The sequence below is a fragment of the Equus caballus genome, chromosome 1, assembly GCF_041296265.1.
Source record: "Equus caballus isolate H_3958 breed thoroughbred chromosome 1, TB-T2T, whole genome shotgun sequence".
Lineage (NCBI taxonomy): Eukaryota > Metazoa > Chordata > Mammalia > Perissodactyla > Equidae > Equus > Equus caballus.
In genome coordinates this window covers 174,495,269-174,739,061 of record NC_091684.1, presented here as the reverse complement: position 1 = coordinate 174,739,061, position 243,793 = coordinate 174,495,269, and the positions used below count along the sequence as shown (strand labels likewise).

Sequence of the window (243,793 nt, the reverse complement as noted above, 5' to 3'; positions counted from 1 at the left end):
TGGCAGCATCCAAGAACCATATATCATATTCCAGTGGGTACGTCAGGGGAGGGCTGACATGACTCCATTTGCCTACGGAGTCTGAACCCAGGCCCTCTTGGGACCTGATAGTGTCCTGTGGCCTCTCCCTGGTGTGGGCCTTGGTTCTGTATGCTGTTGCACCCAGCCCTCCCTTCTCTGACGGTTGTAGTCTGGCGTAGGATGCCTCTCATTCTTCCCAGCATATTTCTAAGTGTGGTGGACTGAGCAGTTTCTTTCTCTTTTGGGGGAGGGGAATGTATTTCACTATTTATTTATGAGAAATATTCCACATCTGTGATCCTCTTCAGTCAGAAGTTCTATGAGACGATGCCATTAGCCTTTGTCAGTCAGAGAAAGGAGTCATCTGACTCCTCCATCCTGCAAATGGCCCTGCAGATAGCATAGGTTTTAATCTGGCCATTGAACACGCCTGTCACCTTGTGAGCCTTGGCCACGTTCATCTGGTTGGATGTGTGGTCCTTGGAGCTGATGATGCCATTGCTTGTGGAGCATTTCTGCTGCAGGTACAAGTCCACAAACATGCCGGTGTTGCTCTGCACGTCGAGGCCACGCCTGGTGCCACCACCACCTGGACAGTTTCTTGTGATTCATTTCTTCAGCTCTGTGATGTGAGACCAGGTTGCCCCGACAAAAACTTCAGACAAGAACAAGACAATAGGGCCAAATGCTTTCTTCCTCTGCAACAAACGTCCTCTGCTCTGTGCTGAAGCTCAGGCTAACTGAAGTGCTTCATAAATGTTAAACCATTCTACTAACTTGGGATCTGGTGTTTTCTGGTGTTTCACTAGAGTGAAAGTTACTGAATGCAGTCCCAGCGGCCATTCCCCTGACTCTGTCTTAGGGGGCTGCTTGCTTCATCAAGAAGAGGTGAGTTTATGGGTCATGTGGAGAACCTTCTCAGTTCTCCTGGACCTGTCTTTCTTCTGTAGTTCGCACAACCTCTGAGCAAGTCAGTCATGCTGAATTTGGCCTTCTGGGCTCACTCCATAAGAGATCTGGCCAAAGGCCCAGCGATCTCTTTGTTTCATGTCCATGGAAGTAGCATGTACCTCTCATCTCTGATTTAGGGCACTGTGTGCCCGCCCACACTCTGGCTCTGGTGCTCATTCTGCTCTACTTGAGTCCCCAAGTCATGAGTCTTTCTCATTTAAGTCTCATCGGTGTTGATGTTAGCAGGAGGGGTAACCAAAGTAGTCAGGGGAACTAACTCATATTATGGAAGGTGGCATGGAAAAATGTTTTTTAACTGTCATGGGAGAGTGTAAAATCTCAGATCAGCCATTTTCAGGTGAAGATTATGCAAAACGTGGAAATCATCTTAAAAATTAGTTTTAAAAAAATTTATAAAAGACATTTATTTATATGGTTTAAAAAAGGAAGTAGTCTAGGAAAATGTCAAATGAATGGTAAAATCTCTAGTCCCTTTCTATTTTCAGTTCTTCCAGAGGCTAGAGATTAGGAAAAACAAAAAAGCTGGATCACTACTTCATTTTTAATACCAAATAAATTACGCATAAATCAAGTTGTTTGACACAAAAATGAAACTGTATAAGTACCGGAGGAAAATACAAGAGAATATATATATTTTAGAAGATCCTTAATGTACGACACTTTCCTTGGCATGAGTTAATAACCAAAGCCGTAAAAGGATAGGCTGATACATTTGACTATATCATATTCAATATTTATCTATTTTTTGCTTTACTACTTTCTCTATTACAGTGTCAAATAGAAGTGATAATATCAGGCATTTTTGTCTTGTTCTTGACTTCAAGTGGAAAGCTTTCAAATGGCGTCATTAAGTTATCTGTGTGTTGCATTTTTTTTGTAGATGCTATGTATTAGGTTAATGAAGTTCTATTCTTAGTTTGCTATTAGTTTGTCATGAATAAATGTTGATCATCAAATGATTTTTCTTCATTCATTGTTATGATAATATGAATTTTCTCCTTGAATCTATGGTGAATTATATTGGTTGATTTTTTAAAAATACAATTTTTTAGAGCAGTTTTAGGTTGACAACAAAATTGAGAGAATGCTACGGAGATTTCCCATATACCCTCTGTACCCACACATGTGTAGCCTCCCCATTATTAACATCACTCATCAGAATGGTACTTTTTTTTTTAACCAAAGATGGATTTACCTTGACACATCATAATCACCCAAAGTCCATAGTTTACCTTGGGGTTCACTTGTGGTGGTGTACATTCTATGGATTTGGACAAAAGGGCAATGACATGTATCCATCATTATAACATACAGACTATTTTCACTGCCCTAAAGATCCTCTGTACTTTGTCTATTCCTCTCTCCCCCCACTCTCCAACTCTGGCAACTGCTGGTCTTGTTATTGTCTCCACAGTCTTGCCTTTTCCAGAATGTCATATTACCGGAATCACACAGTTTGTAGCCTTTTCAGATTGGCTTCTTTCACTTAGGAATATGCATTTAAGTTTCCTCCATGTCTTTAAGTGGCTTGAGAGCTCATTTCTTTTTAGTGCTGAATAATTTTCCATTGTCTGGATGTACCACAGTTTGTTTATCCACTCACCTGCTGAAGGACGTATTTGTTGTGCTCAAGTTTTGACAATTATGAATAAACCTGCTATAAACATCTGTCTACAGGTTTTTGTGTGGACAGAAGTTTTCAACTCCTTTGGATAAATACCAAGGAGCACAATTTGCTGGATTGTATGGTAAGAGTAGGTTTAGTTTTGTGAGAAACTACCAAGCTGTCTTCCAAAGTGGCTGTACTATTTTACATTCTACCAGCAACGTATGAGAGTTCCTGTTGCTCTACATCCTTGTCAGCTTTTTTTTTAAAGATTTTATTTGTTTTCCTTTTTCTCCCCAAAGCCCCCAGGTATATAGTTGTGTATTTTCAGTTGTGGGTCCTTCTAGTTGTGGCATGTGGGATGCCATCTCAGCATGGCCTGACGAGCGGTGCCACATCCACGCCCAGGAGCCGAAGCGGCGTTCGCGAACTCAACCACTCAGCCACAGGGCCGGCCCCTCGTCAGCTTTTGCTATTGTCAGTGTTCCAGATTTTGACCATTCTAAAATGTTTATAGTGGTATCTCGTTGTTTTAATTTGCATTTCCCTGATAACATACGATGTGGAGTATCTTTTCATATGCTATTTGCCTTTTGTATGCCTTCTTTGGTGAGGTGTCTGTTAAGATCTTTGGTCTGTTTTTAATTGGATTGTTTGTTTTCTTATTGTTGAATTTTAAGAGTTCTTTGTATATTTTCTATATGTCTTTGGCAAATATTTTCTCCAAGTCTGTGTCTTGTCTTCAAATTCTCTTGGTATTGAGAGCAGAAGTTTTTAATTTTAATGAAGTCCAGCTTATCAATTATTTCTTTCATAGATCATGTCTTTGATGTTATTTCTAAAAGGGCATCACCATACCCAAGGTCATCTGTTTTCTTCTAGGGGTTTTACAGTTTTATGTTTTACATCTAGGTCCATGATACGTTTTGAGTTAATTTTTGTAAGAGTTTAAGGTCTGTGTCTAGATTCACTTTTTTGCATGTGAAGGTCCAGTTGTTCCAGCACTATTTGTTGAAGAGACTATCTTTGCTCCATTTTATTACCTTTGCTCCTTTGTCAAAGATCAGTTGACTGTGTTTATGGAGGCCTATTTCTGGGTTCTCTGTTCTGTTCCACTGATCCATTTGTCTATTCTTTTGCCAATACCACACTGTTTGATTACCACAGCTTTGCAGTAAGTCTGAAGTTGGGTTGTGTCAGTCCTCCAACTTCGTTCTTCTCCTTTAATATTGTTGGCTATTCTGGGTCCTGATTGGTTTTCCAAATGTTAAATCAATCATGGTTTCTGTCGTGAGCTTAACTTTGTCATAATGTTGTTTTTAAAAGAGTTTTACTAAGATACAATTGACAAATAAAACTGTATATATTTAAGGTGTACAATGTGATGATTTGATATGCATATACACTGTGAAACGATTACCACAATATAATGAACACATCCATCACCTTACATAGTTAACATTGTTTTAGGTAGGTGAGAACACTTAGGATGTACTCTCTTAAAAAATTTCAAGTATACAATACAGTATTATTAACTATAGTCACCATGTTGTACATTAAATCCCTGGAATTTATTCATCTTAAACTGAAAGTTTGTACCCTTTGACCAACGTCTCCCCAATTCCCCCACTCCCAACCCCTGACAACCCCCATTCTACTCTCTGTTTCTACGAGTTAGACTTTTTCTTTTCTAGATTCCACATATGCGTGAAATCATACAGTGTTTGTCTTTCTCTGTCTGGCTTATTTCATTTAGCATAATGTCCTCCAGGTTCGTCCATGTTGTCACAAATGGCAAGATTTCTTTTTATGGCTAATTAATATTCCACTGTATATGTATACCACATTTTCTTTATCCATTTATCTATTGGCAAATACTTAGGTTGTTTCCATATCTTGGATGTTGTGAATAATGCTGAATGAACATGGGAGGGCAGATATCTGTTTGGGATACTGATTTCATTTCCTTCAGATATATACCCAGAATTGGGATTGCTGGATCATATGGTATTCTATTTTTAATTTTTTGAGGAATCTCCATGCCATTTTCCATAGTGGCTGCACCAATTTGCATTCCCACTAACAGTACACAAGTATTCCTTTCTCTTCACCTCCTTGCCAGCACTTGTTATCTCTTGTCTTTTTAGTAACAGCCATCTTAACAGGTGTGAGGTGATATTTCATTGTGGTTTTGATTTGCATGTTTCTGATGATTACTGATGTTGAACATCTTTTCATGTACTTGTTGGCAATTTGCATGTCTTCTGTGGGAACATATCTATTCAAGTCCTTTGCCATTTTTAAATCAGATTATTATTTTTTTTCCATTGAGTTGTATGAGTTTCTTATATATTTTAGATATTAATATTAACCCTTATCAGACATATGATTTGCAAATATTTTCTTCCATTCCCTAGGTTGCTTTTCATTTGGCTGATTGTTTCTTTGCCATGCAGCAACTTTTTAGTTTGATGTAGTCCCACTTCTTTATTTTTTCTTTTGTTATGTGTGCTTTTGGTGTCATATCCAAAAAATCATAGTCAAGACCAATGTCAAGGAGCTTTTTCTTTATGTTTTCTTCTAGAAGTTTTTTAGTTTCAGGGCTTACATTTAAGTCTTTAATCCATTTCTAGTTAATTTTTGTGAGTGGTATAAGATAGGGGTCCAGTTTCATTCTTTGGCATATGGTTGTCGGGTTTTCCCAAGACCATTTATTGAAGAGACTCTCCTCTCCTCATCATCTATTCTTGGTGCCCTCATCAAAGATTAGTTGACTGTATACGCATGGGTTTATTTCTGGGCACTCTATTCTGTTCCATTGGTCTATGTGTTTGTTTTTATGCCAGTCCCATACTGTTTTGATTACTATAGCTTTGTAATATAGTTTGAAATCAGGAAGTGTGATACCTCCAGCTTTGTTCTTCTTTCTCAAGATTGCTTTGGCTGTTCAGGGTCTTTTGTGGTTGCATATGAATTCTAGAATTGTTTTTTTCTATTTCTGTAAAAAATGCCATTGGAATTTTGATAGGGATTGCATTGAATCTGTAGATTGCTTTGAGTGTTAGGGATATTTTAACAATATTAATTCTTCCAATCCATGAACAAGGGACATCTTTCCTTTATTTGTGTCTTCTTCAACTTCTTTCACCAATGTCTTATAGTTTTCAGTGTACAGGTCTTTAACCTCCTTGGTTAATTATATTTCTAAGCATTTTATTGTTTCAATGCTATTATAAATGAGATTCTTTTCTTAATTCCTCTTTTTGGTAGTTTGTTGTTAATGTATAGAAATGCAACTGATTTTTGTATGTTCATTTTGTATCATGCAACTTTACGGAATTAATTTCTTTTTTTTTCAGATTTTTAAAAAAAATTTTCCTTTTTCTCCCCAAAGCCCCCCAATACATAGTTGTGTATTTTTAGTTGTGGGTCCTTCTAGTTGTGGCATGTGGGACACTGCCTCAATGTGGCTTGATGAGCGGTGCCATGTTCTCACCCAGGATCCGAAGCGGTGAAACCCTGGGCCGCCCCAGCAGAGTGTGAGAACTTAACCACTTGGCCGTGGGGCCAGCCCCCTGAATTAGTTTCTTAGTTCTTACAGTTTTTCAGTGGAGTTGTTAGAGTTTTCTGTGTATGAGATCATGGCATCTGAAGAAACAGTTCTACATCTTCCTTTCCAATTTGGATGCCTTTTCTTTCTTTTTCTTGCTTAATTGTTCTGACTAAACTTGCAGTGCTATGCTGAACAGAAGTGGAAAGAGTGAGCATCCTTGCCTTGTTCCCAATCTTAAGGAAAAGTTTTCAGCTTTTCACCATTGAGATGATGTTAGCTGTGGACTGCTCATATATGGGCTTTATTATGTTGAGGTACATTCCTTCTGTACCTAACTTGTGAGTGCTTTTATCATGAAAGGATGTTGAATTTTGTCAAATGCTTTTCATGCATCTATTGAGATGATCATATGATTTTAATCCTTCATTCTTTCATTGTGGTGTGTCATGCTTATCGATTTGCATATGTCGAACCACCCTTGCATCTCAGTGCTAAGTCCCACTTGATCATGGTGGATGATCCTTTTAATGTGCTGTTGAATTCAGTTTGCTGGTATTTTGTTGAGGATTTTTGTATCTACATTCATCAGAGATACTGTCTTGTAATTTTCTTTTTTTATAGTGTCCTTGTCTAGCTTTAGTATCAGAGTAATGCTGGCCTCATAAAATGAGTTTGAAAGTTTTCCTGCTTCTTCAATTTTTTGAGAAGTATTGGTATTAATTATTTAAATAGTTGGTAGAAGAAGCCACCTGGTCCAGGGCTTTTCTTCGGTGGGACATTTTTGATTGCTGATTCAATTTCCTTACTAGTTATTGGTCTGTTTAGATTTTCTATTTCTTCATGATTCAGTCTTGGTATGTTTCTAGGAATTTGTCCATTTCTACTGGGTTATCCAATTTGTTGGTATATAATTATTGATAATAGTCTCCTATGATTCTTTCTGTTTTGGTGGTATCAGTTGTAATGTCTCTTCTCTCATCCCTGATTTTATTTATTCGAGTCTTCTTTTTTTCTTAGTTTACCTACAGTTTTGTCAATTTTATCTTTTTGAAAAAACAGCTCTTAGTTTTGTTGATTTTTTTCTAGTGTTTTCTAGCATCTATTTCATTTATATCTACTCTGATATATGTTATTTCCTCTCTTCTGCTAACTTTGGGCTTAGTTTGCTTTCATTTTTCCAGTTCCTTGAGGTGTAGAGTTAGGTTGTATATTTGAGATCTTGGCACAGACCTGTGCCACCTTAGAGGAGGGGTGATTCAGATAAAGTGAAAATGTTCTTACTGTCTTCAATGCACTAATTCTTGGATTTTTTTCCTGCAGTGGTGGGTTGGAACTTCTCCACTGGACTCCTGGACTTCACTAAGGTGCTCTCACCAGTGGGTGATTGTCTACATTGATGTTCTATGGGGAGTAATGGTGGATCCAAAAAAATAGCCTCACATACTATAAACATAAGGAATATCTTAAATAATTTCACTATAGTGTTAAAATTTGACAACCTTGAATCCCTTGATGGAAAACCTGCATTTCTGGGCTGTCCTATTCAGAACTGACCATTTTGGGTTCAGTTGGCTATTATTAGAACTTCTTAAGATGGATGCTTACCTCATTAATTTTCTTTTATCAATGAAGCATTTAAGGCTGTAATTCTCCTTCTAAGTACTGCTTTAATAGTTTATATAGACAAGAAGAGTTTCATTTGGTTCATGGTGGGAGTGGGGTCAAAGCCTGATCGGAGCTTGTTCAAGAAAGAATTTGGGGCGAGGGGAAGGAGACAGGAACTGAACATGAAGTACTGACAACACTTTTGAGAAGTTTCACCTAAAAGAGAAAGAGAACACGGATTGCTGCTGCAAGGGCAGTGTGAGCAGCTGCTCAGAAGCTCTCCCAGTGAGATAACCATTGGTTAATAATCATAGCCAAGAAAATTGTTCTTAAAGAAACAATCTTTAAGTCCCTGAAAATTGTCCTAAGGGCATACGTATAGCAGATGCTGAAAGATTTGCTTAAGAAAAATCTATTAAATCTTGGTAAGAGCTCATGAACCCAATGAAACTGCTCTCGTCAAGGTCAGCAATGCCTTCCGTGTTGCTAAATTCAATAGCCAAATCCCATTTTCATCTTACTTGACCTGCCAGAAGTGTTTGATACAGTCAATCTCACCTTCCTCCGTGAAATGCTTTCTTTGCTTTCAGTACCCTCCACTCTTCTGGTTCCTAGTTTTCCTCCCATATTTGCTTCTCTTTCTCAGTATCCTTTGCTGGCATCTTGGAACCACTCCTTAGACCTCTTGTCCTTTTTATCTACACTCATTTCCTTGATGATCTCACCCAGTCTCACGGTTTTCAATATTCATCCATATGCTGATGGCTTTCAAATTTGTATCTCCAGGCCAGGCCTCTCTTTCAAACTGCACACATTCCTGAGGACACAAGACTTTGCATTTGGAGCCCTCCCAGTTCTAGATTCTGTCATATGTGTCTCTTCTTTTGGCTGGTTCTAATTTGTATCCTTTTGTTATAATAAAACTATAATCATATAAACAGCTTATACAGGGGCCGGCCTGGTGGCACAGTGGTTAAGTTTGCACGTTTCACTTCAGCAGCCCAGGGTTTGCCGGTTCACATCCCGGGTGAGGATTTACTCACTGCTTGTCAAGCCGTGCTGTGGCAGGCATCCTACATATAAAGTAGAGGAAGATGGGCGCAAATGGTAGCTCAGTGCAGTCTTCCTTGGCAAAAAAGAGGAGGATTGGTGGCAGAGCTTAGCTCAGGGCTAATCTTCCTCAAGAAAAAAAGCTTATATATACAATATTTTCATTATACTCAGTTATAGATATTTTCTAATTTTGCTTATAGCTGCCAAACATATGAAGTTTTTAAAGTAATTTTTTGTTGTTGATTTCCGCTTTAATTGCATTGCAGAGAAAGCAGTCCTTTTTATTTCAATCTCTTGAAGTTTGTTGAGACTTGCTTTATCATCAATTTCTATAAATAGTCTCTCTGTGCTTGAAAAGAATGCATATTCTACAGTTGATCTAATTAACTACTGAGAGAGAAGTAGACAATATCCTGGTATAATTGTGGATTTGTCTGCTTTTCTTTGTACTTATGTCAAATTTTGCTTTCAGTTTATATATAGCAATGAAAAATTTTACATTTATTTAGTGAATTGATCCTTTTAACATTATGAAACAACTGTTTCTATCTCTAGCAATGTTTTTGACCTAATGTTGCCTTCGTCTGATATTACTGTAGTGACACTAGCTTTCTTTCGGTTAGAATTTGCCTTCCATATCTTTTTTCATCCTTTTCTTTCAACCTTCAGTAACTTTAAAAAAAATCTCTTTTGAATATAGCATATAATTTGATTAAAAAATTCTAGCTTGATAATCTTTGTATTAACTGTAATGAATCTATTTATTATTAATTATTAATTTATTAATGGTTAATTTATTATTAATTAATAATGATATACTGGAATTAATACCTAGCATCCAATTTTGTGCTTTGTTTTTGATTTCCTCAGTTCTTTGTTTTCTTTTGGATTATTTTTTCTCTTTCCATTTTCTTCTTCCACTAGTTTGAAAATATATTGCATACTCTCTTGCCATTCTTGTAGCTGTAACCTAGAAAGTAAAATAGGCCTGTTTAACTTATCAGAGTTTAAAGTTAATGTCCTTACTCTCTTAAACAACATGAAAATCTTACAACACCTTAACTCAATTTCCATCCTCCTGATCTGAATATTATTTTCTTTGTTTATTTTTGTTTTTTAATCCCACAAAACATCATTATTTCTTTTTACAGTAAGTAGTTAAATCTGTTCATATGTTACTCAATTCTGTGTTTTTCATTCTGATTTTCATCTTAGGTTTTCTTTATGAGATATCATTTTTCCTTCTGCCTGAAGTAAGATGGAGAATTTCTTTTAGTGAAGGTCTTCTGATAGTAAACTCTGTTTTTGTTTGTCTGAAAATGTTATTACTTTGCCCTAATTTTTGAAAGGTATTTGGTAGGTATAGAATTCTAGATTGATAGTTATTTTCTTTGAGCTTACTGAAGATCTCATTTCATTCTCTCTGGCGTCTATTGTTACCGATGAGAAGGCAATCTAACTACTTCCATCCCTTTGAAGGTAATCTCTCTTTTCTTTCTGGCTACTTTTAAGATCTTTTCATTTTCCTTTGTGTTCTGGAATTTCTTATGTTAATTATCAGACTCATTATGATATGATTAAGTGCAGAATTTAAAAAATATTTATTCTGCTTGACACTTGTAGTTCTTGGATATGTGAGTTGGTATTTTTCATTAGATCTGGAACTTCTTGGATATCATCTCTTCAGTTATTGCCTCTACCATTCTTCTTCTCTATCTCTTATCATTGTGAATACTAATTAGACGTTGGTGTAACTTTCGTGCTTTCTCCTCCATGTGTCTTAGTATCTTTATCATATCTTCCATCTTTTTTTATTTTTGCTTTACATTCTAGAGTAATTTTCTCAGTTCCATCTTTCAGTTCACTAATTATTTCTTTGGCCATGTCATATTTGTTCTGAAGTCCATCCACTGGATTTAAATTTCAAACTTATAGCATTCTGTTTGTCTACATTTCAAGTGTGCTTGGTAATTCTTTATAGTTTCTTTGTTTTCTTAACACATTTCCTAGCTTGTTTTTTCTATTTCTTAAAAAAATGCATTTAATTATTTTATAATCTGTGTCAGATCATTCCAGTATTTAAAGAACTTATGTCTGTTTCTGTTGTTTCTGCTAATTTTTGCTTTTGATGTCCTGTTTTAATTATTTTTGACTATGAGCTGATCTTACTTTAATATTTTATTTACGAGAACTATTTGAGGCCTGCAGTTAAGGTGAGTTCATTTGTAGGTTTGTTTTGGCCTCTGTGAAGCACCTGGGGCTAAGACTCGTCTGGGACAATTTTAAATTAAATTCTTGGCTTAAGGTTTTTTGTTTGCTGGTTTGTGTGTGTGTGTGTGTTTGTTTTGAATCACCTAAGTGGCAGGAATTTAAATTACAAATCTGCATGAGGGTACCTTGGGGTCCAAATTCTCAGCCACGTTTCCCTTTTTCCCTCTACCAGCCTCTAATTTTGAAAGAGTTAATTTTCCTTGCAGTCTTCCAGGGTTCTATTTCTGGTTCACCCTTGCAATGAGGGGATAGTCATTTCTATCCCCAGCTTCACTACTGGAAGGTTCCTTCCTGGACTTTCTTCCTAGGGCTGTCCTTTTGTTTTGTCTCTTATTTCCTGGGAGGCCAGGTAAACAGAAGCCAAAGGGCTCAGCATTTGCCAAAGAGGATTTGAAAAACACCCACAGGGCAAAAGCTGACTGTAGTGCTCAGCTTAACTCTCCAGGCTCCTGCTTTCACTTAGTTGTTTGGTTTGAGACTTTTTGACTTTTTTGCTGACTCGTTGATGTGTTTAAGATGATAAATTAAAAAATATTTTATCTATTATTTTTAATTTATTTGCCTGTGGTACATTGTGTCCTTGCGGCTCTCTTCCTCCTTCTAGCTGTTTATACTGGCTCCCATGACCAATGTCCTTTTTGTTTTCATACTTTCTTAAAATTTAGAAGGCTGGATAAAATATACTCGAGATTATTAAAATATATGATCACATGATTGTCTTTCTTCAAAACTTCAGAGGATCCTCCCTGAACTACTGCTTAATGTCTAAGGATCAATACTTTCCATGTTTCGTGCTGTCTGACCACTTACTTTTATTCACCAAGGGTTCCTCATGTTCTTTGAAGCTTCCCTAAGCCTCCCATCATTTTTGCAGTTGTTTCCATTCATTCTTATCTACTTGCCAAAATCCTAACAATCCTTCACTGTCGAATTTAAATGGCGTTTCCTTCATGAACTCTTGCCTTGTCTACAAGGTTGGAGAAAGTAATCTCTTACTTGCTCAGATCCTATAATTAGGAATAATAGTGTGATAATATTAACCATGTTTATTATAAATATTAAAACAAATTTAATTATTATTAAATTATATTTATAGTACTTACTATATACTGTAGATAATATTCATTTGAAAATAATGCTTACTATAATAAATATACATAAATATACATAGTCTCTAGTATGTGCACTTTGCTTGGTAATTGACATATTTTATCAAGTCAATTCATCTTCACTATGGGTCTACCAAGTATCATTATTCCCACTAAATAGATAAGGGAATGAAGGCCCAGAGAGTTTAATTGCCAAAAATGTGTAGCTAGTGACAGAGCAGGGATCTAAAGTTAAGTCTCTCTGACTCCAAAGCCCATACTGTCTTCATTACTTTACTAATTTTCAACCAATTTTGTGAAGCCAGTTCTGCAGAAGTGCCCAGGACCACCAACAGGAGATTAAGCAGCAGACAAATGGGTGGGCACCAGCCAATCCACGTTTCCATCTGGGCATCTCTGCTTTTGTCTGTTTTATGTATTGGGCTCCTACGAAGGATACTCTTTGATAAAAGGATCCTGCTGTTAAAAACAATTTGAAAACCATTGTAATGAGCTGAACTATAGTAATGTTTGTCCATTTGTTACATACAAAAATGACATTGGTTTTTTTTACGGTTAAATCTAATACCACACCATGTCAGTGTTAGGGCTGGAAGCGGCCTTGGAAGTTATTATTAGTTAGAAGTCCTGGTTGAATTTCACAGATGGTCACACAGGTCCAGAGAAGAAGCCCAGCCTCTATGAGCTATTCACGACGTGCTTGCTGAATTCAGTGGCTGCTCCAGAATTTCAACAGGGGAGGAGCTGCAGGGAAGCAACCCAGGTGGAAGAGGGGTCTTAAGGCCACGTCTACAAAGCACTGTACTGGAGACTGAGAAAACCTCAACTGACCATTTTAAAGAGGGAGTGAGGGCAATGCTGATGGAGAAAACTGGGCAGCTCTGACCTTCAGAGGAGGCACAGCTTAGCAGGGGAGAGGCCTGAGGGACTGGGATATGCCCAGGGGGATCTATTTTGGAACAGAAGTGAGACTGGCCTCTGTTGGAGGACTGGAATGGGGTGTTTAGAGCACTTTGAGGAAAAGCTGTGTTCCTAGGGTGGCCAGACAATGGAAAGCTTCTAATGATTGGGTCTGCAAACCCAAGAGGCAAAAGAACTCTCTGGAGCACAGCCAGATTGTTCCTTCCCCAGGAAAAATGCTGGGCTCCTGAAGAACATCTGGAGACATCCCAGTCACTGAGACCAGTGGGAAATCAGAGCGACAGAGACAGCCTTTGGTCCAGCCCACAGGTGAGGAGGGAACGGGGCAGGCAGCATCCACCTTAGGCTGTGGGAGACACAGGGAAGCAGGCTTTCTAATTTGGGAATTGCCTGGAAGGGGATGGGGTGAGTTGGGGAGGATAGGACTACTGTAAATGTTAGGAAGAGGGAGGGAAGAGTTGAATCTGACTGAGAAGTATGAAGTATGGTTGCTCTTGTTTTGGGCATGCTGCTGGGTGCCTCAAGGTCATCAGCCTGGACTCTTGTGCCCTGAGCTGCTGCAGCCCAAGAGAGGCCACTTCTAGTTTCCCAGTTCCAGAACTCCGGGCACTTCTGTCTGTGGATCCCTTGTCCTGCTTCCAGATTCCCTGGGCACTGGAGATATGAGAGAATGACACTAATGGATAGAATTCTTTTGTTTGTTTCGCTGACCCAGAGTCTGAAAGTCAAACTCTCACTTTTCTTGTATCACGGCTCAGCCAAGCCTGCTTCCCAGTGGGAAGGTCTAAGTCAACATCTGGCCTCTCTCGCTCCAGCTCCCTTGATCCATATTTGACACCAAATGACTCCTTCCCTACCCGCTTCCCTGCCCTCACTCCCTGTTCTCCATGTGCGGCTGCAGCTGGCTCAGCAGCAGGGCTGGGGCCTGCACAGTGACATTCAGGATCTGAAATCAGAGCAAATGAAGGGCGGGGGAGAGGAGACAGTCAGTCCAATGCGTGTTCTCACTGTATTAGCAAATATACCGCATTAGAACGTGGGCGTGATGGCTTCTAACAAGGGGAAGTGGGGAGAGTGTTGGCTTTCTTTCACATGCATGGAAGGAGGCATCCTGAAGATGCAGGAATATGGGGATCAGGCTGAGGACTCTGCAGGCAGAAAACCCCAGAGTCTAGGGGACATCTTCTTGTGTCTCCAAGGGCACCAGTCGGAAAAGGATGTTCCATCTGGGGCTTAGGAAGCACCGGCCAGCTGAGTCTGGGGAAGGCTGGTGTTATGGACTGAACTGTGTACCATCCAGATTTGTATGTTGAACTCTTAACCCCTAGTACCTCAGAATGTGACCTCATTTGGAAATAGGGTCATTGCAGATAGTCATACTGCAGTAGGTTGGGCCCTAACCCAATATGAATAGTGTCCTTATGAAAAGGGGAAATTTGGAGACACAGACACACACTGAGAACACTATGTGAAGATGAGGGTAGAGATTGGAGTGATGCTTCTACGAGCCAAGAAACACTGAAGACGGCCAGCAGATCACCAGAAGCTAGGGGAGAGGCACGGGACAGATTCTCTCTCATGGCTTCAGAAGGAATCAACTCTGCTGATGCCCTGATCTTGGACTTCTGACCTCCAGAACTGTGAGGCAATAAGTTTCTCTTGTTTAAGCCACCCAGTTTTTGGTACTTTGTTACAGCAGCCCTGGGAAACTAATGCAGCTGGATTTCAGGGTTATCTCCTTGGGCGTTAAGCATCCCTGAGCAAGGAAGGGAGTCATTCCCTCTCTGTGCCCCCAATTTGTTGTGATTATTTGGTTCCACATTGGACACTCCCTGCAGACTGGGAGCTCCTGGACAGTGGGGACCAGAACTTCAGCTTAGACACTCTTACCTCCATCTCACAGATGGGGAATTGTGTGCATCTGTGAGAGGAGAGTGGACCTGTGGGAGCTGATGACCCCCCCCCCCCCCAGGTGTGTGAGCCGAGACAAAGAAAGGGTCACACAGAAGGTGAGGATGACGCCCGACCCACCCCACACTGGCTTCCCCAGACCTCATCTTGTCCCAGACCCACTCACTTCTCCCCAAGGTACTTCCCACCATGAGACTGACCACCGCCACATACCAGGAAGCCCGCACCCCTGCAGAGTTCCAGGGCCTGTGGGAAAGAAAGAGATGTAGAGGACTAGCATCAGGGAAGGAAAGAAGGTTTCTGCTGCAGTGGGAGGTTGTTCCTGTTTGCAGTCCCTGAGGCAATGCCTGGTCCAATCTAGGAGAGGACCACACCAAGTGAGCATGGAGAGCCACCTCTTCTCTTTTAAGAACAAGGCATTGAGCTTCTGGACAAAAACGTGCAGAGTTTCACTCCAGTTACCGTTTCATATCCTTCTCTGTTTCAGGCACGGTTGGCTACCAGTCCCCAAACACATCTCTCATCTCTACTGTTTCCTGAAGTTGCACTGTCACCTTTCCTTTTCCCTGAGGACACTCTAGCTCTGACCATACAATCAGCCCCTCTTCTCCACAGCGTCTCCAAACCCTTTCAATCCTTCCTCAGGAATCTTCCAGCAGGGCCTGGCTGACCACTCAACACTGTAGCTGGTGGTTGTAAACAGACTCTCCTTCCCCAGCAGCATGCTGCCCGCCTCATTATCTGCCTGAATCCTGTTCATATGGACGCCTCCCTCCCTGAACATCTCCTTTCTCTGCCCAGGTCTCTTCAGGGAGACTGGGGGCCTCCTGGGCAGGAGTCAAGTGACACATAGTTGACTTGATTCATGTTGTGGTGCCTTTAGTCCTCTCCGCTAGTGTGGGTCATTAGCAGCAGAATCCCAGTGTCCTCATCTGCACCTCCTTCTACGCTCCTCACCGTGGCCACCAGCCGCTCCTGGTCCTTGGCACATGGTGCCCGTCACACTCAGCCCCTCCCCCTGTAGTGCTGCCACTGCCCGGTCCACGTTCTGCTGCTTCCGGCTGCTGACCACCACGTGGGCCCCATCCTGGGCCAAACTGTGGGCAATGGAGAAGCCTATCCTGGGAGCAGAGATGGGGAGGATGTGACAATTCAGCCTTGGGTTGAGCCCCTCCTTTCTTGCTGCATTTTTAGCCCTGAGGGCCCAAATGAATTCTCTACTAACGCAGAGCAGCTAACCTCATGCTCTACTTATGGGCAGTCAGGGTAGAGAAGGAATACATCAGTCCGTGGATGTATTGGACTCCTGTGTACATCAGATCTTGGCTTCAACTCCTACTCAAACTACTACAATGGCAATGGGTTGTCAGTTCCTCAAGGCTTTGGTTTTCTTTGCAGCTGCAGCCTGAGAGTTCGTTGCCTCAGGCCTGTGAAACCACCGATCGCTCACAAGCATGCAACTTAGAAGTGCGGGGCAATAATCACATATAGGCAACTCTTGACCAATGGAGGAAGGGAGCCAATGGATGAATTCCCCCTTGTCTTTCTCTGATGGATGCTCTGAGATGCATTTCCTAAGTTTCCTAGAGGACCTGTGGAATCCACCTCCCAGTGGCCTGTAGTGGTGGCCAACTCCATAAGCAGTCTGCACTGGCTCTCTCTCCTTTCCCACTTCCTTCTCCTGTCCCTCATTCTTTCTCCTTAGAATCACACTCCCAAATAAACTATTAACACTTAAGTCTAGCAGGCTCTACTTTATGAGGATGAGGCTAAGACAATGAGGACAACAAAATCCAGGGACACTCACAATTCCTGAATCCCCAAATTGCTGCTCTCACCTGCTTGTGGATCTGGTGACCATGGAGACATTGTTGGCCAGTTTGACATTCCTACTGGCTCCACTGCTGGTGCTCCTCATGGAGAGTGGGGCCTTAGGGGGCAGGAGGCCACTCCAAGCCTGGGTCAGGGGACTAAGCAGAGAAGTTTCTGTTTGGTCTTCCTCTTGGTGAACTTGGTCCAGGGAGGCCTCTAGAAAGGTAATCACAGCTCCAATAAGCACCTCCCATAAGTAGGGAGATGAAGAAGCCTCTCCCTGGTTGGGCTAGAACTAGGTGGTTCAGGAGTCACTCCAGGAAGCTCAGCCTGGAACCTGCTCCTCTAACCCTTCCAGTGGTTTTCTGAAGACAGAATTTCCTATATGAAATCTTTTCTGTTTAAACTCACTGGAGTAGTTTCTGGTATCTAGAATCAAATCCCGACATACACACACATCAATTCAATAAATACTTATTCATTGAGACCCCTAGGATAATGAACATCTAATTCACAGCTTTGTTGTGAGAGGACCAGATAAGTTAAGATGGGAAAGGGCTTTGTAAACTGTAAAGTGCCTAAAATACAAGTCGTTCCAGAGCTTCTTAAGGGTAGATGTGTGTTTCATCATTTTACCTCCCATAGGTCTCTCCCCTCAAGCCTTTGGATGTACCTCGCCCCTGCTTGCAATGCCTTGCTCTGACTTCTTTTCACCCCTTAGCCTCTTCTTCCAGAAGTATATTTGTTTTCAGCACATTAGGAGAGTCCTTTCTGACCCTCCAAATCTGATTCACTGTCTCCCCGACGTGACCTCATGGCCCCTATGCTGATTCCTCTTCTAGTACTTACCTCTCTGAGTGACTGTGCTGCATTCCTCACTGTTAGCAGGGCGCCCAGCACTTAGTAATTGCTTAACAGGTATTTGTTGAGTGAATGAATAAATGAATGAATGGAGATTTGGCTGCAGTGAAATAACGATTTCTACTGGGCCTCACTAGATCCATGGCTCAATTCCTTAATCACGCTCTTCAGTGCTTCAAATGTTGTCAATTCAGCTCTGGTCTCGAAACATTTACTTTAAAGTAGCCATTCTTGATTTTTAAGTGCTCAGGGTTGGAATGGCGTTAGGCTTGTGTGCACTGTAAACTGGTGTTTTCCTGATATTTAGGATCCTGGCCCTCTGCTCAAATCTCCACAGATCTATAGCTATGAACTTATCTTATTTACATAAAACCCATTCCCTTATTTAAGCACTTAAACTTTAGTAAATCTTAGGCAAATATCAAAGCAGAAAACGCTTTGGAAGCAAACTGTAAAAACAGATTCATAATCTTTTTTTCTCAGAAATTTAGCTCATAGAATTCCCACCTATTCATTATGATTCTTACCCCTTTTGTAGCCAAGGATTCAAAATAGAATATAGGGTTTCCTTCACCTCTGACTTAATTTTTTGTCAGTGTCACTCTAGGCAGTTTATTCTTTTTCTTGTTGCTAAGGAAGATTGGCCCTGAGCTAACATCGGTTGCTGATTCTCCTCTTTTTGCTTGAGGAAGATTGTCCCAGAGCAATATCCATGCCAATCTTCCTCCATTTTGTACGTGGGACACTGCCATGGCATGGCTTGATGAGCAGTATGTAGGTCTGAGCCTGAGACCTGAGCCCGTGAACCCCGGGCTGCCAAAGCAGATCACGTGAACTCAACCACTCTGCCACTCGGCTGGCCTCTAGGCAGTTTATTCTTAAATCTCTGAGGTAAATTTAAATTCTTAAATTTGTCTAAGGACGGAATTATAACCACGGGCCCATTTAGAGCCAGTTTGAACAGACCCAGTCTCTCATCAACAAAGTGATTAAGGATTGTCTTTCAGAAAAACTGTAAAGTCACGTCGCCAGAGCATGCACAAAAGAAGACTCTTGACCTGAAATGACTGTGGAACTGAAGATCCTCCTTTGCATGGAACCCAAGGACCAGGACACGACCGGAACTTGAAAGTCAGACTCTTATCAGAAGTGAAGGGTCCCTCATTCAGGAAGATTTGATGTTAAAATTCCTTCCCCACTTCATCAAAAATGTTTAGAACTCTGTCATAAATGTTTAAAACCTTACCGTAAATGCTTGAAGCCCACCAGTCAAAACCTGTCCCACCAGCATTTCTGCATGTCAGTCTGTTCTCCCTAACCTCTTAAATTTCACCCCAAATCCTGAACAGGGGAGAGAGATCTGAGGGCAAACACCACCTGTCTCCCTGCAGATCAATCTCACGGAATAAAGCTGATTTCTCCCCCAAAAAGCTGATGCCCTAATTAATTGCTTTTGTTGTTTATGAGCATCAGGCAAGAGAACCCCAATTTTGTGTGGTAACAAATTGGCGACCACGAAGGGACAAGGTCCTGTGACCACCTGCCCGAGGCTCTGGAACCCCTGGTGGGGTGTGGGGTCTTTTTGTCAACCCTAAGTGGCCGCCTAGACAATTTTGTCTAGAGGCTCAGCTGATGGGATCCCTGTTTTCCTGCTGCAGTGCTTCAGGCCCCAAGGCGTTTTTTCTTTTGGAAGAAGAAAACAGCTCCAGGATCAGACGTCTTTTGGGTGAGTGGCCTTGTTAAAACATAACTGCCTAAAATTGTCTAACAGCTCATCGGAATTGTGGGTTAGAGGCCCCAGTGGACAGATTTTGCTGGGTTAAAGACCCAAGGCTAGAATTGTGGGTTCAAGGGAGACAGTATAAAAGGGTTGCAGCCACTGGGGCACTACACTCAAAGGATCGGGTTAAAGGCCTGAACTCTGGGATAGGGTCCCAAAGTACCCTGGGTTGGACTTCCAGAGTATTGGATTTCCATGTCTGCTCATGTTTGTCGATGTTTGACTGTGTTACTTGTTAAAATGGGCTGCTTGGGGACTGAATTTCTTTGATGACCATAACAAACTGCCTTTTAGGTTAATCTCGTGAGGGTTATCTGACTAGGAAGAAAAGAGGCACTGCTCCCTCCAGCCGTTCAGGACATCCCCAGGTGATGGGGGATTTCATGGAGGTGTTGGGGCGTCTGCCTGTGATGTGCAATGACTTCACAGGGCCTCCTCCTGAAGAACATGTCTCGTTGGGCCCCCGTTGTTCATGGTGAGGCAATCGGGCAGAGCAGCTCGTCTGGGGCTCAAATCACCGGAGCATTTTGGGTACCAGAACATGTAACGGAAAAAGCCCCCCACTTGGTTATTCTTGAGGCAGCTGTTCCCACAAGCACAGTATCAAACCTTAAAACCTTTCCCTAGAAAGACCTTGTTTGTTGTGGCCACCTTGATAAAAGCCACCTTAAAATGGGAAATAAAAATAGTATCCCAGAAAGTAGCCCACTAGGACACATTCTTCAAAATTGGGCAAGGTTCGATTACAACCCCATGAAGAAAAAGAAAATGATTTTCTTTTGTGATACAAGCTGGCTCCAATACTCACTGGGGTCAGATGAGGTATAGTCTCAGAACGGGTCACTCATTGCAATTAGACCTATTCTGTAAAAGAGAAAAGAAATGGGTTGAGATCCCTTATGTGCAATCTTTTTTTGTCTTTATATCAGAATAAGAATTTGGAAACAAATGTAAAATCATGATTCAGAGGGAGGATCCACAGAAAATGCCTGTTCTCCCAGAATCAAAGTCAGATGATGACCTTGTCTCCACTGTATGCCACAGGTGCGTTGGGAGATAAGCAGGAAGGACATAATGACCCTTCTGAAGCCACTGGCTCAGCTTTGTACCCCCTTTACCTAATAGTCAGACAGGAATGGTCTCCCCTCCTCTTACCTGTTGGACACTCAATTGGACCCAGAGAATGCTCTACCCCAGGAGGGGAAATTCCCACTAAGACAAGTCCCTGCAGGTGTCGATGACCCAGGCCAACCCAGAGGGTTTTTGTATGCGCATGCTCCCTTTTCAACTTTGGACTCAGATAATTGGAAAAACAATATGCCTACTTATGGAGATGACCCCCCAAAGATGGAAAGTTTATTTACACCCATCTTTGCTACTCATGACCCCAACTGGGCCAACACTCAGGCCCTTTTATTTATGTGCATTGAATAGGAGAACCCCAATTTTGTTCAGTAACAGAATCACTCTGTCTCCTTTCCCCAAAACATTTCTCAAGTCTTTTTAGCAGGAAAGAATCTGCTCGGGGGGGGGGGGGGGGGGGAAGCAAAATGCTAAGCATTTCTTTCTCTCCCTCTGCCTCTCCGCTCCCATCACATCTTCCTTTATTTTAGAAAAAAGATACAGAAACCAAGAGTGCGTTAGATTGTTCATCCTTCTGACAAACATTTACCGGGAACCTACAATGTGCTAGGCGCTCAGAATATGAAGATGACTCTATCAGAATTTTAGTTTGGGTATTCAAAGCTCTCATTGTCTCAGTGGGGCCTGCAGAAAAAAAAAAAATGATGATGATATAGTGTGGTAGGAGCAACATACCATTAACACAGTTTATCCTGGGGACGGTGATTCCTACGTCTACTCAGGAAAAGGAGCTTCTATTGCCATTACTATCATTTTTTAAAGATGCGCTTTTAAAAAATGATTCATGTTCATTGTAAAAAATTTAATATTTGGAAAAATTTATAAGAAAGTTCAGGGAAAAGTTGCAAAAGACTTCGAAATGGACCCAACTTTGAAAGGGACTGGGTGTCTTTAATGACAAACTAGGCTTTGTCTTGCGTGCTCTTTGTGCTCCTCCAGGTGATCTGATTCTGTGGGGTCACTGCACCTTTCATTGTCTTTGAGCTATTTATAGCTCTTCCAGGTGTAGATAACTGATAGCGATGTAAACGATGCCCATCCAGAGATGCAAATAAATTTCATCTGGGCGAGAATGAATTGATTTCCCTTCCCTACCGTGGAAATCAGCTTTGCATCTATTAAGCAAATTTATTTTGGTCTTTCTTATGGCCTCTATATGCGTGGTCTTTTGAATTCAGTTTTGATTCACTTATAATATCTTACTGGTTCCCATCATTAGTTAAGGAGTTAAATAAAATTTTTGGTACTTGTTCACTTTATATTTGTATGAGAGTTATAATTTTACCTTTTAAAAAGTTATCCTTCAACAGAGGAAAGTAAAAATTTGTCTCACCAAGTTAACTACTATTTTTTTAAACTGCTCTCCTAGTCACCTCTCCACATATTCATTCTTATATAATATCCACGTATTCAATTTTGCATAAATGGGACCACAGTGCACATGACTTTTCATTCTTTCTTTTTTTTAGTTCTCTAAGCTAATTCTTTTTTAAATGAAATTTAATTTACATTTAATTTTTAATTTAATATAATTTTAAATTTAATTTCTTCTACTTAACTTTTCCTTTTAATGTAATTTAATATAAATTTAAAATGTAAGACAATTTAATTTTTTTCAAAATATAATTTCATTTAATATAATTAAATTTATATTTAATATAGTTACTGATATATTTGGATTTGAATCATTTTAATAGAGTTTTTCTTTTTGTTCTGTCTGTTGTTGCTTTTCTTCTCTTCTTTTGGGTGGCTTTATTATTGTTATTATCATATAATGTTATTTATATTAATAATAGGTTAACATCAAATTAAACAATGTAATTAATTAATAGAGTTAATAATAAAATTATATTAATTATACATATAAATAATAAAATTAATTAATATTATTATATCTTATTATGTTGTTATTGCAGTACTTTCCTTCTGTTAGTTTGGAAGCTGTACCCTGGTTTAGTATTCTTTTTTTTTTTTAAATTTTTTTAAATTAAGATTATGATAGTTTACAACCTTGTGAAATTTCAGTTGTACATTATTGTCAGTCGTGTTGTAGGTGCACCACTTCACCCTTTGTGCCCTCCCCCCACCCCCCTGTCCCCTGGTAACCACCAATCAGTTCTCTTTGTCTATATGTTAACTACCACCTATGAGTGGAGTCATAAAGAGTTTGTCTTTCTCTGTCTGGCTTATTTCACTCAACATAATACCCTCAAGGTCCATCCATGTTGTTGTGAATGGGACGACTTTGTCCCTTTTCATGGCTGAGTAGTATTCCATTGCATATATATACCATATCTTCTTTATCCAATCATCAGTTGCTGGGCACTCAGGTTGGTTCCACGTCTTGGCTATTGTGAATAATGCTGCGATGTACATAGGGGTGCATAGGACTTTTAGAATTGCTGATTTCAGGTTCTTAGGATAGATACCCAGTAGTGGGATGGCTGGGTCATAGGGTATTTCTATTTTTAACTTTTTGAGAAATCTCCATACTGTTTTCCATAGTGGCTGCACCAGTTTGCACTCCCACCAACAGTGTATGAGGGTTCCCTTTTCTCCACAGCCTCTCCAACATTTGTCACTCTTGGTTTTGGATATTTTTGCCATTCTAACAGGTGTAAGGTGATATCTTAGTGTAGCTTTGATTTGCATTTCCCTGATGATTAGTGATGATGAGCATCTTTTCATGTGTCTATTGGCCATCCTTATATCTTCTTTGGAGAAATGTCTGTTCATGTCCCCTGCCCATTTTTTGATCGGGTTGTTTGATTTTTTGTTGTTGAGCTGTGTGAGTTCTTCATATATTATGGAGATTAACCCTTTGTCAGATAAATAACTTGTAAATATTTTTTCCCAATTAGTGGGCTGTTTTTTTGTTTCAATCCTGTTTCCCCTTGCCTTGAAGAAGCTCTTTAGTCTGATGAAGTCCTATTTGTTTATTCTTTCTATTGTTTCCCTCATCTGAGGTGTTATGGTGTCCGAAAAGATTCTTTAGAAACTGATGTCAAATGGAGTGTACTGCCTACATTCTCTCCTAGAAGACTTATTGTTTCAGGCCTAATCTTTAGGTCTTTGATCCATTTTGAGTTTATTTTTGTGAATGGTGAAAAAGAATGGTCAATTTTCATTCTTTTACACTTGGCTGTCCAGTTCTCCCAGGACCATTTGTTGAAGAGACTTTCTTTTCTCCACTGAAGGCCCTCAGCTCCTTTGTCGAAGATTAGCTGTCCATAGATGTGTGGTTTTATTTCTGGACTTTCAATTCTATTCCATTGATCTGTGCACCTGTTTTTGTACCAGTACCATGCTGTTTTGATTACTGTAGCTTTGTAGTATGTTTTGAAGTCAGGGATTGTGATGCCTCCGGCTTTGTTCTTCTTTCTCAGGATTGCTTTTGCAATTCGGGGTCTTTTCTTGCCCCATATGAATTTTAGGGTTCTTTGTTCAATTTCTGTAAAGAATGTCATTGGGATTCTGATTGGGATAGCATTGAATCTGTAGATTGCTTTAGGTAGTATGGACATTTTAACTATGTTTATTCTTCCAGTCCGTGTGCATGGAATGTCTTTCCATCTCTTTATGTCATCATCAATTTCTTTCAAGAAAGTCTTGTAGTTTTCGTTGTATAGATCTTTCACTTCCTTGGTTAAATTTATCCCAAGGTATTTTATTCTTTTTGTTGCGATTGTGAATGGGACTGAGTTCTTGAGTTCTTTTTCTGTTAGTTCATTGTTAGCGTATAGAAATGCTACTGATTTGTATATGTTGATTTTATACCCTGCTACTTTGCTGCAGTTGTTGATTGTTTCTAATAGTTTTCCTATGGATTCTTTGGGGTTTTCTATATATAAGATCATGTCGTCTGCAAACAGCAAGAGTTTTACTTCTTTGTTGCCTATTTGGATTCCTTTTACTTCTTTTTCCTGCCAAATTGCTCTGGCCAACACCTCCAGTACTATGTTGAATAAGAGTGGTGAAAGTGGGCACCCTTGTCTTGTTCCTGTTCTCAGAAGGATGGGTTTCAGTTTTTGTCCGTTGAGTATGATGTTGGCTGTGGGTTTGTCATATATGGCCTTTATTACGTTGAGGTACTTTCCTTCTATACTCATTTTATTGAGGGTTTTTATCATAAATGGATGTTGGATCTTGTTGAATGCTTTCTCTGCATCTATTGAGATGATCATGTGGTTTTTGTTTCTCATTTTGTTAATGTAGTGAATCACATTGATTGACTTGTGGATGTTGAACCATCCCTGTGTCCCTGGTATAAATCTCACTTGATCATGGTGTATAATCTTTTTGATGTATTGCTGTATTCGATTTGCCAAAATTTTGTTGAGGATTCTTGCATCTATGTTCATCAGTGATATTGGCCTGTAGTTTTCCTTCTTTGTGTTGTCCTTGTCAGGTTTTGGGATCAGGGTGATGTTGACTTCATAGAATGTGTTAGGAAGTGCTCCATCTTCCTCAATTTTCTGGAATAGTTTGAGAAGGATAGGTATTAAATCTTCTTTGAATGTTTGGTAGAATTCTCCAGAGAAGCCGTCTGGTCCTGGACTCTTCTAAGCTAATTCTTAAAGGATGAATGGAGTAAGGAGTTTGGGAATAAGACAGTGCATACTCAGCACGGAGGGAAGCGTGAGTAGAGGCAAGGAGGAGGCAGCACGGAGTTGGAGAAACCACAACCAAGTTTGGTATTCCTGGAACATCAAGTGCGAGGTGGGGAGTGGCTGGAGATGAGGCTGGAGAATTAGTTAAGGGCCAGAGGGTGGCAGTTATGGAGCGTCAAGACAGAGAGCCTGAGCTTTATCTAGAGGGCCAAGGAGAGCCATTGGAATTTAATAAGAAAAGCAGCAGGGTCAGATATCGACATGGTGAGATTTTTGCCCTTGTTGACGAAAATAATCCACAACCAATCTATAAATGAAAATTTGGATAAGTTTATTCTGAGCTAAAATGTGAGGACCATGGCCTGGGGCCTTTCTTCTCAAAGGAAGAAAGGGCATCAAAGAAGTGGGGTGCACAGAGTGGTTATATACCCCCAAAGAGGATGTTTCACATATGATTGAAATATCCCTTTTACAATAATCACAAGACTGATCTGTTGGCACAGTGATTGATGGACACTGCAAGTTGGTCTGCTGTCTTGGTGGACACAGCAGGGAGGCAAGTCTGTTGTCTCGAGCTGGGTGGTCACAGGTGAGCTGGGTGTTCAAAGGAGAGTGCAGCAATCAGTTCCTAGCCTAGGAAGAGATGCTCATCCTTAAGGAAATGCCAATGTCGGGGGGAGGTTGCACCTTTATCTTAAGGGCATTTGTTCTTGCCATAGGAAATGCTTAAAGTGGATATGCAGTGCAAGCTCAATGGCCATGTCAGGCCCTTTTGGAAAAACAGTCAGGCCGAATTAGGTTTACACCCAATGGCTTCCTCATATACTCCAATATATCCTATTGCTTGCCATTTCTATGTGTCACCCTATACACAAGTGGTGTGCATGCATGTGTGTGTGTGTATGCACATGTACATGAGCACATGTGATCTGGCAGCTAGGACATTATTGTAGCAAGAAATACTAAAGTGCTGTGTCAATCAGATAGTGTCAGGAAATAGACGGCACACTCAAATTGGATCACTTAAAGAGAGTTTTGTGAAGGGACTGTCTTAAGAGGCAGGTGTAGGGGAAGCACTGGGGATAGAGCAGTCCCCCGGAGCCAGCAACAGCGGGGTTCCATCACCATCCGGGCCTGAAGGGGCGAGGAGAAGAAGTGGGTTACCTCAGCAAAGAGAGAGCGAGCAGGCTGCCTGTCAGGAGCTGTGACGTCTGTTCAAGTGTCACAGCAAGGCTGAGACATCTCTGCAGGAAGGAGCCAAGGGGATAAATACTACAACCTCACTCCCCTCCCTCTTCTGACCTACTGTTATTGGTCCTCTCTATTGGCGAAACCCTTCGGGAAGCCAGATGTAATCTCCACAGGTCGGCCTCCAAAACCGTGGAGCAGAGTGGAGAACTCCAGAGCATGGATCTGGAGGGGCAAGCGGGAGACCTCTAGCCCAGGGCCCGAACTAGTCAGAAGTCCAGATGCAGAGAAGTCAGATTTGGGAAGTATTTATTCATTAAAATGATAAAGCCTTGGGGAAAGATTCGTCACCCTGGGAGCAGAAGGAGCCAGAAATGAGGCCCAGTTTTCTGGCTTGGGCACCTGAGTGGATGGTGGTACTTGAAATGTGAACTTTGAGTTGACCCATCATATAGATGACATGATGTTAATTGGAGCCGATGAGCAGGAAGTGGCAAGAACTCTGGATGTCCTGCTAAAAGCTATGTGCCTCAGGGCGTAGGAGGTAACCCTACAAAAATCCAGAGACCTGTCACACGGATGGGTTTTAGGATTCAAGTGATCTGAGGCATGTTGAAACATTCACTCAAAGGTGAAAGACAACTAAAATTTGGTATTTGGTAGTCCTCTTCAGGCTTTGGGGACAGCATATGCTGTACTTGGAAATTCTGCTCCAAACCATTTATTGGGTGATTATGAAGGCTGTCAGTTTTGAGGGGGAACCAGAGTAAGAAAAGGCTCTGCAGCAGGTTAGGACATGGTCTAATCAGCCCTGCCACTTGGGCCACATGACCTGGCAGAGCTCATGGAATCACAGGTAGCCATGCTGATAGAGATGCTCTGAGGAATCTTTGGGAAGCCCCAGTAGGAAGTCTCGGTGCGGAGCCCTACGGGTCTGGAGCAAGGCCATGATAAATGCAGCGGAGAACAAGATGACATTTGAAAAGCAGCACCTGGTCCCTGGTAGAGACTGAGCATCTAACCGAGGAATATCAAATGCCCATCATAACGTGGGTTCTGTCAGTTGTAAAGTCAGGAGGGCTCAGCAGGAAGTGGTACAACAGGGATCAGGCCAAATCAGGTCCAGAGTAAGTTGCACAAGTAAGTGATGCAGGCAGGTGGCCCAGGTTCCCGTGTCACCTACCTATTGCACTGATTCCTCTCTCTCAGCTTATAACCGTGGCCTCATGCAGGGTCCCCTATGACCGGATGGCTGAGGAGGAAGTAACTCGGTCCTGGTTTATGAATAAATGGATAAGTAGACATGATATTGCTGTGAGCACAAACGGACTGCTGCTGCGTTACAGCCTCACTTAGGAATGGCTCTGAAAGACAGTGGTAAAGGGAATTCCTTCCAATGGGCAGAGATTTGAGAAGTACACTTGGCTAACCTGCTTTGTAAAGAGAAAAATGTCCTGTGTGAAAGATACTGCGTGGAGTTTTTCTGCATCAGCAACCAATTCTTCAATTCTCTGACATCAACTAGACATCCTATAATTCAATTCTGACATGAACTACTCAGAGTTAGTGCAGACCTCACAAATCAATGGCTCAGTCCCACAGACTGCCCCTGCTTCAGACACCAGTCACAAGTCCTGAGGGCCACCCATGCTTCTGACCAACTGGCTATAAATCGGGGGTTCCCATGATCCTCTCAACAGGTTTAATAATTGGCTAGAATGACTCACAGAACTCAGGAACACACTTACTTATATTTACTGGTTTGTTATAAAGGATACAACTCAGGAACAGCCAAATGGAAGAGACGCAGAGGATAAGGTATAGAGGCGGTGGTGGTTCAGAATTTCCATGTTTTCCTTAGGTGTGTCACCCTTCCAGCACTTCAATGTGTTCACCAACCCAGAAGTTCCCCAAACCGCCTTGTTTAGGGGTTTCTATGGAGGTTTCATTGTGTAGGTGTGACTGATTAAGTCATTGGCCATTGGTAATTGAATTTAATCTATAGCCACTCTCCTCTCTGCAGAGGTTGGGAGGTTGGAATTAAAGTTCTAACCCTCTAATCATATGCTTGGTCTTTCTGGTGAACAGTCCGCATCCTGAAGCTGTGTAGCAGCCCCCAAACACCAGTTATCTCATTAGCATACCAAAGAATCAGGAACTGGGACAGAGACCAAATATATATTTTTTGTTATACCACAGATATCCATGGACTTCTGGGTAGTGACAAATGGCTTGGCAGGTTGGCCATAGGCCTGGAAGGAGTGTAAGACTGGGAGATAAGCAACAAGGATGTCTGAGGAAGAGACACATGGACGGACTTACGGGAGTGAGCAGAAAGTGTTTGAATCATTACACTGCATACTGTGAGATAACAGAAAATATAGATTGGTCTCTGCTCCTCACTCCTGGGACAGAACTCCTGAAACCTTTGTAATTTTCCAAGTGATAAGAGCACTAGGAGCATCTCTTGTTCTAATGAGGTGACTCTGGGTGTGCTCCTGGATGACTTCTGCATGAAGGCTGGTCACCAGAAATACCAAGTCATGTCTAGAGGCTTAAAATTTTTGGTGCCCATCCCCACTTCTCCAGAGAGGGGAGAGGGGCTGGAAACAGGGCTAATAATTGCATTTCCCATATGAGGAAGCCTCCATAAACTTCCAATAGTATGGGTTTCAGAGAGCTTCCAGGTGGGCAAACACGTTCACACCAGGAGGGCGACACAGCCTAACACCACGGGCTCAGAAGTTCCTGTGTTTGGGACCCTCTCAGACCTGGCCCCATGTATCTCTTCATGTGACTGCTCATCTGTATCTTTTATCATATTCTTTAATAAACTGGTAAATGTAAGTAAGTTTTCCCTGAGTTCTATGATCCCCTTTAGCAAATTAATTAAACCTGAGGAGGGAGTCGTTGGACCCTCCCATCTATAGCCGGTTGGTCAGAAGCACAGGTGGTAATCTGGGCTTGCAGCTGGCATGTAAAGTGTATGTGTGTGTGGAAGGAGCAGTCTTGTGGAACTGAGCCCTTAACCTGTGGAATCTGAGGCTGTCTCCGGGTAGATAGTGTCAGAATTGAGTTAAGTTGTGGGACACCCAGCTGGTGTTGCAGAGAGTTGCTTGGTGTGGGGAAAAACCTCCACACATTTGGTGACCAGACATGAAGTGTTCTCTGTGAAGGTAAAGGAGATACATAGGGAAGAAACCTACAGTAGGGAAGAACTGGATTTTTTTTCTCTATACATAGGAAGGAAAAACTAAGGTTTTTCCTTTTGCACACATTAATACCCATCAGAGAGCATCTGCTACAGAGAAGACACTAAACAACCAAGTGGACTAGATGACTTGACCAGTAAGTATCATCTAGCTTCTGTCCTAGGCCTCCTCAGGATTTGTATAATGGGCCCATAAATAGAGTAATCATGGTGATAAGCGTGGAGGTGATGCATGGACTCAACAGGATTGACTCCCTTTCACTAAGGCTTGTATATTTGCTGCTGCCGCTAAATGTCCTATGCTGGGCTGTGACCAATGCTGGGCTGCCAGTATGGTATCATTCCTGGAGGAGACCTCATGAAGAGGTAGGGTACCTGATACTTAACGGGCAGAGAGGAACATTTCCCTGGAATTCAGGGGATCTAATGGGGCTTCTTTTGGTGTTCCCATGCTTTGCATTAACCACAAACAGGCAATTGTAGTGATGATGGCCTGGCAGAAGGAAGTGCAGGCTCAGGCCTATTGAGGATGAAGTTCTGAGTCACCTCATCAGGCAAGCAAGCCTTGTTATCTAAATTTTGTAGTGCTTACTAGACGTCTAAATGGAGACGTAAGGTAGGCAACTTGATGCACAAGTCTGGAGTTGAGGAGAGGTCCAGGTTAGAGGGAAATATCTAGGACTCATCACCACACAGACTGAAGGAGTCTACCTAGTGAGTGAGTATCAGTCAAAAACAGAAGGACTTGACTCTGTGCCACATTAATGTTTAGAGGACATGACCTTTCCGTCTCTTTTGCAGAGATGAGAGAGGTAGGAGGAAAACCAGGCATTTGGCATTTTCAAAGCCAAGTAAAGACAGTTTCTAAGGAGAAGAGTGAACAGCCGTATCTAATGCTCCTGATGGAAGTAAAAGGAGGACTGAGTATTTACCACTGGATTTTGCAATGTGGAATTTACTGGTGACCTTGACAAGAGAGGTTTCAGTGGAGTGGTGGGAGTAAAACACGATCGGAGTGGGTTTTTATGTATTTTATGATGCAACTTGATAAAGTCAGCTTTAACTACCCTTCTAATGAACTTATATTGACTCTAAAGAAGTCACGTGAAATTTTTATTTATGGCAAAAACCATGAGTAAAAGATATATCCAATATATCTTGAAATTTTAGTAGGCTTGGAAAACAGAAAATAATGTCACTAAGCAGTTCAACTTCATTCATTCAAAGGTGATTTTTTTCCCTAGCTTGTAACACATGGATGAGTGGATGATTGCTGAGAAGTGCTGAAAAGAACGGCTTACATTTAAACACTTGGAAGAGCTAGTTTCAGTGTTGAATGTTCTGTATCAATGCTGTCTTTGCTTCACTCTTGTAGAACTCTCCCCGAAATGTGTTCCTTTTAAGAGTCGAGGAGTGGAAAGGTGAGGTCCTTAATGAAAATCGTTCATACGTCCTTTGCCCCATTCCACAATAAATCTGAATTCAGAACATTGGAACGCAGGCTAAAACACTTAGTTTTTAATACATAGCTATTCGCTTAAGCAAATTATATATAAGATAGAGAAAGATAAGAGGCCTTAAGGCATTAATCATTAAAGAAGGCATCCCAGAAGCCAATATTTGGAATTGTCTTTTTGTTGGTAACTGGGAGGTTTTTTCACTCTGAGCCAATACGCTGTCGTAGAAGAATATGACTTTCTTCCTCTTTGAGCTTGGCTAAGTATAAGGGGAGATAGGAAAGGAAACTTTGCATCACCTTGAACATAGGTGCTTTAGAAAAGCCACATACAGAAGTTGAAGATCTAGAAACCAATTTCTTTTTCTTTTCTTTTTTTTAATTGCTTTTTCTCCCCAAATTCCCCCAGTACATAGTTGTATATTTTAGTTGTGGGTCCTTCTAGCTGTGGCATGTGGGACGCTGCCTCAGCATGGCCTGATGAGTGGCAGCTTGTCTGCGCCCGGGGTCTGAACTGGCGAAACCCTGGGCCGCCGAAGTGGAGCGCGAGAACTTAACCACTCGGCCACAGGGCGGGCCCCCCAATTCGTTTTTTTTTAAAGTAACGTTATTGAGGTATATTTTACATATAAAATTTAAGTGTGCAATTGAATGATTTTTAGTAACGTTACCAAGTGGTGCAACAATCTCATTGTCAGTCGTAGAACTTTGTCATCCTTCAACAAGATCCCTCATGTCCTTTACAGTTAATCCCCATTCCTACCCCCAGCCTCAGGCAACCACTGATCTACTTTATGCCTCTACACATTTTATAAATTTACCTTTTCTGAACCTTTCATGTAAATGAGGACATTGATTTCTTAAAAATATCAATGCCTGCTTAGCTCTTGAGAAGTCTTCTCATATATACTGTCCTATAGCATTCTCTTGCCCAAGGGATGGGACACTTGTCCCAGGCACATGGGAGTTTTGGAAGAATATATATATCTCGATATAAAGTATTCTGTATATACCCAGTGACAGGAGTAGCTCTCAAGATTGTGCAGGTCCTCAGCTGTCTGGGCAGCTGCCGTTCCTCTCTGCTTTTTTTTTTTTAAAGACTTTTCCTTTTTCTCCCAAAGCCCCCTGGTACCTAGTTGTGTACTTTTCGTTGTGGATCCTTCTAGCTTTGGCATGCAGGATGCCACCTCAGCATGGCTTGATGAGTGGTGCCATGTCCACGCCCAGGATTCGAACTGGCAAAACCCAGGGCCTCCGAAGTAGAACACTCAAACTTAACCACTGGGCCATGGGGCCAGCCCTTCTCTCTGCTCTTTAAGTCGGGCCATCCCTTTCTCCTCCTCCCAGACACACCCTTGTCCTCTTTCTAGCTTTTACTTTGTTGAGTCAAAGCCTCAAACCAGGACTGAGGTTCCTATCGAAAGACCAAATCACATTCTGTCCATCACTTAGGGCCTCTTGAACATCTTTCCTTATCATCACAGTGCACAGTGGCCTCGCTGAATTTCTATAGCACTGTACTCATCAGATTCCAGGACCCCTGTTCCTTTCTTGCATTTTCTGTTAACATGTGAGACCACTGTTCATTCAGTTGTCCAAGCCAGAAACCTCACAGTCAGCTAAGATTCTTCCTCTCACTTCTTCTACATCCAATTGTCCCCAAGTCCTGTTAATATTCTATCTGCTGTCTTCTCCACATTCCACTGTTGCCGTATTTTTTGAGGTGGTCATGTATCTTGCCTGGAGTATAAGCTGTTGCTTCTTCTCTGCTCTTACTTCGAAACCAAGCTGGAGTGATATTCCAAGGTTAAAATCTGATCACATCCATCACATTGCTAAAATTCAACAGTGGCTTTCCATTGACTTTTATGGTGAAGTTTAAGTTCCTTGATTTCTCGCTCTGGGATTTTGTTGATTTGTCCCTGACCTATCTCCCTAGCTTTATGTCCCTTTGCTTTCACAAGCTCCTTTTACTATAAACATAACAATTTACTTGCATTTCCATGCTTGCATCTCCTCACCACCTGGATGGTTCCTACTCTTTCCTCAAGACTCTATGCAGGCATCACCTCCTCTGGAGATAATCACGTCTTCAGGGAAGCCCTATTGGATACGCCGATTTGGTTTTACAAGTCTGTCTAACCAAACTCTACATTTTGCCCCCATCCCTCCTCCAACTCCCAGCCAGGCTGCTGGTACCTTAAGGGCAGAGTCAATGTTTTACACTTCTCCAGAGTCAGGTTTGCGTATTTTGGACAGCCATTTATTATTTGGAGTGTCTTGGTTCTCTCTTGAAAAAATCACATCTCTGCCCTCTGCAGATGCCTTGAGTCTTTCTTGGCGTCATGAGGCTTGTGTGTTGAGACGGAGAGAGTCAAAGCCTGAGACTCTGCTGCAGAAAGCGATGTGTGGCACAGCCAATGTTGTTCTCTGTTACGATCAGCCTCTTCCTTCCTGAGGAGGCTTCTACAGCAGCTGTTCCTATTGTTTATGGGTCCTTTTATGTGTGTGTGCTTATCCTGTATCAAACTCAGGCTCATCAGGTGTTTTCGTCTTTATAAAAACCCATTGAGATGGGTGGTACTATGCACATTTTACACAGAGGGAAACTGAGCATAGAGAATTCAAATAACCTGCCCAACCACTTGTAGTCAGTGTTTATCAGCACAGGATTTTGTCTCCAAGCTCCATGCTCTTAACCTCTAAGCCATAGTTTTTCTGTGGGTTCAGTGATGAAATGGATAAAATGTTGCAGACTTAAACTCAAATAATTTTGCCTCCTGAGCCAGCACACCTGGAAGCAGGAGGGTGTCTAAATGCAAGCTGAAGATGGGAAACCAAGAGCCTCTTTCCTGGTCCGTCCTTCAGGTGGGGCCTCTAATCTCAGCCTGGGCTGCTGCAAGCGTTTGCTTGCCTACCGTTTTGCTGGTCTCCATTCCAAATTCCTTGGGATATTATATACTCATTCTTTTTCTAATATTGCACGTCTAAGATTTGTCAGCAAGATACAGGCTTCCTTGCTGGTTTTGGAGTCAGGCTTAAATACATGGAAACCATTAATCCTTTTACACCAGGCAGTTTCTTTCCAACGTATGCCTAGTATTGTCTGGCTTTCATGGTGTAAGTCCACCTATGATTTTGAGAGGAAAAATGATTTGCATCTGAGATGAGGCAACTGGCATTAGAACCTCATCTTACAAGTATTTGTTTGTGTGTTTTTGGTGAGGAAGATTGTCCCTGACCTCACTTCTGTTGCCCATTTTCCTCTATTTTGTATGTGGGATGCCACCACAGCATGTCTTGAAGAGTGTTGTGTAGGTCTGCACCTGGGATCCGAACCCTCGAACCCAGGGTCACTGAAGCGGAGCATGCAAATTTAACCCCTACACCACCCAGGCTGCCCCTGTTTGTCTTTTTGATTATTTTGTTCAGAACAAACAGCTATATGACTCAGGTGTTGAATGTATAATTCAATGTTCTTGCCCCATGAAAGAACTAGTTTGTCTCATCTTCAGGCAGAGGACTTCCAGGCACATCATATAAAATTGTGTTATATGTATATATAGACACACACACACATATTTATTATATATATATATGCATACATTGTTATTTTCTATTTAGCAGCCCACATCCCATTTGCTATATTTAACATTTTTATTTTTCCTAAAATTGCTTTCTTTCTCATGGCTCTTGAGTCATTTTCCTTCTATTCTCTCCTGCCCCTCAAATTACCCTAAGCTTCACCTCTGTGTCTCTGAAAATACAAACAGCCAGGAACTCATATAACTACATACCTTGGTATGTTTATATAAATGTGTTTCTGCTGTATATCATTTTGTGACTTGGTTTTTTTCGTGTTATAATATGTCTCGGAGATCTTTTTGTATCAGCACATAGTATATTTACCTCATCTAACAGCAACTCTGCACTTTTTGACGGCAGGAGCTTGTGTGAATTCAGGGAGACTAGCAGCCATGTTGCAGTCCTGCAGTAACGCTGATGCCCAGGTGGGCATTGGTGCTTAAGTTACAAAACAATATTGTAAGGGGCCCTGGGCTTGGCTGTCAGCAGAACTGTGTTCTTCAGAGCCCTCAGTGTTTAGAAAGTCAGCAAACAAGTGGCACAGGGACGCAGGTCACACAGACACAGTGGCCGTCGGTTCTGAGGGAGGCCATTCTCAAGTTTTCTACCTTGAAAGAATGCTTGAGACAGTTTTCAAGTCTCAAGAAATTCCAGCATAAACACTATTAAATCTAAAGCTATGACTCATTCCTATCACAGCGAGCTATAGTCATCCAATATTAATGGTCAGTGTTCTTTTGAGTAGAGAATGATACTTTTTTGTAGGTGTGTGTATGGTGGCCAATTTACTAGCCTACTCCTTTTGTGTGGCTTCCCCTCCCCACCCAGGATAGCCACTCTCCTGCAGGTCAGTGATGTAGGTGAGGAGACTTCAGTTTTTCCTTAAAAAAATCCTGCTTGATTTTTAAAAAATCCTGCTTGATTTTTAAAAAATCTTGTCCAAGTAAGCCTAAAAGTTTTATCACACATTCATACTGTAAGAAATTCTGCTGAGGTATGGTACATAGTATACAGTATATGCAAGAGTAATTACTTCTCCTATTTAAAGCTAAAAAGATATTTTTTGGCCAATTTATCTTGAATGGAATCAGGTAGCTAAAAATCAAGTAACGTTTCTTTTTTTTTTTTTTTAAAGATTGGCACCTGAGCTAACACCTGTTGCCAATCTTCTTCTTTTTATTTTTTCTTCTTCTTCTCCCCAAAGCCCCCCAGTACATAGTTGTATATTCTAGTTGTGGGTCCTTGTAGTTGTGGCATGTGGGACGCCGCCTCAGCATTGCTTGGTGAGTGGTGCCGTGTCCACACCCAGGATCCGAACCAGCGAGACTGTGGGCCACCAAAGTGGAATGCGTGAACTCAACCACTTGGCCACGGGGCCGGCCCCAAGTAACCTTTCTTGATATTAATCTCTTTTTTTTTCTTTTTCATAAATTTAAAAAACTCTAAGGCAAACATAATACATTTCTGTTAAATAACTGGCTTAAACCAAAATAGAGATTTAAATTTTTTTTGAGGAAGATTGGCCCTGAGCTAACGTCGGTGCCCATCTTCCTCTATTTTAGATGTGGGATGCCTGCTACAGCATGGCTTGTAAACGGTGCATAGGTCCACACCCGGGATCCAAACTGGGGAGCCCTGGACTCGGGAAGCGGAGGGTGGGAACCCAACTGCTATGCCACCAGGCCGGCCTCAGGATTTAATTTTTGAAAAGTCGTCTTGATAGAGTTAATTTAGATAAGGATTATAAATTTATTTTAATTAATGTTATATACAATGTGAAAATTTTTGACAGTTTTGAATAGTAAAGCAATTGATCACAAGCCAAAGCCATATGAATAAAAAATATAGTCTGACACTCTTTTATTAAGACTTTAAAAAAATTTTCTCACTGAGTGACATGATCAGTCTTAAAGATCTAACAATTAAAAATTATACACATGTATTAGTTTCTTTTTATTTTATCTTATTTTGTGGAGGTCAGATTGGTTTATAATATTATGTAAATTTCAGGTGTAAATGATTATATTTCAGTTTCTGTATAGACTGCATTGTGCTCACCACCAATAGTCTAGTTTTTATCCATCACCATACATATTTGCCCCTTTACCCCTTTTGCCCTCCCTCAGCCCCCTTCCCCTCCAGTAAGCATCAATCTGTTCTCTGTATCTTTTTTATCTTCCACATCTTTATCCATTCATCAGTCGATGGATACTTGGGTTGCCTCCATGTCTTGGCTATTGTTAATAATGCTACAGTGAACATAGGGGTGCATAAATCTCTTTGAATTGTTGATTTCAAGCTCTTTGGATAGAAACGCAGTAGTTGAATAGCTGGATCGTATGGTCTATTTTTAATTTTTTGAGAAATTTCCACACTGTTTTCCATAGTGGCTGCACTGGTTTGCATTCCCACCAGCAGTGTATGAGGATTCTATTTTCTCCACATCCTCTCCAACATTTGTTATTTTTGGTCTTGGTGATTATAGCCATTCTAACAGATGTAAGGTGATATCTCAGTGGAGTTTTGATTTGCATTTCCCTGATTATTAGTGATGTTGAACATCTTTTCATGTGCCTATTGGTCATCTGTGTATCTTCTTTGGAAAAATGTCTGTTGAGATCTTCTGCACATTGTTTGATTGGGTTGTTTGTTTTTTTGTTGGTGAGTTGTGTGAGTTTTTTAAAAATATATTTTGGAGATTAACCCCTTGTTGAATATATGATTTGCAAATATTTTCTCCCAGTTGGTGGGTTGTCTTTTCATTTTGTTCCTGGTTTCCTTTGCTTTGCAGAAGCTTTTTAGTCCGACGTAGTCCCATTTGTTTATTTTTTCTTTTGTTTCCCTTGCCCGAGTAGACATGTATTTGAAAAGATCCTTCTAAGACGAATGTCAAAGAGTGTACTGCCCATAGTTTCTTCTAGGAGTTTTATGATTTCATGTCTTACCTTCAAGTCTTTAATCCATTTTGAGTTAATTTTTGTGTATGGTGAAAGATAATGGTCTACCTTCATTCTTTCGCATGTTTTCACAACACCATTTCTTGAAGAGCTTTTCCTTTCTCCACTGTATGTTATTAGCTTCTCTGTCGAAGATTAGCTGTCCATAGATGTGTGGTTTTATTTCTGGACTTTCAGTTCTGTTCCATTCATCCATTTTTGTACTAGTACCATGCTGCTTTGATTGCTGTAGCTTTGTAGTATATTTTGAAGTCAGGGATTGTGATGCCTCCAGCTTTGTTCTTTTTTCTCAGGATGGCTTTAGCTGTTCAGGTTGTTGCCTCATATAAATTTTAGGATTCTATGTTCTATTTCCATGAAGAATGTCATTGGGATTCTGATTGGGATTGTATTGAATCTGTAGATTGCTCTAGGTAGTATGGACATTTTAACTGTGTTTATTCTTCCAATCCATGTGCATGGAATAGCTTTCTCTTTACGTCTCGTCATCGAATTCTTTCAACAATGTCTTATAGTTTTCATTGTATAGGCTTTTCACCTTCGTGGTTAAATTTAGTCCTAGATATTTTATTCTTTTTGTTGCTATTGTAAATGAGATTGCATTATTGAGGTCTCTTTCTGTTAGTTTGTTATTAGAGTATAGAAATACCACTGATTTTTGTAAGTTGATTTTGTACCCTGCTACTTTACTGTAGCTGTTGATTATTTCTAATAATTTTCTGATGGATTCTTTAGGGCTTTCTATATATAAAGTCATGTTGTCTGCAAACAGCAAGAGTTTCATGTCTTCAGTGCCAATTTGGGTACCCTTTATTTCTTTTCTTGCCTAATTGCTCTGGCCAAAATCTCCAAGACTATGGTGAATAAGAGTGGTGAGAGTGGGCACCCTTGTCTTGCTCCTGTTCTCAGAGGCATAGCTTTCAGTTTTTCCCCATTGACTCTGATGTTGGCTGTAGGTTTGTCATATGTGGCCTTTATTATGTTGAGGTACTTTCCTTCTATACTCATTTTATTGAGAGGGTTTTTTTTTTTTTTTTTTTATCATATATGGATGTTGGATCTCGTCAAATGCTTTCTCTGCATCTATTGAGATGATCATGTAATTTGTGTTCCTCATTTTATTAATGTGGTGTATCACATTGATTGATTTGCAAATGTTGAGCCATTCCTGCATCCCTGGTATAAATCCCACTTGATCATGCTGTATGATCCTTTTAATGTATTGCTGTATTCAGTTTGCCAATATTTTGTTGAGAATTTTTGCATCCATGTTCATCAGTGATATTCGCCTGTAATTTTCCTTCTTTGTGTTGTGTGTCTGGCTTTGGGATCAGGGTGATTTTGGCCTTGTAAAATGTGTAGGAAGTGTTCTATCTTCTTCAATTTTTTTGGAATAGTTTGAGAATGATAGGTATTAAAATATTCTTTGAATGTTTGGTAGAATTCTCCAGAGAAGCCATCTGGTCCTGGACTTTTATTTTTTGGGAGGTTTTAATTACTGTTTCAATCTCTTTACTTGTGATCAGTCTATTCAGATTCTCTATTTCTTCTTGATTCAGTTTTGGGAGATTGTATGGCTCTAAGAATTTATCTATTTCTTCTAGATTTTCCTTGTTGTCATATAGTTTTTCATCGTATTCTCTTATAATTTTTTGTATTTCTGTGGTATCCATTGTCATTTCTCCTCTTTCATTTCTAATTTTAGTTATTTGAGCCTTCTCTCTGTTTTTGTTAGTGAGTCTGGCTAAGGGTTTGTCAATTTTATTTATCTTCTCAAAGAACCAACTCTTAGTTTCATTGATCCTTTCTACTATTGTTTTTTGGTTTTGATTTCATTTATGTCTACTCTAATTTTTATTGTTTCCTTCCTTCTGCTGACTTTGGATTTGTTTGTTCTTTTTCTAGTTCTGTTCACTGCAGTTTAAGATTGCTTGTTTGAGATTTTTCTTGTTTGTTAAGATGGGGCTGTATTGCTATGAATACAGAAGTGGCCCTCTTAGGACCACTTCTGGTGCATTCCATGTGAGTTGGTATGGTGTATTTTCATTTTCATTTGTCTCCAGATATTTTTTTATTTCTCCTTTAATTTCTTCAATGATCCATTGGTTGTTCAGTAGCATGTTGTTTAGTCTCCACATTTTTGTCACTTTCCCAGCTTTTTTCTTGGGGTCGATTTCTAGCTTCATAGCATTATGGTCAGAAAGGACGCTTAATGTGATTTCAATCTTCGCAGATTTATCGAGGCTTACCTTGTTTCCCAACATATGATCTATCTTTGAGAATGTTCCATGCACACTTGAGAAGAATGTGTATTCTACTGTTTAGGGATGGAGTGTTCTATATGTATCTATTAAGTCCATCTGGTCTAGTTTTTCGTTTAATCCCACTATTTCCTTGTTGACTTTCCGTCTGGATGATCTATTCATTGATGTAAGTGGGGTGTTAAGGTCCCCTACTATTATTGTGTTGCTTTTTTATCTTGAAGATGACTTTGTCTGATATAAGTATAGCAACACCTGCTTTCTTTTGTTTGCCATTTGCTTGAAGTATTGTCTTCCATGCCTTAACTCTGAGCCTGTGTTTGTCTTTAGAGCTGAGATGTGTTTCCTGGAGGCAGCATATGTTGGGTCTTGTTTTTTAATCCATCCATCCACTCGGTGTCTTTTGATGGAGAATTCAATCCATTTACATTTGAAGTGATTATTCATATGTGAGGGCTTAATGCTGCCATTTTATCACTTCTTTTCTGGTTGTTCTGTATTTCTCTTGTTTCTCATCCTGTGTATTTTGCACTGCCAATTTAGTTTGGCAGTTCTTTATAATAGTTTTATCTTTATTTATCATTTGTGTCTCTGTTCTGATTGTTTAGTGGTTACCATGAGGTTTGTATAAAAAGTTTCATAGATGAAATAGTCCATTTTCTGATAATCTCTTATTTCCTTAGTCTAAGCTGATTCCATCCTTTTCCTCTTCCCTCTCTAAGTTATTGTTGTCACAACTTATTCCAATTTGTGTTGTGAGTTTGTGGTTAAAATGACAAGATTATTGTTGTTTTTGATGAGTTCCTTCTGTTTTTCTTTAATGTTGTATTTAAGTGTTTATTAACCTGTCTGATGGAGAGCTGCAATTTTCTGATAATTGTCTGTCTGTTTATCTCCTTGCTCAAGGTTTTGTAAACCCCTTCTTTTTCTTTTCTTCAGATGTGAGGGCCTTCTTGATCATTTCTTGTGGGGGAGTGTCTTGTGGCAATGAACTCTCTCAGCTTTCATTTATCTGGGAAAGTTTTTATTTCTCCATCATATCTGAAGGATATGTTTGCTGGATAGAGTATTCTTGGTTGAAAGGTTTTGTCTTTCAGAATTTTGAGTATATCATTCTACTCTCTCCTAGTCTGTAAGGTTTCTGCTGAGAAGTCTACTGAAAGCCTGATAGAGATTCCTTTGTACATTATTTTCTTCTGTCTTGCTGCCCTTAATAGTTTTCCTTTGTCATTGACTTTTGCCAGTTTTACTAATACATGCCTTGGAGAAAGTGTTTTTACATTGACATAATTAGGAGTTCTATTAACTTCTTTTACTGGCCATTCCAGCTCCTTTCCCAGGTTTTGGAAGTTCTCAGCTATTATTTCTTTGAACAAGCTCTCTGTTCCTTTCTCCTCTTCTCCCTCTGGAACACCTGTAATCCTTATGTTGCATTTCCTAATTGAGTCAGATATTTCTCAGAAAATTTCTTCACTTCTTTCTAGTCTTAGTTCTCTCTGCTCCTCCATCTGAAGTATTTCCATATTTCTGTCTTCCAAGCTGGTAATTCTGTCCTCCATAAAATCAGCTCTGTTATTCAAGGGCTCCAGATATTTCTCCATTTCATTCATTGTTTTTCATCTCCAAACTTTCTGATTGGTTTTTCTATATAGTTTCAATCTCTTTTGTGAAGAATTCCCTCTGTTCCTTAATTTTATCCCTGATTTCATTGAACTGCCTTTCTGAATTTTCTTGTAACTCATTGAGTTTTTTAAAAATGATATCTATTTTGAATTCTCTGTCATTTAGATTGTAAATTTCTGTGCCTTCAGGATTGATTTCTGGGTGCTTGTCATCTTCCTTCTGGTCTGGAGTATTAATATACCTTTTCATACTGTTCAATGTAGTGGATTTGTGCTTTCACATAGTGGAAGTGTCTGGTCACAGATTCCAGCTGCCACCACTCGGGGGGTGCAGGAGCTGTGTATTCTGAGCCTGCTTTGATCCCTGGCATCTGTACCTGTCCTTTGGATTTTATGCTGACAGGCTGCATCTGCAATTGCCTGCTAGCTGCTGTTGCTTCACAAAACATATGTGCATGTGCTCTGGTGGTGGTCCCTTGCTCTGGCTGACCAGCTGAGCTGGTGCACCTGTGGCTGAGCTGGTGCACCAGGTGGGGTTCAGGGCACTTCCTTTCATGTGTGTAATCCTGGGTGTGTTCTCACTCTGCCCTCACTATCTGCCCTCCTGAGGTGCTGGCTTGGTGAAGATACCCCTGAAATTGCTTGGCTTACCTCTGTGTAGGGCTTTCCCATGGCTGGGAGGCAACTCAGAGAGTGAAGACATTCCTAAAGAAAGCTGCCCTTCCCACCTCTCCTCACAGAGCCACACAGGGTCCTGTGCCCTAGATCACTGCCAGGGAGAGAGAGGAGGTCCCCTTACCTTCTTCCACTTCCTCCTGGGTGTTCCAGTGGCTCTACCTTCAGATGTATGGCTGTGTGGGTCTCTCAGACATCTATGGTGCTGTGTGAATGTCCTCTGTGGTTTTATAAATGTCTTTTTGATTGTATCTTAGTGGGGAGAGACTAGGGGAAGAGCTCACTCCACTATAATGCTAATGTCACCCCCCAAGTTTCTAAATGTTTTGGTAAATTGAAGAAAGAATTTTAACACTGGATCTTACTGAATGAGGGACCCCTCGCTTCTGATAAGAGTCCAACTTTTAAATTCTGGTCATGTTCTGGTGCTTTGGTTCTGTGGTGAGGAGAATCTTTGGTTCCATGGTCATTTTGGGTCAAGATTTCTTCTGTGCATGTTTTGGCTTTGCAGGTGCATGTGACTTTGCAAATTTTCTGAAAGGCAATTCTTAATCACTCTGTTGATAAAAGATTGGGTCAGTTGAACTGGTCCTGGAGGGCATACAGTTACAAGCACACATGGATTTCATTTTCACCTAAAATGAAATGATAGCTGTCCTTGTTCTTTCTTCTTCCTTTTTTTTGGTGAGGAAGACTGGCCCTTAGCTAACATCTGTTGCTAATCTTCCTCTTTTTGCTTGAGGAAGATTTTCCCTGAGCTAACATCTGTGCCAATCTTCCTCTATTTTGTATGTGAGATGCTGCCACAGCATGGCTTGATGAGTGGTGTGTAGGTCCACACCTAGGATCTGAACCTGTGAACCCCAAGCCACTGATGCAGAGTGCACATATTTAACCACTATGCCACTGGGCCAGTCCCTGTCCTTGTTCTTGATGCTTGTTAAATAAGAGAAAGCTGCTTACACATGTATGAAGTTGAAAACTTCAGAAGAATGTTCATTATTTTCCTATGAGTGGTAGAAAACTCTTCTTTCACAGAAACCCAAAACTTTTCTAGTGTAGATCAGTGAATCTCATGTGATTTACTTCAGTTCACAAAGTTATTCCTCTTTTCTCAAATTCTCAGGATAAGCAGGAAATCCAGATTCAGAGACAGGATCCTTTACCCAGCCATGTACTTGTGTGGAAAGAAAGGGCAATACTATAACTTTGTTCTGCAATTCTTCCTGGTGGATTTCAATAAGATTTAGACTTGTTGTATAGTAAAGAATTTAACTTTGTCTAAAAAGAGATCTGGTCTTTGCTCTCAGCTTTTGCTGAGGTCATCTCTAAGCCCTTGGATTGTCATGCCTAGTAGGAGTGTCTTTGTTTGCTTGAGGGCTTTGGGCCAGTGGGAGAGTAACAGTGTGGTTTATGATGGGGGCTTTGAGCACATCAACAATGCGATTTAGGGTGAGAGCTCTGAGTCAAGGTATCAGCTTGACCTCCTAAGGGGCTGAAAACTGTTATCAGCCATGTGGGCAGTCAACCATGCCTACCTGACAGGATACCAATAAAGACTCTAGACACTAAAGCTTAGTTGAGCTTGCTTGGTTGGTAATACTCTGTGTGTACTGTTATACAATAGTCCCCCTTATCTGCAGTTTCACTTTCTGAGGTTTCAGTTACCTGCAGTCAACTGTGGCCCAAAATATTAAATGGAAAATGCCAGAAATAAACAATTCATAAGTTTTAAATTGCATGCCATTCTGAGTAGCCTGATGAAATCTCGTGCTGTCCTCCTCTGTCTCACCTGGGACATGAATTATCCTTTTGTCCAGTGGATGCACACTGTATACACTACTCACATGTTAGTCATTTATTAGTCGTCTTGGTTATCAGATTGACTGTCACAGTATTGTAGTGCTTGTGTTCAAGTCACCCTTATTTTACTTAATAATGACCCCAAAGCAGTAGTGATGCTGGCAATTCAGATATGCTAATGAGAAGCCATAAAGTGCTTCCTTTAAGCAAGAAGGTGAAAGTTCTTGACTTAATAAGAAAAACAATCATATGCTGAGGCTGCTAAGACCTACAGTAACTTTTATTATCGTATACTATTATAATTGTTCTATTTTGTTATTAGTTATTATTGTTAATCTCTTACTCTGCCTCATTTATAAATTAAACTTTATCATAGGTGTGTACGTATAGGAGAAAACATGGTATATGTAGGGTCTGGTACTATCTGCAGTTTCAGGCAGTCACTGGGGGTTTTGGAAAGTATCTCCCACAGATAAAGGGAGACTACTGTACATCTATGCTGGGAAAGTAATGCTGTCCCCACTCCACGGAGAGAAGACAGCAGCAAGCTCAACTTTTGCTACTTTTACTGGACCTGCCCTATGTGTCTCTTCCCTTGGCTGATTTTAATCTGTGTCCTTTGCCTGCAATAAACTGTTAGGAACAGCTTCCAGTGAGTTCATCTAGTGAATTGTTGCAGTTTGATCGTGGACTTGATGATCTTTAACTTGCAATTGTGTCAGAAGTGAGGGTGGTCTTATGAACCATTCCCCTAACTTCATAGTTGGCTAACTTTTGCAGTTGGCATCTGGTGTGGGATTCACTACAACCCTGACTCACTGAAACACATGGTTTGGGAAGAGAAAGGAGGAGAGGGCAGGGATTGATGAACTTCTGATTCCTGGATGGCTACTCGGTCATCCATGGTGTGGAACTGTATCTGTGCTGTGATCAGTTACTAGAGGTAAAAGTTACCAATGGAATTTGGAAATGGTAGACCCAGATCCCAAGGAGTTGGCCCATTGGGTACCTAAGGAAATGCAAAATAACAAGAAACAGGCTAAATATACAGTTCTTTGGTTATTATTATCTGTAATAGCTAAAATGAGTGTAAAAGAGAGTGTTGGGGTAGAATCTGATGACGAGCCAACCTCAGATTTCAGCCAGTCTGAGCCACAACTGCTAACTTCAGGGCCACTACCAAAATTATACTGGGACACCAGACAGCATGAATACAACCTCTGGTCACCAGAAAGTTTGCCCAGGTTGGACGAGGGCAAAACCAAGAAACTACTAAAACCAGAGGGTATAGTGTGAAGGAGTTACCTTATTTTGTGAATCAGTATCATCAGCTTCCTAGAAAACCTTTACTAAAATGGTTGTGAGAGCGACTAACTTAGGGACAGTGTCTTTGGTTTTGAATACTGCAGAATAGAAAAACGTATTTGGGTTGGTGTAGGACCCACAGCTCACTATTGAACAATTACAGATATTGATGCTTGATCCAGACACATAGCAGGTTATTCCTAAGGGGCAGCTAGCCTGGGGGACTGAATAAAAGCTGCTATAATGTTTGTTTACCCTGAGAAGTGGGATTGTTCTCTTCCTATCAGTGTCAAGTGGAACTCCCCAGATGAAGGGGCTGATATACTTTGTATGCAAACCATGGTGGATTAATTTTATGATAATCAAGATATTTATCCACTGACTATGACCCTTGCTTAGGTCCCGGTAAAAAATGATTAAGGGGCCCCTTTCACATGAGCATGCAATCTTGTTGCTGCAAAATCGAACAATGATCTGAGAAACCCTATCAGATTTGTTATCTTAACTTCTCTTTGTGAATCTTACAGATGCTAAGGAAATTAGAATGATTCACAGGAAGTGAGGAAAGGAAAAGGAAGAGTCAAGGGACCTGTCCCAGCAGAGTGGAATCTTTAAATGACCGTTAAGAAATGGGATGAATAAAGCAGACCTTGATGGGATTGAAACAAAGGTCTTAATGCAACAGTTTTGGAAGTTGAGTGGACGGGTGGGAAACCCTGGTGGTCCCCAATATTAAAGGTCCTTAAAGAACTCTGCTCTATTTATCCTAGTTTGGAAGAACTAAAATACCCTGAGGGCAAAGATGACAATGAGGAACCTGAACTCAAATCGCCGGTGGCAAAGTTCTGACAGATTAATCAAGATGAAGGTTGACCAGGGATCAGGGTCTTTTGACTTATCCTTCAGCTGAGCACTCAAAGACTTATGTATGTGTGTGGGTTAAATGCCTAGAAGTGGAGAAGAAACTTTTCTGGAACTCTTTGACATGGGATCCCAATTCACTGTGATTCCAAAACCTATTGGTAAAGCCCTAACGGGAACAAAAGTTAGATTGGGGGAGTATGGAGATGTAATGGTTTATGAGATTAAGATGAAAGTTTGGATAAAAATTGGAATGCTTGACTGGGCTTTATCTATCTCCTTTACCTGAATATATTATTGGGATGAATTTTATGTTTGACAGGGGAACACTTCCTCTACCTACTATGGTAAGACAAAGCATCTAAGTCTGCCCTTAGGCCAGTCTTGATTGGATATACTAAATGGGCCCCACTAGAGCTGCGCAAGCTTGCACAAGTTGTTAATTTAGAACAGTATAGGATATCTGGTGGACAGAAAGAAATCAATGACGTGTTAGAAGCTGAAGTGCTGGTACTAATGAATTCTCTGTACAATAGACCTGTTTGACCTGTGAAAAAGCAGATGGCTCATGGAGACTAACAGTGGACTATCAGGGCTTGAATAAAGTAGTGCTACCCATAGCATCAGTAGTCCCTGATACAGTTTCAATAGTACGAAAAGAACAGCAGGCTAAAAGAGACTGATACTCAATGATTGATTTGTAAATGCTTTTTTTCTGTCTTGATCTTGAAAAAGAGCCAACCATAGTTTGCTTTCATGTGGGAAGGATTCCAGTTTACATTTACTGTATTGCTATTTATTTAGGGTTGTTTGAATTCACCAGCAACAGTCATAATTTGGTTAGAAGGGATTTGAATTGATGATGCAGATTCTGAGTGTAATAATACACCATATTGATGATATCATGATAATATCAGAAACTGAAGAACAAGTTGGTGTCACTGAGCAAGGGCTCTGTCCACCCTATGCGCACTGAGGCCAATACTGTGGAACACTGGTCTTTGAGAGAAGAAGCAGTTTATTACATAATCACTTGGTAAGGAGACAGAAGGAAGGCTCACAATTCTGTCTCCCTGAACCAGGGCATGGCGTAAGGTTTAAGGGATCAGAGAGGGCAGGCTGGTAAGCAGAAGCAATGGCATGATGAGTTTTGATTGGCAGATCAGAATTTTCTCTTCTGTGCATGCTCCTGGCTGGCTCAATGCCCCTGAAAACTAGCTTTAACATTCTGTTGTTAAGATGAAGTCAGCACAGTAAACAAGCATAAAGTTAAGTAGATTTAAGTCATTACCTTCTCTATTGATAAGAATTTCTAGAGATTTAGTTATCCTCTCCTTCCTGGCACAGAGAGAAAGGCACCCTTACAAATGGAGATTTCTCTTATAAACGTAAATTTTCCTTACAAATGAGTAACTTCTACTAGGTTTTCAGAGCTTTCCCTGTGTCTGATGTTTCTAAAAAGTAATCAGCCTAAAATAATTCTTATGCCAAAGAGGCATTTTTTGGGGTAGCAAATTCTGTTCCTGGTCCTGTGGTTACACTGGGATTGACCTAAATGCAATGCTGACACGCATGACGAACAAAGGCTGGTTGATAAATCTAGCAAAGGTCCAATGGCCTGCGCAAATGGTGAGATTCTTAGGAATAACCTGGTTAGAAGCCACCCAAGACATTCCATAGGCAACTAAAAATAAACTGCTATCATTACCTACCCCTAGAACTAAATGAGAAGCCCAACATTTGGACTTTGGAGAATGCATTCCACGTGTGGGAATATTGCTAGCTCTGGTCCACAAAACTACCCAAAAGAAGGCTGTATTTGAACAAAAACAGGCCATGTCTGAAGTGCCAAAAGTAGTTTATCTCTCGATGCTTTTGAGCCCCTATGATCTGTACCCTACATTATTTTGGAAGTGTCTGCAACACATACTTATGTAGACTGGCGGTTATTGCAAAAGCCTGTGAGTGCTACCGAGAGGTGACGTTTCCAGGGGCATGGTGTGATATATTCTGCTTGAGGACAACTACCAGCTCACTACCGAGCATTAATTGAGACTACCCCTGTTACCCCATAAGGGATATGATCTGCTCGGCGCAAGACAAAAGCCAATCTATCAAGACAAAAGATGGTGGCAGAGAAAGGGCACTTTATTAAGCAATGAGATAGCAAATGGAAGATGGTGGACTAGCATCCTAAAGAACTATCTCAAGGGGGGCACAGAATCTTGAAGCAGTTACATAGGCCAGTGGATTAAGGCGGGAGGGATTAGGAAAGCTGACCCTCTGGTGTTACAGACCAGGAGTCACCACACTGGATCTTTCACTTGTCATGGATGTCAGAATAGGATCTCTGTTCAAGGATCATCACATTCCTAGGGAAGTCGAAAGAACAAAGTTATCGTCTTATCACAACTGGGAAGTACATACACAAGCAGGGGCCGTAAAATCTACAGAGCATGTACATCTCCTGGAGGGTACATATCCAACTGGGTTAGTTAGTCAGAGGTCATTCAAGTTACAATATGGTTTCTTTTCTATAATATGGCTTCCCCTATGTCAACCTTGTGTTGAGCTGGTATTACCCCTATAGCTGAAGGACATAAAATAATCCATAAAAATACCTATGATGTCTCGGGTAATATCAGAGAAACACTCTAATAAGAAAGGCTGTGCCCAGAAGAGTTCCATACCACAATGGAAATGCCTTACACAGGAATGTGTTACTGGATGATTGCAAAGAGGTACCCATCTGGTCCACAAGCAGGGAGACTCTTCCTCTAGGACTGATTTTGGAACCACCTGAGGAGCTGCTGGATCCTGTTGCCGCCTGGACAGTGCCCTGGGAACAGATCTCTATTGATCAACAAAGAGCTGCTTGGTTATGGATGGCTGATCTAAGGTGGACCAGTCGCGTGCTGTTTGGAAAGCCACCACACTAAGATGGACAGCTCTAAAGACTGAAAAAGGTAACAAATCAGCTCAATGGGCTGAATTGCATGCTGTTTTCCTTGCAGTGATGGAGAATTGAACAATGATAAAAGCCCCTATATTTGGGTTTTTACTGACGCATAGTCACCAGCATAGCTCAGAGCTCTCTTGAAGTGGAAGGATCCAACAGGTTTGCTGGGATGTTGCTGCTCCTGAATTGGCCCCAGCTGGGCTGCCATTCCTGCTTCCACCTCTTTATTTAAATTCTTTGTTCTGCCTTTGAATTGCAACCGTCTCAATTACTTCCTCCTCCCTCTTGACTTCATCAATCCTCTCAGAAAAGCACTTAAACTTCGGAGCCACAAAATAAAATTTAAAATATCTGTTCCCCAGAAACCATAAAGGAACAGATTGATAAATTTGACTGTCTAAAAATTTAAAACTTCCGTTTGGCAAAAGCCAAGACAGACTGTGAAAATGTAATTGCAGAACATATGATAAAATGGCTAATTGCCTTAATTTGCAAAATAACCCTCATGCAAATGAATGAGAGACAGTAAAACAACTCAGAAGAAAATAGGCAAGTCATAAGAACAGACAATTCACAGGAAAAATATAAATGGTCTGTAAAATTATGGAAATATACTCATCTCACTCATATTTAAAAACATGGAGATCAAAACATCAACAAGATACCATCTTTCAACTTTTACGTTGGTGAAAAAATAAAACATTTCATAATACCAAGACCTGGCAAAACTATAGAAAAATAGGAACTTTCTGATGTTTTTGATGGGATTTTTTATATTGTTGCAACCTTTGGCAAGGCAATTTGGCAATATCTATCAAATATTTAAGTGTGTGTATATTTTGACTGAGAAATTTCACTACTTGGCATTTACGTTGTGAATATACTTGCTAAAATTTCCCATAAATTTATGCACAAGAATGTTTGCAAGACATTGTTTAATGACAATTCAAACAGAAAACTTGTTTAATAGCAAGCAACTTAAAAAGCAAGCTTAAATATCTTGGTAGGAAAATTAAATTGAAGCATATCAATACAATACAGCTATTGAAAAAGGAGATACATGTGTAAGTGCTGAAAGGGAAGGATGCCCAAAATATATTCTGAAGCAAAGAGAACAAAGCACAGAAAAATGTGGTATAAATCAAAACTACATGTTCATACATATGCTGGTAAATACATTCGGCATTTTTCTAGAAATTGTGCAACACACACACACATGCACACACTTTAACAGCAGTTGCCATGGAGAGAAAAACTATGGAAGAGGAAAGATTTTATATTTCATTTCAAACCTTCCTGTTGTCTTTGAGGTTTTTGAGTTTTTGAGGGAACTTTGGACACAGAGGATTGAGGTAAGTGTGGTCTTCGGTTGATGGCACTCATTGGTTTGGGCAGGCCCCTCACCCCATTCTTCACTTTCGTTTGCCTCTTTCTCCCTTAAAGAAAACCATCCTGTTTAATGTACGTGCTGTTAGTTGTATGTGTTCTTGTAAAATGTGGATTGTCTACTGGGTATGGTGTATTAATTTATATAAGTGATGTGTGCTATCGGTCTCATTCTTTTCTGCCTTTTCGCTCAGTGTGACATGTGTTGCTCTGGGTGTGTGTAATTGTTGCTTCTAACTGCTGCACAGCACTCCACATTTTCCCTATCTACTTCTTTTTTTTTTTGGAGGAAGATTAGCCCTCAGCTAACTACTGCCAGTCCTCCTCTTTTTGCTGAGGAAGCCTGGCTCTGAGCTAACATCCGTGCCCATCTTCCTCTAGTTTATACGTGGGACGCCTACCACAGCATGGCTGCCAAGCAGTGCCATGTCCGCACCCGGGATCCGAACCAGCGAACCCCGGGCCGCCGAGAAGCGGAACGTGCGAACTTAACCGCTGCGCCACCGGGCCCGCCCCTCTATCTACTTCTTCTTGGATAGATATCTGGATCACCTCCAGCTCCTCCCCGCCACAAATAGTCTGGATGAACATCCTCATAGATGTCCTCATGTGAATTTGAGTGGGAAGTTTTTCCAGAAACATATCCAGCGGTGGGGCTTGCTGGTGAAGGGGCTCCGAACAGGCCTCCTTGAGATGTGCTACTTTGGCAGGTGAAATATTTTGAGCTAAAGGCAATCGAGACCCTGCAGGCTTAAGAGAAACTTTTACCTCTCCTTCAAAGAATTTAAATTGGGAGTCTTGCCCATAATAAGCACTATCACCAGAAATAACTTTTTATGATCTATCTCTATGGCAGGGCAAACCTCTACTGAACATTTGCTCCTTTTGTCATCCTGTGAATGACTCTCTTCCTTCTGAAGCCTTGGGCTCCTGTCTCATTCCTTAGCTCAGGTGGCATATATACCTGATTTTACCTTTTTGTCCCTGGAGCGCTCATGTATGTAGGGTCTCTGGCCCTCTTATGTGTGCGGGGTTCCTGTATGTATGAAGTAAATTTGATTTTCTCCTATTAATCTGTCCCATATCAGTTTAATTCTTAGGCCAGCCAGAAGAACCTAGAAGGATGGAGGAAAATTTCTTCCTCCTCCACACTGGTCATGGAATACAGTGATTTGTAACTAAGAACTGTCTGCTCTCTAGAGTGGCTGCACCAGTCTACTCTCCCACCAAGAGCATAAGAGGGTCCCTCTACCTGCCAACACTTGGCATTATTCAGCTTTATAATTTTTACAAGCTTAGCAGAGTAATATCTCATTATTTTTCAACTTTATGTTACTCCGATAGCTAATAAGTTTGGGCCTTTCTCCACAGGCTTGCCAGACTTTTTGATTCCCCTTCTGCAAATTGCCTTTTCCCTTTCTTTGTCCATTTATTTTGGGGGAGGGGGGTGTGGTTCCTGCTCTTTTTTTTTTTTTTTTGGTGAGGAAGATTGTCCCTGAGCTAACATCGGTGCCAATCTCCCTCTATTTTACATATGGGATGCCACCACAGCATGACTTGATGAGCAATGTGTGATTCTGCGCCCAGGATCTGGATCCACAAACATTGGGCCACCAAAGCAGAGCATGTGAACTTAACCACTACTCCACTGGGCCAACCCCTTGGGATTCCTGCTTTTTAATCGTGCATTTAAGAGTTACCTTGTATATGTTAGACATTAGTTTAAAAAAAAAAAAAAAGTTTGGGGTATAACAAATAACACTCAATTTGTCATCTATTTGTTAACCTGATCATGATGGTCTTCACTGAACGAATTTTCTTAATTTGATGCAATTAATTTCATCAGCTTTGGCCTTATAACTTCTTTCACTGTTCTTTAGAAATCCTTCCCTGTCTCATATGTCAGGAAGATATTAACTCACAATATTTACTGATAACTTATACTCTTTTGCTTTGAGGTGGTTAGTCTTTCTGGATCTCTCTTCATATACTCTGGGAGGCGGGGATCCAGTTTTATTTTTCTCCCTCTAGTGAGCCAGTTTTTCCAGCACCATCTTCTAAAAAATGCGCCCTCTGTCATTAAATTGTGATGCAACACTTACTGTCCATTCCATTCTCATCTATGGGTATGAACTGTGTCTCAGTTCTTCTGTTCTATTTGTCCATTTTTTTGTTCTTGTGCCAGACATACAGTATTAATTTTTTTATCATAAGATATAAGAAGAAGAAAAGTACATAAAACGTAAATCTACCACTTAATGATCACTCAGGTTAAGAAATAGACCACTGCCAATAATCCCAAAGTAACTACCATACTGACATTTATTTTTTTAAGTATTGTGTGTGTGTGTGAGGAAGATTGGCCCTGAGCTAACATCTGTTGCCAATCTTCCTCTTTTCGCTTGAGGAAGATTGTCACTGAGCTAACATCTGTGCCAATCTTTCTCTGTTTTATGTGGGATGCTGCCACAGTGTGGCTTGACGCGTAGTACTAGGTCTGCGCCCAGGATCCGAACCTGTGATTCCTGGGCCTCTGAAGTGAAGCACACGAACTTAACCACTATGCAACTGGGCCGGCCCCTCTGACATTTATGATAATAATTCCCTACTCAAAAAAAACTACTTTATTAAGTAGTTTTCTATAGGTATCTATAAACCCTATGCTTTATTTTGCCTGTTTCTGAGCTTTAGATTAATAGAATCGTACAGTATCTGTGCAAGCTTATTTCACTCAACATTATTTGTGACATTCATCTACGTTATTGTGTATGGCAATGGGTTATTGTTTTTAATTTCTATAGATACTGTAATAGATTAAAGAAATGCCCACAATCCTTCACTCCTCCCTGTACCCATGCCTTTTGCAAAGTGACTTTAAAGCTCCTTTCATCAAGAGATGGAGTCTATTTTCCCTTCCTTGAACCTGGGCTGGCATAGTGACTTGTTTTGGCCAATAGAATGAGATGAAAGCAACCTTGTGCCAATTCTGATCTTAGGCCTGCAGAGCTCTTGCATGCTTCTACTCTATGTGTTGGGACCTCTGCCTCTGCCACATGAATAAGGCTGGGCTAGCCTCCTGGGGCATAATATACACGGATCAGAGCTGAGTTAGCCTGGTTGTCTGAGCTGAGGTCTCAAAGATGTGAAAGTCTAGCCAAGATCAGCAAAGCTGGCCCACAGCTGATCATAGATGTATGAGGGAGCTCAGCGGAGACCAGAAGACCTTCCCAGCTGAGCTGAGCCTAAACTGCTGACCCGCAGAATTCTGAGCTAAATAAAAGGTGGTTGTTTTAAGTTACTGAGTTTTGGGAGTGGCTTGTTATGTACAATAGATAACCAGCACGTATTTCATTGTATGTCTATACCGTAATTTGCGTTGTTTCCAGTTTTTGGTTTCTATGAATTGTGCTGCTATAACACATTCTTGTCTTGCCTCCTAGTGCATATGTGCATGCAGTTCTGCTGGGTTTATATCTAGAATTGGAATTTTTGGTTCACAGAGTATGTATATCTTTAGTCTTAATAGCTAGTGACTACTCATTTTCAAAATAGTTTTGTGAATTCATACTCTTATCATTGACATAAGAGAGTTCCCATTGCTTCACATGCTGTGTTAACACATGGAGTTGATGAAACATTGAAAGATTTGCCTTTGAGATCAGGAACAAGACAAAGATGCCCACAAATATTGTATCTTTTCAACATTGTACTGGAGGTCCTAGCCAGTATTGTATGGCAAGAGAATGGATAAAAAGTGTAAGTATTGAAAAGGTAGAAATAAAGGGTGATTTTTCACAGACATAGAATGATTGCATACTTAGAAAATATGAAGAAATCTATAGATAAATTATCAAAATTAATAACCTTAACACATTTGCCAGAACAAATTCAATATGTAAAAATCATTTGCATTCTTACATATCAGCAGCACAGAGGTAGAAAAAAGATTAAAAAGAAAGATGCCATTAACAATAGCATAAAAATATCAAATAACTAAGAATAAATGAAGCAGAACATGCAAGCCTTTTATGCAGAAATCTATTTAAAATTATTGAGACTTTAAAGAAGATCTTACTAAATGGAGGTATCGTGTTGACGGTTGGACGACTCAATATTATATAAATTCTCCTCGAAATTGGTCTATAGATTCAATAGAATTTCAACAGTTTTGTTGAATTGTTTCTGATAAGAAGTCTTCTGTAATTCTTTTTTTTTTCCTTTTTAACATCTATGCATAAGGTTTCTTTGGCTCTGCCTCCAAGATTTCCTTTTTACCTTTGGTTTATAGAAGTTTGAATGTCATACATCTAGATGTGTGTGTGTGTTTTGTTTTGTTTCTATTTATACTGCCTGAGGTTCTCTAAGCTTCTTTTATCTGTGGTTTGTTATCTTCATTACTTTTGAAAAATTCTTGGTCATTAGTCCTTCAAATATTTCTTCAGTTCTGTTCTCTTCCCCTTCTAGGACTATAATTACACATATGTAAGACTGATTGATGTTGTCCTATTACTGTTGGATGTCCTGTTTTTTCATTCTTTTTTCTTTTTGTGTTTCATTTTGGGTAATTTCTATTAATCTATCTTCAGTTTACTGATTCTTTTCTCAGGTGTGTTGAGTTTACTGATGAGCCTATTCAAATAGAATGAAATTGAATTTTTTTATTTCTAACTCTTCCATTTGACTCTTCCCTATAATTTCCATGTCTCTACTGAAATTACCCATCTGTTCATGCATGTTATCTATCTTTTCCAATAGATCTTTAAACAAATTAATCATAGTTATTTTAAAGCTCTTGTCACATAGTTCCAACATCTAGGTCATCTCTGAGTCTGGTTCTGTTGATTTCTTTATCTCCTTGCAATCAGTTGTTTTAATTGATATTTGTATGGCTCATAACTTTTGATTGAATGGTGAACACCATGTGTTGAACAGTAGAAACTGAGGTAAATAGAATTTGTTCCTGAACTGGGCATGCTTCTTCTGTTAGGCAGTGTGGGAGGTTGAGTCAATCTAGTGAGCAATTAAGCTGGGCTTGGGTTTTATCACTATCATCTTTACTTTCTGTGTAACACAGAGTTAAATTCCCATAGCGATGTGCAACTGTTGCCTTTTGTTTAAGGTCAGGTCTGGGGCCAGAGGATTTTTCTCAGTTTTCACATTCTATCTTCAGCATTTAACCATCCCTATATGCCTGAGCAAAAGTGGGTTTTCTTTTCATATTCTCGCCCTTCCCTAGTAGCAAACTACTCCAGTTTGTTATTTGGTTCTAGGCTTATGGTGGGGGTAGGGGAGGTTTTCTTTTGCCCTAGTCCAGCTGCAATCTTGGGCAGGCCTTGTGTGCCTGAGCCGTGGGATGGGGCCTTTTTAGCATTGCTGTCCTTCTTCCCTATGGCAGCCAAACTCAGTCTTGGATCTGAGGTTGGTCTTGGGCAAGCGTTTTCTGCCTCTCCCTCAGTGGTAGCAGATTTTTTTTTTGCTTGGTATCAGTATAGGAGTCTGATTTAGAATGGGTTTCCACCCCACACCAGGTGTATAGAGTGTTTCTTATACTGCTCCCCTTAATGGTGATGGGTCTTTGCTTGTATCCTGGAAATAATAGAGTTTGCTGCTTCTCTGCCAGCAGCTTAAGGCTTCTACTTCATAGGAGAGAATGGTCTCCAGAAGAGGGAGGGGTTTGAGGCCTCTTCTCCCAGCAACTGCTGAACATCTGCAGGCCTAAACCGCCAACAGAGATCACTTTGGCTTTCTGCCCTGCTGCCAATCTTTCTCATGAGTACCCTGTGAAAATTCATGGAAAAGAGGGCCTTGTGCCTAAGGCCTTTAGGCATTAGCGATTGACATGGTAGCCCACGCTGGAACTTTAATAATTCATTGCATTTTAATGATTTCTGCTTACTTGAGTGATAACCACTTCTTCCTCCTGAGTGACATCCAGGTGACCCAATTTGTGAATCGCATATTTTCTTGGAGAGTTTATCTCTCTTTGGCATTCAGGTTACCTGATTGCCTTGCAATTTCAGCTCTCTGAAAGGCTCAGGAAATGTTATACTTTTGTAGTTTATTCAGCTTTCTCTTGTTTTTATGGTAGAAGATACATTTTATTCCAACTTTGTATCTCCTAAGCAGAAGCATAAACCTGGGTTGCGTTACTTTTCTGATGAGAAGTCAGAAATATTCTTATCATTATTCTCCTGCATATAATGTGTCTTTATCTCTTGCTTCTTTAAGATTTTCTTTTTATATTTGGTTTTCAGCAATTTGACAATACAATGCCTAGATGTGGTTATCTTTGAGCTGACCTGACTTTGATCTTGTGAAGTTTATTGGATACGTGGATTAATATTATTCATTAAATTTGGAAAAGTTTTCAATCATTCTTTCTTCAAATATTTTTTCTCTTCCTCTTTCTTCTCTTCTTTGAGACTCCAAGTATACATGTTAGACCACTTGATATTGACCCACAGGTCACTGCAGCTATGTTTATTTTGTTTCAGGTATTTTCTTTCAGTGATTCAATTTGGGTAATTTCTATTGAAATGTCTGCAGATTTTTTTTTTTAGGTAGTATCAAATCCAGCTGATAAGTCCATCCAGTGAAATTTTCATTTTAGATATTGTATTTTTCAATTATAGATTTCTGATTATTTCTTTTTTATTGTTTGCATTTCTCTCTTCCATTTTACTCCTCTTCTGTTCACTGATTATATCCATCTTTACCTTTAAATCTACTTAAAAGGAAACCTATTCACTTTAAATCTATTTGCTGCTTCCAACATCTGTGTAATCTCTATATTTAAAAAAATTCTATTTTATATCCTTGTTATCTATCACATTTTCCCGTTTCTTCACCTGTCTAGTAATATTTGATCATATGGTGGATATTATTCTATGAGTGTCTGAATTTTGTTGTCTTCCTTTAAACAGTGTTGAGTTTTGTTCTAGAAAGCACTTAATTTACTGGAAGAATGGCTTGTTCTTTATTGAGGTTTTGTTTTAAACTTCTTTAGGTCTAGAGTAAGACTACTATTAAAGCATGGCTTTTCTAGGGGTCTTAAATATCTTCCTGAGGTAGTTTCTCTACCCTGGCTAGTCAAAATGCCAGTATTTCTTAGAATTATATGACCTCTGGAGCCTCTATTTAGATCACAGTCCCCCAGAAACTGTTCTCTCCCAGGCCTTAGCATTTTGATATAAATAGAAGGGGACCCATATGTAGTTTTCTAGAGCTCCTTCTCTCTACAGATCCCTCCTCATATTAATCAAGGTCAGTTACTTAAAGAAAAATAGTAATTCCTTTGTTTACATGCTGGTCCACTGGCATAAACAGCTCCAAGTAACCAGGTGGTAATCGCAGCTTCAAGTTCAGTGGAAGCTATATATGTCCACTAGAGGAAGTGTACCTCATCTCCAGGAAATAGGACCTCTAATCTGGTTGAGCTATAGAGATGGGAACTATAAATTCCTCAAGTGGGTTACTAGGTGCAACAGAGAGAGAGACTACTCTAACTTCCACCCTTGGTTCCCAAATTTACCTATTATAGCTGGTAGGAACACAGCATCACATGTTGGCTGATAGTTTTGTGTAAATACTGCATCCTGGAGGGCAGCACCCAACCAAGCATAGTGTTGTCCACCAACTCATGCCTTAATTGAAACTTCAACAGGCCATTCCATCATTCTATCATGCTGGCTGCTTCTGGGTGATGGTGCATATAATAATATCTACAAATTCTGTGGTCATGAGCCCACTGTTTTACTTCTTGCTGTTAAATGGGTTCCTTGGTCCAAGATAATGTTGTCTGGGATACTATGTTGGTAAATAAGACATACTGTAAGCCCTCAGATGATGGTACTTGCACAAGCAAAGTAGGAAGGGAAGGCGAGGCAAACTCATTTTTGGAATGTATATGTATTTAGAAGATGTATGGAACATGTAATAATTTAGGTAAGAATAAACCACTGTCCCATCCAAAGCCAAAATATTTTGATATAATTGGTCTCCCATCTCTTGGCTGGTCTAACCAAGGAGAGTTTCCACAGTGAAGGCTTGGTTCTGATCTCTGCTGCTGGCAGGTTAAGGATTCATCAGCCACTGTAGCCAGATCAGCCTTGGCAATAAAGATCCCATGTTGCTGGACCTCCTTGCCACCATGGCTACTCAGTTCATAGGTCCCTTGTAGATGTGCTGGAGTGACTGAAGAGAGAGGCAGACTCAGGGCCACAGGACAGATCATCTCATCCATAGGTTGTTGAATGTCTCTTTTATGTGGCTATTTTCTGATAAAATTAATATCAGATACAATGATAAATGTGCTTTGTATCTACTCCCATAGGTTTATTCACATGCATTCTCCCTAGAGCTCTTTGTAACTGATTATGCAGTCTTTTTTTCTAGGGTCCTGACCAATAAGACAAGCCATTTGTCACTGCCCAAGAGTGAGTGGATGTCCATACCTCAGACCACCTCTTCCTCAAATGAAGTGAATAACTAAGTGCACTGCTTAAAGCTTTGCCCGCTGAGATTTCCCCTCACTGCTGTTGTTCAGGGCCACCCTTGTGTGAAACTGTAATGTGACAACTGATTTCTTCCAGCTAGTGCCAACATATCACATTGACCCAACTGGGAATCAGGCCTGAGTCCTTTCCTCTTCTCTCATTTTGTCATAAGAGCCCCCACCATGAAGCCATAGGTCCAGGTTGAGGGACAGGCATCAGTACAACTGAGACGGGTGGCAGGGGAGTCTGGACCACCTTTTAATATTATCTTTGTGTGCCTCTACAGCTCTTTGAACCCAGTCACAAATGTAGCCTTTCCACCATGTAATGGATGCCCTTCCTCCTGCCTGACTTTATGACTTGCTGCTTCTGACAATACCCAGCTCAGGTGGTATTTTTTGATTACATGGTCACTTAACGTTCCATGGTCAGGTGCTCAGTTTCTTCTAGGGCCTCATAGCTCTTTTTCCAGTGGAGAAACCAGGAGCTGTTTTTCAAGTAGTAAATAGAGAACGTAGCCTTGCTCCACACCCCAGGGGCTTGTGCTGGGGTTCTGCTATTGCGATTTTCTACAGACTCCAAGCAGCACTTACCCTACACAGATACCTCTGTGTATAATCAAATGGCCCAAATGACAGGGAAGCTTGTACTACAGCCTGAAACTACTACAGAGTCCTGTCTCAAGGATACCTTTCAGGCCAAGACAATATACACCGGTAAGCTATATTCTGCCACTAAATTCCAAACAGGTCCACCATGTGTTATACTCCTTTCTTAATTGGAGGTGTGAAATGAAACAAGCTTTCCTTCAGGAGATGTCCTGGAGTGCCTCAGACCACTAACTCCTAGAAACTTCACTTTTGTGGGAGGCCCTTGAATCTTCCTGGGTTTATCTCCTGCCCTCTGGCTCATCAAGTTGCTACAATAACAGGATATTAAAGGGACGCAGACTCCTCTTCCCAGGAGGTTCCTCTACTCCTACATAACATGTGGGAGCAACTCCTGTGTAATTGTGGGAGCAAAGAGAGATGTGTTTAGAGATGCTCTGCTGAAACACTCCGGGAACATCCAAGAGTCATGTAGCATTCGGTACATCAGGGGAGGGGTGATGTGACTCCATCTGTCTCCAGAACCTGAGCATAGGCCTGGTTCCATTTAAATGTCCCTTTTCTCTCAGAGTGATGCACTGTGCGCACTGCTGAGTCCTGTCTTAAAAGTGGTATTAAAGGTGAGGTTCTCGGTCTGGTCCTGTGGCCGAGTGGTTAGGTTCGCGCACTCCACCGCGGCAGCCAGGGTTCCGGTTCAGATCCTGGGCGTGGACATGGCACTGCTCATCAAGCTACGCTGAGGCAGTGTCCTGCATGCCACAACCAGAAGGACCCACAACTAAGAACGTACAACTATGTACCAAGGGGCTTTGGGGAGAAAAAGGAAATAAATAAAATCTTTTTTTTTTTTTTAATGTGAGGTTCTCAACAAAATGACAAAATCCAGCCCTAGCCTCCAGGCCCTGTCCTTCTCTGTCTCCCTGTAACCTTCAGCGCTAGCCCCCCACACCCTCAGGCAGTAGGCTTTGGAAAGTTGATGATTCTGCACTTCCAGAATCCAGGAGCCTGTCCACCTTCTACAGTGATGGGGACCAGCAAGGATCTTTCATCTTGGTTATACCCAAGGGATCAACCGAGGATGGCACATACAGTGTCACACGTGGCAGCAAAATTAGAAGGAAAGTTTGGGCTGAAATCATTAGTTCCATTTTGCCATAGACACAAGGAAATTCAGAGCTCCATGACTCTTTAGCTGAGTAGAATAGGATTTGTGATAATACAGAGGGAATCTTGAGGGTACCAGCCCAGAAGCCATGAGGAATTGGTGTGGGCTCAGCTGGTCTCTTCCTGCCTTTGGCTCAGTTAGCCTCTGACTGGCTTCTGTCCAGAGAGAATTGGGAGGTACCTAAGGATGCATATTTAATTCAAACACCCTCTTCCTTCCCCATGAATTCAATTTAACAAATATTTGCCAAGTGACTACAAGTTAACACCTAGTGCTCTAGACTTAGAAAGTATAAATGTAATTGGTAAACAAGCACTATAGAAGATTAAAAAAGAGAGAGAGAGAGAAAGAAAGAATAATGCTTCCTTAGTAGTAGGGAATTATAGGGGAAATATAAATTATAACCACCATGGAATTAATTGATTATCACTGGTTGCCACTAATGTGTTGAAGAGTGAAAATGACAGGCTCAGGTCAGCCAATTAGCAGATCAGGGCATGGTGAAAAAATCCGAAGGCCTCTTTGGCAATGTTTGAGGAGAACCCCATCTCCTGCAGTTGGAGGGCAGATCATGACAAAGACCAGAGATAGGAATTAGTTGCAAAAGTAGTAGAACTTATGAGAAGGATGAATTTGCAGTCTCAGCAAATCTCTCACATCAAAATCATGGCCTGACAGGGAAGGAGTATGATCTTGAGATATAGGACAGGGAAATCTGGGTGGATGTGCTTGAGAACCTTGAACTCCCTCAAGATCCCTCTGCACTCTGGGCCTAAGGAAGTGGCCCGCATCTCCTATCCCACCCTGCTTTGCCGGGGAATAGCAGTTTTCTCTTAGCTGGAGATCATGCAGAGGCCTCACAAGGTGTACACTTTGAAAGATGATGCTTGCCTTCCTCAAGGTTTGCCTGAACCTCCCTCATGAATTCTAGGCCTATAACTAGGATCAGATCTCAACATGGTCCAGTTAGGGAAATACTGGCCATGCTTCAGCAATAAAAATGTTATTCACCAAAAAGTTGCAGTACTTGGATAAAATAATACTGGTAGGAAAGGAGAGAACATACTTGGAGTGGCTATTGAGGGTGCTGCACTGGAGGGAGGTTGGAATATAAGGCTGAATAAGGGAGAATTTATTGATACAGTGACTTAGGGTTTAATATCCAGGCATAAATGCTTGGAGCTGGTCTAATATGTTGTCTAGATGGCTCTTTGAAACTTGGAAACAATGATGACTGACAATAAATAAAGTGGAGAGACTGGAACTGCCTTGGCAGAGTATTGAAGAAGTGGTCAAAGAATTGGGGAAATGGGTATGCTACAAGGGACTTACTACATAAGACTGAAAGCCTGTTGACTGATTATGGTCGCCGGAAAAGCCTAGAGGATACTTGCTAACAAGAGCAATGAGAAACATGCTAGAGACAGGCGTACTGGCATCATTGGGAAGCTCAGTGGTGGCTGTCCTTTGTAGGCCAGGCTTGATGGTAGAGAAGACTGCTATGGAACCTGGCTCCCTAGTGTTCATATAGATGATAAGATTCCAGAATAGCAGAGTACAACTGATGACATTAATTATCGAAGGCAAAGGTAGACATAATTACTGTAAGGCAGCCAGGGACCTGACTCAGAAGTACCTGGATATTCTAGGTTTACAGAATTAAAGTCTCCTTTAAGTTAACTCGCCTGCTCTCTGTCACAATAATCTAAAACAGCCTTGATTGCTGGGACATTTCACAGAAAATCACACTGGTCTACTATATTTATGACTTTATGCTATTTGGACCTGATGGATGAGAAAGTGGCAAGTATGATGCATGCATGCATGTCAGAGGGTGGAGAATAAACTCCGCTAAGAATAAGGGGGCTTCTACACTGGGGAAATTTTTAGGTACCCAGTGGTTTGAGGCATGCTGAGATATTCCTTTCAAGGGAAAGAAAAGTTATTACTCCTCCCACTTCCTACCACTAAGAAAGAGACAGAGCACTTGGTAGGGCTCCTTGGAGTTTGAAGATAATACGTGCCATAACAGAGGAGACTTGGTGAGAGGGAGCCCTGATTACATGGTGGGTCTGGCAGTACTCAGCTCATGATGGGCAGCCGTGGTCATATCCCTTCATGATCCATAGTCCCGTGCTCAGCCTCTCTCTAAGCTTATTGAGCTACTGGTGCTACTGAATAACTGATTTTTCAGTAGCACATACTGATGCTGAGCCCTGAAAATGATGCCAACTCTTGAGAATACCAACTAGCAGTAGCAAGTTGGTTACACTGAAATACTTTCACTCTGGAAGGGTAGCAATTCACTCTTATTGGGATCAATATGAAATCAGCACATATTTTGGGTGTGGGTTTGCATTCCTGGCCTATAGCACTTAGCCAGCACCACCATTAAAGAGTGTCTGATTTATTGTCATGGGATCCACATAACATTTCCTTGGATTAAGTATTTCTTTTTACAGTGAAAGAGTATGACAAGAGCACATGATCATGAGTTTTACTGGTCTTAGCATAGATTTTATCAGTCAGAAGTTCCCAACCTAAGAGATCATTGGAATGAAGGGGACAATTTAGGGATGACACTCTTCACGGTTGGGATGCTATGCTTTAAGATAAGCAGTATACTTTGAGCCAATGGTCATTATATGGTTCTGTACCCCTCATAGGTAAAATACACAGAGCTGGGAACCAAGAGGTGTAACTTGGAGTGGCCTTTCTCACTATAACTCCCAGCATTTGACTTAGGGAATTTATAATTCCCATTCTTCCAAAGTTGCTGCACCTGATTCCTGAGCCTTTCGGGTGCTTCTACCAAGGTCACTGAAAGGATTCTGCTAAAGCTATGTCACCCTTCCCACTCCTTTACTACTGCTTCCTAAGAACACATATCAAATAAACTATCTGTACCCTAGTCTTTATCTCAGGGTCTGCTTTTAAGGGAACCAAACTAAGACAACTGGTACCAGGAATTGCCCTAGCAAGTAGAGCTTAAGGTTGATATTCCAGAACATTCACTGATACCCAGGACCCCACTGATGGTTGTAAGTGAGATGGTGAGTAAGGTGGATTCCCCAAAGTTAACCTTGAGACAAGGATTTGTGTGAAAGTGACTTATTAGGAAGTGTTCCCATGAAAAAAACAGTAGGGAAGATAGAAAGTGGGACCAGCACAGGAATGATGCCAATTAAAGTCTCAAGAGGGCAACTTTGTGTCAACCCTGTAAGGGGCTTACCATTAGCATTTGGAGGGCAGCTTCAGGTGAGGGGTAGAGGTGATCATGATGTGTGCCCACTGGAAAATTAAGACCGTCCTCTCTCCTCCTCCTTAGGACTCAAAGGATCCATTTCATGAAGCACTGCCTCATCATACATCCAACTGCTAATGGGTCTGAGGATGCCTCTTTACAGGATGCCAAGAGAATCTGAGACCCTTCTCAGAATCTTCTCACTCTTCTGCCTGTGAGTTCCAGCCTGGACCAGGTGGTGCTTGCTAGTGATGCTTGAGTGCTTTTCAGAACACTTGGAGATTCAGGTAGCTTCAAGAACAGTTTTAGTCTACAAATAAAGTGTGAACTAGGAGCTCAGAAGAAAAATGTGTGGACTGAATTAAGATTTTGATAATGCTCATGTGTTTCTAGCTATAGGAGAATCAATATCTTCCTGGTGGGAAGAGTGATGCTAGTAGATGTTATTTATCTAATGATCAAAGGTGCCTAAAGAAGGAACTGAGGATGTTGAGCAGGGAAAAGAGCAGACCAAAGTGGGATGGGTGGGTATGACAGAGCTGCGTTATCATTTGAAGGACTGGCACAGGGAAGAAAGAACTGATCAATAGTGCTTCTTAGATAGTTATAAGACCAATGGGAAAGAGCTATGGGGAGACATTTTTCAGCTCAATTTAAGAAAGTATTTTCAAATACCCAGAGCTATCCATAGATGAAATATACTGCCATAAAAAATAGTGAATTTCTTAACCCTAGAGTTATTCAGACAGAGGATGGAAGATCATTTTGCAGGAATAGTGTGGAAAAAATTCAAACATCAAATGGGGGTTAAAGTAGATGATACTTCCGACCCTGAAATATGATTGTTCCTGTCCTTGATGAAAATAAAGACGAACTTCAGGAAAACCAAGAGAACTCTCAACAGTCAGGGTCAGAGCAAAAGCCAGATGATTAAATGCTTAGGGATGGGATTAAACTAATCACTGCTTCTAAGCCAAGTCATATTAGAAGAATATGTGCTCCTATACTTGTAACCAGCCTTATTTATGACAAATTATTTTGCTGAAACAAAATGCTTTTTGTTTCAGTTGAATTTAAGTGCAATCACAATTTACTTAAAGAGCCTTCTGGGAACAAATTCCTCTTAGAGTCAAACTGGCCAAAGTGGAAAGAAAATATTTACAGTACTGAGATGTTTCCTTTAAAGCTTGACAAGATAGAGTATAGTATACCGAAACCCAGACACGGGTGTGCAGTGTGCAGACCAGAGATGTCTCTAGGTATTTTCCACGTCTCTGAGTATAAATGGGGATAAACGGAGATTTAGAAAATTTGAGAAGTCACAAAAAGATATACCACTGTAGTCTAAAGGGCCACACGTGGCACCTATATAGAGAGTCAAACCCTAGCTATGAACTCTGTTCCCACATGTGACCTCAGAAGTCTCTTGGATAAATATCTTCAGGAGAAATGGCTGGATCATAAGGAGGTATATACTTAACTTTCTAAGATTGGGGAACTATATCACAATGTCTTCATTTTAAAATTAATCTTGAAATCAGATAGCCTTTGTTCTCCAACTTTGTTCTTTTTTAAAGTTGTTTTGGTAATTCTCAGTCATTTGCACTTCCACATGAATTTCAGAATCAGTTCATCAATTCCTAGAAAAAAAGCCAGCTGGGATTGCATTGAATTTATAAATCAATTTGGGGAAAATTGACATCCTAACAATATTGAGGCTTCTAATCCATGAACAAGTTATATCTCTCAACTTATTTAAGTTTTTAAAAATTTCTTTCAACAAAGTTTTGCAGTTTTCAATGTATAGGGCTTTCATATCTTTTGTGAGGGTATTCAAATCTCTGACTGTAATTGTGGGTTTGTCTACTTCTCGCAGTTCTATCAGTGTTTTTTTTTTTGAGGAAGATCAGCCCTGAGCTAACATCTGCTGCCAATCCTCCTCTCTTTGCTGAGGAAGACTGGCCCTGAGCTGACATCCATGACCATCTTCCTCTACTTTTTATATGTGGGATGCCTACCACAGCATGGCTTGACAAGCGGTGCCATGTCCGCACCCAGGATCCGAACTGGTGAACCCCGGGCTGCCGAAGCAGAACGTGCTAGCTTAATGACTGCGCCACCGGGCCGGCCCCCGTTCTATCAGTTTCTGCTTCATCTATTTGGAAGTAGTGTTATTAGATGCATAAACATTTATGATTGTTATATACTTTTAATGAATTAACCCCTTTATCATCATGAAATGACCTTCTTTATTCCTGGTAATATTCTTTACTTTGAAATCTACTTTGTTTGATATTAATATAGCTCCAGCTCTCTTTTGATTAAATAGCCTGGTGTATCTTTCTCATCTTTTTTCTTTTAACTTACTTGTGTTTTCTATTTAAAATGCATTTCCTGTAGGCAGCACGTAGTTGGATATTGCTTTTAAAGCAATCCAATCTCACAGTCTTCAACTTTTAATTTGAGTGTTTAGACCACTTACATTTGAATTTGGACTGAAAGTTAGATGATAATGTTAAGATGAATGTGGATTTGACAAGAATATTGGATTGATGTTAACATTTTCTTCAAATTCAGTCAATTTGTCATCCATATTAGCTAAGGAATATTTAAGTGGATTGAATTTTTCTATTGTCTTCTTCCTGCAAATCACTCAAGTGAAAGTGACATATGTTTATGATTTAACATTCTTATTCTTAGACTTCATGGGCTGCACTTCTGTTTTCATTTTCATTGCAGCATCAACCATGCCCACATCAAAAGAACTTCCTTGAAGATTAAAGTTTCTTAAGTTTGCGGATGAGTTTCATATATTAATTTGGCTGCTTCCTGGTAATAAAGAGAATGCCCCTGTAACTCCCCTGTGAGGCATCTTCAAATTGGACTGCAGGCATGAGTAACCCTGAGAAGGATTCCTCTGGAGAGCTAATTCCACTTCTGGTGTATAAATTCATGTCTGCTTCAACCACCCAAGTGGCGCTTCTCTGAACTGAGTGTGTTTTCCTAGCCTTATCTTTGTTTTTCCACTTCTTGGTCCCTTTAGGCTGGGACCAAGAAGTGGATAAAATGGTGGGAGGAGAGTGGAGTCAAATTGGAAGTGAGGTGGTGCGGGGTGGAGAGAAGGCATAAAGAACAATGTACACGGATCCATGGAGTTGTGACATGGACGTATGCATGGGCAACTGAGAAGGTTAGAGGGGCAGGGTGTCAGGCATGGTGAGGGAAGTGATGTGATGTGAGATAATAGAAAGGAAAATTGGAGTCTGCAGGAAATTCCTCATTGTTGGTTTTATGCGTGTTGGCATGACTATGAGATATCTGGGGTCACAGTAGACACAAGAAAGATGGAGGAGGAAAGAAGATGTGGTCTGCTAATAATTCCAATAATTCATTCCTCAACCTTTCACTTAGTGATAGTATGCTGTCATTTGACAACTTATTTACATGCTAGGGAAATAATGGTTCATCTAGGAAGCTAATAATGATCAGTTAGCATCATGCTTCCTGGTATTTGGTAGAGCGAGGGTAGGCAAGAGAAACCAATTCTCAGTCCCCATTCAAGTTTTGCCAATAATCCCAATAATGTCCTTTATAACAAAAGGATGCAGTTCCAGAATTACTCATTGCATTTAGTTGTCATATCTCTTAAATCATGTAGAAAACAAAAAGTGCAGTTATAAACCTCTGATACAATAATACCAGCTCTTATAATTGTCCATGTGTGTACTTTTGTTGAGATTTTTATTTCTCCATACAGCTTTGAGTTACTGTCTAGTGACCTTTCATTTCACCTAGCAGGATTCCCTTGAGCGTTTTTTTGCAGAGTAGGTCTAGTGTTCACGAACTCCCTCAGCTTTTGTTTATCTGGGAATGTTTTAATTTCACCCTTACTTTTGAAGGACGGTTTTGTCAGATATAGGATTCTTGGTTGACAAGTGTTTTCTTTTAGCACTTTGAATATATTGGCCCACTGTCTTCTAGCCTCCGAAGTTTCTGATAAGAAATCTTCTGATGATCTTATTGATGATCCCTTGTATGTGTGTCCTTTCTCTCTTGCTACTTTCAAGATTCTCTCTTTGTCTTTTGAAAAGTTGGATGATAACATGTCTCTGGATGAGTGTCTTTGAGTTCACCTTACTTGGAGTTCATTGAACTCCTTGGATGTTTATAATCTTATCTTTCATCAAATATGGGATGTTTTCAGCCATTATTTCTTCAAATATTCTCTCTGTCTCTTTCTCTCTCTTCTTCTAAGACTTCCATGATCCATATGTTAGTCTGCTTGTTGATGCCCCACAGTTCCTTTAGGTTCTGTTCACTTTTCTTCAATCTTTTTTTTTTCCTGTTCCTCAGACTTGATAATTTCCATTATCTTATCTTGAAGTTCATGGATCCTTTCTTTTGCCTGCTCAAATCTGTTTTTGAATCCCTCTGGTCAATTTTCATTTCAGTTATTGTACTTTTCAGCTCCAGGATTTTTATTTTGGTTTCTTTTTAGGTTTTCTACCTCTTTATTGATATTTCCATTTCATTCACACATTGTTTCTTGACTTTCTTTTCATCTTCCTTTAGTTCTTTAAGCATCCTTATCACACTTGTTTTAAGGTCTTTGTCTAGAGATTCAGAGAAGATGTGAAGACAGCATAGTTGACTTCCCAGGGTTCTGACATCCCCTTCTCTGCCTTCTTTGCCACTGCTCTGTACCACCTCTCTAGAGTTACTTCCTTCTTAGCTTTTGAGTACTTAGTGCCATCTTTCTCACTGTCCCCTTCCCTAATAACCTTAGAAAGGGTCTGATGTTAGTCATTTAAATAAAATTTCATTTTTATTCACTTCTTTCCAAACCTGATGATCATTCTCCTCAACTTTAAGCAATAACTATTCTGATTTCTAATTCGTTGTGCCTATCAAAAAGAAAGTAATCTGATTCTAGCTATTTGTGCTTATTGTAAATAGTTGATGTTATTCTTTAGGGTAAATTATTTTTAGCCACTGTGTTACTTCAATGAGACATTTTCATTTTTAGCCTTTTATTTATAAATGATGAACTGTTTTGTCCTCAACTTAGTTTGGATTGCCCCAAAAGCAGACCCTGAGACCAAAATGTGGGTGTAAGTAGTTGCCTCGGGAGGTGAACCAGGGGAGAATGATGAGGGAGTGGGGAATGAGACAAGGAAGGGAGAAAAGCCAATAAAGGATGAGTTTAAGAGTCAACTATCACTGTGGGCTAGTCCCCACTGCTGGGCACCCTCTGAGACATTGTATAGAATACACCCCAGCACTGTTCCATCAAGGGACAAGCAGCTGGAGTACTGATACACCAACTCCCATCCCTCTTTGATGTGGGTTGCTCTACAGGCACTAACTGCCCCCATGTGCAGAACCCACTACTGTGGCCAGATAAAGCCCTTAGGAAGGGAGACATAGGTGCTCGAGTTAGGAAGCATTCAGTGTGTATGGAAATTGTCCACTGAAGATGCTTGTGACTTCTATGTGGGCCAAAGGGGTATCCACAGAGTCTGCCACTTATCCTAACTTTCAGGCACCAAGGGTCTAAAACTCGTTGTATGAGAAATAATAGTTACTATCCTGGCACATATCTGTGGAAGGTTGAGTTGTATGAATGCAGGTAGATCAGATCTAGGGACGAGGATCTGAGGGTAGAATGAGGACCCTAAAGGCTAGTCTTTCCCCTCAAACATCTCTGGCTCCAAGGTGGTCTTTCTCTGTTGTGCAAAAGACTGGGGTTCAATTTCTGCTCATGGACTACCTATGTGTTCTCCAAGCATTTTCATTCAATCTCTCTAACTCTTGGATTCCTCAACTACAGAATTAATTAAAGATGAAAACTCAGGCTTACAGAAATGTTTAGGAGATAGTGCACATGAAAGCATTTAGAAGTGTGCTCAAAATGCATTTTTCTTTCCTTTCTTACAGCCCTCTTCCTTCCTGTCTTTAGCTCCTTCCTTTTTCCCAAGAATCTCAAGCATACATTTTGTTTTCTAGCAAAGCTGACATTATTTTAGCTGGTTTTAACAATAGTTTCATATCACAAGCACACTTCTGATGTCTTTTTATTATTTCTTGCAGGGAAGGTTTTGAACCAGAGTATGTATTTGGAGCACAGGCTCATCATTAGTAGAGGTATTGTAACATGGTGACCCCAGAGCCACATGGTGCCTTCACATCAAGAGGCAAGCCTGACTCTGGGCTTATGCCCCTCAGAGGTGGTGGTAGTAGCCAGCCACATGATATTCTTGCTGGTGATGTAGCTGGCATCTGGAGAGCACAGGAAGGACGCCAGTCCTGCACAGTCCTCAGGCCACCCCACTGTATGGAAAGAAGAGATGGGGCTGAGAGTGATGATGCCTTGCTATGAGCCCTGGACTCCTGTGGGGTGCTGTGAAGTCAAGACCCCCATGAAGACGATTGAAAGGCTGCAAGTGGAGATATGTGGGCTTTGCAGGGACTTTTAATCATCTCAGGGCTAGGCAGATCATCAGATCTCAGAAAGAGGAGTGGGTTTCAGCCTGCAGAGGGATGGCATGTAATCTTTTATCCATCATGGATGTTCTGAGGTTACGTTAATCCAGATCTAGAAAGGATACTGCCTCATCCACAATCTACCTCTGTATTCCATGGAGTCCCTACATTTGGACTCAGTCCCAAAAGGCTGAGTCCTCAAATAGCTGAAGGAAAGGTCAAAAGGTTAGTGCTGCTCATACAGATGGCTCCACATCATACAGACCTGTGTCTTTGTGGAAAGGCTGCTGGAGCATGCTCTGAGCTGGTCCCTCACAGAGGGCTGAAGTTCTGATTTTTCTGCTGATACCAAAGGCCACGGACCAGAACATCGGAACGAGAGACCACGCAGGTCCAGGTCTGAGAGTCCAGGTCTCTGTGGGGCATGACCTGGCAGGGAAAGGCATCCTAGCACCCAGTGGGGCAGGAGCAGGAGCTGTCCTTGGTCCTTACCACTTGCCTGAAGTCTGTGTCAGTGACTCCTGGCACCAGACAATTCACCTGGCTGTTCTCTGGTGCCAGGTCCACGCCAGGATCTTGGTGAGTCCCAGAAGGGTTGTTTTACTGACATTGTAGGCCTCTAGTTTCTGTGAAAAGAAAGGGAAGTAGATGACATATATGGAGAGGAGAGTTTCAATTGAATTTCTAAGCCTGTGTCTAGAAATATATCCCTTCAGCAGCAGCTGCAGAGGTCACTGGTAATGTTATAAGGGAAGGTGAAAAGGCTGCCATGCATGTCCTTTCTGGAGAAGGAAGATCTGAGCCAGGCATTGGTCAAATATGTAGGTGTGTCCCACCTAGCAATGGCCTGTCCTGAACCTCTCCACTTTTCTTGGCAAATGGTACTATGTCCTTTCTCCTAATCTAAAGCCATAGTTCATACTTATAGCTTCTGGGCCATACATCCTGAATGAGGAAACCAAGATCACAGAGCTTCTCCTGGGAAGAGAAAGAAGGGGTAAATATAGGTGGAGCCACATAGGAATGGGACAAATACAGACAGCCAGCGCCTGGACAGAAGTGGAGACTGTGAATCACGACAGTGAGCAAGAGGAGTTTAGGTCAGGATTAGAGTCCTCTCCTAACCTCCTCCAGCCTGTCACCTCTGTCCTAGAGCATCCTGAGGTCCAGGACCACCTTTTTGTTTTTATGCTATACTTGGGCACTCAATATTCACTAAGGAGTACTAGTATGGACACTTTTATGAAATATAGCCAACATTTGCCTTTATTCTAGACTGTTGATCTCTTTTCTGGCTTGAGGGTGTTCTACACCAGATACGCTTATGAGTAATATTATAAGTACTTCCCAATGGATCCTTTGGAATCTCAGTTCCAGAAGTTCCATGTTTCCCCAGCTCTGCCCCCAAATCCTCTGGAAAAAATTCCCTCAAGGATCCTCAATGTGTCCTCATCTACCAAGTCTAATGACCTTTGTTCAGACTTCACCTCTCTACCCTCCAGTCTCCTGTGACATCAAATATTGTAGACTAAAATTTCCTTTCTGGAATACCTGTTTGGTCCTCTTTAGAAATTTGCATTCCTGCCTCTCTTTTCCCCTCAACTTACTCATTACCTTTCCCTCAGTGTCTGTCTTTTCTTGGCCCACAAATCAAGATGCTTTTTGTTTTGTCCCTCAGGTGTTTTCTCTTCATGCTCTCTTTTAATGTAGAAAGAAGATGAAATAATTATAGTGAACAATCATATGATTTTCTCCCTTACTTCCTGAATAAGGACAAAAGTCCTTATCACAATATTCAAAGCTGTCCACAATGTCCAGCCTTGTCTCTGACCTCTTCCCTTCACTCACCCATGGTTCTGTGCAATATGCATGAAACGGGGACTATGGGGAAGATTAGGGAGGATGTGGCTGGTCCAAGAGGTAGGAGGCTTGAGAGATAAGAGTTGAGTGGGACTGGGAAACACCACTACTCTTGTTTTGGGCAGGCCATGGGGTGCTTCTGAGTGGTCAACCTGGACTTCCGTGCCCTGAGCTGCTGCAGGCCAAGAGAGACCACTTCCAGTTCCCCAATTCCACGATACTTGTAGGGAATCTAGGCCTTCTGGTTGTGAGGATCCCTCTTCTCACTTCCACTAGAATCCCTGCCTGGGGCTGGCCCCATGACTGAATGGTTATCTTTGTGCACTCTGCTTTGGTGGCCCAGGGTGTCACTGGTTGGGATCCTGGACATGGACCTAGCACCACTCATCAAGCCATGCTGAAGTGGCATCCTACAGAGCAGAGCCAGAAGGACCTACAACTAGAATATACAACTATGTACTGAGGAGCTTTGGGGAGAAGAAGAAGGAAAAAAAAAAAGAATCCATGCCTGATTTTTGGGCACTCTAGAAATCAGGAAATAATGTAAGAAGAAATAATTTTGTTCTCTTTAGTGACCTAGAAATATGAAGTCAAGCTTTCACTGTTCTGGAGAGACCACTTGCATTTCACTAATTCCAGGACAGCTGTGGGGACTCCGGGCACTTCTGTCTGTGGATCCCTTGTCCTGCTTCCAGATTCCCTGGGCACTGGAGATATGAGAGAATGACACTAATGGATAGAATTCTTTTGTTTGTTTAGCTGACCCAGAGTCTGAAAGTCAAACTCTCACAAGCCTGCTTCCCAGTGGGAAGGTCTAAGTCAACATCTGGCCCCTCTCGCTCCAGCTCCCTTGATCCATATTTGACACCAAATGACTCCTTCCCTACCCGCTTCCCTGCCCTCACTCCCTGTTCTCCTTGTGGGGCTGCAGCTGGCTCAGCAGCAGGGCTGGGGCCTTCACACTGACATTCAGGATTTGAAATCAGAGCAAATGAAGGGCAGGGGAGAAGAGACAGTCAGTCCAATGTGTGTTCTCACTGTATTAGCAAATATACTGCATTAGACCATGGGCGTGATGGCTTCTAACAAGGGGAAGTGGGGAGAGTGCCGGCTTTCTTTCATATGCATGGAGGGAGGCATCCTGAAGATGCAGGAATATGGGGATCAGGCTGAGGACTCCGCAGGCAGAAGAGCCTAGAGTCTATGGGGTATCCCCTTGTGTCTCCAAGGGCAGCAGTTGGAAAAGAATGTCCCATCTGAGACTGAAGAGGCACTAGCCAGCTGAGTCTGGGAAAGGCTGGGAAGGGCTGAATTGTGTACCCCCTAAATTTATACGTTGAAGTCCTAACCTCCAGGACCTTGTAATGTGACCTTACTTGGAAATAGGGTCATTACAGACGTAGTAAAGATGAAGTCATGTGGGAGTAGGATGGGCCCAAACCCAATATGAATGGCGTCCTTATAAAAAGGAGAAATTTGGAGGCACACACACATACACACTCACACACTTGGAGAACACCATGTGAAGATGAGGGTAGAGATTGAAGTGATGCTTCTATAAGCCAAGGAACACCAAAGACTGCCGGCAAACCACCAGAAGCTAGGGGAGAGGCATGGAACAGATCCTCTCTCACAACTTCAGAAGAAACCAACCCTGCCAACACCCTGATCTTCGGCTTCTGACCTCCAGAACTGTGAGACAATAAATTTCTGTTGTTTAAGCCACCTGGTTTGTAGTACTTTGTCCAGAAGCCCCAAGAAACTAATGCAGCTGGATTTCAGGGTTATAGCCTTGGGCATTAAGCATCCCTGGGCAAGGAAGGGAGCCATTCTCTCTCTGTGCCCCCAGTTTGTCATGATTATTTGGTTCCACGTTGGACATTCCCTGCAGACTGGGAGCTCCTGGACAGTGGGGACCAGAACTGCAGCTTAGACACTCTTACCTCCAACTCACAGATAGAGAGTTGACTGTGTCTGTGAGAGGAAGGTAGACCTGTGAGAGGTGAGGACCAAACCTGAGTGTGTGAGCCAAGATGGAGAGAGGGTCACACAGATGGTGAGGATGATGTCCAACCTGCCCTGCGCTGGCTTCCCCAGATCTTACCTTGTCCCAGATCTGCTCACTTCTCCCAAAGGTACTTCCCACCACAGGATTGACCCCTGCCACACACACCAGGAAGCTGACACCCCTTCGGTGTTCCAGGGCCTGCGGGGGAGAAAGGGACAAAGAGGACCAGGGTCAGGGAGTGAAAGAAGTTCCCTGCTGCAGTGGGAGGTTGTTCCTGTTTGCAGTCCCTGGGGCAATGCCCAGTCAAATCCAGAAGAAGACCACACCAAGTGAGGATGGAGAGCCATCTCTCTTCATCAGACTCAAAACATCTCACTCTGCCCAGATCTGTGAATCTGTTCAAGCGTATGGAGGGCCTGCAGGGTGACCAATGCCAAGCACATGGTTGGCCTTAAGTCCTGTGCTGGCGCTCTCGATTAGATTATGGTTTTAAAATAGCCACTCTCCCTCACTGTGGCCACCAGCCACACACAGTCCTCAGCCTTCCCCACGTGGCACACAGTTCCCATCACACTCAGCCCTTCCCCATGCAACACTGCCACTGTCTGGTCCATATTCTGCTGCTTCCGGTGCTGACCACCAAGTGGCCCTTCTCCTGGGTCAAATGCTGGGTGATGACAAAGCCAATCTTGGGATCAGAGATGGAGAGGACGTAAAAATTCCACTTTGGGCTGAACCCCTCCCTTCAGGCTGTTCTCCTGTCTCTGAGACTGTATCCCCTGACACTGCCATTTAAATTCTCTCCAAGCCCTCCCTCTTCCTACAGATGGTCAGAGAACTAGGAGTGATTGGGTGAGTTAGGGAACAAGGCAGCAGCCCCAGGGTCACTTGTTACCCTGTGGATTCCCAATGAGGGTCACTTACCCACTCGTGGACCCTGTGGTCACAGCAACCTGATTGACCAATGTCCCCCTGCTGTTGTCTTCCCTGCTGGTGCTCCTCCAAGAGAGTGAGACTGCAAGGGACAGGAGGCCTGGGCCGCCATCTAAAACATGCTGGCCTCTGTCTGGTCTCCCTCTTGATGAACTTGGCCTAGAGAGGTCTCTGATGGAGGTCATGACAGATCCAATAAGGAACTTCCCACTTTCCCCCTTGATGGGCCCTCTCTAGGAGCTGAGTTCAGCATCCTCTTTCTGCAGCTGCCTGTGTTTCCTCACAGCCAGCCTCTGCCAGAACACTCCCCTCTGCCCTACAGGACTCCTCCCTGATCCCCAGCTCCTGGCTCTGAGATTGGGACACAATTTACATACAGCCGTGTTTTCTAAGTAACTAAAAATTGTTTGCTTTCTTTAAAATACCTATACATATTATTTGTGCTTTAAAAAAAAAATTCTTAAAACATTCTCTATCTCATAGTTTCCAAGCTGTTCTTGGTCTGAGAAGACTTTTCAAGAGCTAGGAAAGCAGAAGTGAGGTGGGGGCTGTGGCCACGCTTCTGCTTCTGCGCTTAAGCACGGCCGTGGGCTTGCTTGTTATTTGCTATGGGGATTGCTCCTCGCTTCTGCCTGCCACATCTTGCTGGGTGTCTGCTCGGCTGCAGTGTCATCTCCTGCAGAGCCCAAGCTATAAGGGCCAGGCAACTCCAGGGGCTGAAATGTTGAGTGAACTAGTCTGCATCCCTGTGCCAGCATGGTCCTAGGCTCAGGAGATGCCACAGCGAACAAGAGAGACATAGGTCCTACGCTCGAGGGTCTCACCTTCTAGTGGGGACGTAGTGAACGGAGAAGTACACACCACGCTGCCAACAGATAGGTGCCGGAAGAAGAATCATGCAGGCTGCTTTACAGGCGGGACAGAGGAGTCTTTTTGAGGTGGTGACTTCTGAGCGGAGACCCGAATGATGTGGGCGGGAGAGCAAGCCTTGTGAGCACTGGGACTCACTCCTGGTTGGTACAAAGTCCAGAGGTGTTTTGTCTATGCCACTGTCACACGTGTAAAAATAACCACAGTGCCACACACACACACACACACACACACACACAATGGAATGCTACTCAGCCATGAAAATGAATGAAATCTTGCCATTTGTGACAACATGGATGGATCTAGAAGGTATTATGCTAAGTGAAATAAATCAGACAAAGACAAATACTATATGATTTCACTTACATGTGGAATCTAAAAAACAAAATAAACAAGCAAAACAAAACAGAAACAGACTGATAGATACAGAGAACAAACTGGTGGTTTCCAGAGTGGCAGGAGGGGAGGGCTGGGTGAAATAGGTGAAAGAGATTAAGATGTACAAACTTCCAGTTATAAAATAAACAAGTTACAGGGGTGTAATATACAGCCTAGGGAATATAGTCAATAATGTTATAATAACTTTTTATGGTGACAGTTACTAAACTTATGGTGGTGATCATTTCACAATGTATATAAATGTTGAATCACTACGTTGTACACCTGAACTAACACAATATTGTATGTCAACTATACTTTATTAAAAAAATTAAAAAATAAAATGCCAGCAATTTTTCTGTTAGAAGTATAAGATAGGATTCATCTTTGGGGAGCAGAGGCTGTGCTTTATTGACATTGTGAAAATCTTTCAATGGGCCTTTTGATTATGTAAAGCCAAACCAAAATCCTGTACTAGAGTGGGGAGGTACAGGACAGCAAAGAAACAAACAGCTAAGCAAATAATGCGACAGTGTGTCTTCATTGTGAGTAGATTTGTCATCTCTATAAATGATTGTGTTTGGTGGAAAGCTGGTCTTAAACTCAGATTTTCTTTGTTTCCCTGGGCTCAGAAGAGTTGGAAGGTCTGAGTTCCCAGGTAGAGAAACAGCCAAAGGCCCATCTCTGACCCTGCAACTTTGCTGCAGATAGGGGGCGAAGGCGAGCACTGGTCAGTGGGGAATCTCCTGTGGATGGTTATAACCTAGGGAATGCAGATGCAACTAGTTACTGGTTTCCATTTTCTTTTCTGCAGTGTAACTTGATCTTGTTATTACATAAGCCTTAAGCAAACTTTTGTGAAATGTTACTCCTGAGGAACGTGGTAGCGTATCTGTGCCCAGACTTGGAAGAAAGTGGTTTGAGGGAAAAATTATCTGCATGGAGAAGCTAGTGATGAGGTGAAAAGACTGGCCTGTGGTAGAGATGAGCAGCAGTCCAGACCCAGGTGAGGGGGACAGGGGATTTGTGAGATCTTTAAGCATTCCTTGGGGATAATCAGAAATATCTGGGAGGGGAATCTTGGTTATAGATGGGATTTTCTATGAGTAAGCAGGATGGGGATTCAGGGAGACTCTTACTAAGGAAAGCATGATCCCTGGTCACTAGGGGAGGTAGGAATATCTAAGTTACATTTAAAAATAACTCTTTGACTACCCAATATTGGGCCATACACCGGTAGATTACAGATACCCAAATTTGGCAGGAGAGGTAGCTTTGGGTTGTGGCACAGCAGATGTCAAGTCCATATAACTGATGAAGAGAGAAATGGGAAAAGTTTCCTTGCCTCTCCATCTCCAAAATGTGCTGAGTACACTGAGGAAAATGCTATGGACTCAGAAAAGAAAGATCTAAACTCTCTCCTGCTACCAACCAATGTATAACTTTGACCGTGTTCTATGATCTCCTTCCCATCAATTTCCTCATCTGTAAAATGAAGTGACGAGTGATGATGAACGTCCTTGAGTCGTGTCCCATTCCAATAGTCTGTGATGCTGACTGTAAGTGGGAAAAAAAGCACAAGGCAGGCTTTGTCTCTTGGGTGGGGAAAGTGTGGCTTCAAGGGGGACTCTGGGGCAGAGATTTCAAACTCTAATATTTTAGAGGGTTCAGGCAGATATTTAAATAATAAAATGGGCAGGAAATTTAGATTTTTATGTGGATTTATGTGATTCCTTAATGTTGACAACTAATTTGAATTTTAAAACAATACTTTGGGTCTACAAAACAGTTTGGGCGTCTGTGTGTGAGGATGGAAAAGAGAAGGGGAGAAAGGAGGTGCTGGTGCACCGGGACGGTGCATTGGAGAGGACACAGAGACTTAGTCTTAGAGGAAAAAGAGTCCCTGTTCTTCTGTTACTGTTTGTAAACAGATGGGATTGCGGGGTCTTCCTCAGTCCTCCACTGCTCAGTCTCATGCGCAGAGGGTGGGAATATTTGTCTTGTACTGCAAGAACTTCAGAGTTGATGGCACAAATCATGTTCTCAACATTCTGCAGTTTCAAATACTTGGATTTATATTAGATAATAATTCTCTCTAGTTACCAAATGTCCTAGGGCTAGTCTCAGGGGAAGGACCTGGCATATACAGAGATACTCTCTTCTCACAGTCCATGGAAACGTTGGCACTGTTGTAATTAATCCTTCAGTTATCATGACACATGCAAGGCCACTGGTACCCGAAACCCTGTGAGTTTACCATCTCATCTCTCTCACAATCACTTGAAACCGTATTTCAGTTTATACAAATGTGGCCCATAAAACAAATCAAGATAAGCGGTTCAGAGTGGTTTTCTCCTTCCTGTCCGTTCTCACTACAATCAATGCTTACGACCATCACCATTCTTACCGCTGTAGAGCCTGTGAGATGACCATTGTCTGATAGGATACGAAGGGGTTGTACCTCTCCCTGAGGGGAAAAGCATGTGGGCAGGAAGAAGAGAGGGAGTGTGGTAGTTGTGGACCACGCACCTTCCCGTCTATTGCTTCTCCATCTTTCCCCACTCTCGCAACCCGCACTCTCCCTTCCACCCCTCTCCCTGTCAGACACTAACCACGCAGAAGTCGCCTTCTTGGAGTGGAGGGCACCTTGGCTGTGTGGATGGGTAGCAATGCTCACTGTGAGCTGGAGTTATGATGAGATGTGATTCCACTCACTCATCTGATGGCACTTCTAGGAGGCCTATCTTGTCCTAGCTTGTACTGAAGCAGAGACCTCTGTGTTTCCTGTTCGTCCCCATGGCCAAATCAGTGGTTCAGGCCCTTGGCTGAAAACCCATCTCCTTGTGAATTCTGCCTCCCCTCTTCAGCCCCAGCCTTGGGACAGAACTCACTCACCAAGGACCCAGCATGAGGCTTCAGCAGCCTCAGCATAGTTGGTGTGGATGGAGGAGACTTGGGATACAAGGGCAGGTGTGCCACGCTCTTTTCATCTTCATAAGAGCAACAGAATGAACTAAAGTATCTCCAAGGGAGAAGTCATGAAAACTGGGGCCTGGATTTCAGAGCTGGGATCTCTGGAGCATCTCACCTTAGAATGACGACCACTACTCCGAGTCTTCCTTTAGATCCTCAGGCCCAGGCCTTACTGACACCTTATTCATGAACGGTCAGACCATTGGAGAACGCCTCAGGCTTATGAACTTACTAAGATGGAGTTGTGGCCAGATAATTTACTCCCATAAATTTACCAACTAAAGGGTTGACTATGTCATGCCAGACAGTCGCAAACTTTTTCCCCTAGGAGAGTAATCTGACTGAGAACCTAATTCTTATTAGAAATTTGCTTGTGAAGTGTGGACTCAGTAAATGGAATTGGATTATGTTAGGAGACACTTTGTTCAAATTGATAGCCAATTTGTCACCCATTTCAGCGAAGAGATTTTCCAAAGGGGCCAAGTGTTTCCATTCTCTTTCTCCTTGCATGCTGCTTGAGAATCTTTTGCGTTTTTCACCATCAACCATGTATTTCAACCAAACTTTATAACTTGCTACAATTTTTCAAGTTTGTGTATAAAAATTTGTATTGCTCTAAATATCTAAAACTAATAGTAACAAATGTTGGAGAGGTTGAGGAGAAAAAGGAACCCTCATACACTGCTGGTGGGAATGCAAACTGGTGCAGCCACTATGGAAAACAGTATGGAGATTCCTCAAAAAATTAAAAATAGAAATACCATACGATCCAGCTATCCCACTACTGGGTATCTACCCAAAGAGCTTAAAGTCAGCAATTCCAAAAGCCCCGTGCACCCCAATGTTCATTGCAGCATTATTTACAATAGCTAAGACACGGAAGCAACCTAAGTGCCCATCAACAGATGATTGGATAAAGAAGATGTGGTATATATATACAATGGAATATTACTCAGCTGTAAAACAGAACAAAATCGTCCCATTTGCAACAACATGGATGGACCTTGAAGGAACTATGTTAAGTGAAATAAGCCAGTTAGAGAAGGACAATCTCTGTATGACTCCACTCATATGAGCAATTTAAAAATGTAGACAAGAGAACAGATTAGTGGCTACCAGGGGAAAGGAGGGGTGGGGGGTGGGCACAAAGGGAGAAGTGGTGCACCTACAACGCGACTGACAAACAATAATGTCCTACTGAAATTTCACAAGATTGTAACCTATCATTAACTCAAAAAAAAAAAAATTTGGATTGCTCTTAGATTTGCCACTTCTTGGTGACATGTAGAGTGGCTCTTAATCTCCACAGTAGGGTACCTCAGTTCAAATCGCATTCTACACTTTACTACCAGGCGGTTGACTCTTTTCATTTGCCTTACTTTTGTACATCAAAGAAATTAATCTTTTTGTCAGATGTGTTGTGAGTATTCTTTCTCAATTTGTTCTGCCATTTACTGAGCAGAAATTTTAAATTTTTTCACAGTAAAATTGTCCAGTCTTTCATGGCTTGGAAGATGAGATTTTTAGTCTCAAGAGTGTTGATTAAAATGTCTGAAGTGAAGGGAGAAGAGGGAAGTTGTTGAGGCATTTGTTCCTGAAGGGCTGAAGAACAATAAATGGGGTAGATTGTATATGCGTATTCTATCTCTATCTACCTATCTATCTATCTATCTATCTGTCTATCCTGGTGCTAAGCGAATACACCTTGCAGACCTCCAACTACAGGGAGTGTAACTGACTGAGGGCCCTGCTGCTGCACTCTGAAATCCATCATGGTTTCCTAGGAGGCCAAGCTTGCCCTGGCTGTTCCCGCCAATAACTGAGCACCGCAGGGACACTGAGGCAGGCTTGTTCTTGGGAGATGTGGGACTCCTCTGACAGGCAACTTTGGTTTGAGGACTCCCCACAGTCTTGCTGGACTTTCCTTAGACTGTACAACAGCTAGGACGTTTCCACTCCATTTTCCTTTCCTCTCTTTTATTTGGAGAGACTTACTGACTCTCCTGGTGGAGGCATCCCCCTGCTCCCTATTGCCCAGGAACCAGCACTTTGGTCGAGCAGAGCCTAATGTTTTGGGGACAGAAAAATACATTCCACAAGTGGGTCACTAGGACTGACGATAAGAGAGGCTGCTACTACTTCCACTCTTTGGTTTCCAGACCCATGTATTCTAGATATTGGTGACAAAGTATCATATGTGTTTACTGCATATACTGACTGAAGACAGTCCCAGCCCTTCAGTGTCTTATCCATAAACTAGTGCCTTAACTTAGGCTTTGATAGGCCATTCCATTTTTCTATTAGATAGAGGCTTCTAGGTGATGCCATATATGGCAGGACCGGTGGATACCTTGGTCATACACCTATTGCTATAGCTCATTTGCCATGAAATGTGTCCCTTGGTCTAAGGCAATGTTGTGTAGAATCTTATGATGATAATTCAGTCATTCTGTAACCCCTCAGATGGTAGCACTGGCAGAACCATGCAGGTAGGGACGGCAAAATTTATTCAGTAAGGTGGAACCACTGCCCTCTCTAGGGTAGAAGGAGTCTGGTGTAATCAGCCTGTCCCCAATTGTCTGGCTACTGTCTTTGAAGAATGTTTCATAGTGAGTGTGTTCAGGGCCAGACTCTGCTTCCGGCAGGTTGAGAATTCAGTAGTGCAGGCAGCTAGATCAGTATTAATGAAAGGGAGCCCATGCTGTTGGGCACCAACATAGTCTGTATCCCTAGCCACCATTGGCCCAGTGCACAAGCACTTGAGTAATCAAAAAGAGAGTCATTCTGTCCATTTGATTTCTGCATGCCTTCTCTATGGAAGGTGTTGTCTTGTGGGCATTGATGTAGTATGAAGATCGGCACAATCTGTGCCCACTCCCACAGGTCTACCTGCCTGCCTCTTCTCCAAATCTCCTAGTCTCTGATCTTCCAATCTTGCTCCTTCCAAGTCCCTGACCAACCAGGCAGGCCATTCATCATCCAGGACTCTTTTTTTTTTTTTTTTTTTTTTTTAAAGATTTTATTCTTTTCCTTTTTCTCCCCAAAGCTCCCCAGTACATAGTTGTATATTCTTCGTTGTGGGTCCCTCTAGTTGTGGCCTTTGGGACGCTGCCTCAGCGTGGTTTGATGAGCAGTGCTGACCGCACCCAGGATTCGAACCAACGAAACACTGGGCCGCCTGCAGCGGAATGCTCAAACTTAACCACTTGGCCATGGGGCCAGCCCCATCATCATCCAGGACTCTTACCTCATACTACTCCATTGTTTGAAGCACTTTCCACTGGGAGAACGTCCCTCATCACTGGTCTACAGGGCCACACAGTGGGGCTGTGGTCACCAGCAGTCCTATTTTGGCTACAGCCAACATATCACCTTGCCTCCATAAGCCCGCCTCTAACAGGAGGATCAAGATGGTATTTTGGATCCCCTGGTTCAGTGTCAGCTCAGCCCCTGTCTTCTGGTCTTCAAAAGTTATGGATATTCCCTTTTCCTCAATGCACATGTTTTTTTGGTAAATGGTTGCGATACTCCCTGGGAAAGGATTTAGGGGATATTTATTTATACTTGCAAAGCTACTGCATGTCCTTCCACAGAGGGACCCAGTCATCCCTTCAATCAATGTGGTTTGGGACTGGAAATTGATAAGAGATTGTGAGTTTTCACTGTGGTGACTGCTCAACATCTCTTTCCACTCCCTTTTCTTGCCTCTCCCCATCCCCCCATAACCTTCCAAGTTATACAAGTCAAATAACAGTCCACTTGGCTGTTTATCTCTCTTGCCCACAGGAACACTATGGCTATTAGCTATTGACACAGAACTCTGGGTTAAGCCCCTTTGGTTACCACTTTGGCTTGGGAAACACAGGTGGTAGGTTCTCTGGCCTCATATAATAATCGTTCTAAAATTGCCACCTACCAGAGCCTCTGACTCCTTTATCAGTAGTCAGCCAAGGCAGTTCCAGCATCTCCACCTCCTTTATTGTAGGCTATTGTCATGTCCAGGCTTCAAGGAGCCATCCCAGCAATGTATAGTATTGGCTGTAGGTGACCTTGCCTGAGTATTAACTCTGAGTTATGGAACAGTACTTCCCATCAATAAACTGCTCCTTATTCAGTTATTCCCTTGGTCTAACACCCTCAAGAGCAACTTGTATACAGTCTCCCAGTTCCTTTTGGTTCATATTTGCCAAATCCAGCGGTTCGTTTGATGTGCATGCCATTTTTCCTAGAGCAGGGCTGTATCTCCCCATTTGTGCTATGTTGTGACCTGATCCTAGTTATTGGTCAGGAGGCAATGAGTGAAGGCAGGTGTAGATCTTGAGGTCAATAAACATTATCTTAAGCATCTGCCTCAAACGAGGGCTTAGCTGGGTTTCTAAGACTAGGAAGCTGTTCCCTTCTAACAAGGGAGAGGGGATTTCTTCTGCCATTTAGAGGATCCAGGGTAGTATTCCAGTGCTCAGAGTTCTCCTTTTCTGTAAGGGCCCTAACTTTGAGTAAGGAGACCTTTTGAGGCCATGCATTCCATCATCTTTGCAGTTCTGTCACTCAAATAGTCAACTACTGTGGCTTATTTTCAGCACATTCTACCCTCTGGCTGAAGATGAGATCTCTTTAAACCAAGCCATGGAAGCCTTCTGGATTTCACAGTGACTTGTGTTAATATTTGGCTAAACTGGGCTTGTTATTTTCTTTCTTCAAGTCTTCTGAAGCAGTTAACAAAAGCCAGCAAACTTTCTGTCCTTATGATCATCATTGCCCTCAAGTGTCTTAGCCACCTCATAGCACAACACTTTACCTGTACCATGCACTTTACCCTCATCTTAGGAATCTTATGATCCTATTACATGCCAGGGGTTATGCCCAGGCCAGCTTGTCCAGCAATGGAGTCCAGTAAAGAGAATTATGATCAGATCTAGGATCCTACTCTGGGGTTTGCTTTCTATATTTCTGTCGCCACCTCTCCTGGCCTTTCTTCTCCCCTCTAACAAATAAAAACAGAGCTCAACACAGGGCTTGCATGTGGGCAGTTTCTTTGGGAATACTCTCAGGAGAAGGAGGGAGGAGACAGGGAAAGTGAAACAGAGAAGAAGGGAAAGACAATGCAAATCCATCACTGTGGGAGGCTGGGGCTTGAGCCACTGGGAGAGAACGCAACTTGAAATCCCTACTCAAAGGTTGGGAGGGGAAACAGTTACCGACCAACTCGCTCCCTCATTGGTCAAGGCTTGTCCCAGGGCTTGTTAACTCCCTTGCTGTTTCTGACTGCCCGTAAGTGCCATGCCACAGCATTAGAGACACACTGGGAAGAGAGCAAGAGAAACGTGGTGCAGCTGAGGAAGGTGGTATCGCTTTACACCTGCATGAAGCTTATTGTTGCAGCAATGGAAAGAGTAAAAGGGAGCCTGAAAGTTCGTTTCCAATTCACTGGCATTTGGGGTTATCTTTATTTTTTAAATAAACATTAACGTATTTATTATTATTATTATTATTATTATTTATTTTTTGGTGAGGAAGATTGGCCCTGAGCTCATATCTGTTCCAGTCTTCCTCTAGTTATATGTGGCAAGCTGCCACAGCACGGCTTGATGAGCTGTGTGTATGTTCGTGCCTGGGACCCCAATCGGTGAACTCTGGGCCGCTGAAGCGGAGCACACAAACTTAACCACTACGTCACTGGGCCAGCCCTGGTTATCTTCTTTATACCTTTTTTTTGCATTAAAAATATCTAATGCATATTATTTAAAAATATCTAAATATATTGAAAAGCCTCGCAGGACATTTAGCCCTGCCTAAAACATCCGTAAGACATTTGACCCACACCAAAAGCTCCTTGATATTGGGTCCTGTCAGGACCTTTTGACGTGGACAACATGTCTTATGGATGTTTTGGACAGAACAAATCATTGGAAAGGAATAGATTCTTTAATATTTTCCTCCTGTTTCTTAAAATTGGTTTTAAGCATTGGAGAAATACCCCAGGGATTTTAGACATAGGAGCTGTTGGCAGAGACCCATGTCTTCACAACTACAACCGCAAACGAGCACAGGCTATCTTCTTTGGATTATGCTCAGTTGAAAAACATATGATGAGGGCACAGGGAGGTACAAATATGTTGCTCTTTCTTCCACATTATATGACCGCAAGGATTCTAGAAAAGTGACCTGACTTTGTTAGAGCTGTGGAGGGTCTGGCTTCCCCAGCTGCTGCTAACAAACCAGGAAGTATAGGAGAGTTCACATCCCACGGGGTGAACTTGGGCCAGTGAGTGACAGGAGATGGGAAGGAGTTGACAGAGAAAGTCCTTGTCCTTTCTGTCCTACACAGGCTGTTCTGAGGCATTGTGATTCTGCTCAGCCTCTCCCAGACAGCATGCATGACTGAGCAGCCGGCCGTGTTTCTCGTGAGGCTGTGGACAGCTCCGTAACACACCTCTTCGAATTTGCTTGCCTTCCTTCCCCCACGCATAGTCCTTTGTCCTTCACTTCTGCTGCCTTGCCCTTCAGTAAAGTGTTAGCATGTAAATTCTGCCCTGAGTTCTGATTTCTAAAGAACCCACCAAGACCCAGCCCTCTAACTGGTGTTGCACTGGGGCTGGAGTCTCTACATAGTGACAAAGTACAGTTACAGCCCTCAAATTCCGTCCTAGTTCTGTGTGTTTCAGACCCCCAGAAGAGGCAGCTACTAGGTGGTCAATGCTTCTGCACCCCCAAAGGCTAGGCTCACATTGGGAGCTCAGCCTAGCCGGGCTCAGTCTAGCTCAGGCCTCAGGGTTTTGCCTTCCTTCAGTGGAGACAAAGGCCGGCAACGATCTTCCCTCCTGAGTATATTCAGGGGAGAAAACCCAGGCCAGCACCACAGATATAGCCTTCTAACCAAATTAAAGGGAAGTAGGAGGCCAAGATAACTAACCACATTTTGTCTCAGACATGCAGAAAGAACAACCAGGCCAGCGTGTAAGGCTGGGGAGGGGAAGGAGTGAGTTGCTTCCTCCTGAGCCAAAACCCCATGCCTCTAGAGTTGACCACAACATCTTCATGTCATCTGGATTCTTCTCTCTGCATCACACTAGTTAGCTGGTGATTTAGGGTTTGTTAACTGTGGATTAGGATGTGGCAGCACAAAGGGGAACTTTGAGGATACAGGGCCAGGATCCCAGGCATAAACAATCTCTTCTTGCTTTTGGCTCAGCCTGGCCCCTGACTGGCTTTTCAAATCTGATTTGGAAATAGCTTCAAGTGTAATAATTTAAACAACTTTAGCCTTTCCTATCAGCTCAATCCTGTTCAATACAAATATTTATCAAGTGATTGCTCTGTGATAACCAAGTTATCGCCCTCAGCGCCCTCCGCCTAGAACACGCACAGCCCATTCATAAACAGTTTCGGTTGATGTGGCAGCAGAAATGAGGGAAGAGAGATGGAGAGGGAGGCAGATATGCAGGGGCTCCGGGGAGACGGCTGAAGCAGCACCGCCCTCCAGGCATGAAACGCCTGGAGGAACCGGAGTGAATCTGGGAGCTTGCAGTGTGGTGATTTTGTCTGTATTCTCAACCAGAAGAATTCACAGAATCCCGGCCCCAGGGCCTAGCGGCTGCCTCTGCCTGGCTCTCCTGCAGACAGCTTAAACTCAGCGTGTCCAGCCGAATCCACTGTCCCCCTCTAAACCTCCTTTCTCTCCTGCACTACTTATACCACCATCTCCCCCTTTCGACATCGGAGAGTAACACAAGGAACCTCCAGCTATTGTATGTGTTTACGTTTTGTTTGGTGAATTGTCATTTTTTTGCACAATGACTTGGCTGTCCTGTGGGGCCGTAGGTTCAGGCCATATCCCTCTGGTGTCACTGTGAACAGATGGCCTTGGATATTCCTGTCAATTATCAGGGAGGCCCTGGGCCCTGCAAAGGGACGCCCCCAGGGAGGACTTAGGTAGGGGGTAAGGAAACTCCTTCCTCTTTCTGGACCCTGCTTTCTTGGGCCTGGGCCTTGAGGAGTCTAGTTCTTCTTGAGGGCACTACCAGGCTGAAGGGAAAGAAAGCCTGTGCCACATGGGAATTCTCTGTGTGTCAGATCCATATCTGAGACTTCTAGGCAGTTTGGCATTTGAGAGGGAAATAGAAGCTGGCTGAATTCTCAAGCCACCACACCCGCCTGGGCTTAATTTGCCCTAGGGATTAGACTCACGGTGTCCATGAGGTTGTTTACTAACACACGAGGAGTCATGGGCTTTGATGGCGTTCTCTGTGCCTCCCACCTCTGATATGGGTATTCAGCTCAATTTGGTTGGACCAGATTGTCTTTGTCAACGCAATATCATCCCCACCCCTTCCTGGATAATTCTCTGCATTGCCGGGAAGTCTGGAGCTCCATTATCACTCTCCTGCGTGACTCTGGGTTAGAGTCTGCCAATTAAAGGTACTCACAGGACATTTGGAAGGCAGAAGAGAAGTCAGCGTCTCTGCTGGCAGTTGTGAAACGATGCTTGGACATTGGATAGACATACGATTTGCTGCAGCCTCCAGCCACCTCCTGAGAATCACCTGCTTCCGTGTTGTAGACAGCTGGGATTATTGTCAGCAGCTTCCCTGGGATCCAGCCCTTCCTGATTTCATGAACCAGCAGCCATTTCCATATTACTTCCAGTCCCTTGTGGGATTGGTAGCCAAGTGGAGAAAGACTAGTAGGCAGGAGGAGCCCAGTTAAGAGATGGTTTTGGTTGGACTTCTAAAAGCTGTTTAGGGTCTTCACAAAGCAGGGGCAGCAGGGACCCGCGGGAGGTCCCTCTGGTTGAGTCTGTGGGGCTTGGTGACTGATTGTTGTGAGAGTAATTCTAACATTCCCAGCCTCATCTTTTGCTGTATCTCTTCCCTTCCACCGACACCCTACCCTCCAGCAGCCCTGCCCTTCTTTCTAGTTCTCATAATCAAAATGCTTCTACACCCAAGACTGTGCATATTCTGTTCCTCTACCTAGAAGTCTCCTCATGTCCCCCTTCCTTGTCTGTCTCATATTCATCTTTCAAGCCTCAAGTTTTTTCCCAATGTAACAAGATACGCATAACATAAAATTTACCACTGTAAACCTTTTTAAGTGCATAGTTCAGTGGCATTAAGGTACATTGACACTGTTGTGCAAGCATCACCACCATCCATCTCCAGAACTTTTTTCATTTTCTCCAACTGAAGCTTTGTCCGTCACTCTACTTTCTGTCTACTGGCAACCATCATTCTACTTTCTGTCTATGAATTTGTCCTTTTGTGACTGGCTTATTTCACTTAGCATAGTGTCCTCAAGGTTTATCCATGTTGTAGCATGTGTCAGAATTTCTTTCCTTTTAAGGCTGAATAATATTCCATTGTATGGATATGCTGTGTTTTGTTTATCCATTCATCCATTGAGGGGCACTTGGGTTGCTTCTACCCTTTGGCTCTTGTGAACAATGCTGCTATGAACATAAGTGTACGCATATCTCCTCAAGACTCTTTGAATTCTTCTGGGTCTATATCCAGAAGTAAAATTGCTGGATCATATGGTAATTCTGAGTTTGATTTTTGAGGAACCACCATACTGTTTTCCATAGTGGTTGCACCATTTTACATTCTAACTAGCAATGCAGAAGGGTTCTAACTTCTCCATGTCCTCACCACCACCTCAACTTATTCTTCAGTTCCTTTTTTTTTTTGTTTTTTTTTTTTAGGAAGATTAGCCCTGAGCTAACTACTGCCAGTCCTCCTCTTTTTGCTGAGGAAGCCTGGCCCTGAGCTAAGATCCATGCCCATCTTCCTCCACTTTATATGTGGGATGCCTACCACAGCCTGGTGTGCCAAGTGGTGCCATGTCTGCACCGGGGATCGGACCAGTGAACCCCGGGCCACCAAGAAGTGGAACGTGTGAACTTAACTGCTGTGCCACCGGGCCGGCCCCATATTTTTCAGTTCCTTCAAGAAGTCTCCTCTGACCCTTTTGACTAAGCTAGCCATGACTCCCATGACATCTTTGAACTAATAACTGAAATTTAAACATTTATTTGCGTAATGTATGGCTCCCTGCTAAACTGTAAGGTCTATGTGGACAGGGACCATGATGTCTTGATTATAGTAGTTTTGTCCCTAGTAACCAGCTCAGTGCCTGGCACATCATAGGTCCTCAATGTTTCTTCTGGATAAATGAGTGAATGATGGTTCTGCTTTGGGAGAATGAGTGGACGGGGCTGGGTTTATACCATAAAAGTGCACAGTGTGTTAAGTCGTAGGGAGTGGTCACAATCCCTTAACTGGTTATCTGGATCCCTCTCCCTGCTCTGACCTTTCTTGTTCCAAATCCCCACCAGGTGTCTCAGTGTCTAACACAGGATAGGACAGAGGAGTGCTTATGACAACTAAAAAGGGACTGTAGAGAAAGAATATTTAAAAGTGGCCTCAAAGGTGCCCTCCTGGAAACAAGTGTCTCTGGGGAGTCCGAGAAGGGTGGCATCTTGGCGGTCGTCACTCCTCTAGACACAAGGGTTTTCCAGCTGGGGGTCTCATTCATGCTTCCTGAAGAGCCTTCCAGTCTTCTAAGGACCAGGGAGGAACAGGTTAATAGTATATGGTCCAGTTGGTCCTTAATGTTTTTTATTGTTGTTCAGCTCTCATGACAACCCGCCTGGATTTAAATTGCTATGTGTTTCTCAGAGCATTTATACTTTTCCTCAAAGTCAATAAAGCACAACTGGCCATCAAAAAACCTTGATGCTGGAAGAAATCTTGAAGATCATCTTTTTCAACCTCTAAATTTGAAGATCTTCAAGGGTGAAGTGCTTTGCCCATGTTCACTGTAATTTAGGAGCAGAGAGGGGACATTGAACCAGCTTCTCAATTTCCAGTCCAGGTATTTTTTTCCCTAGCTAGATCAAGGCTGTGTCAAAGCAAAAATTTTCCCCAGACAAAATTAAACAGGCAAAGAAGACTTTGTTCAAGGCTATTGCAACAAGAGATGGAGGCCAGAGCTTGGTCTGAACTGAACTCTGCAGAAACAGAGGGCAAGAGAGTTTTTAAGAGCTGGGGTGAGGATATTGTAGGCCATCTGTGTTTACTAACTGGCCTTACCTAAAGGAAAAGTAAACTATCACCTCATGACAGGACATAGTTTTACAATTTGAAGCAAGACACGCACCAAAATTAGGTTCCTACTCTCCCATAGAAATTGGAGTCACCCTCACTGTAGGTTCAGTGTACTCTGAGATTCTCTATTCTATTTCATTTCTTAAACAATAAATGTGAATTGAGACCCATTATATCGGTTTTATGACCCACTATTGATTGGGACCTACAACTTGAAAAACCTTGCTCCAAAGCTATGTTAAAAATGGTAGTGGAGGGCCGGCCCAGTGGCATAGTGGTTAATTTCAGTGTGCTCCAGTTTGGTGGCCCAGATTGGCCGATTTGGATCCCAGGTGCAGACCTACACCACTCATCATGCCAAGTTGTGGTTGTGTCCCACATATAAAATAGAGGAAGATGGGCACAGATGTTAGTTCAGGACCACTCTTCCTGCAGCAAAAAGAGGAAGATTGGCAACAAGTATTAGCTCAGGGCCAATCTTCCTCATGGAAAAAAAAAAGCAATGGAAAAATTGCTTAAGATATTTAATATAAAAGCCATACCTGGGAATATTTAAAATATTGAAAATATTAAATTCTAGAAAAGTGGTATGATGTTGGGGTGGGTGAAGCAAAGGGAGATCAGATCCATAACCCTTAGGGTTGTAGGGCTCCAGACCTGAGGGTTTAAATTTCGGAAGGGGAAGAAAAATAGAAGTAGAAGATAAATGGCACAGATAGGAAATAGATTGAAATACTAATAACTTCATTTGACAAATTCTGCTGAAAACAGTTGGGTACCATCTTGAGTCAGGGGACCTAAAAATGTCTAATTCCCAGATGGTATCACCAGCACACTGTGAAAAAATCTGTTCTTTTAAAATTAATTCAATTTCATTTATTTTTAATGACAAAGTAATACATAAATACATCCTTGTCAAAAAATTAAAATTATACAGGAAAACTTTCCTCCTGACCCTGTTTTCCCTCTCTAATTCCAGTGACTTTTCAAGAACCATTTTCCATTTGAATATATTCCCAAACTTTTTCTAAGGCATTTGTGTTGTCCTGGAAATGCAAATGGACATGGACATATAGGAGCATATTTAAAAACTTAACTGGTGTTGTAATGAGTGTGTATTCTGTAACTTGTTTTTATGTAACATGTCATAGAGATTTTTCTACATTAGTGCAAATGGATGTATCTCATTCTTTGTAATATAGTTATTGATATGTTTGAATTTAGGTATACCACTTTACAAATTTGTTTTTGCTCACTCCCTCTGTTTCTCCTTTCTTCTTGTGATGTTGTGATGTAATAAGAAATATGTAGTTGGTCATCTTCCCCAGTTCCTGGCACAGAGTTCCTAAAACTCTTGGAATCTCCACAGTGATAAGTGTCCTTTTGTATGCTAACGAGGTGACTCAGTGGAAGATGGGGGGTGGGGGGGAGGTGCTGGTTACCAGACCAATAACCATGTCATAGAGAGCTGGAACTTTTATCCTTACCCTCAACCTCCAGGGAGGAGAGAGGGGCTGGAGGGTGACAATCATCAATAGCCAATGACTTAATCAATCATGCCTACATAACAGAACTTCCACAAAAACCCTAAATGAAGGGGTTCAGAGAGCTTCCATGTTGGTGACCAGATGGAGGTGCTAGGAGGGTGGCGCACCTGGAGGGGCATGAAAGCTCCACGTTCCCTCCCACATACCTTGCCCTATGCGTCTCTTCCATTTGGCTGTTCCTGAAGTCTCTTCTTTCATAATAAACTGGTAACGGTGAGTAAAGTGTTTCCCTGAGTTCTGTGAGTTGTTATAGCAAATTGTTGAAACTGGGGAGGGAGTTGTGGGAACCTCTGATTTATAGCCGGTTGGTAAGATGTATAGGAGGCCAGACTTAGAATTGTCATCTGAAGTGGGGGGCAGTTGTGGGACTAAGCCTTTAACCTGTGGGGTCTGCACTAACTCTGGGTGGTTAATGTCAGAACTAAATTAATTTGTAGGACACCCAGTTTGTGTCTACAGAGAACTGGAGAATTGCTTGGTGTTGAAAACCCACATATTGGTGTCTGTGTGTAGAGGAAACTAGTTTTCTTACATCTGCTTTCTTTTGAGTTATTTGAATATTTTTTCAATATTCCATTTTAATTTACCTATTGTGATTTTGATTCTATCTCTTTGTACAGTTTTTTTAGTTGTTGCTCTAGGTATTACAAATACCTAACTATTTTACCGTCTACTTAGAATCATTATTTTGTCACATTAATTGGTATGTAGAAAACTTACCACTTTATAGGACCCTCAGCCCCTACTTTTTGCTATAGTTGTCTTATCTATTACTTGTACATACATTGAAAATCCCATCAGACAATGTCATAATTTATGCTTTTAATCATCAAACATACTTTAAAGAACTTAAGAGAAGAATGGTCTATCATATTTGTTCAGTATTTATCCTTTCTGTCACCCTTATTTCATTCCTGATGTTCCAAGTTTCCTTCTTCTATCATTTCTCTTCTGTCTGAAGAACTTCCCCTAGCAATTCTCTTAGAGCAGATCTGCGGGCCGTGAATTCCCTTGGTTTCTCCTCATCTGAGAATGTCTTTATTGCACTTTTATCCCTGAAGGATATTTTCACTGAAAATAGAATTCTGGGTTGACAGTTATGTTCTTTCAGCACTTTAAAAATGCTGTGTCACTTCCTTCTGGCTCCACAGTTTCTGATGAGAAATCTACAGTGATCTGAGTTACCATATCTTCTATGTAAGACATTGTTTTCCTCTGGTTACTTTCAGGAGTTTTTTCTTTGTCTTTAGTTTACAGCAGTCAGATTATGATGTGCCTGAGTGTAGATTTCCTTGTTTGTTTGTTGGTTGCTTGTTTTCCTATCTGAGCATTCTCTCACCATCTTGAATCTGTAGGTTTGTGTCTTTGGTCAGATTTGGGAAATTTTTAGCCATTATTTCATTAAACATTTTTTTTCAGCACTTCACTCTGTCTCATCTCCTTCTGGGACTATCTTCTAGTTCTCTGATTTTTTTCTCTGTCATTACCATTTTGCTATTGAGTCCATCCAGTGAGTTTATTTCAGTTATTGATTTTTTAGTTCTAAAATTTCCATTTGGTTAATTTGTTTGTTTGAACACACTACATTGTATGAATACACTACAATTTATTTACACATTTGCCTATAGATGAACAAATGTTTCCAACTTTTCTTTGTTACAAACAGTATTGTAATGAACATGTTTCTTCATACATACATATGAAGATTTCTTTACAGTGTATACCTCTAAATGGAACTGATGAGTCATAATGAATACTACACCCCGTTATGCACCCCATTCCTCCATTCATTCAGTCCCACTGTCTCCAGGCCTAGGCCTTTGCTCAGCAAGGAACCCCCACTGCTGTCTTGTCACCTCATCCCACCCCAGATTGAGTGGATATCCATCAGCTGCGTGGAGGGTAACCACCAGTGCATGAAGGCTGCCGCTGGGCCATGGCTTCTCAAGCAACAGGTGAGTAGCCAGCTTAGGCAGCTGTTCCACACCTCCTCCACCCAGCCAGCTGATGAGCAGCTGCACCTTGTCCTGCACCAGGGTTAGAATTCAGAACACGGCTCTGCTTGTGTTCCAATCTAAGGCCAGAAGATTCAGGTTGGACTCCAGCTCCAAATCCTTATTTCTGCCTTCTGATGCTCTGCTTGTGCTAAGAGATCTCACAGGTTCTGGATAAACATGGTCCTCTTCTGGTCCCAGATAAAGGGATAAAGGGCCATACTACTGTGTCACTGCCCAGAGGAGCCAAGTGACACAATTACTATGTGTGGGTTTGGGGGGATCAATGCCTTGTGTGGCAATCTTTAACCAATGAGAGAAATGGAAATATAATGTGAGCCACATATGTAATTTTAAATTTTCTAGTAATTATATTCAAAAAGTCAGAAATAAACAGATGAAATTAACTTAAAGAATACATTTTATTTAGCCCACTTTATCCAAAATATTATTTCAACATGTAATCAATATAAAAATTATTAATGAGATATTTTACACTCATGTTTTTCATCTTAATTTTTTGAAATCTAGTATAAATTTTATACTTTCAGCACATCTCAGTTCAGATGCTAAATTTCATCAGAAGGACTTGGTATGTATTTAGAGTTAATAAAATTTACGATTGAAAAAGTAGATTCACATACCCGAGCTGCTCCAACATACCTAAAAGTTTCCCAATAACTGAACTGAGCATCAATTTTAAGTTAAAATTAAAATTAATTACAATTAAAAATTTAGCTTCTCAGTCACATGGCCACATTTCAAGTTCTCAGTAGTCACACGTGGTTAGTGGCTAAAGTATTGGACAGTGCAGTTTTAGACAGAGACTTACTTGCTACCTGTTTGGAAGGGAGTTTCAAACTCCTATATGAGAGTAAGTGTTCTTTGCTTTGGGAGGCAAGTCTTTACTAACAGAAGAACGTGATGCAATAACAATTTGGAATATTGTAGTAGTTTTCTAGGGTTATCATAACAAAATACCACACACTGGGTGGCTTAAACAATCAAAATTTATTTCCTAGCAGCTCTGGAGTCTAGAAGTTCAAGATCAAGGTGTCAGCAGGTTTGGTTTCATTCTGAGGCTTCTCTCCTTGGCTTAGAGATGGCCAGTTTCTCCCTTTGTCCTCAAGTGGTCTTTCCTCCACACGTATCTGCATCTTAAGCTCCTCTTCTTATAAGGATACAAGTCATACTGGATTTGACCTTATTGACCTCATTTAATCTTAATTACCTCTTTAAAGACCTTATCTCTGAATACAGTCACATTCCGAAGTACTGGGGGTTAGGACCTCAACATGTGAATTTCGGGGATGGGGACTCATTTTAGCCCATAAAAAATATTAATATGGATGTTCTTTTCTTCTCTCTTTGATTACACCTGTTCTGGTCGTGAGACAAGATGTTGCCAGTTCCCTCACTGTATTAGTTACGTGTTGCTGTGTAAAAATTATTCTAAAACATAGTAGCTTAAAACAACAAATATCTACTAATTCATGGCTTCTGTGGGGCGCTTTATCTGGTCAGGTCCAGTTTACAGTCTCTTGTGCTGCTGCAATCTGATGTCAGCCAGGTCTGGGAGGGGCTGGGGTGTCTGCTTCCACTGTGGCTCATTCAATGGCTGTTGGCAGGAGGCCTCCGTTCCTCACCTCCTGGGCTTTGCCACAGGCCACTTGAGTGACCTCACGACATGGCAGCTGGCTTGCCCCAGAGTGAAAGATCCAAAGGAGAGTGAGCAGGAAGTTGCAGTACCTTTTATGACCTGCTCTTCCAAGGTGCACACTGTCACTTCCACTTTATTCTACTCCTTAGGAGCAAGCTACTAAGTCCAGCCCACCCTCAAGGGGAGAGGAATTCAGCTCCAACGCTTGAAGGGAATTGTGTCAAGGAAATTGTGAACATATTTTAAAACCACCACAGCCAGTGAGGAAGTAGAAAGTTGGGAAAGTGCAATGAATAAATCACCACAGTGTTAGCCTCTAAGTTCAAGAGATATGATCCAGGTCTTACGCCAAAAAAAATCAGAAAAAGATGCCAGCCAACAGAATAGACTGGAAAATTACTTTGAGCTGGTGCAAGAGAAGAATTTGGAGTAGAGATGCAGAGTGAATGTGGTGTAAATTCCCTGTGCCTGCCTAGTCTAGAGGGGGAGTGACTACCGACCTCATAAATTTCCCCTTAATGTTTAGCCTCTGAGAACTGAGAGAACCCAGGCCATACTTCTGAACCACAGGCATCAGGAAGAGGTCTCCTGGGTTATCAGGCTGTGGAGTCACGCACACACAAGGTGCTTTGCGTGTGGAGCAGGAGAAGGCCAGAGACAGTCTTATGCTTTCCAAGGCCCTGGGCCAGGGTGGGAACAGGTGAGGAAGGATGTTGTCAAGTTCCATGGGCCTGGGGTGTGTCACAGAAATTATCTGAGAGAAGAGAGCAGTAGGCCTTGAAGGGGGTCCTGGTTTAGACAAGGAAGTAATTCAAAATTCGCGCAATGGGTGGCTCCTACTGAGGATTGAAGAGTAAGAATATTTAAAATTTTATTGATGCCAAATTGTTTTTCAAAACTACTGCATTAATTTGAAGCCCATAACTGCCATATTTTGCCAGTCTTTGTAGTAGCAATCTTTTAAATTTTGGTCACTATGATTACTGAAAAATAATACATAAATTAGTATTAATTTTATTTTCCAAAGTTACTAGGAGTTTGAGGAGCTTTTATATTTTTACAGTTTGAGTGTCCTCTTCTGTGACCTGCCTGCTCCTGATTTGGCCACATTTCCATATTGCTTTTTCCTGAAATTTGTAGGAGTTATTTGCATTTTTGGACACTAATCCTTCATTTGTTATGCATGTTGCCAATGCGCTCTCCTGGTCTGCCACTTGTCTTTTAAACTTGTTTGTAGTGTTGCTTGCCACACAGAAGTTTTACATTGTAATATAGTCAAATTGTTTAATCTTTTCCGTTATGGTTTGTGCTTTTTATGTCTGGTTTAGGAAGTCCACCAATCCCCAAAGCACAGAGATATACTTCTATCTAGTAGTTTAAAAGTTTTCTTTGCTTTAATTGAGCTAAAATGTATTTCTTCTGTTTATTAGGTTGTGATCTAATTTTCTTTTATTCCAAAAGATGAGCCAGTTTTCCTGGCCCTTTTTCAATAGTTTATCCTTTCCTTGCCGAGTTTTGATGCCGTCTCTACTGTCTGCCAGGCCCCGTGTGTGCGTGTCTCTGTGTGGCTCTTTCTTCTGACCTGGTCCTCTCTGATCTCCTTCTCCTCTCCCGTGATGATACAACACTGTTTTAAATGCCAGAGCCTTCGATAGGTCTTGTCTAATGGGACAAGCAGACCTCACACACATACTTTGTTCTTCCCTTTTAGAATTGTCTAAACTATTAGCGTGACTTTATTTTTCCACTGCCTTTTAGAACAGTCTAATCAAGTTCCCTAAAAATCTTGCTGAGGTTTCGATTGGGATTTCATCGAATTTATAGACTAATTTGACAGATGATTGACATCTTTACAATAAGTTTTCTCATCCAGAAACATAAATGTCTGTTTACATTCACCTTTTGTTCTATATCTTTCAATGAAAATTTTTGTTTTTCCCTATAAAGATTTTATGCATATTTTGTTAGGTTTATTTCTAAATATTTTACATATATTTGTTGATGTTATCTATTTGATGTCAGTTTCCAAAAAATGTGTTAAGATCTCCTCCTGTGTTTATGAATTTGCCTTTATTTCCTTGTAATTCTATTTTTGTCTTATATATATAACAGGACATTAAAATTGAAATTTTTATCAAGTCACCAAGATACTATAGATGAGAATTTCCAAAGTCAGATCACCATAAGCAAATATTCAAAGAAAATGTTTAAAAACCTGTTCTGTAACTTTTCAAACTTTTCTCATCCAGTATAAGGGCATAAAAAAGGAATCAGAGTGTGAGGAGGGACATACTCCATTTCTGAAGAGATTTGTGAAGAGGTTTCTTTGGAAAGAGATGATCCCTTGCTATGAATTCCCACCCCAGCCTCAAACCCTGGGAAGAAGAAGGAGGTGCTTCATCTCAATCTTCTTTAATTTAAACAATTCTACTTTCCCCTAAAACCCTAGCTTTCCAAACCTCCCATCCAATCCCCTCCTCAAAGGTCTTTGTTTGAAATTTCCAGGTAATCTATGCAGTTGACATCACAGGACCACAGCCCGACACCCAAAGCCTCACCGTGGGGTGAGGGATGGGGCGAAGGGAAACATTTCTGATGTTGTATGATGGTCCCTTGTAGTGTGAGTCACAATTTCCTCACTACTGCATCCAAACAGTTGACTGCAGAGAATGTCAGGTTCTCCTTGTAAGAGTGTGGTGATGAAGGTGCTAGAAAGTACGTCATTGACTTGATTTAGGACACGATCATCAGAACACTAATTTGCTGTACTCAAACAGGAAGGCTAGAAGCTAGAATGTTTATGATCCTGTTCCGGCAGAAATAAAAAATGTGGAGTGTTTGTCTTCCCTGCACCTTTGACAAACAAGGTCTCTCATGCAGTTAGATTTGGAATTCACGATGACTTAATCATCAGGGGAGGGAGAAGCGCTAATGCCTGAAATGGGAGCTCTAGGGAGACCAGTGAGAAACAGAATACAGAGAGCTGGAGTTCCTTCCTTGCCCTAAACAGCCTTTCCCCTAGGCTCCCCAGCAGGCTGAGAAGCCTGGGGCAGCTGTCCGAATGCTGGAGGCAGGAAGTCCCACCCCACTTATTCTGGGAATACATTAGAGCCTGTAGCCAAAGTATGAGAGTTAATGAAATGATTCCTGTGTTCATGAAGGTTCTGGATAAGTGAAGGAAGATGTAGGAAAGAAAAAAGGCAAAGAAGGAAGACAAGCTGCTAATGAATCAAAAGATTTCTGTAACGCTTTGCTTCTCAGTTCAAGTGCAGTCATTTGACTCTTGTTTATTTGTCTGGAAAATGATGACTCATCCAAGAATCCATTGGAAATGATCAGATTGGTCCTTATTCCCTTGGGCTTAGCTGAGTGTGGATAGGTTAGGGAAACGGAGACACCACTGAGTGGGAACAGGCATGGAGAGAATGAGGGAAAGCATGAACTCACAGAGGTGATGAGTACATCTTAGAAAAGCACCCCTGGTAAATGTCTGCCTTGAAAGAGTTGTTTCTCACTTTAATTCACAGGTTGCCACATTTTCAGAAATATTTTTGTGCCACATAACTAAAGGACCTTATAGAAAGACTCATGGAAGCTTAAGGAAAAGACAAGAAGGGGAGTCTTTCTGGTTTTACTACTACGTTTTGGCTGGAAGGACGTGAGGATTTTTGCTCATGTGCACTGTAAAGAAAGCTAGTTAGAAAGAAGCTAACTGTATCAGAAAATTTTCATTGAGAGTCGTGAACCCAAATGTCAGGAGGACTTTGCTCCTCAGGGTCCCCAGGGACAAGAGAATGACAGAAAAAAGGCAGACAAACCAGGACATTTGCTTATTGATAAAGTATCTTTTAAAAATTTATGCATATCTCTTCAAAGTTATCCATTGCACACCATGTTAAACCTGACCCATAACAATTATGAGAGTATTAACTCCAACATCTGGTCCAGTCTTTGGGTCTCACTCAACTGAGTCTGTGACCAATCATCCAGAAACTACAGCCTCTTTCAGGGTCATGATTCTGCACATCCAGAGGTCATGCTACCCTGGGAGCTAAGGACAATGGGTGGAAAACCAAGGAATGAACCTGTATGAGTCAGGATTCTCCAGAGAAATAGAACCAGTAAATGAGGGGGGCAGGGGAGAGAGAAAGATTTATTTTAAGGGATTAGCTCACATGATTGTGAGCTGTGGATGCTGGTAAATCCAAAATCTTCCAGGATTGGAGATGCAGGCAAGAGTTGATATTGCAGTTCAAGTCCAAAGACAGTCTGGAGGCACAATTCCCTCTTCCTTGGGGTCCCTCAGTTTGGTTTCTCTTAAGTCCTTCAACTGATTGGATGAGATCCACCCACATTATGGAGGATAATCTGCTTGACTCAAAGTCTACTGATTTAAATGTTAATATCATGTCAAAAATACCTTCACAGCAACATCCAGATGGGTGTGTGATCAAATATCTTGGGTACCACGGCCTAGCCAAATTGACACCTGAAATTAACCATTACAGCATACTAGTTGTGTTACTTAAGCTCTTTTGGTTGAAAGGACACTCTCATTGAATCTGGAACTTAATCCAGAGCCATGAGAGTTCTCAGGGATGGTGAGTCTTTTGCCCACTCTCATAGATGAAATGTCCTCCCCCCTCATAGTGAGGAATGTCCATTTGGTAGCAAGAGAGGAATGGAGCAGAAACGCAGGGAGAAGCAGTTACAGAGTTCTCTTGAGGAGTCATTGTAAACTGGAGGAGCGTGTCAGAAATACTCGTGGAGCTTTATGAAGATAGAGATGCTCAGGCCCCTCTCTAGACTTCCTGAATCACAGCCACATGCTATTTCTTGATTATGCAACCCCCATTAAAAGCAAGCTATATTTGGACAGAAAGGCATCTGATTCAGGGACTCAAAGAGGTCTAACATTCACTGCAATCATTGGACTCTAGGGATCAAGAAGAGAGGAAAGAAAGTAGGGGAGGGGTGCTGTCAAGCATTAATAATTCTAAAGGGAGAGAGAAACATATCGATAAGAAGAAAACCAACATAAAAATTGAAGGTAATGGCAGAAATTCAATAAATTATGCATAGAAGTCAGATCTAGATGGGCCTTGTCCTATGTATGCCCAGATTCTTTCTTTTTTGTGCAACACTCAACCATCAACAATACACGATAACTAAGCATGTGTGACAGGAATGTTGCAGACAGCCAATATTATGGGGTGTGGATGGTGTTACAGTTTTAGGGGTAACGATGTCTCAATGCATCAGTAAAAGAAGGTTTATATAATTTTTACAGATTTACATAACCTCTCAGAAGTTGGACAGCCAATGTTTCCAAAGCTATTCCAGCTAAATGGTGAATAAAAAGGAACTGATATCCATTTATAAATGTCTTTTTATGCTAGAGAGGCCAAGAATACAATCTCAAATTAGCAGTACAAATGTAGCACCTCAAACTTCCTTAACTGTAGTAAACAGGAGATGGGGGGAGAGAGAGAGAGGTCATTCTAAGGAATACAAAGATGCTAAAATTGCAATGTCTGAAGATTTATGTGTGTATTGGGAGACAAAAGAGTAGGGAAACTATTGAGGACTAGAGAGATAAAGAAAACAAGGTGCTAACATTATATATAATGTTGCACAGATGCTCCAGTCTGGAGCCTATTAGTGTAATTTTCAATTACAATCTGTCCTGGATTATGCAGATGTGTGGGTGAATTTTTTTTTTTAATCCAAACCAACGATAATTGTTTCTGCATTTTAAATGGGAAGGTAAATCTTTATATTTCTCCTTTCTACACATAAAGATTAGGAAGTGAGGGAAAGTCTATGAGAAGAAGAACAACTGGAGCGATTGCTTCTTTGCCGATAAAGGCAAGCTCAGAGTGTGGTGGCCTTCTTCAGCAGAGGACGTTTAGGAGTCTTCAGTAGGCTTTGAATCAATGGGGGAAGGAGGCAGAGACTAAACTGCTATGCAACATAGAGAGGAGAATTTTGTTTCAGGGGGTAGTAAGAAGGGAAGAGTGCCTGGAAATCAGAGAAGATGGAGAAGTGAGGGGAGTTTCGAGTTTCAAGGGAGTAAAGGGGTCAAGTGACATTGCTGGGGTGTGGCCCGTGGAGGAAGAACAAGGTTAAGAACAAGGTTATCTAACATTCAGTTGAGGATGTTTCCATTGCAGCAATGAAACATCTTTCAATAACCTCAAACATTTAGTAACTTGTTTGTGTTTGCGAAAGAAAATATATAAAAGGATATCTTAGGTTGGGTTCCCCGGAAGAAGATCCTGAGATGATGATTTGCTTGCAAGTGATTTCTGAAGGAAATGCTTTAAGAGGAGACCAGTTGACGGAGCAGGAGAAGCAGAGCAAGTAAGGGAAGGAGACAAGCAAGAGCAATTTCAAGCAAAAGTTCTGTATAGGATGGGCTTCAGGATAACCCACGGGGAAGCACTGGAGTGTAAGTTACACCTGAGAGTTGTTCACACCTCAGAATAATGTCAGGCTTTCATAATCCTGCTCCTGGCAGCCTTTGGTTAAGTACTTCCTTTGTGAGGGAGACAGGGCAGGACGTAAACTAAGATCCTCTGGCTCCCAATGAGATTGGAGGGCAGTCCTTAAAAGAAAGTCATAGGGGGCCAGCTCCGTGGCCGAGTGGTTAAGTTTGCGTACTCCACTGCGGAGGCCCAGGGTTCGGATCCTGGGCATGGACATGGCACCGTTCGTCAGGCCAGTTGTGGTGGTGTCCCTCATCCCACAACTAGAAGGACCTGCAACTAAGATATGCAACTTTGTACAGGGGGGGGTTGGGGAGATAAAGCAGAAAAAAAAAAAGATTGGCAACAGTTGTTAGCCCAGGTGACAATCTTAAAAAAAAAAAAGTCATAGATGCTGATCATGGGAAATGAAGGCACACTTAGCCCAAGAGTACACACAGAAACCATAAAAAGAAAAGGTGCTTTGTTAAGCAAAGCAGCAACATTGTCCTCTGCAGTCCACCCCTTGTGTCACTCATATCCACTCATGCTTCCCATTAAGTTTACTCTGTCCCAATGCAGATGTTTCAAGATGGCAGCTAGTCACCATTCATGTGGAAAACTTGAAAGAGGGCAGTTAGTCGGGCAATCTATGTAGCCACAACTGCAATTGGTCCAGATGCTACCATGGCTTTGTCAGGTTGTGGTTGGTAATAATTTTCCCATTCACAATTAAATGTGAGTATGGGAGCGTCTGCAGGCCTAGGTGGCTTACCATGCCTTTGTCAGGCCATGGTTGGTAATAATTGCCCACTCACAATTAAATCTGAGTATGGGAGCATCAAGAGATGCCTCAGTGGTTCCTCTGAGTTCCAGACATGTTTCTCCATGCCCTTATTATGTAGTAGCAACCTATATCCTCAAGACGATCAGGGGCAATTGTCCCTGTGATTGTTCTAACTCCTTTCTTTGCCTGCTACCACATCAGGAGGATTCAATGACTAGGTAGCAGCCAGTTTTAGATTTTATTGGAAACAGGACCTCTAGACTTGCAGAAATTAAAGTCATGGGGGTAGGAAGCACAAATTACTCCAGTGGGTCACTAGGAATGATGGTGAAAGACACTACTCCTACTTTGTTCCTGGATGCATGTGTTCTATCTGTGGAGATATAGCACTACTGGTTTAATGACCATTGGTTTATTAATTAAGGTTTAATAACGTTAGAATGCCTTCAAAAAAACTGTTCCAATGCTCTTTTAGATGAGTAGCTTCTGGGTGATGTGGCATATGGTAGAACCAGTAGATCCTGAGGTCATGTGCCCATTGCCACACCCTCTTTGACACAAAGTGGGCTTTTGGCCTGAGGTAATGTTATGTGGGATCCCATAGTGGTAAACCAGACACTCCGTGAGTCCTTGATTAATGGTGTTGTCTCATGCATGTGAGCAGAACAGGCAAACCTCATATCCAGAACACATGTCAGGCACCATCAGGATGAATCCCTGAATGAAATGGTCCAATGCAATCAATTTGCCAACCACCCAAATAGCTGGTTGGTTTTCTCAACAGAAACAATGGAAGCCAGAAGACAACGAAAAGATATCTTTAAAGAGCGGAAAGAAAATAACTGCCAATCCAGCAAAAACAATATCAAGAATGAAGGGCCATACAACAAGTCTCAAAAAGATTGAAATTATACAGAGCATGCTCTCTGTCCTCAGTTCATTTGTGCTAGAACTCAGTTAACAACCACCACCACAAAAACTAGAAAGTCCACATTCTTTGGTAAATTAAGACATACATTTCTAAATAACTCATGTCAAAGAATAAATCATAATGGAAATTTTTAAATGTTTGGAATTGGATGATAATAAAATAGTACATTTCAAAAGCTGTGTACTGAAGCTTCTTAAAGGGAAATTTACTAGTCTCAAATGAATTATTCAAAAAGAAGAACAGATGAAAAATCAATGAACTAAGCATGCATTTTAAGAAATTAGGAAAAAAAAGAGCTAAATAAAGAAAGTCGATGAAAGAAAAGAATAAATAAACGAGGTTCAACAAAATAAGAAACCAGCATAAAAAGAGGAATCAAAAAGCCAAAATTTGGTTCTCTGAAAAGGCTAACAAGACTGATAAATGACTGTCATGACTGATCAGGACAAAAGAGAGAAGATGCAAATGACCACCATTAGCAACATAAAGAAGCATCTATATTGATCCTGCAGACAATAAAAAGATAATAAATATTATAAGTAATTTTATGCTGATAAAATTAAAAATTTGCCTGAAATGGACAAATTCCTAGAAAAATATAACTCATCAAAATTTTAGTAAGAAGAAACAGAAAAATATGGTAGCTTCACAACAGTTCTTTAAAAATTGAATCCTACAAAGAAAACTCCAGGCCTGTGAATTTTGCAAAACATATATGAAAAAAAGAATGCCAATCTTACATAGACTGTTCCAGAAAATAAAGAGAGAACACATTTCAATCGACTTCATAAGGCCAACATAAGCTTTCATTTCAAAATCTGACAAGAATATTATAAAAGCAAATTTCAGGCTAATTGCTCATGAATATAGATGTAAAAATTCTAAGCAAAATATCAGGGAACAAAATCCAGCAATATATGTTAAAAAAATTATAAGCAAATTGGGTTTAACACTAAGAAATCAATAGTATAATTCACTCTAAAGCATAATAAAGGACAAACACCATAATCTCAATAGATGCAGAAAAAGAGCAAAAGTTGTATCCCGTTATACACAGATCAAAGACACCTTGTAATCAAACACATATTTCTGCAGCAAAATATATGAGTATTCTCATTGAGTAGGATAGAGACTATAAATAGCCTTGCATCTGTTCATGTCAAGTTTTGCTGCCAAATGAAAAAAAACAACTTTCTTTTTGGATTTCAGAGCAGTGGATGAGGGATTATAGGCTTTTATCAAAATAATAAAGAAAGATAGCAGATTGGGGATTCATAGAAATACCCGCTTAAAAAAAAAAAAACCATAATGCTAAGTTCTTGATTTACAATAAAAAATATTCATTGGTTAGTTGAATATCTTGCTAGAAACAAATCTGTAAGGGAAGTTAGTTATAATTAGAAGGTTGTTTGGTAATACTGGAATCAGACCTTAATGGCTAATGTTGTTGAAGGTGATAACCAGATATATCTTTTGTGACCATCAGGACACCATTGCCTGATAGGCTGGCTGAGGGTGCCTTCTCCCAGCGATACGTACACATTCCGATTCAGGAAACAGGCTAATCTCAATATTAGCTCAGTGGGAGACCTGGAGCCTAAAGGAAGCAATAGGAAGGATCTATGTCCACTTTTGACATTTTAAAACACAAATCTGGCCATTCTCTTGTCTGCTTAAAGTCAAGTCACCTGCAGTGGCTTCAAGGCCACCCCCCACTCATGCACTGAACTCTGAGCCAGGGCAGAGCTTTCTTTCCCCATTAGCCTTTTGAAGCATTTGAAGAAAAAACTCTTCAAAAACTTCTGTTTAATATCTTAAAATATTTTATAATCATTCTTAATTGTATAGCTGCTGAATTAATTGCAATTAGGGACACTTCTCTTTAAGAAGACAAGCAACACTGCCCGCTCAGTCTACACTGCCTGTCCCTTCTCTTAACTTTTCCTATTCTTATTTCAGAACCTGAGGATCTCCCCATGCCCCATCATTTTTCTCTTTTAGGTTGCTTTATTCGCATTTAGGCCTTACTGATCTCAACCTTTACAGCAAAATCAGTTACTTTTCTGATGGTATGTGGATGGTATGGTATTATACACTCTCTTCAATAAAAATAACTATACCATGGTGTGTTATCTAATTACAGTCTTCAGTATCTCATAGCGTTTCTTTGAGCACTCTCGGCTTGAAGTTGTTGGCTGACCGATGTTCTGAGTTTAGATGGTATAGTCTTTCTATTGTTTTCCCACAAAAATAAAAACTAGGTATGATTCATCACTTTTAAGCCACACCTTTCCACTCAGTCTTCAGTGGAAGATACCACCGCACCGTCTTCTGGCATCGCTAGGGAGAGGTGGGAAAGCCAGGGCCAAGCCTGAGGGCTTGCTCCTTGGAACATGACCCACATTGTCCTGTTTGGAAATGTGCCAACTTATCTTCTGTACTTTCAAATGTTGAAGAAGCTATGCCTCCGAGTTTCCTGTGATGCTAACTTTTCCAGAGACTTTGTTGGTATGATTTTCCATATGCGATGTTTTTCACAAATCTGGAGTTTTTCCTTATTTTTAAAAAAATTACTTCTACTTTGTTTGTTCTTGGGTAGTTCTTTTTGTAGATTTCTGCTAATTGAGAGTTGATCTTTTTGTTATATTCCTATGTTGACACCATCTCTTGAATTTTCATGATATATATGATATATATTCATGATATATTATGTAGTATATTATACATCTTTATATATTATATAGTATTATACCTATATAGAGAGAAAGAGAGAGAAAGATTTTAAGGAATTGACTAACACAATTGTGGAGCTCGGAAAGTCCAAAATCTGACGGGGTAGGCCAGCCGGCTAGAGACCCAGGGAGGAGTTGCAGTTTAAGTCGAAAGACAGTCTTCTGGCAGAATTTCTTCTTGCTTAAAGGAGATCAGTCATTGCTCTATCAAGAGCTTCAACTGATTGGACAAGGCCCACGCATATTACAGAGGGTAATCTGCTTTACTCAAAGTCTACTGATTTAACTGTTAATCTCACCCAAAAAACACCTTCACAGAAAACTCCAAAGCAATATTTGACCAAGTATCTGGGGCCCATGGCCCAGCCAAATTGACACATAAAATTAACCATCCTAAGCCCACCCTTTGTCAACTTGGCATCCATATGCATCTTAAATCATACTTCATCTCCAAATAAAGACAATGACAAGGTCGTACTTCCACCTAACATGGAACTACAACTATCCTGTGTATAGCTAAGAACGCACTAGCCCTTTCCCCAGATGAGGATGCAAAGTCCTCGAGCAAAGTATTTACTCTTCTCCTTGTAACCATCCTGTAACTTACATATTGTGCTGTAAAGTTAACACTTAACTACCATGATATAAAGTCGTTTCTTCTCTAGTGTTTACTCCTCTTGGCGTATAGGAAGAAAATGAAATAAAATGATTTGTCTCTCTTCCTACCAACACTCATCAAGTGCATCCATCCTATAAGAGCGTAAGTTTTCCTTCTTCCATTCCTGGCACAGCTTTGGGTTTGGAGAACAACAAAGAAGAAAGAAAGTAGGGAAAAAGCAGGAAAGAGAGGGAAGAAAGTGGTGGAGTGGTTCAGGAACCGTGTGACCCTTCAGAAAGAGAGTAAAATGGATGCCATCAAAGAACAGGCACTTTTCTCCCTCCTTCGTTTTCACCCCTCCTTCAAAACCCCAACGTCATTTCTTTCCTTTCTTCAGTCCAATCATATGCAGGTACCAGTTCTCTTTCCACCATCGAAAGTAGTCAGCTTGTGGATGTAATCAGGTGCCTGGTGAGTTCCTCTGGCATCACCCTCCTGTGAGGGAATAAAGGGATGGGAGTGGGGGGAGTAGCGTCTTTTCTTGTCCTCTCTCCTAAGACACTCCCCCATCCGCCCTCTTCAGCCAACTGTGACGAGGGAAAGGCTTGTCCCAGCTGTGGAGTGAGGCAGTATCGGACAGTGAGGATGTTTTTATTTGCCCTATTCTTTCAAGAAACATCCATTTCACTTTTTTTTCTCCACATCCTGTTTGCTGATTCATCAAAGCATCAAAATTGATCTGTTTTCTATAGAAACCACATGGTGTTCCTCCTTCTCAGGATCAGGATATGTTAGGAGCAGGGACTATGATCATGAAGGTGGATGTATCATCTTTTCTCAGGAAGAGACACGGGTCACGTGACAAGAGAGAGTTTGTGCTATAGAGTGAATTCTTGTGTCCCCCTCAAATTCCTATATTGAAATACTGCCCTTCAATGTGATGATATTAGAGGTGGGGGCTTTGGGAGGTAATTAAGATTAGATGAGATCATGAGGATGGGGTCCTCATGAGTGAATTAGTACCCTCATAATAGTCACAAGAGAGCTTGCTTCCTCTCTCTGACCTTCCGCCATGTGAGGGCACAGTGAGAAGATGGCTATCTATGAACCAGGAAGTGGGTCCTCGCCAGATACCGAATATGCCAGAGCCTTGATCTTGGACTTCCCAGCCTCCAGAACTGTGAAAAATAAATATCTGTTGTTTATAAGCCACCCGTTCTATGGTGTTCCATAGCCTGAACAGACTAAGACAGCTTGTAAGTTCCATTAGGGTACAGGCTGATTCTTGATCACCATTTATACCCAGGGCCTAGCACTGGCACATAAGGGCTCAATTAATGTCTGTTAAAGAACAAGCTCTAAGACCCATGAGAAGAAGTTTTCTGGGAAGGAGCATAGAAGGGTGGGATCTGACAGTTGTAGTCACTGAGGAGAATTTCCTTGAAGAAGGATTAGAATGAGCTACATATTCTGTGTGCTGGGATGTCAGGCATATAGAAATTTAGAGGAGCGTCTACATTAGGGGGTCTCTAGATGTCTATAATGCTATCAATAAAAGTTATTTTGAGCATTTATAAATTTTATATTTATAGTACTGTGCTAATATATTTTGTGTGTAATAAAATTTAAACAAAACATAAATTTTTAAAAGACGCAATAAAAATAAATATAGAAAAGTTATAGTTTTCCCTGCATTCTAATGGGTGATTTTAAGTCTCCCCTGAGATTAGTTAGTTCTTCCAATTCTAAGAGAAATTTGGCAGGGCTTCAGGCGAGGTGAGGGAGAGCCCAGCATAAAATACACAGGAGGGTTCTGGATGGTTCTATAAAGTCTAACACACACTCCATGTCATGAAGAGAATCTCTAGCTTACATCTACCCCAAAAATGCACTTTTGTAATGACTGTAGTAAAACACTTCAACTAATGACATATTTGTTCCTCTTTCTGATAGAAGGTTATAAGGCTCTTTAAGGAAAGGACATGCGTATTTTCTCTCATGTATCATCTTGTTCATCATGTAACTTGTGCATTGTCAGAAAGCTTTTTCTAACAGGACATATTAGTTAACTTTTGCTGCATAACAAACCATCTCCAAACTTAGTGGCTTTAGACAGTAAACATTTATTATTTATTTTGCAATTCTGCATATTGGCTGGGTTGGCAATTCTGGGCTGACTTGGCTGGGGCTGGATGATCTAGAATGATTTACAACTGACCTGCCAAATGACTACAGACACATGAGTGAGCCGAGCTAAGGTCAGCCAAGCCCAGCCCAGACTAGCTGAACCATCCATCCATACCATAGATTCCTGAGACATTATACGTGATTGTTGGTTGTTTTTTTTTTAAGATTTTATTTTTTTCCTTTTTCTCCCCAAAGCCCCCCAGTACATAGTTGTATATTCTTCGTTGTGGGTCCTTCTAGTTGTAGCATGTGGGATGCTGCCTCAGCGTGGTTTGATGAGCAGTGCCATGTCCGCGCCCAGGATTCGAACCAACGAAACATTGGGCCGCCTGCAGTGGAGTGCATGAACTTAACCACTTAATCACTTACGTGATTGTTGTTTTAAGCAACTAACTAAGTTTGGAATGGTTTGTTACTATGGAGGAGGAAAAATAATTTCCCCTCTACCCTTCTAGATTCTTGACTGAGACATCTCCCGTAATAAATAGATTAACAGGTAAAAAACAAACACAAGTTTAATAACATGTATGCCTCCTGTGTACCTGGGAGACACCCAGGAAAACTGAGTAACTCCCCCAAATGGCCCAAGCCACCACCTTAACTACCATCTCCTGCTAAAGACAAAACATGTTGAGGGGTGGGGAATGTGCAGCTATGGGAGGTTATTGGGCAAAGCATAGCAATCAGAGTAGGGTTGTTATGTACATTTAAATCTGTACCTTCTCCATTGATAAGAAGTTCCTAGAGATTTAGACTCACCCTTCTCTTTCTGGTTCAAAGAGGGAGACACCCTTACAAATGGAGATTTCTCTTATAAATGTAAATGTCTCTTATAAAAGGGCAACTTCTACTCAGTTTTCAGAACTTCTCCTATGTCTGCTGTTTTCTGAAAATAATCAACCTAAAATAATCCTTATGCCAAAGAAGCTTAAATTCTGCTCCCTTTCATTACACAGCCATAGCTAACTGTTCTGTTCTGTGATGGTTCCTAGGAGGTCAAGGAAGCACTATCATCATCAGGGAAGTAATCACATTGTCTCCTAGGGGTGGAGTCAAGTGCAGGCCTTCAGTTTGAAACTATTCTTGCCCTGTTCATGCACAGTCCTAGAGACAGCCAAGGGTTTGAGGGAAGTGTTTATGCTGGGACTCTCAATATAATTTTATTTTCCTCTGAAATGGCAGAGTTATTTCATCTTACATCTGGATTATGCAAACACCGCAAATTATTATTATTTTTTTTGAGGAAGATTAACCCTGAGCTAACTGCTGCCAATCCTCCTCTTTTTGCTGAGGAAGCCTGGCCCTGAGCTAACATCCATGCTCATCTTCTTCTGCTTTATATGTGGGACGCCTACTACAGCATGGCTTTGCCAAGTGGTGCCATGACCACACCCGGGATCCGAACTGGTGAACCCCGGGCTGCCGAAGCAGAACATGCACACTTAACCACTGCACCACCGGGCCAGCCCCTGCAAATTATTTTTATAAGACTTTTAGTACGACAGGGAATTTAAGATAGCTGTTACTTCTATACCTCAGATAACAATTCTAATCAACTATACTTACCCTGATATCATCGTCTAGGGCCCTCCAGATTCATAATCCAGCCTATCTTCCCTCCAGAACCCAGGATCCTACAGCACTACATCCTTAAGCCTTAGAGTTTTGAAGGACAATGCAACCACAATGATGCTCTCTCAACACCTGGGGAACATGATATGGTCAGTCTGCCATTGACCAATCCTGGATGATGGGTGAACAGAACTGATAACTGATGAGCTCTGGCCTCTGGCTCTGCTACTCTGAATGTAGGCTCCAGCACACATTCCACTCCTGGAGTTCTGCAGCTCCAGGCACCTCATGGCAAGAGCTGGGGTTCACGGATGAACATGGTACTCAGCAGTACCACTTTTGTCCTCCAGTTCCAGCCCCAGACGATGCTATCCTGAACTTCAGCAAAAGGAATGACCACTCAACTGGAAAGGCTTTCATGGTGTCCCTTCTTGAGATTGTGGTTTTTCCCAACAGAGACAACTGAAGCTACGAACCCTACTTACTGTTGACTCTTTGGTCTCAAGAGGACAGGACTCTAGGAACGGTGCTGAATAAAGGGCCTGTTGTGAGGTCAGCACTCCTGATTATTAACACTGCTCAGGTCAAAACAGGGAGGGCCTGTCAAACCTTGTGGATTAGCTATGGCAGACCTGATAGTAGTTGTGACCCATTTGGGAATTTCCAGACTGGTCTGAGGAGAACTAGGTAGCCGGGGAGTTCAGTCTTGGAGCTGGAAGATTTCCCTTTGGTATATGGATTGGAGGAAGAGCAACTGAGTACAGATTACACACATTTTCTCTCAGGGCTTTGATGGCGTAAATCATTGTAGAGTCAGAGGGAGGGGATGGAAATGGAGCTCCAGATTCTCCTCTTCTCCCCATTTGCTTGTTCCCAGACCTGAAAACTGTTCTTTCACTCTGGGCTGAGAGGCTGTTTCCATATCCTGAAGTGGTCCAGATAGTGCCTGAGATTCAGAGTGTGGAAGGAAAATATAAGATCCTATTTAGCAAAACAAAACCAACCAACCAACCAACCAACAAAAACACATAAAATCAGAAATATGAATTTTTCCTTTAAGAAAGGAAGCCAGTTTTTCTCAGTGAAATGCTTGCTGGCCAGATTTGTTAGGCTAGAAACAACTCAACATTTACACATTTTTTCTTGCACTCTATTTTCTCTAAGCTCCTATATTTACAGAGAAAATACAAACTCCTAGTACCCACAACACTGGCTGGATTTTTTTTTTTTTTTGCTTTTGATATTTACAATAAAGATCTTATGCTTGAGTTAGTTCTAAGGTTTGTGAAGAATGCGCATATGATAACATATCTTCGTTAAAAAGGGCTATTGTGAAAATTAATGAATATTCAAAATTGTATGAGTTGACATAGATGATTCAGCAGTAAAGCTTAGCAAGCTTCTTTCTATAGATGCATTGTCTAAAAAGCTATAAAAAGCTCAGTGCGAAGTCTTGCTGTTTCAGATGAATGCTTTCCCTCTTCCTATTGTAGCAGGGCTGTGTTGTTCTTTTTATTTTCAAATAAAGCGATGTCTGACAGTGTTTCCTTTCAAAATCTAGATATAAGGCAAGGTTGCTTGTGATTTGTGTGAAAACGAAGCAGCCTGGATGGTGTCACCAACTCCACCACCATTACACTTCTGTCAGTTCCCTGCAGCTAGCTCACCCAAGGCAAGGGAAGCCTATCCCCAAAGAGTGAAGCATAATTGGTCCAAGTAAATCACGGTAATTCCAACAACTAGTGATTTGCTTAGAAGTAACCCTATGACCCAGTTCTGGCCAATGAGACATCTAGGAAATATGCTGGGAGGCTCCTAGGAAAGATTTTCCCCCTCATTAAGCTTGGAGTTGGAGACATCATGTAATCAACATTTATTGGACTTTGGAGACATTAAAACAATTAAGACATGGGGCTGGCCCCGTGGCCAAGTGGTTAAGTTCGCGCGCTCCGCTGCAGGCGGCCCAGTGTTTTGTTGGTTCGAATCCTGGGCGCGCTCGTCGGACCACGCTGAGGCGGCGTCCCACATGCCACAACTAGAAGAACCCACAACGAAGAATACACAACTATGTACCGGGGGGCTTTGGGGAGAAAAAGGAAAAAATAAAATCTTTAAAAAAAAAAAAACAATTAAGACATGATCTTTACTCCAGGGGTACTCAATGGAGGAGAGAAATATAAACAGATACTTTCAATGTAATTTGATGAATGTCATATATAAAGTGCTAAGGAAGACCAGAAAAGAAAAAAAAAAAAGCCTGTCCAGGGACAAGGGTCAGGGCTTTGCAGAAGAGATGATTATTGTAGGCCCTGAGGGAATGTATCTAAAAAATCTTTGCCTAGCCCAAGATCACAGAGATTTTCTCATATTTTCTTCCAGAATGATATAGTTTTAAGTTTTGCACTTAGGCCTACGATCCATTTTTTTGAGTTACTGTTTTTATATGGTGTGAAGTATGGCTCAAAGTTTGTTTTTTTTGTATATGGATATCCAATTGTTCCAACACCATTTGTTGAAAAGGCTATCCTTTCTCCTCTTCATTGCCTTTACATCTTTGTCAAAATTTAGTTGTCTACATATATGTGAGTCTCTTTTGAACTTTGTTCTGTTCCATTGATCTATTTTTCTATCTTTACACAAACACCACACTGTATTAATTACTGTAGTGTTATATAAGTCTTGAAATCAGGTAATGTTAATCCTCCAGCTTTATCCTTTTACAAAATTGTTTTGGCTTTCGAGGTCATTTGCATTTCCATACGGATTTTAGAATCAGCTTGTCAATTTCTATCAAAAAACTGTTGGGATTTTTTTTGGGTTCCACTGAATCTATAGATCAATTTGGGGAGAAATGACATTTTGAGTCTTCCAACCCATGGATATGATATATTTTCATTTATTTAGGTATTCTTTAATTTATCTCAGCAATGTTTTACAGTTTTCAGTGTACAGGTCTCATATATATTTGTCAGATTTATTCCTAAATATTTCATATTTTTGACACTATTTTAAGTAGTTTAAAAAGGTTTCTATTTCTGATTGTTCGTTGTTAGTGTGTAGAAATAAATTGATTTTTGTATATCGGTCTTGTATCTTTCAACCTTAATAAACTCACTTAATACTTCTTGTAGCTTTGTAGTATTGGATTTTCTACAGACACAATCATGTTGTCTATAGGTAAAGGGAGTTTTACCTCTTATTTTCCAATCTAGATGATTTCTTCGTTCCAAATATGGATGCATTTTGTTTCTTTTTCTTACCTTACTGCACTGCCTAGAACTCCCCTGTACAATGTTGAATAGAAGTGGTGAGAAGGGACATCCTTGCCCCATCTGAAATAGCATCTCACTTTTGTTCTTGAAAGATATTTTCACTGGGTATGGAATTCTAGGTTGACAGTTCCCCTCTCCCCAACACAGTCATTTTTAAGAAGTTGCTCCACTGTCTTCTTGCTTGCATTGTTTCTTATGAGAAATATGCTATCACTCTTATATTTGTTCCTCCATATATAACATGTCCTGCTTCTTTAGCTTCTTTTAAGATGTTCTCTTTATCACTGGTTTGGAAAAATTTGATTATAGTGTGCCCTGGTGTAGTTATCTTCATGTTGTTTGTGTTTGGAGTTCATTGAACTTCTTACATATGTGGGTTTATAATCTTCCTCAAACTTGGAATCTTTCAGCCATTATTTTTTGAATATCTTTTTCCTCTTTCTCCCCCTCCCTCTTCTTCTTTGAGGACTCCAATAATAGGTAGATATGTCACTTGAAGTTGTCCCACAGATGGTTTGTTAATTTTTTAAAAAATTCTTTTTTTCTGTGTTTCATTTGGATAATCTCTATTGCTATGTCTTTAAATTCACGAATCTTTTCCTCTGCAATGTTTAGTCTGCTGTTAATCCCATCCTGTGTATTTTTGATCTCATGCATTATAGTGCTCATTTCTAGAAGTTCAATTTGGTTCTTTAAAAACAAAAATCTTCCAGGGGCCAGCCCCATGGCTGAGTGGTTGGGTTTGCATGCTCCGCTTCGGTGGCCCAAGGTTTTGCCGGTTCGAATCCTGGGCACGGACATGGCACCGCTCATCAGGCCACGTTGAGGTGGTGTCCACATGCCACAACTAGAAGGACCCACAACTAAAATATACAACTATGTACTGGGGGGATTCGGGGAGAAAAATTGCACACACACACATACACACACAAAATAAAATAAAATGAAACAAAATAAAAAATTCTATTAAAAATCTTCCATGTCTCTACATAACTTTATGAACATATAGAATACAGCTATACTACTTGTTTTATGTCCTTGTCTGCTAATTCTAACATCTGTGTCAATTCTGTGTCAGCTGTGTTTGATTGATTTTTTTTCTCATTATGATTGAATTTTCCTGCTTTTTTGCATGCTTTGTAATTTTTGATTGGAAGCTATACGTTATGAATTTTATCTTCTTAGGGGCTGGATATTTTTGTATTCCTATTAATATTCTTTAATTTTGTTCTAGGATGCGTTAAGTTACTTCAAAACAGTTTGATCCTTTTGGATTTTGTTTTTAAGTTTTGTTAAATGGGATCAGATCAGTGCCCAGTCTAGGAATAATTATTCTCCACTCCTGAGGGCCCAATGCCCCCCAAATGATAAGATTTTCAGTCTGGCTGATGGGAAAGGCACAATTCCTGGCCTTGTGAGAATACCTGGCATCTTTCTGGTGGTTCTTTCCCTGGCCTGGGTTAGTTTCCTCACATGCATGTGCGCATCTCTACTCTTCTGAATACTCAAGAGGCATCTTCTGCAGATCTGTGAAGTTCTCTCTCTGAAGCTCTTTCCTCTCCGATCTTCTGTTCTGCAAACTCCGGCTGCTTTGGTCTTCCCAAACCCTTGGTTCTAGCTCCTCAACTCAGAGAGACCACATCATCACAGTATGTAATTAATACTTGTGTGTGATTATTTGATCAATGTCTGATCCTTACTTTACAAGAAGACTGTAAGCTCCTTGAGAGCAGGGACTTGATCTGTTTTGCTCACCATTGTACCTCCAGTGCCTTGCATAGTATCTGGCTAAGAGTAGATCCTCAATAAATACTAGGTGAGTAAAAGAATGAACATTAAGCCTAATCATAACACATGGAAATAGTAAGTTCCCAAAGACTTCATGGGCGTTAATTATGGTCTGAATGTTTGTGTCCCCAACCTTGTATTTTGAAATGGTGATAGTGTTAGGAGATGGGGCCTTTGGTTGGTGCTTAAGGCATGAGGATGGAGTCCTCATGAATGGGATTAGTACCTTTATAAAAGAGACTCCAGAGAGGTCCCTCACCCCTTCCACCATGTGAGGACATAGCAAGAAGGTGCCGGCTATGAACCAGGAAGAGGACCCTCACCAGAAGGCGATCATGCTGTTGCCTTGATCTTGTACTTCCAGTCTCCAGAAATATGAGAAATAAATTTTTGTTGTTTTCAAGCCTCTCAGTCTCTGATATTTTATATAGAGCTCAAATAAACAAAGATAATACATTTTTTCAATGATATCTCCTTTCTTCTCTTTTAGGTTTATTGGCGTTAAAATGAAAGGCTCAGAACTACATATATCAACATGAGCGAACCTCACATAATGTTGGATGCAGATAGAAAGTTGCCAAAGAATACATTCAATGTGATGCCATATATAAACTTAAAAATATGGAAAACATTCTGTGTATAGTTAAGGGATACATATATCTAATAAGTGTGTGAAAACATGCATAGGAGTAATCTACACCAAGTTTAGGATAATGGTTTCCTCTTTAGAGGAAGAGAGGAGAGTGATACCTGGGAAGGGGGATAGAAGGAGTAACAGTTGACCCTTGAAGCCCAAGTGTGGTCTGCCGGATACCAGTGTCAGCATCATCACGTGGGAGCTTGTTAGAAGTGTAGAACCTTGGCCCCTACCTCAGACCTGCTGAATCAGAATCTACATTTTGACAAGATCCCCAGGTGGGTCACATGCACGGTAAGGTTTGATAAGCACTGTTTTTGACGGTATTATAGAATTATTGGTAATTGTCTCAAGTGTGAAACTGATACTAAGGCTGTGTCAAAATGTCTTAATTGTTAGGATATGGATGTTGAAGTATTTAGGGGCAAAGTGCCATTGGTGTCTGCAACTTACATTCAAATGGTTCAGAAAATAAAAGTAAATGAGATGAAGTAAAGGTGGCAGAATGTTAATGATTGGTAAATTGAGGTGAGGGGTATACAAATGTTTATTGCATGATTTATTTTCATCTTTTATGTAGATTATGAATTTTTACAGTATCAAACGTAGGATAGTTTTAATGGAATTGCCTTGAATTTAAAAGTCTATTCAGGGGAAAACTGACATCTTGACAATATCGAATTTTCTTGTCTATGAACATTGTATGTCACTCCACATGTTCAGGCTTCCTCTCTGTCCTTCAGCAGTGTTTCATTCATGATTTTCTTCACATAGACTTCATACATTTATTTTCAATATACACTTGCTCCTAGATATTTTACTGTGTTATTGTTGCAATTGTGCATGGATTCTTCACAGTTATATTTCTGTCTGTTGCCAGTATATAGAAAGCTATTTATTTCAGAATATTTATTTTGTAATTTGTTATGATACTACAATCTTATCTTTTGTTTCATTTTCTTGAATTTTTTTAGGAAGACAATAATAACATCTGAAAGTAATGGAAAATTTATCTCTTCTTTTTCTTTGTAGAATTTTTTCTTTTTACTTGATTCCTGCACAGTTGAAATGGCAGTAGTCTTCCTGGAATGGCCACTAGTGTTTCACTGTTAATTCAATGTTGCTTTTGGCTTCTCTTATATTCTTTTCGTTGTAATACACTAATAGCTTTTATTTAGTTAGAAATGCCAGTTAAATTATATTAAGTCCCTTTTTGGCATCTTTGGAAATGATTTCATTGTTTTTTCTCATAATTTATGAGTATAATAAAATTTCTTTATAATAAACTATATTTTCTTTTCAGAAATAAAACTCCTTTGTCATTATTCTTTTAACATACTGTTGAATCTACTCTCACTAACATTTTATTTTTTCCATCTATATTCACAAGTAAAATTGGTCTATGATATTCGCTTCATTCGCTTTGTCAGGTTTTGGTATCAAAAGTATATGGGGTGACTTTGATATACAAAATCTTAATGTAAATTATGGTATTCCGCATTGAGGGTTGCTCAATACACATTGATGAATTGAATTGAATCTGGCTGCTGTGCTGTTTCACACGCAGTTCTCTGTTCATCCCTTGCATACAGAACCTCAAGAACACACATCATTAATATTCCTTTGCCCCTAGTAAGACAAGCCAGGAGAAATGTCATCAGATCATGACCATCAGCTTGGACTACAGGCTTTAAAATACTCCTAATAGAAATACCTGCTGGACAGAAAATTTCCAATCAAGTTTTCAAAATCAACTTAGTAATATTCCATTGCTAAAAATAAAGAAAATTGAATGTAAACCGCACCCCCCCCCCCCCCCCAGTAAAATGGATAAAAGACTGTCACGCAAAAGAAATTTTAAGGACTGTAGAAAAACTTAGTGCATGGTTAGGAAAGACAGTGACTATTCATATTTTTTCTCAGAGCACTCAATACACATTCACAAAGTACAAGTGGTATTTCGACTCGTTCATTTTTTTACATCAAGTCCAACCCAGTGCCTCCCACTGGAGAGGCCCTCAATAAGCACTCTTTGAATGAACGAAGGGGAGATGATGGTTCTGTTGGTCTGTCAGCTATCACATAGGTGTCCTGAATGTCCATAAGCCACACCACAGTGCGTTGGAGAATGCCTCGGTCGCACCCTGATGGGCTGAGCTCAGAGTATGACGCCAAATCAGCCTCTTCTCCATCACTGCACAAATGTCTGTACCTCCAGGGAAGGCTGTGCTGGTGAGAAGGGGCACCTCCTCTAACCAGGGCAGGCCATCACCACTGCCACGCCTTGTCCTGGAGTGGCTGCCGGTTCAGGGGCATCAGGAAGGCTGGCCCACTAGGGCTGAGAAGTAGGACCAAGCGACAACTGACTGTGTGGTGCACATGCCAGAGGCCAGGAATTATGGTACTTACCAGCAGCTGTTTTTCTGAGTGAAACCTATAAGTTAGGAACTTAAATATGTGAGTATAAACCATGGTGTTTAGCAGGAATGGACCTACAAGAGGAATTCTAGAGGTATCTTGAAGTCATCTAGCCTTTGGGTACCTCAGAAGGCCCTTCTCTGTTTCATGTTCCTTCTGCAGCTGTTTGCAGTTGCTTTTGGGTAATCTGGCACTAAAACAGAATTCAAAGGTCTTTGGGGCGACTTTGGAAAAACCACACTCTGAGAGAGTCATACCAACATTTCAAAGTCTCCAAGTGAGGCATTATAGGCATCTGTGAAGCGTTTGTGACCCAGCGGACTCCCAGCTCTTGGAATAGCATTTCATGAAAAGTCAAATGACAGGGAGCAGGTGTGTCTCTCGTCCTTTTGATACAGCGAGACATTCAATCAGTTATTAAGTCCTTTCTCCTACCTCCTAAATATAGCTTGAATATGTCAACTTTTCTCTAATCCCACTACCACTATCCTAGCCCAAGTCATCGTTACCTACAGCTGGGACTTCTGCAGTAGCTTCCTCATGAGTGACAGGGCCATTGCATTGCAGAGCCCCAGGAGGCAGTGTTTACATTGTGGCCTATAAAACATACTCCTGGAGCACACCTCCACCTGCACAGGGGTGACAATACGAAGCTGTCCTGGGAGACATGCAACGCCATCGCCCGGCTGCTCTCCCTCCACCTTTCTCCCTCCTTGGACCTATTTTCCCTTTGTTATTTATTATTACTTTTGGAATATTTCAAGCACATAGAAAACTATAAGGGGTAATATAACATATACTCATGCATCCACCACGCAACTTTTTCATATTTTTAACATTTTACAAAAGTTTTCAACACTAGGTAACCTAAATGTTTATTATGGAATATATCACACATAGAGAAGAGTGTATAAAATATAAATAGACATTTTAAAGAACAAATACTCAGGTACTCAGCTTAAGAAGTAGAATGTTTCCAAATGCCTTTGAAGCCTCCCGTGTGCCTCTTCCAAACCAGAAAACTCCGCCACGCCCCCAGAAGTGACCACTATCCTGAATTTCGAGATACTGATTTTCGTGTGCTTCTTTATACTTTTAACATATATGTACAGATCCTTAATGTTTTGCTCAGTTTTGCCTGTTTCTTGACCTTTATATATACAGAATCAATTTGAAAGCATTCCCCTGTGATTGCTACTTTGGCTAAGCAATGTCTTTTGAGAGTCATCTCTGTCGTTGCAGGGAGCTGTAATTCATCTGATTTCACTGTTTTCCAGTTCATACTTCACTCTACACCCAGGGCACTCTTTTAAAGATATAAATTTGTTACTCCACCTCATAAAACCCTTCATTGTGTTTCCAGTACTCTTGCAACAGAATTGCAAGTAACTCGCGTGGCCTACAAGCCCCTACATGACCTGACCTCACCGCCTTCTTGGGTTTCATCTCACTTCCTGGGCTGAGGTCCATTTCCTTGATCTCAACAAGCCCTTCCCTTCCTTCTTGCCTTTGCACACATCTGGATTCTTCCTTTCACTCTTCACCTGGCTATTCCTGCTTTCACTTCAGGTTCCTGATGAAATATCACTTCCTTAAAATGATCTTCACTAACCTCCCCCTGTAAATTAGGTGCTTCTGGTTTTGCTTCCTTCCCACTCTGCAGCACCAGCACAGTTTTGTTATTCTGTATTTATTTGTGCATTTATTTTTATATTTATTTAATCTTTGTCTCCCTAAGTTTTATTGAGGACAGGATCACACATGCTTTGCTCCTAATGGCATGTCTAGTCCTCGCAGAGCCCTGGCATGTAGCAGAATCCAAATAATTATCATTCAGTGAGACTTGAAGCCAGGAAAAGTTGATGCAATCAGGACAAAAAAGTGTTCGGCTCATGGATTCTGGGACAATTCTCTGCTGGATAAAAATTGTTAAAAATGAAGGTGTCAAAGCATTCTTCAAGAAAGGGTGTCAAGTTCAGTGTGATCAGAGGCAGATGTTAAACTTTTGGTTTTGTCCTACATGCTGACCCAGAGAAAGTGACCTCTTAAGAGGCTTACTTAATGTAGTGGATACTATGCTATATTTTAAATATAAAATATATAATGATAACTAATACTTACTGAGCACTTTTTTGTGCAGGCACTATTCTAAGTACTTTGCATGAATGATTAATTTAATTCTCATAATAACCCTAAAAGGGAGGTGTTTCATTATCCCCATTTTTACATATCAGGAAACTGAGGCACAAACAGATGAAGTAACTTGCCGGAGCTTATACAACTAGTAAGTGGCAAATCCAGGCTGTGGCCCCCAGCAATTCAGTCCAGCGTTCTTCACTACTATGCTATATTGCCTTTTAATAATTTTGTTCAATGAACATTTGTGGCAAGAATAAACAACGAGGGTTATATCAAAGTTCAAGCAAAGTACGGTAGGCCTACGGAATGAGTTTGATCCTATGTGTGGCTGTCTGCTGTGGCATTTCAGACGGTCAGAGGAGATAAGACTCAGAGGAACAGATATGGGAGGACGACTCTGTCCATAACCAAAGACACACCAACAGTGTGTGGGACACGTTAACGAGGGGGATGTAGTTTGCCTGATGAACAACAGGTGGGTGTGAAGTGGATGGAAGTTGGTAAAAACAGACCCCTGACAGAAGGTGGAGGGTCTTGAATGAGACTTTTGGAAGTTCCTAAGTTTTGTTTTGTTTTGTTTTTTGAGGAAGATTAGCCCTGAGCTAACATCTGCTGCCAATCCTCCTCTTTTCGCTGAGGAAGACTGGCCCTGAGCTAACATCGTGCCCATCTTCCTCTACTTTATATGTGGGACACCTACCACAGCATGGTGTGCCAAGTGGTGCCATGTCTGCACTGGGATCCAAACCAGCGAACCCCGGGCCGCCAAGAAGTGGAACATGAGAACTTAACTGCTGCGCCACCTGGCCAGCCCCAAAAGTTCCTAAGTTTTTAAGCAGAGCTTTGGCTTAGACAAAGGCATTGTTGCTGAATATATATGCCTGTCAAGGCAACAACTGGAGCTCAAATGTCGCAAGTGAGGGAGATTGGACAACACTTCTCCTATTTATTTGTAGGCTTTATTTCCACAAGGGCTGAAGGCCCCTGAGATTCAGATATATAGAAAAATGCCTGGTGGCTGCCTCAAAGGAGGCAGGTTGCAGGGACAGACATCAAGGAACTCAGAAGAGAATTCACTGTACAGGATGGAGTTAGGCAAAAAGAACAAGGATCAGTATTGGTGCCTAAGATCAAGAGGAGGGGCCGAGTCTGGGAGGAGAGTAACAGGTGACACTGGAACACGTCGTTACCTGATCACCTTCCCAGAGGGTGTGCGCTGTAGGAGAGAGGGGCTGTGGACTCTGAAACAGACATGCTTAAATACCCCATCACACCCTGAGTGTGACTGGTGGTGCAGTGTGGCTCTTGGTGCTTCCAGTTTCTCCAGCATCGTGTGTCATGAATTCCCAGCTTGGCCAAATATACACGTGGCAGGGGTGATGGGAACCCTGAAAAGTGAGGATGGATTCAATTCCTGGACACTTACATGCTTCCTTTGAGAATTCCTGGAAATTCTTCGAGAGAGAGCTGGTATAGGAGACTAGAATTTGTATAATCATATAGACGGTAGATCTGAACACATGAAACTTGGGAAATAATAAGATGAGTAAATCTATTCCCCCTGGATGCTGAAACATGAGACACTTGGGATACATAATTCTCCAGCCCCAATTTCTTTACCAATCTGTGCCCTGGACATCTCCACTTGGATAGTCCACCTTACCAAAAACTCAATATGCCATCAGCTGAACTCGCTACCTTTCTCTCCACTCTTCTCCTCCACCTGGCTTCCTTGTCTTAGTAACTTGTGCATTATACTTTATTCCTGTATCTACTTCAACCCCCATATGCAATCCACAAGGTCTTGTCTACTTTACCATCTAAATAGCTCACGCACCATTTTTCTCTCACCATCCCCACATCCCATACTTAGCCCATACAAGCCACCATCATCTCCACCTGGGTTACTGTCACAGCCTCCCGGCTGGTTTTCCTATCTTCAAATCTACTTACCCAACCACCCTCCAATCGATTTTCCACACCACAGCCAGCACAACTGTTCTAAAATTCAAATCTGAGCAGGAACCTCCCTGAACGCTTTCAAACACTTTATTGGCAACCTACTACCCTCACCATAAAGTTCAATGTCTTAACAAGGTGCATATCACCAGTGCCTTGGACCACGGCTGGCACACAGCACACACCCTGTAAATATGTGTGCGTGAAAGCTGGAATGAGTTTGAACATCACCTTATATCTTGTCATGAGCACTAATGGAGTAGGCTGTGACTTCCCCATATAGCAATAGTAGCTAACACATGTGTTACAAGTTGGTCATATGTCTTTTTACTTTGTCCACATTCTACCATCAGAAATTTTAGATTTTGTTATAATCAAATCTATAGATCTTTTCTTTTGTGGTTTTGGGGGTTCAAGTTATACTAAGAAATTTATTGCCCATTTTAAGATTATAAAAATATTTTCCTCTGTTTTGACCTACCACTTCTATGATTTTACTTTTTGCATTTAATATTTAATCCATTTGGACTTATTTGTACACAGGATGTGAGGTAAGGATCTAACTTTATTGATTTCCCATGCAGTGTTTGGTTTTCCCAAACAAATAATCCATTCTTTCCTTGCTGATTTAAAACGCCACCTTAATCATTTATTAGAGTCTCACATACACTTGGGTCTGTTTCTAGACTCTCTGTTCTGATGGTTCTACTTTTCTATTCTTACACCAATATCAGACTATTTTATTATTTATGGTTTTTTGATATACAGAAATTTTGAATATTTTAAAAGTTAAACTTTACTATCTGATTTCTTCCATTGAAAAGTTTAGCCTCTCTGTCTTACTTATTGAAATTTATGTATGAAATAACTTGATTTCACATATGCATTTACTGAACAAGGAAAGGAAAGGAAAGGTTAATTTAAGCAGCTGAATATTTTTGCAGTATGACATTCACATGCTTACCAGCTCACATGATTTCTTCAGAATCTCCTTTCAAGGGTACTGTTAGAAAAGCCATCTTTTTGTAAATATGAATAGAGGTATTTTCCAAATTTCCTACATGATAATATACCTTAATTACTGAAAGTAATTTCATCACTGTTGGTGAGGACAGTCAACAATGTTCGTATAGTGTTGGCTTTTGTTTAAAAACTAAATGCCGATAATTCTGGACCTGTATCTCCCCAGAATTTACCTACTTATGTTTAAATCACCTGGGTACGGCTTTGGCAAAAGACAGAGAAAAATGTTTGAGGTGCTCAATCCAGAGGTATTATTAGATTTTGTTATAACTCCTCAATGGAGAATTATTTAATGAACGTATCTATAACTAAAGCTATTTCCCTCGTTCACATTCAAACACAAAACATAACAGACTAAAAACTTAATACAAAATGACCATATCTGTCATCTTTTTTTTTTTGAGGAAGATTAGCCCTCAGCTAACATTCGTCACCAATCCTCTTTTTTTTGCTGAGGAAGAGTGGCCCTGAACTAACATCTGTGCCCATCTTCCTCTACTTTATGTGTGGGATGCCTGCCACAGCATAGCTTGATAAGTGGTGCTAGGTCTGCACCCAGGATCTCAACTGGTGAACCTCTGGCCCCCAAAGCAGAGCTCGTGAACTTAACCACAGCACCACCAGGTCAGCCCCTCTGTCATTATTTTAATAATATTGTTTTAAATACTTCTGAAAGAAAAGGGAAATCAAACTTACATTTTATATATTTCTGAGCATACCATAGAAAGTTTGTATGATTCTTTATTAATCAAAACCAGGGTACGGGAGTGAAGTAAAACCATTTGTATTTATAGCAGCATAGTTCTTATAGAGACAAGGAATATTTTAAATGCAAAATCTTCAGTTAAAGGATTTAAAGAAAATATTACTCCATTATTTTGTGACAAATTGCTAACATATGACTCAGCAATCTCTCTTAGAATTTATCCTACAATAGTGTGGGAAGATATATATGCAAGGATGTTCATTGTAGCATTGTCACAATAGCTGAATATAGAAACAGCCTGAAAATTTAGCAGTGAGAGAAAGATTTAGTAACTTATGGTATCTATAGAACCAAACACTACATAAATGAGTTGAGAAACAACATGTTTAGTTTTATCCCTTTTTTTGTAAAACTAAACAAACATACCAAAAAACATTCTCTGTGTATATGGAATGTAACAAGATGGAGCCCATGTTAGTCCTTTAGAGAAAGAGACTTTTCTGGTAGTAAAATATCGGCTGCTCAAGCTGGCGTGCCCTGTGTGGCATGGATGTCAGCTGGCACTAAAGCACTTGAACTAATTGCGTGAGACTTTAAGGGAAACTTGTAGTTTAAGAGAAATAAAAGTTCTCCTACAGCCTTTACTCCTTGGAGTGCAATTTCGGCATTTGTCCAGAGCACAATATTTGCCATTTCTTTCCAAGCATTGTTGCTTCTTCTGTTCTGAACCATTCGTGAAATGATCTGCTTCTGAAATTTCTTCTCACAACAGTTTAACAATATCCATTTGTTGTGATACTTTGCTTTCCATCAAAATCATCTGTTGGTGCACCAGATTCTCCTTTTAGCAAGTGTTGCTGCTTTGTCTACTGACACTATAGTAATAAAATTAAGGTCACACACATTGGCTGTTTAAAGTTTCGAAAGAAATGCTTAATTTCTACAGTTTCTCCTTAAATTCTACAGTTCTAAGAGATGATCCAATTTTTTTTTCCCTTTTTCTCCCCAAAGCCCGCCAGTACATAGCTGTATATTCTTCGTTGTGGGTCCTTCTAGTTGTGGCATGTGGGACACCGCCTCAGCGTGGCCTGATGAACAGTGCCATGTCCGCGCCCAGGATTCGAACCAATGAAACACTGGGCCGCCTGCAGCGGAGCGCGCAAACTTAAGCACTCGGCCACAGGGCCAGCCCGTTTTCTTTTTTTTAAAGATTTTATTTTTCAGTCGTTCACACATGATTCAGGACAAAGTGAAGCCATAGTGTCATCATTTTTTGTTCTTTAAAATTCTACAATTTTATCTGTTTTCTTAGCTAGTCAGGATCCTTTTCCTCCTAACCTATGACTTCCATTTGTTGAGGACGGAGATAAATGGGTATTCGTGTAGAGATGCAAATGATTATGTGCATTGTTGTCTTCCCATAGCTATTCTACTCCCTTATCTTCAGATTCTGGAAATTCGGGTGTTCGGGGCTGCACACGCTGGCTCATTCTGGCCAAAGGCACTCTCTGAACCTTTTCTGCACCAGAACTAAGATAACACTCACTGATGGAAACATCCATTCCAGCAGCTTCTGAATGATGGACCTGATTTTAGACAGATTTGCTAAGCCTGGCATTCAAGTTGGCTGAGTAACTTACAAAGTTTGCAGCAGTCCAGCGTACACAGTGTCTGGGGCAACCCGCTGGCTGTTGTATCGTGTTATTGTTGTGAAGTAATCACACCGTCTGTCAGGATTATTTAAAATATCCCTTTTGTTCACATTTATAGACAGAAAAATCCTTTCAGTGTTATGGCTTACTCAGTTCCTCAGAATCTAGCTTCCTTCCTTTTGTGAGGGAGATTCTTTGAGTCTCTGGTAACAGGAGCCTCGTTCCTTGGAGCGCTGGCTACTGTCTGGTGTCCCCTGTCCAGCTAAGGGCCTTGCACGATGGGTCCCTGAAAACTTTCACATGGGAGGCATAGTTTCCAATAGTTTTTAGATGGTTTATGCTGCAGCCTTGTAGAAATGGTAAACTGCCCAATAAACATAGAAAAGTCTTCTTCCTAAGGACCTACATTTTTTTTCATCAAATATTGTCATTTCTCAGTTCTTCATGACTTTATCCTCTTCTGGCTTGAATTTCTTACTGATGTGATTATTTTTGCAGATACTGGTGCCTTTCGAATATATCATTCACCAAAATCTCTCTTCTACCTTTTAAATCCCAACAGCTAATTTTCAACTGAAAAGTTTACCTCAAACTCAACCTGACCAAAGCCTAACTTGATATTTTACTGTAAATTTACTTTTTCGTATCTTAATCGATGGCAACAACATCCATCCAATGCCCAAACCAGGGACCACAAGGTCAATATAGAAAGCTCCACCTCCCTCACCTGCAGCATCAAGTTAGTTCCAAGAATTGTCAAGTCTCCCAGTCTCTTGTCTCCACCCTCTGCTCCTCTCCCTCATTTTCACTGGCCCGGTCAGCTCCCAGGCATTTGGAGCCCGAAGCATGGCCTTTTAAGTCTTCTTGTCTCTCATCTCACTCCTGTCATTTTACCCTCCATGTTGCTGCCAACATGATCCTTCTAAAACACGTACATTACTGAGCTTTTGTGCTGCTTAAAACCCTGCCACCTCCTTTGAGGCTGTGCTGTAGGTTGGGCTCTGTGCTAATTTGCTGGAGATGGAATGATAAACATGACCCTGTTTCTGCCCTCAATTATCTCATAATCTGATGCAGACACAGACAAACAGCATTCACGGTGATGTAAGGGATGATGCTTTACAGAATGCAGAGGTGCCACGTGTCATAGAGGAAGGAGCACCTAATTCTGCCTGGGGAACCAGAGAAACCCACAGAGAAGGTCAAGGGAGGAGGAACTTGAAGCACTTCACATAGGATGGCCTCAAGTATCTCGCCGCAGCTGGGGCACACACAGGAAGGGTGGGGCCTTGCGGTGGGGCGCGTGGAGGACTTGGGGAGGGTGTGGAGTTCTGCTACAGACCTTGTGGGAAATGGAAGAGAAAGTTTCCAAGACGCACTTAACAAACAAGCCGAGTTGGGGTTCCAGGCTGACCGAGTTAGAAGCGCACAGGGAAGTGTCAGAAGCGCAAAGTCTGGGCTGAGCCATTAAGGTTTCTGGGCTGAGCAGGAAAGTCCTAGGTCTAATATTTAGGAAGATCCCTGGTGACCGAGAAGGGAGACAGGCCCAAGCTCCAGGGAGTCACAGCATTAAAGTTTTGGCATTATCTGAGCTGGGAAGGACCACGGAAAGCCTATTTCATCCCTGCCTCATACAAGGAATGAGAGTACAAGAGAGCGTGAGTAAATAGTTCCAGATGTTTGGCAGGCAAGCATTAGGGTCCTAGCTCTGCTGTGTGACCTTCAGCAAGGTCATCAACTTATCTATAAAACAGAGTTGATAATGGTACCTGTTTCATGGGGTCTCTATGAGGATTATATGAATAATGGATGTAAGACACCTGGTGTATTGCCTGGCCCAGAGTGGGTTTCCATGACAATGGGCTATTAAGACACCACTAACGGGGTCTCACTGCTAACTCAAGGCAAGCCAGGACTAAAACCAAGGGTTGGCTTCATATTCTGTTCCTCTGTCCTCCAACTTCCTTCCTGAGGAGAAGAGGAGAGGATTATTCTGGAACAAGAGCCTACAGTAAAGTCACCAATGGACAATGACCCAGGTCTGGAGAGAGGAGGGCTGGACACCCTTAGAGTAAGGGATTGTAAGGACCTTCTCCACTTTCTTTCCTTCTCTAGTGATAAGGTATGGGAGGCGGGGGCAATTTAGGGATACACAGCTCTATAGAACTATGGAAGGCAGCAGGGGGACCTTATATTTAATCAGCTGGGGTGATTATAGTTGTTCTAGAACCTAGGGTTTTAGGGAGAAGGGGGAAGTAGACTTTGGGGCTTCTTTCTCCATTATCCAGCCCAGGTCAAGAGGGTGGGAAAATAGGCAAGGATCATGAGCATAAAGCTCTCCCCTTAAATAGAGTGCAGAACCTTAAAAGGGACACCTTCACAAGGCACGGGCGGGGAAACTATTGACTTATACATTGGAAGGCAGTAGACGTGTGTGATAAAAAATTCAAAACAGCAAACTATGAAAAATAAATCAGCATTCCACCCACTCCCTAGTTTCTCCTCTCAGTAACAAACTGTCATCAAATTCTTTTTTATTTTTCCAACGATATTCTGTGTATTTACTAACATAAACTCATACAAACAGGATGTTTATTGCACAAATTTTTGCATGTTGGTGTCTTGCTTTTTTCCACTTACAGATATATCTTGGAGATCATACTGTATCAGTAAATTGAAGCTGCCTCTTTCTTTTCAATGCCTACATAGTATTCTATTGAATGGATGCACCATGATACATCCTCTATCAACGGACATTCATATTATTTCCAAACTCTTGCTTTTACAAATAGAGTGACAGTGAATATTTTTGTACATACGTCTTTCTATACATTTACATTTATATTTATGGGGTAAATGCACAGAAGTAGAATTGCTGTGCCCAAGGAAAGGCCGAAGGAGTAATAGGAGTTTAGATGTGATTTTTCCTTAGGTTTTCAACAAAGGCCCCAAAGACCAAACTAAGTAACAGACCAGCCTATTCAGGACATGGGAAGAGATGGCATTACTTATTTTCTTTCCACCCTTAGCCTTGTCTCTGCCTCCAGGTTATATAAGAGAAGGCTAGGAGATCATTGAGAGGTGCTATGTTAAAGAGTGAGAGACTGGAGAGTGGTTGAAGCGTGTGTTCTTTCTCCTTTCCCGAGCCTGTTTCCCCTCAGAGTTTAAGCCAAGTGAGCTGGTTCACAAGAGCTACTCAGACAGCTTGTCCTGTTTCCTATGGACTTTGGGGGATGTGGGGACTAGTACCTGAGTCACTGCTGGGGAAAGTGTCTAAAGGCCACAATCTGTGGCAAAGCTGCCTCTGTGGGCAGAGCGAGTAGAAGAGGCTGCCATGGGAGCAGCTGTACCTGCCCCGACGATGCAGCAAAGGGGTGTGGTTCCTGTGATCGGATGTGGATCCTGTGGAAGGGAGCTGGAATTGAAAAGGATCCCACCAAGATCAGGCTGGAGGCGCTGGGGTGGGGAGGGAGGCAGGGTGCCAAGGTCTGAGTGTGGGAGTCATGAATGGTCAGCAGGAGAGTGTGTTGGTGGGGTCAAGAACGTTCAGGTGAAGGTCTCCAACAAACCCCAAAATCATCTCATAAAGAGACGAGTATCCGGACACTGGCCATACCCAGTGGGCACCAAAGCCAGATACGACTGTCCTAGTCCCTGAAGACTTTTTCCACCCTTGCCTGTCCTCCCCTTGCACCAACTCCTCAGGGAGCCGGAGGTCACAGAGTGAGCAAGGGAGAAATAGAGGAAAACAACAAGATGAAATGGTGAAAAGACAACCAGGACCCCCTTTCTGGGCTTCAGGTTTCTGAGCCTGAGTCAGGACAGAGCCAGGGTTTGGGGAAAAGGTTTAAATTGGACGAGATTAAAGCGTTGATATGAAACTGGAGCAAACCTGTTAATACCTGGGAAATGAGACTATTTACTCATAACTGAAAGTGACCGGAAAAGCTTCGGATCTACGCAAGATTTCATTAGAGTGTAGAACATGGAGATTCAACATAGCATGGAAGAAAGGTAGTGTCATAAATAAACATTGTGTGTTCCCTGCAGCATGCACGCCGCTAAGACCAGTATATTCAACAAACCAGTTAGAATAAATATTGCCAAATGGCTCCCCGTGAATGCTGTACCAACTTCTCCCCTGACCACGAGGTGAGCAGCACCTGTTTTCAGGAAGAGAGGCTTTTGCTGATCACGTACTAGGAGACTTCTCTCTTCTTTGATGCTCTAATGAAGTACAATAGATAACATTAATTTAAATATCTCTAATCACTAACTACAGTCTTCCTGACGTCATGGACTATTTTAAATACTTCTATGTCTTCCCAGAGCCCAGCCTCCACGTGTCAAGAATCTCAGGTTACAGAGACTGTTTCACAATCTGGATAGAAATATAAATGTAAGATGTAAGGGGTGACCTACTCTCAAGCACTAACTTGGGGTGACCAAGAATGCCCATTACAGAAATAAATATTTATTCTTAACCCAAAGCCATTTGTACATCTTTTAAAATCTGGTAATTGATGCTATCACGTAAAGAACTTCATAAGAACACAGGTAGATTAAAATTATGTTGCCCAAAGATTAGTTAACTTAAATTTATGTTGGCCTAAGGATTGAAAATTAACTAAGAATCTAGAAACTACAATTTAAGTTGAGATATTAAGTTATTTGTAGAACCACAAAAATTATTACATGCTCTATTTTCTTGTGCAATTATATAGCAGATACTAAAACTTTAAAGTTATTTACAAGATATTTTTTTTCTTATAACATAGTAACGAAGACTATTAAGAAAACTCACAGTTAAAATCCTTTTTTTGGTTACAGCTTTACCAAGAAAAATTTTCTTAAAGAACTACAAATTTAAAGCGCAAGAAGTAGAAAAATATTTTCAGAAATCTTTGAATTTCTTGTTCTTCCCATTTATAAATGCTTAATATATTCATATGGTTTTTAAAAGCCAGTCAGAAGAGAAGTTTATTCCTTTAGATTTCTTTTAATTTTTTTGTTGTGAAACTATTTCAAATTTTCAGAAAAATTGAAAAGAAAGTACAGAGTTTACAGATGCCTTACACCTAGCATTCACTGATGTTAACATCTTACATAACCATAGTCCAATTGTTAAGACCAAGAAATTGACATTGATAGTGATATTATTAACTAAACTACACAGTTTATTCAAATTTCACCAGATTTTTCTGGCCCAGGAGTCAATCCAGGATCCCATAGCATTTGGTGGGTCTGTCTCCTAGTGTCCTCCAATCTGTAATAATTCCTGTTATTCTTGGTCTTCCATGACCTTGATACTTTTGAAGAGTGCTATTCAGTGATTTTGAAGAATGCCTATCAATCTGGGTTTATCTCATGCTTTCTCTTCATTAGATTGAGGTTGTGCTTTTTAGCAAGAATACCATGGAAGTAATGTGCCCTTAGAGCATCTTAGCAGATGGTACATGATGTCACTGTATCTTGTTACTGGTGATGTTAACCTGATCACTTGGTGAAGATGGTGTCTGCCAGATTTCTCCACAGTAATGGGAAATATTTTTCCCTTTGTAATTTATAAATATCTTGTGCAGAGATACTTTGAGACTGTGCAAATAATCCTGTTTCTCCTCAAACTTTTGCTAATTTTAGCATCTGTAAGTGGATCTTGCCTGCAACAATTATTATTGCCGTGTTTGCCTAATGGCAATTTTCTGCTTCCTTCCCTCCTCTTACATTTATTAATTTCATTTTTCTCTTTCTCCTCCCCCATTTGTTTACTCAACCGTTTATTTATATCAGTATGGAGTCATGGACATTTATTTTATTCTGTGGATCATAATCCAATGCTATCATCATTTAGTTCTTGCCCAAATTATTCCAGCTTTGGTCACTGAAAGCTCTTTCAAGTGGGATTTTGTGTCCTTTCAATGTACTCACATCGTTTTTTTTTTTTTTTTTAGCACTTTCTTACATTCTGTCCCCACAAGATATTCCAGGCTCATTTTATATTATCCCTGCCCAGTCCTGGAATCAACCATTTCTCCTAGGAGCCCTGGCTTGTTCCTTTCATTGATTTCTTTTATTACCTCTGTATTTTGAATCTTAGTTAGAAAGCTACCTCTAGGGTCTAACTCGCTTTCTCCTCATGTCAGTGACACAGTAATAACCCCACAGCCCACTCTCCAAAGGCTGGGTTATTCTGTCTAAATAATCACAAGGACTTCAGCAGGAAGTCTAGTAGAAGTGTTGGGGTGAGCTCTCCCCTCCAAGTCCTGTCCTCTTGGAGGCTCCTGCCGTCGTGAAGCCTACAGGTCCTCTCATGAATCCTAATCATCTGATGGGTAACTACCGACGGAACGTGCACACACACACACACACACACACGCACTCACACACACACACCTCCCAGGGACAGACATTAATTCTTAGAGACTTTAGAGCCTAAATTAATACTCATAAGCAGAAACATTTTCCTAATAGTAGTAGCAACTCCTCAGCCCTTCCCAGGCCAGACCTGGCCCTTTGTTATGCAGAGCCCCGGGCAGCCCTCCTTGTTCACATTCCTTTCAGAACATGCCTCCTAGCTTGATAAATTGTGGGTTTCAGGGCCACTTACCTTTCCAAATTAAAGCTTTCCTTTATTTGAGACGCAGAGTCAAGTTCTTTTGCAGAATCTCTATTCTCCAGTAATCTCTGTAAATGGAATGGGATTGTTCCTATGAGGGTATACAATTCTCCTGTCCAAAAAAAATAAATGCTATGAATGAGTGATATTGTTTTTCCAGTTACCTTCATATTAACCCAAATGAGAAAATTAATATCTATATAATGATGCATAAGAAAGATCTATTTCCAGCCTTAATATTCACTTTTGCCATTTCACGAAACTAAACCGGAGTTCGTCGAAACACTTATCAGGTTCACCAAAGGTCTAGCAAACATTATCCAATGATATTTTAATAGCTTATATAAAGATTAACCATCTCTGGTCAGTCTTCCTCAATTGCGGTCTTTATGTATGTCTGTCTCCTGACCCTCACAATAGTATTGTTAGCACACGAGTTTACAGAAATGTTAATAGCCAAGAATATACATCTTGTTATAAAATTAGTTTCTATCCACAAAATCACAAAAACGTCTATGACAGATCAATGAGAGTAAAAAATAATCTTTTGTTGTGCTTGGTTCAGTTCTTTGTTAGATGGAAGAAAATACAGTAATGGAAAATTTCTTGTCTCTCTTCTGTCTTTTGTTTTATAGTCCCACTTAATTGAATATTAGTAGTTTTTGTTATTGAAACTTTATATCATGCTTAATCAATTTTGTGTCCAACTTTATTATTTGATATTAATTTTTATCAACTTTAATTTCTTTTTTCTGTTTTTATTTATTTATTTATTTATTTTACTGTTTTTTAAATAACCTTGCTTGGATCACCCTTTCTAACTTTAGCCTTTTGGAATATTAATTTGCTAATTGATTTAGGTAGAAACAGCCTTTTAGATTATTTATGTTAAATCTGGCATTTGGTACATTTGGTCTAATCCTTTCGATGTACAGCAGGCATCGTCATTGTCTCTTTGGTTATGTGAAGTATATTTTCCCCTTTACCTTTTAAAATGTTTGGGAGACCAAAAAAAAAAAGCTATTTTAAAGCCACATGTGAATATCTTGAAACATTCTATAAGTATTCCAGTTCTCTCTTTCCCTAAGCAAAAGCATGCTCCACTCGGCATTATGGAAGACGGAGGAGACTGCTCTTTCTGGCTGCACTTCTCGTTTCTTCTTCTAATTTCCCATTCATAATTAAATTAGATATTTCTCACTTTTTGCTCTTTCATGTTTCTTTCATGTTTTCTGTGTCTTACTTTTCTTCAAATGATTGCAGAAATTATCAGAAATAACCCTTCCACAGTTACCCTTACTTCTTTAACAATAGTTGGTATTAATAATTATCACGCGTTCATTTATTACCTATTATCCATTCAAATTTCTTTCTCTAATTTTAGCCTTGCATACTATATATTGCGGCTTTGAACAATCTTTTCAATAGAGGTCCCTGGCTGCCACATCTTTTGAGATTGGGTGTGTCTGAGAACGTCTCTCTGCTGCCTCCCTATACAAATGGCTTGATGTGGTCCATTATTCTTGAGTTGCAGCTCATTCCTTCCATAAAAGATGGAATCGCGTTGTCACCTGGCATTGCTCATTGCAGCAGAAAGAGCTAAAGCTGGGCTGATATTTTACTCTTTGAAAATGACCTACTTTTTTCTGCTTGGAAACTTGCAGGATTTTTTTTCCCCCGTGTAGTTTTAAATTTTTATGAAACTATGTCATAGTGTTGCTTTTGTTATTGATTTTGCCTGGGACTCTGGAAGTACTCTCTGTAATTTTTTTCAAATGTAAAGTGTTTTCTTTGAGTATTGATTTTGATCCTTTTGTCTTTTTTTTCACCTTTGGAAACTCCTTCTATTTGGAATGTGGACTCCAAATTTAACAACTTCTCTTGAATTATTTTCTTACTTTTTTCTTTCCTTTTCAGTCTTAAATATTGTAATTACGGATCAGAGGTGAGGGGTGAACAGATTTTTTAATATAAGGAAACCACACAGAATGACAATTGTCAAGGAGGGAGATCTTGTTTTACGTTGATACCTGTTTGGATGAATCAGGAATGACATGGGCAGCTAGATTATTTTGTCCATTTTTCAAAGAAAGCAGAGGGTTTACAGATTCCCCTTTTGGTGAAGGTGGTGAGTAACCGTGGCTGAACACAGAGCTGGTGGAATCTGTCACAGATCTCACTTCTCTACAGTCTTTGAGGAATTCTTTACATAACCTGTAGATATGTCAGATGTGATTAGAAGACGATGGCGGGTAAGTTCTTGACAGGAAGCGACCACCCAAAGAGGACTCTGGAAGTTCAGCTCAGTGTGTGAAGAACATGGCAAATGAAGGTGTGAGCCAGGCCATGGCTTATTTCTGGGGAGAAGGAGATTCATCAGGTGGGGATTATCCTGGTTGTTTTCAGGACCAAGATTTCCTGGGGCAGATGACTGTGATAGAGGATATCCATCCACGGGCCACAGAATCTTATGGACCTATTTAAGGCTCAGGGCAAGCTCTGACCTAGATCCTGGCCCAGTGATCTGTTCAGAGCCTAGGCCTGGGAACCAACAGAGGCCCTGGCTGATGGGCTGAGCCCACCTGGAGGGGATGAAAGATGGTGGGAGGGTTGGCCACATGCTCCTGTGGACTGGCAGGGGTGGAGATGTGAGAAGTAAAGCGAGAGTGGTCAAAGCTGGGCCTAGGAAGATGAATTAGGACTGAGATCATTCATGCAGTACTTGCCTCCATGGGAATGCCACAGAAACAAGGGTGGAATTAAGACAGCAGACAGGCTGTCAGCAGCCCCAGCCACCAGGAGCTGGGTAATAGAAGTCTTTGGAAATGGCTATTTTTGTGAGTGTGGAAAGACCTACCCTACTTTTTACCTATTCTTTCTCTCTGTCAGAGTTGATTGACAAATATCTTTAGTAATTGTATGTCTTTTCTATGTCTAGGCTTCAGATCTGGCCTTTCTTCTATGATCAAGCAGCAGACTAGAGGTTATGAAACCAGATACTATATTCGTTCTAGGGACCTTCTTGAGGACATTGTCAATGATATACCTCTTTCCATTTGTTAGGGTTGTATGATAAATTCTTTCAAAGAAAATATAACTTCAGAGGACGTACCAGCCCCTTATGGTCCTATTTACCTTGCGCTTACTGGTGCTCTCAATACATAAATTTGTTCATTCTTTGCAAACCCCAAATTCACTAAGATTCTCTCATTCGAAGCCCAGAAAAAGTAGAAATAATTTGAGCCCAATTAATTATGTAGCTTTAGATTTCCAGTTCCCACGACTTTCCCGTGGACATGATCTCGGACAATATTGCTACATTTCTACTCCTGCAAAATGCTTTGAACACAGGTAACTACAGTTATTTTCATCAAGGAAAATGGTTTGCTCAGTTCATCTCCATGAACTTATAATTCTAAGGTCCTCATTTGCCACTAAGTTATTCACATTTGCTTATTTTTAAATGGACTTCCATCTTCCTAAGAGGCTTTTACATATCCTGTCATTACTTTTCTGCTGCTTTCCACAACTGCCAGGTAACTAATTTGATGGGGAAAATTATTTTGACATCTTATCCTTAATCAGAACATTAAATTTCTTCCTAACCATAAAAAGTGGGTCTTAGTCATTTGTGTCTTGTCATTACACACTCATTGCACTTTCTTCTCTAGACCTGTAGTTAAAGTTTGAAATTGAAGGGACAAGAGGGAAGATGACAACCGCGTATTAGAAACGCACTTACTGTATCAGTCTGGGAAACATGGGCTTGCTCCCACCTGTCCATTGACTCAGAGACCACTGAGTGTCACCAATGTGGATCTAAGGGAACTATTCCAGAACCAGGAAAGTACAGAATGATTTTCTTTTTTAAAGATTGTCACCTCAGCTAACATCTGTCAATCTTTTCTTTTTCTTCTTCTTCTTCTCCCCAAAGTCCCCCAGTACATAGTTGTATCTTCCAGTTGTGAGTGCCTCTGGTTGTGCTATGTGGGACTGTGCCTCAGCATGGCTTGATGAGCGTTGCCGCATCCACAGCCAGGATCTGAACCGGTGAAACCCTGGGCAGTCGAAGCCAAGCGCTCGAACTTAACCACTCGGCCACAGGGCCCCAGAATGATTTTCTTTTAAAAACAAAAGCAAAACTTAATCCTTTTTGGGATACCACTGGTATTTGTGGGAGCACTTGCCCCCCACTTCTGAGGAATTCTGCTGCAACACTTTAAGATAGTCTTTGAAGGTGACTATGTCGTATAAGTCTGAGTTTCTAGCAATCAATAGTTAAAATTACCTGAGAGAACAAAGGACTTCTGGGGAGTCGGAGAGGGTGAGGGAACCTGGGAGATGGGACAGGGATGAATCAGGAGCAGATCAAGCTCAGCAAGCCTCAGTGTGCTTGTGTTTTCAGAATATCAGCCACCACAGTCTTCGCCAGCAGTAAATGGAAGACAGCGCAGCAAAGCTGTGCCCAAGAGCCAGCCCGAAGTGCAAACTGGGATTCAGTGAGTCCTTATATAATCCAGTGTCCTACGACAGAGTCTGAGATTAGACTGTTCTTTACTGAAGTTGTCCCCATTTCCACATCTGCCCCCATGCCACCTTCCCGTGTTCAAAACTTGTGGAAGGGCACAAGCTTGTCCTCAAGTTCTGATTGGCTTGAAAGTATTTAACAAGTACAAATACTCCTGTGTTTCCTTCTGAAAATGGGACCGTAGAAATTAGTCCAGTCTCTCATTTGATAGATTGAAAGAATGAGATACAAAGAAGTTCAATAACTTGCCCAAGGTCACCAGTTGTTGCGTTTAGAACCACCAATCTTTGTTCTATAAAACTGCCTCCCATATGTCCCAGATATACACTTAATTTTACACTTGTGTTGAAACCTGAACCACTGATTGTCTTCTGGCTGCCTGGCACCTTTTGAAGACTCTTCTAATATTTGGAGAATTTCTCACTTATGAGTGCCCACCCTCAGTTTCTCTAGCCAGAAAATGACTTCCCCTGCCTCCTCTGCAGTAGGACGCAGGCATTGGCTCCACCCATCAGAGGAGCTCACTTGAGACTTCCATTCAGAAGTAAATGAAATGGGCCCTGCACAGATTCCTCCTTTTGCAGCGTCAGTCAGCCTTCAGAAGCTGTGATGGTCTCAAGGTTGGGTTCCTGACAGAGGCACAGCAATTATGCTGGCAGCAGCGGCAGTTGCAGTGATGGAAAGTCCCTGGCATTCAGTTCAGAGCAAACTGGAGTATTTGGGATCCATGGTGATAACGGCTTCCCTATCAAGCCAGTGTTGTGGTTTGGTGTGGGCAACGTACCTGGAGGTTTAGCCTCTAGCCTGGTTCTCCAGCCTCCCGAGGTTCTACGAGCTCCCTAATAACCTTTTAATAAATTCATTTACTGCTTCAGCTAACCCTGTGGATCCCGGTGTTTGCAAATGGTACTGGCAAGATAACCAGCAAAACAGCAAAACAGCTGTGTTGTTCCCTGTTCCAACCCCCTATCCTTCCCCTGGGTGAAATTCCTCATAGACAATAAAAGCCCTCTGGTTCCCTTCAGTCAGAAGAACAGTGACTTTCATAATTAATTGGACACAAGAATCAGACACAAGAATCACTTTCGTAATTAATTGGTCCAGTCCAATATGGTAATAAAAATTATAATAAAAATTCCAGAATCTAGTCTAAGTGACAGCTTCTTCCCTCTCATCTTGAGTCAGCTTCACCCTGGAAGCATTTATCAGGAAAAGGGGAGTGGGCGTGTTCTGTTTCTCCAGCTAGAGCTCCTCCTTTCCCTCTTACCAGGCTGCCTCTGCTCCCCCAGAATCACAGCGGGCAGGAGGGAGGAGAGGCAGAGGTGGGAAGACACATGGCCAGCACAGATGAATCTGGTGTTGGCTTCCTCTGGCCAGGGCACATATTCAAAGAGATCTTCTATTCAAAAGGTCTAGTACAGCATATGGCAGATACCTAGTAAATATTTTTACTTAGTTTCATTAAGTGTAGATTTGATGTTTCCCCTCTATTAGACAGTAATGAGAATAGAAACTATGTCTCATCTTTGTACTATTGTCACATATTTTATTATAATGTACTCTGTTAAGCTCAGTAATTACTGGGCTAGTTGATGAAGTCATCAAGGTTTAAGCCTCTTAAAAGACTGCACTTTGATTATTCGTGCACCTGTGGTCGTCCTATTGGAAGCTCAAGTTTCCTAAGCAGGTAGTGTGTTGTGAGTGGCTTTTCACCAAAGACTCGGATTCCCCTTCCGTGGTGTAGAGTCATCACTGGAGGGCTGCGGCTCAGCCTAGACTCCCTGTGTCTGGGGCCACACGGCTGAGCTCGGGCCAATGGAGTGTAAGTAGAAGTGTTGTTCGACGCTTCCAGGTTTGGCCCATAAAACCTTCTCACATCATCCTCCATGCCCTCTCGCCCCTCTTGGGTTCCCAGATGCTGGTGTCGGGGTTAGCTCGGAAGTCATATTTTAAAGATGGCTCCATCAGCCTGAGTCTCTGAATGATTCTGTGAAGCAGAACTCTCTGCTTCCAATTAGACTTTATATAAAAGAGAAATAAACTTCTATCACATTAAGTTAAGGGTCAGCAAAATTTTCTGTAAAGGGCCAGATAGTAAATGTTTAGGTTTTGCAGGTTACATGGTCTTTATCACAACTGCTCTTCTGCCATTGCAGAGGGAAAGTAGCCACAGACAATAAAGAAATGAATAAGCATGGTTATGTTCCAGAAAAACTTTGTTTACCAAAACAGGCAGTCAGCTGAACTTGGCCTGTGAGTGGTAGTTTTCTGACCCGTGTGCTAAGCCACTACAATTTTGGATTTTATCTGTTATAGCAGAATACTATGTTACTCAAGTCACCTTTCTTATTCCATCTTGTATCAATACTACCCAGCATGATGCCAGGCACAGAGTAGATGCTCAATGACGAATGAATGGAGAGCCTTGACATAGAGGCTGGAGCTGTGAAAACTGTATGGGACAGAAGATCATGCCTCAGGCCTGAACATGGCCAGAACTCAATTCGAGCTTCTTGCATAAAGCTGGGAGCCACCCAGGGTGGTCTCATTCATAAAACAAGGATTAGAAAAACCTCCTCCATTGACTCTCCCTTGTCCTCAAGATAGGGTCCAATATTGGCGACTTGACATTGAGGGATTTCTTGCTCTGGCTTCTGCTCATATCTCTATCCTCATTTTTCACTGCTCTTTCTTCTATGTGTCTGAGCCAGGTATACCAAACCAAGTTCTCTAAATGCCTCATGATTTTACACATGCTGTTTCCTCTGTCAGGAATGCCATTCTCCTTCTTGTTCTCCTGCCTTAACCCTGTGCATCTTAGTTTCCAACTCTTGTAGTCCCGCCTAGACTAGGAGGTGGTACTTCTTCTGTAGGCGTATCCTCCATATGGCCACAAACCCAGCTCATTCTCAGTTACAGCACTCACCATGCTCTGATGTGTCAATATATCCATTTACCTACAAGATTGGGTGCACCCTGAGGTCAGAGACCAGTTGTTTTTCCATCCCCAAGCCCTATGGTAGTACTTGGCATATATTTCGCTCTCAACAGAAACTGGTGAACAAATTAGTGAATTAACATGAATCCAAGCCCTATTGAATACAGCAGCAACTATGTATGTTGAAGAGTTGTTTTACTCTTGGCATTTACAGATATTTGATTCAAAACCACTACCAACTAAAATGATATATCATGTATAACATAATAGCTTATATTGGATTTACGTTTCAGTAGCTGGTCCATTCCCTTTGCCTCTGCAACCAAACCATCCTCAGTTCCACCTGAGCCCAGAGCAGTAGAGGTGCTGGGGGCTGCCCAGCATAGAGCATAGTAAGAAGTTTCAATACTTAAATAATTTGGGTTCTGCTGATGGCACATGGATCCTCTTAGAAATACACAACTACATGACTCAGATTTTCCAGAAAAGTTCCACCTTTGAGTGTTTGTTCCATTTCCCCCACAAATAAACGTACATTTTTGGAACCACATGTCTCTATTTTGTTTAAGAAAATGCGATTGTTGGTAAATGTCCAATTCTAGTCCTGAATGGTGTGTTAAGTTCATGATAAGCAGCCTTCTGTTTAACCAAGCATCTGATTTAAAAGTCTTTTAAAAATTTACCCTTATTGAAAAAATTTAGAAATGTCATGGAACCTAAAAGTTTTTAAAATCTACATCTCCATTCGACTACATGGAATATTTGGCTATAATTGTTAAAAGTTTCACTAGTAAAGATGAGTAAAATGCACTCCTTAAATTTGGGGCTTTGACCCAACTATGCATTTTGGCCAATTTGACACCAGTTGGGCCAAATTGTCTCTTTTGCCTCTGATCCAAAATCGTAATGGAAACTTTGGCCTTATTTCTAGCAAGAAAGCTGGGAGGAAGCCTTAAAACTGAGGTATCCCTGCCCCCAAACACAACTGCACATTTCCAGCACTAATCTGGTAAGAGCCCCGGGTCAGCCTGACTTGTCTCCAGAAGGTAGGAAGACCAAGGCTTTTCTGGGAAGAAGAGATGCCGGCTCCTGTTTGTTTAGCTGGCTGCTGTTGGGGATGTGAAGGCTTGCTCCCAGGAATAGCCAATAGCAGAAGAGAAGGAAGCAAAGGGAGCCTCTGATAAGGGCCTGGGGCCCAGAGGGTAAGCCATTCAGGAACAGAATTAAAGATTGGAGACACTTCCACTCACCCTTTTTCCTTTCACACACACCCTCTCGTCCTTTTCCCAGAGCCATCCAGGCTGTGGACCCCTCCCTGCCTGTTCTGGGCACTCCTGGTAGAACACTTGTCACTCTCAGTGCCAGACACACGTTTGACAGGTATAAGATGGGCAGGTGGAGCAGCCCTGGAGCTCCAGCTCAGACGGGCCAACACCACCCGCCCTCTCCACCCCTTTTAGGAGGGGATGAGATGACTGTTTGGAACAGCTGGGTTCTAAGGAGAACAGGTCCTTATTTGAACAGATAGCAAGATGGATGAAGGGATAGATACTTAGTTGAACCACAGGAAATTGCCAGTTATCTAGACAGATAGGTAGAAAGAGAGATACGATTGGTGGATAAAAATATATACAGCCGTGTAGATATAAAAACAGATGGGGGTGGCAAGTTTGGTATGTACATATCAATTACAGTTTTTATTTTGACAATATATCAGTTATTTGAGACACGTGTGTGCCTCTTTCTAGTAGGAAAGAATGGTCTGAGGGAGATCAAGGACAGAGGAACCAGATAGGCAGAAATCTAGGGGAGTAATAACAGCACTGGCAACAGTCAACCCATGCCACAAACCCTATTCCTAACCTGCTTTCACTTCAACATTTATAGTGAAATCCCTAACAGACAGAACTGTCAGAAATTGAACCGTACGTGCGGTATATTGTATGTACTGCTTAGGTACAAATGGGATATTTTGTTTTAAAATAATCCGTAAGTACATCTTAGGGTTTTGTAAAATCGCTCATAAACTATGGTTTATAAACTTGCTTGAGCCAATCTGCCCCCACAGACTCACAGGTATTATTTATCACTTTCTCCCAAACTGAAATGTAAGTATTCTGGACCATTTGTTAAAATGTTTAAACTATCGATCACAGTCCTCCCTTAAAGAATTTTCCCTAAACAGTATATAAACGTGATATGACCGGAATAAAAACACAAAGGAATTTCTTTGTGGTCAGTGGTCTCTGATGGTGTATGGTGAGTATTAGACCCAATCAATTCGCTCTCTTTCCATATCTACTTTCTACAGTTTACCACGCAGGACAAACATGAAAGATAGCCCACAATTCTAAGAATCCTAGACCATGCAACCTTTAAAAATGGCTTACCATCTTTATCTTTAGCAGTTTTGATTCCCAAGTCGATTGTCTCAGAGCACTGGATCTGAGATCCAGTCTGTACCAACTGAATCAACATTTGCTGCCATGCTGTATCGCGACCAACTTCCATGTCCACACACTGCTGTTCCTGGTCCCCGGGAGGAAGCTTTGATTTCTTTACAGACTCTTTGGAGCAGCATTTGTGGGGTATAATGCCCCATCTAGAGAATTTGAATCCTTGATGCATACTCTGAACTTGATCAGACTTGATTCTCCTCAGAGAGATAATCAGGTCGTTGAATTCCCTTTCAGAGCCAGAGTTCTCAGCATCAGCTGCCAAACGGGTGCTGAAAAGTCCCAGCAGAAAGATGAAGGACGGAAAAATGGCTCCAACTGTAATACCAGAGAATAAAGCACCACCGCTTTCTCCCATCAATCCACAAGGAAAAAAAATCCTACAACTACGGTCATGCCCCCATGACGTTTTGGTCAATGATGGACTGCATATGCAATGGTGGTCCCTTAAGATTGGTACCATACAGCCTAGCTGTGTAGTAGGCTATATCATCTAGGTTTGTGTAAGTATACTCTGTGATGTTCACACAATGACTAAATCACCTAACGATGCATTTCTTAGAATGTGTCCCCATCATTAAGCAATGCACCACTGTATGAGCGGACTTGCAACCAGGTCCACATCAAACATCTATATTTCCTTTGCTCTGAAGGTGGAGTCATTTTTTTACTTTTAAATTGTGAAGTAGAGCACACATACAAAGGTGCACCCAAAACAAAAATGTCTAGCAAGTACAATGATCATCTCAAGATAATACCCTTGTAACCACCACCCAGGCCAATAAGCAGATGTTGCCAGCACCCCAGAGCCCTTTCATTCTCCCCCCATCACCATGTGCCCCTTCTCTCCACTGCCCTGCCTTCAATATCCCAACTGTTATAGCCATCGCTGCCTTGCTGCTTTTTATATTTCCACCACCTAAGCACTCAGTGTATCCTTATGTGTATGGTTTAGTTTGGTGTCTTTTCTTTTCAATTTCACATAAACAGAATCACACAACATGTGCTATTTTGTGACTGGCTAGTTTCACCCAATATTACATCTGAGTATATATACAGTACATGATATTGCATGTATTTTTCTTTCATTCCTTTTCATTTCTGTAGAGTATGCCATTATGTGACTAGACTACAATTTGGTTATGTGTTCAGGTGCTGATGAACATTGGGTTGTTTCAGTTTAGGTCCATTTTACAAATGAAGCAACTCAAGTGCACACATTTCTGTCTGTGTATCTAGAAGCGGAACTGCTGTTCCATAAGGAATGTTCGTCTTTAGTGGTGATGGGGTTCAGGACAGGCCACCCCAAGATGCGCCACTCTGGTACGTGGACTATTTCGAGCTGCAGACAATAAAGGCTCAGACTCAGCAAGAACATTCGACCTTTCCCCCCAACTTCCTACAAGAAATTTAAAACAAAGGCCTGTCCCCAGGACAGGTCATCACCATAGGTAACTTTGGGTTTCAGTAGACTGGGAGGATCCTTTCTAAGCCTACTCTTATCGAAGTTCTATTTACCAAACATTTGCTTTTCCATTTCCATGTGGGTTGCCTTCCTCCCCTTTGAAGCCCCAAACCACTACCCCAAACGTCCTCCTTGTCTGTAGCTGAAGATACTTAAACAGTAGTAGCCTCGGCCAGTTGGCTGAGTTGCTCAGTTTGCCTGAGCCTCTCCCATGTATACATGTTATAAAGCTTTGTTTAATTTTCTCCTGTTATTCTGTCTCATGTGAATTTAATTCATTGTCTGGCCAGAAGGACCCAGAGTGGGTAGAGGAAATGTCTCCTTCCCCTGCAGTGGACAATGCTGTACTATTTTCCATAATAGTGATAGCAATTTAAACTGCCCCAGAAGTTTATTTGGGCCCCTGTTGCTCCCCATCATCACCAACACTGTGTTTGTTGAAAAAAACACAAGTTTTTTCTAACTTTCTGGTGGTATCTCATTGTGTTTCTTTATTTGCATTTCCCTGATTACTAACGTGGTCGAGCACCTTTTCATATGTGTATGGGTCTTCTGGAAATCCCGTTTGGTCAAGTCTTCTAGCCTCTTGCCCATTTCATTTTGAGTTGTTTGTTGTTTGAGTTGTTTTTCTCCCACTCTGTGGCTTACTTTTTTTTATCCTCTTAATAGTGTCTTTTGATAAGAAGAAGTTCTTAATTTTAATGTAGGCGAATGTATTAATCTTTCCTGTATGGCTGGTATTCTTGCATCCTGTTAAAGAAATCTTTCCCTACTGGGAGATAGTGAACATGTTCACCTATATTATATGCTGGAAGCTCTACTGGACCTCGGTCAGGTTGCCCCGGGTAACTCTGATTTTAAATCCATCAAGAAGGATGTGAGTCTTATTGCCCTCCTCCCAGAATGCTCCTGGCTCCTTATGCAAATTTTCTCCCTCTCTGGGCACCAGCAACCATCAAGTTCCACAATCAGTACTTTCTCACACACACACAACCTATGGTGACTTTTCCTGACTCCCAGGTATTTGCTTTTATTCCTCCAGCAGCTCCCTGACTTACTCACATGGAGCATCTGTCTCCTCTTGCTTCATTAGTTCTTTTTTATCTCCACCCTTTATTCCTATATTCCTCCTCTCAAAGGGATCCACTCTAACACACTTGACTTGTAGCTCTTGATTGGTATACATTCTTATTAAAATACGCATTGCCATTTTGCGCGCATACTTTTTCATTTACATAAGTGGTACTGTGATGTAAATTTCACTCTGCTTCTTGCTTTACTCAGTAGCACATGTTATATGTGGCTGCGCAGACATCTCTGTGGCTCATTGCATTTCACTGTATTTTACCACAGGAACCACAGCATCTCTAAGGGCTGCCTTACAAGGGCAGAAGAATCAAGATGGAGCTGGGGCATCTTGCTGTTGTTAAAAGCAATGATACATTCAGAAATTTCTGTATAATTCTGGAAAAGCAAGGAAGCCAGCCTCAAAGGAGCAGATGAACCCATCATTGTCTAAAAAGCAATGGATAAGCCCAATTGAACAAGCAGTCTTAGAAGAATCTTGACTTCTCAGTGATCCTGCATGACACTGTCATTAGCTTTTTTCCAGTGCAACCCCAAGAACTCCTGAGAACTTAAGGGGAGATTACAAAAGTTATAAAAATGTTTAAGTTATGTAATAAATAAAGAAACAAATAAACACGTGGAAGCACTGTGTCTTTGAGAACACAAGCTCTCTCAAGAACTGGTACCTGCTCTTCCTATGGCAATGGAAGTCAAGTCCTTTGGCTTTTGCAGAAATAAGAGGTGACATGACAGGTTGTGGCAGCAAATGAGATGTAGCACACTTAGCACGGACGTGTGTACCCCACATCTGTGCCAACATCCATGGTCATAAGCAACGGTGGCACCAGCAGGAGTTTCATCCTTTGGACAGCCTTGGCAGAGCCAGAAGTTCTCACCACGTCACAAAGGAGCAGAGAGGAAGGAAATGTTTCCTACTATGGCACAGTCATGGATGCTAATCACTCACCTCCTTCCTTAGTGGGTTCTAAGCAGTTGAGAATTATATGGAAGAAGACAGATGGACTCAAAGCCAAGGTCACCTTCATACTGTTAGTGCTGAATTGGAGAATGAGGTTTCCACCACCTCCTCTCTAAATTGAAGGTAATTGGCAGAGAAAGGCTGACCTGATGTCCCCAGCAAGTTTCAGGTAAAATGAACCCAGAGCAGAGACCTGGCTAGGTACAGCAGAAGCAAGCTCTGCTTGCAAGAGAGTAGAAATGTGACTTAAGCCTGTCATGGCTAAGTGCTGGTGGTCCAAGGGGGAAGAGACACGGGACACTGTCTTGCTTTTGTAAGCCACCATTGGTAATGTGGACCAATCAGTTTGTCTACTCCTCAGAATACTGGGAGAAGTAAATAAGGCAGCGGAGTGAAATGTGGGAGTTTCCTCACCAGCACTTCTGAAAGGGTTTAACAAAGTACCCTCTTTTATGAGCAGAAGCAAGAATGTGTAGAGAGGATGAGAAAGGTCCTTCCTGCAATAGTCTGTGAAGCCCATGGAGCTCCTTGGGAACAGATGGGGTGAAGCCACAGAAATAATGATTTATGACTTGTTATGACCCTTCTTCCACATGTAGACCTACAGATAGCTTGGGAATCCCAATCCATATTTTGGAGACCCTACAAAAGGGATTCCAATATTGTAAATTCCCACACTCTCTAGGAGGGTGGGTGACTTTCCCACTTCTCAGATCCAGACGTGACTCCTTACCATGGTGGCCAAATGCTTCACGGCTGGGGCCGTGGGATACAGGTTCCCCCCTCAAGAGCCTTGAGACACCAACCAGAGGAGAGTTGGGGAAGCCATGTTGCCTGGCTGGAGCCCTAGGAGGGACCACTGAGGCCCCTAAATGTCAGGCAGAGAAAGCCTACCCAGTCCTGCTGTGAGCTGTCCAAGGGGTAGCACACTTCCAACTCTCTTGAGAAGGGTCATGAGTGTGTCCTGGAAGCTCGTCTAGAAGGTGACACTTATGGACACTAACTTGTTTCCAGAACCGGAAAGGAAATTCATGACAGACATCCCCTCCCCGGGTCTCCAGAGACCTAAGAAAAATTTCCCCGGAGCAGACTGAAGTGATGGAATAAGCAATCGGGCAGGGAGTTAAGCCCACGGTAGCAGACACATCGTAGGAGTAGTGCAGAAATGGTCAATTTCTGAGAAAAAAAGAAAAAAAACAATAAGATAGCAGCAGGCTCAGAAGCTTTCCTCTGGGCCTGGGGAAAAATCCTTGAAGACTCCACTGAGTCTTTGAGTCTGCAGAGAGCAGCAAGGATCTGCATGCTAAATTCCTAAACAGCCGAAAAAACAGGAAAATAAAACCTCAGCAAGTGCATTGAAAATGAAAAAACCTGCAGAGGGCACAGGAGAGAGGGACTAACGGGAGGAGTGAGATAACAGGATGGCTGTAGGATAACTAGAGAGAGGAGAGCTTGAGTTTTGTTTGTCGCACGGTTTTGTTTTGTCTTTAAAGAGCTCTGAGAGTTTGAAGCTGCAGATAAGAGAGAAGATGGTTCCCAGATAGAGGTGCCCAGAGGGGTGGGAGAGGATAAGATCCCAAGTGGACACGGAAGGATTCCCCTGGAGAGGGAAGGTACGCCTCCTTCTCTAAGGCGTGAGCTTTCAGACAGGAATAGAAGAAGATGCAAGCGTCAGACCAGCGAGGGGAAAGCTGACAAGTACCATCTCCTCGCCACTGCTCCCTCCATGAAGTACACAGCAAGGTCACTGCTTAGAGTGAACAGAAGTGAAGCTGTCAGGGAAGAGTGGTGGCAGTTTTAAAACGCCATTGAGGAAAAGCAATGAGGGACCTGGGGGACTGGGCCGGCCAAGGGAGGGGTGTGAGGGAAGGGTCACAGCAGCATTGATGAAGGTGGCAGAGCTAGTGGCACGAGCTCAGAGGAGGAGGCAGGAAGGACTGGAGTGTAACAGTGGCTGGACTAGAGGGCATCCCCTATGTGGAATGGTGCTGGGGGTCTGAGCCACCACTCCTTGAGGGCTCCAGATTTCCCCAGCTCTCTTTACTCCCTGAGAAGAACCTGGTTATGAGAGAGGCCATCACCTTGTGATGGTGACAGGACTCAGGGTGGCACATGCTGAGGGGAGCTGGAACCACAGAGACAATTGTGACCTGGAGGCTGGGGGTCAGGCAACACTGGGTGAGTCTCAGGCAAAGCCAGAGTGGGAGGGCATGGGGATTGTTAATCCAACCCCTTATTCAACAGCTGAGAAACTGAGGCCCAGAAAGGTGAAGACAGTGGCAGAGGAAGGACTCTTAGCAGATCGTCCATTCCTAGTCCAGGATTATTTCCACAGCTCCCAGGTGGAGGGTGGGGAGAGAGACCACTAGATGAATCTCCTCTTAGAGCCACTGGCCTTCTGAGGGACGGGCTCTTGGCCATGCTCCTGGGCAATTTGGCGTGATATTTACTTACCACCTCCCTATGTCCCCAGGCAAAGACTTTCTCTTTTCTAGCATCTCAGGATGCTCAAGTGTTGCTGACAAATGTGGAGGAAGGACCCCTTGAGGATGGGGACAGTGATGAGGAAATGGACAACTGATGCAGGGATGATGTCTGTAGGCAACGCAGCTGCTCGCATTGGCCAGCCTCACAAGGAAACCAAGGTTAGGAGTTTCAAAACAAGTTTATTGCCAATAAAAAAAACATCAAACACAGATTTTGGCTCAGTAGCTGCTCAGCAGCAACTCCCCTCCCATCACCTGTTAGCCCTACACTAGACTTGTCTTAGAATTCCCCATGACACCTCCTGAGGGCCTGGCCTTCATTCTTCTATCCAATCTCCATTTGGGTCCCAGGGTAAAACGCAGGAGCTACACTCAGAGCGACAGCCTCCAGTCCTGGTGGTGGACATCAGAGCCCCAGGGAGAAGCCGGCCACCACAGTGCTCTCCTGGTGATGTAGCTGGCGCCTGGAGAGCACAGGAAGGACCTGAGTCCCTCAAGTCCTCTGGCTGCCCTGCCCTGCTGGCAGGAGGACAGAACTGAGGTCTCGCTCATGCAGTAATGGACTCTGACTTCTGGCCCTACTTGCCTGGCCAGAGGGCCCAGCACACTTCCACCCCTGGATGCTGCCTCCCAGGCCCCTTAAGGGATATGGTGTGGCCCCTCCTGCCCACCAGATCCCAGCTCCCAGGCTTTGCAACCCTGACTCAGTGAAAGGAAGGGCTGATTTGTGAAGATGCAGTTATAGTCCTGTGTCAACCTACTGCTGCTACCCGCAGAGGCTGTTAAAGGAATTTTGCAGAGCCGGATTATCTTCAACCTGGAAAAATTCAGAGGGTCAGCGCTAGATAAGATTGTGAGGGGGCAAAAGAGAGGCTGCCCTTGGCTGACACACGCCTTTGTGGGAAGATGGCCCTGCTTGGAGATGGGGAGGGGGGTTCTGCCAGACTATTGCCACAGAGGAGGGAGAGGCTGCTGGTCTCAGAGGCTGCAGGCCAGGCCCTCAGAGTGAGGGGCCTGAGTGTGCAGGTCTCAGAGGGGCTTAGCTGGCTGGGGAAAGCACAGGGTGGTCAGTGTGGGAGCAGCCGGGAGCTGCTGAAGTCAGTCATGACGAGTCCCAACGACAGGCAACCTGGATGCCCTGTGGCGCCAGCTCCAAAGCCCAGGATGTGGGAAGTCCCAGCAGGGCATTTTGCTGGTAGTGTAGGTCCCCAGTGTCTAAGAAGGGAAAAGAAACAGGAAAAGTACCCTTCAGGTGAGAGGAGGCGCTCTGGCTAGACCTCCAGGGACAAATGTGCTTGCTCTTAGACCCGACTCAGACGTTTCTGCTACTCCAACCCTGGGAATTACAGAGGAGCAAAATCTGAGCGGGAGCAGGAAGAAGCCTGGGCTCACAGAGAAAGCAGGAAGGCTGAGGCTGTGTGTGCCTAGGCCCAACCCAGAGGGAAGCGGGCTGAAGAGACCCCAGGCCAGATCCCCCCTGCGCCACAGACTGGTCGACCTGGGGGCAGGTCATTGCAGACCTCTCCATCTCAATTTCTGCCTGGTGATAGTCACAGGGATGTCATGTAGGGACATTGATAGCCTGTACTGCCCCCTGGTGTGAAGTTTAAAAGGAACTCTCCTCTGAGCCTGTGTAGCCCCATTGGTGCTGATTTGGTGAAAGCAACCGTTAAAGCTATCCCCTCCCTTCAGAAGAATGCAGCGCCATGCCAGGGTGCATGGCTTGGCAAGCAGAGCACGGAGTGGATTTCAGCTCCCACTTGTCCCTGGACTGGATAATGCCCTTGTGCAGTGAACAACCTGTACAGCCATACATGGCACCCCTGGGGTTGCAGGGACTGAATGAGATAATAGTAGTGAGTGTGATTTTAAGTGGGGACAGGATAAGTGTACGGTGTCGTGCACTTGGATTTTATTATCACATGGGATCTATATTCACTTCCCCCTGACCCTAATGTCCACTTCATTGCCCTATTCCAGAGCTCCCTACTCACTGTTTGAGGTGCATAGACAGCCGGAGTGGCAATCAGCACCACAGAGCCTCTGGTGTGAGGAGACAGACAGGGGTGATGAGGTGGAAGGTGAGCACAACCGAGAAGCCAGATGCTTCCAGAAAACAAGCTTCCAAGTGACAGAGACAGAACTGAGGTACAAGGAGAAGGGAAGTAGGGACGGTGCCAGGGGCTCTGGGGAAAAGTGAAGGCTTTGGGGAGGTTGGACCAGAGAGGGTGTTGACACCGCCTCCCCCACTGGGAAACTCTGGGACTCCCTGGACCTGGTGACACGGGCAGGGATCAAACAGCAGCTGGGTCTCTGGAGAACAGACCTGGGAGCGTGCAGCCATCAGCGTGAGGTTGTAGCAGTGCTCGCCAGCCCCACTTCCCTAGGAAGGAAATGCATTGAGAGTCACCTGAGTTCCAATTCCAGCTCTGGAGCAGGAGCAGGAAGGGTGCTGACAGACAAAAAGAGATGAGGAGCCGAGAGGCGGAAGCTCGGGCGGAAGGCGCACAGCCGGAGGCGGCAGGGGCTTCCTCTGGCCTCTTTGGAGGGGTTGGGTGCTCTGGGTTACACCACAAGGCTCCTGTCCTTTTTGGGTGCCCTGCCATTCTCGATGACAGAGCTCATCAGAGGTGATCCAGGCTCCTCTGTGGGTGTGGAATCTGTTGGGCACATTCCCTCCAAATGTTCCCCATCACAGTTTGCCCACATCCCCTGCGGACCAAGTGGCCTGAAGAGGTTGTTCAGGAGGCAACAGGAGACAGATCCCGGCATCCAGAGCACAGTCCTTCTACCTCCTCTCTTTGGGATGCCCCACTTTAGGCCACCTTCCCCAAGTGTCCCCTAGCATAGAGGAAAGCAAGGCAGAGTCGCCCCAACTCCACAATCCCCACCCTCACCCCCTCTTCTCCATGAGGGGCAGCAGCTGGCTCAGCAGCAGGGCCGGGGCCTTCATATTCCGTCCAGGATCTGAAATCAGAGGAGGGGCTGAAGGGAAGCTGTGAGGTTGGGCTCCTCTGCCCGCCTGGGGTCCCGTGGGGAGGAGCTGGGGTCGGAGCTTCTCTTCTCGGTGAGTTCCCGGAGTTGGGGAGTCTGAGGGATCTGAGGCGTCCGCCCGCCCACCGGGAATACTTGTTTTCAGAACCTCCTCGCTGTCGTTCGCTGCATAGACTCTGCAGCACATCAGCCTCCAGAAAAGGAGGTCAGTGCAAACAGTACCAGGAAAGGACGTCGGGCAATCTGTGTATCGGTGTCTGCTTTAATGAGCAGAGGTGAGATTTCACAAGCCAGCCGCCTGTAAACACCAGCTCTGTGTGGGGCCCTGCCCAGGGGCAGGAGCTGAAATTTGAGTTTCCCATAAAAGCTGGAGGCTGGGCTGGGGAGGGAGGGGGCATAGCTGGACCAGGAAGGCCAGGAATGTGAGAACCCAAGAGACAAAGTGGGGCAGGATCTGGAAGGAGAGAAGGGAGGGGTGGTCAGTGGAAGGAGTCTCCGTGAGGAGGGAATGGCTCACCCTGACCACAGGACCCATCTCTGCAGACGCAGTGTGGGGGGAGGGTCAGGACTGTGCCAGCCCTTCTCAAGGGGGCCCTCAGGACAGCAGGGGCAGCAGGAGCCCCTGGAATGCTTGGTGGATGCTGGCTGGGATGGTGGGCCTAAATGGGGGTCTCTTTTCTCAGCTGTGTCTGTGGACAGGCGAGGTGTCCCCATGATAGCCCAGGGTGGGCTCTGTGGGAAAGCCGGACTGACGGGATCAGAGTGGGTGCCAGTGAGTCCAGATTGTGACAGCCTCAGGTTTCTGAGCCCGGAGACGTGATCTGGCCCAGAGCTGGGTATGTCCCCTCACATCTTGGTTTGGAGCATGGCAGAGAAGGTCTGTGGTATCATTGGCCACCTGGGCAGACTGACCCAGGTGTGCTCTACCCAAAGGAAGCGGGCGCTGTGGCTTGAAGGTAAATGGGTGGCAGCTGGGAACACACGCAGGTGTGCGAGTAGACATGAGAGACAGAGAACCTCACAGCTCTGTGCTCCCTGGGCCTCACCTTGTCCCACACCTGCTCACCGGTCCCCAGGGTGCTCCCCACCAGGGGGTTGATGCCCCTACTGCGCTCCAGGGCCTGGGGGAAGACAGAGGCAGCACAGAGGGTGAGGAAGAGATGAAACTGTGGACCAGAAACTTCCTCCCTCCCCCCACAGTCATCTGGGAGGGCTTGGCTGATCAGAGGTCCCTGCCAGGTGGGTCCTGGAATCATGAACCACGATTCCTGCTGGCTTCACTGGGCCTCCTCCTTGATTTCTCACCCTGAGACTCACTGTGGGGGAATGCTGGACAGTTGCCAAGTCACTTGCATTTCCCCCGAACCTTGCTGGGCTCTCTCCTTTCCCTCTTTATACTTCCAGGCAGACCCCTCTCCTTAGCGCTCCCTCATTTCTGGGAATCGTCACTCTTTAAATCCTGTATACCTGGAGTCTGTTCTCTGGAAAACATATCCGGCCAATTCCCACTCCCCTTCAAGACTCTCTTCAAAAATGACCTTTATGGGTTGGCCCCATGGCGTAGTGGTTAAGTTTGGCACGTTCCCCTTCAGCAGCCCAGGTTCCCGGGTTTGGATCCCAGGCGGGGACCTATACCACTAGTCAGCCATGCTGTGGTGACCCACATATAAAGTGGAGGAAGAGATTGGCAACAGATGTTTGCTTAGGGCAAATCTTCCTCAGCAAAAAAAAACAAAAACCTTTTCTTGGCGAGCCCCCTGAACAGCATCCACTCCCACAGTGACCATGATGAGTCTCCCAGTCTGGCATCTCCCTCACTCCAGTCCACAGAGTTGCCCCATGCCGTAGCCATTGTCCCAGCTTCACAGGGCTTCAGGCATCTGTTCCCTGTGTTCCCTGCAGGGTCCTGTCAGGTGCAGAATTAAGGTTAAGAATGTGGGTTTTGGAGTCAGGCAGACTTCAGTTCAAAATCCTCCCTGCCACTTAACCTCACTAGGTGTGTTTCCCACCATAAAGCTGTTGGAACAACATTGAGCGCCTCACATGCTAATGTGCTGGGGTGTTAGTGTGTGTCTGACACACAGTAAATATCCAAGAATATGTTAAGGAAAAGAGCGTTTTGACTTAGAGCCCCTCCTCCCCTGGGCTGGCTGTGTGTGTTCTCACCTCTTCCCCCTCACCGTGGCCACCAGCCGCTCCTGGTCCTCGGCCTTCCCGGCATGGCACACGGTGCGGGTCACACTCAGCCCCTCCCCCTGTAGCACTGCCACTGCCTGGTCAAGGTTCTGCTGCTTCCGGCTGCTGACCACCACGTGGGCCCCGTCCTGGGCCAGATGCTGGGTGATGGCGAAGCTGATCCTGCGGGCAGAGACGGCCGTGGTGGCCTCAGCCCTCCCCACCCTCCTCCTGGGAGTCTGATCTTAGGACATAAAATACATTCCCCAGTGTCCCAGTCTCCAAACAAGCAGAAATGAGGAACTGACTTTTACTGAGCACCTCCTATGTAGCAGGCCTCGCGTTATGCTAGCATCCACTCTGTCATCAAGGCATTATTATCCAGTTGTTAGCATATTGTACAGGAGGGTTAAGTAAAGTCACAAACTGCCCAGGTAATAACCTTGCAGCCTGGATTCAAATCCAGGTCTGAGTCCAAAGCATCTGCTCTTTCCACCTTCTCCGCCTCATGGGAAACAGGAGAATTTAATGACAGAGCTTTCCCTTTGCAAGATGCTAATATCCAGAGCTGGGTAAGGGGCAGGGATGTGGGAGAAGGGAATTGACAGCAGATCTCACTCTGCAGTGGGGACACTACGTCCCTTGCAAGGGCCCACGCCAGCCACAACTCACACTTACTTACCCCTCTGTGGACCCAGTGATCACAGCCACTGTGTCGGCCAGTGCACAGCTCCTGTCTGCCCCACTGCTGTGCATTCTCACTGAGAGAGGGGCCAAGGAGCGAAGAAGAACCCCAAAAGTCCACAACACAGCCCTCAAGCATGGTGGCCAATTTTCAGGCCTCCCTCCTGCTGGACCCAACCCTGGGAAGAAGTCAAAGATGAGTCTCCATGGTGGCGTCTCTGTGACATCTCTGGTGGGTGTCCTAATATCATTTCAACCTCACAGGGGATATACAGAGCTTTTCTCAACCCATTCCCCGGACCAGCTTCCCCAGCACAATGGCCACTCCATCATCAGCGTAAACATGGTCAGGCACACGGCACACACCTAAGTGGTTCTTGCTTGGTGGACCACCAAAATCCCACGCAAGGAGCAGACCTCACTGTCTTCTTAGACTAATTCATTCCTTCCCTCCCTCATCCATTACCTGGTCATGTCCCTTGCATCTCCCTAATATCTCTAGTTTCTGTCCTTCCCTTTATCTTTTGCAGTCACCACCCTAGCCCCAGTCTTCATTTTCTGCTCAGTTTATAGCACCCTCCTTGTTCCCTAGCTCCTCACCTCACCCCAGACCCCAGATTTGTCTTCTCCATGGGTCTCACTGACCACGTTATCCCCTCCTCTCAGAGGGTTCTCATCCAACTGTAGACAAAGCCCAGCCACCCCCCTCTGGCTCTGAAGACTTTCACCCAGGTGCTCTGGGCAGCCCTCAGTCCTCTCGTCCTCCTGACCCCAGGCCACAGTTCATCTTAGGCCCCTCTGCTCAAAGATCCACACTGGGAGTTTCTTATATTTCCCATCAGCCTCATCTCAAAACAACTCTCCCTCCTGGTGCAGGCCTGGCTCTACCTCCTTCCGTTCCAGCATCCCCTGCCTCCTTCAGAAGATTGAAGAATGGTAATAATGATAATAATAGCTCCCTTCTATTGAACATTTCTGGGGTAGGAGCCATGCTAAGCATCCCCCGTGATTTTCTTCTGTTATCTTCTCCTTGGCCCCATGAGGTTGAGACCAGCACTATCACCCTCATTTTAAAGAGGAGGATACTGAGTCTCTGAGAAGTCAGCTAACTTGTGCAAGTTCCCACAGTTCGTAAGGGGAGGAGCACCGGCCTGAACTGAGACCAGTCAGGGCCTAGGATCTGTCCTCTTCATCTCAGCACTTCCCCTCGCTCCTGATGTGGAATCCTTGAGCCAACCTTTCCTGAAGCCCTGCAAATGATCTTTCTATCCTTGATACCCTGAGAAATCACTTCCTTTTGAGCTGTAGAGCACATGTGGGTAAAAATCTGTGAAAGAAAACAGTTCTAAAAATTCATTAACGGGGTTGATTGATATTTCTAAAATCTACTTACACCATATGTTTGTTTGAAGGAGCATCTACTCTTTTTCTGCCTTTCCCTCCTGCCTAAGCCAGGCTCATGCGCAGCCTTCTGTCTGGGCAATTCAACAGGGAGTGCCTGGGGACAGAGGACATAGAAGGCTGCTCTCTGCCCTTGTGACATGCACGGTCTCATTTTGAAAAACGACCCCACTGGAAGTGATTAAAGACCATGTGACCATACGTAATCAGGAGTCCAAATGTCTAATGTAAAGACTGAGGATGACCCCCCGGGGTGGAGGGGCAGGAACGGCTCTGTGCGGGAGGTGGCATGGTCTTGAACCAAGAGGAGGATGTGTTTTGGTGGAGAGGCCTGTGGACGCTGCAGGCACTGCTCACCTGTGAAATGGTGAAGCGAGGGATGTTCACCAGCTAGAACAGAGGGGCAGGTTCTGTGGACTGAATGTTGGTGTCCCCCCAAAATTCCTATGTTGAAACCCTATCCCCAATGTGATGGTATTAGCAGGTAGGGCCTTTGCAAAGCACCAAAGCCCCCAGGAGCAGGGAGCCGGCTTCCCCAGGCAGTGTCTATAAAGGGCTGACACCTAAGCCCTGTCTGCCTGGGCCCCAGGAGTCTGACTGGCTGACAGGCCACTTCCTTAAGCTGCACCATGAGAAGCAGAGCAACAGGGGGCCAAGGCCCTCCACGGGAAATCAAGCCAACTTATCTACAGCAGACCACTCAGGCTCACTTCTCCGTGAGATGCTGAGAGGATGGTCTCCCACTTTTCTTCTTACTGACTCGACTTTGAAAGTTTCCCCGAGAAAGCCTGTTTCTGAACCTCTGCAGTGTGATATGGTGACCACAAAGGAACTTACCTTCTGTGACAATAAAGGATTCATAAGCTTTCCAGGGAATGGAATCCATGAGTTCTCTGGATTCTCTTCTCTCCTTCCGTACATTCCCCCGGTGATCCCAACGTGTATGCCACCCGTATGCCCAGGACGCCCACGTTTGTGTCTCCAGTACAGACCTCCCTCGAACCCCAGGTTAGCAAATTTAAATGCCTACTTGACATCTCCACTAAGATATCTAATGGATATCTCAAACTTAATACACCTGTGATCATTTTAAAACATGTCCACAAATTCCGATATTCTTTCCTTCGAGAAGTGGAGCCTAAAACCTCTGCCCCTCAGTGTGGACTGGTCTCAGTGACTCCTGTCTAATGAGTAGAATAAAGTGAAAGTGATGGTGTGCAGTTCTGTGGACAAGGTCATAAAAAGACACTGTGGCTTCCATCTCGGTTGCTCTCTCTCCCTTTCTTGGATCCCTTGCCCTGGGGGAAGCCAGCTACCCAGTTATGAGGATGCTCAGGCAGCCTGCGGAGAGGCCCATGTAGTGAGGAACTGAGGCCGCCTGCCAACAGCCACGTGGGTGAGCTGTCTTGGAAGTGGATGTTCCAGCCTCAGTTAAGCCTTCAGATGTATGAAGCCCCTGTTGACATTCTAACTGGAACCTGATAGAAACCCTGAGCCAGGACCACCCAGCTAAGCCTCCTGAATTCCTGACCCCCAGAAACCATGAGACAATAAATGGTGGTTTTCGTAAGCCACTGAATATTGGGGTATTTTGTTATGTAACAATAGATAACTAATACAGTATTCCAACTAAACTCATATTTCCCCCAAACCTGCTCTCTCTGTGGGCTTCCTTGCCTCAGAAGACGGTAACTCCATCCTTCCAATGCCCCAGGCTTAAGACTTTGGAGCCATCCTTGGTTCTTCTCTTCGTTTCACACCTCACATCCAATCTGTCAGAAAATCCTGTTGCTTCAGTCTCTCTCTCTATCAAAATGTAACATTGTCACCACCTGCACTGCTACCTCCTAGTGGGAGCCACCTGCATCTCTCGCCCTGCTGCCACCCTTGCCTGCCTGAAGTCGCACCTCAACACAGGAGTCTGAGCGATCCTTGAATCGCGTGGGCCAGAGCCAGTGACTCCTTTACTTAAAACTTGCAGCGGCTCCCCATCCTTCAGAGTAAAAGCCTGTCTTAGTCTGTTGGGGCTGCTATAACAAAAATACTATAGGCTAGGTGGCTTATCAACAACAGAAATGTCTCTCTCCCAGTTCTGGAGGCTGGGAAGTCCAAGATCAAGGTGCCAGCAAGTTTGGTGTCTGGTGAGGGTCCACTTTCTGGTCAAGAGACAGCTTCTTCTCGCTATATCCTCACATGGTAGAAGGGATCTCTCTGGGGTCTGTTTTATAAGGGCGCTAATCCCATTCATGAAGGCTCCACCCTCCCGACCTAAGAATCTCCCAAAGGCCCCACATCCTAATACGAGCAACTTGGGGATTTCAGTGTATCACTTTGGCAGGGACACAAACATTCAGACCATAGCAAAGCCCAAATTCTTACCATCTCTGATAAGGCTCTAAATGATCTGTGTGCCCCCTTGTATCTCTGACCTCACTACTACTCTCCTCCCAGCCACACTGGCCTCCTTATGTTCCTCAAACATGCCAAACACACTCCTGCCTTAAGGCTTCTTCGTTGGCCGTTCCCTCTGCTGAAATGCTTTTCCCTCAGAGATCAATACATGTATCGCCTTCCCTTTCTTCAAGTCTTTGCTTAAATGTCACTTCTCAACAAAGCCCAGGCTGGCCACTCTATTCCCCCTCTCCCTCCAGCACTCTAGATCCCCCTTAAACTGCTTTATGTTTTCTTTCCCACCATACTTATCACCTTCCAACAAACTCTGTAATTTACTTATTTATAGTCTCTTGTTTAATTGTCCATACCCCTTACTAGAACGGAAGCTTCAGGAGAGCACTGGTCTCTGTTTTGTTCACTGATGTATCTCAAGTGCCAACAACAGTGACTGACACATGGTAAGCACTCGATAAATGTTTTTTGAGTGAGTGAATGAACGGACAAATCTACATGTTCCCTCATAAGAACTTTACGCAGTTATCCACTTTTAATCTAAAGCTGTCCATTTCACAGTTATTTCAAACTTGTTTACCTCAAGGAGAAAGACTTAAGAATGCTCTTTGGCTCCTAACATTAGTTACCTGCTAACCTGTACTGATTTTCAGCAAGCAGGAGTGCCAGGAAGCCGTGAGCAGGAGGGAAATCATGACCCTTGGATTCTCAAATTCTCAAGCACTCAGATTAAAGGACAGCAAAGGAGCTGCTGCTGCTGCGGGTGGAATAGACTGTGCCTCCTCAGCGTGCACTGGGAGTCTCAGGAAATTAATCAAGTGTTATAGCAAGAAGAGGTGAGAAACAGCTATATCTGTGGTTTCATCCACCCCTGATCTTCCAAGATGGCATGAAATAGAATAGTGCTGTCCAACAGAAATATAATGCGAGCCACATACTATCATTTCAACATGTAATCAATATAAAAAGTTATTAATGATATATTTTACTTTTTTTCATACCAAGTCTTTGAAATCCAATGTGTATATTACACTTGCAGTAGCTCTCAATTCAGACCAGCCACATTTCAAGTGTTCAGTAGCCACTTGTGGTTAATGACTATCGTATTGAACAGTACAGACATAGAATATTTGTCAGACCAGGACAATATATGAGAGGTGTTCTTGTCGTTGTTCAGAAAATGTGGTCAACTTTGCTGTAACTCATCCTTCTGAGAGTGCTGACAGTAAAGAACATTCTACCAGCTTCCATGGGCATCCACCTAGCTAGAATACTGTATCCTAAATCCAGATCTACACCTGTTGAAGTTGTCCTGTCTCCTGGTTTTCAGGGACATATGATCTAAAAAACACTGCACTAGCACAGAGAAACATGCATTATTTTACTAAAATTACTAAAATTAGAAATAACCTAGGCTCTTTGCTAACAATCTATGAGAACCTCAGCACCCCACTCAAGACTACAATTCAAAATATAAAGCATAGCTATATGTGCAAGTAACTTTATCGTCTTTTTATAATAGCAGAAAAATGGAAATAACCTAAATTCCTAATAACTTGGAAATGTTGGCCATTTTTCCTTGATGTGATATCATACAGACATTAAAAATGAAGTTTTAAAGTAGTTTATAATAGTGTGGGGGAAATACTTAAGTGAAAATGCTAAGTGGAAAGTCAAGACACAAAATTGAGTAGGCAACTATTGAACCAAAATTGGACCAAAATTATATTAAAATAAAAAATACATAGAGAAAAAAGGCAGAAAGTAAATATACAATAATGAGATGAAGCTAATTTAAGCTGTACATCTGCCTTTCTCCCCACACTATATCACCAGATATTGTGAAAAAAGGTTAAGAGAAAAAGGAAAAGAAAAAATCAATAGCAGTACATGAAACTATGAAGTGGTGTTCTTTTTTTTTTTTTTTTTTTTTGGTGAGGAAGACTGGGCTAACACCTGTGCCAACCTTCCTCTATTTTTTGTATGTGGGATGCCACCACAGCATGGCTTGATGAGCAGTGTGTAGGTCTGCACCCAAGATCCAAACCTGCAAACCCCAGGCCACCAAAGCAGAGTGCATGAACTGAACCACTACACCACCAGGCCGGCCCCTGAAGTGGTGTTCTTAATGGACTAGAATGTATGAGGAATACAGCCATCTTGAGAAATGAAATCACAGCCCAAAATCCTGGAAGAGAGGACTGTGTCAAAAGATGGGAATGGATATGGTGCTCTGCGCCAGGAGGTAGCAGACACAGGGAGGCAGCAGGAGGGCACAGCGGGCAGGGTGCCTCTTTGCAGATGCTGCACTGAAAGGAGGTCTCTTCCTCAGTCTCTACCCTTCTGCCAGGCGGCCATGAGCAAAGGTGTTAACCCCCACTGTGAGTATGGGCGAGAACAGAAGGCTGTGGAACCACTATGTCAGAAGCCAGGAAAGAGATGACAATGCCTCCGTAATGAGAAACACAAAGGAATTTTAGGAACTAGTCATAATATATTAATAATCGCAATAAAAGTGAATGAATTGAATTAACATATTAAGAAGGAGAGTCTTTCAAATTGTGTCTTAAAAAATAGTTGTATACAGTTTACAAAAGAGACACCTAAAACAAAATGATGCAGGACATTTGGAAATAAATCAATAGAGAAAGATACCACGTAAGATGCAAACCAAAAGAAAGCAAATGTAGAAGTGTTGGAATCAGAAAATAAGAGAATTCAAAGTGAAAAGCATTAAAAAGGGCAAACAAGGGTACAGTTTTTTATATTGATAAAAGGTACACTCCATCAAGATAATGTTATGAATCTTTTGAGACCTGGTGATGTGACTTTGAAATTGTCAAATCTCAATCTTAGTAGACGAATTTAACTCACCTGTCTCTGAAACCAACAGTTCAAATAAAAAAGAAATAGGGCTACAGATTAATGCCATTGAGTAGACATATAACGTAGGCCACATATGTAATTTAAATTTTCCTGGTAGCTCCATTAAAAAAAGAAAAAAACAGGTGAAATTACCTTTAATAACATTTTATTTAATCAGATTTATCCAAAAATGTTACTATTAGAATATGAAATAAATATAAAGAGAATTAATTTTTCTTCCAAGTATTTGAAATTAGCATATATTTTACACTTGAAGTCTATCTCGAGCCAGCCCTGATGGCCTAGTGGTTAAAGTTTGGTGCTCTCACCACTTTGGTGGCCTGGGTTCGTTTCCTGGTTGCAGAACCACACCACCTGTCAGGAGCCATGCTGTGCTGCTGGCTCACATAGGAGAACTAAAAGGACTTACAACTAGAAAATACGACCATGCCCTGGGGCTTCAGGGAGGAAAAAAACGGTGGTGGGGGGAGATAGGCAACAGATGTTAGCTTGGGGCGAATCTTTCCCAGCAAAAAAAAGAAAAAAGTCTATCTCAATTTGGCTAACTGTATTTCAAGTACTCATTAGATACATGTGGCAAGTGGCTACTGTATTAGACAGCAAAACTATACATAATTAAATAACACAATTTTTGTCAAAATGCCCTTATTAAAAATTCTTCAGTTTGACAAGAGGTTTTTACATATTGAGGTATGTGGGGTAATTATTTGGGTCCAAAACTGATTCGGCTTAAACTAAAAAGCCTGACCAATGGCCTATCAAACATACATTGTACACCTGCTTTAACCACTAAAGTAAAGGATGTACTCTCTTAAGATAAGAATGCCTACTTCCCTTCCTATACTCTATTGGTAATGCCCTATTGGTCACACTCAGATTGGTCCCTTTCCTGAATCAGGGTCATGTTGACCTGCTAATTTGAAGCTAAATACCTCCTTGAAACTTTGATGAAAATGTATCCTGGGTGTGTTCAATGTATGTTCTTCATTCTAAAAAGATATAAGACTGTACCGAAAACCGGGCTTCTCCAGAATGCTTTCCAAGGCCTTCCCAGGTTATAATCCTCACTCTGGCTCAAGTAAAACTCATCTTATTTCTCTTGTCTTTAGAAAAGTTATTGGTTATTTTGCGTTGACATTTTTAAAGAGTAAATTACAATATAAATTATAAGTATTTAGAGATGAACAATGAGAACATGGCAGATTTTTTTAAGTGCATTGGATATGGTCAAAGCAATACTCAGAAAAAAACACATAGATATATAATTTTAGATTCAGTAATTAGAAATCATTTAAGAAAGACAGAAAATTATAAAAGCCTGTTTTCAACCCAAGAAGCTACTAAAAGAATAGCAAATAAATTCAGAGGAGAAGGAAGGACATAAAAAAGATAAAGGCAGAAATTATTGAAATTAGAAAGCAAATCAACAGTAGAGTTGAAATGAAATGTACCAAAACATTAAAAGTAATTTTTTTGAGGTGATGGAGTTCCAGATGTTTGTTTGCCCTTGACTTTCTATTTTGCTTCCCTAAGTTTTCTGAGAATAGTATTACTTATTTAATTTAAAAAATCCTCTTTTTTAAAAAAAGATCCTGTAACACTTAACCACAGAGGACTTTGAAAGACTATCTACAAATGGCAACACACTGAAGTTCCAGTTGTAAAATCTGCTTTTAAAATTTGGTGACTTTGGATAAGTGGCACACTTAAAGCCATTGGGCAAATTATATGAAAACTGGCCTGTTCTTAGATTTGCTGAAAGATTGCTATGGTCCTAACTAGCTGTGGAGCCTTCAGCCGCACTTCTGAGACAGAATCAGGACAGGACTCTGCTCCTCACCCTTAGCCATCAGGTTGGGCACCTCCCAGCCCTGCTGTTTTCAAAGTCAAGATGTAAACCCGAAATGGCTTGTTCTGCTTACTGCAACCCTGAAGCAATTAATTGCAAAGGAGTCAGTTGTCAAGAAAGGGATTTATTCAATTAACCAGCAAAATTGGAAGACGGCGGACTCATGTCCCAAAGACCATCTTAAACAAGCACATAATCTTGAGGCAGTTATCCAGGGACTGGTGGGCTATGAAGGAAGGGCTCAGGAACACTGACCATCTGGCATTGGTGACTAGAGATGCCACCAGGTCTTTCAGTTGTTATCAGTGAGGGATGCCAGCATAGATGTTCTTCTCTGAGGAGGTCACCATGTTCCTAAGAAACTCAAAAGAACAAAGTTATCATCTATCACTGTTGGGAGTTACATGAGTCAGCCAAGATTACTTCCCAGAGGGTAGCTATTTATCTCCTAGGCTACCTGCAAGGTAAAACATACACAGCTTGGGTGAGTTAGTCAGGTTATTCTAAGTTACAGCATGACTTTCCTTATGTCAACCTTGTTTCAGGCCAGCATCAAACATAAGCAACCTTCCAAGTGCAAACTTCCCACCAAAGCTGTCAACCCCAACTGCCACATGCACACAGAGCCCGGAGATGACCGCTAGATGACCTTCTGGGGCAGCGGTAGTGAGAAACAGCACCATGTTGGACCTACTGGGCAGGCACAGGGACTGCAACCCCGAGGGGGCTCCTACAGCCACAGCACTGGGAAGAGGGAAGCAGAATGCCTCTGGAGGCCGAGAATCCTGACAGCAGTGCCCTCCCCTCACTCCATAAAAGACTCAGGACGGCTCCCTTCGGAGAGTCAGCCAGAGAGCCTCTTCTCCTGTGCTGTCTCCCTGTCCTGGAGCATAAGTCCCAATAAAACCTTGTCTGAGATTTTGGTCGGGCCTTTTGTCGATTTCTATTACACAGAGAGACTAAGAACCTGGGGTCAGTATCTCTTCCTAGACATAGGGATGACAAATAAAAATGGCAAGCAATAGGATATATTGGAGAATATGAGGAAGCCATTTGGTGTAAACCTAATTCGGCCTGACCTTGTCTTTCCAAAAGGGCCTGACCATGGCTGTTGAGCGTGCATTGTATATCTGCTTTAGATATCCCCTATGGCAAGAACAAAGGCCCTTGAGATAAAGGTGCAACTTCCCTCCCCCTCCCAACGTTGGCATCTCCTTAAGGATTAAGCATCTTTCCTTAGGCTAGAAACTGATTGCTCCTCACCTGTGACCACCCAGCTTGAGACAATAGACTTGCTCCCTGCTACGCCCACCAAGATAGCAGACCCACTACCTGCTGTGTCCATCAAGTGCTGTGCTGACAGGGCAATCTTGTGACTATTGTGGGAGGGACATTTCAATCATATGTGAAATGGTCCTGTTTGGGGGTATATAACCACTCTGTATACCTCACTTCTTTGGTGCCCTTTCTTCCTTCGGGAAGAAAGGCCCTGGGCCATGGTCCTCAGATTTCAGCTCAGAATAAACTCACCCAAATTTTCATTTATAGATTGGTTATGGATTATTTTCGTCGACAGGGATCAGTAGGAGAACTGTAGAAGGAGGCATTTAAGGGCTACGCTCAGGCTTTCTCCCCCTCACAAAAGATTCCTATGGAGCCCTGGCCCAGCCTGACCTTGTGTTCTGAGGAGAGGAAGGCCAGGGGCTCTGAGAATGTAGAGTAGCTGGCCCCGGGAATGTCTCTGGTGGCTATTGGCTTCCTCAATCTGGACTGGAGATTTGGCCTTTTATCCTCAGGGATTGAAAAAACAAAACAAAAATAGAGGAGGAGGAAGTTAGCATTCCCTTTGATAAGGACCTAGTACCCAAAGGATATCCAGGCAAGGCCAGAACTGAGTCCTTAGAAAGTGCAATCATGTGCCCCTGCGTGCACGCGCAGACACACACCTAACGCGTTCTAGGTGGGGCTATGAGGAGCCCCTCCCAGGCCGCACTCTGGTGCTCAGGTGGTGATCAGTGCAAGTCACTAAGCCATAGGTTCTACCTTCACAATCCTGGCATTTTGCAGAGCAGGGAGAAAGCTAGGCAGAGTCCCAGCCCTGCAGGGATTGTCCCACCCAGATTTCCTTGGAAATAAGATGCCTTTCTGGAGAGCACAGAACCTTCTCTGAGACGTGGGTCCTAAGGACCTTTCTCCAATTCATAGAAGGGGAGCTTTGTAACTGCAGCAGCTCCTCGCTGTAGATTCTCAGACACTGTCTCCCATGGGCACAGGCATTTAAAAGTTAATTTCAACCCCCATCTGTTCTCTCCTCCTTCTTCCTCCTCCTCCAGAATAGTCCCCTTGAGCTCAGCCTCCCCTCTCTACTCCACCTCCTAGTCTTCTTGTTGGGTCATTAGAGCTTCAGAACAGACCTTTGGTTTGCACCAGTGCACACACACGAACACATCTCAGACCCCAATAAAGGCCAACCCTCCGAACTGTCTACAACTGGCTCCATCAGGCACAGAGCCCTTGTCTTGGAGTAGAAGCAGGAAGGGAAGCCGAAGTAGGGGGTCATGGCATAATGGGACCCTATGATTGTTGGAAAGCCCCAAGAGGGAATGGGTAGAAAGATAGGGGAGGATAATGCGTCATCCATGGGAAGATTTTAGGAGTTATGTGTGCCCCACATCAAGAGTGTTGTTTGACGCTGAAGCCACCAGCACAATCACGGTTCTCCATTTAACTCAATGCACTTTTGTAATGACTGTAATTGTCTATTTCAGTTGGTAACATACTTACCTGTGTTTCTGACACTGCACATTAAATTCCTTCAGGGTGGTGACTGAGTATTCTGAGTGGTATACCACCACACCCAGAACATTGTTATGCAATTCTAGCTGATTGACAGACTAACAGAACAAACTGTACATTCAGTGAAAGAACTCTTGTTCTCTGCAGAAGCACCAATGTCCCTTCCTGTGCAATGAGTTTTTCCAACACCTTTTCCTTGAATATCTAGTTTTTACAGCTTTGCAGTTGATCCCAGTGTTCTGTGGTGGCTTGCTTAGTTTTATAACTGAAAGTCTAAGTAGATATTTCAGTAACAAGCTTCCAGGCGACAAAGTATTTTACCATCCAGCACTCAAAGTGTTTTGAAACTAATGTTTTTTCGTCTGTTTTGTTTTTACCCTTACCATTGTATCCTGAGTAGTCTTCATGGTACTATATAGTCTTTAAAAATATAATTTTTAAAAGATATGTATGCCAACTCATAGATGGTCTACAATTAATTAAAAAAGTTCCCTGTTGTTGAATTATTTATGTTGTTTTCAGTTTTTCCTTATTATATATGTTGACGAAAATAATCCATAACCAATCTATAAATGAAAATTTGGGTGAGTTTATTCTGAGCTGAAATCTTAGGATTATAACCCGGGAGAGTCTTTCCACAAAGGAAAAGAGCACTCAAAAGAAGTGGGGGTACACAGGGTGGTTATATACCCTCAAAGAGGGTGTTTCACATATAATTGAAATGTCCCTCCCACAATAGTTACAAGATTGCCCTGTCGGCACAGCACTTGATGGACACAGCAGGTAGTGGGTCTGCTATCTTGGTGGGCGTAGCAGGGAGCAAGTCTATTGTCTCAAGCTGGGTGGTCACAGGTGAGGAGCAATCAGTTCCTAGCCTAAGGAAAGAGGCTTAATCCTTAAGGAGATGCCAACGTTGGGAGGGGGAGGGAAGGTGCACCTTTATCTCAAGGGCCTTTTGCTCTTGCCATAGGGAATCTCTAAAGCAGATATACAATGCATGCTCAAGGCCTCCATCAGACCCTTTTGGAAAGACAAGGTCAGGCCGAATTAGGTTTACACCAAATGGCTTCCTCATATTCTCCAATATATCCTATTGCTTGCCATTTTTATTTGTCATATACAATGCCGTGTTCGTTCTTGTTGATAAAGCTTTGCTTTCCCACTTGATTAAATCTTTAGGCTAAAGGCAGATAAGTAGAATTGCTGGGAGACAGGTATGAATATTTTAAAGTCTTAACGCAGCTGTCAAACTGCTTTTCAGAAAGTCTGTACCACTTTACTCTCCCAATAGCAGCGTATAAGGACCCGTTTCTTTCACTATTGGTAACACTGGCTATTTAAGTTTTGCTTATTTGGGTATTGGTGTGTATAGAAATTCAAAGAGAATTTGTAAGCCCAGTAATGGCCATGTCTGGGTTATGTAGCGACGCAAAAATCATCAGGCTGCCATTGTATTTAGGGCATAACAGTTCATGACTACTGCATCTTCTTCCGGAATTGTAAAATTTCATCAGTTGACCACATCCTCTTTAAACGCATTGTCTTCTAGCATCCATTATTGCTGACAAGAAATCTGATGCCTATCTATTTCTCACTCTTTTTTATATCACCTACTTTTCTGTCTGTGCAATAAGTGGATGAAAAGTTGGATAAATTATAGCATACCCATTCAATAGATTATTATGCAGCTTTTCAAAAGAATAAATCATGCATATATTGTTTAATTGAATGGATGTTCCTTATATATTATCAAGTGGGAAAAGCAAATTGCCGAGAAATGTATACCATTTTTATAAAAACAAACATCAACAACAAAACTCTATGTATTTATAATCATATTCTGCATATATTTTTGAGTGTAGAGAAAGGAGCAAAAAGGTAGAAACCAGGCTGCTGTTTTAGATTCCTTTTCGTTTAGGAGAAAAGGTGAATATTACGGGGTACATTAATAATGTTATTGCATATTTGTTTAAATTTGAATTTTCTTTACTACTAGAGGTCAGATATTTTATGTTAATTGATCATTTGATTATATTCTTCTGTAAATTTTCTGTTCATATTTTTCCCATTATTCTATTGGATTGTTTGGGGTTTTTTTGGGAATCAGTTTATAGGATATCCACCTATTTTATTCCTATGAACACTGTGATCAATTAGCCCCTGCCAAAGATCTCCGTGGACCAAGGCAATCCATTACTGATACATCCCCATTGCTCTTTACGATAGATACACTTACCTCGTCTTTGGACGTTATACAAGAACAGAAGATATAGGGACCAGCCACTACCCGAGGGCTGAAATACAGCCCTCAAGGAAGAAAGAAATCTGGAAGAGGGTCCCCTCCTCCCAGGACTTTGATCCAGATATGGTTGGAGAGAACATGCCTATGGCTCACTGGATGGTGAAGTTTTCTGAGGTACCATGCCAGGAAGAAGTACTGGAAAGTCACTGCCTGGGGTGCCAAAGGGAGCTATCTCAGGAAGGTTCCGTGCCTCAGAACTGACTGCAAAGCCATCAAGGAGGTGCTGGTGGAAGCCATATACACAGAGGTGCCACGCTATTGGAAGTCACTGGAAAACTGCTTTTTGGAGTGCCAGGAGGAGCTGTGTGGGCGGAGGTGCTGTGCTGCAAGAGCCTGCTGGAACAGGAAAAAATACCCCTTCCTCCTCCAATGTCGCTCCAGTGCCCTGTGCTAATGAAGTTGAACATCACGCGAGCTGACAACAGGGCAGTGATTCAGTACCACAAGCAGGGCAGATTTGGATTTGGAGCAGAAAGGCAACAGATTTATAACTGATACAATCAACTAATGACCTCCACCTTATTCTAGTCACTTCAGAGCTATGTGGATGCTTTTTGTACTTATATACTATTATTTCCGTGATGTCTCAAGAGTGAGCGGAGACCAACTCGTGTATTCAATCTGCCGTCTAGAACAGGAAGCTTCATTTTTTAAAAAGTCTTTAAAGCAGAGTTGGGAAAATATGAAGCACTGACAGTACCATGGTTTTTGAAATTAGATCGCTTGAGTTTTAATTCACCATTAGCTGAATAGCCCGATTGTTGAGCCTAAAACACAGGTAGCCTAACTTCAAAAGCCACGCTTCTGTATGAAATTTCTCTGTCTAAAATAAAAATAATGCCTTCCTGACAGTGTGACTGAATTGATTAAGTGATCTAATCGTGTGAAAGTGCCCAGATAGTGACTGACAATAAAAAGTGCTTGACAAACATCGAGTGAGTGAATGGCAATCAATAAGTAATATTTTCCCTTCCCTTCCATCTTCCTGATAGATGTGACTGGGAAGGCTGGTAGGCAGTTGACAGATGCCAAAAGTTGTTTTTCTTTTTACCATTTTCTTAAAATTACTGAGCATTTAATATGCACCAAGTGACGTGCCTAGCCCTGAGAATACACAGATAAATAACTCAGGGTCTCGTCCCTCAAAGAATTCACATCTACTGGACGTGACTGATAAGTAAATACGTATTTCAACATGGTGTGGTATGTGCTGTGATGGAAATAAATGTAAGGTGTGATTGTAATATGTCGTCAAGGTTACCAACCCAAACTGGGTGGTCTGAAAGACTAATCTTAGATTGCATCTGGAAGGATAAGTAAGTTAGCAAGATAAAGAAGAATGCGTTTTCAAGGCACAGGAGGTACGTATGAAAATACATGGGGTAGGAGAAAGCATGGCATACTTGGGGAAGTTAGAATATTTAGTAAGGCAAAAGCATAGAAAGAGAGTTGAAGTGGTAAAATACTAAGGTGGAAAGGAAGGGCAAGCAATGAGATTCGTAGCAGAAAAGTGATGTGCTTCCCATTTACATTTAGAAGAAATCTTCTGCCACATTTGGAGAAAGGATTGAAGAGAAATGAGCCTAGAGATGAGGAGAACATTAGAAAGTTGCAGCAGTAACTTAAGTGAGAAATTACAAGGACCTAAATCAGGGCCTTAACCACCGTGACTCCATTCGCCGTTGAGGTCCAGGGATTGATGCTCCTGGAGTCATGCAATGGAGAACCTACAGAGTCCTGGACCAAACTAAGGCAAGGGCAGTAAGCTATGCAGCTACAGATTTGAGAAATATTTGTTAAACATAATTGACAGAACTTGATGAGAGGGTAAAGAAGAGGAGGACTCAGCAATGATGCTCAGATTTCTAACAAAGGCTTAAATATGCTACCGGTCACTGTGATTGGAACGCTAGAAGTAGGGCATATTTGGGTAGGTAAACAATGAGATTAGATTTGGGAGCTGTTGTTTTTGAGGCCTCTGAAGCACATCTGAGAGAAGATGTCCAGTGGGCCATGGATGATGAGTTCAGCGATCAAGAGACTCTAACGATAAAGATCTTGAAGTAGTTGGTGTGTGAGTAGCAACAAAAGCTCTGGAAGTGAATGGATCACCCGGGGAGAAGTTGTTTCATGGACCGTAAGAGGGCAAGAACATGACACTGAGGAACATTGTAGAGATAAGCACTGGTCTGGAAAGGAGATTAAGGAGAAACGAAAAACTAGGAAGAACAAAAACAAAAAGAACAGTGTCTCTTAAAAGTCAGTAGAGGGGGATTTCAAGAAAAAAAAACATTATAAACAGCATCAAATTCAGTAAAGAGATCCAGGAAGGTAAACATCGAAAAGGGTTCATCAGATTTAGAAACTAGAAAGTCAATGGTGAATGGAAAGAGCAGTTACAGAGGAGTCATGGGACACAGCCAGGCTGCCATATGTGAAAGACTGAATGGTTAGCTACTATACGAGGCAGGACCCTTTCTGGTGCAAGTGTCAGAAATCCAACTGAAACTTACTTAACAAGAAAGGGATTTATTGTATCATGTAAATGGAAAAATACAGGATAGAGTTGGCTTCTATCAAAGTTATTACTAGTTCCAGGGACTCAAAAATTTCTTTTAAAGATGGTCAAGATCTCTATCTATCTCTATAAATCCTTTTTCTTCCTCTTCTTTCCATTTCTCAACTCTGTTTAAATCTGTGTGTTGGCCTCATTAGCTGCTCCTTCAGATGGACTTCTTCCAAGAAGCACTGTAGATAGCTACCCAATTTCAAATACTCTCAGAATCATAAAATCAGAAGAATGAGAAAATCTTAGCTCTAGGACAAGTCCAGCAAGAATTCCATTTGGTCCATCTTAAGTCATGTGCCCGTCTCTGAACCAGTCCCTGTTTCCAGGTGAATAGAGTGTTCTAATAGTGTAGCCTATATCCAGGGACTGATATTTCCCCAAAAGATGAGATTCTAGATAGAGAAACAATATATGTTTGCCATATTCCACCCCTTAGCTGTTTAGCACTCCAACTTCCCGTACATGCAGTATCAACAATGTCCCCACTTGATAGGATGCAACTAACCCATTTACACATGAAAATGCACCAATTCTTAAAAAGAACCAATCGTCAGGTCTAGTTATTGTGTCCACTCCAAATCTGAAATATGGACATTCCTCTTCTAATACGACTCCTATGACTATGCAACCTATGATTAATGGATACATTTAATCACTCCTGACAGATCGAAAATAATAGAGGGAAAAAGAAAAAAAATCAGTTTAAAAAAAGCTATTAACTGGAAAAGAAAAAGAAACAAACAGCAGTCAGCAATCCAAAGGATATACTTCTGGCAGGGATAGGATGGAGCTCTTATCTTGGCAGAGGAGGGAGTTTATTAGTCAGCCGGTAGGGCTGCCTGCAGGCTTGCCCACTAGAAGAACTTTTTTGCCCATTGCTCTCCAGGGCCATGCCTGGGAGAGGTATGGAAGAGAATCACAGAGGAGGAGTCGCTAGTAGAGACACAGCTTCTTTAGTAGCTCTCTTCCTGCTGGCCCCTCTGTGAGATGTGGGGGACTCGGGTCACCTTTAAGGCAAGGAAACATAGGCTCCCATTTTGTCCGGGCCTGAGGTTTCACTGATAATCAACTCCCCCAAACTCTACAGCATTAGAACCTTATGGTTCACAGGTCTGGACCCCGCCCTCACTGTTCTACTCTTAGCTATAAACCTTGGAACTCTGCCCTTAGTCCCAGACCTAAATCCACTTGTTTCCCTCTTGGTTTTGTGAAACAATCAATGAGGCAGAATAATCTGCACCTGTGACGAAGCTGCAGCCGTTGGCTGGCCCTGACCCCAATACGAAGGATTACCTAAACCAGATAGTTCAAGGAAGGAGGTGTGTGAGAAGGGCCCAGGGAATCTGGCTGTGTTCATTTCTCTGGCCTCTCAGGTGTTCCAATTTTATCCAATGTTGTGTTTTCCACCTCCTTGCTTTTTATGCTAACATTAGAACAGAGTAGACATTCTGGGTTTTCCAGTTGTGCAAGAAGCATGAGTAACTGGGCCTTGGAAATCTTGCCACAGGCTTAGGTATCTCTATTAACAAAGCTGTATGCTGTCCCCTTTCTGCTTTCGGCCAGGTCAGCTCAGATCAAAGCTTGTCTCTGTTTTTTAAACCTTACTAAAAGCCACAAGAAACAGCCAGTATTTTCTAACATCCTGCTATTTTTCTACCATGTTTCCTAAAGCTCCAGCTTCAACAGACCTTTGGTCTGAGACAGCTAAGCTGCAGTAAGAGTCTAACCAGCTACGTCACTATCACATAACAGAAAGAGGCCTCTCACTCAGCCAATTTCACATTTTGGAGTCTCTATCCTTTTAAATCTTGATTTGATTCAAAGGTACTTCTTTCTGTCTTATTTTTAGAAACACCCAATAGCTTGCAGTGCAAAGAAATGTAGAATTTAATTGGGCTTTAAAATTTAAAACCTTTTTCAAGGCTACTAGACAATGATGAACTTTGCAGATAGATTGACTTGTAATCGAGCTCCTACAGAGAATGTTGGATGGCGATGAGGGCCAGGAAGAAAAATGAAGCCAGGAAGAGGAGTATTGTAGAGGGGTGTAGTCTTAAAAAGGGTGTCACTATGAAGGTGGCATTTCAATAAAGACCTGGATGAGGTAAGGTTGCAAAGCATGCAGGTCTCTGGGGAAAGAGTATTCCCAGGAGGGAGATGAGCAAACACAATTGTCCTAAGGCCAGAACAAGCCTGCCCAGCTCAAGGAGCAGCAGAAGGACAAGATGGTTGAAGCCAAGTGAGCAAGTGGAGAATGGCAGGAGACACATAATTTACTTAGCAGTTTCCTTATTCGGAGGCATTCAGGCTGTTTCCAATATTTTGATTTTATAAACAATTTTGCACTCAACATTTCATAAATTATTTCTTTAGTATAGACTCCTATAAGTGGAATTCCTGGATTAAATGGATTGACATTCTTGACTCATAATGTCAAACTGGTTTCCTGAAAATTTGTAGAGTTGCCACTTCCACTAAAAATGTGTGAATGTACTCATCTCATCTCTCATCACCATCGAGTGTTGTCCTTTTCAAATCTTTTTCAATTCGATGGGCAAAAATGGTAATGCCTTGTTGTTTTCATTTATAGTTCCTTGATTACTAATTAAGTTGAATTTTTTCATATTTTTATTGGCCAGTTAGATTTCCTTGTTATGCACTGTTTTTCATAAATTTTACCCATTTATCTACTTAGGCATTAGTATTTTTCTTATCACTTTCAACAATTTCTTTGGTAAACCTATTGTCTTAATCACTTTGGGCTGCCATAACAAAGTACTATAATGGTCCTTGAGAGTATTATGCTAAGCGAAATAAGTCAGAGGGAGAAAGTCAAATACCGTATGATCTCACTCATAAATAGAAGATAAAAACAACAAACACGTAGAGACAGAGGTTGATTGGTGGTTACCAGAGGAGAAAGGATGAGGGAGGAGGGTGGAGAGAGTGATTAGGTGCATGTGTGTGGGGATGGATGGTACTTAGTCTTTGGGTGGTGAACATGATATACTCTCCAGAGAAATTGAAATATAATGATATATATCTGAAATTTATATTATGTTATAAACCAATGTTACCTCAATTAAAAAATAAAACAAAAAACAAATAAATAAATAAAAACAAAGTACCATATACTGGATGGCTTATAAGCAATAGAAATTTATTTCTCCTGGTTCTGAAAGCTGCGAGTCTGAGGTCAGAGTGCTGGCATGGTCAGGTTCAGGTGAGAACTCTCTTCAGGGTTGCAGACTGCTGACTTCCCAGTTTTTCCTCACAGGGCAGAAAGAGAGCAAGCTAGCTTTCTGGCCTTCTCGTATAGGGCACTAATCCCATCATGGGGGCTCCACCCTCATGACCTAATTACCTCCCAAAGGCCCACCTCCAAATACCATCATATTGGGGATTAGATGTTAACATATTAATTTTGGGGGAACACAAACATTCAGTCCATAACACTTATGAAGTCTCATGCGTCATTTTTGCTGAATCTCCCAAAAAATACATAGAAGCTACTCAAGGTCAAGAATATTCTGCTTGTTATTGCTGCTCCATCACCATAGTGGGAGCCTCCAGCCAGGTGCTGTGGTGTGTGAGAACTCAGGCTCATAGAACAAGAATTAGACTCTACATTTTGTCTTTCCCTCCTGGGGCCAGCAAGCATCCCATCTTCTTCCTCCAACTGCCCTTGCTGTCACTCAATTCCTTCCTATACAGGTTCCACTCTTCTGGCTGTTCAACTCATTAATCCATATTTTATAGCAGTCTTCCTCATTGTTACACAATTTTTTTTCCACAGTGAGAGTCTTGTTTCTGTGGTGACATAAGAGAAAGCCTGTGCAGAGGTGTTGTGCCTGGAAGCTTTTGTTTCCTTTGAGAACCAGTTCAAGCTGATTGAGGTAAAGGTCAGTGGAGATGCTGAAAACACCCAGCAGAAGTCAAAAGTGTGCAGCAAAGTTAAAGGTCAGTAGGAAAACATGAAGAACTCCTTTCTTATCATTGTGATTACCTCATATAGACGTGAAACTTTCCACACGCATCCAACATTAACTTTATGTGTACAATGATATTTTTCATGTATCACCTTAGACACATTTGGTCTGAGACAACTTTTTAAAACCACTTTGTCAAAGAAAAAGGAAGTATTATATGCCAGCTACAGCATGATAAAGGATTACTGGAAAGCTTTATAAATGAGAGAGAATTTAAGCATTTTTTTCATGTGAAAGGCAAACAAATCATAGAAAAAGATAAGTTCAGCAACATAATTAATAAAAATGGCTCTACTGCAAAGTCTAACAGCCTCTCCTTTTTGTTTACCCCTGCATGCAATAAATCAGAGTTAAGGTATAATTTTCAAAAAAATAATACAGTGACTCACATACAAATACAAAATAAACAGGTATCAAAATTTTATTCAACTCATTAATTAATGAAAGAACCAATAAGATGTTACGACCAATTCAAAGAACACTTGAGAAAGTAGGTATTTATAGGAAATGTTAGAATAAGATTTTGAGGTTAGACACGAAACTGATTAATGTCCAACAAGACAATAAACTATAACTTTGGGGATCATCCGTTCAAATAGATAGAAATTATTTGCATCTCTAACAGACAAAAATCTACACGTTAACTTTTGCTCAGAAATGATAAAAAGTCAAGTCCAACACTGCATTGAAAATACTCTACCAGCTCTTCTGCCTCTTTCCAAGTTTCAAACGATTTTTCTGACATAGAAAGAAAGCAATTTTGTAAGTGATAAGGGAGTACAGGTGGCTCTGGAAATGAGGGAGCCAAGAAGTCAGAAAAGGGCTCTGGGAACCCACAAACTCTTCCTCCTGACTCAGGAAGAGGAATGACTGCCAACAGCCTCCCAAACCAGGAGTAAGCTAGTATTACTGAACTGCCTCACTTGGCCTCCCTGCCAGCCGCTGTCCCCAAAGCAAGCAGAGTAATAAAGGCACTAAGAGGGAGAAGCCATCAGGTGAGCTTCCTTCTCCCTCTCACTGGAGGAAATAATTGCAAGGAACACCTGCTCCAGGCAAGGAGCCCACAGCCAACAACAGAATCCCAAACACAAAATAGCATGAAAAAGACCTCCCATGGCTGCACAGGCTGTCTGAGATCTGTGGGGCCAGATGTGGTAGATCAATTGCTCTGGCTTCATTTTGCCTGTGGAAGTATTAAAGAAACAAATAAGAGAATAACTGACAGTTCAAGGACTCCAAGGAGGTGGGCAGGGAAGTCCAGCTAGAGCAGACATGGGAGCCCCCTTGGATTATGGTGGAATGGAGGAGGACACCCTTCACTGATGGTAGGGAGTGAGGAAAGGAGAGAACCCCTCACAGACAGATTCACAAGGTAGTAAGAGGGACAAGAAGTTGGGGTTCCCAGATCATTGTTTCTGCCTCCTTTATGAAAATGGAGGGTGAGGTGGCGAGGAAGTAGGCTTGAGATGATTGATGTTGTAGGCTGAACTGTGTCCCATCTTCCAAATTCATATAATGAAGTTCTAACCTCTAGTACCTCATAGTGTGACTGTATTTGAAGATGGGATCTTTGAAGAGGCAATTAAGGTTAAATGAGATCATTGAGGTAAGCCCTAATCCAATATGACTGGTGTCCTTATAAGAAAAGGAGATTAGGTCACAGACTTGCACAGAGGAAAAACCACGTGGCAGCCATCTACAAGCCTTGGACTTCTAACCTCTAGAACTGTAAGGAAATATCTGTTGTTTAAGTCACCCAGTCTGTGGTACTTTGTTATAGCAGCCCCAGCACATTCATACAAGTGGTGAAGGTTTAAATACATGTTGAGGGGAAAGGGAGACCGTCCTGAGTAGGACCATGTAGAAACATTGCCAGGGGATATTAAAAGTCAAAATTATATAAGAAACCACAATTTTTTAGTGAATTTCTCCAGTTTTCCACAAGAACCTGGCTGTAGAAGAAAAGACATTTGAGTCGTTTAAGCACAAGTGTTCTCCTAAAGGGATACAGTGGAAAAGCAATGAGAAAAATAGCTGAGGCACTTACGAGACAAGGATGGAAGTGAGATATTGTGCAATCTAGACTATATGAAGCAGGAAGTAAAGGGGGAAAGGAGTGATATGTTAGAACAAAATGGAAGGGTCAGGGAACAGGAATTCTCCATAACATTGACAAGCTGATGTAAGAAAAAGAGTAAAAAGAGGTGGAAGATCAGGAACTTATGGCCAGAAAGTAGGATGTGTGCATTTAGTATTTCAAGATGGAAGAGACCTGTGTGATAACCAGTCTAAGTTACCACTGTGTTTGACAGTGGATGAGGTGAAGTTGGGCTGATGGTCATGGGAACTGAGGATGTGAAAGAACTGAAAGATTAAATATTGAATTAGGTGAACAATGAAGTCACCCAGATTGAGCGTGGGCCTTGGAGTGAAAAGGAATCTTGTGAGCCAGTCTTCCATGAATGAGGGGAATGGCAGCAAGCTGGTCATTCAGCAAGTGTTTATGGAGCACTTACCATGACCCAGATTCTGGGGATAAAGCAAAAATCAAAATAAATGATCCCTGTGAGCCTGGTGGCCTTCCAATGGAGGTGCTCACACTCTGGTGAGCAAATGGAGGATGCTAACAAGGAGGGCTTGAAGGCTGAAAGGCATGTATCTACAAGCAGACATTTATACATAATAGCAAAAGAAGACTGGGTTGGAAGTCACATTGGGGAACTAGGAGAACACGGTGCTCCTGAATCCACAAGAATATAAGCCCCATTATGGCAGCTAGACATCATATATTTCTCATTCACCACTCTATTCTTAGTTCTACATAGAAAATGCCAGACACATAATAAGAGTGCAGAATGTTTGTTAAGTGATGGATGAATGAATGAAGTTAAGGGAAAGGTGGGGCATCAGAGAAAGAAAAACTCCTCCAATCCAGAACTGAAAGTGTTTCATCCATTTGTGAAACTCCCTAAAATGACCTCTATTAGATTAATGAACCTAGAACAAGATTTCCCCAGTCTGGAATGTGAGCGGAAGAATCATGGACCCAGAACGAAAGATGGTAGTTGATTCATATTTATTGAGCACCTCTTATATGCAAAGTGTTCATGAACAAGACTGACAAGGTGCCTGTCTTATGGAACCTACATCTGAGTGAATAAGATGTATGATAAACAAGCAAACACTCAAATAAAAATGATAAATTCAAAGAGTTAAAGGTGCTGTGAAGAAAACAAAACAGGATGAAGTCACAGAAAGTGACTAGGGTGAGAGCAATGTTACATAAGATGGTTGAAGGAAAGTATTTTGGAGGAGGAGCTATTTGATCTGAGACCTGAAAGAAAAAAACAAACAAACAAAACCTCAAACAGATATGGTAAAGAGAGTGTTCCAGGCAAAGGGAAAAGCATGTGAAAAGATGCTGTTTGTGGAACTATAAGAAGATCAGCGTGACTGGAGAATGGTGAGTGACAAGGAGTGTGATAGAAGGTGAAATCAGAAAGGAAAGCAGAGACAAGACTGTGTAAGACTTGAGAGATGAAAGAATTTGTAGCTTCACCAAAATCTATTTTCCTTTTCTTCCTGGGAACACAGTTAGTATATATTTCCCAGCCCTCCTTAAAGTTAGATATAGCTTGAAATTTCTAGAGACGAAAAATACAGTATCTTAAATGTAAATAGAGCAAATTAGGCACTGAAGAAGAAAAGATCAGTGAACTTGAAGACATAGCAACAGAATCCACCCAAAATGAAGCACAGAGAGGAAAAAGCCTGGAAAAAGTTAACAAAACTTTGGTAACCTTTGGGATAATATGAAGTGGTATAATATACATGTAATCAGAGTACCTCCCATAAGGATAAGAGAGAACAAGAGATGTTTATAGCAATTTTATCATAACTACTGATACTTGGAAGCAACCAAGATGCTCTGCAGCAGGTGAATGGATAAAGAAACTATAGCACCATGCATCAATGCAGTATTATTCCATTGTGGTATATTCACACAATGAAATACTAATTAGCAATATAATGGAATGAACCATGGATATATGCAACAACAAAGATGAATCTCAAAAGCATTACACTGAGCAAAAGAAACCAGACATAAAGAGTATATGTATATGATTCTATTTATATAAAACTCTAGGAAAAAAACATCTAATATATAGTGACAGAATACACATCAGTTGTTGCCTTGGGCTGGGAGTAGGGATGTCAGATGGGCTGGGGCACAAGAAAACTTTTGTGGGCAATGGAAATGTTCTGTATTTTAATTGTGGTAGTGGTCACATGTATGTAAAAATTTATTAACACTCAATGAAAAGTTCACTTGACATGGATCTGTTTTATTGTATATAAGCTAAATAATAAGCTAAATAGTTTTTTTAAAGAAAACAAGATGATAGTGTTGATACTCTCAAACTGGATAATTGAGGAGATTTTAATTAAAAACATTTACAGATAGTGATGTCAGCAACATGACTATATGAACTATAACTAAATAAATATTCATTAACCAACGTTGGAGACCCACACAGCACAAGAGGACTCCTGAGAGACCCATGCAGCTATACAACTGAAGGTGGATTGACTGGCCCTCTGGGATGTGGTCGAGATAGGTGAGCACTCCCTGCCCTTCCCTGGCAGCCCTGTGCATGCTCACAAATGCTTCCTAGCCCAGAGAGAGTACCCATAGTACCACTGTGCCCTGAAAGTGGAAACATGCCCCAGGTGACTGTAGGAAGAGGTAGTCACAGTCCTTAGGCTGCTCATGATCACTTTCCCAGTGGTTGGGGAGCCCACTGTACCAGTGTGGCCCCAAGGAGTGGCCCTGGCCAGGTCCCCATGAGGAAGCCCCACCTACCAAGCACAATCTACACATGCACCCTGATGCTCTCCAGGCCAGCACAAGTGCCCCTACAACTTCCAGCAGATGGGATTGGATCAGAAACTGCTCCTGCTTCCCCCTAATTGCAGCAGGTGGAACCTACCACTAATACCACCACAAATGTGCCAACAAAAGATTAGTTCACCAAACACCACAAGAAACTACAGCAACAATTCAGACCAGAAGGAAAATTACAATTCTCCAGAAACCAACCCTATAGGCATGGAAATTACAATCTAAATGACAGAGAATTCAAAATAGCTGTCCTAAAGAAACTCAATGAGCTACAAGAAAAGTCAGAAAGATAATTCAATGAGCTCAGGAATAACATTAATGAGAAGAAGGAATTATTCACCAAAGAGGTTGAAACTATATAAAAAAAAAAAAAGCAGAAATTCTGGATATGAAAAGCACAATCAATGAAATAGAAAATAATCTATAATCCTTAAAAACTAGAGCTTATGTTATGGAGGAAAGAATTGGTGATTTAAAGGATAGAAATGTAGAACTGCTAAAGGTGGAAGAGGAGTGAGAACTCAGATTTTTAAAAAATGAAGGAATTCTTTGAGAAATATCTGACTCAAGTAGGAAAAGCAACATAAGGATTATAGATATTCCAGAGGGAGAAGAAGAGGAGAAAGGAGCAGAGAGCTTATTCAAAGAAATAATAGCTGAGAACTTCCCAAACCTGGGGAAGGAAACAGATCTACAAATACATGAAACTAACAGAACACCTAGTTACATCAATGGTAAAAGACTTTCTCCAAGGCATATAATAGTAAAACTGGCAAAAGTCAACAACAAAGAAAAAATATTAAGGGTAGCAAGGCAGGAGGAAAATAAGCTACAAAGGAACCCCATCAGGCTTTCAGTGGATTTCTCGACAGAAACCTTACAGGCTAGGAGAGAATGGAATGATACATTCAAAATACCGAAAGACAAAAACTTTCAGCCAAAATACTCTATCCAGCAAAACTATCCTCAAATATGGTGGAGAAATAAAAGCTTTCTCAGATAAACAAAAGCTGAGCGAGTTCATTGCCGCTAGACCTCCTCTACAAGAAAGGATTAAAGATGCTTTCATACCAGAAACAAAAAGGCAAAGGTCTACAAAACTTTGAGCAAGGAGATAAATAGACAAAATCAGAAAACTGCAGCTCTCTATCAAAACAGGAAAACAAATACTCAATTATAATTTAAAAGATACAGGGAAGGAAAGTATCAAAAGTAACTACAAACACTTCAACTTAGTCAAAAACTCACAACACAACAGAATAATTTGTGACAACAATAACTCAGAAGGGGAAGTAGAAAGGGATGGAGCCTGCTTAGGCTAATGGAGATAAGAGGCTATCAGAAAATAGACTAGCTCACCTATGAGAACTTTTATACAAACCTCACAGTAACCACTAACCAAAAAATCAGAGCAGAGCCACAATTCATGAAAACTGAGAAAACCTCCACAGAAAACCACCAAAATGAAATGGCAATCAGAAATACAAAGGAAGAGAAACAGAGAAACAGAACAACCCGAAAACACAAGATAAAATGACTGTATTAAGCCCTCATATATCAACAATCACTCTAAATGCAAATGGATTAAATTCTCCAATCAAAAGACACAGAGTAGCTGGATGGATTAAAAAACAAGACTCAACAATATACTCCCTCCAGGAAACACATCTCAGCTCTAAATACACCCATGGGCTTGGAGTGAAGGGATGGAAGACAATACTCCAAGTGAATGGCAAACCAAAGAAAGCAGGTGTTGCCATACTTATATCAGACAAAGTAGACTTCAAGATAAAAAAGATAACGAGAGACAAAGAAGGGCAGTATATAATGAGAAAAGGGGCGCTCCACCAAGAGGACATAATACTTATGAATATATATGCATCTAACAGTTGGGCACCGGAGTACATAAAGCAACTATTAATAGACTTAAAGGTAGAAATCAACAGCAACACAATAATGGTAGGGGACCTCAACACCCCACTTACATCAATGGATAGATCGTCCACACAGAATGTCAGCGAAGAAATAGTGGATTTAAATGAAACACTTGATCAGATGGGCTTAGTAGATACATAGAGAGCAATCCATCCAAAACCAGCAGAATACACATTCTTCTCAAGAATGGATGGATTATTCTCAAAGATAGACCATGTCTTGGGAAACAAGGCAAGCTACAATAAATTTAAGAAGACTGAAATCATATGAAGCATCTTTTCTGGCAACAATGCTGTGAAACTAGAAATCAAGCACAAGGGAAAAACTGGGAAAGTCACAAATATGTGGAAACTAAACAACATGCTACTGAACAACCATTGGATCAATGAATAAATCAAAAGAGAAATTAAAAAATACCTGGAGACAAATGAAAATGAAAATACAACATACCCACTCTTATGAGATGCAGCAAAAGCAGTTATAAGAGGGAAATTCATAGCAATAGAGGCCCACCTCAACAAACAAGAAAAATCTCAAATAAGTACTCTTAAACTGCACCTAAAAGAACTAGAAAAGGAAGAACAAACAAAGCCCAAAGTCAGCAGAAGGAAGGAAGTGATAAAAATTAGAGCAGAAATAGATGAAATAGAGGCTAAAAAAAAACAGTAGAAAGGATCAATGAAGCTAAGAGCTGTCTCTTTGAGAAGATAAAATTGATAAACCCTCAGCTGGACTCACCAAGAAAAAAAGAGAGAAGCCTTAAATAAATAAAATTAGAAATGAAAGAGGATAAATTACAACAGATACTGCAGAAACAAAGGATTATAAGAGAATACTATGAAAAACTATATGCCCACAAATTGGATGACCTAGAAGAAATGGAGAAATTCTTAGACTCATGCAACCTTCCAAAATTGAATTAAGAAGAAACAGAGAATTTGAATGAACCAATAGCAAGTAAAAAGATTGAAACAGTAATCAAAAACCTCCCAAAGAACAAAAGTCCAGGACCAGATGGCTTCTCTGGAGAATTCTACCAAACATTCAAAGATTTAACACCTATCCTTCTCAAACTATTCCAAAACATTGAAGAAGATGGAACACTTCCTAATTAATTCTATGAGTCCAACATTACCCTGATACCAAAACCAGGCAAGAACAACACAAAGAAGAAAAATTACAGGCCAATATCACTGATGAACACATATACAAAAATCCTCAACAAAATACTGGCAAACCAAATCAGTAATACATTGAAAGGCCCATACACCATGATCAAGTGGGATTTATACCAGAGACACAGGGATGGTTCAACATCCACAAATCAATCAATGTGATATACCACATTAATAAAATGAGCAATAAAAATCACAGGATCATCTCAATAGATGCAGAGAAAGCATTTGATAAGATCCAACATCCATTTATGATAAAAAAAAACACACACACACAATAAAATGGGTATAGAGGGAAAGCACCTTAACATAATGAAGGCCACATATGACAAACACACAGCCAACATCATACTCAATGAGGAAAAACTGAAAGCCATGCCTCTGAGAACAGGAACAAACAAGGGTGCCCCCTCTCACCACTCTTATTCAACATAATACTGGAGGTTTGGGCCAGAAAAATTAGGCAAGAAAAAGAAATAAAAGTAATCCAAATTGGAAAGGAAAAAATGAAACTCTCGCTGTTTGCAGATGAAATAGTTCTATATATAGAAAACCCTGAAGAATCTGTCAGAAAACTATTAGAAATAATCAACAACTACAGCAAAGTTTCCGGGTACAAAATCAACTTACAAAAATCAGTGGTGTTTCTATACTCCAGTAACAAAGTAACAGAAAGAGAAATCAAGAATATAATCCCATTTACAGTTGCAACAAAAAGAATAAAATTCTAGGAATAAACTTAACCAAAGAGGTGAAAGACCTATACAGTGACAACTATGAGAGATTATTGAAAGAAACTGAAGAAGACATAAAGAAATGGAAAGATATTCCATGCTCATGGGTTGGAAGAATAACTATAGTTAAAATGTCCATACTACCTAAAGCAACCTACAGATTCAATGCAATCCCAATCAGAATCCCAATGACATTCTTCACAGAAATAGAATGAAGAATCCTAAAATTTATATGGAACAACAAAAGACCTCAAATAGCCAAAGCAATCCTGAGAAAAAAGAACAAAGCTGGAGGCATCACAATCCCTGACTTCAAAATATACTACAAACTGTAGTAGTCAAAACAACATGGTATTGGCAGAAAAACAGACACACAGATCAACAGAACAGAATTGAAAGCCTAGAAATAAAACCACACATCTACGGACAGTTCATCTTTAACAAAGGAGCCAAGAACATACAACGGAGAAAGTCTCTTCAATAAATTGTGTTGGGAAAACTTGACAGCCGCATGCAAAAGAATGAAAGTAAACTATTATCTTGCACCATACCCAAAAATTAACTCAAAATGGATTAAATACTCGAAGGTAAGACCTGAAACCATCAAATTCCTAGAAGAAAATATAGGTGGTACACTATTTGACATCGGTCTTAGCAGCATCTTTTTGAATACCATGTCTACTCGGTCAAGGGAAACAAAAGAAAAAATAAACAAATGGGTCTACATCAGACCAAAAAGCTTCTGCAAGGCAAAGGAAACCATGAACAAAACAAAAAGACAACCCACCAACTGGGAGACAATATTTGCAAATCATATATCCAACAAGGGGTGGATTTCCAAAATATGTAAAGAACTCACACAAATCAATTAAAAAAAAAACCCCACAAACAACCCGATCAAAAAATGAGCAGAGGATATGAATAGATATTTTTCCAAAGAAGATATACAAATGACCAACAGATACATGAAAAGATGTTCATCATCAATAATTATTAGGGAAATGCAAATCAAAACTACAATGAGATATCACCTTACCCCAGTCAGAACAGCTATAATTACCAAGACATAAAATAACAAATGTTGGAGAGGAAGTGGAGAAAAGGGAACCCTCATGCACTGCTGGTGGGAATGCAAACTGGTGCAGCCACTATGGAAAACAGTATGGAGATTTCTCAAAATATTAAAAATAGAAATACCATATGATCCAGCTAGCCCATTACTGGGTATTTATCCAAACAACTTGAAATCAACAATCCAAAGAGATTTATGCACTCCTATGTTCACTGCAGCATTATTCACAATAGCAAAGCCATGGAAACAACCCAAGTCCTTCTACGGATGAATGGATAAAGAAGATGTGGTATATATATACACACACACAGACATACATACAACGGAATACTACTCAGCCATTAAAAAAGACAAAATTTTCCCACTTGCAACAACACAAATAGTCCTTGAGGGTATGATGTTAAGCGAAATAAGCCAGACAGAGAAAAAGAAATACTGCATGATTTCACTCATATGTGGAACGTAAACAAATGCATGGATAAAGAGAATAGATTAGTAGTTACCAAAGAGGAAAGGGCCTGGGGGTGGGCGAAAGAGGTAAAGGGGCCCATATGTACGGCGACAGACGAAAATTAAACTGGTGGTGAGCACGATGAAGTCTACACAGAAATTGATAAATAATAATGTACATCCGAAATTACGCAATGTTATAAACCATCATGCTTTCAATAAAATAATTGTCACTGTCTGGCTTCCCTTCTCCTGGCCCCAGAGCTGGGGAAGAACCTGGGAAGACAATCACATCATGAACCATGTTAGGCTCTGTGTCATGGGAAAGGACTGAAGGAAGGGAGGGAGAAGTAAAAGTCTTAGGGATGACAGACTGTGATAGGGAAGGGACTAATCCAGGGGTGAGGCTTCTAGGTCAAGGAAACTGCTTATCTATCACTAGCCAAACAGAAGCGAGCCCAGATTAGAAGTTTCCAAGTGTTTACTTCCAAATGAAAAGCTTCAACCATCTCATCTTCCTTCTCATTTCCTGAGTAAGTTTCCCTATATGACCCAGGACCCTAAAGATACCCTAAGGCTCCTCACCTCCATATTCCCCACCAACCCCCTAGTTTTCCTGCAAGGACCATGGCCCCACTCTCTTAACCAGCCTGCTTCACAGCTTAGGGGAGTAGCCGGCCACCACGATGTTCTCCCCGGTGATGTAGCTGGCATCTGAAGAGCAGAGGAAGGACACAATCCCTGCACATTCCTCAGGCTCCCCAAACCTGAAGAGAAGAGAGCAGAGCTGAGGTCGCAGCCCATGCAGTGTTGTCCTCTGACCTCTGGTTCTGCTGGCCCAGAGGAGGGTGGAGCATTGATTCCTATAGGCCAATACCTCACAAGATTCCAGTCAAATCAGAGAAGGTCATGTGAGCTCAGCAGGACCACTCCCACCCTCCAGCCCCCAGCCCCAGGACAGTGCTTTCCTCAGACTTCAGCAAAGGGAACAGCCTGTAGACTGGGAGAAGATCAGGGATCTATCTCTTCCTGAAATTGAACTTTCCTTCAAAGTACAGACCGTTAAAGCCCCAAGCCCCACCTACCACTGCAGTCCATAGACTTCATTAAAGTCACGTAGCAAGTATGGCAACGTTTTCTCCTGAGGAAAGATTTCAGAGTCAATGTTAGGAGAAGGACTGTTGATGAGGGGTGGGTAGGAAGAGCATCATGGCAGACCGATGCCCCTGTGGGAGGATGGCCCTGTTCAGGAGAGAGGGATGGGGCAGAAGAGACCCCATTCTTCTGCAGGGAGGTGAGAGGCTGCTTCAAAGGCTGCAGAGCAGAGCCTCTGAGTGATGGGCCCGGGCTGGGTCTTTAACCCAAGTGTCCCGTCTCTGTGGCCCTTGGGAGTCTGGCCGGGGAAGGGACCAGTGGGGACCATGGGGCAAGGGGTGGGAAGCAGGAGCTGTTTGTGATCCTCACCACTTGGATAAATTCAGTCTTGATTATTCCTGGCACCAGGCAGTTCACTCGGATGCCTTTGGGGGCCAACTCCACAGCCAGAGACTTACAGAGGCCCAACAGCGCTGTTTTGCTGGTGTTGTAGACTCCCAGCTTCTGAAAAGGAAAAGGAAGTAGACAAAATGGACTGGAATTGGGAGGAGGGAAGGTTATCTGAACAGCTGGAGCTGTGGCTCTGGGTCTCAGACTAAGAAGATATGGCTGACTTTAGCTCCAAACTACAATTCCTTCCCCCACCCCTCACCACCCTCACCGCCCCAAAATAATTTTCAGGGAGTGAAGTGCTGAGACAGAGGGCCTCCTCTAGGCTTAGAGAATTGTCAAGAAGTCACTGCCATGTGCATCCAAGCTTGACACAGAGAAAGGTGCACTGTGCTTTCAAACATTCAGTCAGGAATCCAGAACTAGGAAACCCCAGGCCTCAGATCTTGCCCTACCACAAACTGATTGTGCTCACCCTGGGCACATGGCTTAACATCTTTGGGTTGCAGAGATGTTATGGCAAAGTCAGATTATAATACCAGACCTGTAGCAGTCAGGGTGCTATGCTGGTGTTACACATCTTAATTCTATAGCTGGGATCAACAGCTTGTTCCCCCAAACCCCACCGTGGAGACTCACAAGAAACCAGACTCAGCTGCCCCTTGCCCAGCCCCACACAGAGGGTTTTACACTCACTGGTACTGGCACATATGCCACCATAGATGAGACCAGAACCACAGAGCTGCCCCTGCAAGGAGAAAGACAGATGGGAGGAGATGAAAGGTGAGGTCAACTAAGAGCCCAGATGAGCTCACGCTAAGAGGAAGCCAGCTCAAGATTCATGAGAAAAGGTTGGGGAGTATCTGGAACACTGGGGAGAAGCTGGGCCTCCAAATTAGTGGACACTAAGGTCACTGGCAAGGTGAATGCCACCCTATAAACACAGTCAGAGTGGTATCCCTTGGGCAGGGATGCCAGGCTGAGAAGCAGCGCTCCAGGAGAGCAGAGCCCAAGTAATGCTCATGTGTCGTAGAGACCCCTGTGAGGTCAGCCCTCCACCCAGCAGTCCCAGCCTAGCCTGCCCCTGGGTGGCCCCGGACACAGAGGAGCCAGGCTCTGCAGGGGGAGGAAGGAGGAGCAAGAGCCTTTGACCAGGAGGGAAAGAGGTGATGGCCCACAGAGGAGGGCAAGAATTAGGGAGCCAGAGCGGGGTTTCAGGTGACTACATTCTGAACCCTATTTCCTGCAGCCACCACTCCAGGGGCAAAGTCCCTGCATCTTCTGAGATCGAGGAAATGAGGGCTGGTGAAATGTCCTTTGAGAACCTGGAAGGCAGGTCCTTCCTGCCCCCCGCAAATGTTTCTCTTCAGCACAATTGTCACATCCAGTGGGGACAATGGTAGGTCTGGAAATGGAGAACACTTCCCACAGGTCACACCTCTCGTCTCTCCCGCCACCCTCCACTTTCTGGGTGCCTGCCCAAGTGCTTCCTGACAGGCAGAAAAGACCAACGCATGGAGACTCCAATGCCCACAAGCACCACCACGCCCCCCTTCCCCCCCCCCCCCCCCCCCGGCCCTCACCTCCTGTTCTCCATATGGGGCAGCAGCTGGCTCAGCAGCAGGGCTGGGGCCTTCACATTCACGTCCAGGATCTGAAATCAGAGCAAATCCAGAGGTGGGAAGAGATGCAGTCTGTTCAGTGCCCACTTCACTGGTCACTTGGAGACCTGCAGCCAGAGCAGGAGCCAAGCCCTGCGACTGTGGCCAGCACTGGGACACTGTGCTCCTTTGCTCTGTGTGAGGGGCATGTGGAGGATTCGGAGGTCCCTGTCCTGCCCAGCTCATAGGTGAATCACCAATAATCTGTGGCTTAGGAAACCTCCCACGGTGGGCCCCAGTCAACTCGGCCCTCCAGGGAGGAGGCTGGGGAGACAGAGCAGGGCAGGAGGTCAGGGTGACTGGTTTGTTAGTGACTGCCTTAAGGGAGGAGTGGATGAGGGAAAGGGAATCCAGGCTGACCACTTAGTCTACGTCAGGAAATGTTCACAACAAGGGTTTTTTTCCCCCCCCAAGCAAAGGCTGAGTGTGGCTGAGGGGTGAAGAGAGGGAATTGAGAATTTGATCAGGAAAACCACAGAATTTGGGAACTAACAAAACAAAATGGCGCAGGATCTGTAAGGAGAGAAGGCAGGGATGCTCAGCAGAAGACTCCATGAGGAGGGAACGGCTCACCCTGACCACAGGACCCATCTGTGCTGACGGGGTGCAGGGGGCCACAGGATTGTGCTGACCCCTCTCAGGGGGCCCTCAGGACAGCAGGGGCAGGGGGTCTGCAGGGGCAGCAGGAGCCCCTGGAATGCTCGGTGGATTCTGCCAGGGATGGCAAGCCTGGCTGGAGGTCCCTTTGTCAGCTGTGTCTGTGGTCAGGTGAGGCATCCCTGTGACAGCCCAGAGGGGGCTCCGTGGGACAACCAGACCAAAGGGATCAGAGTGGGTGCCAGTGAGTCCAGACTGTGAGAGACTCAGACCCTTTGCCATGGACAGACCGGGAAATCTTTTCTGGCATCTCAGGACTTTGTAGCAGTGATCAGCACAAGGAGAGTCAACATAGAGGAGGCCGCTGGTGCCTGGCATGGGCTGGGCGTGGCCAGTGCCTGTTGAGCTTACTGATGGGCAGTTTGACCAGATGAGCTCCAACTGCCACCCGTCGGAGTCAGTAGTGACAGCGGGGCGTGGGAGCTTAGATACTGTCTGTGTGTCTGCACATGCATGCATGTGAAACAGGTAGACAGAGAGCCACATAGGATGCGTAAGATCCTACCCTAGGCCTCACCTTGTTCCACACTTGCTCACTGGCCCCCAGAGTGCTCCCCACCAGGGGGTTGACCCCTGCTACACACACCAGGAAGTCGACGCCCCCACAATGTTCCAGGGCCTGTGAAAGAAGTGAAAGAGCAAGTGGGGTGAAAGAACGGAGTAAAGGGTGCCCAGAAACCTCTCTCTCTCCCCAGCCAGGCTGGGAACAATGGCGGCTGACGACCCAGAGCAAAGTAGCTAACCCCTCCCTGTCCAGGCCATTCTGGAGTGGGGTCAGACTTCAGAGACCAGAGGTGAGTGAAATATTTGTTTCTCACCTCCTTGGAAACATCTAGTTTCTGCTCCTTCAAGATGCCTGGTGGTTGGGCCCCCACCAGTCCAGACCTTCACTCACCAGATGTCCCCACGTCCACTCTGACCCTTCCCTCACCTCTTACGTTTCTAACCAATGCCTTCCCCCTTCTCCCTTCCCTCTGGAAACCTCCCTCCTTTGGTCTCACATACCAAGGACCATTCTCCACAGCAAGTATCTGCCCATTTCATGCTCCATCAGATTTTGCCTCACAGCTCACTCCTTCCAGGACTGTCACACACAAACAGCTCTTAATCCAGACTGTGACTCTAGTGGGCTCCCCAACCCAACATCTAGGGTGAGCTAGAGCTGTGCTCCTCCCACATTAACAGGAACTCAAAACCCTTAGGATCTTGTTAAATGCAGATTCCCATTCAGCAGCCCTGGTGAGATCTGAGATTCTGGGTCTCTAGCAAGCTCCCAGGTCATGCCCAGCTGCTGGTCATCAGCCCAGCCTTAGACTAGCAAAGCCGTAGTCTAGACCATGTGAGTTCTCTCCTGCCAGGAGCATCTCTTCATGGCCACATCTGGTTGTCCATTTGTTTTATCCCCTGAGCAGGGCCCTACCCTGGGCTACATGTGTTGTTGGCCTAGGTATCAATGCTAGAGACCCCAACTGCCTCCTGCCTGGGCTAAACCTGCGTGTCCCCATCTGTGTCTTCTCCCACTCCCTTGGCCCCTCACCGTGGCCACCAGCCGCTCCCGGTCCTTGGCCTTCCCCACGTGGCACACGGTGCCTGTCACACTCAGCCCCTCCCCCTGTAGCACTGCCACTGCCCGGTCCACGTTCTGCTGCTTCCGGCTGCTGACCACCACGTGGGCCCCGTCCTGGGCCAGACGCCAGGCGATGGCGAAGCCGATCCTGTGGGCAGAGACAGCTGTGATGGCTTCAACCCCCGCTCCACCTGCTCCCGGGAGCCTGTTCATGAGACACAAAATGAGTTCCAAAGTGTGGCCCAAGGGTTGCCTCCAGATCCTTTCAGGCAGGGAAGAGGAACTATTGAATGTTACTATATATCAGGCCTTCACCAAGGCTGCCCCATTTAATTCTCACAACTACATGTATAGTAATCTTATTTTATAGATGAAAAAGTTTTCATATTAATTTTCTTAAAGGGAGTTTTTAAGAAGTGATGCTCCATCGGCACAGTTGTAAACCTGCTGGGCACTCAGCCTAAATTGTAGAGAATCTTTAACTGCTCAGCGTTTTCTCCCTTCATTCTAGCCAGAGGCCTCTGGTATGAGTTACGCTTTCTCTAAGCCTAACAGCTTTCCTCTGCTCTGCAGTTTAAAACTTTCAATGCTGAAAACCATGACCTGCCCCCGCCCCCCATCTCCTGCCATTAAGGAGGTCTGAAGCACTCTTGGTTGGGACTGGTTGAGTCCCTGTGATAACGGGCAGAAGGCCTATTTCCCCATCTTGTATAAACTATCTGGGCAGCTTGGAGTTTTGAACGTATTCATTTGTTATGAAGACTGGGACTTGGAAACACTCGTGAAGATTTAAAACATGGGGGCGGGCTGGCCCGGTGGCGCAGCGGTTAAATTCTCACGTTTGGCTTCTCAGCAGCCCAGGATTCACCGGTTTGGATCTCAGGTGCAGATATGGCACTGCTTGGCACGCCATGGTGTGGTAGGCGCCCCACATATAAAGTAGAGGAAGATGGGCACAGATGTTAGCTCAGGGCCAGGCTTCCTCAGCAAAAAAAGAGGAGGACTGGCAGTAGTTAGCTCAGGGCTAAACTTCCTCAAAAAACAAAACAAAACAAAACAAACATGGGGATCTTGGAAATCTGGAAAGATTAAACAGTTCTAAATATAATGGTCTAAACTGGTGATGTTCTAGACCATGAAAGTCAAAAAGAAGATGGTGCCCTTGAAGCACTCAATACCAGGAAACTCCCCTCCTCCGGCTGTGGTAATGACTCGTTACAGACTGTGGTTCATTATGGCAGTTAGATAATGAATGGAATTGGAAGGACGTTGGAGTGTGACAATGAGGAGAGGATCATCTATAAAAACTCTCTGAGCTGGTCTTAAGATGTCGCCCTGTTGCCCGAATGTTGGTGGACATTCCGCAGTCAACGTGAGTCTGAGAGACAAATAGGTCTCTGGCTTCTCCCTATTAGACCAGGATCCTAAAAGACCGTGGCCATGTGTGTATGAAGGATGGGGAGAGAGAGCTGTTCTGATGATGATAACAAGTTCATTATCTTAGAGTTACCCAGCCAGTAAGTGGCAGAGACTAGATTGAAACACTGCCCTCTGATTGACTCAGAAGAAGCTGGTTTTCCAACTATGTCTTGGAACTTAGAAACCAGATGTTTTAGGGAGAGATGCTGAGATTTGAAATGAATTGTAAGTGCCAGAGCTGTGTCGGGTGAGGGTCGTCAGGTAGGGATGCGCGAGAAGGGCATTGCCTGCAAAACCTGCTCTCAGATGGGAACACAAACATCTCCTGCTCACATGCCAGCCAGGGACTCCCGTTCACTCACCCTTTTGTGGACCCAGTAATCACAGCCACTTTCTCTGCCAGGGCACAGCTCCTGTCTGCCCTTTTGCTGTTCACTCTTGCTGAGAGAGGGACTGAGGAGCAATGAAGACCTCTAAAGGTCCATGACACAGACCTGAGCATGGCAGTCACTGTCTGGCTTCCCTTCTCCTGGCCCCAGAGCTGGGGAAGAACCTGGGAAGACAATCACATCATGAACCATGTTAGGCTCTGTGTCTCCATGCACCCTCCATAGACAGGCTCTGCTAAAGTCTCTCATGGATGTCCCACTAGCCTTCAAACTTACCAGGAAAGTACAGAGCTGCTTGTGTCCTTTCCACAACCTATTCCCAAGATGGGCTTCCCTGTCATAGTGAGCTACACACATGGCCAGCCATGGTGCTGGGCCCCTGTTAGATACCTGAGTGATACTTCCTAACTCACCTCCACACCCTAAACAATTTCACTGTATTCTTCTTAGAGTCCCCTTTGCACTTCCCTCCACGCATCCATTCTTCTCCAGCCTGCTGCAACCACCCGGGGCCATGCCCTTGAGGCGTCCCCAGTCTGCTGCAACCTCCTCTTCCCTCAGCTCCCCGCCTGAAGCCATAGCAACTGTCTCCTCATCAGAGATACTAAACTTGTCGGCATTTCTGACAAGCAAGTTGCTTCGCTTCATCATAAATGAGTCTCACCCAATTGTAGATAAAAGTCTAGCCACTCTTCTCTTCTTCCAAAATTTTTCATCGGGCCTCTACCCTCACCACTCCTGACCCCCCGGCCATACTGTCGAGGCCTGCCTTCCCTAAGATCCCATGGCACCGTGTGGAGTTGTAACTGCACCAGCAACACCTCATATCTGCAACAACTTTTTCTCAACCTACGTCTTTCATCTCAAACCTCCTCACCTTTTTATGTGGAAATCAAGGAGCAATAATTGTCTTAGGTTGACTACCTCAGAAGCACACTCAAAAAGCTAGTTGTTTGGGTGTTTGGTGTAGTGGTTACGTTCACACGCTCTGCTTCAGCGGCCTGGGGTTCACCAGTTTGGATCTTGGTGCCGACCTACACACTATTCATCAAGCCATGCTGTGGCAACATCCCACATAAAAGAACTAGAAGGATATACAATTAGGATACACAACTATCTTCCGGGGCTTTGAGGAGGAAAAAAAAAAAAAAGGAAGGGGGCCTGCCCCGTGGCTGAGTGGTTAAGTTTGCACGCTCTGCTTCGGCTGCCCAGGGTTTCTCTGGTTCGGATCCTGGGCACGGACATGGCACCACTCATCAGGCCACGTTGAGGCAGCATCCCACATACTACAACTAGAAGGACCCACAACTAAAATATACAACTACATACTGGGAAGATTTGGGGAGAAAAAGCAGAAAGAAAAAAAAAGATTGGCAACAGTTGTTAGCTCAGGTGCCAATCTTTAAAAAAAAAAAAAAACATCCATCTGGTTTAAAAAAAAAAAAGGAAGATTGGCAGCAGATGTTAGCTCAGGGCCAATCTTCCTCACCAAAAAGCGTATCTTAAAAAACAAAAAAGCAAGTAGTTGTTTTGGAGATGGCCCTGGGAAGCAACGTTAGAGGAGTGGAGGGAGTGAGACAGAAGGGAAGATAGCCCACAGAATGTTCATTATCAAGTGAGTTACCTCTACGGGCACTGACCCTCAATCCCATTGAGGACCTCTGAACAATGGTTTTGATTTTCAGAGTTATCCCACTCAAAGGGCAAGGGCACTGGTGACTTAGAGTGACCAACCTTCCCAATTTCCCAGGACTGTAGGTTTTATCACACATTCCAGGAAACTGCTCAGTCCTGGGCAAACCAGAACAGTTGGTTACCCTCTCAGGGTCTATTTCCAACTCCTGTCAGCCTTTGGTTGAGGACTGCTCTTGAGTGGCATTAATTCCTTAGCACTTCCAGCCTGTCCCACTTGTGCACAAAGCAGGCTCCAGGAGCCAAAGAAACCTTCAGGAAAAGTCACGCATGATTGCTTTGGAAGTGGGGCTGATATGTACAGAAAAGTGAGCGCTGGAGGGGAGATAGGCAGGACACACCAATAGCATCTCTTACGTAGTTCACCTTTATTGATCGTTGTGTCCTAAGCATAGTGCCGTGCACTCTACATGATTTTTTTTTCATTAAATAGTCATTATAGCCTTTTGAGGTAGTGATAGTTATTACCCACATTTTGCAGAACTGGAAACAGAAGCACAGAGAGATAAATTGTTCAATCTCTCACAACCAGTAAGAGAGAAGCTCAGGTTCAAACCCAAGCCTCCTGAATATAAGGTCTTCAATTGTAGTATCTCAATTATCCTGGCTTCTCTGACTCTTCAGGGAGAGGCTAATTGCTCTGAGCTCACAGAACTTACCTACTTGTCTTAGCTACCCTCAAACTTTCAAAATAAACATACACGTACCATATAACTCAGTAATTGTACTACTGGGCATTTATCCTGGAGAAGTGGACACATGTGTCCACACAAAATCATGTACATGAATGTTTATAGCAGTTTTGTTTGTATTAGCCAAAACTGGAAATGACTCAAATGCCCTTCAGCAAACTATGGTACAATCCATCCCGTAATATAATACAAAAATATATTTAACCTTTGTCCTAGGCAACTGGCCCAGAGCCCTTAGAAATTCCTGAGTGATAGGAGAGTCTTTTGTTGTTTATAATGAGTCCCTTTCAATCACATCTGAGTTTATGCTAATAAGGTGACTTAAAGTGGGGATCCCAGATAGCCTAAGGATGGGGCCAGTCACCAGAGAGACCAAGTGATTAGAGAGTTGGAACTTTCATCTCCGTCCACCAACCTCAGGACGGGGAGAAGACAGCTGGAGATTGAGCTCCTTAAAGCTCTTGATAATGAGATTCAGATAGCTTCCAGAATCCGAAGGGGCATGGAAACTATACACACACACACACACCCCCCTCTATACTCTGCCCTATACATCAGCTCCATTTGGCTGTTCCTGAGTTGTGTCCTTTATAATAAACCATAAATGTAAGTAGTGTATCTTCCTGAATTCTGCGAGTCGTTCTAGCAAATTACCAAACCCAAGGAGGAGCTTGTGGGAATATACAATTTATAGCCAGTTGGTCAGAAGCACAGGTGGCCTGGGACTTGAAACTCGTGTCTGCAGTAGGGGCAGTCTTGTGGGGCTGAACCCTCAAACCTGTGGCGTCTGACACTAACTAGTTAATGTCACAACTGAATTGACTTTTTGGACACCCAGCTAATGCTGGAGAATTGGTTGGTCTGAGAAAACACTTCAGAGCAATAAAAAGGAACAAACTACTGACACATGTGACAATTTGGATGGATCTTAAGGGAATTATGCTGCGTGAAAAAAGGCAATCCCACATGGCTACATACAGAGTGATTCCATTAATACAGCATTTTCAAAGTGACAAAATCATACATATGGAGAAGAGATTTGTGGTTGCCAGGGGTTAGGGATGGGGCTGGGGAAGGCAGATGGCTGTGAATATAAAGGGGTAGCATGAGGGATCTTTGTGGTGATGGGACAATTCTGTATCTCAACTGTGGTGGTGGCTACGCAAATCTATGTGTGAGAAAATGTCCAGAATTATACATACACACACAAATGAGTGCATATGATACTGGTGGAATCTGAGTAAGTTCTGTGGATTGTATCATTGTCAATTTCATGGTTTTGATATTGTACTATCGTTATGGAGGATGCACCCATCTTACATATTAGAAATATGAAATATTAGATGAAGGGTACACGCAACCTGTCCATACTATTTTTGCCGCTTTCTCTGAACTTAAAATTATTTCCTACTAAAAGATTTTAAAGAAATTCACTTAGCTTTGACTTGTGGAACACAACTGGACTAATATCTATAAAAGAATAAAACAAACTTCTCAATAATTATATTTCTAGAATCACATTAAAGCAACTGTTTATTAAAGCAGACATCTACTCTGTAATATTTACTCCCGCCTCTTCATAAGTGTGGTTCGTTCTTAATCACTAGTCTTTGCAAATTGGACAGAATTTGGAAATAAGGCACAATGCCTCATTTCTCTTGGCAAACCACCACGCACTTTGTCATCTGCAATGACATCTGTCTCCTGGATGTCTCTTGGCTGTTGAGACATTTATGGCAACAAAAACAGGTGCCACATCCCTAGGAAACGATGTAAGACATCAGATGTGAAATGCTTGTAAGGACTGAGTGCTTGCCCAGGGCTGGAGGAGGTGAGAAAGCACTTATGAAAGAAGTGAGGTGGAGCTTAAAGCTAGAAGAGTCTCTGTTTTGGTAACTAGGGCGGAGATGCTCCAAGCGCAGAGACTAGTAATACTGGGCCTCGGGTGGAACAGAGGATTGACAGAGAGAGAGCCGAGGGCCTAGGTAAGGTGGGATAATGTGGTAAGGCCATGGGATTTTGTACTTTCTATTAGGAACAAAAATAAGCTCGTGGAGGTTTTTACCAGTTAATAATGTTGACACAAATAATCCATAAGTAATCTATAAATCAAAACTGGGATGAGTTTATTGTGAGCCAGATCTGAGGACTAGTCTGCGGCCTTCCTAGGGCACCAGAGAAGTGGGGTGTACAGAATGGTTATACACCATCTTGGAACAAAAAGCTTACATCACATATGAAAGGAATGCCCCTTTTACAATAGTCACGAGATTGCTTTGCTGGCACAGCAGATTGGTGAACACAGCAGGTCAGTGGTCACAAGGTGATTAGTCACAAGGTGAGCATGGCAGGTCAATAATTAATCCTAAGGCTAGCCCTGTGGCTGAGTGGTTAAGTTCATGTGCTCTGCTGCGGCAGCCCAGGATTTCAATGGTTTGAATCCTGGGCACAGACATGGCACTGCTCATCAGGCCATGCTGAGGTGGCATCCCATATGCCGCAACTAGAAGGACCCACAACTAAGAATATATAACTATGTACCAGGGGGTTTGGGGAGAAAAAGGAAAAAAATTAAATCTTTAAAAAAAAAATAATTAATCCTTAGTTTAGGGAGAGATGCTTATCCTAAAGGAAATGCCAATATGGGAGAACTTATATCCCTCTCTTTAAGGGTATCATTCTTGTCTTTGGGACACAGTAAACACTTAAAGCAGATGTACAATGCACGCTCAACAGGCCACATCAGGCCCTTTTGCCAAAAACAAGGTCAGGTCAAATTAGTTTTACACCAAATGGCTTCCTCGTATACTCCAATATACACCATTGCTTTTCATTTATTTATCAATAACTTTTACATAAATAAATGATGATCACACTGAGGGAGACATAAACATCATTCTGGGCCCTACTGATTAAAATAGCTAATCATCGTTTGTCTAGTGCTCATTTTCTGTCTTAATTCTTATTCCGCTTTCTCAGTGTCTATCCCAGTCTTTCTACCACCATTAAGCCCCTGCACAAGTAGGGAATTAATATAGAAAGCTAACTTCACCCTTCCTAGGGAATAACATCATAAGGAAAATAGACAAGTTCACATCTGTACTCAACATAAAAGCTTTAAACAACCACACACTTTCTACCTAAGTCTCTGGGCTTCAAAGCAAGTTCAGTCTTGCTGATCTCAAGGAGTGTTATGGACTGAACTGTGTCCCCTCAGCCCCAAGTCCATATGTTGAGGCCCTAACCTCCACTACCGCAGAGTATGACTGTGTTTGGAGAAGGGGCCTTTGAGGAGGTGACTGAGTTAAAACAAGGCTGTTAAGAGACGCCTTAATCCAGTCTGACTGCTGTCCTTATAAAACGAGGAAATTTGGACACACAACAGACACACAAAGAACCACAGTGAGTGGTGGCCATCTGCAAGCCAAGGAGAGAGGCCTCAGGAGAAACCAACTCTGTGACAACTCGCTCTTGGACTTCCAGCCTCCAGAACTGTGAGAAATTTGTGTGGTCCAAGCCCCAGAGTCTGTGGTGTTTGTTATGGTGGCCATAGCAAGAAGAAAGAAATCTCAATAATATTCCTTAACACCTTACATTATTGCCTTTAATCTCCCTCAACCTTCCTTTCAACAGAAAAGATGCGCTGAGGTTTTCTGATGAGCAAAAAGAATCCCAGAAAGAGAGAATAGAAAGGAAACCGTGAGCCTCAGATTCACAAATTTGAAGAGAGCCAAGTTGCCCCCTGATAATGCAGATGAAATAAATTGTGCTTCTATAGTATGGAATAGCACCAGAAAGTCAAAGTTATATGGCAAGAGGAGGTAAAAAAAAAAACTATATCTAGGGCTTTGTACTCTATCCCTAATCTTCTGAGACTGATCGTGGAACAAAATATGTGTCCTCATGTTTGTTCCAGAAAAGTGGTCACCACTGCTAAATCTCCCCCTTCTAAAGAGAATGATGCAACAAGGAGCAGCCGGCCTGCTTCCACAGGCATCCATGTGATATGATAGTTCACATTCCCAGTCTTGGACTATGCTTGTTATAAAGTTGATTGACTGTCTTAGTTTTTAAAAACGTATAATCCAAAAAAACCATAATAACATATAGAGACTTGTATGTTCTGAGAATATGTATATATGTTTTATGCATGCTATGTACATCATATATAGATAAATATACATATATGTGTATGTACGATATGTGTTTGTGTGTAATATGTTAGTAGATCTGGAATGACCTAATTTGTTTACTGGAAATCTACAAAAATCTTTACATCCACCTAAAACATTTTACATACAAAAATAGATTCATGAACAAAGATCTTTATTACCTTATTTGTAATAGGTAAAAAAAGAAATAAAACTTAGATGCTGAATATGGTGTACTACTTGATGGGGTATATGCAGCCATTAAAAATGCTGTTTATAAATAGTTTGTAATAATATGGAAATGCTTCAGTTAAAATGCTAACTGAAAAACCATAACACAAACTTTTATATACGGAAGGACTGAAATTATATTAACATAAATGTCTACATGGAAGAATTCTTGAAAGTAAATAAGCTGTGATGGAATAAAAGTGACAGATTAAATACGTGCTTCATCCTTCTCCTTCACTGCAAATCACTAGATGAAAAAGATATTTAAAGAAAGAAAGAAAGAAAACAAATCCACAGCAATACAGTAAAAAAAAAAGCAATAAAAATTATTAGGAATTATTGAAAGATAGATAGAGTCATCTTGCAAGGGAAAATGACAGTCCAAAATGCCTTCAGGGGAGGATAATAGTAACAGGTGGGAGCAGCTCTAAGCTCAGAGGATAGAAAAAGGAGGAGGGGGCTGGGCAATTGTCAGAACAGAGGTACTTGCGCTTGGAGAAGCCAGGCCATTAGATCTCTTCTCCAAATCACTGCTGTTTTCCCAACCACCTCCTGAGAAAAAGCATCAGCCCCTGGGACAGTAACCACAAGAAGGCCAGAAGAAATTTAGATTAATACAATAAAAGGAAGAAACGAAGAAAAAAAGCATTAAAAAATTACAAAATAAATTTTCAAGGATAAGTTCAAATGTATACGAATGTTCACAATAAACGTGAATGGATTAAATTCATATATTAAAAGATGGAGTGTCTCAAATTGAATCTTTTTAAAACCCAGCTAAATATAGTTCACAAGAGACAAAGAGAACAAAATGGCATAGGAAGATGGACAATAAAGAAATAGATGATGACACAGCAGGTAAATATCAAAAGGCAAGAAAACATGACAATATTATTAGACAAACTATAATTCAAAGCAAAAAGCATTAAAATGAAAAAATTAGTAATTTATATTAATAAAATACATATGAAACAAAAATTATAATAGTCACTAACCTTTATGTACTTAACATGTAAGTTTAAAATTGGCAAATCCACAAAGTTGGTGGGCAACTTTAACACATCTCCTTCTGAAATCAACACTTTAATAGACAAGATACAGGTAAGAATATAGAGAATTTTAAATAATAACGAACAAGGAAATTTCAATAAATTCTGAAGAGCAGAAATCATGTGGGTCATTTACTGACCTATGTGCAATAAATACAGAAATTAACACAAAAGTATAGACTTCCCTCCCCCCCACAAATCATACACCTGGAAATTTTAAGTTTCCTTATAAAATAACTTGGAAGAGGAAATCAAAGCAGAAATCACTGTTTAGACATGAGCAGCAATATGAGAACTTTGCAGAATAAAACCCTACAGGATGTGGTCGAAGCAATACTCAGAGAACAAAGCACAGTCTTAAACACATTTTTCAGGGAAAAAAAAATTGAAAAATAATGAAATAAACTTTCAACTCAAGAAGTTAATAAAAGAAAAACACTAATAAACCCAAAGTGGAGAGAATAAAAATAAAAGCAGAAATTATGAAATTGAAAACAAAGAAAATCAACGAGCAAATGGAAAAGAAACATATCAAATTCTAAAGATGGTTTTCCTTTGGTGGTGGGACTATGATTTATGATATTTTCCCCTTGAATTTTTGCTCTCACTCCCCAAATTTTCTACAAATGATATACATTGCTCTTATATTTAAAAATCTACTATTTTTAAATGCCCAGTTACTCCTTGGAGAAATGGCAGATTCTAGGGTTGGAGCAGGGAAAATACAAGATAAGCCTGGCACGTCTTGTAGAGCCAGAAAGTAAGCAACTGCTGAAAAAAAAAAAAAAAAGAGGAGGGGATGGAGGAATGTCAAAAGGACAGAAGAGCCGATGGCCGAGAGCTCCCAATGGCCAAAGCTTGAACAATACGTGCAACAAATAATAACATAGCATTGAATTTTAATCTAAAGTCTAAAATAAATATACGTGTGTCCATACTGATACAAAAAAAAAATGTCTGAATAAATAGCTAAATGATGGAGAAGAAATAAACGTTCTTTACAGGAGAATTTCAAAAAATATGTGTAGATTTTTTCTCTTGCAGGAGGCGGAGCTTAATCCCTCCTTCCCATGAGGATGGGCTGGACTGGGAGTCTTGCTTCCAAGAATTAAGTGTAGAAAGGAAACAATAGTAACTTTACAGTGGAGAATTCCAGCAGACACTGCCCTAACCGAGTGATCAAGGTCAACATCACCATATACGTCATGTTGCTATAGTGTACTCCCTGACATGATGGATAAGAAGGCCACTTCACCTCTGTGGCATTCTTCCCCAAGGCCCAACATCCCGGTTTAATCATGAGGAGAACATCAGGCAAACTGAAACCAGCAAGCAGTTAGCCATTGATGATTAAGTAGCTGAGAACTAAAGTTTTTTTTCCTTTTTGCAATTACTGATCATAGCTTTACCACCCATTGTTAACTGTGCTGTATAGGCAACACGCTAGCTGACTCCCACTAGGTTCCTACAGATAACATCTCTCCGGAGCCTGGATCGCCATGGTAATGGGTGTGTGAGCAGTTTTTCAGGAATTAGAACAACTTGTCCACTTCGGGCCAGTTGAGACCAGCAACTCATCAACGGGGCCACACAGACGTCCAATAAGCAACCTTTTGACATCAAGAGGCTAAAAACTGCACCCTCAGATCATGCTAACACTGCCATTTTGTGAACATGGGTCCTATGAAGAGGCATGGAGTCTGACTACGCTTGAGCAGATCGTCAATTACCTCACCTCTCCACACCGCCAATCACCTATCTCCACATTTCAGACCACCTTGCCCCCATCCCATAAATACCCCTGAGTCCCTATTTTCAGGGAAGTGGATCCGAGATGCGGGCTCTTGCTTCCTTGCATGGCTGCCTTGTATGTAAACTCTCTCTCTGCTACAATCTCGTCATCTCGGCGTTTGGCTTTCCAGGCAGCGGGCAAAAACAAACACGGTGCAGTAACAAAACCCAAACTGAGGTACCTTCTACAACATCCTGACTGATATCCTTCAAAACTGTTAAGTTCATGAAAAACGAGAGTGAGAAAATGTCACAGATAGAGGAGACTAGGAGACGGGAGGATTAAATGCAACGGGGTCTCCTGGATTGGATCCTGCAACAGTGAAAGGACATTAGTGGGAAAAAAAACTGAGATATGACTAAACTAGGTAGCTTAGTTGTAATATTGTACTGGGGTTCATTTCTTCATTCTGATGAAAGTGCCGTTGTTTTATATAAGATATTAACATTAAAGGAAACTGGGTGATGAGTATACAGGAATTCTATGTACTATTGATACCGACCCTGATATCAGTTTCCCTACATTAAACCTAGTGTATATGGGGTTAAAACCAAAAACACTCATTCCCTGCTTACTCTCTGGCTTCCTGGCTCCAGAATCCACTATCCTCCATGGAGACAGACACCTTTAAGGACAAGCATCTGGACTATCTCCTCCCGCAAAGAGATACAGACTGGTGGGAAAGCTGCTGACCAGCAAGGCCATGAGCTCCCTCCTCTCTGCAAGTAGTCTCAAGGCCAAACACAGGCTGGTGGGAAAGCTCCGACCAATAAGGCCATATGCTCCCCCTCCCCTACCTAAAACCCCAAATAAAAACCCTTCCTTTTAGCTTTTCGGGGAGTTTGGGAATCAAGCATTAGCTGCCCTCTCTCCTTGCTCAGTGCTGTGCAAAAATAAAATTCCTACTTTCTTCCACCACACCCGGTGTCAGAGATTGGCTTGCTGCGCAATGGGTGAGGAAACTCACTTCAGGTTCAGTAACACTATCTTTGCAACTTTTCAGTAAATCTAAAATTATTCCAAAATTAAAAGTTAATTTTTTTAATTGACCAACTGTAGATACCTTAGATGATTTTGAGAGACAATTTCTTAAACTTTGAACTTAGAATTTGGCAATGATTCTTAAAGTTGTGAATAGTAAAATCTGTTACTAAAATTTCACAACTTTAAATTAGCTGTGCATTGAGATTTTAGGTAACTGTATGAAAATTGGGCTGTTCTTAAATTTTCTGAAATAATATGTTCCAATTTCACTGTGGAAATCTCTAGACATGCTTCCGAGGCAGCGAGATTCACAAGAGGGCTCAGATAGAGTTCTCTCATCTCTCCCCTGCTTAGCCCTGTAGGAGCCCTCCTGGCCTGGGTCTCTGAGGGTGGGGACAGTTGGCTCAGTGGTGCCTCTGGCAGTGGCTGATTTTCTCTCTCTCTCTTTTTTTTTTTGGTGAGAAAGATTGGCCCTGAGCTAACATATGTTACCAATCTTCCTCCTTTTTTTTTCCTCCCTGAAGCCCCAGTATATAGTTGTGTATTCTAGTTGTAGGTCCTTCTAGTTATTCTATGTGGGATGCTGCCACAGATGGCTTGATGAGCAACATATAGGTCCATGCCCAGGATCCAAACCGGCAAACCCGGGGCCGCCAAAGCAGAACCTGTGAACCCAACCAGCAGGCTGGCCCCACAGTGGCTGATTCTTTCTACCACAGCAGGGAATAGAGATTTGACCTGATCTCTCTGGGTACAAAAGGAATAAGTGGTTAGCACTTCCTCTGATCAGGACTTGGGTCCTCGCCTTAAGACTCTCCCTGTCCATCCTCTGGCCCTCCTGGTGGTGACCAGTGTAGGTCACTGACCACTGCCCCCTCCGTCTTGCTGAGAGCCAACCTTAAGCCTAGCAAAGCAGGGATTGTGCTGAGAAGCAGCATATGTCTCCTAGAGGACTCTGGCCTCTCCAGCCCTCTGTCTTCAGGGGGACCCCGGGAGGAAAGAGACAAGCCTACCTTGGAGCAATGGACTCAGGTGCTTTTCTCCAATGCTTGACTAGAAGCCTAGGGCTACAGTGGTCATGGAGCTCTGCTGATCGCCCTGAGCATGCTGCTATATAAGAGCTTCATCCCGTACCCTCTTGTCTTTGGGGACGCTCTCCTCAAGTTCACCCTGTTCCCCCCCACCAAAATCCCAAACCCTTTGTTGAGTCAGGAAAACATCTAAGCAACATGTGATGTCCTTAGAGTCACCTGTAACATCCCTGAGTAACCCCTCAGGAGGCAGTGCTCTGCCTCCAAAGCTGCCCCAGCTGGGTTCCTGGTAACAAAGGTCCTGGAGACAGACAGGGAGGGGTTCACAGTCCCAGGAGCGGGCGACAGGGGCATGGGGTGATGATTGCAGTAAGGGGGAGAGGACCTAGGAAAGGGAGGGAACAGCACATGGGCCGCGCACATGCACGTGCATCTGCGTGTGCACTGGCTGACACAGGAGGCCATCAGTATTCATTTGTTAAATAAATATTTAGATGTCACTCAGAAAAGGGAGAGGCACGTATCCAAATGCCTCTTTATGGCCTAAGGGGCCTGGGGGAAAGCAGAGTACTGACTGAAGCACAGGACAGCTTTGGCCACAGGGATGTGTTTCAGCTGGTTTTTGTCAAATTCAACCCATTCTAGACCAAGCCCACCAGCACCATCTGTGGCTCCTCTTAATGCTTTTAATGCACGTTTGTCATGATGAATTATGCGTTCCCACGAGTGGCACATTCCTATTCTGACATCTGTTTGGAAATTCTGCTCATTCTCTGCAGGTGTCCTGACACTAAGAGCACTGTTATGCAATTTTTAAGTGTTCTGAAAATGCTTGCAAGTTGACAGACTGATGCTGAACAGTGGGATTATGTGAGCTTTACAGTTGTGTTTATCTGATCTCTGAAAGTGCTGTCATCCTACATGTACCATGGACTTTTCTATTGTGAAACATTTTGAATGAACGGAAAAGAACAGCGTAATACAGCCAACACCCGCATTTCACAAGTATTAACATTTCGCCCTATTTGCTTCATGTTTTTTTAAAAACTGAAACATGACAAATGTAATAGAAGCCCCCTTTTGTGCTTCTCCAAGATCCCGCTCCCCTCTCTCCACCCTCCCCAGAGGTGGCCACTGTCCTAAACTTGTGTGCATCCTTCTTGTCCGTGTATTTACATTTTTACTATATATGCATTCGTAAATAACATATACTGTTTTGCTTGTTTTTAAGCTTTACCGAAAATGGCAATGCCACATTGTACCTATCATTCTGCAGTTTATTGGGTTTTGTCAACTTTGTGTTTCTGGAATTGAACAACAATGCATGCATCTCTAGCCCTTCCACTTTCACCCCCATAGAATATTCTCGTTGTATAAATATATACGATTTACTTGTCCCTTTTTCTGTTGATGGACATTTGCGTTGTTTTAATATTTATGTTACATATAATGTTGCCATAAACAGCCTTGCACACATCTCCTTGCACCACACGTGTGTGAGCTTTTCCCTAGAGTTAATATTGGAAGGGGGAAGGTGGGACAAAGGACAGGCACATCTTGATCTTTACCATATATTACCGAATATGTTTTCCAAAGCTGTTGTCCCAATTTACACTCATCTGAGAGCTCCCATTTCTCCACATCATTCCTTATGCTTGTGCTCTCAGACACCCGTTTTTGTCATTCTGATGGATGTGAAACAGCATCTCATTTTATTTTGCATTTTCCTGATTACCAATGCGGCTGGTCCTCTTTACAAGTTTGATGGCCATTCAGGGTTCCTCTCCACTGTTTATTGGATTGTTTGTTTCTTATCTATTTTTAAGAGTTATTTGCATACTCTGAATACTAATCATTTTTGGTAGACCACTCGATTAACCTCTATTTTTTGGAGTCATCTGACTTGCAGGTTATCACTCCTCATGCCTTGAAAGTTTTAGCGCCTGGTTCATTGTGTCTCTTTCCAGTACTAGCCTTATCTTACTTATTAGGGATTTCAAAATCCACAAAGATGAGCTTCTTAGTTCCTGAATCCCTCACTCCCAGTGACCCTGTCTTCCCCCTTCCCCAAGCTACCTGCTTCATACCAAGACCTTGGCATTACCAATAATAACATCCCCTCCATCATCTTGATGACAATCAATCATCCCATTCTTTCTGTACTTATCTTTCAGCACACTCCCTCCAATAGCCTGACTCCAATAACTCTTCAACCCTGGTAGGACTTGCTCTCCATCAACCTGACAATTTTTTACATCCCCCACCCTTTCATGTCCTCACCTCTTATCTTATCTGTCTTAGAATCCACATTCCACCATTGTAGTCACTTCTCTGTATCCCTTATCCCGCTCTTCCTCCCTTGAACTTTTCTGGAAAATCCTCAACGTTGAATAAATATAATTCTCCATTCACTCCCCCAATAGCACATCAGCAAATGTTATTTGCTAGGGAAAAACACATAGGCATGGTAAATGGTCTCTCTTTCGGTTCATGACCACTAACCTTGGGAGGGTCTTTCATGCTATCCTTCAATGCTGCTTCACTTCCCTACCTGATTCACTCTCTCATACTCTTATAGACAATTATCGCTTAACTTCTTTTTCCTCAAACTTCCAACAGCTCCCACTTTCTCACTTTTAGCTGATGACCTTATTGTGCTGAGAATATAGAAGCATCAAAAAGAGTATTGCCAACCTCCTACATCTGTCCCCAGTTCTCTGCTTTCCCTTCTGTGACAGTGGATACAGTCAGTGCTCCCAGGGAAAGCCAACACTTCCACTTTTTCCCTGGGTCCCATGGCTTCTCACCTCCTAGAAAATATTATTCTCTGCTGGATCATTCCCAACAGCATACTCTCTGTATAGCTCCTATCTTATAAAACCAAAAACAGAAACTCCCTTAATACACATCCCCCTCAACTACCATCCCATTTTCCTTCCCCACTCTACAGAAAAAAATCCTCAAAAAGATCATTATACTTATCCTCTCTACGTGCTCTTCTCTTGTCCTCTCATGAACCTACTCCAAATAGGCTTTCATCACCACCACTCCCCTGACACCATCATCAAGGTCATAGATGACCTTCACTTTGCTAAATCCAAAGATAAGTGCTCATCTTACTCAGCCTCTCAGCAGCATTTGACATAATCATTCCCGTCTTGAAATACCTTCTTCTCTTTGACTCTTTTCAAATCTTGTCGAATACTCCTTGTCACTCTCTTTTACTGGTTCCTTCTCTTCCTTCCCACTCTAAAATTGGAGTACCCCCGGGCTCAGACCTCAGATCTCCTTTCCTCTATTAACACTAGTTCACTAGGTGATCTTGTCTAGCCCCATGGTTTTAGACACCATTTATAGACTGATCGCTCTCAAATTGACATCTCTGACTTCCCTCTCTTGCCAAGTGTAGGCTACCATGCAACTTAGAGCAGAGTTTCTCAGCTTTGGCACTATTGACATTTTGGACAGGACAATTATTTGTTGTGAAAGTCTATCCCATACATTGTAGCATATTCGGCAGCATTCCTGGCCTCTACCTATAGATGCCATAGCTTCCCCTCCCCTAGTTATGAGAATCAAAAATGTCTCCAGATATTGCCAAATATCCCTACCGGGACAAATTGCTGCTGACTGAGGACTACTGGTTCAAAACAATGGAAAAAGGCACAGGCAGTCTGAACTCACTCACAAGCGCTTTTCCGTGGGCCTCCACCAACTGCTAGTGGAAATGACCGGGCAGAGAGAATCCCAAATTAAAAAGCAGATTAGATACAAAACAAGACGTAACTAATACATTGTCTACAAGAAACTCACTTTTGAATACAAAGAGATAAATAGTTTAAAAGTGAAAATATGAAAAAAAGAGATATAAGCAAACACTAACCAAAAGAAAGCTGGAGGAACTATGTTACTACCAGAAAAGCAGACTTCAGAACAAAGAATATTGCCAGGGATAAAAAGGAACATTATGTCGGGAAAAAAGGATCAGATTTTCAAGAAGATGTAACTATGCGTATGCATCTAAAAATAGAGCTTTAAGACGATAAAGTAAAAACTGATAGAATGAGAAGGAGAAATAGGAAAATCTGCATTTTTAGTTGAAGACATCAACATTCCTCTCTCAGTAACTGATAGAGCAAGTCAACGGAAAATCAGTGAGGACGCAGAAGACCTGACAACACTATCAACCAACTTGGCCTACTTGACATTTATGGAACACTCCACACAAGAGTAGAATATGTGTTTTTTCCTAGGCACTTATGAAACGTTCATCGTGAGGGATTATATCCTGGGCCATGGAGCAAATCCCAACAAGTCCAACAAGATTTGAATCAGACAAGTATGTTCTCTGGCCTCAACAGGATTAAACCAGAAGTAAATAATAAAGATATCTGGAAAATCCCTAAGCTTGTGGAAATTAAACAAAGCCCTGCTAAGTACCCATACATCGAAAAAGAAATCACAAGAGAAATTAGAAAATATTTCAATGAATGAAAATAAAAACACAATGTATCAAAATTTGGAGGATGCAAATGAGTATCATGGTTCTCTCTCTCTCTTCTCCAAAATAGTTTGTATAAAAAAAAAGACGATCCATTTCTAGTCAGTAACACACAGCTATAAAACGATCTTGTCCTGGTGCCTTCTGTTGAGAGGGGCCAGGGAGACAGAATTTGATTAATTGATGACTTTTCTTTAATGATTTTTAATTTTTTCAACTTTTGTTGATGCCAAACAATCTGTTTGCCCTTCCATTGATAAGGTTGCTTCTACATTTTAAGAAGGGGGGGGTAACAAGGGGAAGAGGACCCCCACTGGGATGCAGACCCACTCTGTGGGCACAGCTATTCCCACAGGCCTCTCTACAGGAGGAGGAGAGGATCAGGGGACTCCTGCCTTCTCTTGATGACTCAGCCTTGTAAGTGATCCCTTTTCCAAGGAAGTCTACTCTTTAACCCATTCTAGATGACATGGAATTCACCTGCAACTTTGACACACAGCAGGTGGGGACCAAGGTTGGGCACTTCACACCAAATATTATTTGTACCTTCTCTCTTTTCTTTCATTGGGTTTTCCCAGAAGCTTGTCTGTTTTATTAGTCATTTAAAAATAGTTTTGCCAATCATCTCTGTAGTTTTGTTCTTTCTGCAGAGATGGGAGGATGGTGGTGGCGGTTTGTTTTGGTGTTGTAGTTGTCGTTTGGTTTGTTTGTAGTTGATTTTCAGTCTCCCTCCCACTCCATTCCACCAGCTTCTCAGTTCCCCTCACCAGTGGTGACCAATCTTACCAGTTTTTTATGCATCCTTCCAGAAAGATTTTGCACATGTATGAGCAACTACATACATTTTTAAATCATACTTACATAGTTCTAACTCCTTTTTATAAAAAAGCAGCATATTGTGCACCGTATCCTGACCATTACTTTCTTCACTTAATAATATATTTTGGAGATCATTACGAATTGCTATATACTGAGATTCCTCATTCTTTTTCTTTTTTCTTTTTTTTTTTTTGGCTGAGGAAGATCAGCCCTGAACTAACTTCTGTTGCATCCTCTTTTTTTTTTTCCTTTCTTAAGGAAGATTAGCCCTCACCTAACATCTGTGCCAGTCTTCCTCCACTTTATCTGTGGGTTGCCACCACAGCATGGCTGACATGTGGTGTAGGTCCACACTTGGGATCCAAACCAGCCAACCTGGGCTGCTGAAGTGGAGCACACTGAACTTAACCACTGTGACACAGGGCCAGCCCCCCTCATTCCTTTTGGTAGTTACAAATAGTATTTGTCTTTATTTGTGTTTACTATAATGTAATCAATCTTTTGCTTTTATAAATAGTGTAATTAATAGCGTTTTTCATACATCATCTTGTTCGTGAGTATCTGTAGAATACATTAGGAGAAGTGAAATTGGCAGATCAAAAGGTATATGCTTTGGTTTTTTATTAGATCTTGGCAAACTGTCCCACATAGATGTATCGATTTGCACTGTTGCTTGCAGTGTGCGGAAGGACCTGTTTCTTCGCATCCTAAACTCTGGCTAACCCAATGCCAAATCAAATTATTGGATCTTTATCAATCTGATAATTTAAAAGTGGAATTTCAGCATAGTTTAAAGCTGCATTTCTTTCTTTACTAGTGAAGCTGAGCGTTTTTCATTCATTTGAGAGCCTTTGTTCTTTTCTTCTCTGTGAACATCTATTCATATCCCTTGCCTATTTTTTCTAAGAGTTCTTGTCTGTTTCGTATTGATTTGTAGAGGTTCTTTATGCATGAGGGAAATTAGGCCTTAGTCTATAATGTGAGTTGCAAGTACTTTCCTCTGGTTTGTTATTTATATTTTTAACTTTACTTACAAATAAATAAAGCCCTGTTGGTGGACTCTTCCCTACATAATTATGTGCCATCTCTTTTTATTCTCATTAACTCTTTATTGTCTTCAATTTTATATGATCTGATTTAATGTTGCTACTCTAGCTTTCTTTTGGTTAATAATTGCTTAGTATATCTTTTTCCATCCTTATATTTACAACCTTTGCAAGCACTTTTTTTACTCTGCCTCTTGTGATCAGCATATAACTGGATTTTGTATTCCTTTATTTAGTCCAATTTGCTACTCTTAATAGATGAGTTTACCTACTTCTCATTTATAGTGATTATTGATAAATTCAGACTTGTTTCTACCGTATTTTACTGTGTTGTCTGTTTACCATCTGTATTCGTTTATTAGAGCTGCTGGAACAAATTCCTACAAACTGGTGACTTAAAAACACTGAAATTTATTTTCTCACAGCTTGGGAGGCCGGAAGTCTGACATCGCGGTGTTGGCAGGGCCAAGTTCCCTCCCGAAGCTCTAAGGAAGATTCCATTCCTCGCCTTGTCCAGTTTCTGGTAGCTGTTGACATTCCTGGGTGTGTAGCTGCATCACTCCAGTCTGCCTCTGTCCTCACACGACCATCAGCTCCTCTCCCTTGTCTTTCTCTTCTGTCTGACACTTATGGTTGCATTTAGGGCCCACCCAGATAACCCAAGGTGATCTCACCTAGGGATCGATCCTTAATTTAATTACATGTGAAAAGAACTGTTCTCCAAATAAGGTCACATTCACAAATTCCAGGAATTGAGATGTGGACGTATCTTCTGGGGGTGCTAACATTCAACCCACCGCACACCATTGTTATTCCTTATTCCTTGTGGGTTTTTTTTTTTCTCCTTTCTTGACTAATGTCAGATCAATGAAGTTTTATCTTTTTACCTCTGCTTGTTCAGAAGCTGTGGATATTTACATTAATTTAGTAGATATCCTTAAATTTTAACATATGTATAGCCATAAAATTTTCTAACAAAATCTAAATTTTTTCAGTATTTCCATTCTTTCACAAAAAAGTTAACAAACTTTCATTTCCCATTGAATACCCCCCAATCCAATCTTCTGTGTTGTTTTGTGTAGAATGGTGGCCTCTAAAATGTTCAAATACCCAGTTAACAAACTTTGAGTGCCCCCACGATATATGTGTATTCCTTTGTCTATAAAGTACAGACATGCATCGTGTATCAGCACTTTACATAAATTATAAAATATAACAAAAATGTAAAAATAAAGAAATAGAATATAAAGACGAAAATTCAAATATTTTCTTTCTGTACACAAAGGGATCATTTTGCTAACCCTCTGGGGTGCGTGTACCCCATTTTGAACACTACTTGCCAAGAGATTTTATTTCACTTTAAAAATAACACAAAGAGTGTATTAACAAGAAATTTGCTGTCAATTCAAAATTACATTTACCAAAACAAAATATTTCACAAAATTCAATAATTACCATTGCTTCTTGCTTCCTACATCTTCCCTCTCAGTTTATCTTCACTTGGTAATTTAGTCTTAGTTTTCCAATAAATATATTTTGAGGCTTTCAGTCTAGTTCTTTCTTTCTTTCTTTGTTCTTTCTCTCTTTCTTTTTTGGCTCTCTGTGCTATAGAATCTTCTGTACTGGCTTCCAATTCACTTATTCTCTCCTTGACTTTTTTTTTTAAAGATTGGCACCTGAGCTGGCAACTGTTGCCAACCTTTTTTTTTTATCCTTCTCCCCAAAGCCCCCCAGTACATAGCCGTATATTCTAGTTGTAGGTCCTTCTTGTTGTGCTATGTGGGATGCCACCTCAGCATGGCCTGACGAGCGGTGCCATGTCTGCACCCAGGATCTGAACCAGTGAAACCCTGGGCCGCCGAAGCGGAACTTGTGAACTTAACCACTCAGGTATGGGCCCAGCCCCCTCTCCTTGGCTTTTAATTGGCAAGTATTTGTTCTTTTTTCCCACTCTGCTTTCAATATGGCAGTACAATGCAGTGATTAAGCGCTACAGAATCAGACCGCGACTCTGCTTTGGATGCCTGTTCTACCAGTGACGCCCGTGGGGACTGGGGCAAGTCACTTCACCGCCATCCCCTCATTTGTGTATGGCCGTAATAATAGCTCCTACTTCGTGGGATTGTTGTGCTGATTAAGTGAAATTTAATATGTTTAAAGTATCTAGATTTGTGCCTGGCACTTATTAAGTACTTAATCAAGTTAGCTATTTTTATTTCTAATCTTGCTAAATTGAAGTCAAAAATGTAATTGGTTCCCTATCTCTGTCTCCCCCACCCTGCACTGCCAGGAGAAGATTTTATTAACATTTATCTGTAGCTTAATATTATAAAGAATTCTGTGGGCATATTCTTGTCTGTTTGATTTGCAGAATGCAGACCTGCAAACAAGGCCAGGACCAGTTCTCCCTCTAAGGACTAGAAAAACAAGACAAAATATTTTTAATATATTTAAAAGTACCAGAAATCTATCAAAAGTTACCAGGCTCAAATCCTGGGGATCAATAGGAAAATGGGTAAATAAAACTTGGAATATATACATAAAATGGAAAATTATACAGTATTACAGGAGAGTAACTAGATCCATATGGATCAACATGGATAAATTCACAAACATTAAGGGGAAAGTACAAGATGCAAAATATTAAATACAATCTGATATTATGTAAAATACCATACATACTATGCACTTTTTGTAAGTACAAGTATTTGAATAAAAAATATTTTAAGTCTGGAAGAAAAATACCAAGTTCATGGGCATGGTTAACACCAACACCCAGGAGAGGGATTAGAGAGTAGGAATGTTGTCAAAGGGGCTTTAGTGTGAATGGATAAGCAAAATGTGGTCTATACATACAATGGAACATTATTCAGCCTGAAAAAGGAAGAAAATTCTGACACATGCTACAACATGGATGAACCTTGAGAACATTATGCTGTGTGAAGTAAGCCAGTCACAAAAACACAAACGCTGTGTGATTCCACTTATGAAGTACTTAGAGGAGTCAAATTCGGAGACGGAAAGTAGAATGGTGGCTGCCAGGGCCTGGGGAAGAGAGAAGTGGGAGCTGTTGTTTAATAGGTATAGAGTTTCAGTTTTACAAGATGAAAAGAGCTGTGGAGGTGGATTTTATGTTATGTGTGTTGTACCATAATTTCTAAAAAGTGGAAAGAAAGGGACTTTAGTGGTATCTTTGTTTTAATTTTTTTTAAACTAAACAATTTTTAAAGGACTAAAATGAAAATAGAATAGAATGGGTAATTACTTAGGTGATCTACAAAGTGCTATTAGAAACAGAGAAGAGAGGAAGGCAAACCGTGCCCTGGGGGGCCGGGGGGTGGGCCAGGCTCTCCATGGCTCCTATTTGCCATCAGGATACGGGGGCCACGGGGACAGGCGGTCAGAACCTGGTGTCCACTTGCCAACAACAGCTACATTTGTGAGGGCTCACTGTGTGCCTTGTTTCGTGTGCTTCCGGTTCTCCGGGTTCATTATCTCCTTTAATTCTCATGGCAGCCGTTTGAGTTAGCTACTATTATTATTCCCATTTGACATGAAAAATGTAAAGCTCAGTGAGGATAAATAATTTGCAAAGTGACAAAGCAAGTAAGCAATGGAGCTGTGATTTGTATCCAGCCATGTTCGAGCCCAGAACTCGGATTCAACCACTCTGCCATAGTGTGTGTTTCCCAGTAAGGTGAAGCAAATGTCCAAACACTTCTCGTGGCTTTAAGATGTAATCCAGAACCATAGCTATGTTATGAGTATGTGGAATATTTAGTCATTGACACGACTGTGTCCTTATACCCGGAAAGATAAAACTTGCAGATGCCTGCTTTCTGAGGCTGAGACCAGGAAAAAGAAATCTTTAATGGATGAGAGTAGCCATCTAAAGAATTCGCCTTAGGGAACAGATCAAAGTCAGGAGAGACGAGTCGATGCCAGACTTCAGTCAAGACGTCTAGAGTGAATCGCATGGAGGCATAATTGACGAGAGCGATTTGGATTTTAAAATGTTTATACTCTTCCATGCAGTGATTCTACTTTTTGGAATCTATACTGGGGGCATAATTCTAAATGCCTGAAGAGCTTTATCCATAAATACGTTCACCACAAAATGATTTATAATAGTAAAAATGAAAATCAATCTAAATATTCAACACTAGTGAAATGGTCAGGAAAATGCAATCCCCATTCGATGGAAGTTATGAGCCTCACATGCATACACGTGCACACATACATGAAGAGTTTGTTGTTGTGTAACAATATGATGTGTATATGGACGACGTGCAAATTGCATGAGGAATTCCAGTCAATGTGTTGTACAGAGACAGGGTTACCCTCCCCCTACAAATACATAGAGATACTGACTAACTATAATAATATTAAAAATACGTAGTTGATGGGGCCGACCTGGTGGTGCAGCGGTTAAGTGCGCACATTCCACTTCTGCGGCCCGGAGTTCGCTGGTTCGGATCCCAGGTGCGGACATGGCACGCTTGACACGCCATGCTGTGGCAGGTGTCCCACATAAAAAGTAGAGGAAGATGGGCACGGATGTTAGCTCAGGGCCAGTCTTCCTCAGCAAAAAGAGGAGGATTGGCAGCAGATGTTAGCTCAAGGCTAATCTTAAGTTCCAGAAAGAAATGGGGAACTGGAAGCCAGCATGGTAAGAAAGATGAAACTAGGGCAGTCAATGGGGTATGGACTCAGAGATAGGCCCTTCGAGTTTAGGGCCTGGGGTTTTAATATCCACATGGGGATGGAGACAAGGCCTCAGGTCCATGAAAGGCAGGGACCGTGTCTTGGCCAGATTGAATCCCTCTAAAACAGAGGCTGAAGCAAGGATGAAAGAACTGAAGCCTTACTTGACGTATGAGTCAAGATTCTCCAGAAAAACAGAACCAGTGTGTATTTATATAGAAAGCGATTTATTTTAAGGAATTGGCACATGCAATTATGGATCTGACAAGTCCAAAATCTGCAGGGTGGGCCAGCAGTCCAGGGGCCCAGGGGAGAGTTGATGCTGCAGTTCAAGTCCCAAGGCTGTCGGCTGCAGAATTCTCTCTTGTTTGCATGGGGTCAGCCTTTTGTTCTATATAAGCCTTCAACTGGTTGGATGAGGCCCACCCACATTATGGATGGTCTCTTTACTTAAAGTCCACGGATTTAAATGTTAATCTCACACAGAAAGCACCCTCACAGAAACATCCAGAATAACATTTGACCACGTATCTGGGGACCGTGGCCCAGCCAAGGTGACACATAGAACTAACCATTACACTTGGGAAGTACGAACAGAGAACAGCAAGGCTGAGGAAAGGGAAGTGAGGCAAAGGAAGACGTGAGGAAATTCAAAATGGCACGTTGTCATTCTGGCTGACACTTCAAGATAAGCCTCAAAGATCACAGCGGGTAACTCCGCAAGCATGTCTGGTTGGCATATGGTTCTTCTCCAAACAGACTGCAAAGAGAAAAGGTGCTTTGGAGTAGGCCATGAGAGGGAGGAGGAAGGGGCATTTATCTGCCAATGTCCGTCCATTGCCTGTTTTCCATTAGTGAAATTTCGATCCACAGGAAGTTAACGCCCCAACACCTCCAGGTGTTGTCAGGTGGCCCTTTCTGCAGTGAGAATCAGTGTGGCACATCTTCCAAGCCTGGATGTGGTGGGAGGAGCCAGAAACTCTGAGCTCATGGAGTTCATGGATGTTCAGCTGCAAGGTGGTGGTCAAGGTGAAGGACCTACTGTTCCCAGAAAAAGTAGTGGTCAGCCCTTGACAGGGTCAGCAGAGTCCAGAAGGCTGTCACTGCTGAGGAAATCTGAGCGTGAACATAGATTTGAATCAAGTACAACCCACCCCTCGCACTACTCACTTCACTCGTTCTCTCCTGTTATATTGACTCCCATACTACATTGTTGGCATTCAATTTTTTGTGAATGCAAGATGCCCTCCCTACTTCCCCTAGAGGGAGATATGGATCCAGTCAGTAGCACGGTCCCTTAAAGTGGTGGCCAGTTGCAATCACCTGGAAGAATCAGGTACGAGGGTTAGAAACAAGAGTCCTTGCTGTTGCAGTTGGTCCCAAGTTACGACTGATAATCATCTTTCTCCTTCACCACCCTTTCTAAATTTCCCTTATCTCCTGACCGCATTTAGGCTGGTCCATGTTGACTGCCTGGTAGAGTAACCCTGACCCTCAGGCCCCCTATTTTCCCTGCCTTTGGTGGCTTGTGGCTGCTGTAATTCCCATGGTTATTACAGGATGTAGAAGTACTAAGAGACACCGAAATAAAGACCCTGAGTTCTGGAAATTCTCTTTACTGCCCCCTTGTGTAAAAGTACCCCTACTTCCTCATGCCAATCAGGACTGATCACCCAACCAGTACAGTAAGTCCTTCCTTTGCTTCCTGCTCCACTGTGGCCTGGTAGAAAAATGGCCAGGCGATATCTACCACTCCTGATCTGGGGAATCCCGTTCTCTACCACAAGTCACACTCCTGTCAGGTGACCTCACACAGCTACCCTCCTCTGGGTTCCTGTAACTGTTCCATGTCCTTGCCACTTTATCGTAGGCAGAGTAATGGCTCCCAAGGATACCCACATCCCAATTCTCAGAACTGGTGAGTATGTTAAGTTATATAGCAAGGGGAGAATTAAGGTTGCAGATGGAATTAAGATTGCTAATCATCTGACTTCAAAATAAGGAGCTTATTCTGGATTATCCAGGTTTGTCCAACGTAATCACAGGGGTCCTTTAAATGTGGAAGAGGGAAGCAGAAGAGTCAGAAGTGGAGAAATGCATCATTAGAAAGACTGGACCAGCCATTGCTGGCTTTGAGTATGGAAGGGGGCCATGGGCCAAAGAATGCAGGCAGCCTCTAGAAGCTACAACAGGCAAGGAAACGATTCTTCCTAGAGCCTCCAGAAAGGAACGCAGTACTGTGGACACCTTGATCTGGGCCCAGTGAGACCAATTTCAGATATCTGACCCCTTAGAACTATAACATAAAAAATCTATGTTGTTTTAAACCACTAGATTTGTGGTAACTTTTTACAGCACCAATAGGAAAATAGTACAGTCATGCGTCACTTAACAGTGGGGATGCATTCTAAGAAACGCATTGTTAGGCAATTTCATCGTTGTGTGAATATCACAGATTGTACTCACACATACCTAGATAGTATAGCCTCCCTCGCACCTAGGCTCTATGGTACTAATCTTATGGGACCACCGTCAGATATGCTGTCTGTCATTGACCAAAACGACATTATGAAGCGTGTGACTGTAGGCCCCTTCAGACTTAGCCATGACAATGGTCCCCACTGTTGCAGGCCCCAGAGCACTGCACCATCCTAGTCACTTTCCTGAACCCCACCATACCTTTGACAAGTTTAATAAAATCTCTATTTACAATTACCCAGTTTGAGTTCCTACCCACTTCCTGCTGAGGCTCTAAACTGATACACAGCCCAAAGCATTTTTGCCAGGATTTAAGCATCCTCAGCCACAGGAGGGGAGAACGAACTTGTCCAAAGAATGAAAGGGGCAGCTAATCAAAGTTCTTGCTGAGGTGTCCTAAAGCCACAGTAAAGAGCATAGCCCTCAAGTGGCCGATAAACCTAAGTGGAGATTCCTTCACCCTTCTCCTCCAAGTCCCCCCATCTCCCTTCCCAAGTCCCAAGGAAAGAACCCTGGACTAGAAATTGGGAGTTCTGGTTTAGAATCTGGTCTTCCCCCTTGAGTGTCTTTGGGAAGAGCAGCTAATTTCTCTAGGCCATGATTGCTTCATCTTTAAAGAGTAATAGTCCCTCAGCAAGCCATTCCATCTCTGACATTATTAATCTGTATAATTTAATTTTACCCTGGACATTCTATCCTCTCCCCTGTGCCCCATGGGACTTTAGCTTTCTTTGACAAGGTCCTCTTGGCTGCATTAGTTAGGGTATGTTGCAATAATAAACATTCCACGGTTCCATGTAAGACTCCAGGGCAGTTCCAGCTCAGGACAGTTGGGTTGAGGATGGGGGTAGGAGTTTTGCTCCATAAAGTCACTTGGGTACCCAGATTGATGGCAATTCTGCCATCTTCAACACGTGGCTTTCAAGATTGATGTGGTTGTTTCCATCCCAGTCAAGCAGAAGGAAAAAAGAGGCTGGGGGAGAATTTTTGGGAGTATTTACGGGCCGGGATTGGATGTAGCATTCATCCCAGCTGCTCTCATCCCATTGTTTAGGACTCAGTCACGTGGCCACATCTAACTGCAAGGCAGAGGATATAGCTTGGAGCCTAGGAAAGAAAGAATCAGTGGATTCCGGTAAACAGCTAGGCGTCCCTGCCAGAAAAGCTCACACTGAACTCCTTCATCTCCCAACCCAAACCCTTACACAGCTGGCTCCTGCCTCCCTCTCTGATCTAACCTAGTCTCCTGGCACACCGCCTCTCACTGACCATACCCCTAGTCTCATGGGCCTTCCTTCAATTCCCGAATCCCACGCCTGTGCACAGTGCTCTTTCTTCTGCCTGGCGCACTCTTCTCGCCAGGCCTGGCTCTTTCTCATCATTTAAGTCACAGCTCCCTCATCACCTCCTCAAGAGACCTTCTCTTGATCATCCTAGGTAATGTCGTCCCCACCTCCTGGACACTTCTATGGCATTGCCCTGTTGAGAATTAATGGCTGAGTCTTCCAGAATTGAAGAAATACACCAAATATCGAGCAACATAATTAAAAATAAATCCTCGCCCTAGCTGGAGAGATCAGAGTGCAATTACAGAACATCAAAGAGAAAGAACGACTTGAAAGAATTTCAAAAGCGTTAGTTCAGCAAAAACGAAAATGAACCAAAAGGAGGAAAAAGAGGCAAGAAGCAGCAGTGGGCCAAGAGAGCAATAAAACATGTTGGCAAATCTAATCCGTGATTGATAGTAAATTTTAACCATTGAGAGGTTAAAAGCATGGAGGAATTAAAATACTAAACTATAATGTGGAAGTTAGGAGGAAAGATTGCAGAGGGAAATTAAGACACTGTGTCTTCAGTGGAGGAGAATTACCATTTTAATTAACTTTTGACTTTTATAGAAAAATGTAGTTAGGTATGCATCTTAAAAAAGTTTCACCTCCAGGCCAGCCTGGTGGGATAGTGATTAAGTTCACACGCTCCACTTCAGCAGCCCAGGGTTCATGGGTTCGGATCCCCAGCGTGGACCTACACACCGCTCAGCGAGCCATATTGTGCTGGGATCCCACATAAAAATAGATGACGATCGGCACAGATGTTAGCTCAGCGACAATCTTCCTCAAGCAAAAAAAAAGCTTCACCTAACCACAAACACAGATGTAGAAACTGAATGTATTACTTCTAACCAATAAAAGAACCAAGAAAACTTCATTAATTCAGCAGAAGTCAAGAAATGAGAAGAGAAAAAAAAAAGAAGTAGGGAAGAGAAGCTTAGTAAAGAAGAAATAAGTCCAAATATGAGGAACTACAAAAAAATGCAAGCAAGTTAAGTCACCTATTTAAAAATCAGGTGAATCAGATTAGCTTTTTAAAAAATCCAGCTAAATGCTGTTTGAAGAGACAAGCCTTAAACAAAATCCCTCAGAAAGGTTGCAAACAGAAAGCTCATTGATTCTTTTGGCTTCACCCGTGACTTCCAGGGGAATGACCCCTGTGGAAACCATGCCAGTACCTGCAGCAACAGGTCAAAGATAAGAAGCCCATTGTTCGTGGAGGACAGGGCGGTAACTATGGATGACTGTGAAGTGGGTCAGTCAGTTCAGACTGTGCTTTCTTTTCTGACAAGAGAGTGTAGCAACTCGAAAGGTGTTGCTGAGGAAGGACAATTGATAATGGCCCATAAATAAAATGACAGGCATTGGCAAAAATCCATCTCCAGTAGCATGGGAGACAATTAAGCAGACAGTTTGGATGTGAATTTTGTCTTATGTGGGTATGAACCTCCTCCTGAGTTTTAGGAATAACTCAGCAAGTTCTTTATCCTCGCCATGCCTGTTTCTTCACCCATAGAATAAAGACAGTGAAGCCACCCCTCTGATTTTGGGGGAAGACTGAATGAGATGACAGTGCCTGGACATGGTAAGCCTTTGGCAAATAGCAGCTAGTATTGATCACTAAGATAAAACCTGATAACCCTGCACTGCCCTTCCCAGGGGGCAATGCCTCGAGGGCCATCTCAGCCCAGGGCCTAGTTCTCAACTTTGATGGTCCAGAAACTCATTTTCTCCCCCCAAGGAAACAAATTGGTAAAACCAAAATTACAAGCAACTGACGTGCAAACCCAAAGATAATTTATTTGTTTTAAGGTTGTATAAGCGCCAAGTAGACAGTTTCTCCCCAGACTCAAGAAATTTTCCTTTCTCTCATCCGCTCCTTCTCCTGGGACGTCAGGTTCACAGTGTGGCAGGACCACTGAATTCACAGTTTCCTTGAAGGTCCTCTGTAGGGGATCGAGAGTAGCCTCTGTGCCTTTGCTTTTGGTGTCTTCTCCTCCAGGGCAGCCTCTTTGTGTTAGGATTCACTTCTCCTGCGACAGAAAGAAGGGCGCCCTGTGCCCCAACCGGAGCACAGCTCCACCTCCACCATCCGACCTCCCCATCTCCCCACCCCCCTCCCCATTTCTCACACTGAACACTGCAGATAGGGCTCCTTATGCATGTGCTTTGGGGGTGGGAGGGAGCAGTTGGGAGTATTCCTCCTAACTTGAGCTTAATCCCTGGTAGGATTCAGTCATGCCGGGGCATGCAGGGCCACCTAGGGCCTTCTTTTGTAAGAGATTGGATGTTAAAGGCACAAAAGAGCACTGGGCACCATGGGAGGGAATTAGGAGCACAGAGCAGAGTCTGTCTGGAAGAGTTATCTTCTCGCTCAGACTCACCACAGAGAGTGATGGTGCTGTTATCACTATGACCTCTGGGAGACACAACTTCACTCCATACTGCTACCCAGTGACCAAGTGCCACATTCAAAACCTTGGAGGGGGCCGGCCCGGTCCCGCAGCTGTTAAGTGCTCACATTCTGCTTTGGCGGCCTGGGGTTCGCCAGTTCGGATCCTGGGTGCGGACATGGCCCCGCTTGGCACGCCATGCTGTGGTAGGCGTCCCACATATAAAGTAGAGGAAGGTGGACACGGATGTTAGCTCAGGGCCAATCTTCCTCAGCAAAGAGAGGAGGATTGGCAGCATATGTTAGCTCAGGGCTAATCTTCCTCAAAAACAAAACAAAACAAAAAAAACCTTGGATGGATTCTCCCCCACAGAGTACAGCCTTTTGGGGAAGGTGTCCATGAGACACAGCTTACATTGACAGCTAAGAGGACATGCAGGATGACATCAGTAGGTGTGGTGGCCAGCCTCCAAGATGGCCCCAGTGGTCCCTGCCTCTTGGTATTCATGTGCTTGTCTCCTCCCACGTGTACCATGGTTGATCCATGTGACCAACAGCTTATGGCAGGAGCATGGCATGTCACTTCCAAGGCTATGTCATAAAAGACATGATGGCTTCTTCCTTGCTCCCTCAAATCACTTGCTCAGGGGAAAGCCAGTTGCCATGTCTTGAACAGCCCTATGGAAAATACTACTTGGTAAGAAACTGAGGTCTCCTGACAACGACCTGAGAGAAACTGAGGCTCAGCTACGTAAGAAAGCCCTATTGGGAGTGAATCCCCAAGCCCCAGTCAAGCCTTCAGATGGCTGCAGCCCTGTGCAACACCTTGACTGCAATTTCATGGGAGATCCTGAGGCAGAACCATCCAGCTAAGCCAGCCCTGGATTCCTGGCCTCAGAAACTATCTGATAATAAATGTGTTGTTTTAATAGTTAAAATGTCCATACTTCCTAAGCAATCTACAGATTCAATACAATCTTTATCAAAGTTCCAATGACATTTTTCACAGAAATAGAACAAAGAATCCTAAAATTTATGTAGAACAAAAAAGACTCTGAATAGCCAAAGGAATCCTGAGATTAAAAGAAGAAAGCTGGAGGTATCACACTCCCTGATTTCAGAATACACTACAAAGCTATAGTAATCAAAACAGCATGGTAGTGGCAGAAAAAAGACACAAAAATCAGTGAAACAGAATCAAGAGCCCAGAAATAAACCCACACATCTATGGACAGCTAATTTTCGACAGGGGCACCAAGACCATACAATGGAAAAAGGAGAGTCTCTTCAGTGAATGGTGCTGGGGAAACTGGACAGCCACATGCAAAAGAATGAAAGTAGACCATTATCTTACACCATGAACAAAAATTAACTCAAAATGGATTAAAGACTTGAATGTAAGACCTGAAACCATAAAATTCCTAGAAGAAAACATAGGCAGTACGCCTTTCGACATTAGTCTTAGCAGCATATTTTCAAATACTCTGTCTGAACAGGCAAGGAAAACAAAAGAAAAAATAAACAAGTGGGACTACATCAAACTAAAAAGCTTCTACACAGCGAAGGAAACCATCGACAAAACGAAAAGACAACCTAACAATTGGGAGGAGATATTTGCAACCATCTATCTGATAAGAGGTTAACATCCAAAATATACAAAGAACTCGTACATCTCAACAAGAAAAAAACAAACAACTGAATTAAAAAATGAGCAAAAGATCTGAACAGACATTTTTCCAAAGAAGGTATACAGATGGCCAACAGGTACATGAAAAGATATTCAATATCATTAACTGTCAGGGAAATGCAAATCAAAACTACAATGAAATATCACCTCACGCCCGTGAGAAAGGCTACAATTAACAAGAAAGAAATAACAAGTATTGGAGAAGTTGTGGAGAAAAGGGAACTCTCATACACTGCTGGTGGGAATGCAAACTGGTGCAGCCACTGTGGAAAACAGTATGCAGATTCCTCAAAAAATTGAGAATAGAACTACCATATGATCCAGCTATTCCACTGCTGGGTATTTATCCAAAGAACACACGTAAAGATACATGCACCCCTATGTTCATTGCAGCATTATTCACAATAACCAAGACTTGGAAACAACCTAAGTGCCCATCAAAGGACGAATAGATAAAGAAGATGTGGTATATATACACAATGGAATACTACTCAGCCACAAAAAAGATGAAATCTTGCCATTTGTGACAACATGGTTGGAATTTGAGGGTATTATGCTAAGTGAAATAAGGCAGACAGAGAAAGTCAAATAACATATGATCTCACTCATAAATAGAAGATAAAAACAACAGTAACAACAACAAACAAACACACAGATACAGATTAGATTGTTGGCTACCAGAGGAGAAGAGGGAGGGGGAGATCGAAAGGGGTGACTGGGCACATGTGTATGGTCATGGATAGTAATTAAACTTTGAGTGGTGAACATGATGTAATCTACACAGAAATCGAAATATAATGATGTACACATGAGATTTATATGTTATAAACCAATGTTACCCCAAAATAAATAAATATGCTCTCCAAAGAAATGTGTTGTTTTAAACCACTGCCCCAACAGATAATAACAATCTTCTAGCACAACAGTAAACAAACGGAGTTTAATGTGGTAAATCCTACTGCATAATTATGGACAAAACTCTAAATGTGTGTAATGGAAAGTAAATGTTTAATAATACTAAGATACATTCAATATCATGGAGGGGGGAAGTGTATTATCCAAGAGCCGTACTGGGAGGATTTATGCGATTTCTTTGGAGAACGCCGATCCTTTCTCACTCCATCTCCAGGGAGAGGACAGGACGCCACTTTCCAACAGAACCCGTGAATCCTGAGAGGGGCTCCCAGGGCACACTGGAGAGCTGGGTGTGTGTTCTCTGCAGCTGCAGGGAGATCCTCGACTCTCCCTAACTCAGGCCTGAGAAAGTGAAGCCGCCTGTGGCCACAGGACAGGGGACCTGCCTTCCCAGGGCTTGCTGGAGGGTTGAGGATTTTCCACGGAACAGGTGTTTGCCGCTCAGCAGAGGGGAAGCCAGGCTGCAGCATCTCAAGTTCTTCCCAAGAGGACCACGAGGAGAGTGAAGAGGCCCCGACTGTTGGTGTTCTGTGGACCACCGGACCGGAGCTGGGGCAGGGTAGGGGGCAGCAGCCAGAGCAACAGAAGCCAGGGGAGGGGGGGAGGGGGAGAGGAAGAGAAAGGGAAAGAGGGAAGGAAAAGAAGCCTTACCTGTGAATGGAGGGTGAAGAGCTGATTATTATCTTGGTTGGGCATTTCATTAAGTTTTTTTATTGTGAGGGTTTTTGCGCATATAGAAGGTGCCTATCACCTAGATTTAATGATTGTTAAAGTTCATGTACTTGCTTCATCTTTTTTTCCTGAGGTATTATCGGCTAGATTGCAGACATCTGGCATTTCACATTTCTGGATGCCTCAGGCTGCCTTTCCAGAGAACAGGGACGTTTTCATGCATGCCACAGGGACACTGTCACACCTAGTAGGGTTAATGGTGATTCTTGGTGCCTGATACATATATATTTTCCCTAACTGCCTCCAAGATGTTTCTTTTATATATATATGTAGTTGGTTTGTTCATGGCCAGAAAGATAAACTGGAAACTTAACTTCCAACATGAAGCTATTATTTGTGACTTAAAGTGACACAAGAGTGTTCCCAAAGAATGAGCAGAATTCCATTCAGGAGTGGTGGAATTTTATCCTCTCATTGCTGCTGAATAAATCTGAAAGAAATGACAGGAAACAAGGGGAAAATGTGTATTTTCATAATTTCAAAAAAAGAGAGAAGTTTATATTTTGTGAAAGTGACAGACACTGCTAGAAAGATGCTCTAATAAGCTTATTCGCATCTTTGTAACCCAGATGTTTAAACACTGCATAGGAATCTCATACATCGCTGATGTGTGTGTAAATTCGTACAGACTGTATGCAGGGCGATGTGGCAGTATCTATCAAAATTTTAAAAGCATACACTCTTTGATCCAGCAAGTTCTTCCTTAGGAATTTATTCTGTACATATCCTTGCCGTGTGAAATGACTAAGCAAAAGGATATACCTGGCAGCACTGTCTGTAACAGAAGAAGACTGGAAACAATCTTAAAGGTCCATCAGTGAGAGATTAGTTTTATATATATATATAAACGTACATATGTGTTATATATTACACATGGTATATATTACATATACTATATAGGTATATGAGTATTCCACCACAGGAATACTATAGAATGCTCTAGGCCAGCAGAAAGAATGAGGCTATGTGTACAGATGGACTATTAAGTGGAAAACAGTGAAGTGAAGAACAGGCTGCTGAGTACATGTGCTGGTACCATAGCATTGCTGAGTACACGTGCTGGTACCATAGCATCGCTTACCCTCCTTACCCACCCTCCCTCTCCCCAGCCCCACTCTCTGCCCGAGAGTGACCTCTGTAAACCCCATCAGCAGATTGTCTTGTTCTCTGGCTCAGGTTGAGTTCAGCCCTTGGGGTGCTGCAGCAACAGAACAGGGGGAGGGAAGAGAGTCAGGAATTTCTGCCCTTGGCATCTTCCCTGGGATGCCCCAGCTTGCCGTGTCACTCACACTGAGTCACTGTGCCATCTTACTCAACTGTTGCTGGCCCTGCTTATTGCACTGTCCCCTTTGCCTTATTTACATCCTGCCTGCACATAGGCAAACAGTCCATTCAACAAACTCCACTCAAATGACTCACTTGATGTGGGCCATCTGTTTTCTGTGAGGACTCTGACTGACGCACTATGTTAGCACTTCCATAAAAATAAAGTGTGTGTGCTGAGGAGGGGGACGCGTGCACTTCCGTATGGCTAGAACATCTCTGGAAAGCTGCACGAGAAACTGCTGACAGTGGTGCCTCTAGGAAGGCAGCTGGGTGGCTGGGGTGGGGAGCGAGAGGAAGGGATATCCATCGTTACTGTAAACTGTTTTGTTCCTTTTGCATTTTCTACTATATGCGTGTATTACTTATTCGAAAATAAATTTTAATTCAATTTTTTAGAAAATAATAAAGACCACAGAGGGACTTAGTGCCAAAAGGCTTCACATGCAGCTGTCTCTGCAGCACCAGATCCCTTCTTCCCCAGGAGTGGCTGCCCTTCCCAGCAGAGTCTCCAAGCACCCGCTGAACAAAGAAAGAAAGAACAAAGGCCTGATGAACAGGCTCCTTCCACTACACGCTACAGACAAGAGGTGAAATATTTTGAAAAGAACTTGGTGCATTAGCTCTTAGACCATTTTCTTTTTTTTTTTAAAGATTTTATTTTTTTTCTTTTTCTCCCCAAAGCCCCCTGGTACACAGTTGTGTGTTTTTTTAGATATGGGTCCTTCTAGTTGTGGTATGTGGGATGCCACCTCAGCATGGCTTGATGAGCCGTGCCATGTCCGCGCCCAGGATTCGAACCGGGGAAACCCTGGGCCGCCAAAGCAGAGCGCAGGAACTTAACTACTCAGTCACGGAGCCAGCCCCGCTCTTAGACCATTTTCTGATACTCATTGGCAAGGTAGGAGTTCAGGCTAATAGCAGTAATTCCACAACCGTCATCAGCGTGTGTGTCAGCCACACCTTGTCCCTCCCCTGCGGACATCAGAGGCACAGTGACCAGGATAACTCTGCTCTGGATTTTCACTTTCACATAGGTCAACCATTTAAGCCCTCTCTGACATTCCTGCCACCCTATGGAGCCCAAACCAGCCTTGACCTGGTTGAGTCACAGCAACTCAGCCTGGAGTCTAGCTGGAAGACCACACAGGAGGGCCCCGCCCACCTCTTCTGGGCTTGGCTCTTTCTCCTCCTGCTCCTCAGCCATGGCTGGCCCATCACCAGCAATGTCTCTATTTTTATCATGCCCATTATTCTGCAATGCTCTTCATTTCACCTCATTATTGTTGGCAGGTCATCTGGAGGCTTCGTCGCCCAGGAGACAGGGAGGGAGTCTGCACACTCAGCTGTCTTCCCAGGCATGGCTAACCTGTCATCTGACAATACACTGTTGGGTCTCTCTCCTCTGGTTGTAGAGTGACCGCCAGAGCCCATCAGTTGTTCTGGCTCTTCCTCCTTCCAGAAGTGTCTTGTTCAATTACAGTTTCCTCCATTGATCCATCTCTGCTTAAACAGAAAGGGAGAAACGTATCTATATTTTATAGACAGATATACAATTGATAGAGAAAACAGAACATCCATATGCATGCTCTGTAGGAACATTTTGGGGGAGAAAAATGTCTCGAGGTAAGTGACTGCATATGAGCAGCATGTGGAATAGAAACACTCTTGCCCTGAGGAGCATGTCACTGCTACTTCTCCAGCCATCGTGGCGGGAGGGCTGTGGCCAGAAGAGAAGTCCCCAAAGCACATTTGCATAAAGGTCCCCAGTACTTTTGCTCCAGACTCCACTGTAGCAACTGGAACAGGTCAGGGTCTCAAGGTGGTAGCCACAGGGAAAAGGAGGGGCAGGTCACTGCTGTTGAGAGGAACTGACACCCTTTGTCTCTGTCCTCATCACTATTTCCACCTGAGAGTCCTGCCCCTCCCTGCTTATACCCTGCTCTCCTGTGACGGGGACAGAGGGCCCCAAGCCTCAAGCCCTCATACCTGGGCCTCTTGGAGCTGCTCCTGCTCATCCTTGCAACATGATCTCAAAGGTCATTTCTTTAGTGAACACCTCCCGGACCCCTGCCCTCCATTCCCTGAAGAAGTTAAAGGTGCTTTCCTCTGAGGTCCTACACCACTTCGTTCTGGAGTTGTTATGGTTGGTAGTCCACTGTCTGACTCTCCCACTGCTTTTGTATCACCAAACTTTGCTGGGTGACTGACACACAGAACACAGCTTAGCTGAATAGCACTGAACCCCGAGTGATTAGAGATGATTATGAAAAGCATCTAACAATTGTTGGCTTGCTTTGGACCAGGCACCGTGCTGAGAACTTCACAGGCACAAACCCCTCAATCCTCACCACAACCCAAGAGGTCGGTGCTGTTGCTCCGCATCCTACAGAGGAGGAGACTGGAAGGGGGTAAGCAGCCTACTCAAGGCCATGTGGGTAGAAACTGATAGAAACTGGACTTAAATCCAAGTCTGTCTGATTCTACAGCATTTACTCATTTCTTAAACTTTTTAAATTCAAAAATAATACCCGCATATGGCAAGGAATAAGAAGAATCCCAACTCCATTAAAGGATAAAAAGTAAGTGACCCTCCAGGTCAACAGTCCCATTCCCAGAACCAACCACTGTTGTCAGCTTCCTTTTTCTTTCCAAAAATAGTCTGTGCATCTGCCCCCCTAAAGATTTGCTTTGACTGCACACTCAGTAGCATAGGCGACATACTGTTCTATACTCTGCTTTCTTCCCATTTAACTTGTATCTTGGAGCTTGTTCCATTATCAGTGCTTACAGACATGTGCATATTCTTTTTAACAGATACAGAATATTCCATAAATGGATACACTATAACTTATTTATCATCCCTGAAGACAGGCATTTAGGTGGTTAGCTATCTTTTGCTACTATACATGGGGCTATAAAGTGTATCCTTGTCTGTAAGTCTTGACACTATTATAATATATTACATGTCAACCCTTGGGCCTTCTGGAATTTTTGGCCTAACAAATGAGGTAGGGGTCCAGTAAAGATGTTGGCCACTATGCTCTACTAGGGCCAAATATTTACCCGGCACAGAGTAGTTGCTTGTAAATGGTTGCCAGTGATGATGGTGATGATGATAACCACAGCAGCATCCACTGTAGCACACTGCCAGGATATGGTTGCTGAGTATATGAGCATGCAGCTAATTCACAGCGTTAAGGATGACTACCTGGAAGTCTTCTATCCCTCAGAGTGACTAAGTCCTAAAAGTCACCTACCCATCAGAATGAATGAGTTGGCAAAACTTCCTACGAGCAGGTCTTGACGTGGGGAGGGGAGAAAGAGATCACACGAACACAGTGGTGGGACACACCAAACTGTGATGACCCAGGATGGAGGTGTCTCTGAAGACAAAATGGGTGATTTGTGTAAGGCATTCCTTGTGGGCTGGTTCAGAAGAACCGCTGTTAGCAGATGCAGGCTAATTGGGATGGTCGAGGGCTGGAGGGAACGGAGGCACATACTTGTGTTAGGCGAGGAGATGGGCAAGGAGGCAAGGCCAGCAGGGCTCACACCAGAGCTCTGAACACGGAACTGACCCTTTGGTTATAGGAGAACATAAAGGGCCTAGGGTGGGCAGTTGGAGGCATGTGTTCTGTGCTTGGTGGACAGAAGATGGAGGATGCCACAAGAGAGAAATATAAGCTGGGAACCCCATCAACTATAAGGATTGTCTGAGGAAGATGCTCTCTTATCCAGATGGGTTGAAGGAAAACTCCACCAGCTGGGGATCCCTGGGAGAGGAGGATGAACAGCTCTGGGGTGGGATTGCCACTCCCCAGAATCAGTGGAAGAGCAGGGCAGAGGCTGCTCCTTGCTCTGGAGTTGATGAGAACAAGCAAACGCCCAGCTGGGCAGGGGTGGGGGCCTCTACCAAGTATAACTAAACAGTAATGTGTGTTCCAAAGCTCTGTATGAGGACTTGGCAATAAGACATCATAATAACAGCTCATGTCTGTCGTAAACCAGGCCCCGGTGTTAACTCATTTAATCCTCCTAATAGTCTTGCAAGTTTATCCCCATTTCACACATAAGAAAACTGAGTCTCAGAGAGGTTGACCCTCCAGAACTGGAGTCATGTAAATTGCATCTGTTATCAAAGTTTGGCCGTCAGTTTAGCCCTGCAGGATGCTCTTACAGGTCGCCTGCTGCCCCCTAAGAGGTATCCTTCACAAACATAGCCCCCAGCAGGATGATCAGGCCTGAGGCCATATCTGTGACTTTCCTAAGCCACTCCAGGAACAAGCAGATCTCAGTACCACTCTGCTCCTCCCCCGCCCTCTGGGAGGAGGGATGAGGTAGAGACACAGCTCTTCTCTGAATAATCCAACCACGGAACAGTGGGAGGAAGAGCACTGGACTGGGAGTCAGGAAGCCCAGGCCAGGTGACAGATGGAGAGGAGAGAGAGCCCCAAAGGAAAGAAGGAGAAGGGTGAGGCCCTTGACCCAGCTCTGCAAAGTAACCAGCTATGGGCTGAACACAGAAGTCACTGGATTCATCTATGTCTGGCAGGCTCAGCAGGAGTCAGGAAATACTGGGGACAAGGAGAGAGGGTGTGGCAGGCCTTTGGCCTCATACCACAAATAAACCTCACCCATTGGATAAGCCGGATGTCCCAGCAGGGCAATCACGACTTGCTTTACTTCAGCTTGGTAGCAAGTCCTTTGTTCCCATCATCCTGGGAGGGGTGGGTGGTTTCTGCAGAAAAGCCCTTATTTAGTCATGGGTCATCTCCTAGGGGTGTGCTGCTTCCTCCTCCCCGCCCTGCTCCCCACTCAGGCTTAAACAGATTTGCCCTGCTCTGGCTTTGTCCTGTCTCCAGGCACCAGGCACAGACCAGCAAAATGTGGAGTCAGGAAAAGAACAAAGCCGACTGACTGCCTTCAGCAGCCCAAGACCTCAACATCACCAGGCCCAGGCTCACCCATCACACCCATCCCAGCTCACTGCTCCCAGAGAGGAAGGCAGCAAAGAGTCAAGGTGCCCCCTTTCATCAGCCACCCTTGTGACAATCACATGTCTCTGTTCTTGCTCTGGTCTGTGAGGTGCTTTGGAACTGTCCTTCCCACCCCCACAGGTTGTCATGGTGCCCGCTGCTCAGACTCTCCATTGGACGGAGCAGCAGACTGTCTCCATGGCAATAAAAAGAATCTGTGGAGAAAAGACATTGGCCTTGGAAATTAACTCACAGGCACACTCCTGGGAAATAAGCTCCTCTTGGGGGGTCAGGAGAGATTCCCCTCCTAGAGATGCAGCCCCTTAGCCACTCCACTGGCCTGGGAAGCCCAGCTTTCCAACGTTGGTGACATCGTCACCATAGAGGATGCCAACTCCAGATTCCTGGCTGCACCAGGAAAACCTGCAAGTGGAGGGAGTGTGGTTGAGACGGGAAACGCCTGCCCTTTTAGGGCTCCACCGCCAGCACCCTGCCCATGCTGTTTCTCCCCCTAGTCTCTCTCCCCCTCTGGCAGGACCCTGGGCCCACTCCTCCCCGCTAAAATGTGAGCTGATACAGCTGAAAACAATCCTCCTCTCCCCAAACACTTGTGTGTTATCACAGAACCTTTGATAACAAAACAAACAGCTCTCTGCTGGTCCACCAGCTCGTCGGGAGGCCCTTCTCTGTGCGCGTATGTGTCTTTCTCTTTATGAATCTTGGCTTTTGCACAGTTCAAGCTCACAGTACAGCAGAGAGCTCACTGGGGTTCTCTGAAACTCCTAGTCCCTCTCGAGACCGACACCCGCACACCTGGAATCAGGCTTCCTTCTCACCTCTGCTTAGTGGACCTGGGTGTCTTCTGAGACTTCTCACTTCCTAAAAACAAATCAAAAAGATCTTTATCAGATACACCTCAGTTCAAGGACCTGCTTTGCCGCTTATTTCACCGTGTGACTCTCTCTGCTTGAGTTGCTCCAAAAGCAGAGCCTAAGACAGGTAAATCCTCTGTGATACGATCTTGGGGCACAGAAGGGAAGGCGTGGGGACAGAGACACAGATCAGCGATGTGGCGGTCCTTGCTGTGGGCAACGGCGATTGATTCCACCTGGACCCACTGAGAAAGTACAGAATGCCTGTGGGATTTCTCCCTCTGCGGGGCCAAAATTGGACCCCATCGGCTCCTGCCCCCCACTGCATCAACCCTACACTGCAGACTCCCTGTGCACAGCCTGAGCGGGCCTTCCTGGAGTCAGACAAGCCACAGGGCAGAAAGCTGACGATTTGTGGTGTGTGTCTGAGGCTCCCGGGAACTGTCCCCCTGCGCCGTGGCCGACATCTGAGGTGGGCCGAGGGGATGCGGCCACACTCAGGCATGTTCCTGAACCCTGCTCAATCTCAGGCTCTCCACAGGCAAATGAGGCCAGGAACCGCCCTGCCTCACGGAGCTGCTACAATCTTTAAAAGAGAGAATTCCTGAGAAGCACTTAGCCCTGTGCCTGACCCAGAATAAAGGCTCAGCAGTGGCCCCTACTATTCTCTTCCTGTGACTGGAGACATCGGCGTCCCCTCTGTTGTGCTGTAAGGCCCTAAAAAGTCTATTCCCCACCCAACCCGCGTCCCTTTGGCAGGACCCAGATTGGATGGGACTGGAAGTGATGCAGGAGATGGATCCTGAGGAAGTGACCTGAGTTCCAGGGCCAGAAAACTCGGCCAAGAGTTTTTCCTTTAATTTCCAAAAGAAAGACAAACCTTTCTGGTGTGCATGAGGCCAAGAGGGCTGTTGCTCCCAAGTGGCCCTAGAAGCAAATCTTCTGCTCTTTTTCTAGAAGGAACCATTTTCTTATGCGGTTTGCCACTGCCATTTCCAGGAACTTAGGGTCAAGGAAGGGGGTCCCCAGCAGCGGGAAGTGCTAGACCCCAGAGAGCGACCCTTCAGAAGAGGATTTGTTCATTGACAATTCATTCATTTAGGCAACAAACCTTTGGTAAGAAGGTTCTATATGCCAAGCTCCCTACTAGAAACTGGGGCTTCAGAGATGGAGGACCCTCCCTGAGCTGAAGGAGGCTAGGCACTGTGATAAGTTCTGTGACAGCAGCTGACCTGGAGGGTTGGTTCTGGCAAAGGCAGCAGCTTGTGCAAAGGCCTCACCATAGGACGGGTCACGGCACATGGCATGTGGCAGGAAGAAAGCTCCTGAGGGCAAGTGGTGGTTTAAAAAAGAAAAAAAGACTGACAAAGGAGGCAGAGGCCAGGATCCAAAGGGCTGCACCCCACACAAAGGAGTTTGGCCCTCATCCCAAAGCTGGTGGAAAGCTGTACAAAGGACTTTTTCTAACCCCCAGTGCATCCCCTCGTGGTTGTAAACTGCAACTTCTGCCTCAACACTGACATTTCTACCTATATTACAAGTGAAGGGAGAACCAAAAGCAATGAATAAACCTCTGTGTCAATAAAGTTTTGGCAGCTGCTTAAAATCCCACCAGCCGCCAAGCCCTTTCTTCCCCACCTTTACTTATTGAAAAATGGTCCACACACCTTCCCGAGTCACCTTTATAATTTCCCCGAGTGAGAAGGTTCATAGCATGACTACGGAGTCCCAGGTACGATAAATACTGGGTGGACAGACGAATAGAAGAAAGGACAAACTATGGTAATCATGATAAATGAGATTAGCACCTAAATCGATAAATACACACATCTGCTTGTACGTGGAGAGACTGTCTTTGGGAAGAGTGCCTGCCTCTGGGGAAGGGAACAGGATTCTGGGGTTCAAGGTCAAAGAGAGACTTGCCTTTCACTTGTCACTCATTTGAAGCACTTAAATTAGTTACCATGTTCATTTAAAATATTTTTTTAAATAAATGTAAATGCTGTCAATACCCTCCAGCCAGAGACCACCAGGAACACAACTGCAGTCAAATAACACTGGGTTTATTGACTCACTGGGTTGAGGGGGCACCCTCACCATGGGGGTGTTTAGGGGTCTCAGGAAGAGCGTGTTAGAAAGGACTAACTGTAGGATCAGGCCTGCGTTACGTGACTTTGAGGAGGATGCAAGGACACAGGGGTTGGATGCTGGGGTGATTCTATGATTAGAATCTTAGTCGTAAGAATCTGAACAATTTGTATGAAGAAGGCGAGAAGACAGGAGCAGAGTTAGCGGTGCTATGGAGGAAGGATGCCTGCTCAGCCATTTCCGTAAGTCGGACATTCACTTTTTTGCCTGTGTTCATACCTGATGACAGAGTGATCTTGTTTTTGTCTTTATCCGTCAAGTTAACAGAGCTTGTCTGATGCTGGTATTTCCTAAAATTGATTGTGTTCAACAGAATATGCTAGCCCAGCTGTGAGGCCAGGCCAGCTCCCGTCAGCACCAAGGCCTAGCTGTTGGTGCCAGCTCCACTGCCAGCTGCCGGGGGCCACACTGCTCTTTTTCAGCACCTTTCAACTAAAGAGTACAGATATTAATTCAATTAGTTACTTTTACTATGCTGCCTGAGTAGTACAGAAATTGAGCTAATTTTTTTAAATATGGATTCAAGTAAAGAGGATCTCAGCAACTTGTTGCCAGACACCAGAGTCCTTTAACGGAATATATTCTAAAACCCTAGCTGGGGCAGGGCCCTGAGGATGGGCCCACGGGTGACTGGGATAGGTGGTCACGCTTTCTGATCCATTGACAGCACAGTGAAGTCACTTGGGCAGAGATTAACGCCAGCTCCACAGTCTTAGTCAGCTTGGGCCGCTGTAATAAAAATACCACAGACTGGCTTAAAGAGCAGAAATTTATTTCTCACAGTTCTAGAGGCTTGAAGTCCGAGATGAGAACGCCAGGATGATTGGGTTCTGGTAAAGGCACTCTTCCTGGTTTGCAGATGGCTGTCCTCTCACTATATCCTCACATGGCTGAAAGAGAGAAACCTCATGACTGTTGGTTTTTTTTTTTTTTTTTGGGTGAGGAAGATTAGCCCTGAGCTAACATTTGCTGCCAATCCTCCTCTTTTTGCTAGGAAAGATTGGCCCTGAGCTAACATCTATGCCCATCCTCCTCTATTTTTCATATGTGGGAAACCTGTCATGGCATTGCTTGATGAGTAGTGCATATGTCCGTGTCAGGGATCTGAACTGGCAAACCCGGGGCTACTGAAGCGGAGCGTGCAAACTTAACTGCTATGCCACTGGGCCAGCCCCTCATGTCTCTTTTTTTTTTTTTTTTTAAAGATTTTATTTTTTCCTTTTTCTCCCCAAAGCCCCCCGGTACATATAGTTGTGTATTCTTCGTTGTGGGTTCCTCTAGCTGTGGCATGTGGGACGCCGCCTCAGCGTGGTCTGACGAGCAGTGCCATGTCCGTGCCCAGGATTCGAACCGACGAAACACTGGGCCTGGGCCGCCTGCAGCGGAGCGCGCGAACTTAACCACTCGGCCACGGGGCCAGCCCCGCCCTCATGTCTCTTTTTTAAGAGCACTAATCCCATCCTGAAGGCCCCACCCTCATGACATAATCTAACCCGAATTGCCTCCCAAAAGCCCCACCTCCAAATACCACATCTGGGATTAGAGTTTCAACATATGAATTTTGGAGAGACGCAAACTTTCAGGCCATAGCACTCCCTGTTGAGACCCAGACGCTCCTACCCTGGAAAAGGGAACTTCTCAGGAGACCATCAGCGCAGAAAGTAACCGGCCCAGGGAAACTGGCAAGCCCACACTGAGGATCCAGGAACCTGATTTCTGGACCACTTCTCCCACCAGCCCACCATATTGCCAAGTCCCTCCCCTTCCATGGGCCTCAGTTTTGTTGTCTGTAATATGGCAAGGGACAGGAAAAGTGGAGGTGAACCAGACCTTTTATATGATCTTTTCTGGTTCTCTTTCCCTTGATTCTGGGGTACAGCTGCTCCCAAGGCAAATGATGAACAGGTCTCAACCTCTTTGGGAAAAGGCAAAAGACCAGGTGCACTGGAGAGAAACCAGCAAATTTGGCAGGAAAAATCACAGGCTCGGTGACAAGCGAGTGGGCGTGGATCTTACGAATCCTCAGGGGACCATACCTCCCCACACCTGCATCAATTTTTGTGTGTATGTATGAGGAAGATTCGCCCTGAGCTAACATCCGTTGCCTCCTCTTTTTTTGCTTGAGGAAGATTAACCCTGAGCTAACATCTGTGCCAATCGTCCTCTATCTTTTTTGAGGACGATCAGCCCTGAGCTAACTACTGCCAATCTTCCTCTTTTTTGCTGAGGAAGACTAGCCCTGAGCTAACATCCGTGCCCATCTTCCTCTATTTTATACGTAGGATGCCTACCACAGCATGGCTTTTGCCAAGAGGTGCCATGTCTGCACCCGGGATCCGAACCAGCGAACCCCGGGCTGCCGAGAAGCCGAACGTGCGAACTTAACTGCTGCGCCACCAGACCAGCCCCTCTTCCTCTATTTTTTCACGTGGGATGCCTCCACAGCATGGCTTGATGAGTGGAGTAGCTCCATGCCTGGGATTCAAACCTGTGAACCCCAGACCCCTGAAGCAGAGTGCACGGAACTTTAACCGCTCAGCCACGGGCCAGCCCCTTCCATCAATTCTTAATGCCCAACAAGTGAAGCGAGGAGGCAGGGCACCTGAGCCTTCCCGAAAAGTTTGGCACGGAGTTATCTGATAAGCTTCAGGAGGATGGGGAAGCAAAGAAAGGAGTTAGAGGAGGATTCTGGAAATGGCTCTGTCTGATGTGGGCTGTTGGAGTTTGTTTTGTAGCTGGGTGGTGGGGTTTGGCACCGATACTTTTATTTGGTACCCCATACTCCCTTCTTCTACCTGCTAAAAGAAACTCTCCAGATGTGGGCCAGCTGTGCTCTCAGTAAGCTGTTTCATTGGCCAAGGGGACCACCTGCTTTAGATGGTAAAATCTGACCTCGGACATTCAAGACCCAAAATGCCCAGTGCTCTGGTCGGGGTCCTGCTGAGGTATCCAGTCCTTAAACCCTAAGGCCCCACATCTCAGCCCCACACCTCGGGTGCTTCAGTCACAGAGGACCCACCTTTACCACCAGCATCTTTTGTTAATTGTCTTCAGAAGCTGGGTCTCCAGAAATAGGACAAACCAGGCCCTGCGTGCCTCCCCTCCCAGGTCCCAAAACTGTCCTAATTTTTTACTGAGGGAAAAGTAAAGGGAGTTTTTAATTAACATGTAAATGTTATGGTCTGAAGTGTTGCCTTTAAATAATTCTCTTTTTTGACAAGTAGAACAGTCAGTTGGTGAAAGACCTCAGCTCTTCTTGCATGTGATTAGTTTATTAAGAGTTTCCTCTCTGATCTTCCTGCCTTCCCATCCTTTTAATCCTCTCGCTTCTCCTGGGAACCCTGTGGAACAGCCATGTGGACTGCTCCGCCCATTAACTGGAGATTTGAGGTCTGGTGGCTTGAAAGCTTCCAAGGAGAACTCCTGAAGCCTCTCCCCCGGGGAAGTGGACTAATTGTTATTTTGGGAAAAGGAGAGATTGGGTTTCTTCCCGGGGCCTCAAGGAGCGATGAGTTGAATGTTCTGTCACCTAACATATTTGAGACCTTGAGGAGGATGCTTTTGGTCCTCTGACTCACACCCTCTTGCCTTCATCCTGATTCCTGATGTGCATGGGGTGAGCCGTTTCCCATGGGCCTTGACTCCTGGCACTGCAGACAGCATCTTCCTCTTTGGGAGTATAGGGGCATTGATAACCCCCAGGAGCAGCCCTCAATAGATGAGAGATAAAAGCCCATGGATAAGCACTCCACGTGCCGTCCTTAGGGCGGACAAGTCAATCTGAGAGGCATTCCCTACTCTCCTTGGGAGACCAGAAGGGAGCCTGTTGCCTGCAGTGGCCCCCTCCCCACAAAAACCTGTATGGGCTTTCCCTGCTTCCCTGCTCACTTGCCACTCACTCCTGCTCCCTCAGATCTCCTGTCCCAAAGCCCCTGTCTCTACCTTCAAGAGAAACCAAACTAAGACAGACCTGCCAGATAGAATTGGGTTGATAGGGTCCTGGCCATCACTTTTTCATGGAGGGTGGTTGAGATTTAAATCTCAGCCTTGGGCCAGCCCTGGTGGCCTAGTGGTTAAGTTCAGCACACTCTGCTTGGGCGGGACGGGTTCAGTTCCCAGGTGTGGACTTACACCACTCATCTGTCAGTGGCCGTGCTGTGGCAGTGACTCACACACAAAAAAAGAGCAAAAAAAGAAGAAATGGCAGTAGGCATTAGCTCAGAGCTAATCTTCCTCAGCAAAATAAAATAATAAATCTCAGACTTGCCTCTTACAAGCTACATATAGGTAGACAAATTAACATCTCTGGAGCAGGTAACAATTGGAAAACATCAAATGTCGCTGACAGAATGATCAGCATGGGCAGTCATCTTACCCATTGGTATTCATAAGAACCTTCCTGCATAGGGGACAGCATCTTTTGACCTTCAAAGGCTAAAGGGACAGAAACTCTAAACCTGAGGCCAGCCACCAGAGCACACAAAACAGTCCAGGCCTTCACAGCTCCTTCAGTTCCTCCAGCTCCTCCACACAGTGTCCAGCCCTACATGAAGGAGGCTCAGGGCACACTGGGGGCCTGTTGCCTTAGTTCTGAACCTTTCTCTTGCTCACTCCTTTGCTCCATTTCCATCCTATTCCCAATCTTTCACTTATTCTGTTAATCAACTAATGTTTACCCCACTGTTTAATTGGCCAAGGGGACCATTTGCTTTAGATGGAAGGACAGTTGATCTTCTCAGTAAAATCTGACCCAGGCTCTTCACTGGTGAAGCCAGTGGTGAATGTGCACAGCCTTGGACATTCACCCATTTTTGTCCTCACCTGGCCCCACAGAACGCAGCTTCCGTACAACCTCACATTTGACTCTTCAGCCCAGCTACACTGCCTCAGGCCACCCTGGGACCACTCCTTCTACTGTGATGCAGCACCAGGACCACCACAAGTGGGACCAGGGCAGAGACAGCTGGAGATGTTCAGGGCGGGAGTGAGTGCTGCATGGTGGTGGGACAAGGGATCCACACCAGAATAGGCTATAAAAAAATTAGAAAAACTAGGCCAGGGCTGCAGCTTGTGTCACTTTTCGTTCCCAGGGGACTACAACATCCAAACCAGGTTGAGGACCCTAGTGGGTAGTAAGACAGAGAATCCACAGTCTGGAACACCATTACCCCAGGTTATCACAATCCTCACCTGTAGCCATCCTGGAAACTCTAGACTTTCCTATGCCCTGATACTTCTTTCCAGATCTTTCTTAAGGCATCAGAGGTGAGGGAGTTAACTTGAAATGTGTAAATACAGACCAGGTGCTCCCCAGTGGAGAGTCAGTATTCCAGCCCCAGAGTCGGAAGTCCTGCGGCTCTCCTGCCCACACCTGAGGGAGCTATGCTCGAGTCAGGCCGCTCGCTGCCTTCCCTCACCCGCAGGGCTCCGTGTCCTCCTCCTCCCTGGTCCTCCCAGCACACAAATACCCCCAAGCCAGCAGAGACTCTGATGTGCTAAACTCGGTTGTTTTTTTGTTGTTCACTTATGAGCCCAGGTGAAAGTGTCTCAGTCCCGCCCAAGGGCTGATGGGAACCAAGTAAATACTGAGGTTATTTATCCCAAGGAAGCACTTGTCTCCAGCCACCCACAATCCACAGCCCCTGGCTGGAAACTTACCTGAGAAAGACAATGAAGGAGGGGATGGGGAGACTCAAACAGTCTGGCCCTTGTCTTCACCCCGCCCAGGCAGGCCGCAAGTCCCCGGAGCCCCTGTGCATCTAAGAGGTTGTGCGGTCAGGACAGCATGAGAAGCAGAGCACAGGGGCCTGTCCTCTCTGCCCCCGCTCCCCTCTCATTCGGGGCACTCCCTCCCTCACTGGGTTGTGGGCAACTTGGGCCCAGGGTGGGCTTTTCTGGATACTTCTGGACAGAGGAAGGGGCAAGGGCCATAAATGGAGTGCAAACCCTCTCTCCACACCCCCACATTTCCACCTGAACTGTCTCTTCAGCCCCTTCCCCGCCCTGAGGTCAGTCCCACCCTACCATAAACACAAACATGCATGTGCGCACACACATGCACACACGCATGTGCACATGTGCACTCGCACATAACATGCACAAACACACAACTTATCACCCAGGACACTAAATCACCCCTCGGAGCATTGCTCTAATGGAAGCAAAGTTCTCTTCTCCCCGGGCCTCAAATCCCTGCCTTCCACACTGGGTACAGATGTGGGGCTTGCCCTCTGGGTGAGGCCCTCACCACTCTCACCCAGGAGGGCGGCGCCTTCTTCTACTCTCAGGGCAGGAGGGAGAGGGGCCAGCAGCCTTCATGTTACTTTCAGGCTGCTATTTCCCCACCACCTCTCTGTGGCCTCTCTCTCACCTTGAGGGTCCCTGTTGTCCCTCTGCGTCACTCAGTGTCTTCCCCTGTAGGCCTAAAGGGCACTGTCCTGGCTTGCCTGGAGATTTCTCTCACTGTTTCCTCTGCACTCAGCCCCTGCAGAGTGTAGGAGAAGTTCCTGGGGCTGGAGACACGATGATAAGCTTTTACCCACTCCCTCGGCTATTACAGAGCCGTGGAACCCTCCAGCGAGTCACCTCTCTGGGCCTGCCTTTCTCACCTGTAGAATTCTTTCCTGCTCTGCCTGTCTGCACCTTCCCACCACACCTTGCGCCACTGCCCCACTTCCCCAACTCTTCCAGGCCTGCAGGACCCACACGGACTGAAGCCTTTAGCCCGAGACTTTATGCTCTCAGTTCACTGATGAATTCTGATTCCCCACCTTGGACTCCTCAGTCAGGCCACTGACCCTGAACCTGGGTCCTGGACAAGTCCCAACCCCAAGAAGACCTCATTGTCCCCGCTCCTAAAACCTTTGGAATTTCCTAAATCATGAGAATGATAAAGGTGTCTTGATATTCATAACAAACTCCTTTCAACTACACCTGAGTTTATGTTAACGAAGTAACTTTTGGAAAACACCTGAGGATGAGCGCTTGTTGCCAGGAAAGGCAACTATGTGATTGCCGAGTTGAAGCTTCCAGTTCCACCCCTTGACCTTGAGGAGGGGAGAGAGGCTGGAGGTTGAATCAATCGCCAATGGCCGATGATTTAATCAACCGTGCCTATGTCACAAGGCCTCCATAAAAACTGAAAAAGATGGGGTTTGGCGAGCTTCAGAGTTGGTGAACACATGAAGATTCAGGAAGAATGGTGCACCTAGAGAGGGCATGGAAGTTCCACGCCCTGTCTCCATACCTTGCCCTATGCATCTCTTCCATCTGGCTGTTTCTGAGTTATATCCTTTTAGAATAAACTGGTAATCTGGTAAGTACAATGTTTCCCTGAGGTCTGTGAGCCACTCTAGCAAATTAACTGAATGCAAGGAGAGGGTCATTGGAACCTCCAAACTTTATTCAGAAGCACAGGTGACAATCTAGATTTGCAATTGGTGTCTGAAGTGTGGTTGGAGGCAGCCTTGTAGAACTGGGCCCTTAACCTTTGGGATCTAACCCTGTCTCCAGTTAGGTAGTGTCAGAAGTGAGTTGAATTGTAGGACACCCAGCTGGTGTTGGAGAACTGCGTGGTGTGGGGAAAGATACACATATCGAAACTGGGTGCCAAATTTTACCCACCTTACTCTTTGTCTTTTTCCTTCTGCACCTATGTACCTACTAGCACACTATATATTTTATTTTTTAAATGTGCTTGTTGTTTATTGTATATCTCCCCCACTAGAATGTAAGCTCTGAATGGCAGTAGTCTTAGTTTTATTCACGGTTACACCCTGAGTTTCTAGAACAGTACCTGACATAGAGTGGTAGTCAATAAATTTATTGAGTGAATGAACACATTCTGCCTCATATATCGATGAGTGTTTTACCCCTGTTTTCCCACCACAATGAAGAAAGTTGAGGGAAGTTGGGTCTTATTTATATTTGTGTCCTCCATGGTGTCCAGCCCAGCGCATGGTTTGTAATAGGGAGCAATAAATGCTTTTGTAATGAGTTATTCTCAAGACAAGGACCTATCCCCAGGAGGTCCAGAGAGGGAGAACTGGTGAGGGGCTTCAGTGAGGTGAAGACCAGTGGTCAAGTCAGACGCCTTGTCTTAGGTCCTCCCTCAGGACCAATTCAGGGCAAGATTTATGGATGGCGACAGAAGAGAGGTGTCCTCAGGGCCACTCTTTCTCCTCGACATTGCTGAGTCTTGCACATGTGCACACAGAAGGATAGTGTCCCTGAATATGACTCAGGACAATAGAAGGGGCTTTTGCCAAGAGGAGCCAACCTCCAGGGGGACCTCAGTACCAACTACTCTCTTCTGTCTAAATTAGAAGCTCTCAACAGGGGGGCCGGCCTGGCAGTGTAGTGGTTAAGTTTGCGCACTCCCCTTTGGTGGCCTAGGTTCTTGGGTTTTGATCCTGGGCGCAGACCTACACCACTCATCAAGCCATGCTGTGGCAGCAACCCACATACAAAAAATAGAGGAAGGGGCCAGCCCTGTGGCCGAGTGGTTAAGTTCGCATGCTCCCCTTCAGTGGCCTGGCTTCATAGGTTCAGATCCTGCGTGCAGACCTAGCACCACTCATCAAGCCATGCTGATGCAGGGTCCCACATAGCAGAACTAGAAGGACTTACAACTAGAATATACAACTAGGTACTGAGGGGCTTTGGGGAGAGGAAGAAAAAAAAAGACTGGCAACATATGTTAGCTTAGGGCCAATCTTTAAAAAAAAAAGAAAAGAAAGAAAACGAAAGAGGAAGATGGGCACAGACATTAGCTCAGGGCCACTCTTCCTCAAGCAAAAAGAGGAAGATTGGCAACAGGTGTTAGCTCAGGGCTAATCTTCTTTACCAAAATAAAACGGAGTTCTCAACCTGGAATTGCCCTCAAAATTTGGTGTGACTTTTTTCTTCTGGTTCTCAAAGGCCTGTGTGGTCTAGAAAACATTAAGAACCACTAGCCCAGAGAACCTGAGGGGGAAGCCCAGAATCCTTCCTCATCCTCCTCCACTCCCTCCAGCCTTGCTCACCTTCCACCTGCCCCAGCTCAGAGAATGCAGCAGACCCTGCCGTGAGCACTCACTCCCCACCACTGTGGATGTGGGTCTGTGACAGACACAGGGAAGCCACAGAGGGCAGGAGAGGGGAGAGGCTGTCCTTAGCCATGTTGCCCTGGCTCCACCCTTACCAGGAGTTTCCAGACTTGAGGATAAATCTGCGTTTATTTCAGGAGAAAAATGTTTGAAGAACAAATGACAGAGAGAAGGAGCCAGGATCGTTCAGGGGCTCGAGTCTCTACTCTTTTCCCTTACAATTCCTCCAAAGCACCAGCCCCATGAACCTCTTCAGCCCCACAGCCCCACACCGAGAACCCACATGTTGGCTGGATCACAGCAGCCAAATCAACAACAGTCAGGCACACAAGAATACTGGGGGTTCTTCCTCAAGCCTGGCATGAGCAAGCCCCCAAATTGCTAGTCTAGCTTTAGACTCTGTCCCCAGGCCTAATGATCTCCTAGCCCACCCACC

At 42.8% G+C, this 243,793-nt stretch overlaps 3 protein-coding genes, 3 long non-coding RNA genes and 1 pseudogene across 14 annotated transcripts in view; 1 reads left to right on the top strand and 6 right to left on the bottom strand.

The window, feature by feature from the left end:
• Window positions 1-368: 368 nt before the first annotated feature.
• Window positions 369-563, bottom strand: LOC138924987 (small ribosomal subunit protein eS21-like). Its single transcript, XM_070272907.1, has one exon. It carries the CDS (start codon window positions 561-563, stop codon window positions 369-371), a length of 195 nt encoding a protein of 64 aa, XP_070129008.1.
• An 18,743-nt stretch (window positions 564-19,306) lies between these two features.
• Window positions 19,307-67,725, top strand: LOC111768859 (uncharacterized). The gene is made up of 3 exons (XR_011440542.1): window positions 19,307-19,421; window positions 64,094-64,223; window positions 66,749-67,725. It is a non-coding gene; the product is annotated as an uncharacterized lncRNA (long non-coding RNA).
• Window positions 67,726-70,196: 2,471 nt separating this feature from the next.
• On the bottom strand, window positions 70,197-155,149 carry LOC102148308 (dehydrogenase/reductase SDR family member 2, mitochondrial-like; annotated as a pseudogene).
• Window positions 155,150-163,730: 8,581 nt separating this feature from the next.
• On the bottom strand, window positions 163,731-172,643 carry LOC138924976 (uncharacterized). Its single transcript, XR_011440473.1, has 2 exons — window positions 168,652-172,643; window positions 163,731-163,973 (listed from the first exon to the last, which is right to left on the bottom strand). It is a non-coding gene; the product is annotated as an uncharacterized lncRNA (long non-coding RNA).
• Window positions 172,644-186,199: 13,556 nt separating this feature from the next.
• On the bottom strand, window positions 186,200-193,476 carry LOC100055175 (dehydrogenase/reductase SDR family member 2, mitochondrial-like). The gene is made up of 9 exons (XM_070243197.1): window positions 193,456-193,476; window positions 192,696-192,886; window positions 190,885-191,062; window positions 189,865-189,966; window positions 188,613-188,683; window positions 187,726-187,777; window positions 187,009-187,143; window positions 186,630-186,685; window positions 186,200-186,311 (listed from the first exon to the last, which is right to left on the bottom strand). Exons 1-9 carry the CDS (start codon window positions 193,474-193,476, stop codon window positions 186,200-186,202), a joined length of 918 nt encoding a protein of 305 aa, XP_070099298.1.
• Window positions 193,477-224,292: 30,816 nt separating this feature from the next.
• Window positions 224,293-232,465, bottom strand: LOC138924975 (uncharacterized). Of its 2 annotated transcripts, none has more exons than XR_011440472.1 (4): window positions 232,088-232,465; window positions 231,505-231,674; window positions 227,549-227,775; window positions 224,293-225,379 (listed from the first exon to the last, which is right to left on the bottom strand). It is a non-coding gene; the product is annotated as an uncharacterized lncRNA (long non-coding RNA). The 2 variants fall into 2 exon arrangements; XR_011440471.1 differs by lacking the exons at window positions 231,505-231,674; window positions 232,088-232,465 and adding exons at window positions 229,339-231,013; window positions 231,240-231,471.
• An 11,002-nt stretch (window positions 232,466-243,467) lies between these two features.
• The window catches only part of DHRS2 (dehydrogenase/reductase 2), a 16,732-nt gene continuing 16,406 nt past the window's right edge, over window positions 243,468-243,793 (bottom strand). For all 8 annotated transcript variants that reach the window (XM_014734056.3, XM_014734063.3, XM_014734055.3 and 5 more), the window contains one exon: window positions 243,468-243,793. This exon is cut by the window's right edge and continues 162 nt beyond it. The gene's annotated coding sequence lies outside the window, so the exon portion shown is untranslated.

What these genes read in the sequence shown, in the direction of transcription:
- LOC138924987 (XM_070272907.1), bottom strand. Translation starts at nt 563, where the DNA reads ATGTTTGTGGACTTGTACCTGCAGCAGAAATGCTCCACAAGCAATGGC.
- LOC100055175 (XM_070243197.1), bottom strand. Translation starts at nt 193,476, where the DNA reads ATGGCCGGGGGGTCAGGAGTG. An exon ending in TGGCCGGGGGGTCAGGAGTG is followed by an intron (nt 192,887 to 193,455) that starts GTGAGGGTAGAG and finishes TTGTCTTCCCAG; the next exon opens with GTTCTTCCCCAGCTCTGGGG. An exon ending in GTGAGCAAGTGTGGAACAAG is followed by an intron (nt 188,684 to 189,864) that starts GTGAGGCCTAGG and finishes CTCTGATTTCAG; the next exon opens with ATCCTGGACGTGAATGTGAA.